This window comes from Cuculus canorus, chromosome 1 (assembly GCF_017976375.1).
Source record: "Cuculus canorus isolate bCucCan1 chromosome 1, bCucCan1.pri, whole genome shotgun sequence".
NCBI lineage: Eukaryota > Metazoa > Chordata > Aves > Cuculiformes > Cuculidae > Cuculus > Cuculus canorus.
Genome location: NC_071401.1, coordinates 28064015 through 28285417, shown reverse-complemented (window position 1 = coordinate 28285417; position 221403 = coordinate 28064015). Strand labels below are relative to the sequence as shown.

Sequence of the window (221403 nt, the reverse complement as noted above, 5' to 3'; positions counted from 1 at the left end):
ATTGTGGGTACTGGGAGACTAGGTTCGTGAATCTTTGTGAAGTACTTGGGTTCTTCCAAAGAAAGTTATGATAGAAGTGCACAGTAAGATTATTTTTGGAGGGAAAACTAATAATCTCTTTGAGGACCATCTGTGCTCTGACAGCAGAAATCAGTCAATTAATGATCAAGAGGTTGCAAGACACCTGAATAGAAGATAAGGAGGCTTTTGTCATTAAAATCAACCTGTGTGTTTGATACATGCTTTACCTTTAGTATTACTTGCCTTAGATTGAAAGGTCTTTCACTCTTTGAGTTGTCTTCATATGTATTTAACAGTGTTTGACAGAGCAGGACCTTTCCTATTTGGTACCATGAGAGAATATTAAATCCAACATGGAGAAAGCTGCTTAAAACAACCATTTCAAAATTTCAGTTCTGATAAGGTAGTACATATGAGAATTCAGATAGCCCTACAGTTCTTATATATCTTTCCTGATGTGTTACAATGTTCCTTTCACTTAAGGTAGGATTCTGGTCAAGAACAAAAATCTGTCTCAGGTCCAGGCCTTTAAATTTATTCCATCTCTCTGAATATCTCAGCTGATGTGTCAAGACCCAAGAACAGAAAACACCCTCTAGCATACAAAAGCTAAGATATTCCACCTATCCTTCTTTCTTTCTTTCTTTCTTTCTTTCTTTCTTTCTTTCTTTCTTTCTTTCTTTCTTTCTTTCTTTCTTTCTTTCTTTCTTTCTTTCTTTCTTTCTTTCTTTCTTTCTTTCTTTCTTTCTTTCTTTCTTTCTTTCCTTCTTTCTTTCTTCAGCTTATTTTCCATCCTTGAGATTCTGGTAGCAGCAGGCAGCAGCAGTCCACTTGATTCCTGAGAACAGTGGAGTTCCCAGGGAGATACTGGTACAGGGTTCTCAGCTTCCCTCCACCCCTCCAGGCTGTGAAGACAGGAGGAGTGTTTTGCATTCGTTAAAACAACGGGTCTCGGGAGACATTTGCTTATTATGACAAGGGAAAAACATAATCCTCTCTTGTCAGGACGGCCAGGAATAATAGTTAGGTCTATCAGATAATTTGAGAGAGATCATTTGTAGCAGTTCACCCTATGTCTGTTTAGCTTTCTCCTCTTGTAGCCCTCGGTAAAAGCTCCTCTGTGTGTGGTAGGGGTTAATGCAATCCTCCACACAAATACCTGTGACACGCAATGTTGCCATGCAGGCTTTTCTCAGGAGGAGAGGAAAAGAACTAGGATATTCTTCCCCCCGCCACCACTTTCCTGGGGTGTCAGCGCCCTGCATGTCCCCACTGACCTGAGTGATCCCCTTCCAGCGATTGCTTTTGTTTGTTCCTCCAAGCATTCCTTTCTTGACTACACTGCCAAATTGCGGTAGCCCCAGAAATCATATCCTTCCTGAAGCGCTGGACCTTCCTGCACATTTCACAGCATAGCAACCTAACTCCATTACCATGGATCCCAGACACAGGCGTGCAGAATTTATCTAACTAATCGAGCAGCTAAGGGACACCAATTCCAGCTACAGTCATCTTGGAGTATAAAGCAGTTACAGCTAAAAGATAGTCTATGAGCACTTCCCAGGGAGGCAAAACAATGAGTTGGGTTTTTTTAATGGCCAGTGTGGTGGGTATAGTCTTGGTAAACAAGGGGACAGAATTATTCATTCATCCCTAAATTGCTTCCCACTGAGGTATCACACCTGCTTGTGGTATTTGAGAGCTGGGAGCTCTTTCTTTAAAATACTGCCAAGCTGGAGAAGTTTATTATCCAGCTTTTACTCTAAATGTGATTATTATGCATTGCCATCTTTTGCCCAAAATCAAAACACACTCTAAAAGAAACATGCACTTGGTTGCTCCCTGCAAAGCAGCTGGCACACCTGGTGTCAAATACAATAAAACCCAGTTTATCTGTCTTTTACCACTTAACAGTTGAAGAAAACTAACCATATCTCAACTAGTAGCTAATTGGAAAGCTCTAGAAAAGCCATCTATAATTCACAGACATAGGTCTTCTAGAGTAAAAACCGGATAAAGCCTTTTTCATTTGGGAAAGAAATCTGTTCATCTGTATTCCCTGACTTCAAGTACCTTTGGCAAGGTGTTTTGGGACTGGACTGTTTGCTGAGCGTGTTATTCAAAAGGTACAGTTTAAATGAAGTGAGAGGGTTTTTTTCTACTTTTATGCACACACTGTTATAAAGCCTATTTGTTACAGAAAACTTGAACGGATGCCACAGTGGGCAAATCTGTCTTGCACCAACTTGCAGTAAAATAGTGTCTTGTTTTAGAAATTTTTCAAGCAGAAAGGAAGGACACTTAAAACATGGCTTCAAAAAGCGCAAAAGGATAATTCTTACTGAGCTGAGGTTACAAAAGCATTTCTCATTAGGAAAATTTTAGAATTGACTTGAGATCAGCCAGTAATGAACTTTGTAATGAGTGTAAGCCTTTTCCATGACAACTGGCTTCACCAAGCAGTCCTGTTTTGGTCAGCACTAAGTTCCTTTTGTTGTTGGAGATGGCTTTAAATTTCATGATGCTGTAATCGGAAACCTTCAACATTTTGAGATCAGTTCTAATATTTTCCTGCTGGTAAGCCCTTTTTAAGGCAACATACAGCTTATGGTTATTTTCCAAACATGGGTCCAAAATAAAAAGTTTAAGAAAGCTCATCCCTTAATTAAAGCTGACACCAAGTCTATGCTCTTCCAGGTTTGGCAGAGTGAGTTGTGTACACTGGTTGTATGATGAATGTAACGTTTTCTCTGAGATTACCCTACTCCTTCCCTCTTTTGAGGTACTTTCTGTTACTGCTGTTCTCTTAGGTCCTTGTCACTGTTGTATGTATTCATGTTGGCTGCCTTACGTGAGTTGTGACTACATAGCTAACAGTGATTTACATAACTGGAGTCTTGAAGGAAAATGAAACTTAGCAATGCAAAGCAGACAAAAAAAAATCAGGATTTAAACTATTGTATCCATTCTATTTACTTTCAAGCTATTGCAGATGGAGTGTTGTACTGTGTTTTCCTTGATCAGTTTTTGGTTTTCTTCATGTCTTCCATTTCAGGTTCTCTTTATCTTGTCTTTTCTTTCAGAAAAAAAGTTATATGTTTTTCTTGACATTTCTACTTAGATGTGAAGTATGGTTCTCCTCAGCTGGCTGAGGGAAAAAAGCCAAAACTACTCATTTGCCTTGACTCTCCATGTTTGCGATGATTGGTTGTGCTGTGTGCTTGACTTCTGCAGCAGCTAATAAGTAACTCCTGATCCTGCAAAAGCCTCCAAAGGTTGACAGATATTACTTGAGCTCTCGTTTTAGAGGTAAGTAGTAGCCCTTTAATCCAACCACAGTCTAGTACAGAAGAATTAGACTCACTTGTGATCCTCTACCTAGTGGCTTCTATAGTTAGCTTACGGGGAATGGGACAGTATTCCTTTTAGAGGAGGAATTAAGGTCCATTGTGCTTTAATTGATATATCGTTTGGAATGTTTCCACCATAGCACCATTTTTCCGTTGCTGAATCTGCTCATTGTTTCCTGACTCCTTTTTTTTAATACTGAAACCTATTACTCGTGTGTTAACATGTCTTACAGTAGTTTTCACTGAGACATTGGGAGTTTTTACTTTTGTCTAGTCAGCCAGACACTTTTGTCACAGTGTCCCTCTAATTAATATGGCAAATTTTGCTATAATGTCAGTTACTTTGTGGAGTATGTAGCTGTAATTGTGACCATCATCCAAATCTGTTCCTTATCACGCTGGTAACAATCCAACAGACCACTGCTGACTGACTACCAAGCTTTCCTGTAATTCTGACATTGCAGTGAATTCCTCCCCAAATGGCAATAAGAAGGTCTTACACTGCTTTTTCTCTGCTTGATTTCTCTGTTTTCTGGATTGTGAAATTATCCTCTGCATAAGTCAAGAACAGTTTGATGATCTATGTTTAGCAGAATTTGTTACCCAACAGATGTCTGTACAGTTAATGACCTCTGTAAGTACAGCCCTGTGATTTCTTGCTGCTGATGGTCCAAGAATTTTTCATCTCTTCTGCTACAAGTCAGCACTAGGGCAGCATGTCACTTCTTGTTAAAAACCAAATGCATAAAATTTGTATAAATTTTCCCTTCAGAATTGTTATGCCTGGTCAGAAGTAGTATTTCTTCCTTGTTCTCTTTCAAATCTCTGTGTTCATGAATGTATGCATACATAAATGTGCATAGTTCCATATTTTTCTGGCCAAAACCAAAGGACATGAGTAAAACCTCCTGAAATTGAGGAGGGACCATTTACAAAGGCTTGTAGTGATAGGACTAGGGGCAATGGGCATAAACTGGAGAGGGGCAGATTTAGACTACACATAAGGAGGACCTTCTTTGCTATGAGTCTAGACGTAAGGAGGAAAATCATTACGATGAGGGTGGTGAGACACTGGCACAAGTTGCCCAGAGGAAGTGCGTCTGCCCCATCCCTGGAGGTGTTCAAGGCCAGGTTGGATGGGGCTTTGGACAGCCTGATCTGGTGGGAGGTGTCCCTGCCCATGGCAGGGGGTTGGAACTGAATGATCTTTAAGGTCCTTTCCAACCCAAACTATTCTATGATTTTATTAAATTAATAAAATATAATTTCAAAGAAAAAGTACTTGCATAAATAGAAGTCAGAATTGACACTGACAGTATTCAATTTGGGGAGAGGGTAGGTGCCTGGAAAAGTCCATAGTAGGAAAACTTCCTTGACTGTCATTTTTGTGTATATTGCAAATGTAGTCTTACAAGAGGGTTTAGAGGCACTGGAGCCAGATCATTAGCCCCAGCCAGTGATGTGTTCACGGTATGAAATCATGCTGCAGCTGCACAACAATGCACTCGTTCCTCTTCCCCATTCAGAACAGGATTGAGCCCATCCTTGCCTAGAAAAAGTTGTCCTACTTTGTTTTTTCTCTCTTTTCAGTTATTGGCACTTGAAAGAGAAATATTATTGGGCAGAATTGCATCAAAGAAGACATAAGAGAATCCCTAACATCTAGCATTCCTCTTGCATGGGAGGGAGTCAAGGATGGGGAGGGGCTTTCTATCAGGGAGTGTAATGATAGGCCAAAGGGTAATAGTTTTAGGCTGAAAGGGGTTAGTTCTAGATTAGGTATTAGGAAGAAATTTTTTACTGTGAGAGTGGTGAGGCACTGGAACAGATTGTCCAGAGAAGTCGTGGATGCCCCTTCCCTGGTAGTGTTCAAGACCAGGTTGGATGGGGCTATGAGCAACCTGATCTGGTAGAAGGCATCACTGCCCATGGCAGAGGGGTTTGAACTGGGTAATCATTAAGGTCCCTTCCAACCCAAACCATTCTGTGAGTCTATGAATGCTGATTGATACAGGTCCAGTCAGACATCCCTATGGAGGAATTCTGCAAGCCAGACGCTGAAGTCCCTAGAACTTCAAACTGCACAGCGGAGGGCTTGAGAGGATGGCTCACACTTCACTGTGTAGCACTGTGAAGGAAAGAAAGTGGACTGCCTGCACTTAAGTGCTTCTGTAGCAGTTAGGCTCTTGGCAGCCGCCTGGGACTCTCGTCATGTAGCTCCTGAATGCCAAGAATTTTGCTGGTACCTGCAGCTACAGAAGGGGTCATTTTTGCCAAACTGCTAGATTGGAAGATACCACAACCTTGGGAGAAGATTGATCAGCTGGATCTACACTGGAAAGGTTCAGAAGCCAACACTCCAGCACTGCTTCACAGAGCTCTCACAGTTGAATTGTAAGACTGTTACCTCATTACTCTTTCTTCCAGGAAGAAGAAATCGTAATTCTGTGATGCAAGCTGGAACACACTGTTTGACTTTAGAACCTAAAGAACTAATACAAGAACTGGTCTGTTTTATGAGCTAATAGAGCTGGACCAGTCCTGGAGCAGGTATCAGAATTTCCTGCTACAGTTTTGGCCTCAGGCTCTCAAGTTTTAGGGAAAGTTTTCTATTTTAGTCTGAATTTTAGGTTTTTTTTTGAGGGGGGAGGTTAGTGTGTTTAAGTACGTGCATACATGCATCCCTACCATATTCATTACAATCTGAGAGTCTTTACTTGCTCTTAATTACTGCCTGTTCCTTCTCCAATGTCTTCTCACTTGAACACTTTGGGAGCACTAATATGGCCAATTCTTACAGCGTTTCTTGTCATGATTCAGTGAAAAATAACTATTGCCCTAGTTTCCTCCTGTTAGTGGGAACTGATTTAACATACCAGGCAAGTTCTTTCGACTTCAAGAGCATCACTTTGCCTTATATGGGGCCTTTTGAACACCTTTATTTTTGACACTGGTAGCTGATTTAAAGCCTCTATATGAAATTTGTCCTGTGCTGATATTAAGTGTACAACACAGAGGCTATTCTGGTGCCAGTTAGCCCAACCATCAGGGCCTAATCAAAACTACTGAGAATGTCAGGTATTTTTTTTTTTAGTAGGTCCCATATGAGCCATTATCCCTATTACTCCCATTTTCATGAGTTTTCTCATTTGGTGGCTGTCCTGGAGCAGGCCAGTCCTTCAACACCCACTCTTGTCCAAAAGGATGTCTCCCCCAAAGCAGCTAAACCTGAGTCAGATATGGTTATCTCTTCAAAATCAAAGAGCGCTCTGTAGATTCTGACTATAGGCATATGGGCCTAGAACTGTGCAAGATGTTCAAAGCAATCAGACATTCTGGCTGTAATCTATCTAGAATAAAAATGATGCTTATCAGGAATGGCCATGAGGTAATCAAGGAACCAAATGCTCTACCACACCATATGTGATAATGCCCATCTAAGTGTGGCGTCACTGGGATGTGTGTACATGCTCACAGGCTAAGGAACTGCTTCCTGCACTGATGGTCAGAAGTGCTGGCTTACCTGTGAAAGTGAGGGCGACTCATAACATTTGCACAGAATAAGACATGAAAATGTTTCATCAGACAATCTGAGATTCCTTTTTAACTCCTCCGACAGCCCTGTGGTACTGAGTCATAAGTCCCTGTATACAGTGAAACTTCTGCAGTTTTTCTTTACAGCTGCTTCTTGGAGCTTCTTTGCAGGAATTGTTTTCCACAGAAAGGATGACTTTTTCAGGAACCACAAACTTCTAAAGCAATCTATTGTGACAGGTTTGAGTCAACAAAAATTGACGGCTTTAGTGGAGGCCTGACTATTTTTTTAAATATTGTTTTGTACCATTTTGTTTTGTACAATATGAAGCTTTCCATGAAATTGCAGTAAGAGGTAATCTATAAAATGGCTCTCCTTCATGAAAACTGCCCATCTCCAAAAACTTTCTATCGAAAAATGCATATTAAAATTACACTAGAGTTTTGTTAGCAGTAGCACTGTTAGGATCTTAAGTTGTATCATAAGTTGTATCAAACTTTTTTTTTTAAATATTCCTTTGTTCTTACTTCTAAGGTACTTTCAGTATTAGCAAGCATAAAAGAAAAATCTAAACAACCCAGTGTTTAATAGTTTATTTTCTTGTTTTATTTTCTTTTTTATAGGCTCAGATCATAAAATCACAGAATGGTTTGGGTTGGAAGTGACCTTTAAAGATCATCTATTTCCAATTCCCCTCCCATGGGCAGAGACATCTCCTACTAGATCAGGCTGCTCCATCCAACCAAAGTGCCATCCAGCCTGGTTTTGAACACCTCCAGGGATAGGCATCCACAACTTCTCTTTGGGCAACCTGTTCCAGTGCCTCACCACTCTCCTCATAAAAAAAAAATTCTTCTTATGTCCAACACAAACCTACCCACTTTCAGTTTAAAATCATTGGCACTTGTCCCATCTCTACAAGTCTCTATCTTTCTTATCAGGCCCATTGAAATACTGAAAAGCTACAATAAGTTCTTCCTGAATTCTTCCCTTCTCCAGGATGAACAACTCCAACTCCCAGCCTTTCATAAGACAAGTGTTCCATCCCTCTAATCATTTTCGTAGCCCTCCTCTGGGCCTGCTCCAACAGGTCCATGTCTTTCCTGTGCTGAGGACTCTAGAACTGAATGCAGTACTCCAGGTGAGATCTCAGTAGGGTGAAGTAGAGGAGCAGAATCACCTCCCTCGACCTGCTAGTCACACTTGTTTTGATGCAGTCCAGGATACGTTTGGCCTTCCGGACTGTGAGTGCAAATTGCAGGCTCATGTCCAGTTTTTCGTTCACCAAAACTCGCAAAGTCCTTCTCCACAGGGCTGCTCTCAATCTCAAGCCCTCAGCCTCTACTGGTATTGGGGATTGCCCTGACTCGGGTGCAGGAACTTGCACTTGGCCTTGTTGAACTTCATAAGCTTTCAGATGGTTGAAAGCATTTTGCCCTACCTAACAACATCCACTGCAGGTCTATATGTAGTAAAGGTGAGAATTTTTTTTTAAAATGGCTAAAAGACAAAAAAATTCTGTAGGAAAATGGTCCTTGTTATTCCCTGGACATGTTCTTAATTGTACACTTTAGATGAAAGAAAAGTAAATACTTCAAAGCTTTCATATAGTTTGTGCATTATGTATGAGAACTTTATTTACCTTTCAAGTTACATGGGTGATTTTAATGCATTTCCCAAATAGAAATGTATTTATTGACAATACGCCATGATTCTTCAATATCACAGAGGGAAGGAAGATTTTGAGGGGTGGGGGGGAAATGTCTGAAGTCCCGAGGCCTAGAAAAATACAAGAATAATGAGCTTAGAAGAATTAGTGGTCAGAAAGTCCACCAAAAAGACAGTGAATTAAATTACAGAGTTTTTTTACAGCAAGTTGGGAGCCCAGAATGTGAGTAATACTACAGCAGGATCAATGAGGACAAAGAAAGCAGCAATAAGACTGCATACAATGCCAGAACTGCTTATGGGGCAAAATGTATGAGCCAGGAGTTCTCATTTGCAGCCCACACATGACACAGCATCACTTTTTTTGTTCTCACATATTCACAGTCAGTTACAAAGCCAATTCCCATGGCATTAAAAATGAGTGTATTTCTTCTCGATAAGGTGCTACACAGTGATACTGTCAGACTTATTTTAAAGCTAATCTTTTTCTCCATAACTTTGACCTACAGCAGATTCAAGCTGTGTTTCTCACAGGTCCTCATTTTCTGAATGCCCACATGAAACAAAACTAACGAAATATTGAAGGAAACTGCCATAATGAGTGTGAAGGGCTTATTAATAGAACCATGATGGGCACTACTATTCATTGTGTGAATGATAGATACCTGGAGCAAAGTAAGGAGCAATGTCTAAATTTGAGGGTGCATTTTTATAACTAGTTTTGCATTCTTAAGTAAGATGGACAAGAGAATTTTCCACAAAGCATTTTGATGCTCGGTGAAGTTTGGCTTTCTATATAGAGAGCTCATCTATATTTGTTTCCCACATGGTTCCAAGAATGATGTAGCATCTGAAATTAAAAATATTTTTCAGAAAATATCTTATAAAGGCTATCGCTGCCGACAAAGCAGGCAAAGAGTGTTTTAAGCAGGCATTTTTGCAGTTGCATAGAAGTGCAAGTTCTGAAGAAATTGTAAATCTCATATACTGTAAAGCTGCAAGATGTTTAATTTACAAACAGGCAGAGAAGAAAAGCATGGGAGAGAAAATAACTGCCACATTTGATGGCTATTGAGAGGCAGCTCTACTTGTTGCCAAGTGTTTTTACCTTTTTTATGTGGTTATCTTTTGTGTATATAAATCCTTTGGTTTTGCATGAGTGATTAAGGAAGAGGCCTCAGAAGCTGAAATCTGGCTCATTGTCAATGGAGCAGTTTTAACTATAAGCACTGAATCAGTCAAAGTGCAGTTTCACTCCCACACTAGTTCCCCTCTTGCAGAGTGAAAGCAACTGGAATCAGATTACTCAGTGGCTCAAAGGGGCATGTGTTGAATAGTTTGGACCTAAAATTTAATCACCATAAATAGTTTTCCTTTATTAAAGGCCTGTTCTGGGGATTGTTAATATTACTCTTATTATTGTTAAGCACTTTATAAAAGGACTGTCTTTCTTAGTATCCACAAAGAGCCCGACCTGTTTATTCAATTGTCCTGCTGCTCAGTGCCCACCCTGCTTGCCAGTTCTAGCTGAAAAGTGTGGGAGATGTCACTATGTTGCCAGATCACGTAATGATCCTAACTTTGCACAAAAGTTACAATTAGGCCACAACAGAACATATTATGGTGCTTTTTGGCCAAGGGATTTCTCCTTCTCTTGTAACAGAAGTAATAACTTCGCAGACAGGAGTGCCCAAATCCAGGGCTGACCGCAGAGCTGGAGACCCTCCAGCTCCCCAGCTCCCTCTTCTTGGGCCACCTTCTCACCTGCGGGTTGGGATTCTTTCCTGCTTGTCTGAAATGTCACACAAGACGTGATTACCTACTATTTTAAAACAAATTTTAGTTTGAAAAACTCAGAAGGAGCTCACCCTGATATACATACATATATAAATAAATAAAAATAATTCAATCCCCACACCAACCAACCAACAAAACAGAAGATGGAGCCAGAGAGCAGCTCTTAAAGCAAACCGTCAGAAGAGCTGGAGAATTCAGTTTGCACCAGTTCCTAAGCTTCAATCAAGATTGCAGATAAGGAATTGGAGAAAGTCTTCCAAGATCTAGTGGACGTTTCCTGATCTAGTGGGAGGTGTCTATGCCCATCACAGGGGTTTGGAACTAGGTGATCTTTAAGGTCCCTTCCAACCCGAACTATTCTATGATTCCAAGACTTTGCTGCAGTAGGAGGGCATGGAGTGTGGTTCCACTGTGTGTGAAGGGATTGTTTCAAACCAGCGCTGCTTCTTCCCAGAGGTCTTCTGTCATCATCCCATAGATTAAGATATGAGCCAGTCATTATTGCTCATAGGTAAAAGCCGAATTCTGCTCTATCCAAAGCAAAGGACTGAAAGTCAACCTGCAACAAGAAAATAAAGGCCAAACCTAACAACAGAGGGAAGGAAATAACCATGTTTCATTTACCATGGCAGCATGCCAACACACAGAGTAAAAGAAATTACACTAAGAAACAAAGATGAGGTAATATTAACTTGATATAAAGTAAGCTGCATTTTTTAGTTTGTTTTTCACTCTGTGTTACTGATGGATATACTCTTCCAAGAAAGTCTGAATAACCCAAGCATACCATACTAGTAACCACACTTTCTACTGATTCAGAATTTGTGTTAACAAAAAAAGAAACCTTTAAGTGATGTCATCATATAAATTTCCTCCCATGTAATTATTTTGATTTACTGCAAAAAGCACACACCAGAGGAGCGTTATATAGTTCTTAACCCTAGAGGGGTTTCTGAATGTTGATAAAGAATGGAATAAGCTTGGTTTTCTTGACTTCATATTCAGTTACTCAGTCATTGTGCTTTTGATCCTAGCAATATTTTTAATCCGTGCAATTTGATATGAAAGCTATGATAGAAAATGAAAAAAAAAATCTGCTAAGAAGTATTTATAAGCTTTATTTACTTCTTTTCTTTTTCAATTTCATAGGGAAATGCTTTTCTAAACTATCCTAATTTATCTTCTTTTGTTACTTGATGTCTACACTGATTCTAACTTGAGGACCTTTTGTCCATTAGTTTTTGTCACTATGAGGAAATTTTTTTAAAAAAGTTTTTTATTGAATTATATGTTACAATGGTAGATCTGGGAGAACAGTCAGGTCTTGCTGATAATTTCAATGCCTCTTCCACCATTATGACAATATTCTTTTAGCCTGTCAAGTGGAATGTAGGAGAAAGCTCCAAGTTCCTGTCTTACTTTGAAATCTTTCTATTCCTTCTTTGTTTCCCTTCTCCCTCTCCCTAGGTTTCCATGCATTTCTTTTTCTTCTGTCAGTCATATCAAAACTGCTTTTGTGTGAAATAATTTCCCATCCATATTTCCCTCTCTTATAAGAGAGAGTAGAGCACTGACCTCAAGTTTGGACACCTGGTAAAGTAATGTACTAGACCTCAGGACACCCTTCTATTATTCATGTGCCTTTCTAGTCTTATAGAGGAAATCACCTTTACAAATAAGCCCTTAAGATTTTTATCTTGACTGGCTGGTGAAGCCTCTCTTGCATTGTGTTGTCTTCCCATCTTCCCCCTCCTCCTTCCCCCTCCCCCTCCCAAGTGTAAATTATTTCCAAATATCTAAACTTTATATAAAGGATATATTTGATTTCAGCATATTATTATTTGGCTTTGGTCCAAAATGCATGCCCCTCTTTCAGTGTTTTCATCCAAAAAGTGTCTTGAACCTTGGAGGAAGAGCATTAGACTTGAAAATGTTTAAGGATACGGAAGAGGTAAGGTTAATAGGGATATGTAGTATGTCTCAACAGGGAATTGAAGAAAAGCCAGCTAATCTGGGGGATATGTAGGACCTACTCTCAGTCCTAATAACCTATCAAGGCACTAGTTTTCTCCTTTATTTACTTCCTTCAAGTCCTGTTTGGCAAAAATTATTCTGGGTCTCCCAAGGACCTGCGGTCTGTTGTCACACACACTCTCAGGCCCTGTCAGTGACACACAGTGCCCGGTCTGCTATGCAAACAATTGCAAAGACAGCAGACCTTGCCAGATTTCAGTTTTAAAAGACATTTTTAGATACACATCCATTATGAAAATTATCAAGTATATCAACATCTTCAAAGAATCTCTCACACGTCTCATGAGGTATTGAGCCAAGCATTTCTAGTTGTAGGTCTAGCCAAGGACAGTGGGATCATCCATAGCAGTAAGAGGATTGGGTTTTGCCTCTTTAGTAGTAGTTCCTTTCTAAGTATTCTGAGAAAGAGAGCTTGTCTAATGTGATCACACATCCTCTGGGAAACAGTTTAAGACTGCAAATTCATTTCCTATAAGCCATTATACAGCCATCAGCAGCTGCTGAATGGACCTTTCCCTCCACAGTACACTTGAGAACCTCAAATAGTTCAATCAAATAAAGCTTATATGTCTTGCTGTGGCCCTACAGATATTGCTCATTTAACATAACATGGATTACTAAACATTGTGAAAATTTTGTTTCTGCCCCAAAGAATTTGCTATATCTCTCCTCTGTTGCCTGTATGTATTACATAGGCAACATAAGCGCCGAGTGGGTAATTAGGATTTGTTCTGTTGCTGATGCTGCTGTGTGTTACTCCCAAAGAAAAAGTAAACTACTGATCTCTGAGTTTTTCATAACTGAACTCTTACAAGTCTTCTCAGTTTTTCTGCTGATGGGCAGGAGCACTGTATTCTTTCAAGAACTGCTGCTTGTCGGTTTAGTGTGGGCAAATTTAAAGTTACCACTGAAATGCTTTCCATTCTGCTGGTTGTTTCTGTGATGTAGGACAACAGTTCAGACATTGAGCATGATTTTCCAGAATCTTCTGAGACAGGTTATGAAAGTTTGATATATATACCTCAGGAAGAAGTGCTTTTTTTCACTGGCTGTAGCACAGAGCTTTGAGTAAGTTATCTGACTTTCTTGGATCTCAATGAATCCATCCGGAAAAGCAAATGAAAAGTAGCATCTTGCCAAAAATGAGCTGCTGGAAGTCTGTTGTGTTCCCCTTAGGAATAAGCTCTCCAACAGTGAATTTCCACTGCCATGAACCCCTGCAACATTTGTACTGACAAGTCTTGCAGATACTGCTTGTTTCTTTAGCATAACACAAATTACTAAACATTATGAATATGTAGTTTCCGACCCAAAGAATCACTATATCTCTCCTCTTTTGCTTGTAGCTATTACATAGGCAACATAAGCGCCGAGTGGGTAATCAGGATTTGTTCTGTTGCTGATGCTGCTGTAAGTTACTCCCAAAGAAAAAGTAAACTCTTGATCTTTGAGTTTTTATTCAGGGCAATGAAACTTGTAGGACTTGAGTGATTTTTGTTAATGTGCGTAAAATAGGATTTGAGATCACCTTCATCAGAAGGATTGCTGGGGAGGTTGTGGAGATTTTTGACCTTGTCTAAATATTGGGGTGGCATTGGCTAAATTTCTACCACCATGAACTGCAAGGCAACCAAGTGCAGAGTTTTGCACTTGGGTCACAACAACCCCATGCAATGCTACAGGCTTGTAGAGGCAGCTTGGAAAGCTGCCCTGCAGAAAAGGACTTGATGGTGTTAGTTGACAGACATGAGCCAGCAGTGTGCTCCAGTGACCCAGAAGGCCAACAGCATCTTGGCTTGTGTCAAAAATGTTGTGGCTAGCAGGAGTAGGGACATGATAATCCCCCTGTACTCAGCGCTGGTGAAAACACACCTTGAAAACTGTGTTTACTTTTGTGCCTCTTAGAACAGGGCACACATTGAGGCTCTGGAGTGTGTCCAGAGGAGGGCAATGAAGCTGGTCAAGGGTCTGGAGAACGAGTCTTATGAGGAGCAGATGAAGGAACTGGGGTTGTTTAGCCTTGAGAAGAGGAGGCTGAGGGGAGACCTTATTGCTCTCTACAACTACCTGAAAAGAGGTTGTAGCAAGTCAAGCGCTGGTCTCTCCTCCCAAATAACAAGTCATAGAATGAGAGGAAATGGTCTCAAGTTGCGCCAGGGGAGATTTAGATTGGATATTAGGAAAAATTTCTTTACTGAAAGAGTGGTTAAGCATTAGAACAGGCTGCCCAGGGAAGTGGTAGAGTCACCATCCCTGGAGTTGCTCAAAACCCATGTAGATATGGCACTTCAAGACATGGTTTTGTGGGCATGGCAGGGTTGTGCTGACAGCTGGGCTCAATGATCTTGGAGGTCTTTTCCATCCTCAATGATTCTAAGGCTTTTACCAACCAGCACCTCTGCCTGGGCTGCCCCCCATCTTGTTTCACCCACTTTCAATACTGAATACTGAAATTCACATAGAAATTCTTCAATTAAGCAAACATTGAGTGATGCACAAAATAACTACAGAAAGGTTGCAGATGACACCAAGGTGAGTGGTGCAGTTGCCACATCAGAAGAACGTGATGTCACCCAGAGGGACCTGGACAGGCTGGAGAAGTGGGCCTGTGAGAACCTCATGAGGTTCAACAAGGCCAAGTGCAAAGTCTTACACCTGGGTTGGGGCAATCCCTGATTTCAGTACAGGATGGGGAATGATGTGATTGAGAGCAGCACTGCAGAGAAGGACTTGAGGATGCTGGTTGATGAGAAGCTCGACATGAGCTGCCAGTGCATGCTTGCAGCCCAGAAGGCCAACCATGTCCTGGGCTGCATCAAAAGAAGCATGGCCAGCAGGTCGAGGGAGGTGATTCTGCCCCTCTATTCCTCTCTTGTGAGACCCCAGCTGAAGTATTGTGTCCAGTTCTGGAATCCTCAACATAAGAAGGACATGGAGCTGTTGGAACAGGTCCAGAGGAGGGCTACAAAGATGATCAGAGGCCTGGAGCACCTCCCATATGAGAGCAGGATGAGACGGTTGGGCTTGTTCAGCCTGGAGAAGGCTCTGAAAAAGATCTTATAGCAACCTTCCAGTACCTGAAGGGGCTAAAAGAAAGCTGGGAAAGGATGGTTCACAAAGGCTTGTAGTGATAGGACGAGGGGCAATGGGTATAAACTCCAGAGGGGCAGATTTAGACTTAAGACATAAGGAGTAACTTCTTCACAATAAGAGTGGTGAGACACTGGCACAGGCTGCCCAGGGAAGCTGTGGCTGCCCCATCCCTGGAGGTGTTCAAGGCCAGCTTGGATGGGGCCTCGGGCAGCCTGATCTAGTGGGATGTCCCTGCCCATGGCAGGGGGGTTGGAACTGAATGATCTTTAAGGTCCCTTCCAACCCAAACTATTCTATGATTCTATGGAAGTTTATACAGTAAGGTCCTGCTGTGTAAGGGAGCAGCAGAAACCCTGCCGACCTTACACACTTCAGACCCGAGGCAAACCCCCGACAGGAAAAATAGTGTAAACAAAGAAAGCCATCGCCCCGCTTCCCGTTTCTTTTGCAGCAAGGAGAACACGGACGGCAAAGCCAACAGAGGAGCGCTGTGCGCTTCCCAGAAGCAGCGGCCCTTTACCGCGCCGTCCCCGACAGCCCGCGCCCCCGGGAGGGCAAACACTAAAGGAGACGCGAGATGAAACCCGGTTTGTCCAAAGGCCCCCACGCATCGCAGTAACCCCACACTGCGAGACCGTGGCCGCCGGCCGCCATTTCTCCCACTCGCCACGCCCCTCCACTGGCCACGCCCTCCACGCCCGTGTCCTGTTTTGGCCACGCCCCTGCCCCATGGCCATAATCCCTTGGCCACGCCCCTGACCGCCAGACCACGCCCCCTTTCAGTCGACCGTGCCCCCTCTCCGGCATATCCGCATTCCCCACTGGCCACGCCTCTCCCCGCATGGCCACGCCCCTCACAGCCCAACCGAGCCCCTGCCCTGATGGCCGCGCTCCCACTGACCGCGCTCCCTCCCAGTCGGCCACGTCCCACACTGCCTACCCCCCTCACCGCACCAATACGTCCCCTCCCCGCATGGCCGCGTCCCCCACTGGCCACGCCCCATGCCGGCACTTCCGCGTTTCCCTGCAGCCACACCCCCTTCGCCTGGCCACGCCCCCACCCAGTCGGCCACTCCCCCTCCCTGCACGTCCGTGCCCCGTCATGGCCACGCCCCTCCCGACCGACCACGCCTCCACTGGGCACGTCCCTCCCCGACCAGCCACACCGCCTCCCCGAAAGGCCACTCCCCGCCGCGGGCTTCGCGTGGCCACGCCCCCTCCGGCCTCGCCCCCCGCCCGGCCCGGGGGCGGATTCGCCGCCGCGTTGGTTCGTGCCCCGCCGGGAGCCCCGCCGCGGCACCGGCTCCCGCAAGTCCCTCCCCCGGCCGCAGCCTCCCCGGCCGGCTGCAGTGGCGGCGCCCATGGCGGCGGAGCCGCAGCCCAAGGCGCTGACCCGCAAGCCCCTCCTGCTCAACAAAGTGGAGGGCTCGCAGGAGGTGGTGAACATGGCAGCGATCGTGCCCAAGGAGGACGGGGTCATCAGCGTCTCCGAGGACAGGTACCGGGCGTCCGCGGGTCCTGCGGGGTCTGTCACCTCCCGCCGTCGCTCCTCCGTGATGCTGGCCCAGGTCCACCATCACCACCATTGCTGAGGAGCGGTGTTGGGAGGTGACAGCTCCTGCGGTGGTTGTCCAGCACCGTCGCCGGCGAGTAACGGCGGTGACAGACCCGCCGGCATCACTGATGTGACTGTAGAGCCTGCTGCCGCAGTCCAGGACCATCGGCGGTCACGGTGGTCCAGCGTGGGGACGTGACTTGAAGCAGCCACGTCTAGAGGGGAAGGAGGTTGGGGCAAGGGTCTCCAGCTCGGGGGCCCGTAGAATGGTTTAGGTTGGAAGGGACCTTAAAGATCATCTAGTTCCAACCCCCCTGGCATGAGCAGGGACACCGTCTCTTTCTCCATCGCCGTGTTGGTCAGGGCAATGAAACTTGCAGGACTTGAGTGACTTTTCTTAACGTGGGTAAAACGGGATTTGAGGTCTCCTTCATCACAAGGGTTGCCGGGGAGGCTGTGGAGATCTTTGACCTTGCCTAAAGACTGCTGTGGCATTGGCTAAAACAGTAGTTTTGGTTCCCGTTTCCCCTCTCCAGTTGTTTCTTGGTAATTGTTTAAAAATACCGTGTATCAGCGATAAGATCTTGGAGTTCAATCCCGTGTTGTAAAGCTGCCAAAGAGGAGAATGTTTTCAGGCAGTTTAGCCGGGCTGCCCTGAGGCAGCTTTGTGTCTTCTGAAAGAGCTCAAACTTAATTCAACCCTGCAGCTGGGGCTTCAAAACTCCATCCTGAAGGTGCCTGCCTTTGAAATAAAAGTAAAAGCTCATATTTTTTTGCAGAGTCCATCAATAATTATTCTGAGCAGAGTTTCTTGACAACTCGGGTGCGTGGTATGTAACCCGTGTCCCTAGCTTGGAAATGTTAACCAGTGTATGAATATATTTTGGTTCTCAAGAGGGTTTTTTTGGTGGACTGTTTCTCTTGGATGCCTGTACCCTCTTGAGTGTCTGCTTTTATGTCTCTGCTAGCTTTCTAGAAAACTGTCAGTGTTTCATCTTGTCTTTGTCCTCAGTGTGAGTTAGTTTTCATGTAGTTGTCAAATACGCGTAAATTTAAGATCATTTAGGTTCATCTAAGCGGTGTTCTCCAAGTGAAGCCTCATGCCTCATAGCAAGACGGACTGAGCTATTTAAAGCAATTGCACCGCAAAAGAGGCTTTAAGTAGAATTTACATTGCTACATTGCCATGATTTTATGTTCTTTACTTGTTTATTGTGAAGCCAAATAAAGCGTGAGTGTATTTTGGTTTATTGTAGCTTGTTAGGTTTATTCAGCCAATTCTTTGTATCTGTAAAAAAGTATTCCTGAAATTCGTTTGCTCTTGTATAGGTCTCTTAATCTCTGCATCTCTCCTACCTTGGAAAAAATAAGTAGCTTCTGCTGAGTTGTTGCAAATAGGTTGATGCTCTGAGCTGTTGCTCCTGTGTAGAGAAAGTTGCCCCATCCTCGGGCAACTCCCTGGTGGAGGTCGGTTAGGTCCTGCTTACTGATGAAAGTGGAGAAAGAAATCTGCTGTTAGATGTGGTTATAGATGTCTTCAGCTTTGCTGGCGATACGGACATTAACTACGCTGAAACACTGCAGTAAGCCTGGAGGTTCCCAAGTTACTTTGTGTTTAAAGGTACTAACCAGGTAATTTGCCTGCCTGGGGAGTTGGTTTGTGGTGTCTTTGAGATGCTGTAAGCTATGATCGTGCCTTTTATTTCTTTAGGCATGAAGATGTTGTTTGATGGCTTTTTCTCTCATTTTCCGTCTCCATTAGCATTTTTATTGTAATTAAATCTCAGAAACTAAACTTACTTGGAAGGTAGTGCAGTTTGGGAGTCAAACTTGGAGGTTTCAGGATACCTGAGGTGGAGGCGTAGTTATCAGACTCTCAATACCTGCACTTTGTGATTGGGCTTGTGCAGATCCTTATGCTACCTTTTCTTGTTTGGACCTGCCTTCTCGTGCTGGTGTTGATGTGGTTGTTCAATGACTTTGGAACGTGAAAGGCTTTTAGATATCCTTGGAAACTGTAGAGGCCAGTTATGGAGGTGTTATTTGTCTCTTGTTAGTCAAATAAGTGAGTTTTGGCCACATGTATCAACCTGTGGTATGTGCTGCTTCTGTGAGAGAAATGCTCTGAAACTTTTGCAGAGAACTTCGGCTGGATTTGCTATCTTCGGAACTTGCTTCAGGCCAGGGAGGGTGGTCTTCTGAAGAAGGAAGAGGGATTTCTCCATCAGTTCACTGGCTGATGGCTGAACATGTCATTGTTGAAATTGCTAGTGCTCTTAACAAACACAACAGTGGAGCAACGCCTTAAAGTTTTTCCTTACTATATGATGTGTCTCTTTACCTGTAAACCCTTCAAAGTGGTGCTTGGTCCCTAGTTTCTATTTTCTATGACACCAGAGGTTTTATCTAGTTTTAAAAGACACGGAAGTGGTTTCAGCTGTGGCTTGCAGACATAGTCATGCATTATGCAGCCCTGAATCGTTGTATTTGCAGTGCATACTTGCACATATTATAAGAAATAAATCGAAAATCTAAGTAATAATGGAGAGTGTGGTTATTCCCCATAAAGAATGGCATACAGGGGAAGAGAAGGGATCTCAAGGGAGCGGTTACATATTTAACTAAAATATCTAAATTTTACATAACCTGCAAGGCTGGAGTTTCTTTTCAGTGTGCATCCTCTGAATCCTTGTCAGTCATGTTGAACAACATGCACTGTGTCCTAATCTTAGGGTTTTTCTCTGATTCATTACTAGAGCAAAATTGACTGAGCCTGTATCTCTTTACAGTACAGCTGGTGTGTATTGGGAGGGATGAGATGTAGTTTTAGTCTGTATTTTTCTTTCAAGGAAAAGGGATGCACCTGTCTAGGCAGGTGAGAGTTAAGGGAGTGGCAGCATTTGTTATCCAGGAGTGTGTAAGTCTGATGCAGGGGACCTATAAGAAAGAAATTATTAGCTTCCATCCATACTTTTTCACCTGCTAGAAAGTGGGTGGAATTAACAGACATATCCAAATGTGTGGAGTCCTGAGTGGTCTGTGGCATTGAATGCCCTAGATGCTACATGTGAAGCTGAAGTGGGATTTTCCTGATGTGCACAGCTGGCCCTAAGTTGTCGTCAGCTTCTCTTGAGTTAAAAGTATGTGCTTTCAAAATTGCTGAGCATCCTTGTCTTTTGTTGCCTTCAGAGGGAGATGTGGGTGTTGGGCATGTCTGAAAAGTAGGTCACTGTAGTGTCAAGTTCAGACATATCTACTCCATGCCCCAAAGAAGATTTAGTGCCATTAATTTACCTGAGCATGGGTATATGGTGGGAGAGGTGCACTGACTCACCCAGCTTTCAGTGCAAGCAGTTCTGCTTGGTGTTGGCACATTCCTGTGTTTCTCAAGAGCCCGACAGTGATGCGAATGCTAGTTCCACTGAGTGTCCGATATGTCTCTGTACAAGACCAGCAGGAAGGGCCTAAGTGTCACTGTGGTAAGCCTGCACTTTGCCACTAGCCATCTTATTTTCCGCTAGCAATATTGTAGGTGAGGAAATCTTAGACATGTGCTGGTGTAGGCAACTTGCCTGGTAATTATGAACTCTGATCTGTGCCCTTTTTTGGGGTAGGAGTTCTGTACTCACTTCCATGCTACAGACCTTGGAAATGTAGGTGTTGCTGTCAAGAGCTGTTGTTCTTTAAGTATTTACAGGAGGCTAAGGCTTTCATAGTCAACTGAAAATTGTCAAAATACTTTATTTTTTAAAAACAGGCATCCTAGTCTTCTAGCAGGTGACAAAATCTAGGAGAAAAATATTTATGCCATTGGAATTATTTTTTTAAAATAAGGAAATGGAGACCTTTGTAGTCTCTTTGTATTGTACTACTTTGTATCATCTTAAGTTCCTTTTGAACTGAGGTATCTCAGCTTCTTTGTATGAATTGCTATATAAACAATAAGCCGTGACTCTTTGTCATGTACATTCATATTAGCGTTTTCATCTTGCATAAAGAAAACTGTACAGACTTTGTCTTGCTAGGTTTGGTTTAGAGTTGGAAGTTTTTAAATGCAGATGTGTACTTAAGCTGTTGTCCAAGCTATTATTCTGGGTATGCTAAGTAGCAGTGTTTTAGGGGTACAAAAAGTGAATGACTGTCTTGTATAGATGAAGTCTTGACTTTGCTAAGCTAGTTGTAAACTAGGAATGGGAATGTGCATGTGTGACAAGAAATGTGAAGGCTGCCTTTGGTGTCCTGCTGACATGCCTTCTAGCATGAAGAAGCATCATCTTTCCACCCTTAAATATATCAAAATCAATCTTTTGCTCCTTGTGATTTTGTTGTCCAGATCCACAGCATAAAGCTTATAGCATTGTAGTTCATGCCTGTGAAATATCTCTAATGGAAAAGCTGGTTATCTTCACTTTGTGCTGCAACCAGGCAGGACACAAGAAGCTGCAAGCCCTGGGTGAACTCCCTGAGCATCCTTCCTCCTGTGACAGAGTGGTAGAGAGCCATTGCTTTGCAGAGGTATGGTTGCAATACAGGTTTGTAACTCACATCTAAACACAGGGTTTTGTCACCGAAAGCTCCTCTGCTCGTGTGTGGCTGTTCGTTTGCAGCAGAAGTGTAGGTTGTGTGAGAACTGATTTTGATGCTGGCTGTTTGTGTATGTTCATTGGTCCAAACCTGTAGGTTTCACACACAGGTTACTGCAGCATGAGCAATAGTTCAAGTAGCGCAGAAGGTGTGGATGCTTTTCACAGGTGTAAAAAGACTTGTCCTTGCCTGAACATTCTTTCAATTTTTATTAAAATATCAATCAGCAATAAAATTGTTGAAAGAAAATGAAGGAACTCCCCATTAACAGTGCAGAGGGTCGAAAGAGACCTATTGCCGTAGATGGAACTTGTTTGCTCTGAATTTTTTAGAACTAATCAGATGTGTTGCAACTTGATGACTGTGTTTGGAATAAAGCTCAGGACGGAGGTTAGTGCTGGCTGTTTAAGTGGAAGAGTGGATGCTGGCAAGAGGTTTAGGAAAAGACAGGAGATACCAGAGCTTTTGGATTCAGAAGTTGTTGCAGATGTTGAAAAGTAATTGTCCTTGATTTGACTAACATTGTAGCCCGTTGAGATGCCAAAATTTTGTGACTAGCACTGAGGAGTTGAGTTGAAGTTTGCCAAATCTTGTATATCCCCTGTCTTAGGATGCTCTCCCCCCCATCCCACTGTCCCACACTGAGTAGTGAGTGTTAGTTAAAGATTTAAAGCACTAGCATTTAGTCTTGTCATTCCGATTTGGGTTATCCGGCAACTGCTACCTCATGTAAGTCAGTGGACAGATTGGTGCAATTCCTGCAGCTGTGTTAAATTCCTGTCTTAACTGCAAGGTGGCAGCTGCAAAAATGTGAAATGCATTTGGCTTGAACCATGATTTGTAGGAGATGCAGGGGAAACAACATTTAGGAGATGGAGGGGAATGGGCAGCAGGTTCCTGCCCAACGCAGCAGTCATGTCTCCCCTGTTTCAACCTCAGTCTCCCAGGTTCCCTTGCACAATAGATAGAAAACTCTGCAAGTGGAACCGAACCTTGCTGAGGGTGATGGGTCTCAGAGCCTAGAAACATTCCCTAGGTTAAGACACTCTAAACCATGCATCAAAACAGTCTTTGTAAATAGAAAAAGACTGGTCATTTCATAGGGGATTCCCTTCAGAAGGGAACAGAAGGCCTGATACGCAGACCAGACCCATTACATAGGGAAGTCTGCTGCCTACCTGGAGCCTTGGTTAGAGGTATAGAAAGAAAATTTCCAACTCTGGTCAGGCCCACAGATTATTATCTGCTATTGATTTTCCACTTAGGCAGTAATGAAAACCCAACAAGCAATCTGAAGGTGATTAAAAGCGACTTCAGGGCCTTGGGACAAATGGTGAAGGGATCAGGTGCACAGGTGCAGTGTTCTCCTCTGTCATCCCTATTACAGGGAACGATGAGGGAAGGAGCAGGAAGAGCCAAGAAATAAATACCTGTCTCTGAACCTGGTGTGAGGAGCAAAACTTCGGGGTTTTTTGACCATGTGTTGGCCTGCAACCAGGCTTGCTGACAAAGGATGGGGTACACTTGTCCCCAAGAGGCAAAGGGATGCTTACCAAGAAGCTAGCAGGGCTCATCAATAGAGCTTTAAACTAGATGTGAAGGGAGAGTGGGACAAAACCAGACTTGATAGAAAAAAGCCTGGGAAGGGCACCCCAGCATCTCAGGGGTGGTGTGCCAGTGAGGCCCTTTGGTCTCCTACCTCAGAGGAACTAGGGGATAGCACTTAGTGGCAGCAGAGATACAAAGGTTATTGATGGGTTAGAAACTACAGCAAGTTGTCACTTAGGAATTAAGACTATTCCCCTCAGGAGTGTAATGGGATTAGTAGCCCAGCTGAAGGTATTCTACACCAATGTACACAGCGTGGGCAACAAACAGGAGAAATTAGAAGTCATTGTACAGCAAGATAACTATGATATAATGGCCATCACAGAAACGTGGTAGGATGACTCACAACTGGAATGCTGACATGGAATGCTGACATATAAACTCTTCAAGTAGGATAGGCAAGGAAGGGGAGGCAGTGGGGTGGCCCATGTTAGAGAGTGTTTTAATTGCCTTGAACTCGGTGATGGTGGTGATAGGGTTGAGTGTTTATGAGTAAAAATCAGTGGAACACCAAATAAGGCAGATATCTTGGAGGGAATCTGCTACAGACCACCTAGCCAGGAAGAAGAGGATGATGAGATATTCTTCAAGCAATTGAGAGAAGTCTCACGAATGCTAGGCCTGAATCTTGTGGGAGACTTCAACTTAGCAGATGCTGGAAATATAATACAGCTGAAAGGAAACTGTCTAGGAGGTTTCTGGAGTGCGTGGAAGACAACTTCCTGACACAACTGGTGAGTAAGCCCATTAGGGACGGTGCCTTGCTGGACCTGTTGTTTTTAAGCAGAGAAGGTCTTGTGGGAGATGTGGTGGTTGGAAGATAACTGGGGCATAGTGATCACAAAATGATAGAATTCTCAGTTCTAGGAGAAGTAAGGAGGGCGTCAGCAGAACTGCAACCTTGGACTTCCAGAGGGCAGACTTCGGACTGTTCAGAAGGCTGATCAATAAAGTTCCTTGGGAGGCAGTCCTAAAAGGTAAAGGAGCCCAAGAGGGCTGGACGCTCTTTAAGAAGCAGATTCCGGCGGCGCAGGAGCAGGACATTCCCATGTGCTAAAAAAATGAGCCAACAGGGAAGAAAACCAGCTTGGCTGAGCAGAGAGATCTGGGTGGTTATCAGGAAAAAGAGGAAAGTATGTGAGCTTTGGAAGAAGGGGCAGGCGTCTCGGGAGGACTGCAAGGACAAAGTGAGATCATGCAGAAAGAAAATCATAAGGGCTAAAGCCCAACTAGAACTTAAATTGGCCAGTTCTGTGAAAGATAATAGAAAATGTTTCAAATGTATCAACAAAAAAAGGAGGGCCGAGGAGAATCTCCATCCTTTACTGGATGCAGGGGGAACATTAGTTATCAAAGGACGAGGATAACGTTGAGGTACTTAATGTCTTCTTTGCCTTAGTCTTCAATAGTAAGGTAAGATGTTCTCTGGATACTCAGCCTCCTGAGCCAGAAGACAGGGAGGGAAAGCAGATCAAAGAAAGCTCCAATGATCCAAGTGGAAATGGTTAGAGACCTCCTTGGCCAATTAGACATTCACATGTCTGTGGGGCCAGACAGGATCCACTCAAGGGTATTAAGAGAGCTGGAAGAGTTGCTCATTAAACCTCTTGTCCGTCATGTACCAGCAGTCCTGCCTGACTGGGGAAGTGCCACATAACTGGAGGTTGGCAAATGTTATCTCTGTTTAGAAGAACAGTCAGAAGGAGGATCCAGGGCACTACAGGCCTGTCAGTCTGACTTCGGTGCTGGGGATGGTCATGGAGCAAGTAATCTTGAGTGCTATCACACAGCACACACAAGACAAGCAGGTGATCGGTCCCAGTCAAACTAACCTGATCTCCTTCTATGGCATGGTTGCCCACTTAATGGATGATGGAAGGGCTGTGGATATGGTGTACCTGGACTTCAGTAAGGCTTTGACACCATTTCTTACAGTATTGTGCTTGAGAAGCGGGCTGTCATTGGCCTGGGCAGGCGTACCCTCTGCTGGGTAAAGAACTGGCTGGATGGCTGGGCAGAAAAAGTGGTGGTAAATAGAGCTAAATGCAGCTGGAGGCTGATCACAAGTGGTGTTCTCCAGGGTTTAGTGCCGGGCCCAGTTCTGTTCCATATCTTTATCAATTATCTGGATGAGGGGATTGAGCATACACGTAGTAAGTTTGTAGATGACACAAAGATGGGCGGAAGCGTCGATCTGCTTGAGGGTAGGGAGACTCTGCAAAGGAATCTGAACAGGCTGGATTGATGGACTGAGGCAAATGGAATGAGGTCCAAAAAAGCCAGATGCCGGGTCCTGCACTTGGGACACAACAACCCTGTGCAGTGCTACAGGCTTGGGGAAGGGTGGCTGGAAAGCTGCCTGGCAGAGAAAGACCTGGAGCTGTTCTTCGACAGAGGTCTGATATATGAGTCATCTGTGAGCCCAAGTGGCCAAGAAGGACAGTAGCCTCTTGGCTCATATCAGAAACAAGCATGGCCAGCAGGAGCAGGGAAGTGATTGTGCCCCTGTACTCGGCATTGGTGAGGCCACACCTCAAATATTGTGTTCTGTTTTGGGCCCCTCACTATAAGAAAGACATTGAGGTCCTGGAGTGTGTCCAGAGAAGGGCAGTGAAGCTGGTGAAGGGGCTGGAGAACAAGTCTTATGAGGAGTGGCTGAGAGACCTTATTGCTCTCTACAACTACATGAAATATAGCAAAGTGGGTGTTGGTGTCTTCTCCCAAGTGGCCGGCAATAGGATGAGAGAGAATGGCCTCAAGTTGCACCAGGGGAGGTTCAGATTAGACAGGAGGAAAAATTTCTTCACCAGAAGTGTTATTGGGCGCTGGCACAGGCTGCCCAGGGAAGTGGTTGAGTCACCATCCCTGGAGATATTTAAAAGGTGGGTACAAGAAGTGCTTAGAGATATGATTTAGTAGTGAACAGGTATGGTTGGACTCGATGATCTCAAAGGTCTTTTCCAACCAAGTGATTCTCTACTTCTCCGATTGGACCACAACTCATACAGGCCCAGTTTCAGCAGTGCAGTTAGGCATAAGAAGAGTGGAACATTAGGTGCTTGAGCATTTAGAGTCAAACATGAGGTGGATTTACTTCCCCCTCCGATCCAGAGATTATCCTTTATGTAAAAGGTATAGATGCGTGTATTGTATATTCCAATCTTTATTTGGAATAAGAGGAGCTACTTAATGCACATTCCGTTTGCCTTACAGTAGCCTTATTTTCCAACAGCTGCTGAACAATGCTCTTGAGTAGCACCAAGTTTCAGAATGGTGCATCCACCTCCCATATTAACCCGTTCTCAGTTTACTTCTTGTCTTCTCTGACCCCATCTTAATTTCACTGGCGTCTGCTTGCACAGAGACTGGTTCTCTCATCAGCATGTCATGTATCTGTCAGGCTTGGTGACCTTCCCCTGCACACTCTCCTGTTCTGCAGCTGAACAATGTTCCTTGATGAGAGGAGACTGCACAATGCCATGACTGTGTGTGCCCTGGGGCCTCTGGAAGAAAAAACAAATGCTGCTTATGGAGTATGTGCAATACAGAGCTCGCATATAACTAAGAATGTACTGTTGCAGAAAACTTACTAAAGCCAGAGATGGCTGGAAGTGGCAGTACTGCTGCAATACCTTAAAATAAAGGAATTCCAACAGTTTTGAAGGCTACTGGCCTTTCATCAAGGGTCATTCAAATAGCATCTGAAGTTTTATCACAACAGAAATATATCAGTAGCTTTTTTGACCTACCTTATAGGTTTGGGGCTATTTAAGCAGACTGTTTTTCCTTTCATTCTGTCCAGCTGCAGTGGTTTCTGCGTGGTATCTGCAGACGGGGATCTGTGCACAGGTTTCCCAGCAACATCTTTCAGCTATGTCATAATACATGCAAGAGAACTGCTGGAAAGTCGCACGAGTTTTGTAAAATGTTGTTTATAGCAGTCTTAAGAGAAGTCAGGATATACTTGGAGGTTCAGAGAGGAAATGGGAAGGAAAATTGGAAGGGCATAATGAAGACATGCTATTTCTAGGCTTGGGAGCTCTAATACCCAATGCACACCACCATTGATATCCAACAATGTGCAATGCCCTAAGGAGAGTACTGTCCTTTGTACAAGTATCTTCTGTACATCACTGTGTTTTCTGCCCCATAACCTCTTGGATGTTGGAAGGCCATTCGCACAAAAGCACCCCAGAAACTATGTTTAATTGCCTTGCCCAGAATGCTTCCATCACGCTACTGTCAAATATGAGTGGTTTTACATAAAACTGTGCCAGTATCTGCATGTATTTTCCCAGGGATTTGCTGAGAATTGCAGTAGCCCCTACATGGTCCGTTGCAAAGACAAGAGCAAGAAAAATTACAATTGTTTCCCTTCTACATATGATGTGTGGAAGTGATGGATGCAACCACGGTGCTGCAGGATGCGTCAAGCTGGGGCTCTGTGGGAGGGGGTGTGAGTGGTGGCCATGGGGTATTGAGCATAGTCACATGCAGCAGGATGTATCCTTTTCAGCAGAGCCCTGTCCTGCATAGGTCATTTTAGGGAAGAGAAAATAAAACTTCCTTCTTTATACTTTTGTGAGGTGAAGTATGAAATGCAGTAAATGGGAAAGCTATTAAACGGGTGTCTGCACAGGAATGGCAAGAACCTGAGCAAGCAGGTTGGGCAAGTGGCTGAAGCAAGCTTGGAGAAGGAAAAACGCAATTTCATGAAAGGAGAAGCAGGAGAGGGCAAATTTGCTAGGCAGCTCTCCAGGGAGGGAGCTTTACACAATCATGAAACCATATGCAACTCTCAGGGTTCTTCATATGTCACAGTCTGTGTGCCTGATGGCTTGGAACTGTGCATAAATAGCAGTCAAAATGGATATTTGGCTGTCAGAAAGCAGGTAATAAATTTTGCAATTTAGGCTCTGCTGAAATTTAGATAGACAAAATACAGCCTTAATCCTCGTAAGAGGGAGAACAGTTTTGGAGGTTGGGCTAAAAAAAACCAGTGGTTTAATTTTTTATTTTTTTTCTCTTAGTCAGGCTGCAGGAAATAGCATTGTGTAACTAACCTTGGCCAGACTTTGAACATATGGGCTTTGCTTGTCATACCATGTGTATTCACCACTTAAATAGAGTTTTTCAGGGAATCGTAGAGTTTCCAGCACTGAATCAAAGGCGGTGCCAAAACACAGTTCTGGGTAGAAGAGCACTGCTGTTCTGCTGCCAAGTTTACAGAGAAGTTTGATCTAGAGTTGTCTTTTACTCTCCAAATCCTGTACTGTTCCCTCTTGCTGCAAGGTAAAAGATCAGTGTTCTTAGCAGGTTTTTGAAATGATGATAGTGATCGATCAGCCCCAGAAGGCAATGCTCTTGACCTTTACAAGTCTGTAATAGCAGTTTCCTTAGGAGTTGAGTCCCACAGGGAGAGATCTGAACAAAGGCTGTCCTAATGTGAATAACCTATTCTGCCACCAGTTGAATTATCTGGATTAGAATTATCTGGATTCAGGTGATAGAGCAAATACAGTATCCTGTCTTGAAACAATATGGAGAGAAGATCCTTGCCTTTGTTTAGAACATGAGCGATAATGAGATTTTTGCACCTCCAGTAGTGAGTGCAGATTTCTTAAATTTACCTTTAGCATCAAATTCTTAACCAAGTGGTGCATCTGCTTTCTGAAGTGCTTTAGGGTCTTAAAGTAAATAGCTTTCTTTTCAAAAGCTCTGGTAAGGTCTAATCATTAATTGCTGCCAAAGCTTTTACTTTAGCTTAAAATGTAATAAGATACAGCGAAAACATAATTACCTTTAGCTAATGCATGCTAGAGTGTGGTAGATGAGAGAGGGTTATGGTGTTGGTTCAAAGCAATGGTATATACCTTCATGATACAGTGGCTTCAAGATTTAGACATATAGGTACCAACAGTCTCTGACTTTCACACTATTTAGCTTATCTGTGGCTTGAAATAAAAAACATATAGGCAGTGATTGGAAGGGGAAATCCAGTAAATTTATTGTGATGCAAGATGAGATGAAACAGGGTGTGCTGAAAATTAGTCTGCTGCTTTCCTTCTGGTTGCTGTTTAGCCTTTTTGAAGCAGTAGAGCAAATCTTATATATGTTTTCTCTCCTTTAGATGCTTTGAGAATGTCTACACTGAGGTTTCTTTTCTTGCACATCATCTGACACTGCAAGGTGGGGTGTTGAACTCAATAGTCTGTACAGTATTTGCCTACATGCATGTTTCTAGGCCAGTTTACTCCACGAAGATTCAGAACGGATTGCCTTTTAATTTAATACAGTTGCCCCTTATCTCAGAATAACATGTAATGTAATCTGTTTTGAGAGACAGGTCCTCATTAAGTATTTTACCTCCTTTATGTATGTTGGAAACTTTAAGAATCTGTTCCTCGAACCTGAAAATGATACATTACCTTTTCTTTCTATCTACGTTGCAGTAGTTTTGTTGGTATGCTGAATTATCCTTACTTAAACACTAAGGATCAAGAGGAAAATATGTATTAAGTTGTATCTTTTTATTCCCTTGTTCCATCCCTGTTTTCATGTTTGGTAGAGAGAAATTCTGTCCCCCCACTTTCAGCTCTGTGTTTTGCTGGGGCAAATGTGGTCTATGGAGTCATTCAACAAGTGGTTCAAATTTGCATTACGAAGGCCTCATGTTTTGCAGCACCATGTGCTTGAGATAGAAATGAAAATTTCTGAGGAGGCGTTTTCTGTTTTGATGGTAAGGACATAGCCTGTGATCCAGCCTAGCTTCTACTGCATGCGGGGTTGACTAAAGGCAGCTGCAGCATTCTGGTGGCAGGGGAGATCCTGTAGACGATCTCTTGGCTGGACTTAACGAATCATGCCTTTGCTTCATGGGCTGTTTCAGCAGCTCTGCCAGCATTAAGCTGTTGTCAAGGGCTGATCAAAAGCTGTCTCAATGTTAATTGCGCTGAGGGAGGAGGGTGAGAAGATATATCTGTGAAGCCAAAGTCAACACCTTCAGTTTTTTGTATCCTAGGCCTAGGGTGCTTTTTGCTGCAGTGAAGTAATGCATTTTGTTCTGTTCCACTGAGCTCTGTTTTATGTCCCATTCAGTCAGAATAACTATAATTAAGCTCCAAACTGCCTATCGGGTCTACCAGAGCCTTGCCTGGGCTTGTGTGTGTGTTGCCGTAGTAGCTGAGGCTTTTAGCACTGCCTGATGAATGAAAGCCTGCCAGATATTACCTCATGTAATAGGAGTTTTTGTGTCTGCATTGGCTGCCATTGTCAGCTAAGAGTGGACACTGGATTGGTTCAGGCAGGGGAAAGCAGCTGATCTAAGAGCATCAGCTGCGATGGGTGGTAGACCACAGTGCTTGGCACAGCAAGTGACATAGCAGGGGTTGGTTATGCAATGTGTAGACACTAATCCATTTCCAAAGAAGAGCAGAGTCTCTTCCCTTCAGGAAGTGAATCAGACTTCGTAAGCAAATCTCATCTTGGGAACTTCTGCAACTGCTAGTAAAGGAGTGGGAATAGATGAATACATCATCTTGCTTTCAAAATATCAACTAGTGAACGATTCTTTCAGACTCCAGCAGCAACATCAGCTCAGTTTCATACAAACACTTACTGAACCTTTGGGTTCACGTTCTGATTTCTGCTGTTGCTAGGTTTATTTGTAGCCAAAAACCAAAAGCATGTGCAATTTTGGAGAGCTTGCTGCGGTGCTTAAGGTCCTGTGGCCATCTGACCTGCGAAGCAGTGTCAGGTAAGGAGTGCTATTGAGTGTCCCGGGCTGCTGCAGAGACATGCTCTCAGCCCTGCTGCAAGGGGGTTCTGTCATCATCTTGGTTTTAGTTTGATTTCTCCTTATGGCTGTGTGTGATGACTCTATTTAAGCCAGAAACTGCTGTTTATTCAGTTGTTGGCCAATGCCTTTAAACTGACCTCAAGCTAATAAAAACAAAGGAGGAAAGGTGGGAAAATATGGACAACCTTGATATATTATGTACCAGGTAACAAGAAAGGAGGGCTCTTGTGAGCAGAGATGGCAAACCGCTCATTGTTCTTACTTTACAATTCTTCTAAACAAGCCAAGTATTGCACAGTGTGGTATATGTAGGGCAGACTTCAGTGGGATCAACATTGTTCTCTTTTTTCAGTGACTGCATGAACTAGCTGGGAGGAATAGGCAACTGAACCCAGGGCCAGTTGGTATAATGATTGTGCTTCTAATAAATTAAACAGCGTGATGGTATGTGTTCAGGCATGGGGATCTGGCTGCACTGTACCATATGGGTGTGGGTACCAGGCACTGTGCTTTCCATGAACCGATTTGCACCCCATCGAACAATCCCCAGACAGGGTTTGGGAGTCAGCTTGGACTGGGGACTCTTCCCAGTACACAGCCTGGATGCCGCTGCTGGTTTCTATGCCAGATGGCCTCGCAGCCAGACACTTGTCCCAGACCTGCGTCATGTATTAATCTAGGTGTTTCACATCTCCAGGGAACCCAGATCATGTGGCTGTGTCTGCTGAGGGGGAGGCAGATTGTCTATGGGAAATTGGTTCTGTGATTTTAAGTAGAAATAATTAAAAAAGAAACACAACAAAACCCCAAGCTAGACAGAGCCCTTAAAACTGGTCTGCCTGTAAATGTTTCTGCTGATTTGAGATCTGTAACGGTGAGTTTAAAAAGCCTGGGTGAGATACCAAAAATAATTTGAGATTCTTAAGACCAGCTTCAACCGGATGTCCAGGGAAGGGCAGGACTCATAGGGTTATGACACTGAATATAAGTGCACACACTGCCAAATTCCTGCGTGCAACATCGGCTAGTGACCTATGGAACTGCAGACAGGGCTGGAACCCAGCTGGAGCACTGAGGTGGCACTCATAGCTTCTGTGATCAAGTCCTCCAGTCAGACTCCTATGTTTGCTTGGAGCACCACTGGAGGCCCAAGTGTTGGACCTGTAATCTGTGTGAGTACATATCCTGATGTTACTTAACAGCCTTCAAGATAATTTGTCTCCACAAGCCTTTTTTCCAGGCTAAACAATCCCACTTTGCTCATCCGCTCCTCATAAGACTGGTGCTTCAGATCCTTCACCACCTTCATTGCCCTCCTTTGCACACCCTCCAATGCTTCAATGTCTTTTTTGTAGGCAGGGCCCCAAAACTGAACACAATATTTGAGGTGTGGCCTCTCCAGTGCTGAATACAGGGGGCTGATCACTTTCCTCGTCCTGCTGGCCATACCACTTCTGATACAAGCCAGGATGCTGTTGGCCTTCTTGGCCACCTCAGGACACTGCTGGCTCATACTCATCCAGCTGACTGCCAGGTCCTTTTCTGCCAGACAGCTTTTCAGCTATGCTTCCCCAGGCCTGTAGCATTGCATGGGGTTGTTGTAACACAAATGCAGGACCTGACACTGAGCCTTGTTGAACCCCATACAGTTGGCCTCAGCCCATCGATCCAGCCTGTCCAGGTCCCTCTGCAGCGCCTTCTTTCCCTCAAGCAGATCAACACTCTGGCCCAGCTTGGTGTCATCTGCAAAGTTACTGATCCCCTTGTCCTGATAGTTGATAAACATATTAAGCAAGACTGACCCAAACACTGAGCCCTGGAGAACACCACTTGTGACCAGCCACCAGCTGGATTTAGTTCCATTTACTGCAGCTCTTTGAGCCATCCAACCCCTTTTCGTATGTACCAGTCATATGTACCATGACTAACCTCGGATGTAAGGGTTTTACAACAGTCTTTATAACACATTTTTACAAAATCTTCTGTATCACAAGATTTCACTTTCTCTCTCTGGACGCAAACAGAAATTCTACTCAACCTCTATTGCATAAAATCTTGTGGAAATCCTACTGACCTGTCAGCCTCACCTCTGTGCCTGGGAAGATCATGGAACAGATCCTCCTAGAAGATAGGCACATAGAGGACAGGGAGGTGATTAATGGCAGTCAGCGTGGCTTCACCAGGGGCAAATCCTGTCTGACCAACTTAGTGGCTTTCTATGATGGGGTAACCACATCAGTGCATACGGGAAAACCAATGGATGTGATCTATCCAGACTTCTGTAAAGCCTTTGACACAGTCCCCCACAACATCCTTCTGTCTAAACTGGAGAGATATGGATTTGATAGGTGGACAGTATGGTGGTTAAGAAGCTGGTTGGATGGTTGTATTCAAAGAGTAGTGGTCAATGGCTCAAAGTCCAGATGGAGACTTGTGATGAGCGGTGTCCCTCAGGGGTCTGTACTGGGACCGGTGCTGGTCAATATCTTTATCAATTATATTGACAGCGAGATTGAGTGCACTCTCAGCAAGTTTGCAGATGACACCAAGGTGAGTGGTGCAGTTGCCACACCAGAAGGACAAGATGTCATCCAGAAGGACCTGGACAGGCTGGAGAAGTGGGCCTGTGAGAACCTCATGAGGTTCAACAAGGCCAAGTGTAAGGTCCTGCACCTGGGTCAGGGCAATCCCCATTTTCAGTATACGATGGGGAATGACGTGATTGAGAGCAGCACTGCAGAGAAGGACTTGGGGATGCTGGTTGATAAGAAGCTTGACATGAGCCAGCAATGTGTGCTCGCAGCCCAGAAGGCCAGCTGTGTCCTGGGCTGCATCAAAAGAAGCGTGGCCAGCAGGGCGAGGGAGGTGATTCTGCCCCTCTATTTCTCTCTTGTGAGACCTCATTTGGAATACTATGTCCAGGTCTGGAATCCTCAGTGCAAGAAGGATATGGAGCTATTGGAACAGGTCCAGATGAGGGTTACAAAGATGATCGGAGGGCTGGAGCACCTTCCCTATGAGGACAGGCTGAGAGAGTTGGGCTTGTTCAGCCTGGAGAAGAGAAGGCTCAGAGGAGATCTTATAGCGACGTTCCAGTACCTGAAAGGGGCCTACAGGAAAGCTGGAGAGGGGCTATTCATAAAGGCTTGTGGGATTAGGACCAGGGGGAATGGGTACAAACTGGAGAGGGGTAAATTTAGACTAGGCATTAGGAAGAATTTCTTCACTGTAAATTTAAATTATGAATATGGACTTCTCCCATCCTTCTGGTGACCCCATGCACAAAGACTTCTTGGTAGTGACTGGGAAGAGTGTCTTGGGGTTTTTGAAGGGTTTGTCTTCAGACCATTTCTTCCATCTGGATAGCTGTGTTATTACTAAAATACTGTGCTGTTTCAGTTTCCTTGTCCAAGTGTTGCCAAGCCAGCTGCTCACTGCCATTCTTGCTGCTCACCTTTTATCATCTGCACTGTATAACCTCTCCCCTACTGCTTATTCTTCCCGTTCATGTTCATCTCTAATAACTCCTCTCAACTCACACTGTCATTTCCTCACCTTCCTGTTTATTCATTCTTTTAGTAGCCCCTCGTTTGAAATTTTAAAAAAAGGGTCACTGCCTCCTTCTTTGGAGCATCCGCACATCCTTGCTAATGCTGAATGCTGTGAAATACCAGTATCCAGCAGCTGGCTAATATGAAATTAAAATGGGACAGCTTGGTTTGGGAGAAACTGACACCAGAAATCTGGTAAAAAACACCATGTGCATCTGTGATGTGAAGGATATTTGGTGTGTTTAGATGATTTTATCTGCCAGATGTTGCCTTCTGAAAACCTGAAGTACCCACTGTATCCTATGTTCCAGCAGCTCCTTTCCCACCAGCAACCTGTAGTGATTCCTAGTTTATTAATAGTTAATTTAACCTGCTAAATATTATTAAAATGCATTGAATTATTTCGAGAAATTGAGAGACAGTGAATGTGTGATGCCTGTCAGGCAATGGTGGGTGGGCTGGGATGCTACAAGCAGTGCAGAAATGGAAATCAAATGGGAACATTTTCTTTCCTGTGCAGTGAGGTGGAGGGAATGGCAATATATTCCTTTACTTCAGTGCTTCAAAACCATGATTGGCTTGGTGAGTAAGGGGACAACAACTGCTTGAGCAGGTATGTGGACTTTGTAGTTACTTGGGGGCGCACAAATGCTGAAGTCTTGCTACTGCCAAGGAGAGGTGACCTTGGCCGTCTGATTAATGGGTGTTTCTGAAAAGAGGAGGACTGGGATGTGGAGCGAGTATCTGCACCTTTCACACACACCCACACACACACCCACACACCCTGAAGCTTATGATTTTGCCAATAGCATGAGTATTTTTAAAAGGCCATGTCTAGCAGGACTTGTAAATCACTATCATCACTTGCTGAACCAGAGTGCTGGAGGCAAAACTGAGGAGAGAAATAGCGTGGTTGAGAGATGCATAAAAATGAAGGGTGCCAGAGAAGCAGACAGTGTGGGACAACAGGAAGAACTGATGGGAGTACAGAAAAATGTCTCTAGGCTTTTAAGTGCATGATTTGGAAGAAGACTACTGGACTGTCTTCTTTGTTTCCTATGCCTTAGGTAGAGGTTACTTGTTGACCACAGGGAAAGCTAGGACATAGATCCTCAGCATTCGGTGGCTTCTGATTAGCATATGCCTGCCATACCATGAGCTTTTGTCTCTTTCTACAGAAATAGTCTCCTTCTAAAAATTTGATCAGACAGAACTATTAAGTGCTCTGGCCAGAGGGGAAAAAAAAAAAAAAAAAACAAGTGGGAAAAGCAAAGACAAAGCTTGACCTTTCAGACTTATGGACTTCTGTGAGTGAAGCGAGTACATTAAAGGTACAACGCCGGGGGGAAAGATGCATTTGTGAAATGATCTAGTTGTTGCAATTCTAAGGGCCTTTGTTAGTTTGCGTTTATTTATACTGTACAGCACAGATGATGAAAATTTGTGTATTTCCAAAACAACCCGTTTATTCACTGTAGTGTTCAAAGTCCTATAACTGTTCTGGGTCTATCTTGTTAACTTGCTGTTACAGTTTATTGGTAGTATTTAGAGCAAGCTATTCAGCTGGTTTGTTTTAGGGTCCAGATCCTGCTTACAGGACAGCTCTGTCTAATCTCTGAATGGTAAACTCCCTCCTACCCCCAACTAGAATAAAAATTGATTATAAGAAATGTTATCTGCCACTGCGTAAATTATTAAAATACTGCCTTCCATGTGCACCTCCTCCTTCCAGACACACAGTAATTGGGAAATCTCTGAATTCAGTTATTCACTTACTCTGCTGCAGATTGATAAATTTTACATTTCTTGATAACTGCTCGTGAGTTGTGTATATCCCTCCAAAGCTCACTGTGTGTGTTTGATATGAAGACACAATTCACTTCTAGTAGACGTGAAATGTGAAAGAAACCAGACTGTCAGGTCATTCCACCTGGATGTTTTCAGCATGTCTCAAATACCAGAACAGGAGATAGGAAGGAGGCACTGCTTGACACAGCAGAACACGCATGGATTTTTGAAACCAAAAGAATGTGTTTTATTTTGTGGGAAGTGTATCTCATGGCTTGAGGTGACTGGTTACATCGTCTCAGCTTTTTTTCATAGTAGCTTATCTGTCTGGACAGAAAGCTGTTCCTCCCCTTACTGTCATCCACCTAAGAAAGAATCCTGTCTGATCTGTGAGTAGCCAATCCAGAATTACAAACTTGATTTAATTTTTGAAGCAGTGCTGAGCATGCAGAGCAAAAGAGTCATGAAGGACTCTCCCCTTATTTACTGCTTTACCCCATCTCAGCTCATCTTTTTGTTTGACAGATGCTGTGAGCTGATTTTGTGCTTTAACTAATAGCACAAGGATTACTCACCTGACAGTCTCTAGGCGTCTTTTACCTTGTATTACCATTTAAAATCTGTTGTCCTTTGCCAAGGTCAGTGATAGATCTAGTCTGCTTCACTCTGTTGTCACCCTCTGCTTTCAACAGCCCTCCAATAAAGACATCGCTTCAGACACTTTTCTGTGCACTGTCGATACTTGTGCTAGCTATTAGTCTTCTCCTGGAAGGCAACATCTCTAAATGAAGTGGTGTGGAACAAGCTTTGTTCATGTGCATGCAACTCCTCTGCTTGTAACTCAGGCCACTGTGAAAATATTACTTAAGTCAGAGATCGGTGATGTGTAGTTGTCTTGGTTAACACCAAATTACTGTTTCCTAAAAAGAAACCATATAAATCATCATCTTGTTGATAGTGGAATACCTCAAGTCTCTCGACATCTTTACTCTCCACATCTTTACTTTACTTTAACAAGAATTGCATGATTTGCTGATAGTGTAAAATGCTCGGCACTATCCTGACTGTGATGGAGATGGGATGGTACAGCGCTTACATACAGCATACCCTGTCTCTAATGGTGTGGCACAGTGGATGATGTGCTCTTCATATGGACTGTGCTGCTATTGTAGGCCAGCTCTGTGGTACATATTATACAATGGTTTGTATCTGTTGTAATCTCCATATCTGTCAGTTTTCTTTTATGTGAGTTTAGAATCCTTACCTGTCTGAATTTGGGCAGACTGGTGTGGGATGTTACCAAAAGGAAGGTCTCTGATAAGGCGTCCTGTCTTTATTCAGGATGGGGAAAGCTGCCCAGCCTTTTCCAGTGAACATGTACAGTTGCTATGTAGTTAAATCAGCAATGATGGTGTAAAGTCCTTGCTTTGAAAGTACTCTGCCTTGAGTCCCCGATTCCTGTGGATATAAAAACGTTAACCCTTTTATTGTGATCATTATGCCTAATAGTACGACCTAATAGCAACTTACTACTTTTTAATTTGAGGATGTTATCTTTAGGTTAGCTTTGAATAAGATTTAAATGTAAGGAGCTGCAAAACAAAGAATCAGATTTTTAGAGCTGATTTCATCTGAAGACCTCAATTCTGTTTCTTCCAAGATAAGATTTCCCTTGGCAATGGAAGCAATAAATGTCCAGAGGTCCTTTCCAACCCAAACCATTTTATGATTCTATGACTCTCTGGTTTAGTGGTGGACTTGGCAGTGTTAGGTTTATGTTTCGACTTGATGATCCTAAAGGTCTTTTCCAACCTAAACAATTCTGTGGTTCTGAATAACTGCTTATTGCATGGGGGTTGGACTAGATGACCTGCAAAGATGCCTTCCAATCCAAACTATTCTATTCTATAAAGTGTGATGGATACCGTTAAGGTTTTCCCTTGCGTGTGATTGCCTTTCCTGTTAGTCTCCTTTATAATTTTCTTTCCATTTCTCTTTGCCAGGAACATGTGGTTCTGGGATTGTCTCTAGGAGCTGTAGCTGGCGAACTCTCTGTCCCTCCCCTAATCAGTACAGTGTGGGCCAGTTGTCTGCCCCAAATTAGCAGATAAGCTGATTGGGTCTGGAAAGCAGTGAAGAACTGCAGGACAACATAGTACATGGATGGCAGTAAATCACAGAGAGAATCTAATTTTGATGAATATATATTTTTCTCCATCCATATTTTGTTGGTTTATGAATCATGCCAGTGTGAATGAAAAAAATGTACATCTTCTGCCAAATAAGGAAATGCTGTTAGGGTACGAATGGGAAGAAAATCAATAAAGAAAAGAGTGATAATGCTCTTATAATTCAGCAGGTTTGTCTGTGTCCAGATTACTGTGTTTAGTACAGGAGATGTCAGTTCAGACACAATATTGCCTCATTATAAGGACTGGAAGACAAGTGAGGAGAATAAGACACAAGAACAGCATTCCCAAGAGATTGGAAAGATTGATTTGCTTAAAGAGGAAGCATGTAAGAAATTATAGGAGTATACACAGCAACTAACCAGGGGGAAGGTAGTGATAACAGAAACTCTTCCAGTCATGTAGCGCAAGAGCAAGAGGATATTAATTTAAATTATCCGTTAACTAACTTAAAGGTGATAGAGTGAAATTAGCAGAGTATCAAGTTGAATGCTGAAGAATGAAAAAGCTCTAATGAGGCTATATAAAAGAAGTAGCTGGATGTGAAGAGACACTGTGTGTTTGAGATGTTTGGGTTGTTTTTTTTAAACCCTAAAGTTTGTGCTAGTCAGTCTTCCAATATAGTTTTGAAGACAGTTCCTATTAACTTGTGTTGATTTCTATCTCCCCACGCATTCCCAAGGGGAATGTAGAGGTAAAAAACTGTCACTGTCTTGCATGCCCTTGAAATGCCAGATCATCTCTAAATTAGAGAATCAAGAGATCTGGGCTTTGCTGGCATCTCACAAGGCTCTCCTCAGTATGTCTGATAAGAAGAAATCTGAGAACACCTGCTTTAAGGCTGCAGTGCTTTGCAGCTTAAGAGCAAACTTTGTAGGAATGTTTGTTTTGCATTGCTCTATGCTTTCTCCATCCCTTTTTTGTTTGCACTACAGCTGATGGGCTTGCTGGTTTCCTTCCTGGAGACCACCGTGACTCTTCAGCCAAAGTTATACTGCTGTGTCAGAGCAACAGAGTGGCTTCTTGCCTCCTCTAGCACAGCAAAGCAGGTGAGAACAGTGAAAATATCTCTGAGTCAGTCTACCCTGATAGGAAACGAGCAATGAGCAGAAAAGCTGAGGAAACATTTTGTCACCCATGAATCAGGTTCCATCGTAAACTGGAGGAACTGGAAATGGGATTCCTCTGCAGAAAGTCCTTGCTCATGGAGAGCATTTCTAGAGGCGTTTCAGTATGACGCAAAGCATGCAAATGTATTCCAAGTGATGTGTTTGCTGTCTCTGGGAAAACAGTGCCATAGTTGTTCATCAATATTCACAATACAAAAGCCTGTCTGTTCTAAGAGAGGGTGTTTCAATAAGCCTTCAGAATCATCTACAGCTGCATGTGACCAACTGGTTGTCCTATTTCTTGGCTAAGGAATTTACCTATACTGCATGTTTTTTAGGGTTAAAGTGAAACATCATGTCGAAACAGAAATAAATGTGTAAATTGAGAGGTAACAACTTCATGGGAACTGTGTGGATGTTACAACTTAACAGCTGCTTGCTTGGAAAAGTGTTCATTTGTATCAGGATATCATTGATGCTCTTCTCAAAATCTAAGAAACAGAGGTTTCCCCCTATAACTCTATATTGCATGAATTAAATGTTAGATGCTTTCTGATTGAACGTGATAAGTATACCATTGAAAATGGGTATCTCCAGCTCTCGCATCATAAATGCAAAAGCATAAATTTACTTTTTCCATATGTTGAGTAATTAATTCATTTTTGTGCAGTGAAGTATGCATAACTTAAAAATGATCACTGTTGTAATTGATAGCCCATAGCAACTTTGGAAAACAAAATATGTTGTGTTCTTCTGGACAGATGTACCTACCAGGCAGCTTGAACAGGGCTTTATCCTGCTTTCTGCATCCCTTTTTTGGTTGCACTAGAGCTGATGGGCTTGCTGCTTTTGCTGCTGCTGTGGTAGGATTTTGTTCTTTGCCTTTGCTATGTGTACAGTTTAGAAGGGAGCTGGAGGGTTGCTTTCTTGCAAATCATTGATCCACTAGATATTTTTAGCATGGTTCCACTGTATCACTTATTGCATAGCAATAGGCCTATATTTTAATCTAACGAGGATCTTTCTAATAACTTCCATTACTGAAACGTTTGAATGTGGTAAAGAGGTGAAAGTAATTGGATTGCAATAATTAAATCATCCAATGCGATTACCTTCAAAAGGTTGTGTGCTTATGCTTCCCAAATGCAAACTGGAATCGATTAGCATAAGGAGCACTGAAACTACATCTGTTCTGGAATGAGTTCATTTGGTGGGTGCAGGTGGAGGTGGTCTGTGGATAAGAGTGAAGAATTAATATAATTCTATTGCACCAAAGATCTATAAGCAAAACTGGTGCACAGGTCTCAATGAGGGAGCTAATTTTGAAACTTTGCTTAAAAAAGATCCTAATGTAATATAATACTTGTTGTTTAGTAATTGCCTGAGCTGTAGGTTGATGCTCACTGAGAGCTCCAGCCCTGCATTTACCTGCATTTGGAGATAAAATTAGCTTCCCTACAGTATTTGTGCTGGACTGTGGTGTAATCACTGCACTGCTTCATATGATACATGATGAGCAACGCTTTTGTGGAGCTGCTGACGAACTGAGGCAGCTCTGAACCTTGTCCTAGTAACCTCAAAGTAAAAATATTTCTCTGTGGTTTTGACTTGTGATTCACTTTTTTGGTCTGTCTTTACTTGCCTAAAGTATCTGCAGTGGGAACTGGTCAGAATCTGATTTTGGTCCAGTGCCTGAACAGCAGAGCATGTACTTCCAGGCATATGTGCTCAGGTAACTGGAAAAATCGCTGAACTGCAGTGCTTGTTCTCCAAAAAGCTGAAAAATGGGTGGAAACTGATTCACAGCTGAGTAGAAAAACTGTCACATTGCTATAGGGGTTTTTTGAGTCATAAAAATCCATTTCTCCTGAGGTGACCTCATATGAATCTTTGTTTTCGAGTCGCTTCCCACAAAATACCCCCAAAAACCTCTGTGTAAACTGAAACTGTGTTAAATAGTGATGTCTCTGTGTGTGAAAAATTCCAGCCTTTCAGTCAGTCTGCGTGCTTGCTTGGTGTACTGTTTTGTGCAATGTTTTTTCTGAAGATAGGTGGTAAATGTACAGTACTTTAAGTCTGCATTTTCTTCCCTTGTGTACCTATCCATTGAGCTTCTTTCCAAGACTTCCTGCTGTGTTCTTCCTAATCAGAAAGAAACTAGCAAAGTGCTCTGTAAGATCATTAACTTCTGAGCTTAGTTTGTACAACTCTTCAGTAGCTCATTTCCCTGTCTTTGCTGCATATATTGGCTCAAAATGAGATTATTTGTGATCAAAACAAGTAACATGCATTTTAAATTTTTGTAGGAGCCAGGGTCTTCCTGGGGTCCATGGCAAGAAACTATACTAGTCACTCTTGAGAATGGATGAGGCAAAATTCAGTGTCAGGGGAAGATTATGAAGAAGAACAAATAAGCCTGTTTAGATTTAATAAGGAGAATCACCAAAGGTAGGAAAAATCAGATTCAATGCTACAGGCTGATGATTAAAAAAGTCCATGAGTGAACCCCTTTGTGTGTTTACCCCTACCTGACTTTTTGCACCAGGCAATAGAGCTACTCGTGAGGTCCCTGTTCAGCATCAGATGGGTGTGTGCATAGTAAATTCTGCACCTAGTGTTATTTTGCAGCACAAGTAGAAGTGCAAGATCTGGACATGTATCAACCCCTGTCTGACATCTGCTGTGTAGATTATTACTATGGATGTTGCTGTAGTGGTGAACCTTAGCTAAAATGTTCTCTGCTAGCCTGGGCATGGATAAATTTGAAGCAGTGGGATTTTATATCTCAGGGAGGTGTTGGTAGTGCCCTTGAATCTTCAAGGACTCATCAGACTCCTTCCCCTGGTAGAGTTGGTGCCTATGCTATTTCTATCAAATCCAGCTGCATCCCTGCATTTTTTGGCATGCTCCCTGTGCTGTTCACATCTAGGACCTACTGTTCACAGGTGCATACACCTGTGATTTGTTTTGGCTTCCTTGCAGTGGTCATGTTTCTCTGGTGCTTCTGAACTTTGTGCCCAAGGGTTGCTGGACTGGTGGCAATAGCAGTTTTTGAATACAACGGTAGGATGTTGTATCCAAATTCTTCTTTAAGGAAGAATTTCTTCACCATGAGAGTGGTGAGACACTGGCACAGGTTGCCCAGGGAAGGTGTGGATGCCCCATCCATAGAGGTGTTCAAGGCCAGGTTGGATGGGGCCTTGGGCAGCCTGATCTAGTGGGATGTCCCTGCCCGTGGTAGGGGGGTTGGAACTAGGTGATCTTTAAGGTCCCTTCCAACCCTAACTATTCTGTGACTCTGAGACTCTGTGACTCTATGTCAAAGTTGCTGGTTGTGATTCTATGATTGTGTGTCAAAGTTGCTGGCTGTGATTCTATGATTCTATGTCAAAGTTGCTGGCTGTTGGGAGCTGACGCAGCTTCCTTTTGAAGCCAGATCTTACTACTCCCATGACTGTTGCAGGGCATGAGGCATAGCGAGTGAAGAGAGCAATGAAGATTGCTCAAAAGGCTTTTATTTTGTAGGAAGCCAATGCTTCAGTTACAGAACAAATTTACAGTGAAGGTATTGTATCTTCTAGAAATGCCCGTATGTAATCGCTGCAAAGAGGGAACCTCTCTCTAAAACAGCCTTGAAATAAAGCCTTTTCTTCAAAACTCTTTAGTCTTTTCCCCACACATTGTCCCCTGCGCCCAAACTGGGAATTCTTGTGTTTAATTTCAGAAACAAAACTTGCCCTTTTATTACATGAAGGAACCTAGAACATGTCTGCAGCTGTACGCTGTCTCGTAGTCTTCGAAGAGTCCAGTTAGTAAACTCTTGATTAGTTTGATTTAAATTGCATGTTCATTTAGCAAAACCAGTTAAAACCAGGTAGAACATGTAACGTGCCCCAAAATCATAGGGTTTGTGCAGAACCCTCCATCAGAGCTGTGGGATAGGCTTCATTGAGACCAGCGTGGTTGAGCCTGAAAGACAGTCGTACCTCTCCCTGGGTCTTCAGAGTTGGGATTTTTTTTTTTTTGAGGGAGGAATTGTTGGGATTTTGCAATGGGGTGGGTTTTTTTGATGAGGGGCGGGGCATAGGACATGGGCTTGTTAGATGAACTCTTCTTGGTGCTTTGAGATTTTAGCACTCTTCTATTAAATTTCTTTGTTTTTCCTGAAGCACAAAGTGGCTCAGAAATCACTTCTGGTTTTGACTTTTGATTTAATTTCTTTTCTTTCAAAACTTGTCAGAGAAACTAAGATCCCTGTCATGGGTTCCAGCACAATGATGTTTGTTCATGATCTTTCACTAAATGTGAAAGATCTTTTATTCTTTCAGAAAATGCCAGTAGCAACTCATGTCACTAATTGGTGGGATCCAGAATCTCTTCACTTCTCTTGCCCACAAAAGGCACTGGGGAGGTTGGAGAGTTTATAGTAAGGTAGTAGCTTTAATGCACTTGTGAAATATTTTCCCTTGTCCCACTTTAATGACAGTGTCTCTCTGTTAAAGACAGTAAGACTTACAGTGCTGTACTTGGATTTTAAATAAACTATTGTCATGTTCATTTAATGACAGCAAATAAAGCTTTTGCTGTTTCCAATGCTGATATTTAGTTTCCAGAGACACATGGCTTTTGAATGCTTCTTAATTGTCTTTATTGGATATTTAGGAATAGGTGGAGTTTTTAATTTTTTTGTTTCAACACTAAGGAAGATTTCAGTATATTCATGGTAAGAATATGTGCTAATACTCTGTTAGGTATGAAGAAAACCTCATGGACTGCACTAACCCTGTATACAGTATTATCTTAGTGCCTTTTCCTTTCTTCTGCCAATTAAATTGCAAGATGATAATTTTAAAGAATGTTCCAGAGGAGTTCCATGTCTTCTTTTTCGTATTTTGAAACTGTCCTGTAACTGTGTTAAATCAGTTGCATGATTAGAACAGCTGACAGAATGTCGTCTTCATTTTTAACTAACGTAATGTCATTTGCACTGGCTACCTACCTCGCTTTTTTATAAGGAGCGGTAACATGCACAAGGCAGGTGTTGATCCGTGGATGAACCTGATACAACTTTAGAAAGTGACAGATAAAAAATCCTGTACCAGGCACTCATTACAAATATGAAAAAAAACCTAATTTCCCACCTTGTACTTTATTTGATGCTTTGATGCTATTCCCACAGTATATGGTTTAAAGTATAAATAATAATGAAAATTACATTAAAATGCAATTTAAAAGTTTCCTGAAGCCCAGGAATACCTACAAAATATTACAGTAAATTGTATGTGTTAAGGGTTACCTCTGCTTTGTTATACATGTGGTGTATGCCTGGGGCGTGAAGGTGATAGTGCATTACAAAAGTTCATCTCAGTGAAGAGAAATGATTAAAAAGGCAGGAGTGAGGAAGGAAAGCATTTGCAAACAGGACAGGAAGGATCTGATATGGGTAACTGATATAACAGATTTCTTTACTCACACTGAACTGTGGAGAAATAGAGTGGAATAGGAATAACTTGTTTCTCAAGGTGATGGTGATGTTTGATCTTCTTACAACAGAGTTCACGGTATTACAAAATGCAAACGTCTTGGGACAGCATTAGACACGTCTAATATGTCTGTATGATATGTAACACCAGTCTTTTCCCTTAATTTTATGCAAGGCACAAAAGAGAAAAGACAAGAACTCTGCCTTTGAGTCAGCTGCAGAGACTCAACTCTGCAGAGACTCAACTCTGCAGCTCCAAGCAATGCCCAGTTTTCCAGCGATGAGATTACAAGAAGTTGAAACCAGAGTAGGGACTGAGCAGGTAATCTTGCATGCTGCCCAGCAGCACTGTGCGGACCTTCATGGAGCACACTGCAACCTAAAGGCACAAACTAGGATTTGCATGAATAAAATGTCTTTGTCAGAAAGAAGATACCATGGCATGTACCAGTGAGAAATGACAGAAGGATTTGGCCCTATAGCTATAGATGATGTGATAGTGTTGTTATCTGTTGAAAATGTATTGATGGTTTTGCTTCAGATGTGCTGAAGAGCTGCTGACATGTTCATTGTAAAAAAGGCCATTAGACTTCAGAGGTAATTATACTGAATTTTGTATGATTTAAGTAATTTGTTAGACCTTTCTAACCATGGGACTTGCTGACCCAGTGAAATACCAGTTTTTAGAGCTACATGCTGTATCAAAGTGTATGCCTGAGACATTTCTAAAATGGTGCAGCTTGTGTTGTGCCCAGATCTGTGGGTCTCTGAATTGTTTGCTGAAAATGAGTTTGGATGCAGAGCAGGATGAGCAGAAGTCTGGTTTTGGATATATGCAATCTAGGAACAAATAGTTGAAGTTTTCAGGGTAGGTGACTGGTTCCTCAATTGCTTTATTATATTGTATGGTGTCTCTGTTCAGACTCGATTTATGTATGTAATGTCTTACTATGATATGATGTAATGTGATGTGATATCTCTAAACTTCTCCTGGCTACAAAGAGCTGAAATCTGCTTTTCCACGAAAATGAGATAACAGTAGGAATAACCATGTAGTCTTCTCCATAAGCAGTATTTCCACGTTTCATGAACTGGAAAGAGCCATTCCTGTTTGATTTTTTTTTCCTTAATAATAGCTAGTGCAAGTTATAGATTTATTACAGGAAAAGAAAGGGCTTATGCTTAACATTAATTTTTTGATCCTTCTTGTACTTACTATTCCATACTAACTTTAGTGGAAAAACTAAATAGAAGTACGTGACAGGTTAAAATCTATTGTACTACTCTAACATGGTGCAGTATTGGGTAACTAAATTTTCTATAGAAAGTTAATACATTTGGTGTAAATTAGTTATGCATGGAATACAGTATTATATGAACCTTTTACTAGTTCAAATGCAAGATGATAAGGATTTGAGGAACAGTAAGGCAGGTGACAGTACTGATTGCCTGCTGCTTTAATTGGTGACACTGCTACTAGGTGTCTTAAATTAAATTAGCTGATGAACTAAAGTTAAGAGCAAGTTTAAATTGGAAAGAGGCTTCAGAGTTTGGACCAAACTGAGTGAATGACACTGAAGACTGAAATTATAAATATTTAATGACCTAGATGGTACATCAGTCCAGGTCTTATGCTCAGGAAACAAGCATCTCAAGTGCATGAAGGACATGGACTGAGTGATAGGTAGCTGCCAGTATGATATGATTATGAGAAGGCAAAAGTAATCCTGAGATACATTGAGCAGGTCTTTTAGTAGTGTCTGTGGAGAGGCCTGGAGCACTGTGTGGTTCTAGGTGCCACTATTTAAGGATGGCACCTCCAAACTGATGGGGCAGAGGAGAACTGCCTGTCACCTTGATCATTGTCTTCAAAGACTAATAACCGTTTTGGCTTCTTCAGCCTGATGTTCAGTGGGCATCTGGTAGCACCGGGGAGAGGTTCCAAAGCTGAAGAGCTCATTGTTGTCACAAATGGACATAAGCTGAAAAGCTCAGAATGTTATTCCTTTTCTTAGAGGTTTTCCTGAAGCAGAGCAACGAAACAACAGGCAACAGATAGATCAAGGCCTACTCTGAGGAGGGGAAGGCTTCTGCAGAGGACTGGATGGGCTGATACAGGTGTGCTTTCCTGGGCTACCTAGGGTGTCCTGAATCCTCATCTGAGGTGTTGAATGGCCAGTGGTGTTCCAGTCCTTGGGAAAAGTAAAGAACAAAAAACAGTAGCAGTTTCCAAATACTGTTGTGGTATATTCAGCTGAGATGCTAGGTACTACATAGAACCAAGGAATGAGCTACTCTCATCACCTTACAGAGGTTAATCCAACATTGATGTGTAAATCTGCTGTAGGGGTTTGCAGGTTTATTTTCCCTCTCGGCAAAACGATCTAATTTTGAAGGTCTGGTGCATACATTCTCACCATTTTGTTTTCATTCATGGTTACTTTTTCATTCTTCCTCACATGTGTTGTGTTTTTTTCTTTTGCAGGACAGTTCGTGTCTGGCTGAAGAGAGACAGTGGGCAGTACTGGCCCAGTATTTACCATTCAATGCCATGTAAGTATAAGATGATGTTTGTTATCTGCTATGTGTTTGCAAAATGCCTTTTCTGGTTTTGATGAAGCTTCATGTTATGACCATTTGCAAGCTTGTGTAGCTTATTAAATATTGTTCTTGCACGGTCCTGTTGATTTCTGTTAAGCTTTACCAAGTTGCATGCTAATGCTTCTGAGAGACATCATGGATTACAGCAGTGAAAGGGTACAGATATGCTAGCGAGGGATGAGCATTTAGTGTAAACATAAATTAAAAATATATTAAAAAAAAATATGGGAGCTCAATGCGTAGTCTTGCATTCTGACACTAATGTAGTCCCTAAAGCTTTGTGAGTCTCCACTATAAATTATTCGGTCCTTCTTACTGCATGTGCACAGTCCATTAGTGTGCAATAGTAAATGATTTTATTTAATAAGAGCTTAAAATCCTGCTGCAGCTAATATGATAGAAGGGATACTAGACAGGGAAGGCAGCTCTTCCAGTGAAGAAGCAGAATCATTTTATCCCTGCAATTAAGTGTGGAAAACCCAGTCTCCCTGATGGATCCGTCCGGTATGATCTGCTGTATGTCTCCTCTCCCAATGAGAGCATTTGTGCTTTGAAAGAAACTGCAGATCAATGTCCATTTTTCTGAACAGTTGAAGAAATCACAGCCCTGGCTGTTAGTCATAACCCTTGTGGTTGGATACAGGAGTACAACTCCACAGGTCACCAGCATCAGGGGTATGCTGATACTCCTCAGTCGGCTTCAGGTATGCTGCATTAGTCAGTCTTTGGAAAGCTTATGAAGCCGTCTTTATATCCACTGATTAGGGGGCGTTTATCAAGTTCCATTGAGGTATTCTTATTGTCTGGATTAAGAATTATTTTAATCTCAGATAGCTAAATTTGGAAGAGACATCTGTCTCTATGATACATACAATATTTAATAGGTATAAGTTTTACTATAGCAACATCAGCTTGCGACCATAGAGTGGCCATAATGTTTGACTCCTTGCTCTAAGAAAGCATTCATTTGATAGAGAGGAGGATCACTCTTCTTCCTGTGGTGAGGGGCTAGCTCATAAGAATATGTCAAGCCTCAACAGTACTTTCTGCTCAAGATTTTACACAAAAAGGTATTGGAAACCAGCTAATATGTGGCCGCCTGTGGAACTCTGTCACAATCACTAGCAGTGACCTGTGTTCCATTGATGTGTCCTGAGAGTTTTGCTTTCCCCAGCTGTTATGAAATGGCTATTTTAGCAATTTGACAATAATACTTCTCTTTTTACATGTGATGCTTTTGCATACATTTGCATTTTAAAATGTTGTTAGGTATTCCTCTGGTCTTAGCAAGGCTAGTTAATTGCCAGTAATAACAGCTTCACTGGAAATTATAGAGTAGATCCATATCCACTCAAAGGGGACTGTTTTAATGCTCATTCATGAATTTGAACACCTGACACTAGTTCATTTAGAAGGCTGGTAAGCTTTTGAGCCATGAGATATTAAAATTATGCTGTGTTATTCACCAATTTCAAGAATGATCAGGTATAGTTAATGCCTGGAGCAATGCCAATTACATTGTTATCAGCCATGACTTTAAGCTTGGAAACAGTAGGAAGGGCTCTGAGTCAACTTCTGCACAAGACTGCACTTGGCTGGAAATGATCATTTTGTCTGTTTCTGCATGAATCACCTTTTTGGTGGTTCTCTGCTTTAGATTCATACTGGGTTTTGTTGTTTAGAGAATGATGACTGCTCAGAGGTTCTCTGTAAAAATGTAGTAGGCATAATGGTGCCTTTGTGCTACTTAGCAAGCTGTGAGTGCTGGTTCCACCTACAGATACTCCATTAGCATGACTCGTGACTTTGGTTATGGTGGTGCATGACCTACACCATCTTATGATTTGATATCAGGTAGCATTAATAATTGAGTCAGCCATGTTTTTTGGTCAAGCTCTGTACCCAAGTAGACCATCTCTGCATTGTGAAAGTGAAACCAATTAAATACCTGGAAAAAACGATCAAGATTGTAGAATCCTTTTGAGTAGGGACATTAGCTTCTGTTTAAAAGTGGAATTTCCCCAACTACAAAGTTTAATGCCCTGCCTATGGATGTTTCTGTGGTTGGAAAATTCTGGACAACTTTTTGGCCACATTAGAATCATAGAATCGTTTGGGTTGGAAGGGACCTTAAAGCTCATCCAGTTCCAACCCCTCTGCCATGGGCAGGGACATGTCCCACCAGATCAAGCTGCCCAAGGCCCAATCCAACCTGGCCTTGAACACCTCCAGGGATGGAGCATCCACAGCTTCCCTGGGCAACCTGTGCCAGTGCCTCACCACTCTCATAGCAAAGAAGGTCCTCCTTATGTGTAGTCTAAATCTGCCCCTCTCTAGTTTATAACCATTGCCCCTAGTCCTATCACTACAAGCCTTTGTAAACAGTGCCTCCCCAGCTTTCTTGTAGGCCCCCTTCAGGTACTGGGAGGTTGCTATAAGATCTCCTTGGAGTCTTCTCTTCTCTGGGCTGAAAAACCCCAACTCTCTCAGGCTGTCCTCATGTGGGAGGTGCTGCAGCCCTTTGGTCATCTTTGTAGCCCTCATCTGGACCTGTTCCAACAGCTCCGTGTCCTTCTTATGTTGAGGATTCTGGAACTGGGCACAGTATTCCAGATGAGGTCTCACAAGAGAGGAATAGAGGGGCAGAATCACCTCCCTCGACCTGCTGGCCACGCTTCTTTTGATGCAGCCCAGTGGGCTGTAAGTGCACATTGCCGGCTCATGTCTAGCTTCTCATCAACCAGCACCCCCAAGTCCTTCTCTGCAGGGCTGGTCTCAATCACATCATCCCCCATCATGTGCTGCAATTGGGGATTGCCCTGACCCAGGTGTAGGACCTTGCACTTGGCTTTTTTGAACCTCATGAGGTTCACACAGACCCACTTCTCCAGCCTGTCCAGGTCCCTCTGGATGACATCCTGTCCTTCTGGTGTGGCAACTGCACCACTCAGCTTGGTGTCATGTGCCAACTTGCTGAGGGTGCACTCGATCTCACTGTCTATATCGTTGATGAAGATATTAAACAGCACTGGTCCCAGTACGGACCCCTGAAGGGCACCACTTATCACAGATCTTCATCTGGACTTTGAGCCATTGTCCATTGCTCTCTGAATATGACCTTCCAACCAGTTTCTTAACCACTGAACAGTCCACCCGTCAAATCTCTATCTCTCCAAATTAGAGAGAAAGATGTTGTGGGAGTATGTGTCCAAGGCTTTGCAGGAGCCCAGATAGATCACATCCATTGGTTTTCCCGTGTGCACTGATGTCGTTACCCCATCGTAGAAAGCCACTAAGTTGATTGTACAGGACTTGCTCCTGGTGAAGCCATGCTGGTTGCTGTTGATCACCTCCCTGTCCTCCACGTGCTTTAGCATATCTTCTAGGAGGATCTGTTCCATCATCGTCCCAGGCACAGAGGTGAGGCTGACGGGTTGGTAGCTCTCAGGGTTGTCTTTTCTACCCTTTTTAAAAATGGGCACAATGTTACCCTTCTTAGTGGACCCTTTATTACCTATAAGGTGTTTTGGAGAAGTTTCCTCCCTTATACCTACTACCTCACAAGCCTTCACTCATCTCCACAGGATTTCCAGCTGCACCACAGCATCCCCAGCATGCCCCTGGACAGCAGGTCGAGGGCCCGCTCCAGCACCCATCCCTCCAACCATTGTCTGTCCTCTCACTGCTTGTCACAGGCTAGCCTGATATTATCCTCCTCCCCCTTCATGCCTAGTTTAGAGCCCTGTCTATGAGCCCTGTGAGCTACTGGGCAAAGACCCTCCTCCGCCTTTGAGAAAGGTGGCTCCTGTCTCATACTTGTAGTTCTGGTGCAGGGTAGGCTATCCCATTGTCGAAAACCCCAAATTTGTTGTGGTGACACCAGCCACAGAGACATGTATTAATACACTGGACCTTTCTGAGCCTTACAATGTCACCACCCATTACTGGAAGGAGGGAATTAAAAATCACTTGGGCCTCAGATTCCCTCGCTAACCATCCCAAGGCCCTAAAATCTCTCTTAATCTCCCTTGGGCTATGTACTTCTTCCCAGGCTCGGAAGTTTCCTGGCAATATCCCTTACCTGGGCACCTGGGAGGCAGCAGACTTCTCTGCAGCTAGAGTCTGCTCGAAATATTGGACCCTACATTCTTCATCATCTCCTCTAGCCCATGAGAAAGAAAGAGCTTTGAGCGTTGTACAAACTATTGTATCATCAGGAATGCAAACTAGGTAAGCTGGAAACCTGGCTAATGTGGCTCCTTCACACCAGTGTTATCTCAACAACTGTGTTAACAACAGACCTCTGGTGAGCATGTTAACTCTCCTCATGCTTAAATGTGTACCCTTGGTTATGCATGCGTAACATAGATTACAGATGTATAACTGTGATTAGGTGTGTGACTTGGGCAGTTTCTGTACAGGAGAGAAAAAAACAACTTAGTATACACAAATTCATGAAAGGGAAAGGAATTGTAGTTAAGAGAAGTAAGCTTTGTCCCACCCCCACCTCCCCCAAAAAGCCTCCCAAGAAGACCCAAACTCTACCAAACAAAAACCTCTCACAGATGTTGAACAGAGCAAAGGGTTTATTGTAGTGAGGAACAGTGGAGTATCCAGTCTTTGGGGCAGATAATACACTGTCTGTCTTACAATGATTTTCATAGCTACATTTTGCTTTGAACAGGAGGGTAAAAACTGCAAAGCAAAACATGTTCCTTTTGGTCTTAAACTGTGCTGCTTTTAAGCACTTCAAAGGGAGGTCCCTGAAACTCCAGGTACCATTTGTATTTCTCTTCCACTTCTGTCAGCCTTTAACAGAAGTGACACTCTGAGAGCGTGAAGTATGAAATTGGGCTTTTCCTCCATGGTTCGTTTTCCGAAGGCTGAAATCAGTGTGTATTTGTCCTGTATTTAACGTAAAGACTACAGCTAAACTTCTGCATCAGGAATATCCTGCCTGTCCTCTGTAGTAGTTCAGATCAATCTTTTGCCAGTCTGAAATCCAAATCATAGCTAGGTACAGAATTAGAGGGCTTTCAGATTGCTGTTATTTTTTCTGGCTGTTAATTTAAAAGGATCTTGAACACTTCAGAAGCTTAAAGTTTGGTGGTTTTTGTTTTCTTTTTTTCTTTTTCTTCCCCTCCTCTTAATGAGCCTAAATGCTTGAGTATCTGAATGTCATCTTATTTTCATTAAAGTGTAGTCTTCTGCAGTCTTGTTACAGCTGGCATCACTTTAACTACATTAGTGTTGCTAGTGTGGGCATAATTTTAGTGCTGACATGATTTTTTTCCAAGAGCACGTGTTACTGAAGAGTACCCATAGGAAAATTATAGCAGAATAAGTATTTTTACACTGCTATGACTGCATACACACAGGTCTGGAATTTAGAAGTGACTGTTTTGTAATCAGCCCGTATCAAGCAGTTGCTTGCACCTTTTGTGTCTGAAGTGTTTCAGGCTATTTGGGGAAAGCATACTTCAAATAGCTAATTTACCTGAGACTTTCTCTGCAAGTTTCTAGTAGCTCTCAATGCATGCACAGTGTCTAGCATTTGAAAGCTGGTATGCTGAATATGCCCATTCTGGCATTATGTGCCTTTAAAAAAGATCTCATGTTTATATTGCTTAGAATTGCCTTCTTTCTGTCTGTTTTCTCTATAACTGTCTCAATTTGCTAAAACCATAGAAGCAACGTAATAGTAATGCACCACCATCCAAAGGCAGGATTTGAGTTTGCATCTTCTGAGGGAAAGCTATAGGAATGAGCCATTCTATTACTGTTAGTCGCCCTAATTTGTTTCCCTTCTGGGAGTTTCCTTGAACTGAAGTATTTTCTTTGATTTAATTCAGCCAACCTTTCCAAAAAAGAACTAAATAAGACATCTGCCTGGATGTTGATCTGGCAGGCTTTTCTGCTTGTGGTTGGTTGTCTTTTAGGAAGTGTTTCAAGGGGAATTCAATACTGAAAGTTAACAAATTGTGTTAAATACTCAACATAGACTAGTTGTTCACCCTGGAGAAGAGAAAGCTTTGGGAAGACCTTACAGCAGCCTTCCAGTACCTAAAGGGGCTACAGGAAAGCTGGAGAGGGACTTTTTATAAGGGCGTGTAGCTATGGGCAAGTGGTAATGGATTTAAACTGAAAGAGGGTAGATGTAGATTAGATATAAGGAAGAAATACTTCACCATGAGGGTGGTGAGGTACTGGAACAGGTTACCCAGAGAAGCTGTGGATGCCCATTGTCGGTGTTCAAGGCCACGTTGGATGATGCTTTGAGCAACCTGGTCTAGTGGAGAATGTCCCTGCCCTTCCAAGTTGGCTTGGAATTAGATAATCATTGAGATCCCTTCCAAACCAAACCATTGTGTGGTTCTATGAATTTCCTTTTCTTCATATGGCTTTGCTGCCATCTACGCTATTGAATATCTCCTGAGCTATAGACTGTTTAATCCTACATGGGATATTACACAATTTGAGAGTATACTACATATACAATACTGCAAAAGAGAGGACTCCAAGCTTGTTAGTAACAAAACCACTACAAATAATCACAATGGAGAGTAGAAACCAAGAGGGCAAAAAGAGCAGAACTAAAAGCACTTCTCTATCTTTGTCACAAGAATATGATTAAAAAAAAACTCTTGTCACTTTTGAAATAGTAAGGATGCCTGTCCCTAAGTGTAGTTGGCATTTGTTGCTAAAAAATTATTCCTGAAGACATCTGTTGGGACAACAGGAGTCCCACCTGCATGCTGCTCTGGTGAGCAGTAAAGCTCAACATCATTGCGTTCTGAGTGCAACTTCACAACTTCTCAATTAAACCAAACATAGCTCTTGAATTCTTGCAAGAAAATTCTGGTTTTACCCCTGATACAAACCCAGCCAGATCCTTGAGGGAGTGTAGTATGACTGATTTGTGAGTGATTTAAGAGTACATCCTGATGTGTATTAGAGTAATGTTGATATAATAAAACAAGATCTAGTTTTCAATACAGTCTTCTGTTTTGGCCGTAGTGTGTGATACTGTCTTAGTGTTGTCTGTGGTGAAGATGGAGTAGGGCACAGCAGGACTCACAGTCCTTAATATTGACCGATATGTTGATTCTCACAGGTTAACTTCCTTACTGCAGATGTAGGACGCAAGCTTCTGACATAATATGATGTTTTATTTTAAGTAAAGTTCAGGTACCTGTAAGAAACTAAATTGTTCAGCTAAGTAAACTCTCAGACTTACACTGAAATGTCAGGTGCTCTTATATGAAAATACCACCACTGTTCTTGTATGTCATGCTTGTTTTCAGGTAACTAGTGAGAAAGGAATGAAGGAACTGGAGCAAGAAATAACCATTGTTCCGTGTCGTAATAGGACAGGGTTGAATGAATTTCAAGAACACTTGTTTATTAATGCGTGTCTATTGGAAGGGGAAAAATGCTGAACAACATCATAAAGCATGTTAGCTAGTTTTAGGCTTTCCAAAGCCTCAAGAAAATGAGAATCGCAGATTTGTTAATTTCATCAACATGTTCATTTTTTTCAGCTCCATGTTCATGCATGTCTTTTAACCCGGAAACCAGAAGGCTGTCCATAGGTCTAGACAATGGTACAATCTCAGTAAGTACATCCAAAGATTTCTAGTTGAAATGCTTCCCTTTTGAGAAGTATTGTGTGATGTTGTGCTGAGGATATTTTTGCTAGTGTTTGAGAGAGAGACTTTTTACTGAAGCTGTAGTGTAGAAAATGGCAAATTTGCAAATTTCACTCTAACTTCCACAAAGAGACTGAGTGCAGTTTACAATAATTATTAGACAACTTAACAAACTGTCTTAATTTGCATATCTCAAAAAATAACAGCACAGAAAAAGAGCTATTGTTTTATTAAATTTGAGTGCCTCATTAATCATACCATACTAAAGTTTTCTGAAAGAAGCAATCAAGAGGGGAAAAATCATCCTCTGAGAGGCAGAAGGTAGATTTCTGCCTAATATCTAGTTGTTTTTACAGACTTCAGGGTTCAGGTTTTGTTTTCTTCTCACTTCCTTGAGAAGCAGTGCTGTTGCTTGGTTCATTAATATCTAAGAGAAGTCTGTGTGTGGACAGAAGGAAGCAGAGTATTAAAACAAGAACCTATCTTTTAGATCTGGGACAAGGGTAGCAATTGACCTTATTTATTGGATTTTTTGTGTGCAATGATGAGTAAAGAGCTATATTGCTTTGCATAAGGGTCACGGCTCAGAGAGATATTTTTCACCTATGCCTCATCAATAAACTGCTCTTATAAGTCAAGATCACTTTATGATCATTTCAGAGCTTTACTGCTATTGTCTCAGCCTTGTGGGCTTTGTAACTGAATGAGTGCACTAAAGCGAATATGGTGTTTGGGAAAGACTACGTGACCCTTTTAGCTGTTGCCTATGAGCTGTGTCAAAGATGTGAGGATTTTGACTTATAAAGCCTTTAATGGCTTGTAGCAGAGATGATTTTTTTTTTTTTTTTTGTGCCTGTAGGAGATTTCTCCTTTTGTATCTAGGAGATCAGACAGCTGCCAGAGAATTCCCTGCACCTCTGAAATTCCCTTCATCCCACTCTCTGAAATAGCTGTAGATTTCTAGTCCTACCAGACACTTTGCTTTCACTGGGCCTTTGAGGGATGTGAAAGTCAATAAAATAAGATATTTAAATGCTCTGACGTGATGGAAGAGCTGAGTCCTTTGTCTTTGGGGCATATTGCCTTGAAGAGTCAGGTGGTGCTTGAGTCTGAATGGAGTCAAATATATTCCATTCTAAAGCTAAAGAAGGTAAATGAGATATGCAGGTGGTGAACCAACATGTAACTTTGGGTATGTATAGGTATATATTGCTATGTCTAAAGCAGATGCTTTGTTTTGAAGCTGCCTTTTATTTTCCCAGTCACTTGAATGCAAACAGATAAGAGGAGGGAAGGGCTCGTCTGTGTTGTTTGATTTAGTCCGCTGTAGCTGTGCACGGTTGTGTGGTAAAGGATTGTGCAGTAAGTGACAGAATGTTTCCTCCTGTAGCACACCTAAGGCTTGTAGAGAAGCCCCAACTGTGATGTGTTACAAAAAGGAGTGGCGGTAGGAATGGAAGAAAAGGAAGGGTAGCCTCATATTCAAGTCTCTGCAATATTGGGTGTTAGAGAAAATATCTGGGTATTTACAAGTGAGTTACAATCACTCTCTGGAGGAAAGGATAGATTTTCCATCTTGGACACAGAGGTGATCAGTTTAGCACAGGAGTATACAAGCAGGCAACACTGACCACAGAATAATAGACCTTACCGGAACAAGGTGGTCCTTGTGCCCTTACTTTTACCTGGATCATCCTCAAAGGGAAAGTACAGGCAATTTACTCAAGCAGCTTGAAATAGTTGGGAATTAGTCAGCTGTTTCATGTTAGCACTTCTGGTAATGCCCAGCACCCTTGTGTGTACTGAATGCAGGACCAAAAAAAATGCTGAAAATCATTCTACGTTTTGACTTTGTGTACAAGGAAAGGAATTCTGGCAAGGACTGTAAATAGAGTGCCGCATAATCTCAAACTAATCTTTTTGCAGTGCAAGGAAGTATTGCTTTTACTTACAGGTATAAATGGGAAAGTGGAGCTGCTCTTTTTCTTTTACATGAAATTCTGGTAAACTGTATGGGTTATGGTTATAAGCTTGGCAACTCAGAATCATCTGTGGTGCATTTTGAGAAAGACAGGCAGTAATATTATCATCAAAGAAGAATGTTCCAGCAAAGCCACCATGAAGTGAGCTTGCATGGCCATCTTTGTGAAACAGGGTGACAACCTTTGCTTCTACAAAGATGAGGAGATTGTTTTCAACCTTTTGTAACTTCCCAACATGAAGGCACAGTAGACCATCCTCTTGAGCAAAAGATTGTCTAAAATCGTCCTTGGAGAGCATTGGTACCTAAAGTAAAAACCAAAAGTTTCCATCCATGATCTTTTTTTTACACTTTATGAGTGTTTTTGTAGAAGAAATGGCACTTTTGTTACTTTGTCTTAGGGACTGCCTGAGGTCTCTTGGAAGCCAAAAGACTTTATCATGGTCACAAATTTCTTGCTCTGAAGTAGAGAAAATCATGCTTTAATGGGTGCAAGTGCCTCAAGATACCACAACAAGAAAAAAGAGGCAATTATTTGCAATAGACAGGAGAGTACCACAGCTAAGATGAGACTTCTCACCTTATTTAATCCATCAGAAAGTTAGCTTCCTAGATAAAGTTAATCTAGATGTAGCTGTTACAGACTTCGAATGGGGCCACAAAGATAACAAGGCACCAGAATTATCCCCTTCAGAATTCCTCCTTGGGTGTGGCCCTTATTAAGATAGATTCATGTTCCACATCTTTTGATCTTGTGGCTGTCTATGGTTTTGGATATAAACACCACTTTGGATACCTGAGACTGAGTCAGGCTCTACCTGCTGATGTACACTCTTCCCCTCTGCCACTGGGGGAAGCTTACTGCTTTTTCCATCAAGAAAACTACATGATAGTTTATGTCCTCTCCCAGTTTCTGTACTTTATAAAGTGAAAGCACTGTAATCATTTTATAGAGCTTTCTTTGCAACAGACATAGATGTAGGGTCTGACAGTGGATTCAAGAGTCTTTATTCTTTTCCTTTTTTGAAGCAAGTTTATTGTTCTCTAGAACACAGGGTGAGGGTGCTATTGGTCACTTGTATTAACAGGGCAAAGTCAAACCTTTAAGGAGCTCTGTGGTGTGCTGTCAAAATGGCATCATCTATCACAATACAAACTCTAAATTCCCTGGGGCTGGAACTAGGTTGTGAATGGGTAACATAATTGATATATAAAGGTTATTAACTCTATAAATGGATTCAACAGCCTAAGCAGAGGTCTGTAGTGCTATTTTGGGATCCATAAGCTGGCATCCACCTGCAGCTCTCGAAAGGTGTGGGTCTTCCTTAGACCCTGGGCCCTGTAGGCCAGCCCCATGGCCAAGGACTGCAGAATGGCACATGTCATATGGGTTTCGTTTGCTTTAGGAAGAGTTGTGTGAAACAAGATGCTGATATTATTTCCAGGGTCAGAGTTCACAGAGGTCTTGGGGTCAAGAGAGTTTTGGGGTGGGTGTATATGTTTCAGTGTGAGGGAGGTATGCTCCATAAAGGTATGATTGAGTCTCTGTACAACAGTGGGCACTAGATTGGATAGTCTTTTCAGATGCTCAAGACTAGTTCCTTTTAGCTTTGTGAAGGGTTTGTGATACCAAGTCGCTGTTGTCATAATAAGCTTACATGAAACAGCCAAGAATGATCACTTAATATTTTCAGTATGGAAAATAAGGTAGTAAAGTAGCTCCCCAAATACTCTCTGAAGAGCAAAGTGTGATCTTGATAGGAAAAAAGTGTTTTTAATTCCTGCAAGAAGGGGCTTTAGTTTTGCCATCTTGAGGGCTCTGATATATCTTAGCTCCTCCTGTACAAAAGAGCTCTCACAGGGCTCAGAAATCTTTTTTGTTCTGTTAACAAGCACCAACTGAGCTGTGTGGGTGACCCCAGCCTTTCTAGCTCATTAAGAAGAGCCAAGAATCTGCCTAATGAGGACTGAGCGTCAGCAGCTCTGAGAGGAGCAAACATCTACATATGGAGAGAAAAAAGACAGTTTCTGACGGTACAATATTAAAGAGATGTAGTCGGCGTTTTTTGTAGTGCATATGACACAATGTATGTGCAATAGGGCATGAATTTCTTGAGCAAGGTGCCCTGTGCTAAAATGCCTATTGACACAACTAATACATTTGGCCTTGAGAGGGAGAGAGGAATATGTACAATGGAAGAGCATGTGATAATGTGAAGTGGAACAGGGAGTAAAAGCTGAAGAAAGATCAGAAAACACAAAATGAGAAAATGCATCACAAACTGTCTTATGCTTTCAAAAGAGAAAATGAGAAGAAAAAAGTCTTCATGGGGAAAAAAAAAGAAGAAAATTATATCCAGTATTCACATTAAAGGAACTGTGTCTATTTTGTACTGTGTTTATCTCTTTGAACAGAGCGTTGCTGGGGAGGGTCTGTTCACAAAGGCTTGTAGTGATAGGACTAGAGGCAAGGGGTATAAACTGGAGAGGAGTAGATTTAGACTAGACATAAGGAAGAATTTCTTTACCATGAGAGTGATGAGGCACTGGCACAAGTTGCCCAGGGAATTTGTGGATGCCCCATCCCTGGAGGTGTCCAAGACCAGGTTGGATGGGGCCTTGGGCACCCTGATCTAGTGGGAAATGTCCCTGCCCATCACAGGGGATTGGAACTAGATGATCTTTAAGGTCCCTTCCAACCTTAACTATTCTATGGTTCTATGATTATCAGTACATAGCTGTGGTTTGTAATAAAGCATACATAGCTAATCAATACTTGGGTAAACTTTACGAACTGCAGTTGTGTTTGATTCACTGCATTGTAACGGAGAGACTCAAAAGCCTTTTCAGTTTTCCACTGAGACTGTAGAACTGTTCTGATCATGGAACAGAATGGCCACATCAAATTTATCAAGGAAAAAATGAGAATTCAGACCGAGCTCTTCATCTCGCCTGAGATCACTACTGCAGTGAAAGTTGAGGTCAGTACCAGAACTGCCACAGTGGTGGGAAAGGAAGTCTTATTCTCCCACCAGAAATGAATGCAGAAAGTTAGCATTCATAGCAAAGGGTCTTGCTTCAAGCAGGCTTTGTCGTAAAGCATTTCATGTGGTGGTTTAGCATTCTTCAGACAATGGTTAATAAAAACCACTTCCCCTGTAGGTAGCTAGGGGAGGTATAGCAGATTTTTAATGTTCTGCGGTTTGTGGAGTTAAGGTGACCCTGGTACAGAAATCCAGCTGACTTAATTGATCTGTTACTGCTGTTTAAATAACACTCCCCGCTGTCGTCCTCAGCTGCCAAGGGAAAGGTAACAGGCGGTGGAGCAGATTAAGGAAAGGAAGATGAAGTAGAGCAATTCAAGAGAGCATATTTGTAACTAATTTATGAACAGAAACCTAGAAATAGCAAAATGCATAGCTGTCTCAACTCACTGGCAGTTGGAATCTGTAGATGTTCCACAGAAGAGTATTGTAGCCTCTCCACCTTGGTGCCAAGCAGTAGCTATGATGTGTTAGGGCAATCCTGGTGCTGGAGAGCCATGCAGATTACCTACAGTGACCCCACAGAAAATGCAGAGTGATTATTTTTAATTCCCATTTTGAAACTCTGCGTAAATACCAGCTTTTCAGTGGTTAGAATGTCTTTTGCTCTTTTGCACTAGATGTTGGATTTACTTTTAGTCTGTAGGTTCCTGAAGTCCAGTCTTCTCTACTGTTGCACAATGCTTTTGGCAGTACCTATAGATGAATATTTCACAACCGTATGCTTTAAAATTTAGCTTATCTTGTGTTTATACTGCTTCTCCTATTTTCACCCTATTTTCAGATTAAATTATTTAGATTTTACTATTTGTGTCCCCAGAGTAGATTAGTTCAAGGAATTTCTGTGTAGTTTGCTGTAAATTATTAATATGATGTGTTATTACAATCCTTGTTTTTACTTTGTGTCTCTCAGAGTACATGGTGTACACATGAACATACCTGCCAGCAGTTTGAAAGTGGTGGGGCTGCAGAACCTATGCCATGCCTGGGTGTTTCCTTCACAGAGATGTTGCAGGAGTTTTGTTGTGGCCATTCAGACTCTGCTTTGAGCAACCTCTCCTCTTGAAAACTATCAGGAGGGATCCTGAGGTGATCAGTCAGTTTAACTACATGGGTTTTTTCTAGGAGCTGAGGCTGCCATGCACACTCTTAGCTACTGTTTTCATAGTTTCCCTGCGCAAAAGTCATATCGGTGGTTAAACAGCAACACCAAGGCAGCAAGATCCCCATAGGTGTGCTCTTCCCTGGCTGCAGGAGCAAGCTGACTAGGTCGCACCTAGGTCTCCACAGGCAGCCACTACCTGTGCTAAGCCATCCTTCATCCCACGCACAACTGCTTGTTAGCCACAGCGAACAATTAGCAAAGCAAGAAAGTCTGCTTCTGAGATACAAATATTGACAAATAGTGGGATGAAATCAAGCAGAGGGAGAAGTCTGGGTTTCTGCTTGTCTGAAGCACTGAGAGATTATTGAACAGAAACCTGACGTGTATTCCCATCATGGATTATTGGTACAGAGTTTAGACTGAGTGACTTCAAGGGGCTCTTCTGTATTTATCTTGAGTGTCCTGAGTGTTCAGGTTGAGGTGTAATGTATGCACATGCATGGATACACATGCATGTGCACACATAACTGTGTATACATGCAGGTTCCTGCCCAGTTAGCCATGAGCAATAGGTGTTTGCTACATGCCAGATCTCGGGTCTCTCTCATTTTGTGGTACCTTGGCTCATAGCCAGCCACTTTGGTCAGGCTTTTTTCTTTCTTTTTTAAATGGTTCTTCTTTTATCTCCACGATTTTGTTCAGAAGCACTCATAATGTTGTTTTTTAGGCCATTTTAAAAAGTAAAATAATTTGTTGGTTTAGATGAAGGTACTCAAAATTAGCAAAAGCATAGACAGGGCTATGGTTGCAGAGAAGGGAGAATTTACCTTAGTAAGCAATTCAAATGAAAACACTGTCAAACACTTTACATCTCTAAGTACTGTTTCTTTTGTGGTTTTTTCTTTCCCCTCCCTTAGGAATTCATTTTATCAGAAGATTACAACAAGATGACACTAGTGAAAAGTTACCAAGGTAAGACCTGCAATCCATGTTAATTAGTTCGTATTGTCATTGATTTTTGTTGTTGTTCTCCTAAGGAGTGTAAATGGAGAGAAGTCTCCTTTACAATGATTGATTTTTATTTTTTTTTCTTCCTTTAAACCGATATAAATGCTAGTTTTATTGACAGATCAATAATGTGCTTTGTTCGGAGATTACAAGACTTTGAATTGTTTCATATTCTTTTTTTTTCCCTTTAAATGTTCCTTTGGAGCCACTTTTGGGGAAAAGGGATATTAATTTTTAATCTTTAGTAATCCACTGTATCTAATGAAACAACTTGGGAAACTAACCCCTCTTTTAGGGCTGAGGCATTTAGGACTGTAGCTTTGGGGGTTAGTCTGGTTATGTTTCAATAGCTGTGAACTTCAGTAATCTCAAGATTATCAGTGAATACCTGTTATAGTAAAAGGTCAAGAAATGCTAGTCCATACCTTTTCTTGTTATATTCTGGTGTTCACTAATGTGACGTTTTAAGAAACCTAGCTGTTTATCCTTGCCAAACTTCTAAAGAACACTCTGCTAGGGACAGGATTTCTTATAAAAGTATCAAATGCATGCAACAATTTATTTTTATATCTCTTTTGCTGTTATACTAAGAGGTGCTATAATATTGTGTAGTATATCATATTATATGCTAAGCATTACATTTCTGTGTATAAGCTTTGACATGTTGGTTTGAGATTTCTCACATACATTTTAAAATATGTATTTATTTAAATATTTTGAAATATGTATTTACTTATGTATTTTGGGTTTTATAACATGAAAAGTTGAGAGGGTAATTTAAATCACTAAATGGAGGCTCTGGGGACCATTTTGTAACATTTAGATTTTAAGGTATGAACAGAATCTTGAATTTTGCAGAGCATGGCCAGCTTGCATTGGCATTTGAGTGTTTTACTTCAGCTCTTTCATAGAAGACTGGTGTGTTGTAAAGTTAAGCCTGCATTTTTTCTTAACTTGTAAAAAATGAAGAAAAACATCCAATTGTGATAATGTGTATGTGAATTATAAAGAAGATTGCTGCAGTTTGGCTGTACAGGTTCATACTATCCATATTTGTGATTGCTGCACAGTCACCAAAGTCTGACACACCTAGGTTTCCTACGTAAGGGTTGTTGAACTGAAGAATCCTACTGACTGTTCTGCAGCACCCTTTATTATTCACTCCTACATTTGCATGATCGAATTTGATCCTACAAGCTAATCACAGCCTAGAAAGAGTGAGCTGAAGTCTTTTCTTCTGCATATGCAAAACAACATGCATCAGACCACCCTTCCTCTTCGAGGAAAAGGCTGAAAATTTTGGAAGGGGAGAACATGTATCTTGGCAGTCTGGCAGAATAGCCAGTTGGCTATTTCTTTTTTCTCCTCCCACTGCTAGCTTAGGAAAGCCAGACTACAGTTACTGCTGCAGATGGAAGTGGTGACCAGAGAGGGAGATAGACAGGTCATTGCTACAGGAGGAACAAGACTCAGTGATGAGCCATTCGGATTTGGTAGTGTACTTTCCCTGTAGCAGTGGTCAACAGCTGCCATAACACAGCCCAGCATGATGTGAGGATGAAGGAGAGCTTCTGTGTGATGACACACACTGTCTGGCTTACCAGCAGTGCTGGCAACCCATGCTGAGCTACACAAACGCCTCTGGGCCACTCCTCTGTCCAGACCAACAATGGCATGGCACTGAATAGGTTAGAGCAACCCAGGAACAAGCTCAGCTTGCCTCACTCCACTGGAAGGTGGTCACTCAAAAGTCCTCACGGGCAATTTCAGCAAGCACATTTTTGATAGTGCAAGGGAGAAAACCAAAGCAGAGATTCCCCACTGTCTGCAGCATGTCAATGACCTGAGACTGCCTGCTGCTCCACAGCACAGTGCCTCCCTCCACTCCCGTCCATGACACGCTCCTTGATTCTCCACTCCTCACTCCATGTGTTGGTAGGGAAGCACAGCACCTCCTCCACCACTTCTCTAGTCTTGGCTGGACCCTTGCTGGAGGTCTGGGGTGCTAGGGAAGCATTGTGAAAGTGAGATGCTCTTGTAGCTGCTGTCAGTCATAGGCTCCTACAGCTTCATCAGATCTTGCACCAGGAAGTACTTCAGTGCTCTTCACAGTTGCCCCTGTCCAGGACACTGGATCTGGGCCATTTAGTCCTTTGGGTATAGGCATGTCATAATCCAACAGAGGTGAACCTTCTTCCCCTGGTCCAGGGTGACTCCCCTCCACAATCCCATCCCCGTAGTACACCACCTTCCTTACATGCCTGTGCCAAGGTGTAGAGGTTGGCATAAGCATCTTGGAAAAGCATTCAGGCATGGAAAAATATAATTAAAAAGGACCATGTAGTTATGTTGAGTATGGTGGCCTTCTACACGTTCTTTTGTTAAAAGCCTTACTTTAAAAAGTGTTGGGTGTTTTGTTGTGTTTAGATTTTTCAAGCCTTTATATTCTTTAAAGATAATTTGTGGGGAGTAAATAGTTTTATTTAGTCTACTAAGGACGTTTAGCTTAGCCATGCTGGCTTGTTTTGCCTGTGCTGCCTGTATAAATGCTCAGCAATGCTCTCGAAAGTAGCACCCTGCCCAGTGATTGGTTTGCTATTGATCATACCACACAATCAGGTATTATAAGTGGCTGAAGCTACTGTAGTGATTAAAGGACACTAACTGCATCTTGAGATGCCATGAATGTGCCTGCCGAATGGTCTGCTAGTGACAGAGGACGACAGCACATGCATAGGCTGCCCTTTGGTCTTGGCAAGGGTCTGTAGCCAGGTCCAGTGTCATATGGTGGCTGAGCACCTGCAGCGGAGGTGGCATGCCATGCTCTGTGGAGGCTCTGCTGCAATGCTATGTCTGGACTTGCAAAATCTTCCTTTTCTCAAAAGGCATCTTATACAGAGATTGGAGATGCGACACTGTTAGTCAGGACCCTGGGGTGGATCATGGCGCATTGGTGTCCTACAGGCACTAACTCACTAACTGAGTAATTGTGTGAGGAGGAGTGTGATGCAAGTGTTTGAACGGTGCCATATGGGATGCTCTGTGAGTGTCAAAGAAACTCTTCTCTCCCCTTGGCAACCTTCGCTTCCAGCCCCTGCCAGGCTGTGCCAATCTTTCACAGGGTAGTTCTACCACGTGGCTGTTGATGCTTCCTGCTCCACACAGCTTTCTCCACCCTGCTCCTTGCAATTGCACCTCCTTGCTAGGAGCCACGTTTCCAGTCTGTGCTCCTTCTGATGATATAACAACTCCTGCTTTTTAATGTTTTTTTTTTTTTTTTTTGTATTTTAAATCTAGTTTATGTAATATGTGCTTGTTCTGCTGAACAGGATTTGTAGACCTGCTTCTGCCCCATGCTTTCTGTGACCTGCCAATTTCTGGGGTGTTCCCTGGCTTCCTTGCTTTCAGGCCATATCACTTCTGGCTTCCCAGCTTACTACTGCTCTCCCCTGTGCACAGTCTCTTCTCTTGTGCTTTCCTTGCACTTGCTAAACTTTTTCTTTCTTAGTACTAACTTCCATCTCTGTTTTCTCTGTTGTAACTCTCCCTTCCACCCAGCACAGCCCCTGCCCTGCACTGTGCCTGGCGTTGCGCTAGCTGTCCCCTGCGTTCTGGCTGCTGCTGTCTCAGTGTGCACCTCCAGGCCACAGCTGCTTTCCTCTAGGAAAAAATCTTCTCTCCAACCTACTCTTTGCAGTGCTCGTTGTTGCTTTCTCATAGCAGAAGTGTAGCCCTCTCTGCTCCCTCCCACCCTCCTGCTGCAGATGGACCTGCTTCTTTCTCGTCTTCTGCTTCTCTACCTCCTGCACAGCACATAATCTTCCTCTGCACATAGGCTCTCTTCTCATGCAGGCTTACAGAGATCTACTCTTGCTTGATGCTTGCTGTGGCTTTTTCTATACTGAATCCACGTTCATCCTCCACTCCCCCTTCTCCATCCTGCTGTTGTTGCAGTAAGCAGCTTTGAAGTGTTTGCTCCACTTTTTTCTGCACACAAATGGTGATTGAACCATCCATGGATGAAGGACGATTTCTTTGTTTGCTCCTTTACAGGAGCAGCCTGTGTTAATCCTACAGCCCGGACCCTTCCTTGATCTACTGTCAGCTTCCAACCTCCTGATGTTTTGCTTCTTTGAGGCTTACATGGGTCAAATTCCCTCTAAATGACAACTGACTTTCTACTTGTATTTCCCCCCTCTTTCCTCACTTAGATGACCTCCGCTGTGCTCTTTCACTCAGTTCAGATATTTCTGCACATGATGTCACTGGCTAGTACATGCAGCACTTGCAGGTGGGCAACAAAGTGCTGAATTAAAATTTCTTTCGGGGGAAGGTGGATAAGCAGAGCTATCATGTACGCCCTATACACCTCTAGGCATGTACATATTTCTTTAATGTCTATTGCTTACTTGCCAGGGAGAACAGTACTTCTAGGAAAAGATGCAAACCCTGCCTTTTGGAAGAAGTTCTAGAAAGAGATAGGAGGAGATTTAGGAGAGTTGGGAGGTGCTAGCTATCCCCGTGGCCTGTTCAAACCATGGAAAGCCAAGACTAGCAGTAGCAGGCACCACGTGCTGAGACAACATCCCTGAACAAGCCGTGAACAGCTTGATCTCAGCCAGCTTTGCACATCTTATGGAAGCGGAAGTGCGTGGATCTGTGTACGGCACTGCTGGTGCTCACAAGTCCTTAGGACATGTATACAAGCCCATGGAGTGCTTGTAGCAGTACATATCCCATCATGGCCCTTTCTGCAGAGCACCACTCCACCAGCAAGTGCAGAGACTTCCAGGGGGACCAACAGAGAGGTAAAACCCAAACATCAGTTACCCATGGGGTCACTGAATTTTTTCTGAGAGCAGAAATTGTGAGAGAGGAGATGATCTGTTTAAAAATGCTGAAGAGAATCCTGGGTGGTCCCCATCCCTGTATCCTCGTTACAAACTAAGAGTTTAAAAGCATACGGAAACAAAAGCCAAAGTCTTCTGAGCACAAAGGTGAAAGCATCTGGGTGCAGTCCAAGTCTGATGCTGTAAACTAGTCCAGCTGCTAATCAGTTATGGCAACTTGTGTGTCGATGCATCTATTGACTTTTCTCGTCTGGAATCTGGGTCTAAAAAGCAGTGTGGACCCGGAGCAAATGTTGGCTTGTGCAAGCCTCCTATTCTTTGCTACAACTGGTTCCGCCTTGTAGGGTTTGAACACAGCTCTCATCTGTGCTGTGTATAGAGCAGGCAGCAGTCTTCCCATACTATTCTGAGGAGTTTCTCTGCATTTCAAACAGAGGTTTCAGGATGTTTTTTAAGCTTCCAAAGATATTTAATCTTTTCAGTGTGTCAACTTTTACACAAACAAATATAAGCAGCCTGCTCTGTGCAACACATGTTGCCAGATCTCAGAACAGTAATAAACCATTAGGGCTATAGATTGAGGAGGATGACATTCACTGCTAAGTTACAGCTGGGAATAATTCTGCATGTCCTTCCAATCACTTTTTTAAATAAAAAGTTGGCTCAATCAGCACTTCACGACGAAGCCCACTGGTCATTCAAGCCTTCTGTACAAGCCTGGGTTCCCTTGTTTTAATGAAAAGCTTTTGATGGCTTTATTTAGGTAGCAGTAGAAATTTATTCCTTCAGCTGTTTTATTCATCTTGCCCAGCTGTGATCTTTTTAGGTTTTTGGGTTTGTTTTCTGTTTTTGTTTCATTCCAGTTTCCTTTTTAGCTGGTTTATATGCAGTGCTTAAACCTCGCTTTGGTGGAGGGTTATGCCTGTGCTGTAACTCATCATTTTGCTGGGGTAACACAATCCTCAACCCAGATCCACCAGACCTCACAGCAGGAGGAGTGACAGCATAGACAGCTGCACTGCTGTCATAAAACCAGCTCTATAAAGGTTTTAAGTAGAGCCCAGAGTCCTTTCCACAATGGCAGCTTTGTTGATGATGATATAATGATGGAAGGAGGACTTGTGCTACTGTAGAAGATAAATAGCTGCAATAGGCATGGGAGGAATTAAGTCTTGCTTTTGCTCTTTCTTATGCAAACACAGAACTTGCAAACTGGAGACCTTACAAGTTTGCATGGTCACTTGTGTCAACAAGATTATTAAATGCCAATTTCTTCTATAGGGAAGAGTGAGTGAGTGTGTAGGGTGTGGAGAAGCTGGGTGCCGTTGGTATTTGCAGTGGTCTTCTGCCCCCCCTCTCCCCTGAGGTCTCCTCCACACGACAATTGTATGTCTGTCTGCTTATTTTTCAGCTCATCAAAGCCGAGTCATGATGATTCTGTTTGTCCTGGAGATGGAGTGGGTATTAAGCACTGGACAAGACAAACACTTCACATGGCACTGTTCCGAGAGTGGCCAGCGGCTGGGAGGGTACCGCACCAGCGCAAGCGCCTGTGGGCTGCAGTATCCTTTACTGAGCTCTCAGATTTATTTCTGTTCTTTGGCATTAAAACAGCCCATTTAGTTCATTTTTCTAATTGTCCTCCAAATTTTGTTCTCTGTATAAGTTCAGAGCTTTGTGACAGAAACTGTTATTTAAAGCCAATTTAAAAGACTGTCTGTCCTCCTTGCTTTGTCTCCTTAATGCACAGTGGCATATTTAGGTCTAAGCATTTTTGAGCAAAACAATGGGCGATCTGCAACCTATTGCAGTCTGCTATTGTAATAAATATGGACAAGGCCTTCACTTAAACATGCAGCACATGCTTTCTTCTAAGAATTAGTGGTAGCGAAGTAGGTCAGTGATCAAGTCAGCATTCCTGTGTATGCATGGTAAGAATTAAATGACTTTAATATAAAATAATGAGTACTTGTTCTTCACTCTGGAAGAGTGCACTATGTATTGGGAATTTGGGTTAACTAAAGAGTAAATGGCTCCAGAAATGGCACTCAGTGGTTTATTCATCTGGAGTTGCCCCATCCACCTAACAATAAAAGAAATATTAATTCAGGTTTATTGCAAATGGAAAGGGAAGTGGAAAAGTATGAGTGCTTAGGCTGAAAGCAGGGGTTAGCATAAACAGACTTTTTAGTGCCCTATAGTGTCCTTGATATAGGTGACGTGTGTTTTCCTAGTTCATGGGAAGTGAGACTGACCCAAAATTACTGTCTCATAATGGAAATACCATCTAATATCTGGTCATCCAGCCAATCTAAATGACATAAAGACTGAACTTAATTTTTAATTAAATGATAAATATTTTCCAAAGCATGATACAGAAATTTCCCTGTATTTCCTAAATCTCTCTAGAGAATGGACTGTTCCAAGTAATTAAAAATTTTGGAGGATGCTTTAATTTGAGTCATCAGATCATGCTGGTGGAGGGCAAGGGAAGTGAGAATCGTTGACAAATACAGCAAAAAGCTTGGCAGGACTAGGAACATGGATTCCCTCCCACAATGTCCTATGTGCAAAAAATCCATGCTAAGCAGTTGTTCCTTAAATATCCCATATGGATTCTGAATGTGGAATCAAATTGGATTAAGAGATCAGAATCTGTCCAGTTAGATGGTTCCTGTAGACGGTTGAATGGTTCCAGACTTTGTTCAGTTTAGAATATGATGTGATTTACCTGGTGCAGCTCAGCTAACAGTTCCCCAAATACAACATAAAACAATACCCTTTCATTGTATTTGTAAACTTAAATATAATGAAAAAGCAGAAAACTAGTAATAGTTATTTTATACAATTTTAGGAAGGAAAAGAGAGACTGAACTCCAAGTCTAGCAGCTAAGTTAGAAAGCTTAGACTCTTCTGTTTATGGTGAAGGGCTACATCAAAGGTGTTTCGTAACAAACGCACAATTGCATCCTCTGGAACAGTATCATTTTTTTTCTCACTCTTTAGTTTACTCAGGAAGACTGCACTATTAATAAGAACGTGTATGAGCTTGATGCCTAAAAGTACACTTGATATCTCCTTGAGACTGGAGTGCCTTTCACGAGGTTGCAGTATACTTATGTTGAAAGAATTAACAAGTCATGAAAGGAATGCAAGTCTTGCACAAACAATGTATTTTCTTTAGCATTTTTCCATCAGATTTGATGTGGAAACCCGGCACGTGTTTGTTGGTGATCATTCAGGGCAAGTGACCATACTCAAACTAGAGCAGGAGTCCTGCAGCCTTGTTACGACATTTAAGGGACACACAGGTAAGGCCTCAGGAGAATACTCCATCTGGTTCTTCATCTGCACTCAGCGTCATGGTGGTTTGTCTCTCCTGTGAAATGGTAGGATGAGTTATGTCAGTGCAAGACATGGAAGGGAAATGGACCTTAAACTGTCACTAGACCTCAATGAAGTTTATTCTTTATTGGTAAAAATGAGAGCAATCAGACTGAGAGCAGAGTGAGAGTAGAAGTTGTAGTAACTCTAGGGGGAAAAGGATGGTCCTTAAGGAAAGGCCCATAATGGTAGATACTTCTGCCCCAGTGCCATAGGCACATCTTGGAGGAGCTTACTGCTTGCTTTGCTGCTGGAACTTGTGCCCCATCGCACTTTAAAAGCCTGGGATGTGAGCCTGTCATATAACAGAAGAGATGGTGGTCATTACTCAGTGCATTCTCTCCATATCCCTCCCGTCTCATTGGATGCTAATAGCTCAGTCATGAGGTAGCACAAGACAGTTCAATCCTCATGCCAGGCTACTGTGAAGATGCCTGTAATATTCCACACTTTATTCTCTCTAGTAATAAAATCTGTCTTCTGGGAATGATGGGGATTAAAAGCTGTTTAGTCACGCTGAGACCATCCTTCTACCATGCTTTACTGCTCAGGGGATTCATCCATGCGAGTGGCAGCAAAGCCTTATTGCCCACAAAATAGCAGGATGGGGCTTCAGTAGGTTTTCTAGTCTGTTAGTTTTCAGCTGGCAAGCACAGTGGCTGCATGGCCTTTGCTAGAGAGACCTGCATTTTAATCACTATCTCTCCATAATTTTTTTTATCTTTATATACATATATATGTAAATATATGGCCTTAAGTTGCATCAGGGGAGGTTTAGATAGGATATTATGAAAAAAATCTTTACTGAAAGAGTGATGAAGCATTGGAGCAGGTTGCCCGGGGAAGTTGTGGAGTCTTTGTCCCAGGAAGGTGTTGTTAGAAAAAGAATGTAGACGTGGCACTGCGGGATATGGTTTAGTAGGCATGGTGGTGTTAGGCTTATGATTGGACTCTGATCTTAGAGGTCTTTTCCAATCTTAATGGTTCTATGATTTAGCTGCATTCCTGTCTTCTACCTTCCGTAATTCAATGACTGTTGTCTGCATCTCCTGTTTCAGGTGGTGTCACTGCTCTCTGTTGGGACCCAATACAGCGAGTTTTATTCTCAGGCAGTTCTGATCATTCCATTATAATGTGGGATATTGGAGGAAGAAAAGGAACAGCCATCGAGCTGCAAGGACATAAGTACGTTCAAAGCCCTTCCCTCCTGCTTTTATGGGAGAAAAGCTAAAGGCAGGAGCCACATCTGGAAACAAACAGCCCAAGGGTTACAGTCTTCACATGCCTCCAGCTTGTATGTGTGACTCCCTGTGGCCCATATACAATTGGAATAAGTTCATTACAGTAAGTTTTTCAGCGTTGGGCCCACAGGCTGCTTTGAGAGTCTGCAGAGGGTGGCAAAGGAAAGCAAAATATCTGTGGTCCTGAATGTGTCATGCCAGAGTTTGCTTCCTTGTTCGCAAGAGGAGAATTCTCAAATGAGAGCCGCTGCAGGTAAATTCTCACTTTTTAGGTGTCAAGGTCTTTCCTTCCCCTAGAGGGAGCATCAAGCTCGAACAATTAGTCTTTTTCCTCCTCGTTAGCTTTTTCCCTGCCACTTTACCTACAGCCTGAATTCTAAGTAATGTTCTTTACCCATAGGGGCCTTCACCATTTCCTCAATATAAAGAGGCTTCGTCTTCACATTCGCAAATGTGAGGTCTGCACAGCATAGTAGATGTCTTGGAGAAGAATAAGCCTATGCCGGATGTTAAGTAGTGAACAGAATGGGTCTAGTCGTGATGACTACATAGCCTTTTAAGACTCGCTATGCAACGACTTTGTTTCAGTGTACTGGGAGTGCATATCTGTGGGACTGTGTGCCAGACTCAGGTCTGGAGGAGTAAAATCCCATGGTGGTTTTGGTCTAAAGATTTCTTACATATTCATGTATTTCTTTTGGCTGATGCTGCACTCTGCTGAGTGATTTGAATGCCACTGGGATTTCAGAGCACTGCAGAGCTCTTGCTGAAATTCCCAGATCACCCTCATACTCTACCAGTGGTGCTCGCTAATATACTGCTGCTAGACTTGTTGCTGCTTCTAACATGAAGTTAGCCACTGGATCTTAATTTGTGGTGTAGCTGTTGGCTGGCACCATACAGTGTATAGACCTGGTCCTAAAGGATTTAAAAAACATTTCACCTCATGGTGACACTGGTGATGTCAGGCAGGTGCCATGAAGGCAGGCTCTGTTGTACCACGCTGTCCCATAAAGGCATTCACATTTGGAGGAGTAGCCACCATATGCAGAAGCAAATGCATTAGCACGTCCTTTGGGTAGGCAAGAACACTGGTAATAGCAAAGAAAACCAAACATTGTGTGTTATTTCCAGTTCTGTATGTTCGGCCTGTTTGTAACCTTGGTTTTTTCCATAACAGTATTGTGTAGTCTTTGTTTCCAAGGTTGTAAGTAGCTTGAGATGAGGCCTGGTTTTCTTTCTTCTACAAAGGAATGAGCACAGCTTTTGGAGTTTAAACTGAATTATTTCTCCCATGTTACTTTTTCCTTAAAAGAAGAGGCAAAAGCACCTAAGTCTTCCACCTTGCCTTGAGAAGGCTTAGGAACAATTTAGTGATTCCTCTATTATTTTTTAGCCTCTTCATGCTTGATGGTGCTAAAAGAAAATCTTCAATAGTTCCTCGGTGCTTCATTCTTAGATGTTGCAGAGATTTACAAAACCTAAGTTTTTACTGGTTTTCTGACAGAAAAATACCTTACCAGGGCTGTGTTTATGCATTCAGATGTGCCTTTGGAGAGACCTGGAGCTGCAGCTCTGTTCAGCCTTCCCAGTGCAGCTTGGACCTCCCACCTTGGGTGCTGCAAAAGCAGTTTTCAGAACAGTTCTTTGCTTTCATGGATGCTGCCCAGATGGGCACTCTAGTGCTGGTCTCAGCTAGACAGCAAAGACTGATTTGCATCCAATGGATGTGTGGTGATAAAGGGAGGGAAACAGGCAAATGAGTGGTTTATGCTGCTTTATTGTGTATTCTACCCTTACTTGTGTAGTAGCCATAGAGGATTGACTAGTAACTGTCTTGTTTCTTTTTCAGCGATAAAGTTCAGTCTCTCTCCTATGCTCATCACACTCGGCAGCTCATCTCCTGTGGTGCAGATGGGGGAATTGTCGTCTGGAACATGGATGTTGAGAGGCAGGAGGTAGATACTCAGTTCTCATCGATTTGATCTGAAACAGTCTTGGGAGGAAGGGTCCTTTCTAAATGTTCAACTTTCAACCGGAACAAGATTGTTCCAGGCTTTAAAATGTTTTTGGACATACTCCAGTTGTTACACAGCAATTATGCTGTGTCTTTGATAATATGGTACAGGGGAAATTGTGTGGCAGAAAATACATATCAAGTAGGCTGCTAAATGACTCTTACTCTTTATGTTAATGTGCTGAAACACATTCTCTAAGGAGGGTCTTGTGAGATGCTCTGCTTTGGTTTTCAGGACATGAGAAATATTCCTAGGTCAGAGGTAAATGGATGGATTGATGATTATTAGGAGTTTTTAAGAAAACAAAAAAATAAAGGTCTTTGTCACCTCTGGAAACCTGCAACCCAAGGGTTTCTTTTCCTAAAAAAGGCATTTAACTGGATTTCAGTCTCACCCACTACTCTATCTTGCCTCCTTTTGGTGTAACCACATAGAAGCAGAATAAATGGTGACTTTGCCAATCCAGACAGTAAGATTTCACCCATGTGTTCCTAATTGGTTTTGTACTGTATGACCAACAAATGCAAGTGCATGCAAAAATGCACTCTGGATCTTTGGTGATGTGGGAGCAATCTCTGCTCTGAAATTTCTGAGACCTGACTCGGGGAGAGGGAGCAAGAGCTGTGCTGAATGAGTCAGGCGTCAGCCCCTATTGGCAGCATGGCAAATCCCAGTAATATGAGTCACAGAAAACCTCTTTTGTGTCCCTGCAGGGTGACACAGGGACCCCCAAGTCTCTGGAGTGGGTAGGTCTGAGCAAGGCTTTTGACAGCATGGGTTTTCAACAGCTTTGCTGGTTCTCAAGGGTTTTGGCCTACCAGGTCACATATGTCTCCCTGGAGCGAGGAGGAAAGCTAAGTGGAAAATTGGATGTAGAAGAACTACTGGAATAGGCCTACACAGGAACTGAGCTCCCTTTTTTAATGTGGGTTAGCATTCCAGTTGGCTCTCCTTAATTGCTAATCAAATGGCCAATTATGTCATCAGTTCCAAAACTGAAATGAAAGCTGAGCTGCTTCCTCCTTCCCAACAGATGTTTCCTTTTTGCTGCAACTCAAACATCCAGAAATGAAAACCTTTATTTATTTGCTGCCTTTGAAAGGCTACAGTAAGGGTTAAGACTGTCTTCTTACAAAACAGTCTGGTTTAAAAAGTGGAGGAAAAATATAATTAGCTAAATGAGAGCATAGCAGCAGGTGCTAATGGGTGCACTGCTTTCTGTGACTATGGCTATGTGGGCTTATTCATGTTAGCAGTAGTGCAGTAGGGTGTTCATGGTGCTAAACCACCCCTGGAGCATTAACCTTAAAGATTTTAATACCAAACACTGCTTTGAGGTCCTAGAGCATTTTCTTTGGGATTTTGGCTTTGGTATTTCTCCACATTTTTTCTATGTGATGTGTGCTCAGCACTCACTTTAATGCTATCGGGTTTTCCCACATCTCTGGGATTGCATTAGAGTGAATGAAGCCATTTTAGCCCTTGAATCTTGGTTCTCATCTCTGTTTTTAAGAAGCTGAAAGAATACAACATCTGAAAGCTGCTAGAAGCTATTTTATTTGACTACAAAGCAGTTGTCACAAGCGAAATGTTGTCTTCATCTATAGTGTTCAGATGCCTAAGAGATGAAAACTTATACACACAAATGTGTATCTGTAGGCATTAAACAGAAAGAGTGTTGCATGTAGAAAACACAAGGATTTGTCCCAGCAGAATGAACTGCCACCAGGGTAACTGGCAGAAGAAGCTGAAGCAGACAGTTGCTTTACTGCTGAGGGTCTCCATCAGCGTTACCGTATCTTTGCGTGGTTTTTGTGTTGTGTTTCTTGCAGCATGTGAGAAGCTGGTGGCTCTGTTAAGCCAACTGCAGTTTGCCAATAGCACTTTGTTACAAAGTATTAAGCATTTTTTAGCATTTATTTAATTTGGCAGGGTTGGTGGAGCTGGTGAGAGCGAGTTACGTTGATGCCAAGGCAGGGCTGACCAGGTCTGGATGGGTCTACCCTGCTTGGTGGGGGGACAGGACAAGACCTGCTTGACAGCGCTGGCTTTGGGATGAGCTCTTGTCCTGGTGGGCAGAAAAAGGAACAGAAGTCATCTTCTGGGAAGGAGTGTCACTCTTGCTAGGCCGGGTTAGGAGAGACAATGACAAACAGCTGGACAGGAGTGCATGTGTCACATTGCATGTGTCCCAACAGCTCAATGCAACACAAGTGTTGGGGGACCCAAAGTTAGGGGAGGAGATTGATTGCTTCTTCCATGTGCCCTTCTGCCAGTTCAGATGTTTCCTGAGCTCTTTCGGGATCTGGTAAGACCTGCTTCCCTACAGGGTGTCTGGTTCATGTATCTCTGCATGGCAAAACTTAGATGCAGGAGAGAGAAGTGCCTTTAATAATGCTTTTTTCTTTAAATATTTTTACCTGCTTCATCTACAGCGTAAGCACCAACCTATGCACTACATAAGGAAGTGGACAACCTTCCTTCCATTGTCTTTGTGTAAAAGCAGGGAAAGGAGCTGGCTTAGGTTTTAGGCTCATTCAGGTGAATCTCCTGTTTCTCACTCCTGTACGTGATTTTTGGCACGGATACCTCAGACGGCCTGAATGCCTCTTACAGTATTAAAGAAAGAGAGAAATCGTAAAAGAAAGCACCCCATATCAAGATTTCAGATACTCATGTAGAGGGGAGGGGAAGGTAGCTTGGCTATTAGAAATAGTAGTTGTCTCCAGTTCCCCACAGAGACAGTATCAGATGGTAGATGCTGTCCAGACAGGACAGAATATTTTTATATATGCTTAATTCCAGACTTGGAGAGATGGGACAGGCTTGTTTGTTCCTTGGTTATTTTTATGGTCTTATAATTGAAGTTCATGACTCAGGTTCCTCCTATGCCCTTCAAGGCTCAGGGCTGAGCCAAAAAAGGCATCCCAGAAAACAATCAAAAGGACATCTTGTGAAAATGAGGATTTTTAATTAGGTTTAGTTTGCCACATTTCTGCACCCTAGTACGTCTTTCTTCTCCTGTCTCTAGGCTCCATGGGAAGCTTTTCTGTTTGTTGCTCACTCCCACTCTGTGTTTGTGTGTATGTATTGCAGACCCCTGAGTGGCTGGATAGTGACTCCTGTCAAAAATGTGACCAGCCTTTCTTCTGGAACTTCAAGCAAATGTGGGACAGTAAGAAAATAGGACTCAGGCAGGTTTGTATGGGTCCTTTGGTGTGCTAACATGATGCAGTTAGGCTTTTCCCTCAATAGATGGTGATAACCTTTTTCCTCTAAAGTCCTGAGAATTTGCACTTTGTTCTTCCACTGAGTGCCTGTTAAGTGGGACAGTGGGCTCCCCTCTGATGCTATGATTTTGTGGTTAGAAGGAACACGTATTTTTTTCCTTTCCCTCAGCTAGTCCCAATAACAAATGCGTGCAAAGGGTCTTGGGCTGAGTAAATTGTTTTTCATTTTACGATAGCTTTTAGCCATGTGGGATTTTGCTTATTGTTAGTTGAATGTGTTGCAGAAAGAAATTTGCAGCTGATTTTTGGAGATTGTGCTGGAACCAAAGCTGTTTTCAATGAGGCTGGGTAAACATCTGTAACCACTCAAGCTGTGTTGGAAAGGGCTTGTTTGTCTGCTTGGAACACGCTGCTGTGTTTTGTTGCCCAGCAGGAGAGGGCTGTGGACTGGAGACTTTTGGGAGAGGGGTGTAAAAATGCTGAAAGGGATGTTCTCATGGAGCTTGGGTAAGGTGTCTGGGGCAGGGCTGAGCTGCATCTTCTTTTTATGTAATGCTTATCATCCCAGGGCCTGGCTGTCCTGTGGCTGATGAGGCAGCCTTGCGGCCCTACGCAGCCAGTGCATGAGAAAAAGAGAGTAGCATCAAAATGCAGAAACACTAGTGCTGCTGGAGCTGGAAATGGCCAAAGGGGTTAACAAAGGTGATTAATTGGTAGACATTTATACTTAGAGGCTGGGGTGGGACTCCAGAATGCTGCTGTGCTGATGTAGCCCTGCCCTACCTTGACCTGGAGATGTCTTAATGTGTCATGTGCTGCTGGGTGGTGATGTCATCCCCTACAACCCCTAAGTGAGATTCCCAGGAACAGAGTGTAATTGCAGCTCTCAGTCCTGTGGCAGATGCCCAGCTGGCTGTGACACGTCTTCTGGGTGTGTAGCAGGGCTCTTTGTCCTGCCCTCCCATCTCTAGCTGTGCTAATAAAAAAAGGACTGCTTGGACTTCCTTCTTCTGCCTTCCACCCTGTTGAAACCCCCCCAGTAAATGGGTCACACTCAGTGTAGAAGCCTTGACCCACAGCATCCTGTTTGGATGCCAAGGGATAGGGACAGCAGTGATTTACTGGGTGGTATATGGTGTCACCCTGGAGCCTGGGATTGAGATAGAGTCCACCTACCCTGCATAGTGCTTTATCTGCCACTTTCCAGTGTCCATGCTAGCGATCAGCTGCTGCTTGCCGCAGGTAGTGGAGGAGGGGGGAAAAAAAGTAAGATTCCCTTCCCTCCAGCACATTTATTCCTTGCCCATTTAAGCACACTTAAGCTTTTGGCTGTTTTCCTTCATCTTCCCTGGGAGAGTCACTTTCCTGTTTGCTGCAGCGTTGGCTGGGTCTTAAAGGAGTGAGATGACAGTGGGACCCAAGCGGTGATCTGGGTTTGTGGCTGAAGATGTCTTTCCATATTTTGTCTCCTACAGCATCACTGCCGGAAGTGTGGGAAAGCAGTATGTGGCAAATGCAGCTCCAAGCGCTCCTCTATTCCTCTAATGGGATTTGAGTTTGAAGTAAGGGTCTGCGATAGCTGTCATGAGTCCATAACGGATGAAGAGTAAGTGTGGACACCGAAGCGGCTTGCACTGGAGGGGGGCAAAACTCCTGCATCTGGGAGGGCCTGAGCAGGTGTGGGCCTCTGGGAGAAGGCAGCCCAGTGGGGTGGTCTTTCAGCAGGATAAGCCTCTGTGGTGCCTGCCAAACCAGGAGCGATAGAGAGCCCTCTATCCCTGCTCTGTCTGTGCTGGAAAGATCTCAAAATAGAGTTTACAGAGAGGTGGCTCAATTAACTGCTTACAGTAACATTCAAATACTTATTTCCTCAATAGAGAACACTTTGGGAAAAATCCTAAAGTCACAGTCTTTGCTGATTTTTATTTCTTTCTGCAGGCGGGCACCCACAGCTACTTTCCACGACAGTAAGCACAACATTGTTCATGTACACTTTGATGCCACCAGGGGATGGCTATTGACCTCAGGGACAGACAAGGTTATTAAGGTAGGAACAAGGCAATTGCTCTACCCCCTGTGTTTAACTTCCCCTTCCTCTCCCATGTGGTTGCAGGTATGTCCTACCTGCTTTCTTCCACCCACAGATCTCTCACTGATGGACTTCTGCCCGATAAGGACCAAGGTGGTCTTTGTTAATGAAGTTACTTATTAAGGGAGCTGGGATGAGTGTTTGCTGTAGCTTTTCCTCTGGGAAGACAAACTGTATTGTGACATGGCCAATCTCAGTTTGTGTGGCTAGGTAAAGAAATAGCTAAAATAATGAAAAAGTTTATAGCAAAGCTTGAATAATTTAAAAGAAAAACCCTCACAATGTGTTATGACTAATCATTCAAGTTAGCAATATAGCGTGGAGTGTTTGGTTTCTCTCAAGGCCATCTATGAAGCTGACTTGTAAGGGCAAAGCATAGTAATGTATACAGAGTGTGATTTGGTCATCTTCCACCAGCCTGATATGAGTGCTGGAAAATTAAATCAATCTTCTTCAGACTTGCTGCATCCACATCTAACCACATAGCCTCTCTTAAGTGGAAAAAAAAAAAGGTAACAATTCTTTAGAGATGCCACCATATAGTAAATTGTATTATCTTTTACCATTATTCACTATGTTGTTATACTTTATTGTATTAACAGTTGTGGGATATGACACCAGTAGTGTCTTGATGGTACGTCAGTGGAACTTGAAAGGTGATATTTACAGAAGAAACAGTTATCCTAACCCTAATCATACTGCAGAAGATAGATAACGCTGGGTGCATACGACAGATGAGAAAGGAACTAATGCGTTTACAATGATTTTACATCCTCTGCTTGATCAACTGAACATTTGCACGAAGACTCTTTCCACTTATTCTCAAAATATACAAGAAGATATTTTTTTAACTAATGGTTCGTACAATTTGACTTCAGTTGTCTTGGGTTTGTTTGGAAAATCCGTGAGCAGTGCAATTTTTAGTTTTTATAATTTGTTATGTCAAGATACTTGCTGCTTTGTACAGAAGGTTCTTAGGTTGTGTCTTACCATGTGAGTTTTCAACATCAACATACTGTATAAGGCAATCGGCTCTCTCTGCAGCGAGTACCTATTGATTTGGGATGTTTCTGCTGACCATGCTCTCTTCAGTGAAGGAACTCCAGGTGCAGAGTTGCATGTTCTTTGGGTGCACCACCAAGGAAGTGATGGACTATTGTAATTCCTAAAAGGGCTCTACCATATACTTGTCCTGGTGGACATCATCCGGAGAGTGTTTTATTGGTTTGTAGTCACTAAAATCCAGCTTCTTGCCTCTTTCCTTGCTGCACAAGTTGCAAAAACAGTGGGCCAGGTTGCTTAGCAACTGATTTCTACAAAAACTGAAATAGTTTTCCAGCTCAGAGCAGCCTTACAAGGAGCACACAGACCTGTATGAGTTTGATGAGGCTGACAGGCTGATTCAAATTAAATTATTTGCCACAGGAACTCAAGGGAGTGTGTGCATGGAGGGAGGCAGATCTAAAACTGGCTGAGGTCTGAAAAGTCTGGTTTACCTCTACCTCTACCTTGCGCAGCAACATTTCAGCATTTATACCTGTCTGTATTGTTGAAGGTGAACTTTATTTTCCTGTTTTCCATATGGTTAGTCATATTTATTTTTTAAAATGCTGATGGTTTTTATTAATTTCCTCTATAGACCAGAAACTGATATTGCTGAATGATACTCATTGTCCTGTTGTCATAGTTTACGGTTTCTTTTAAAAATAAAATTGTTTAAAACTTGGATTGACCAAAATTACCCTTTTAGAAGGATGTTGTCAAGATGAATAAACAAAAAAAAAAAGCCCTTTTTTCCAACTGGATCTTCTCTGAAGAGTCAACTTTCTGTTTCTTTAAACCATTTCACGTTTTAGCACCATCAGCATCATCTATTGCTGATGCGTTTCTAAGAAACTGATTTGGAGAATAGAACTGCAGACCAGACTTAGGGCTTTCCTGTATCTCCTGTGGTCTGTAGCTGCTGTGACACCGTGTGTCAGTGGCGCTCAGCCTTGCCCCATTTTGGTCTTCACCTTTCCCCTGTAAGGTGAGGAGGCAGTGATGTTTAGCACTACAGAGCACATTGCCACCAAGAGAAGCCTTGTGTTTTCCCCTGAGTGACAGCATCAAAAGAAAAGCAAGCCTCTGCTTTGTTTACCTGGCAGTAACTAACTTTTTAGGGAACAAAAAGGTTAACACAGTCCATGGCATTAAATCTAGACTGGTGAGCTGCCACAGTAAAGGGGGAGTGGACTTTGGCTTGTGTGTCACCGGACTGCCACATATTTACAAGTCTTTTTTAAACGTCCTCTAAATTGTGCTTAAGCATTTTGCAGTTATGTTCTCTGAAATGATGCCACCTTGGCTTTCCTGGCCGTACAGCCTGTTGTTGATTCCCCTCTAGTCAGCATATTTTAAAGTGTGTTTTCAAACGTATTTCACACAGCACTAAAAAGATTCTTTTTCCATCTTGAATGTTTATTGTTTTCTAAGTCCTCTCACTTTCTCTCCTGGAAGCTAGGTGCTTTTATCCTCTTTGGAGGCCTCTCATTACACCTTCTGCATATTTTCTGATTACTAAAATGTTGTTGACTGATGAGACTACGCAAGACGCAGTCGCCTGTCAATATTTTTTTTCAGCTGGGGATGATGTATGGAACTTTGCTGGACTGTGCCGTCCCACATTACCTCGGACTCAGTATCTTTTGGCCAAAGACTCTACTTTCTTTGCTGTGCAGACTGTGTCTCATGGTGGCAGAAACACCAAAGCACTTTGGCTCACCAAAGTGAACTTAAGTCAGTGTTCCTGAGGAGACATAGTGGTTGCATCAAGCCTGGGACTTCAGCGTGAATTGTGCTTATGCTGTTGGAGAGGTGGAGTCTTCAAGCTGAGGATCTGCCCCGGGGTCGAGCCTAGTCCTTTTGAACATATAATGTTCAAACAAAGGTGAGGAGTCAACTACAAAGGAGACTAAATTTGGGAGTGAGGTGTGTTTGGATGGCTCTGCAGTAAACTCTTGGCCACCCCTCTTCTCATCCAAGCAGCTGTGGGTTTGGTATTGCTTATGGGTTGATCCTGGCTTACAAATACATTTTGCGAAATTTCCTGACTAAACTACCTGCAGCGCCCACCCACACCCGCACACTTAAATGAAGCAAAGTCCCTTTTTCCCCAGAGCTGCTGAAGAGTGCAGCAGCAGGCTTTTAGTTGTATCTCCTGCTCTGCCATGGGGCATACAAACAAAGCTGGCCTTCCTCTGCACTTCATAAAAACTGATTTTCATTCCTCTCTTAGCTGTTGTTTCCTTGGGCTTAAAATGAACAGTATCTGTAACCTTAGGCAAGCGACGGGGCAGAGGCACTGCTCATACATGGTGCCTGAGCAGCTGATTTGAGCCATTTGTGTTCCAGGTGGTGGAATGAAGATCAACCTGGGCCCCAAACTTCATATAATTAAAAATACTTAAGTAAAGGGAAAAGTATGTGGGGAACTGCTTGCGACAATAGCATTGATGGTCCCTACAGGAAACTAACATCATGGTTAGAAACGGTTGAAACAGCCTAGTGCATAGGGCTAAAAGTCAGCCAGCATAACAGAAAATAATCTCAAATGGTGACATTAGTAGGTTGAGCTGTTAGCATTCTTGTTTACAGCTGCTCTCTACAGTGAAGCCCAAGTGACCTCCCCACCTCATTCTTTCAAACGAGAGGCCATCACCTGGATGTCAGCACATTAACTCTTAGGACTTCAGAAATGATAACTGCTATTTGCTGGAGAGGGTGGCATGAATATCTCCAGTACTGGGAAAAGGAGTGATGTGTTCCCTCTGCATGGGCTCGGTTGCTGATGAGAAGGTGATGGCTGGATGCACAAAAAGGCTTGTGCATGATCTAAAAAAAAAAAGGTGCATGCGGGGAGGAGAAACATTTGCTTTGTGCCTGCTGAAGGAATATGCAACTTTTTTTTGTCCTAGCTGTGTCCCGTTCTGGGTTCCCCAGTACAAGAGAGAGGTGAAGCTGCTGGAAAAGTCCAGCAGAGATCCACTAAGATGGTGAAGGTACTGGAGCATCTCTCCTATGAGGAAAGGTTCAGAGAGCTGTGACTCTTGAGAGGGGAGGGGAAAGGAAGGAAGGGGAGGATCTCATCAATGTGTATAAATAATACCTGAGGGGAGCATGGAAAGAGGACAGAGCCAGGCTCTTTCCAGTGGGCACAAGCTGAAACGTGGGAGGTTCCCTCTGGACATCAGCAAACACACAATCTCTCTGTAAGGGTGACTGAGCACTGGCATAGGTTGGCCAGAGAGGTTGTGGATTTTTCCTCCTTGGAGACATTCTAAAGCTGTCTGGACGTGATTCTGGGCAACCAACTCTAGCTGGCCCTGCTCAAGCAGGAGGGTTGGACCAGGTGACCTGCAGACATCATTTCCTATCTCAATCTTTCTGTACTTCAAAGTCCACCTAACATCTACTGCATGGGTTAGAAAATGAAAATTAAATCTCTTTTCTTTCAATCTAAAATACCAGGGCTACTAGAAATTAGCAAATATATTAGCAAATATGTCTGTCCTCGCTGTTCCCAGTAGGATTGGGTAAGAACAACCACAAATCTTATCTGTTGCACGTAGGGAATGGGTCTACAGTGTGTGGTTTTACAGGGCATGTGCTTTCCAGGAGACCACAGGAGTAGTGGGATGTTTTCAATTAGGATTTAGAAGACTTTGTTTCTATATGTGACAATAGTACGCAACAGTAACAACAAACTTGGTCCTTTTTTTTTTGTTTGGATTAGTGCTCCAAGTCCCTGTAGCACTCACCTCTTGTGTAATGCTGCAGAAGAAACAGATTTTTCTCCTCAAAATTTCATGTGAAAATTGACAGGAAGTCTCTGCTCCTCAGAAGAAAAAAGTGATTCCCTAGTTTGACAGAAACCTGGAGGTCTGGAGTTTAAGTTTGAGATTAACTCCTTGTGGTCAGATGTGATTTTTAATTGCATTTTCTCAGTTTGGGAGATTTTCTCTTGTGACCAGTTTTCAGTCACCACTGAAATTCTGTTTGCTGCAGGACGACTTTGGGCTGCTGTGAAAAGAAAAAGGTTGAGTTCAAAAGCATTGAAACTGGTGCGGTGTGAGGACATCAAACTCAAACCAAAACGAAAATGAGGGAGTACAATCTACTGGCAAAATCTTTGCAAGGAAGAGATGCCAAGAGAGAATGTTATCAGTATACAAAAAAGCCTTTAGTGTAGAAATGAATATTCATCAGAACTGAACAAAGGCAAACTGTCCCCGAGCTGTCCCCATCCAGCAGTGTAGGCTGACCAGCAGCCCTGGTCAGGATCCATGGAGTATAGAGTTGTTCAGTAATAGGGAGGTAGATTAAGTCTGTAAAGATCTGACTTCAAGTTCATGTTCTTTTGTTTAATTGCCCAATAGTATTTATCTACCTCAAGTAGCACTGTGAGAAATGCATTAAATTTGTAAGTATTTAAACATTAAAATGATGGGGAAGAGACACATCACTATTGAGATGGTGCAGAAAAGGTGTCAGGCCTTACGAAGATACAGGTTTTGCCTCTTTCCATTTACTTCTTCCCTGTACATTAAATAGTCTGAATTTATTAAAGGTTTTACCACCTTTGTTCCTTCTGGGCTTCTTTACACCATTTTTTCATCCCTGTTCACTGAATTTAGCATCTTTGCTAAATACAAACCAAATACAAATGTTTTATAAAGGTTAGAGTTTCCCTCAGACACGAAAGACCCATCGTTAACACCTCTACCTTGTCCTGTCCAAAAAAATTTGGTAGGGTTGCCACCACTAAATCAAGGAAGTTTCAGTGGAAATCTAGGTACACAAACTTGATTTAGGTACACAAACTCCCCTCATTGCTCTTCTTCTCCCCACCTTCGAACTTCTCCTCTGCTCCTTCGCTCTTCCTCTCTTCGAAATTCTTCTCCCCCACTTCAAACTTCTTCTCTCGCCCTTCGCCCTTCTTCTCCTCCTCTTCAAACTTCTTCTCCCCCCTTTCGCTCTTCTCCCCGCCCTCCCTCTTCTCCTCCCCCTTTCGCTTTTCTCCTCCCCCCATTGCACTTCTCCCCCCTTTCTCCTTTCAGTCTTCAGGGGGTGCCCGTGGCTTACGACAACATCAAAGTGAAGGGCGAGCTCAGGGACATTTACTATGACGAAGGGCTCATCCGCCTGAACATTGAGGTGGACTTCATCTTCAGCCCCAAGAAAGGGAAAAAAATGGTGGGTGTAATTAATAAAGTGGCCCCTAGTCATATTGGCTGCCTGATAGGTGGATGCTTCAATGCTTCTGTCCCCAAACCTGAACAAATGTTGATTGTACAGTGACAAGAGTTGGGGTTAAAAATAGGGGATGAACTGAAATTTGAAGTATTGCATTTGGATTCTGATGCAGTTGAGATGTTCTTTATTTGAGAAGGACTCACTAAGAGCAGCACTAAGAGGCCAGAAAAATCTGAGACCATCACTGACTGTACAAATGGAGATGAAATTCCAAAGCTTGACCACCAGGAAAATAACTTCAATGACTCTGGGGGAATTAACGTCACAGAGCAGCCTCTAGGTGAGACGGATAACACTGGGAGGGAAAACGGAGAAGAGCAGAATGTTGATGCTATGAATGGAGTATGTGATGATAAAAACAAGAAGAAAAAGAGGAAATAATAAGCAAGAAGAACAGGAACACATATTGCCCACTAGTGACTGCAGTGGTTACCAAAGTGACCATAAAAAGTCAAAGAAAAAGGAAAGAAAGCATTGCGATGAAGTTGAAGAAAGTGAATTATCTCAGATGTCACAAGAGCCCATAGCTAGAAAGAAAAGGGAGTAAAGTCTGAAGTGCCTTTCCTGAATAAGATTCAGACATTTTTATAAGCTTCCAATAAAATCCAGTTTAAAAAAAAAAAAAAAAAAAGAGAGAGAAGGCTCAGAGGAGAGATTGTAGCGACCTTCCAGTACCTGAAGGGGCCTACAGGAAAGCTGGAGAGGGGCTATTCATAAAGGCTTGTGGGGACAGGACTGGGGGGAATGGGTATAAACTGGAGAGGGACAGATTTTAGACTGGACATTAGGAAGAATGTCTTCACTATGGGAGTGGTGAGGCACTGGCACAGGTTGCCCAGGGAAGTGGTGGCTGCCTCATCCCTGGAGGTGTTTAAGGCCAGGTTGGATGGGGCCTTGGGCAGCCTGATCTAGTGGGATGTCCCTGCCCATGGCAGGGGGGCTGGAACTAGGTGATCTTTAAGGTCCCTTCCAACCCTAACCCTATTCTATGATTCCATGATTAGTCTTTGTCATCACCACTAGATTCAGGTGTGGTTTAGTTTTCCAAAGGCTGAGCATTGCTTTTGACTCCCTACTTGGCAACTTAACTTCACCAGGCTGACCAGTATCTCTTGGGCTTTGTTGTCTTTCAGAACAGAGGGAGTTTACATTAAAAAAAAAAATCTTACTGAGTTCTGTTCAGGTCAGTGTTTTCTAGGAATACTGCTCAGCAATTTGACCATATTCTCTGCTAATTATATTGTAATACTTTCTAGTTCTGTTCATAATGTAGACAAGTGTCTCCAACACAGCTGAACAAATTGTACCTGTTTGATCCCACTAAATTAATTTCTGTCAGCTTCTGGCTATTACTTTTCCTTCTCTATGTGTGTGTTTGTTTATAAAGAGGAATTTGGATTCCTGAGTTTTGACTGGACCCACTCATCTACCTGTTCTGTGAGTTGGCATAAAACTGACAATTATCGTAGGGGCAAGCAGAGTCATTCCTTTGTCACAACAAATTCTCCCTCCAATCACCCAGCAGTCAGGGAGCAGCCAAGGGAAAGAGGGTGTTTCAGCAGTGAAAGATTTGCTCAGTTTTCTGTGTCACCCCAAGGCTCCCCGCTGACTGCAGATTCTCAGATGGAAAGTAAAGGGGAGATGCCCAAGAAGATTTTTAACCATTGGGAAAACCACCAATTTCTGGGAGATCCCTGAAGTTTGCATTTGTGCAGGTTTTGCCTCTCCTGTGTTCTAGCAACACTTTGTGAAATTCCACTGCCGGCAGACAAAGGTCTGAGTTGTTTCTCAGGATGGTAGGCTGAAAACCTGGGCTGCTGAAGACCTTTGGCCAGGCTGGCACTGGCTTTCTTTGAAAGGCTCTGTGTTAGCTTTTGTCTTGAGTGAGAACAAGACAGAATGCACAATTTTTCCTAAGGTTTATCTGATGTCTCTCCCTAGAGAGAGGAACATAAATACTGACCTGCTTCAGAAACAGAAGTTCTTGGACTTGGTCAGTTTTCATCCCAGAAGTGTTTTGTTACACTTGCTCCCCCTTAGACTCCTTCCCTTTTCAGTACCAACTTTCTCCATTGATCAGTGTTGTGGGGATGATTGCTGGAACAGAGTTTTCAAGCCATCTTATTTCCAATTTCCAAATTATCTCGTCATCAGTCACTTGTCTGCCTAAATGCACCCAGACCAACCTCTCCCAGCAGAACAAGAGACTAAGCCTGATTTCCTTGTTTGTCCATTAAGGAAATACTCCGAGAGGAGCCAGGAGAGATCTGAGGCTTCCCGCTGCCACTCAAAGCGGTAACAGCTCATTTAAAAAGACGTTGGGTGAATGGTGACCATCACAAATTTTAGATAAACAAGGTCTGGTGTCATGAGAAGGGGCACTTTATTTTTGCATAGTGTAAGAGAGCAACACACAGGAAATGGGAGAAGGGCACAGCCAAAAAGAACTTGGGATTAAGCTAGTTTATAGCTGCCCTTCTCTACTGGAGTCAATGACCACCAGGTTGTTCTCTGAAAGAGTAGCTCCGTGTTGACTCTCCACTCACCGAGTTAAACATTGGTTAATGAAAACTAGCACTGCTTTGGCTTTAAAAAAATGCTTTGTTACTCCAAAAATACATTTAGCAATTGAACTGAAAATTGAAGTATTTGGCCTAAGGCTGTCCCCCACTAAATAAATTGTTTACATTGAGTTTTTCAGGACTGACTTAAATCTGTTTACATTGAAGTCCGTAGCAAAATTCCCCTCTTTGAGCCCAGGCATGACACGTTCAACATCCCACCTGAGTCCTGTGCACGAGGAGGGATGTCCTTGCTTGCATCTTGCTCCCAGTGAGTGGAACAGTGTAAACGTGGAGAGTTAGGACAGCACAAAAGCTCATGTACATTGTTGCAAATGCAGCAGTTTGTATTTGCAGTTTAGTCCAAAATAGTGAGGCATCTATGGGAATGTTCAAAGGCAGACAACAAACAATTGTTTATAATTAATCATAGGTTGCTTTATTTTGTTTTGTTGGGTTTTTTTTTTTAAAGAATAAACATGTCCCAGAAATTAAACTTGGGAAAAGAAGAAATGCACTGCAGTCATTCCTGCTGTGATTGTTGATGGGCTGTGCCTTTCCATAAGGACACAGGGAAAAGGCTCTACTCATGGTCCGTGGCATCACACTCCTCTTTGGGCAAAATCCCCAAAAGCAAAAACTTCCAACAAGGTGACTGCACACAATGAAGAGAAGGGTGAAACCTGAGGTCAGTCACGTAGGCCTGAAAACTGATCTAAGGAGCGCTGGGCTGAGAGTGGAAAGGGAAGGGCAGTAAGAACAGCTGCTCTGCTCCTAGTTTGGCTCCTATGAGCCAGGTGTGCACCAAAGTCCTCAGCATGCACTGCTTAGCAAGAATCTGTATCACCTTGTCCTCCTGGTAATCCGTCACTGGATGCTGTTCTTCTCTTCACCCTAAAATTCTATAGGTGGCACAAAATCTGTTTGCTTACACGTAGGTACCAGTCATTCTGAATTGCATTAACACGAAGTATCTCACTGCCTTTACAGCCACATCATCAGGACCACCATCCCAAAAGTGTGGGACCCTCCAGGTTTTGTTTCTGTTTTAATTCTTTTTAAACACACGCTGTCCTGTGTTTTAGTTCTTTTTAAATCACAAGTGCTCTTCAACCATGGTATCTGGCTTTTTTACACTGTGACCAAATTTGGATTTAAGCAGTTTTCATACTTTTAGCTTAATTTTTAAGCTGTGACTATGAAGAAAAATATGTGCTATTGAAATACATCAACATCAGTACAGAATGTGGACTAAAATATGTTTTATATACTGTGCACTTTTAGTTACTTTTATGAACTATTTAAATACCAGTCATTAAGCTTTTCTTCTATACTGCAGAGTCAAAAAGCAACTTATATATACTCAAGAGTGTCTTAGCCTTTCAGCTAGGGAAAAACATAGTTACTATATATGCTTTCAACCATGCCCTTATTTTCAGTTACTCTATTTAAGAGTTTGAATCATGTAAAATGTTGATAGGAGAATTCTAGGAAGTAAAACACCTGTACAAGCCTTGCTGTTGTTTTCTTTCACTGTAGTGCAAGAGGGAGTCAAGTTACTAAAACGAAGGAATAGTTTGAATGCTGACTGAGCATCTTCAGGAAGAGCTGTGACACTGATGTGGCTCAGCACCACTTATCGGGGGGAAAACTTATTTCAGGGCCTTTCTGACAATAAAGCCGTTATTTCCAAGGAGACTGACAACAGGCTGAAATGAAAAGTTTTTTCCTTAATTGATACTTAAGAGGAAGCCTTCAAAAAAGGAGTAAATGCCATCAGCCTCTAGAATATCTTTTGGGAAACAAAACTATGTAAAGCAGACATAAGTTCTCTGCGCATCAGCATGGCTTTTAGCTACCAGTATCTTGCAGAGAGCTCAAGAACTCCTGCGCTATATTTGTGTCTGGGTCCTTTGTTCTATCACACTGGTCTGCAGCCACGTGTAAAACAGTAGTGACACTTCGTTGGGCTCTGTATGCAGTTTGGTATCAAACACACTCGGTTCAGGAGCAAATGTTTTACTACTGTTGTTATTAATAACCTTGGCTATGCAGTAAATCCGAAATACTTAAGAAAAAATGAATCCCATGTGAATGTCTTAGTCTGAGCTGGTTATCTTCACCATCAGTAGAACGATGTAGGAATGCAGGGATTGTTTCCTTAACTAGATCCAGTAAATCACCTTGAAGAAGTCCATTTTCTCTCTGTTGATTTAAAGTGAGAATCCCCCACAAGTAATTAAAATGTTCACAGGTCAGGTAAGATGAATTCCATCCTCAGTGTCGGGAAATAAAACAGTTCTGGGTAAAATACAGCCCTCTTATCACAAGGTGGACTTCTCCTCTAAAACCTGTACCCTCCAGTCTTCTCTTGCCATGTAATCCATACATAATGGTAAAGCAGTTCTCTTTGATCTTTCACAGAAACGGCAAGCACATACAGCTCAGAATCTCATTTCTTTTCATGCCTAGAGTCATGCAGCCATTTCTCTGCTGGATCCATCCATGTCTGGGTTCAAATCTCCTACTTCATGGTGTCTTGACATAAACAGGATAATATTCAGCCCTGGCTCCATAAAGTAATGTGGAAGGCATTTGGCAGTGTTCCTAAATTCCTGCTGTTTAAACACGGGGAGGCAGATCACTTCTGCATACTGGCATTGATTTATAGAAACTGAAGGCCGTGATGAATCCTTCCATTTAAACTAAGAAGGGAATGCAAGAGACAGTTTCTGCATTCCTAGATATAGCTTTGAGCCCAGCCACCCCCACGCAGAGAAGGAAGACACCAATATGTCACATACAGCAGTTAAACATTGTTTAAAACATTTACTACTTCTTTCCTGAAGTCCTTCATGAAGGCAAGTGAAGGCACTGCACTTCATTCTGTGCCGAGGGTTTTAAAAAATTTTGGGTCATTTCACAAAGCCTTTGGTTTTATTTTAATGCCTCCAAATTTTTCTTGCAATTCAAAGAACACAACCTTACTGTGTCTTGAGACAGCAGCTGCATATTCATAATGTGAGAGACTCAGCAGCACAAAGAAAGGTGCAGGCAGCACTCTTCCCCCATGATAAGAACACCTGAACACAATTTATTTTTAATAGGCCTATGGCATCCTACCTCCCCTTAACAGCAGGCCCACAACAGTACTGTTACTGCATAATTAGAAGCTTTGTGGTTACGCTGCATCAGCAGTGACACTATGTTCCTGGAGAAGTGGATTTAAACCTCTGGGACAACTCTTCCAGCATCTCCATTAACTTCTCTTCATCCTCTGGTGGACTGCGAGTGCTTGCCAGTGGTAAGTGTGTAGGGACTGGCTGCCTGTCTAGAAGACAAAATAAAAGTCCTTATGGGTACATTTAATTATCTCTTTTAGCACAAAGGACATTTTTTCTGCTGGGCTCTATACTCCCCAAACATAACATTGTGGTCTTGAAGCCAGGAAACCTGCCTTCTAGGTAAACAATGTTAGTTAAGCATATCTTCCAGAACAGAAATTAAAACTAACTTCATTTGTGGTTTGGAACTAGAGTGTTCTTTAGCACGGTGTGACTTAGACTGGGGAGCAAGACCTCATTTGCAGCTGGCACAGAATAGATAAGGCAGGCCTTAGTACAGGGTGACACCTGCTTCCAGTCACTAGCTTAACCCCTGTAGACAAAGACCAATAGCTTGAGCTTGTTGTTGCAGGCAGAGGTTGCTTTTGCAGCATGAGAGGTTTTTCTCTTTGCCTCCTGGATAATGTTTCTAGTGCTACACAAGTTCCCCAGCTGGGACTTCATAGTTTGGGTTATTTTCAATCGTAATATGCTTACTTTCATCCATAAAAATAATGGTTAAATTCTAAATGCTAAAGAACTCATCCTAATTGCTCAACCACCAGAACTGACATGGATCCAACATAAAGACGCCTGACCAAATTTTCTCAATTTGACGCTTTAATTGGTTTTCCAAATCTCATGCTCCTCGCTCACTCTGAGTATAGCTATATCACCATCCGCTCTGAGGGGTTTTTCTCTCCAAAAACACAGTATCTAGCTCCTGAGAACCTTACGATAATGCACTCAGATGTGTATTAAGCAACCATCAGGGCGCTGCTGCAGTCTATTTAATAAACCCAACTTCCAGAGTAGCCAGACGAGACTACAAGAACAAGTTGTTGCGACACTGGGCAGCAGATTTCTCTGAAAACCTATGAGGCTGCCATCAGGCTTCCCAGGCCAGCAGAGCTGTTTGCTCACTTAAGAGGAAGTCTTGTAACTGGCTGCACCACATAACCTCTGCTCACGGAAAACTGAGAGAGAAATATGCAGAGGAATGTTCCATTCTCCATCACTGAGTATGAACTGTTTCATACTTAATATAGTGCTTCCAGTAGCCTGTGCTAAAGTTTGGGAACTATGTGTGAAAGCCAAGTTCAGCATCACAGAGAAGATGCTTCTAGTCTTTGGAAAGCAGGACTCTGTCGAACATTTTTTATTCTGGCAGATGCAGTGGTTTCTGGTTGTACAAGTCATGTTCTCACTTCCCATTTTTTTTTTTTTATCCTCAGGAAAAAACCAAAATTGCTGGCTTTGGTTTGCACTCAAAAGGAACAGAATAAAAGAGAAGAGAGGAAATGGAGGGGAGGTGTGACTGATCCAGGAAATGTCCATCTAGGACCAGAAAGGCAGGGTTTGTGGTAAAGTGCTCCTGCACTCAAAGCCCTTTACTTGAAGAGCCTGAGGAGGCCCCATAGTTTCCAAAGGGCAGCAGGAGAGAGAAATCACTGACTTCATCACTGTTAGATAAGCATGGAACACAGACACTGGACTTTTCTCCTGCAGTCATGCCAAGACCAAAGCTCTCCGAAGTCATTATCTAGAGCTGGAGAGTCAAGGCGTATTCCATGTTTACTAAAGTTGGGCGTAGACAAGGGCCAAGGCAAGAGCCTGGTGGAATTATGATCTAGAGCAAGAATAAGTGAGCAGAAGCATTAGGACCAAAGTGAGGCGACATTAGTACAAAAAAGGCAAAGCCTGGCTATACAAAAACAACTGACCAGCTGGAACTGGTCAGCATTTCGGCATGCACCACTTGATGACACAGAAAGGGTCTGATTAAATATCTGTCAACCAACCCTGTGTGACTGTTTGGGAAGGGACAGAAGGGACACGATCAATCCAACTCCAGAAAAGTCTTAACTTCCTGCATGATCTGCCTTCAGTGACTCAGGATTTGAGTGCCACATCCAATAGAAATACTGGCTTTCTGTAAGTAATTACCCTGAGCTTTGCCTCTCTCCTACTGAACTGACCTGCATCAACATTATGACATTTATGCTTCCAGCTGCCTCTACTAAGATGCCTGTAATTTACCTAGGAGAAAAGAAAGGCTCTGTACTATTTTTCCATTCCCTGTGCTTACTGTGCCAAAAATGCCACTGTGCTCAAGACTCTGCCAAACATCAGAGAAAGGGGAAATTGGCAGTTTTAACTAGCATGGAACAGTAGGAAGAAAAGCCTGTCAAAGCAAAGCCAGCCCCCAGTGCTTGGTGAGAAGGACGCTACTTTCCTGGCATCATAAAAGATGCTGTTTGACTGCTGTGATTCACCTTCTCTTGGCACAGTCCTACGTACAGCCACTTGCATTAAAAAAAATCCCAACCTTCCCTAATGAACTGCTTTGAAGACTGTATCAGCTACTTCACAGGACAAAAGCAGGAACATAACAGCTTAACACAGTTGGTCTCTGGTTACACAATGCTCACTTGAACCTTTAGTCTTGGAATGATTTTGAGAAATACTTTACCCTTTCAACACAGTTGCCTGGTGGATCCTTCATCCCCTTCCAGGCCAGATGGGGATCCTAAAGTTCAGGCAGCTTACGGATCTCCACTCCTATAGAATGTAAGACACCCACACCTTACCTTGGAAGAACAAGCCGCTTGGTAACTGTGTTGCTTCAGATGATACTGCCAACCATACAACAGTATCAGCTCCCTGGATCTCTGTGCGCAGAGAATCCTTCATTCTCTGATAGAAATCCGGCATTGACGATCTCACAGCTAGAAAGAATAACAACAGAATGGTAGTCTGCCATGTAAGGCTTTTTTTTTTTCACAAAAAAAGAACAGCTAAAAACTGTTACTGTGAGTGTACAAAGAAGAGAGAGCATCTCAGGGTTTATGAAAGAGGATTTCCCCATAGCTAGGGGTACGAGGACTCATGGTGGAATAGTGCTAAACAGCCAGAGGATGCACCAGTTGTTTGTTTGGGTCAAATTACAGGGACAAAACTAGCAGAGGCTGAGAACAGGATGAGAGGTTCCTGAGCCAATTCCACTCTAAATTGCAAAAAGGTAAGACATGGGAAAAACAGAAGTACGAAAAAACAGGTACCGTAATAGGATTTTTAGCTCTTATTTTCTTATCAGTTTTAGGAAACCAGCTGCAGCATTTTATTTAAAAACTGTAGGGTGAACAGTACCTAAAACAACTACACATTTCATGTTTAAACTCTGGTTTCATTTTACTTTTGTCCAACTGGTGATGACTGAAGGCCCAACCCCTGCAGCTGTTTAATTTTGGTGGTTGGAGAGTCCTTGAACTTTAAGGTGGGATAACTTTATGGTTCATTAGGTTTGAAAACCCCAAAGAGTATGCAAACATACATGTATTTTAACAAAAAAAAAACCCAAAAAAACTAGGATATTTATTTGAAAGGCCAGTTTTCAAGCATAAAGTAGATGAGGTAAATGCTTCTGTTATCAGAAACTAATTTGGGAAACTGCATCCCTAGAGAAGGTCTAGAGATCAGATTCCTAGTCTGCACCACAAGCTTGGGTGTTAGGGACTGGTAACATACTGCAGAATGCAACATTCATAGCGGATAACCGATGCTGCCCGCCTGCAGAGACACAGTCACTGAAGAACAGCTGCAGCTCAGACAAAGGGCTGTCTGGCCAAACACACTGCTTCTTGACAGCAAGAAATGTTTAGAAGAAGGGTAGAGGAACAGGGATTGTACAACGGTGCGTGCTCCATTTTTCTGTATGCTGTTGCAAATTCCTGACATCTGCATGTTGGTGCTGACAGAGCCAAAAGTGCTTATCTGTGTGTTTAACAGTCCCACTACAAATGCAGCTTAAAGGTTAGCTTAAAGCACTTTGGCTCTGCTGTGTATTTCCATGGGGCTGGAACCATTCATTGCCCACTATTATTCATTGGCTATATACAGATTGCAGACACTGTGCAGAGCACAGACACCAAGAGGGTACAAAACTACTTCAAACACCACATTGCAGCCAAGGAATCACTGCACCTGTTGGAGAAATATTCCAGAAAGTTTCATTTCTCTTTGCTGTTAGACTAATTCTGAAAAGAAAAAAGACTTCGTCAGCGTCAAGCAGATGATACCTGGAGTGTCTGCCCAGCCGGGATGCATAACAGAGAAATGGATGTTTCTGTGAGCTTTTGCCCATCGTTCTGTCAAGACAACTTGCTGTCTCTACGATAGAGCAAAAAGAGTCAGACAAGCATCAAGTTCAATAGCCTGTCCACCAAGTTAGTTCTCAGGGAGAAAAGCTACATCAAATGTACTGCAAATACCGGGGCATTTATACATAGCAGAGATATACCCTTGCTTATCCTGACTGGATTTACTGGATAACATTGTCAGAGACCACAATGTTCAGTGCAATCTATATCCTGGCCACAAGCTTACTTTTAAAGTGGTTACACTGCTTTTACTGACCATGTCTACTTGATGCAGACTGTAGGTAAGAACTAAGCCAGCAGAAAGGGTTAGTAAGCTAAAGACAGTTTTCCCCCTTGAGACTTAAATCAAATCAAACAGAAGTCTAGCCATGCTCTCTGTGCAAGAAGATACGCACTCATAAATGCATGCCCTCATATTGCTGATTATTGCTTGTGTGTCTCTCTACAGGTTAGACACAATGGGAAAGCAACAGTGAACAATGGGCTTTTTGCAAAGCAGATGGTACAAAAGCTGCCTAGCAAACAAGTGCTGGGCTTTGTTTTCAAAATCAGGGACTGTACCTTGTTTTGTGCATACACCATAGTTCCATCAAAGGTCCCATTTGCTGACTGCAGGTCAGATATGTTTAACTTTTGAACAAGCATGCCCCCAGAAGAGACAGTTATCTACAATGAAATGAATGAAAACCCAATGAATGAAAAGCAAATGGAGGAAAAACAGAAGCAAGAACTCCCCACAGTCACACTCATGCATGTAATGTGTTCTTTGGGCCATATTTTGAAGTACCTAGGGAGCAGGATTCCTCTGCACACTCTGCACTATGCTTGTGCTCATGTGTGGAGCATACCTGGAGATGAGGTGGAAGAAAAAGAATTTTTTTAGAAAGTGATTTTCATTCAAAGTGGTGTTGACTCCTTCAGAGAACCTCACGCTTCTTCCTTTTGAAAAGTAATTAGGAGGAAAAAAATAGCAGAACAGGACTGGTTTATAAGTTTAGCATTTATAGAAGCTAGTTAGAAAATGGAGACACAGTATAAAGCTTGAAAAATTTCATTTAAAGAAAATGTACCTGCTGTCCTATTTTACATCAAGATCTGTAAGGTTTTTTTAAGCCTATACTCCTGTACAGGTATTTTGCACTATGCTGGAGGAGAGGACTTGCTCCAGGGAAAGAAAGGAAAAGGGGAAGTTTCTAGAGGAAATGTTTTACTCTGATTTCCAGTGAAGGGTTGAGAGTAGCAGGCAGGAGCTTTGCCTTAAGGGCGGCAGCTGCTGTTGGCAAAATCCAAGAAGATTCTACAGATGCTTACAGCATTATAACTAATCCTGCATTGCTCACACAATAAGAGAAATGCTACCTCAAACCAGAAGGTAGAATAATAAACCACCAATTTTCCACAACATTGCAGACTCACCACTCTGGCATCAGCTTCTTTTTCCAGGAGGGGCAGCAGGGCAGTTGTCAAAATGTAGGTACCTACAAGACAGACAGACACCAACATTAACTTTTCTTTTTTAAAAAAGATTTCTTCTCTTCTCACTCTCTATAACAACCCAAAACCCAAAGTGTCTTCATTTTTGAAACCCAATCTGAATTTAACCACAATTTTTTTTCTGCTTTACTTGCATTATGCCCCTGAAGTGGTCCCTGCTGCTGCATACTTATCAAAAGGGACGTCAGTTACATTATGGATTTACGTTACTTTCTACCTATAGAGCAAACTGCTTGCTACATCCAACCATGACCCCGAAGGCAAAATGGCTCAGGTATGGATTTCTTGGGGGTGAGGTGATGTCAGTGAAGAAAAAGTGAATGCATTTCCACTCCATGTTTGGCATATATACACATCGAATTATCAAATTGTTTGGGTTGGAAGGGAATTTAAAGACCATCTAGTTTTAACCTTTCCCCATCACAGGCAAGGTTTCAGGGCCTTAACACCCTCATAGTGAAGAATTTCTTCCTCGTATCTTACCTAAACCTACCCTCTTCCTGTTTAAAGCCATTAATCCTTGTCCTATCACTACACACCCTTGTGAAAAGTCCTTCCCAAGCTTTCTTGTAGGCCCCGTGAAGTACTGGAAACCAGCTGGAAGGTCGCCTTCTCCAGGCTGAATAACTTAAACTCTCCCAACTTGTCTTCATAGGAGAGGTGCTCTAGCTCTCTGATCATCTTCATGGCCCTGGACTTACTCCAACAGGTCCATGTTCTTCTTATCTACTGGATAAGAGCTGAACACAATACTCCAGGAGGGAGAAGAAAACCGTGCTTTACACCTGTATTTCTTAGGCCCTTGCATATGCACTTGAGACTCATCTGGTTTTGCCTTGTGAAATCACTCGGAGTACACTGACACTTGATTAGCATTGCCTACAAAACCCACCTCTTAAATCCCCAGAGAGACTCAAAGAAGACAAAAAACCCTTGGGGTGGGGGAGAAATATTAATGTATGCCCACAGCTGAGCTAAGATTACTTGGGGAAACATAACTGTGTCCTTTCCCATTTTAATTATGTTCATTTAACACAGATTTGTACATACCACACAAATATATTCCATTGCAGCTGTTACCATGACCAGCAAAGTTTGTTATTCAAAACACTGTTCAGCTGCGAGCATATTCGATTTGGACACACCTAGTGATGCTCAAGTGCAACACAGACACTTTTGTTTTTATCTCTTCAGAGAGTTTTTATTTATCCCCTTTAAACTGTATTTTTAAAAAATGTTCAATTAAAAATAAATCTAGCCCCATTTAGTCTAGTGTTTCTTTGTCAAGCATACTGCTTCCCTCTCGTCCTTCACAAATGGATCTAGTTTAACAATTCTATGTTAGCCATAAACATATGTTTTCCATGAGCTACCAAGGCCCTGTTTTTCACTAGACATGAAGACTTCAGAATGCATCTTCATAACCTCTCTTCTGCAGAGGCGATGAGATCACTCAGTTAAAATGCAGCATGTTTATAAACATACTACCAAAATCAAATGTGTCACATGCTTGGTGAACAAACTGTTCGGTTCCCCGTCAGTCACAGCATTCTTCATTTTCTCTATTTAATCAGAGGGACGTCTGTATGCACACAGTATATTTAAAAACCCCGAAAAATCAAACAAAGCGAATGCACAGCAGATGAGTAAATGCAGCCTGTCTTCAGCAGAAAAAGCAAACTGATGCAGTTGCCAGTGAACAACGCAAGCCTGTACATCTCCCCTGGTAGTGGCAGGGAGGCTGAATGATGACATCATTCGGACGAGAGCTACCGCCAATTGTCATGGGAGACTGCCACGATGTAAAAATAAATATAAAAATAATTACTTCAGTAGAAGCTAAGAGCCTGGATTAAATCTTGATTTGCTATGGATTCTTCAAATGCTAAGTAACATCATGTCTTAGTTTAATAAGCTGCATTTCCTAAAGGCAGAACTGCAATGCACCAGCTATAAGGATGTTTGATTTTACTGTCCTGCAGATTAATTTACACTTTTAAGGGATTTCATGTTGGTTTGTTAATTCTAAAAGGATGCAAAGATGAATGCATTAATGCTGCCTCATTAACAATTCGGGTTTGTTTTGTTTTCCAGCTGGATGAGAGAAATGTTCAATGCCAAAAATCCTGCTTATACCAACTACAGCTTGTCAGAAGTTTATGTGTTTATTTAAAACCACAAACTAACTGCAAAGCCAGCATCTCCGCTCTTCCTCAAGCTTATTAAGAATTCAGTAAATCCCACAGAGCCAGAGCATTCAATCTTTTTTGCCCCACAAAACCACTCGCTCATTTGCTTTCAGACAGAGTGCATAAAGGACCAGTTTTCATTCCAGCTTCCTATGGCAGAAATAGCACTAGTATCTCAAAACACACACAGATGTAACGCATTGAGCATTAAGACTGAAGCACTTGATTTCCCTCACTATTGAATATTTCACCAGCTAGTGTCCCTGTCTTAAGTGTTCAAACAGACTCCTTAGTGCTTTAACTACTTGGATATTATATGTTCTTTATTTGCGCGGACTGGTCTATCAGGCAAAACAGCCCGGACAAGAAATTTAGCACAATAATAGAATAAATATGCCTTATAAGGTATATTGCTGGTTGGGAGACATCATCATCAACTGAAACCGCCACATTTTTATTCATATAAAAGCTGGCATGTAGTTTGATATTTACATTCAAATAACTAAGAACAATGACACGTGAAGTCAATGCAGAGGCCTGGCACAGCCATGGACCTCATGGCATGTATTTGGCCAAGCACAGCTGTATTGCAGTATGCGGTAATACAGAAATTAATTTCTAAGTAAAAGCAGAAGCCAGAAATGAATGCCTTGCCTGCCACAGTCCTTATAAAAAAACACTAAGTGCATCAACAGTATAAAAACAGAAAAAAAGGAAAATTTTCTTATTTTTAGTAAAAAAGATTTTGCAAGGAAAACCAAGACTGATTTAGAAGAACATTCCCCTCTCCCCACTTAGGGGAATCAAGACAACATCCAAATTGTTTATCCTTTTGCTAATAACTGATTATTAATATCAATGCACTGAACATCTGCCTTTCCAAAATGAACACTTCAGCATTCAAGTGTATTCCCTTAACAAAAAACCCATTTTTGTCTGCTAAAGAAGAAATATCCTCCCACACAGCTTAGTTAAAAATGGTAAAGAATATCAAGAGAGAACATGAAGGTGCAAGAAGGGAAAGGCAATGATCAAGAGTGATGTGCCTTGTGCTGAAAGCATTGAGCCTTGGTTATCTTGGTGATCCTGCCCCTCAACTGAGAGGACCTTGGGGATTCTGCCAGAAACAGAAGACAACCCAGAAAGCAAGAATGCTCCCGGGGCATTCTGTGGAGAAAGCATCCCCTTGCCTCACACAAGGCATCTCTGTGAATGGAGATGCTCAGCCTTAAGGCCATCATGCCTCTTTCCCAGCAGTTGGATCCACCACAGAGGAGAAACTCAGTGCTCTGTGGGACACACGGCAACCAGGAGCAGGATGTTTCTGTCTGAACAGTACTCCTGGACTACAGCCCACGTCTTGCACAGGTCTAAGTGCCTGTGGAAAAGAACAGGCTATTTTAAACTACTCACATGGCAGAAACTCGAGCGTCATCTTCTGTCTTACAGGTATCTCAGACCCAGCAGGCAGGGAGTACACCTACAAGGCAGTGGTGGACATATGACTGTACTATTTGCACCTATGACTGTGTGACAGAGGCCAGATTCTTATATATCACCTTTTCCTGCCACTGGAAGGTATATTGTTTATGTGGCCTGAAAGCTTGGCACCCACTGGTGTAATGGTGGGGAAAAAAGAAAAACATTGCTGTGAAATGGTATACAATACTCCTCTGAAAAGGAGTATTTGTTGAGCCATAAAGGAGTTCAGCAAGGTGAGTTTGGAAGCTTGCTCATAAGCAGCAAGAATGCAGAAGGGGCGAATAACTGTCCAGTCTGTCTCCATGTACAGGATTTCTTCTTGTCCTCACTGAACGTTAGTCAACTCTTCACTTCAGCAGAGAAACCTACCGCACAGGTTACAGCCCCGTTCCATGTAATGCGGTTTGGCACAGTACTTCCTGGCTGTGTTTCCTCCAGCTAAAAGACATTCCTAGGACTGATGCACAATTTCTTTTAAAGATAAACATCCTCTCAACATTTGCTTTTCTTTGGAAAACCTCCTGCAAGTTTTATGTCATTAAGTGGAACTCACATAATAGGAAATCATGTATAATACAGTGTAATTAAAACCTTTCTACAAGCATACAGTTAGTCCACTATAATACATCATTCAACCAGCTCTGTTGTATGGTAGATTAGAGAGTGTAGGTTGTCAGTCTGCGCATTACACGTGGTAATTCCAACAAAAGCAATAAGCATGGCACTTAATGAGTGCATATAAACATTTTGTTTATAAGCAGTCCCTCACAAGTGCTGACCACATTGATGTTTAGTTAAGTTTCATGTTTACTTGCTTAAAAATCAAAAAAAAAAGAAAAAAAAAGTAAAATTGAATCACCATGCAGTCCCCTGGGGCCTGATGTGTAACCGCACCACTTGTTCTGAGATCTTCTCAATTTGAGTAATCTGATACTGTCTTCTAATTAACAACTGCCATTTTAAACTCCATAAAGTGAACTCTGTGAACCTGTACGAGCAGTAATTCACTGTTTCAGAATCACAGACTGAAACTTTAGGGATGTAAGTGCAGAAAATGAGGAGCTGTTAGGGAAATAAACACCCAATTTGTACACCAAGTTGTTTAAAATACTACTACAAAAATCAACCTATCTGCTTGATAAATTCCTAAATCAAATTAGGCTAACTTTTGCATGACCTGAAGGAGATGCCAAGGGAACTGCAGGGCAAACACTACTAGTTCTTGCAGGAAGGTAGCTCCACACATTCTTGCAACAGTTCAGCACAGATCTCACCATCTCTACCACAGCTTAACCGAAGTGAAAGCTATACCTGTCCAAGGGACAGAAGCCCACAGATGACCCAGACACTGGTCTTTCCCACAGAAGGCTACAAATCTTTCTGTACTAGAACATGACACTAAGTAAAACTTGGAATTGCCCCAATAGACAATATAAACAAACACTATGAAGGCAGATTTCCAGAATGCTGGTGTTATAACTCAGCTTTAGCCTGCTAAAACCTGGAAGAGTCCTTAGGATTCATATGCTTCAAACTTGGATATCAACAGGATATCACATATAAAAATAGTACATGAATACATACTCCTATCTTCTTTACAGATTTAAAGTGCCCCAAAACCTGTACTTTAAAATTCATTTAGAAAGAAAATTACGTTTTCAGCAGAATATTGTAAAGTCACTACCTGTTTGTAACATCAAATTAATTGCAGACTCATGTGCCTTGGTGCATTCTAGAATAATTTTTGCTTGATGTTTTATCTAGAAATTAGTGGTAAATTATTGGTGAGGTTTTTAATCTGCTAACATTCAGATAACGGCAGGCAGCCAGCACCACACTCAGTGAAGTTTTCCATCTGTATGAGCTTTGCAGTATTACTAGGAACAATGTTATTTCAACTGTGAAAAAGTGGGAACAAAAAAAAAAAAAAAGTTTTATTGTACAGATTTCAATGGTTCATTCAACTGGTAAAAATCAGTTAAATTGGCTTGCTTTTCTTATGTCCAAGTCATTAAAAACCAAAAAACAATCTGACATTCTTCCTTGACCTGGTTATATTTTCAAGCTTTCAATGTATTCAGTTTCAAGTAAGAGTCGTCCCTAAGTCTGTTTCCCCAGTACAAGATCAGGAATGAAGATTTTAATGTGCTGTCTCTGGGGACCAATTCTATCACACTAGCAATAACTGAGAGTGTATGGGAAGAGCTAATGAACATGAAAGACAAAACAAATGTTTACATTTCCCTTGAATTACAAAGCTCAGCTCAATATGTGTTCCTATGTACCCTGGGAATCTAGGTTTCAGTATAGCTAGTGGATGTGCAATTATAATCAACCTTACCTTTTCATCCATAAGTCTCACAGCTCTTTAGAAACAAAACTGGTGTCACAGTCTCCTTTTCATAGTTAAGGTTGTCTCGCCAAAGATCAGGTGCTGACCTTATGGCAGACTGACAGCTGCTATCCAAGCTGCTTGACTTCCAGGTAGTTCAGAACACAGTCCACCAGGCAACACTGGCTTGTGTAAAACGCCAGTTAAATACAATTTTTTTGTAGGGGAGAAGCCTGACAAACACTCATACAAGTTAGGCAGTTTGGCATAGATGGGCCTTACTGCTAACGCAATAGAAATGCATCTTGTTTCCTCTGGCCCCACCTCTTCTTGCACACAGAATAGATATATATGGGGATATTATTAAAACATGAGAGCACATTAGACTGAAGAAAAGATGCATACTGGGACCATAATTTATTTATCTCCGAGTGTGTTTTAGTGTCCCCTTGTCTGGTAAGTAGCAATAAAAATGTAACATGTATGCCATTTCTCCATGTCAAGCAAGAAGATGTCTTGAGCAAAGCTAAAGTGAGGCAGGCTATCAAATAGAGAAACAAGGACTGCTCCAGTTAAATGTCTAGTGCTTCAATAAAACCACATTTCTGTTGCTTCCCCTTACCTACCAATGCCGACAGTTTTTTTCCAAAATGACTGAATACTGTCAGTTCTAAGAGTCTTTGCTGGGAGTTTTACTAAAATGAGTAAAATAAAATCTAATTAAAAAAAAGAAGAAGCATTGACTTAGAATTCTGCACATCCCATCAGAAGAAATGACTGCTTGACACTGCCCAGCTCCTGGGTACAACACTGAGCACAAAGTCAGCCCACAGGAGGAAACTTAGGGGCAACACCACACAAACTAAAGGATACACAAATAAAATCCATGTATCAGGATGGGCAGCTTTCCAGGAAATCAGCCCACATTACCCCAAGACGTTCATTCAATTTTATACTGAAGGTGTGAGTCAGTCAGCAATGTGCCATTTCAGACTTGTGTGTGGCTAGCGCTCCCACGTCACAGTCTAAACGCTCCAGAGCAGCTCTGCTCTCTACACCTTCCCTGAGCTCCAGCAAACAGAGGAACAATTCTTGGGGATCTAGCAGGGGAAAAAAGGTAAAATATTTCATGTGGCTGCAACAACCAAACAACAAAGAGCCCCATTTTAAGGATGCTGGGCACCAGCGCAGATACAGATGCCGCTGTCTGCTCAAAGCAGTTTATAGTTTGAACTCAAAGATTAGACACACCATACAAAGCCTGAACTATCAATCATCATTTTGCATATTCATGACCTTCACCTACCTGTGCACTCTGACAACACCACAGAGGACTCCGCACCTCCTATTTCAGTGAGCTGTCCTCAATTAGCCAGTCAGAGGTGTTTGACACTAAGGGAAGTTTACTTTCTATTCTAACCGACATTATTTTTGTACATATTCATCTTATCTACCAAAGGACTTAAGCGCTCATTTTTGTCCCATGTATGTCCAAGAAAAGATCAGGATATAAAGTATGTTTCACAATTCAGATGATTGTGAACTGACCTCCATTATACTGGAAAACTGACTAACAAGTCGTTAAAGAGAAAAATATTCCCGGTCTGGATTTAAAAGCTCCACAGCATTTTAGACATCCAAATGAGCAATTCTACAGTCAAAATAAATGTTAATTAGATATCGCATGCAGAATTCAAAGACTCTGCCCTGCATTTAAAGCATGTTATAGTTCAGTGTCTTGCATTTTTAGATAGTTATGAACTACACACTCCTTCACTAGAATATAGCTGAGATCCAGGGTAGATATAGTGAACAAAAGATGGAAGGAACAACCTGTATGTGAAGATCTGAAAAAAATATTAATATTATTCCATCTTATATCTGCAGAAATCAGGCAGTTACAAGTTATTGTTTTCCTTCTCTGGTACAGTAACGGTACAATCGCTCTTTGTGAAGGAATACACACCTCACGAACCCAGCCATACACACACAATTCTACCAAAAATAAGTATCATACGTCAGAACTAAGCCTTCCATGCTCACCCAAAGTGTTCGTTGCAAAGTTTCTTTCAAGCCCATCTTCAGTTAATTCTCTGTTATTCACCATACATCCTGCATTGTTGATCTGTAAGACAACTCCTGTAAATGAAAATAATCTACACAAATATCTAGAAAATAAAGCATACATGCAAGCAGCCCACGCTAGTTTGCTGTCTTCTGACACTGGAACACAAAGCTACCAACTGTTTCAATAAATTATGCTATTCCAAGTCACACTACCCTGTCACTGACCATAATTTTTTTTTTTCACAAAAGGATCTTCAAAGAAATGGATCTGTGCAGAGCCAACAGCCCTCTGAAGTTCCCTAGTCTGGGTTTTTAAAATCTTTTCTGACAGAAAGTAATGTGCAAGTTGTAGATCAGATATTAGAACATAAATGTGTAGCGTAGTTTGTTAGCCTTATCTGAGAGACCACATTGAACACACGTTATGTGGGTGATGGAGTCACTGCTAGGGGAAAATTAGGGAAGCTGCACAACATGTGGTAGAATAGCCTGCAGGAACTCCCACACAGTGAATTACATTAATCAGCTCTAAACTTGGTAGATTAGCCAGGTCAGTAGGCTGCTACATCCTAGTTAGCCCTGAGAAGAGCAGGTTAACCAGCAGAAGTGCTTCATACTAACTTTGTGCCCTGGTTGTAAGCACCCCAGCTTTTCTCTCCACATGGTAATCCTGCACAGATACTTGACCTGACTCACACATTGCTCAAATAGCGCTGCACCACACAGCATGGCTGAACTGTAAGGTAAAACCTCATCAGCAGTCAGAAGCTTGCAAGCTATATGCAGCTAGCATATTCTGTGACACACTTCTTTCTTTGCCTTACCTTCCAGCTTTTATTTCCCACTTCAAAAAGTGATCTGCCCCTACATACCTTCCTGTTCATTCTCTGCCACTCCTCAAAAGCTATTTTCCCATTTCTGTCAGAATTTCCTCATATAGTAAGCATCAAAACCACTCTTTCAGGTGCCTCAGTTTTAGTACAGCCCGCAGAGCAAACTGTCACTGCTAAGTAAAAGGGAAAGAGTATTGAGCTCCTTACCAACCATGCTGCTTAACTGTTCGCTCTCTCTATGCTCTGTTTTAGACTGCTCAAACTAGACTTTCTATAAAAGTTTAACCTTAAGAGGGACTAGATTGAAGCAAGTCTAATCTGCCCTTGGGAGGAGGCATCAGTCCCTGCCATATTCTGTTTAGCAGAACATGCGTAGCCTAATATGCAACCTAAAGGCCACAATGTTTGCATGGTGAGAACCTCAAAAGACGCAGCTAAAAAAGTACTGCATTTCTCTCTTTCTGTTTTTTTTTAATGTCATTATCTGTATATGTGAACTGAGAATAGACAAGGGCAGAAGGACCATGGAGACTACTGCAGCAGCACATAGAGAAAATGAAGCAGAGAACTGTGGATCAAAAAAAAAAAAAAACCTAAACTGCCCATTGAACAAGTTCAAAGGCTACACACTCCAAAGACAGGCACATGATTTAAGTATTCAGACTTACCAACACATTTAATTTATGTTCAGTTTTGAATTTTTCAGCAAAATTCCAGATTTCCTTGGGATTAGATATATCCACAACATGCAAGAAGATACTCTAAAAGGGGAAAAAAAAGTAAATTACAATCAACATGGAGAGTGAAGAGACTCTGTTCGCTGCTAGGGCCTGCCTACATGAAATGGTATTTAAGCAGCATGAAAAAATATTATCTCCATAACACAACTAAAACACTTACAGTTAACATGCACAACTGGGAAATCTAATTCTAGTCCTTAAAATATGTTTAATCATTTTATTCAGTTGCTTCTGAGCAACAGCTTTTTAACGCTGAATTTATTAAAAGAGCCCTGCTTGGATAAACATATGTGACAGAGTCAGGCATAGCAGAGAACTAGAAAAATATTGCAAACCTTGCAAAACTTCTGTTTAAACAATTCATGCAGCAGATTCCTCTTTAGCTGAAAGCAACTTTCCACCTCAGCCGCCTCTTCTTAACACTGAGCAAAAACAGCCCTCTCAGCCTCTCCTTGCACATCACATGTCCCATCTCCCTAGTCACCTTGACAGCCCTCCACTGGACTTGCTCCCCACATCCTGGGGAGCCCAAAACTGGGCACAGGACTCCTGCTGTGGTCTCACAAAGGCTTAACAGCACTTACTGATGCACTTCCCTCAGCCTGCTGGCTACACTTGTGTTCACACAGCCAGGTATGTGGTTGGCCTTCCTTGATCCAGGGCTCACTCATGGACAACTTGTCACCCCAGGTCCTTTTCTACAAAGCTCCTTTCCTGCCAGCTAGACCCAGCCTAGACTGCTCCAAGGGGTTACTCCATTCCAGGGCAGGATTGTGCGTCTGGTCTTGGTGAACTTCATGAGGTTCACAGGCAACAAGTGTTATTTATCTGACATCCAGATGAGCCTCAGCAGACTCCCCACAATAACCTAGATCTGAGTCCCCAGCAAGTGACAAACCTATCAAGGCATCAAGCTAAGACTGCAGACGGGTGCCTCCATCTCCCACAGGAGGGCGCCTTCAGCAACCATCACTTCCTCCCAGTGCCAACAACACTTCAGGCTCATCTGCTCCAACACCTCCCCTGACAGAGCTTGTTCTTCCTCATCTGTTACCATGGCACTATACCTATCCTATAAATGCACATCTGCAGACAGAGAGTGAGCCTGCCTACTGTCACCAGCAGTCACAAGCTTCCATTCCTCCCTGCCTAGGAGTCTCTATTCACTGCTTACTCAAGCACAGCTTTTATCTGTCCCTCTTCCCATGCAATGCAGGGTTTGTGCGCTTCTACTCTCTGCAAAGACCCTGTCAATCTCCTGTTTCTGTTCCCTACGGTTTCACATCCTGCTCATTTTGGTTCCTAGCAGCCCAGCACCTTGACTATTGCAGAACCCAAGAGATGAGGCCACCACCATGCTCTTCCCCAGGCTCAGGTAAAAGTACTAGTCATTCCCTGAAGCTCAACTTCTGCCACATCATTCCTCTGGAGCTCTGTCTGGGCCAGCTTCTCATGTGCCAGGCACAGTCCCTCCAACCAAGGCAGGAGAGCACACTTTCAGGTGCCTCACTGAACCCCCCCTAGCTGGCTCAGAGTCCTGGGTGCCTTCTGCACTCCTTCCACGACAACTGCTGCACTAAGTCCTTGTTAGCCACTCCCTGTCACAACAGCCTTGGAACGTTTTGAAACACTACAGCCAGGAATGAGGATGCAGGAGAATAACAGAAAAAAAGATAAGCCTGACATAAGAGCAAAGTTATAATTTTCTAAACCACTAAAGCTAGAAATATCTCCTCTCTCCAAAACATCAAAAACCTTTTACTGTTTGTCACAGGCAACTCTCTTGCTTTTTGCAAATCCGTGTTCTACCTAGTACAAGCGCAGTGGCATTTATCAGCATACAAAAGGTATGTCAACTCCTACTCTTCTCCTAGATAGCACTTAGTCTCAGAGACATACCACAGATAGGCTTATGACATATCCCAGGAAAAGGCAGTTCTAAAATAATTATGCAGAGGATGTGTTCTCATGCAAAACAACAAATAATCATTAAAGGACCTCCTCTCTTTTCAAGTTGTTTCTTTAAATACTCATTATACAAGCAAATAAGATAAGTGAAGAAGCTGAGAAAATTATAAGAAATTATTCTTCTGCTATAATTCTGCTTCTCTGCAGATAAAAAAAAACACGACTTTTTCTCTCCAGCCATTGGATTTCAGCTCCTTAGTTGAGTTAGGTCAGAATTTTCTCACCTTAATATTCATTTCTGAACAAAATCTTGACACTGGTCTACTATTCCTAACTGGATATCTCTCTAAAAGCTTTCTACTTTTCAAGCTACTACCATTATCTACTGGAACAGAGAAGTTGAATGTTTTGGAGCAGATGTTCCATATCACAAGTGATTTCAGAGACTGAAAAAAGGTCTAAATCAACAGATATCTGCTGAAGATTGTCGCGGTAGGTCAGAAAAAGGACCCACATGTCTGTTGCCTATAAAAGTCCTTAGTAGTAGTGAAGGAATTTTCAAAGCAAGACCTAATCTCCGTGACCAGATCTACTTCAACAGATTAGGAGAATTTCCCTGTTCCCAGGTCTAGGTGCAGGTGCTTGCCAAATAACAACTCCATTTCAGCAGTGAACTCCATCATGTGTTGCTGTGGAAGGCAGAAAAAAAGTCTTTGGCATATACTATTGGCATATACTACAACAGGATCTCTGTTCAGATGATCAGGAAGAGCAAGTTAAGCCTGGATACAGCTTGTCAAGTTGCAGATAAAGCATTTCATTATCTCCCTGAATTGCTTCTGAATGACTACTTATAAAGAAGAATGTACTTGTGGACTCCTTATTAAAATGACTCTTCCCAGTGCGGTCACATGTCCCATAGGGCCTCTTGTACAGCTCATCTAACACTTCACTGAATGCTGCTTTCTATACAAGTACCCTGTTCTCAGGGCCACAAACAATTCTGCAATGCCCTCATACTCTTTCATGACCAGAGGAACTACAGGTGTGCAGCCTACCAAAAAGTGGGAATGCAGTAACTGTGCTGCTTTCAGAGGAAGAAGTTATTTGCATCAAGTAGTTTCACCAAATGACATAAAACAGAACACAAAGGAACCTTCAGAGGTCATCACATTCACCTCTCTTCCAAGGCTGTCTGACTGCAGTTAGAAAAGGAGGTAACACAGATAATCACTAGTCTTACTATAGCCATGAGATTACACAGTTATAGACAGCTGGAAAGCATTTATTTCTACATAAGGACTGACTTAATTCACCTCCAGTAAAGAACTGAAGTGTGATCCTGGTTGTGTCACACAAGGGAGCTGAAACCAAGGAGCAGAACTTTAGTCAATATGGTAACTCTAATCATAAAAAGTCTTCAGAATTTTTGATCCATATTACAAATTATTACTGGAATCAAACCACTGAGCCGAGTGACTCTTAAAAATGAAGACAGCTCTTCATCCAAGTGTTGTGGGTTGACCTTGGTAGGCAGTTAAGCCCCACACAACCACTTGCTCATTCCCATCCCAGTGGGATGGGAAAGAGAATTGGAAGGGTAAAACAGACAAAGCTTGTGGGTTGAGATAAAGACAGTTTAATAAGCGAAGGAGAGCTGTGTGTGCAAACAAAGCAAAACAAGGAATTCATTCACTACTTCCCATTGTTAGGCAGCCATTTAGCAAGCCCCAGGAAAGCAGGGCTTCATCACATGCAACAGTGATTTGGAAAACTAACAAATGTCTCTCCTTCCTCCCCAGCTTTTATTGCTGAGAATGACATTGTACGGTACGGGACACCCCTTTGGTGAGCAGGGGTCAACCGTCCCAGTGCCTCCTCTTCCAACTTCTTGTGCATCATCAGCACAGCAGGGTAGCATGAAAATCAGAAAAGGCCCTGATACTGTACAAGAACTGTTCAGCAACAACTAAAACATGGGTGTGCCATCAACACCATTTGGGTCATAAATCCAAAACATAGCACCACAGGAGCTGCTATGAAAAAAATTAATTATCCCAGCCAAAACCACTACACCAAGATAGAAAGACAATGACTGTACTTTTCCTTAAGCACATCCTCCTGAATAATTAGCAGAAGCAACAGTGACAGCTACAGGAATACATTGTAGAATGATACATGCAGAAGCAAAATGAATTTCTAATAAAAGGGAGGAAATAAGGAAGAGATATTACAAGAAAAAGGAGAAGGAAAAGTCTGTAGCAAGCAATTAGGACCATACACACAGATCTTCAGAGCAGCCCACCTTAGTAAATCAAAAGCATGTTACTTGGACACATAAAGCCTTCAACTCCAGTGTTGTTACCTCCTAAATGTTGTTGCAAGAGTGTTGCAATGCATTAACTTTTAAAAGCCTCAGCCACATAATCAGGAACAGTAAGCAAGGCATCAGAAAACATACGAACAGCAAACATAAAACAGCATGCTGCTGGTGATGTTATTTATCACAGCAAACATCACCTATTGAAATGAAATCACACCACATGGATGATGAACTACTAGATGTTTCCATGTCCCTATGAAAATACTATTAAAAACACAACAGAAAATGACAAAACAGAATATCTCGAGGCCTCCGAGGTCTTTGATATTAACAATCTTTCTAAAAGTAACAAAAAGACTGAAGAACAACTCACCTGATTGCCTGTTTCTGTCTCTATTTCTTCTTTGGCCACCTCAGCCCGTTCCTTATTTCGGCAAACCAGATGAACCGTGCCACCTGGTGGATGTCGACGTGAAACACGTTTGATAATTAATTACTAACTGTGTATTGGGGAGGCACCAGCAAAGAGGAAGGGCCGGGAAGCGACGTGCAATTTGCAGTTTTTGTTTGGGGTTACTTTTTGATACAATCCAAATGAAACAAAACAACTTTTGTGATTGCATCCCAATGTTTGTGGGAAATCTAGAGCCCGCTAGTAGTAGTGGAAATACTGATCTGATGATCACCAAAATATCACAGCATCTTCCCAGCAGGCAGAATGTTCTGAGCTATGCACAGCCAGCTGCTCCACTGTCAAGAGCAGAGCAGTGGCTTTTTATTGGTGCTGCTGAAGCTCAGGTCCGTGGTGCTCTCAGGGCTCCCATCACACTTGCTGATGAGCTGCTAGCAGGGAAGCTGGTTAGGGCCATAGCACTCCACAGTAGTCCCAGGTCCACTTAACCTTGGGCCGTTCTTGGGGACAAATTCCCTCCAAATGGCACTAACAGATCAGTCAGACCAGACACGCCAAGAATCCCTACAGGGGCTATCAAAGGACTGAGGTTAAGGTCCTTTATACAAAAGATTTAAGACACAAAGAATGGATATAATAAAAAAGCTAGAATATTTCTGCTTGGCTCTGGTCCCTTTGAAGGCAGGCAGGAGGGAGAAAGCATCATCCTGCAACACGGTCCTCACTCAAGACTGGAGAAGGACACTGCACTCTAGGTACTGTCTGTCCAAACCATTTTTGGTCAAGTGTGCACATCATGTTTAGTGCTGATAAAATACCAGAGCTACACTGGAAATTAAGCTATGGCATCTGTATTGTGAATGCCTCCTTTGGCACATGCCTTAGAAATTCAATAAAGGCCTTGAACAATACAAGTGACAGGAATTGCCCTGTGAAAAGGAAATAAAAATCCTCTATTGCACTGTCAAGAGTTGGTTGCATTACTTTTACCAAATGAACAACATCAGTGAAAAACTTCTGAATCTAGGATAATCATAGAAATTATAATAACCAAGGAAGATGCTGTTAAGTCATTTTAACTTCATATGCACAGCAACACCCGCACAAAGTATCAGACAAGCAGCCTGAGCCCAAGGCTGTTCTTTGGGCTCCAAGTACAAGATATGGTGACCAAATCCTATACAGATCCAGTTAGCTTGACAGCTTGCAAAACCTGGCAGGAATACCTATTTGTGAGCAAATCAGCAGACAAGGCAATACTTACATAAGGCTATTACAGATAATGGCAGTAGTGGGAACTTGAAATCAATCACATACCGGCACTGATGGGGATTTTTAACCCAAAGGCTCTCTGCTGGTAATAACTGTGGATTAGTTTAGTTTAGCAGTTGCCACTTTACTTCATGTGAGAGTTACAAAACCTAAGGAAAGGAAAGGAAGGGAGGGGAAGGGAAGGAAAGGAAGGGAGGGGAAGGGAAGGAAAGGAAGGGAGGGGAAGGGAAGGAAAGGAAGGGAGGGGAAGGAAGTAAAGGAAGGAAGGGAGGGGAGGGGAAGGGAAGGAAATGAGGAGAAGGAAAGGAATTATGGGGAAGGAAGGGAAGAGAGAGGAAGGAAGAGAAGGGAGGGGAAGGAAGGAAGGAGAAGAGGAGGAAAAGCAGGCAAAAAGACAGCAAAGAGCTGCAGCAAAGAGCTGTTCTTGCACAACAGGAATTATTTTGTCAGTTCTGAAAGGGATCAGGTTTACCCTTCAACAATAGCTAGTTCCAGTTCACACCATCTCCTCGCTTACAGAAGCAAGAGAAAAAAATAACTGCGCGTAATCAGTTAAAGGGCACAAACTCCAGGTTATCAATGTTAAGACCAAGCACAACCGTAGAGCTTCTTTTATACTCTCTGATCCCAGCTTAGCAAAGTGAATTGTTTTCTTCCATCATATGACACATTTGCAAGTCCTTCAGAACAGTTCAAATTTGACCAGGCTGCTACTTGTACCAAATCAGCCTTAAAGTTTGATCCGTCATTAATTTCCTCAGATGCCACTACAGCACAGATAGTTTCAGCAAACATGAACCTGAGCAACTCTTTGCAGCCCTTTGCACTGATTTTTTTTCATTATTCCAGTTTGCACAGCAGTGATTGTGCTTAAACCTTTAACCCACACTAACAGCCCTGTAAAACACCATGCCTGATCCCTCATCCCAGGAGCTGCATCTTTGTGTTTGTGCTGGAAAGCCAGGCTGGCTTAGCCCAGTCTTCTCTGTACCGACCCCTGAGAACCCCTCAGAATGGCCAGCTCACCTCTCCTCGCTATCTCTTTGGCTGTGGCCTTGCCAATGCCACTGTTTGCACCAGTGACCAGAAAGGATCTTCCAGCCAGGTTCACCTCCAAGTCAGCAGGATTGAAGTGTCTGGAAGCAGACTCATAGCCATTCCTGAATAAATCAGAGACACCTGTGAGAAACTAGAGAAGGGTACCTCCAGAAAACACAGGGAAGAGTTGAAAAACACTTCTCCCTCACAGCTTGGTGTACTATTTTCTACCAGGCACAACACACACTGAACACCCTCATGCTCCGTGCTGAGGGGGGACAGGCCACACAAAGTGCTAGTGATGCTGCAATAATCATAAAGTCATAGAATAGTTAGGGTTGGAAGGGACTTTAAGATCATCTAGTTCCAACCCTCTCACCACGACCCACTAGATCAGGCTGCCCAAGGCCCCATCCAACCTGGTCTTGAACACTTCCAGGGACAGGGCAGCCACAACTCCCCTGGGCAACCTGTGCCAGTGCCTCACCATTCTCATGGTGAAGAAATTCCTCCTTATATCTAGTCTAAATCTGCCCCTCTCCAGTTTATACCCATTGTCCCTCGTCCTATCACTACAAGCCTTTGTTAAAGTCCCTCTCCAGCTTTCTTGTATCCCCCTTCAGGTACTGGAAGGTTGCTATAAGGTCTTCTCTGAGACTTCTCTTCTCCAGACTGAACAACCCCAGCTCTCTCAGCCTTGTCCTCTTATGGGAGGGGCTCCAGCCCTCCGATCATCTTTGTAGCCCTCCTCTGGACCTGTTCCAACAGCTCCATATCCTTCTTATGTTGAGGATTCCAGAACTGGACACAATACTCCAGATGAGGTGTCACGAGAGAGGAATAGAGGAGCAGAATCATCTTCCCTCGACCTGCTGGCCACGCTTCTTTTGATGCAGCCCAGGACACTGTTGGCCTTCTGGGCTGCGAGCACGCATTGGCAGCTCATGTCTAGCTTCTCATCAACCAGCACCCCCAAATCCTTCTCTGCAGTGATATTTTAGCCGAAAGAGGGTGGATTTAGATTAAATATTAGGAAGAAATTTTTTCATGTGAGATGAGACACTGGAACAGGTTAGGTTGCCCAGAGAAGTTATGGATGCCCCATCTCTGGACGTGCTCAAGGCCAGGTTGGATGAGGTTTTGAGCAACCTGATACAGTGGGAGGTGTCCCTGCCCATGGCAGGGAGGCTGGAACTGGGTGATCTTTAAGGTCCCTTCCAAGCCAAACCATTCTATGATTCTATTGATACAAGAAGTAGTTACTATTACAAAAAGAGGAGTGGAATATTTTTTATTTAAGCTAAAGTAAAATTTCATCTAAGTCATTGTATTTTTTTAAAAGTTAGGTAGAATGTCCCTCTGATATGTTTACTTTCAGACAGTTTTTGCAGACACTGTTCATGCTTTGGAGATAATAACATCTTGTGTGAAGCATCATCTGTGCTGAACAGATGTGTCTTCTGTAATCACCTGTTTGCAGTGTTTCCCCATCCCAAATCCAAGGTCCAGAGAGCTGGAGCCAGCAAGAGTTTTGACTGTTGTGAAGTTCATAATAACGTTAAAACGAGTCACTGGAAAGTAACGGAATGTGCATAAGATTTCTGGAGAAACTTACACATATGCACGACCGTGGGAAGCAGATTCTGTCCCACGATGGGACACGATGGATGGAGATCGCTCCCTCGCGTTGCCCAGCCCTGGTAAAGGGTGCTTGCTTCCTTAAACTCCAAAACGAGCCTCAGAAGGTTTATTTGCGGGCATTTTCGCTTCCCTGTGATTCTACGCACTTGCATTAACGAGGCCACGCTTCGCGCCCCGGGGCGGCGCGCTGGGGTTCGTTCGCTGTGGCGGGGGAGGCTGCCACTCAAAGAGCGCAACACCCCCGACCCCTCGGAATGGTTAAACGCTGGCGGCGGCGCAGAAACGCCCCTTCCCCTCCCTCTCCCTCTCCCGCAGCCGTACCTGCCGTACTCCCGCAGCCCCTTGACGAACCACACGGCGTTGCGGTACCAGGACATGGTGCGGCCGCGCTGCCCCGCCCCGGCCTTGCATAAGGGACCCGGCGCTGGGGAAGGGCTGCGGGCGGCCCCGCCCGGCGGTAGGGGAGAGGCCGTGGCTGTGCGCCCGCCCTTCGCCCCAGCGGCGGGGAGCGTGTGCGGGGTGCGGGCCTTCGCGCTGCCCCCGCCTGCTTGGGCAGAGAGGAGTGCGGAGGGGAAGGGGGGAGAGGAGAGGGAGAGGAGAGGGAGGGGAGAGGAGAGGAGAGGGAGAGGAGAGGGAGAGGAGAGGAGAGGGAGAGGAGAGGAGAGGGAGAGGAGAGGGAGAGGAGAGGAGAGGAGAGGAGAGGAGAGGAGAGGAGAGGAGAGGAGAGGAGAGGAGAGGAGAGGAGAGGAGAGGAGAGGAGAGGAGAGGAGAGGAGAGGAGAGGAGAGGAGAGGAGAGGAGAGGGAGAGGAAGAAAGGGAAAGGAAGGGAGGGGAAGGAAAGGAAGGGGAAGAAAGGAAAGGAGGAGAAGGGAGTTGGGGAGGAAAGGAAAGGAAAGGAAAGGGAAAGGAAAGGAAAGGGAAAGGAAAGAAATTGAGGGGAAGGGAGGGAATTATGGGGAAGGAAGGGAAAGGAGGGAAAGGAAGGAAGAGAAAGGATGGGGAGGAAGGGAGTGGAAGGAAGGGGAAGAGGAGGAAAAGAAAAGAGAAAGGAAAGGAGGGGACACAAAGGAAGGAAAGTTGTTTTTTTCCTTGGGTACCTGCTCTGGACATAAATGCCGCTCTTGAACAAGCCAGGCCTGGAAGCGGGTTGTCAGGTTTTAGGAGTGACTCTTGGAGAAAGAGGAGACTGAGGGGAGACATTATCACCCTTTATGGCTCCTGAAAGGGGGTTGTAGCAAGGTGGGTACTGGTCTTATCTCCCAAGGAACAAGTGATGGGATGAGAGCAAATGGCCTCAAGTTGTGCCAGGGCAAGCTTAGATTGGGTACTAGAAAAAATATCTTTACTGAAAGAGTGGTCAAGCATTGGAACAGGCTGCCCAGGGAAGTGGTGGAGTCATCATCCCTGGAGGTGTTCAGAAAATGTGTAATGCAGCACTTTGGGACATGGTTTAGTAATCACGGTGCTGTTGGACTCAATGATCTTAGAGGTCTTTTCCAACCTCAGTGATTCTGTGGCTGTGATACAGACCTAAGCCTGCATCCTCTGCTCTGGAGAGCTGCCAAAGGGAGTCTCTTGCAGGAACATCGACAACTGTGTTGCGCCACAACAAATAGCATTTTATATAGCAAATAAGCCCATGGAACTCTGGACTCCTACTAATTGAGCTAAGTATACCAGTAGGGAAGGGTGGAATTTCAGTAAGGAGAGTGAAATTCAAAATGTGGGTTTTGTTCCTCTGGTATGTGCATTGGAGCTGTGAAGAGAGTGATTCTCCAAGAGAATGACTCGGAATTGCACATCTATCTAACATATTAAGAACTTAAGTTAGAATCATAGAATCGCTAGGTTGGAAAAGACCTCTTAAATCATCGAGTCCAACCATTCCTATCTGCCACTAAACCACGCCCCTAAGCACTTCATCTATCTGTCTTTTAAACGCCTCCAGGAATGGTGACTCAACCACCTCCCTGGGCAGCCTCTGCCAGTGCCTGATGACCCTTTCTGTGAAAAATTTTTTACTGATATCCAGTCTGAACCTCCCCTGGCACAGCTTAAGGCCATTCTGCCTTGTCCTATTATCTGCCACTTGGGAGAAGAGGCCAGCATCCTCCTCTCTACAACCTCCTTTCAGGTGGTTGAAGAGAACAATAAGGTCTCCCCTCAGCCTCCTCCTCAAGGCTAAACAACACCAGTTCCCTCAGCCGCTCCTCGTAAGACTTGTTCTCCAGCCCCTTCACCAGCTTCGTTGCTGTTCTCTGGACATGCTCCAGAGCCTCAACATCCTTCTTGCAGCGAGTAGCCTAGAACTGAACACAGTATTCGAGGCCTGGTCTCACCAGTGCCCAGTATCGGGGCAGAATAACCTCCCTGGACCCGGTGGTCACGCTGTTTCTGACACAAGCCAAGATGCCGTTGGCCTTTTTGGCCACCTGGGCACACTGCTGGCTCATGTTCAGTTGGCTGTCAATCAACACCCTCAGGTCATTGTCCTCCAGGCAGCTTTCCAGCCACTCTTCCCCTAGTCTGTAGCACTGCACAGGGTTGTTGTGCCCCAAGTGCAGTTATCTTGTTTCAGTAGCAGAAATAGGAGAGGAATGGGATTATTCTGTATTTTCTGACACTGTATGGTAGGCTGATACTTCTTTTTCTAAATCTCTTCACTCCAGAAAAGGCCTCATACTCAAGTCTTCCACTTTCTCAGTGCACTGTATGAGGCTTTCATACAAAAGGTACTTCCCACCATGAAGACAAAACTTTTGAACTCAGCACTGCCTGCTTGTACTAGGTATTGTGTATGAAATATGAGTTTTCAGAGGGAAAAAAAACATGTTTTCACAGTGGTATTTTCTTCCCTACAGAGACCATCCAGCTAAATGTCATACCTTTGCACCAAAGCTGGAAATGCTTGATCTTATTAAAACAGTTGAAATAATTTATTTAAAACCTGCAGCCCAAGGCAGTTTTAACTGATTTTTTTCTTGGAAATGACTAGGACTTTTTGACTGACGTGTTGCTATACAATTCATCCTGATTCTGATACTCAAAAGGGAGACTTCTGGTCCAGAAAGGAACTGCCTGGCAATCGCATAAGTGGAAGAATGTTATTTCCTATAACGGAAAATGAATGGCAGCCTGACCTACAGGTACAAACTATGATATCTTGAAGTATGTAGTTATGAGCTGTACAGAAATACTTTCGTGATCATCACCTACAATGTGCAATTAGCAACCAAAACTGTACATCACAGACTGTTATAATGATGTTAGATAATCACGCTTGCTGTGAGCAGAGCAGATGTTAGTCTTGTGCAAGTCCTGTGTACAGGCTGAGACAATGTCTCCTCTTCCTATTTTCAGTCCCTTGCTCTTCTAGCCCTTCAGCTTCTCCCTTTCTCTCACAGCCTGCACAAGTCTGCCTGATTATTCTCCTTGAAGCCTAGATCAGGGAAAATATACAGCAGGGAAAATGGAGAGGATTATGTGGGCATGCCTGCTTTTATGAATATCTAGGCAGAAAACTGCAGTGCTGCTCCAAGTTTTTATGCTAGTTAGAGAATGTCTCACCTTGGGCTTTGTAATTGTCAGTGCATCTCACTGTGCTGTTAGGAGAACAATAACGTTCCACGATTGCTTACTGCACAGAATTAGCTTCCTTCTTTACAGGAAATGCAGTTTCAGTTTGAAAAACATTAGCAAATCCCAAACAAAACAAAAATCCTGTGGTAGTAAATGTAATAAGTAAGAGTAAATGCAATAAGCCAGATTGTGCTTTATTCCCTTGTCATTTTCTTGTTTACCCTCTTTATTTTTTAAGCACTCAGACTGTGGCTTAGTACAAGAGAAAATGGATGATGGCTCTGATGTGTTTTGTTTGTACTTTCAGTCTGTGTTCTCATAGAGTGAGGGGTACATCCCTGCAGTCTGCTGACCTCTGAAAGTAAATGGGGTGTATTCAAATACATAGAATTCCTTGCAGGCTAAACCACTTGGACTATAATGAGCAAGATGCTGGATAGTGCAGTCCTGAGTGAGTATGGTGGAACCTATCCATGAGACAAACACAGAAATATATTACAGCAGCCACACAATGGGAGCAGTTAATAATATTTGGGGGGTTAAGCAGTAATGGGCAATTACAGCATATTACTCTTATTAACATGAAAGAAGATAAGATTATTAGGAAGACATTTGAATGTAGGGTTGGGGACCAGTGTCACCCTGGTACACACATAAAATTCTTTGAGGATATTATATGAATACTGTAGCGTAGCACCACTATTGTGATGTTAGCCATACTCTTCTAACAAAAGCAGGATTTGTAAACACTGAGAAATGATGCCCATGCCAGAGCGCCACAATCCCTGAGCACACTCAGCTAAGAGATTTCTGCTTAGAAACGCTTGCTTTTTCCATAGTGAGGACCTAAGCTCACACCCAGAAAGGAATCGTCGCAGCATGGTGTTGTCATGTCCGTGCATGAATATTTCAGCCGTGAAATCTCTGCCTGAACAGCTTTGTATCAGAAAGCAAGCTGCTCCACACTACCCTGACACCTAAATGTTTCTGCTACCTCATTTCACCCTCAGTGAGTTTTTTGCTTTTCTATAGTTCTTCCAGAGGCAGGAGACTGTAGCAATTGTATGAGTGCTCTCTGCTAGCCCAGCCACCAGAGATGAGGCAGAATGGGTTATGTGCAGAAAAAAGGTACGAGACCGTTTTGGCAAGAGTTGGCTAGTGCTTATGAAGCGCCAACCTCACAGTCCTCTTACAGGGGAAATTTCTACCTACATCAAGCGTTCTGTCTGCATGTTACCTTTTGTACTCATTTCTAGATTAATACATCATGTCAGATGAGTTGGAATCCATTCTGGAGCTTTGGAAATTTGAAAGTTACAGCTTTATTTTCTTTGATGATTGCCACTAGCTTAGCATTAAACTCTAATAGGACACTGCTCTGAATGTGAGGGATTTTATACGCAGGGAACTGGCAGCCAGCATCTTGGCTATCACAGCCAGCAGCTGATACATATGTTTAGCCTGACACCCCCACTGAAAACATGGGTGATCAAGAGAGCCACAAGTCTGAGTTCCTGACATTTCTCTCATTTGAGCACAGAACAAAATGGCTCCATTCTGGCTAAACACCCCCCACTGTATGGCCCTGATAAAATATACCAAAGCTGACTATTCCCCTTGAGGACTACAGTACTTGAAGGTATATCTAAACTATCAAATAACTCAGCATACTCCCAGGTCCTGACCCTCTTATTGCCCACACTAGGCAAACACTTGTTGATGCCCAGGCTCTCTTTAAGTACTAAACAGATACATCTGTCCAAAACAAGCTCAAACATCATTGAGAGGATAGTTTGCTCAAGCAATAATTCATTCCTAAGCACTATGGATAAGACTGCATCATGTTTAACACTGCGCAGCTTGGCTTGGCACCAGTGATCTGGCATTCAGGTAGGTGCATTTACCACTGTAGAAATAGCCCTCCCAAGTCTGTTACGCAGGCCCTCCATGAATGCAGATAATCCACAAAGCAAATAAAAATTCTGGAGTGTTGTGACTGTGAGCCTCCAGGTATTACTTTTTTTCGTACAGTAATGAATTGGGAATCTCAGTATTTTCTTAAAACACAAGCTGCTGAAAAATGCCTCTCTGGCCCCCAGGTGGACTAATATGAAGAACACACCTTACACTTGATCTATCTTTGTTCCTGCCAAAGAGCAAGGAGTTTTAAGGAAAGTTTTAATTGCCTCCTAACACAAAAGAAAAGTTGAAAATACCAATTGCTATTAAGGGCTGTGCATTTCAAGTTGTTTTGTGTTTTTTTTCCCAGGGGACAGTTCTTGAAGGTAGAGTACTCAAGAGCTGAAAAGCAATTATATATTATATATGTTTATAGAAGTTTAAGAGCATCTTCAAGACCATCCTGCCAATCTCTTTTATTATCCTCTCTGGTTTTTCAGAATGGCTAAATTTCTTTCTTAGGGACAACTGGCTCCTTTGCTCACTTCCTACCAGGGATCTGGCAGGCTATTGTGCATTCTCTCCTTTCCTTGCAGTTACCAATTTTCCAATTAAGTCTCTGTGCCTGCCCCCATTAAATCAATCAGAACATCACCACTGATTGCAATGAAAACAGGAGCAGGCTTTAAGGGCCAGATTTGCAGAAAGGCTCAGCATTTATAATTGGAGCCATATTTTCAAAGGAAGTGGCAAGCATGAGCAAGCCACTGTTGCTGTGGGAGCCTCTCCCAACCCTGGCCTCAGCTCTTGGTGCAGAACACTTGAAAACTGCAGCTTTAGAAACCAGCACTGCCCCAGTGAGTGTGATAGCAATTAAGAGCTGTCAGCAGCCAGGGGAGAGGCAGTCCGCCCTCTTCCTTTTTCCTGGCTGAAGCAGGGGGTTTGGTGAGTGGCTGAAAAGGACCGTCCAAGCCCTGAGATCTTGGGGATGTGTCTGAGGGGCTTATTCTGTTAGCAGGGTGAAAGAAGAGAAAGCTGCTCATCCTGCATGCAAGAAGCAGTCAAAATTCTGTTATGTGTGGTGTTTCTATGAATAGCAGGGTATTTTCTTTGATTTCTGCTCTTATTCCCAAGTCATGGCTAAACAGTGTTGTTTCCAAGGAACAGTGAGGTTTTCCCTGGACCACATGGCCTTTTGTTCTCAAGAAACAGGTGTGGCAATATGTCATCAGCTCAGCTCAATCACCCCATTTTACTCAGGGGTCAGTAGAAAGAATATCTTGCTTATCACAACTATAGATTTGCTCCATCAGCTGCTGAGAGCTTTGGTCTCTGAGAGCCCATGGGATGTCCCAGGAATAGGCATGTCCTGGCAGGGAGAGGGACCACCGAGTGTCCTCCCAAAGTGAAAAGAACTGACTGAGAGCAGCAACTAAACCTACTGCTAACCTAGTTAATCGCCTATGTATTAAATAGTTTGTGCATGTTTTTGTGTGTAACTGTTTCAAAAATAATAGGAGCTTTATAATTAATTTCATCTTAGAAAATAAAGTTTTTATTTAGAAGATAAATTTTATGATTCCCATAACTGAAAAATTGCTTTCATGTCCTTATAGTAGGCAACATACTTGAATATACACCTATTTGTTACTAGGTTGTGACAGAAATGCAGTTATCTGTACTAATCTTTTCTTCAGCTTTCTGTTTCTCTTCTTACTGCTCTTCTACTGGATCTCACTGTTCTTACCACCAGCTGCTGGACAGGGATGCTCATGGGCTTATTGACTTAGGCGAGTTCTGCTATTGTCCATTCTTTAATCTTATTTTTCTGATTCTTCTGCAAATCTTACAGCTAATTAGGGTAGATTGTTCTAGCACGGTTGTTACCAAACTGCAGATGCTATCTAGTAGTTTGTATTCACCAAGAGAAATCTACAAGCAGGGCAAGAGACACAGTTCAGTTTATATGGTTGCTGTATGTTGTGTTTGAATGCCAAAGGAATGGACTGAAGTTTTGTGTCTGCAAGCAGTCCATGTACCATGGTAACAGAGCCCACAGAGATATGTAAAACTTGTCTGTGTAAAGATATGGAGCCAAGTTGTCCCCCGCAAATAATCAGCAGACCCGTTATAAAAAGTCTCGTTTCAACTGTTGTTGGACAAAATTTTTTTACAAGCCCATTAAAAATAATGAAGCAACTCTTTTTCTTATATATCCTGAAAATAAATACATTTTATAAACTAGTAATGGGAAATCCATGCAGAAGTAGAATAACAATACAAAGAGCAAAAATAAGCAATGATAATAAAAAGGTGTTGTTTATAGTGACTTGTGAATAAATGTGCATAGTGGATTTTTTTTTCTCCTCTGTTTGCACTCTATGTACGCATTTTATATTGATGCTGAAAGGCTAAATATTTTTTTCCAAACAACTGAGAATCGAATCCATGAAATATGCAGGTACCTAATTCACATAGAGATCAAGAGGACCTTGTTAACATAAACGCTTTCATATGTGTTGGCCTACAGGCCCACAGTTTGCATCTCAGAATATCTTTCATGTTTGAACTGCTATATTGCAGCATGGGGAAAGGTATCATGGATTCCTCCTTTGCTTGAGTATTAGTGATTGTACAAAAGAGTGTGGCTTAGATTCAAATCTGTGGGTGAAATCAGTCCCTGATATAACTGTTCATCTCAGTGAAATTGCAGCTGGGTTGATTATAATTAGCATGACTAGTAAATGTAAATTACCTTAATTTTTAAAGTCTGATCACATAGGTTCAAGCACTTACACTGGTCAATAACTTCCTCTCTGCATTTTTATTCAAATCATACATTTCTTAGAAATCCACTGTTACAAACATGTATATTCGATTTCTCAGAACTTCTTCATATGATTTGCTGAGGAACCTGTTCTTGCAATAGAAAATTGTTCTTTTTAGCAGTTTTCTTGTACTATGCAATATCAGATAGAACTTGTCAGCCTTATTTATTTTCCTTCAAATATTATACTTTCTAAAAATGTTTTCTTTCTCCTCTTATGGCTAGCACCTGTGGGCTTTCATGTACTCCAGGAGTGAACAGGAACCTCAAGAAACTTAACTCAAGTAGCAACAATAGCATAGCCAGCAGGTCAAGGGAAGTGATTCTGCCCCTCTATTCCTCTCTTGTGAGATCTCATCTGGGATACTGTATTCAGTTCTGGAATCATCAACGTAAGAAGGATATGGGACTGTTGGAATGGGTCCAGAGGAGGCCTACAAAGATGATCAGAGGTCTGGAGCACCTTCCCTATTAGGACAGGCTGAGAGAGCTGGGATTGTTCAGCCTGGAAAAGACAAGGTTCAGAGGTGATCTTATAGCGACATTCCAGTACCTGAAGGGGGCCTACAGGAAAGCTGGGGAGGGGCTATTCGTAAAGCCTTGTGGTGATAGGATGAGGGGGAATGGGTGCAAACTGGAGAGGGGCAGGTTTAGACTGGACATTAGGAAGAATTTCTTCACTAATGGAGTAGTGAGGCAGTGGCACAGATTGCCCAGGGAAGTTGTGGATGCCCCATCCCTGGTGGTGTTCAAGGCCAGGTTGGATGTGGCCTTGGGCAGCCTGATCTAGTGGGAGGTGCCCCTGCCCATGGCAGGGGGTTGGAACTAGGTGTTCTTTAAGGTCCCTTTCAACCCTAACTATTCTATGATTCTATGAATTTCAAATTGAGGTCCTGACGTAACAATACTTCCTGTATTGTATGTAAAACATCCATGGGTCTTCATTGCGATGCAAAGTCTCTATCAGCTAGAACCTGGGGAAGATGAATAGTCAGAGATAAGATTCAAGATAACTTACAGAAGCTGCTCTGGTATAGAATGTTGTACAAAGTATACAAGTAATCACTGGTTTAATCTTCATAGCCCTTTGCCTGTGAAGTCAAAGCATTTAGGCTCATTTACACCATTCACATTTTGAGGATCTGAGACATTCAAAACAGCTCTTGACGTAACCTAGAATAGCTTCTACTTCTTTACTTTTGCACAGTCACCTTGTAGTTCTAAAGTCTGATGTCTTGGGACCTCATAAAACTTTGAGTGAGTACTGCGTGAGAGAGATCTGCTTCCCTTCTCCAAGAGCACAACGTTCCTGTTTTTACTTCTGAGGAGATGATGTCTGTGATGTCTGATGCTCATTGTTCTTCTCTTCTTTGGGTCAGTAGGTAGGAGCTATCTGTGTAATAGCTGTGGGAAGTTGCTCCCTAGATCTTTGGAATATTATGCCTATTGCTAAAGGAGGTGGAGTAGTGAGAGGAGAAATATACTGTGGGCAATAAACCGTTATAAGTCTGATTTATTTCATGGCTGCTACCATTGTGTTTATGGTATGTGTATGTCTAGAGTCTTTGTGTCTTTATATTATTGGATTTCTGTAGTAGCCACAACTAGCAGTGAGCAGACTGTCTAATCCCTTGAAATCACGTATTTTTTTTTCCTTTAAAAGCTAGACACAGACTTTTGTTTCTCAGGAAGGGGAGATGATTTAACTGGAACAGTTATTGGTTGATTTCCTGCATTGTAGTCAACACCTATCTGAGTTCATAATAATTAGCTTAAGGGTGTATTTTTTTCAATTTCCAGAAGACATTTGTATTACTGTGGAAAAAAAAGAAAGAACATTTTGAATTTGTAATTTTAGTCTAGTGGCAAAATTTTAAACATTCTCGTACCAGGGTATAGACTTTATTTTCAGCCATTTGACATTTGGGCTATAATGACTGTTTCCCTCACAGCTGTTTGCTGGGGAAATGTGCCTACATCTCCAGGGACTGCATGTATGTCTGGAATGCCATCAGTTTATGACAATTTAAAAAGTTGCTGCCTGCAAGTTAAGGTGCTGTGGACCATGTACATGTGCATAGCTTACCCCAAAGCAAGATGAAGTGCTTTCAATTAAAATACTTTCATTTGGGTTTAAGCTGAGTGCTTCACAAGAAAGAGAAACACAAGAGAAACTATGCTGCTGATAGTGAGCCAAGAGAAGACTGGTAACTTAGTGAGTCACTGTAATTCAGTTGTATATAACCATATGACCCAAATCAGGAGTCCCTGCTCCACACCTGCATGATTCCAACCTGCTGAAGGAGGCAGGAGCAGTGGAAGTGTAGAAGGCATGCTTGGATCTCTCTGGATACAGAATTGATGGCTTCGACAATTTTGGAGGTGTCGGTGTTCAGACTTGCATGTGCCATAGTTTATTCATGTACACAGGTAGAAGTAAACACAATAAATTCATAATTTTCTTCTCACAGTTCTAACAAAAGCTTTTATTTACTGTGTGTAACTTCAAAATATTTCACAAATGCCTTTTGTTTTGTTAATACCTCCTCTATCGTTTTGTGTTTGTACGAAGCAGGTACCAAACACTAGCACTGTGGTTCAGCGGCACTTTCTCAAGATGTAAATGAATGCACTGGGATCTTATTACTGAAAAACTAGGCCTCCATGGTAGACTGTAGAGAATTGACCAGCCTCATCCTGCTGTGAGGGAGACATAGACCTCAGGCCTACCACTGTGTGGCTGAAGTTTGAGAAATCATTACACATGTGCTAAGCTGCTGTAGCTACGCTCAGACAGGCACACAGAAAATGCAAGGTGATGTGACTTAGCTTACATCTCTTCTCTGGGCTGAACTAAAATCACCTCATATTTGCTCAGATAGGAGCACACACATCATCACTTGCTGCGAAGTCACTGGATGCACAGTGACATGGGAATCAATTCAGACTTAATCAGGAGTATGAGCCCTTAATTCTTTGTGATCAAGAATGATTCTAGCAGCATTTTGCAAGAACAGGGAAGTCCTATGGGTGCAGTGTGTGTAGATACTTTCTTGTTAAATTTCTTTTGCATTATCAACTGAGTATAACTTTCTTTTTCATGCTTGTTCCAAACTTTTGGATAAAGTTAATGTATAATGATAAAAAGCTGACTGATGGATGGAGTTACACCTGCTGATAGGAAATTTCTTAGAGACTTCAGCGTCTTAATGAATAAAAGATGCTCTCTATTGAATGTAAAATCAGTTAGACTCTTAGATCAGTTCAGAACTGAACACTGAAATCCAGGAGCCCAAGTGCTGAGCCAGTGAAGTATTTGGGGTGGAAATTCTGGCATTTCACCATTGGCAACAGCTGTGTTTCAGAAATGTGTAGCACCTTTAGAGAGGCAGTGGAGATTGTAGGGCGGAGGAGCTCTTGGGAACACACAGCTTGAGATTTCTGCCAGACACAACCTGAAGTCCATGAATAGAAGGACAGATTTCCCTTTATCCCCACATCCAACCTACATACAACTTAGGCACGACCTAAGTCAGACAGCAGTGTTAATAATTTCTATTCTATGGATTTCTGAGGAGGGACAGCCTGACTGTGACTACTTCTAAATGGCTGCTACAAGGCAGGGGAATGCTACACTAATGCTGCCCTCTTGTCAGATTATTGTACCCTTTATCCTACCTTCTTTTTAAGATTAGTTTTCTGGAAACAAACAATTCTTAAAACCATTGGGGACTAAATGCACCCCTAGTTATCTATACAATGTCCCCTGAGACAACCCCCCTGAGTTCGTGGTTGAAGTCGGGTGGTTTCCACAGATGTTACGTGTGTTCAGCCTCAGTCCCAGGAAGGATGATTAAGCAGTCCCTGTTCAGCTATGGCATATTGTTGAGGTTCTTTTGCAGATCTCACCCTCCCACAGGCTTCATGTATGTTTTTCTAAATGTTTTTTCTAAAATGTAGATTTCAATGGTGTGGGTTTTTAAAGAAAAAAATACTCAAAACACACATCCTGTCCCTGTGCCTGGGGCCACCTGCATGCTTGTATAGAGGGGAACCTCTCCATTTTGACCATATTGACAGAAGTGCATAAAAGCAGAAGCCAAAAGAGCACTTTTACAGTGCATTCATCAACACATGAAAAAAACCAAACTATAAGGACCAGTTGTGAGTTTGTTCCATTACATGTCACAAAACAATTGTTTCTGTGCATGCTGGTGCTTTTGAAGCTGACACTACTGTTAACTTAAAAGCTGTTTCAATTAATTCTGTCCATTAAGTATAGATTTCCATATGTACAGCACCAAGGTGAACAAATCAAACATACACTCACACCACAACCAGGAAACTGCTGTAGTGAACATATCTGCCTGAAATTCTCCCATCCCTGCCCATGTTTTATTATTGTGTTTTCTGTTTAAAATACCAACATAGTCGCTTTTTTCTGTGAACTTGATCACAATCATTTGACAACTGTCCTTGTGTTGGTGTGGTACTGACAAGTTACTGCTATACAAAAAGCAAAGAAGAAGTGTCTCCCCAGACTGGGAAATGCTGAGCCCTGATTAAAGCACTCATCTTTCGCTCAGTAGCTCAGTTCTGCAGAAGACTTGCAGTGTGGTCTTGGCTTAGTTTGGATGTATTTGATATAAATGGATATATTTGGACTATCTGTTTTAGCACCAAAGTTAGATTTAGATGCTTCCTAATCCAAGTTCAGAAGAGACCTGGGGGCTAAATTCAGGCTGCCTTTTACAATACATACTCATATTTATTTCATAGGTACTTACTGGCTGGTCTAACAACGGCCTGAATAGCTCTCTAGTGAGCATCTAAGTTATTGTTGAAGTCCATGTGCCATGCAAGAGGGTTTGAATACAGCCCTTTGCCTCTTTGTCTCAGCTCCCCCATCTATAATGCAGGGACAATAAAATACCTCAGCAAGGCTACAGAGATATTCAGATCCCAGTGAGAAGGACAACATGGCTACTTTTTTAGGTAGAGATGTACTGTGCTGAAACAACATAAGGGGACCTGGTTTTAGAGGAGCTCACCATCTGCAAGAGCTTACTCCAGACAGACTATCCAAGAGTTAAAAAAGGGGTGTAGAAATTAAAGAGTGCACCTGGCATCTGTAGCAGCAATTTTACATTGACTATGCTGTATTCCAGCTTAGCTTTTTTCCAGTTGGTACTGTATTTTACAATATCCTCTTTCACTTGACTGCTATCATACATACATATAGTACAACAAAGATGTACACAAGGGTGAATTATTGCCTGTTCTTTGTTGTACATGCTTCCCCAAACACCTGGGGCTTTATTTATGTGGCACTTAGTCTTCCTCAGAAGAGACTCTTTGCCTGGAAAAACAGTATATGCAGCAACTACAAAAGATAAGGAGAAAGAGAATAGTATGGCTAATAATGAGAACAGCAACAGCAAAAATATACAGGGTTTTGTCACAGTAATCCTGAGGCTGATGGAAAGGTGGGATGAAATTTGGCAGGTACACAGAAAAAACCCAGTAGTTCCCAAGAATGAACCAGAGAAAGAGGAAAAGGCTGAGGGTTAGATGGATGTAGTACTTGTGAGCATTCTGCCTCCAGGGATATTCATCATCGTCATCATCATCAATCACAACAGACTTCGAGAGCAGTTGCCTCATCCTTGTTGAGTCATACAGCAGGAGGGTCACCTGGAGGCATTAGGGGAGAAAAGGGAATAAGTAAATTGGCTGTGGAAGGTCTGAACACCTTCTGGCCACTGCCAGACTTTGGGCCAAGTTAAAACTGAATGTGGGAAAATCATGGAAAAGAAAGCTGAAGAACCACAAATGACACCAATCTTGCTGGAAAATAATGCTTTCCCCCCCCCCCCCCCCTACAGTTTGTTCACCAGTGACGTTTAGGCCAGACACTGGAAAAAACTTGCCAATGGTAAGGGTGGAAAGACATGAGAACAGATTGTGTGGGGAGATGGCAGCAGCTCCCACACTGGAGACTTTTAAGAACAGATTAGAGTAACTGCTAAAAAGAGAAGTAGTTTCTGCCTTGCGGTGGGTGGATTTGTCTCTCCTAACTTTGTTTCCCATGGCCATATAGGTGAATCAGCTTAAATCAAATTATGAAGAATGTAGACTTCAACCTAAATCCCAAATAAATTGCTTCAGATACTTGAAATGATTCTGTTAAGTTTTCTTCAATTAGGTGTCATTTTATCAGACTGCTCCATTCCTGCCTTCAGTCAAAACTAGCAGAGAAATAGGTGAAATACCATGATACCGTGAGGTTAGGAAGGCATGGTCTACAAGGAAATGCAGCAGAACTCATCAGCAGTGATTACAACAAAGTAGGTAGGTAGGTAGGTTGGCTGCAGCGCAGAGAAGCTTTAAAATTTCTGTCCCCTAAATGAATTTCTTAATTTTGGTAGCTTTATAGGAGAGTTATACACAAGTCCCTACAAGGATTTGGACCAAACATTGTTAAACCTGTGTTATCTTGCTACACCTGAAACGCTTAGCCCAGTACTCAAAGCACTAGCCACTGTAATTACAACTTGCCTTTCTAGGTACTCAGGTTCCCATGCAAGCCTTTTTTTCAGTGAGATGTACCTTTGGGAAAGAGACTTGAAGAAACTAGCTGAGTGGGAAGCTGGCTTGGCCAACCAGGAATGCAATTCAGCGCGAAGAGTGAAAACAGATGAGGATTTGTAAGTGGCTGTGGGCAGGGACACACTGTTCAAGCATGGGTTCTCAGCCATGTTTTCTTTCCCAGAGTTACATATTTTCTGCTCGAAATGAGACAAAAGAGCACTCCTTGGTTTACACTTCCTTCTCCTTTATTCAATGATTAATGGTGAGAACACTGGCTGAGGAAAACCCATTTGGGTATATGTTGTGCCTAGCTCAGATTTTAGTCCATGTGCCCCATTTTCTGGAGGTGAGGCTTAGCAAGAGGAACCTGGACATTCTGAGAAGAGGTTCTCTTCCCTGTAAAACTATTCAATTATTTATAAATAAATACATATTAGTTCCCCAGACCAGCTGTTTTCTAGCACAGATGTTGGTACCAGTTTGTGTTAAACAGAGATGAAACTCCCAGCACCAACACAGGCAAAAAAAAAAAAATGGTGTTTCCACTGGATGTCTCATATCCAGCTGCACACTTAAACTGTTAGGCTTGTTCAAACCAGCACAGCATCTTCTTCTCTGATGAACATGTATTTTAGGCAGGCTTGTGACATGCAGGAGGGATAAACGTACCTGACTAGTGAGTATGAAATTTCTGCATGGGGATCTATGGCTTGATCTGAAGCTCTGTGCAGCTCATTAGCTTTGAGATGAGCTTAGCATGCAGTCTATACTCAAGCTTCACCAAGCTCAGCAATGGGAGTGGGATTGAATGGCAGACGAGCATTGGCTTTGAGGCCAGGTGGATTTATAGATCTCAACTTGCATCTAACTAGTTCATGGGAAGTGCACTTAATTCTTATGATAATGCCTTAATAAGTTGTGATGGAAGCAAATTCTGGCAATTCCTTACATTGTTAGTAGCTGCAGAATACACATAAGACATGAATTTAGCAGGCCTTTCTGGATGCTGAAAGAATGGTTCAGTTGCCTTGGTGAACATCTGTAGATTACTACTGCCTTTTAAAAGACTGGGGGTGGTAAAGAAACAGATGAGGAGCCTACAGATGTGTACAGATCTGGGCCAGAATGACTTGCCGTTAAATCATGTCCACCACAGATCAGCATTCATTCAGACTTGATCCTAGACCCATTCTCTGACCTTTTAAGTCTCCAATGTCAAGCATATGTACAGTGAAGTCAGTGCGGTTTCCTGTACATAACAGAGGGCAGAATTGAGACGGGTGGAATTTGGTGACAGATCAAGCACTGTGAGATGATACATGAGTTAGGCCTATAAAATTCTGATCAAATATATTGCCATGCTGCAAAACAGGTAGTCCTGCTGTCAGCTGAAGCCAAATTCAAGCCACTACTTGATGTCAGCAGGAATAATAACTGACCCATTTACCGTCTTACTTAGGGTGAGAAAAACCTCAAATAGCTAAGAAATAGTCAATATATTTGATGAAGGCTTCAATTCATTAGTGCAAAGATTCCCTTTCAATTTCACTTTAATCTTTTCTGAACTGTTATTAAATTAACTTTTCATTGTACAGATAAGTCCACTGATGTGATCAAATGTCTAAGTATCTGCCAGTAGAACTCATAGCAGAGCAAATTGCTTATAACAAGATTAAATACATTCTTTTTTTTCTGCATTTACTTATTTACTGGCCAAAGGTCCTTGGAGGGATGATTCATATACCAGTGATGTGCTGTGGTTTGATCAGCACTGTGAAAGAGTGCAGGAGGTGCAGAGACCTGCAGAGGAATACTCTTTCCCCCTTCTTTTGATTCTGGCAAAGAAAAGATACTAGAAACATTATCAAAGCAGAATGTAGGTAGCTCCTGTCTGCAGCATCTGCTGCCTACGATATACAGCAATGCCAAACTGGACACTAGGATGTTCCCTTTCAAAGAACAGGCTGCCTGTACTGAAACATTGGGCCACAACCTGTCAGGTCTACCCTGTCTGCCCTGATGGTGTGGGACTCCTGGGAAGGTAGGCTGGTCGCTGGACTGCTGCCCCCGGTTAGCTGTGCAGGGCAGCCAATGCTGCCAGTGCAGACATTCCCTCCAGCAGCAGCACCGGCTGTTCTTAGCCCTTCACGCCCCAGTGGTGCGCTTTCATAGCTTTTCCTTCAGTTCTGCCTCTCATCCTTCCTTTTGGCAGCAATATCATTGGGACAGCAAAAAAACCAGTTTGGCTTAATCCTGCTGAGAAGCCTTAAAGTAGCTCTGCAAACTGTTGTGACAAGCTTCTTTGTGCCCACTAGCAGCCAGTTAACACTGTCTGCAAAGGGACTGTCACAACGGGGTGATCCTTTACCCTAGAGACAAGGCAGAGTTATAATTTTGTAGTCACCAGGGTGTAACACGGATGTGGGGGTGTCTCTACCTGTCAAGCAGCCAAACTTTGGCTCAGCAAAGATAAAAGTGAGCACCATCACAAGAAAAGAGACAACTGTTATAAGAAAATGCTGTGCCTTGATTAATAAGCTCTGCTGTGATGCAAGGATGTATTTATTCTAGAAGGAAGTCATGCTGCTATGTAGTCATTGCTTCTGACGAGGTCAGAGTTGGTGTAAATGGAACTAGTGAAGGACTCTGTACAAACATCTGTAATTTTGTAGTATTCCCAAACCCAGGAAAGTAACCACTTCTTATCCAGCCTGTGTGTTTGAAAACAGAGGAGAAAGGTCGGGCAGGCTTGGAGGACTGCTTGTGGAAATAGGACCCCATTTACCAGAGGCGTCCATGTTATGCAGTCATTTCCCTCAGCAGAGATGCTAGCATGGATGCTCTGATGTAGAAGAGTCACTCCACAGTCCCCGTGTGGGACAATGCTGAATGGCGAACTCTTTAGCATCTCCCTTGACTGACAAGTGCTTTAGGTGCTGGAACAAGCATAGTTCAGTCTTGAACGTTCTCTTCAGTACTGCATGCACATAGCTGTCTGGAGCCATCTTTATGTCTTAACTAGCAAGTCAAAATCTAGTCACACAAAATATTTTTCACACACAGAAGGCACATTACCTTTAAGCTGCCAATCACGCCACCCACCAACAGATATAATGGAATTAGCGGCTGAACTGGGCAATCCTCCAAAAACTTCATTCCTGAACAGCAAAAATTAAGGTTGTTATCTCAAGTGATCAAATAGTGCAACAAGCTGTACAGTGAAAACTAAAGATGCTGTAAGTGAAGTGTAGTGCTTAGACTCAAGACTTGTATCCAGCATCTATTCAAATAGGGGCTGAATTAAAGGAGGTTTGCATCTCCTGCTACAGGAGTGAGGATCATGAACAAGCGAAAGGCAGGAAAAGAAAGAGAGAGAGCAAAGGTAACATGAGTGTTACTGTTGTTCTGGTATTACTGATTGGAGCCAGGTACACAGGTCATTAACTTCAGCCACGGCATATTTGTTAAATGACATTTGTTAAATGATTGACTTAGCCATACATTAAATTTTCATCAGCAGTAGAAAATTAATTGAAAATCAAAACCATTTGTATAAAGAAGGAATTCTGATAAACTTCTCCCAGGCCTTTTGCTGCTTATTAGCTCCTGTAAATATGGCATATTCCTGAGTTAGATGCCTTGAAGCTTGGAAGCCAGCATCCATGGGAGCACCTGGAACCATTTTAATTTCCCAGAGAGCTGATAGGGAACTACAGAAGCTCAAGTTTCCAGGCTGTTTGGGTTGCTGGAGGCTAAAAGCATTGGTTGTTATGGAGCTGGGTATCCTGACAACCCTCAAATCTATTGGTAGAAAAAGAAACCTGGGTATGTTTTAGGGGAGCAAGTGTATGACAGTATAAGGACATTGCTGGCAGTAGAATCTGAAGCTTGTGATACAGGTCTTCGGTGGTTAGACTCATCTGTCCAAATATAGATGTCTGCAATGCAGGCATTCATATCTGTTCTGGTTTCCCACACTATCTTTCGAGTCAATAGGGAGATATAGACACTTGTAAAATTCAATTCATCTCATCCTAAGATAGGCATTTAAAATAGGTCAGATGAGTCGGGCCCTGAAAACACCTCTTTCTCTCCATAGCTGTACAAGGAACCTAAACAGCCTGCTGTAGATATCTAAAGTTAGCTGACATGAGTCTCCTGCCCAAGCTTCTTACCCAGTGGCATCTTTAGTCAATTTTAAACTGTTCGTTATGCTGTAATTGTATTGGGTTTGATCCCATGTTTCAGGGCTCCTACTGGTCAGTTGCAGAGGACAGAAAGTATTACCTGTTTTGTTCTTGTTGTGTAAGTAGTTTTCAAGGAGAAAATTTGACTTTTCTCTGAATAATTTAAGTTCTCTAGATGCAAGATTCTAAAAGCCGTGTGCTGCTCTTAGTGCTTAATATTCCTCAGGTGGAGCATCTTGCCTACACATTCAGAACTACCCTGAACAGGAGGTATCAGGACAGCAGTACGAGGGCGTGTGTGAGGTTACCTTTTTCTGTAGCTGTAATCCTCTTCAGCTTGTCAGTTTGCCCACCAAATCCACTGCTATTGCTGGTCCAGAACATTGCTGATGTCCTGAAACTCTCCTGCACTCTTTGCATAGCATAATACCAGTATTCTGGATTGTGGTTGCTTGCTATAGGTTTTATGCTAGTTATATGATACAGGGCAGTGTTTTGTGATCTGCTGTGCATAAGGGCTGCGGAGTCCAGTGGATTCTTCTGCACTAAGTATTTATTACCAACCTTACCATAATTGAAAAAGGCTGGACTTAGATGGATTTGGACTCTTTCCTTTTTTTGTCCCCTATTGCAAAGCTGTAATTTTTTGTCCATTTTGCTACTACGTAACACTAAGACCTCCTCAGACTTCCAACTTTACAGGGGTGGGCAGCAGGGAAATCGCCACGAATTATATAATTTTCAGAAAGCAGCTGCCTGGATTTCCAGACTCTTTGGCCCTGTAATAGCCTGACACAAAAGCAGCTGGCCAGGGATCTCAGGGAATATATTTCAGTTTAGGAACCTAGGCAATTGCTGTTTCTAGTGTGTTACTGAGAATTTGATTTGAAGCCAGAGAAACATAATCAAGAGAACATATAATTCTTTTTTTTTTCATGAAGCTATGATTCCGTTTTCCAGAAAAATCTATTATAGAGTCCTTTCATATATGTAACATGACAGCAGTCAGTTTTGGGAAGGATTGAATGACAGGCAGTGGTACTCTGTGGGTTTTGGGAGAATATTGCGGGCAGATATGACAGCAAAACAGAAGGTGAAAAGGGTTAATGCAGTAGCAGCTCAAAAACCACAGCACGATGGGTGAATAGGAAATATAGACTTACTGTTGACAGATGGGCATTGATATTTGTTACAGTAAAATTTAGGGATGCTCATCATATGCCAATCAATTCACACACAACGCGTGCCTGATTTATTTGGGAACACCAGAACTACTAGCATCTACTGCTAGTTCTTCTTTCCCATGTGCACTAGATATGTTTTCCTTTGGCTGTTAATGAGGGAATATTGCGTGGACCATGAGAGATCAAAACTCTGCTTCTTGTGTAATGCTCCCTGCAGGGCAGTGGTCTGTGGTTTAGAGCAAAGAGTAATTAAACCTGACCATGACACAGAGCAGCGCATGAGTCCAAATGAATAAATCAGCAACCTTTGCAAGATTTGACACAGCAAGGATGTCCAACAGCTTGCATAATGTCCAAAGGAAAAAAGGAGATGGTAGGCTTGGGGAAGCAGAGGTACTTGCACATTTTACCTCTTGGCTACAGAACAGCACTGCAGTGGGGTTCGGGACACAAAGTCCAGCCAAGTGGAAAGAGAACCTGTGAGTGATCAGGATATGGACTTCTCTAAGGACATCGTTTTGGGTTGTGTTGTGTCATGGCCCACGATGGATCTCTAGTAAGTGTCCTTGTGACTCATGAGTGTCCATGAGATAAGAGGTCAGGATGAATGAAAGCCAATACAGCACTGGCCTCATTTTAGCTGCTTTGTTCTTCTCTGATAGCTGAAAATATGAAGTGCCTCCCATAGTAAAGGAGGGCTGCTCTATAGAAAGCCTAATCTAGTGTCCAGTGCCCACTCACCACCTTCTCCTCTAACAGGAGGTGGAGGACACAACATGCCAGGCCATTTTCTGTTGTTCCTGGTTGAAGACTGCATCTACTATCACTTAGTGCAGACCTCAGTCTGGCTTTAGACTGTGGGCTTCTAGGATCTAGGTGTTGCGGAGGGTTTATCTCAAAGTAATTGTTTCTGGACACCATTTTATCAGAAAACATAACAGTAAATCAGAGGAAACTCACTGAAACAGTGGCTGAAGGACTGAAATGCAAGGGAAGATTGTGTTAACAGCAACCCCTAAAGACCAAGATTGGTTTCCATGTAAAGGTACAGAGTATGAGAACAGATTTCAGACAACTGTTGGGAGAACTTGAGAGTTGAGGAATTATTTGGTGTAGATATGAGCATGAGGAGTAGTACTGGGATAAATTTGAACAGGGGAAAATTTAGACTGCCTAATGAGAAAATGATGTCACCAGCTTTCAAATAGGATTTAGCAACCCCTGGGGAACAGTGTGTATAAAGGTAGTCTGGCCAATGTACAAAAATGTGTTTGGAACAGTCCTTCACTGTCCTGGAAACCAAAAAAAAAAGAAAAAAAGACTATATATTCCTTCTGTAGCTTTCTTTATTTTTGGAGTGTTTAGTGGAAAAGAAAGGATCATCTCTACGAGTAAAATTTAGAATGCTACTAAACAATCTATGGCTTAAGTGATGTCACAAGTCTGGAGTCTGGAAAATTTGCTGAGTCCTTTCCAAGTATCTGGATTTATACTGTGATTTACAGTGCTACCAAATTTTAAAAATGTATAATGTTAGCATGTAATTATTACCAGGGCTACCAGTTATTAATCTCTGAGTGTTAACAAATATTATTAGAATTTGTTTGTTAATATTTAAATATATGCCACAGTCTCCGAGATCATGGTAACAGAATGGTATCAGAAAATCAGAGAGGTTTGCTTGATAATAAATATCTGCGTTTTCCTTCATGTTGCGTTTTCCTAAAAATGATTTTGCAGACATGTAGCTGCAGGAAACCAATATCCTCTGACACCACTATATTATGGTGACATTATCTCTTAATTTTAGTAAATTGTGAAAAAAATGGGCTCTCTATCTGATGCAGCAGCTACTCAGAGCTCCAGGCTAATATCTTACCACACGCTTTCCACTTCTCACACATCTTAAAGATATTATGAAATATTCCTGGGAAATGTTTTCTTATAAGTGGTCAGATTCCAGCCCTGTATTATTTTCCAAAGGGCTGGCTATTAGTATGCATACACACTGTACCAGACTTCGAACTATACCTTCCCACTGCCATTCCACAGCTCAAGTATATTCAGCCTAGGGAAAAGCTAAAGCTAAGATCTTCTTAAGGTATAAATAGCAATTTTAAGTCATGGTTAAGCATAAGAGCCTAAGTGTTGAGATGTAATAGTTCCTTTTCCCTACTTCCTAATTGCTCCTTAATCCCTCATTAGAACTCCCTAATTCCTAATTAGGACATCCTAATCAGTATCCTACCACAGTCATCACTGGTACTTAGAAGGCCACAGATAAAAGAAGCAGCACCCACCTTGAGCTGAACATTTTGTGGGTTTGGCCAACTATACCTGCTAACAGGTTTGGTATCCTGACTCCCTTAAAAGTCATCTCATCTCAGTGCAGACACCTAAAAGAGGGTATAGGACTTTTGCTGTCAGAAACACTTGTTTCTCTTAACTGCCTTCAAGGACAACATACAGCACTTAGCTTGGTTACAGATGTGTACTGTCCAAATCTAGGTGGGATGCATCTTGCCCACAGCATCTGCATGTAGATTTCACCTGCACCATCGTTCATGAATAATGATGGAGAAGGTGAACAACTTCCCAAGGACACCCATCTGGAATGATTGTGAGGGCCCTTGAGGACATGACTTAGCATTCAAATTGGTCTGGATGCACTGGAAAAAGACATACAAAATATGAGAGATGGCAGTGGATAAAGCTGAACACTGTTTGTAAGAGAGAAAGCGTCAATGTAAATACAAAGAAATGAAATATCCAATAGGGAGCAGTACTGCAAAAAAACATCCGGGCTTACAACGCATCATGAACTAAACTGGAGCCATTGAGTTGGTGCAGAGCGCGATTCTTTCATTTGGAGGTGTGTTTGCAGGAATCCTGCATGTTAAACAGAAGAACCAATGTTTCAGCTCTGCTCATTCCACAGGTCTCAGCTGGAGTCCTGTGTTCTGTCTTTTTTTCCTTCTTTTTTTTTTTTTGCTTTTGAGAAAGAAAAATTAGAGGCCAAAGGAGGGAGGCAAAAATACAAAGAAAAAAGCTACAGAAACAATGACCTGTGAGGTCAGGTTGAAAGAAGCAGGTTTTTGAGATCTCTGGGAAAAAAAAATGGTGATAGATTGACGTTATAATAGCAACCTTCAAACAGTTCAAAAGTTCTCTTGAGTAGGACAGTGACCAATCTATCTTCGTGACCACTGTGGGTAGGACAGGCTGTAATCTGTTTAATTTGCAACAGGGAAGATTTAGGCTGGATATGGGGAAAAATATTTTGTCTGTGAGAGCAATAAAATGCTGAAATAGGCTCCTTGGGAAGCTGTGGAATTTCCTTGAGCAAGGGCAAGTCAGACATCTGTCAGGGATGCCATGAGCATGTGAGCCTGTCTGAAAGCGGAGGTGGGCTTGGTCTACTGATGTTTCTCAAGAAGGGGTCACAGCGTCTGTGAGGGATGTGAAAGGCCCAAAGGGAGAAATGCAGTGTTAGAAAATGCTCCGTTTGTTGTTTTGGTTTTTTTTTAAACCTATGCTAATGGTATGGAAAAGGTGATGCTTAAGAAAGAAAAGAAGAGCCTTGTAAAATTCAGAAATGTATAAAATTCTGCAGCTCAAAGGATTTATCTTTCCTTTCTTAAATATTTGGTCTTGAAATGCTACTCACAAATCCAGCCTTTGGGTGGTTATACAGAGACAGGTCAGCCAAAAAACACATCTCACTTTCAAAAAGCTGTAGAAATAGCAGCCTAGATGAGCCTTCCCTTCCAGCCCTATGCTTCTAAGATTTTTGCAGTGCTGTTAATACAGAGGGATACTGATTAATGAAATCTCCTCATGTGTCGGATTCTGATCTTGCTCCCACAGGCAGAGCCAAAACACTGACAGCTCTTTGCCAGGTGCTGGTAGGCTAAGCAGCAATGGAACTGAAGTAAATATGCCAGTAAAAAAAGTGAGTTAAAATAGGTCTGAGGCTCAGAACATGCCAGCAGCTTCATGGTAAAAAGAAATAATGGCAAATGCACAACCAGAAATTTCCAAGTTACTGTTAAATTTAAAAAACCCCTAGCCTTGAGAGGTACAAAGCTGTTTTGGTAAAGTCTCCAAGTAGCCTGACTCCTGTCCTTTGTTGAAATGAGACACACTGGAGGGGTATTTAAGGCAAATAGGGTCAGAATTTAAGCACTACTTCCTCCCTGCCATGTGGCCTGGGCTTCTGTCTGAAGCTAAAATACCAACACAAGTGTTTAACAATTGGAAACTTTATCCTTTCCAACTCCTTTCTCCCACCAGATATATGTGTTAACTTGCCAGGAAGTTTATACTTTTAGATTGCTTTAGTAGCCAGCTTACCTGTGAAAGTCATGGACAGTGGTAAGGCAAGGAAAGCGAGGAGCGCAAATATAAAGCATGCTGTGAATGAGAAAAGACAGTGTTATTGGGACTGGTTGAAGTTTATAAACCAGCGTTCCACCCAATGCTTTACAGATGCTGTTTATCTATAAAGTTGCGTGGCAAGAAATGCAGTGCACTAAGTGGGGTTGGAATACTGTGTTTATGGTGCAGCATTTGAGGTGATGGGATCAGCAAATATTTTAACACCCTCCCAGAGCTCAAGCTTCCATTTTTTAATTTGTACATTGTTATTACTTGTATCAGGAATAAAGCAATGAGAGACAGCCGTTCTTGTTGCTACTTCTTCTAGGTGTCTTATTGCTAGGGTAAGGACTCAACCACAGCTGCTTTAGCCTGCCTCAGCTCCAGAGGCACTGGCAGGTGACTGCGCAGTAACAAGTAACTTTGCATCAGCTAATCCATGGCAACTGATGAGCCGTGTCTGTTTGCTAAGTGAATAGCAGCTTTAATGCCATTCCGCTCAGATTTTACTGATAGCTAAATAAACTGTCTTTATTGCAGATGTGAATAGTTTCTGGCTGTTCTTAGTCCCTGACCCAGCTCAGCTCACAAACACAAAGGAAACAGCCCCACTGCAAGGGGTGGGACTTGTCACTGGGATAGATGAGCTTACGCTGCATGGAAGGATGCTCTTGGGGATGCACCTAGACTGTTCCTGCAGATAAGTAGACCTGAGGTGCTTAGTTACTCCCCAGAGAACTGCTGGTGTGTTCGAGCCCTGACATTTTCCCAGCACAGCCTCGTGCTGCAGAGGATGAATACTTACCTTTGCAGAAAGCAAGAAATAATAACATCAAGAGCATTGTGATCAGCCTGTCTTACAAGAGCTGTCACCTCTGTGTCTAATCATGAGCACTTGGCAATATTAAAGTGAAATGCTGCCCTGCAAAATGAGGGTAAAATATAATGAGGACATTCTGTTGTGAGCATCTCTGTAGAGTGCTTCTGCAAATGGCTCGGTCTGAAAGTAGGTGCCTCAAGGAGGCAAAAGGACAGTAAGTGGAGGTGGGCGTAGATTACTGAAGGGATGAGAAGGGCATGGATAAGAAAAGGAGTAGGATGTCTCCTTGGAGGCTTATGAAAAAAATCTTGAAGCAAGCATTTGGGGTTGGTTTGGGACCAGCCCTTCCTCAAGGAAACCACGTCACATTTTTCCCCACTCCCATGAACTGCAGCTTCTGCAAGGCAAATGGCATCCTCCTCACCACGCAGGAGCAAGGACACTGCCAGCACCCTGCGCACAGTGCCACTCTGGGAAGCTCTGCAGCACTGCCAAAACATCACCCTCAGGGTGCCTTGAGGAAAAAGGGAAATATCATTGCCTCCATTTTACAGAAGAAGAAACTCAGACAGAGGACATCGGAGCAGCATCAAAATTCAGGACAGATCACCAGGCTTTCTGACTTGCAGACACTTTTCATGGGTACACACCATCCCCCACATGCTGCTTCTGTTTTCTCTGCAGAGAACGAGGATCTTACACTTCAGTGCTTGAGAAACATCTTTCTTTCTCAGAAGCAGCATGTTTATTATCCCTATGAATTGCTAGAGACTGAAGATATTTTGAGCTGAAGAAAGCACTTCTGTTCCTTTGTACCTCCCCCTCCTCCTTTCCCCGTCGGCTGGTCTCTCTCTCTCACACACACATTTTTGCTCAGGCTCGCCTATCTCTTGAATGCTGCACAGTAGAGAAATTCTTCCTCTGCTTGAATAGTGTCCTACACTTGACTAAGCTCTTTCATATGCTGACAGCCTCTCATTAGAGCAACTCAGCCTAGAGCCTGCCTTTTCACCGCATGCCACATTTCATCCTAGATCCTCTTGCTCTTATATTATCTAGGCTATTATTTTCATATTTGGAAGCAGTGTTACTGTAGCTGAGTTGGGCTTCTAAAACACCGGTGAACATCACCTGCAAATAGTGACCACAGCCTGTGCAACTCATTTATCTGATATCCAAATAAGTGCAGTTCTGGTCTGCAGGAGTTGCATTGGCTGCCTGGTGTTTCTAGAAGTCCTATCATCACGGGACAGATCTTGGAGCAGTGTCACCCCTCTGCTTGTGCTTTTGTAGCTGTCTCCTGTTTCTGCCTTTGCTGCATGGGCAAGTACTCAGGAGCCTGGTAGGAGGAGGCATCGTGTAATTTCTTAATTGTGTAGCACGTGGTCTGGCTGACTCCTTGGAAGGATGTTGCAGTAAGCTCTGCAGAAGGCTCGGAGGGGCCCTTGTATACATGGAGCTGCACATCTAGCACACAGGTGCCTGTATTTGCTTGTGTCTAGCATCTACCCAATAGCTTGATTTTGGAGGAGAGAAATAGGAGTTAGGAGCTCAAGAGAAAAAGATAATGGTTCATTAATTCCCCTCCCAAAACAGTTGCTGGGAATGTATTTACTCATTATCTCCCCATTCAGCTACAGCCTCTTAGGTTTTGAATTGGAGGGGCAGATGCGTAGTCTGGGAAGGATTCCAGATCCATGTTTAACAAAGTGAGACTCTCAACAATTGACTGCACAACTGGCAGGGCTCCGCAGCCGCTCTCAGTGCCTCTAGCAGCACTAAAGACTGTTCTCCCCGAAACGTGTGGGGTTTTCACAGAAATGCTTCTGAGTCAGGACACACGTACGCTCTGCCTGGATTTATCTGGATTGTGCTGCCCCTTTCTGGTCTGAAGACAATTTGCTCAAGAAAATGCTGTTTGCCGCAGGGTAGCACAGCTCTGCAGAGAGGATGCTGTTATCTGTGTGGGTTCACACGTGGGGTTTGTGAAATTTTAAAATCAATGATATTGCCTCACAGGTTGGTCACAGAAGCCCCTGGATCCATTCCTAGACAAAGTAGAAAAAAGTGCTGGTAGTCTCCAGAACCACAACAGGGTGAGGGAAGTATTTCTGGGCATGGCTCAGAAGGGCATCTGCTTGGCAAAGCTGGTGTCAGGGCATCAGGCAAGAGAGCCCCCTCCTCTGTACCACCAGGAGAGTGTGCGGTGTGGCACTGGTAAAGTCCTGCTTCAGGAGGCGTTAGCAAGTGAGTCCTAATGTGCCAGAAAATGGGTGAAAGGAAGAGCTCATGTCTGGCATCACAGCAGCAGAAGAAGAGAGCAAGTGGCTGTGTATCTCGCATTCCTTAAAATCTGTAGGCACAAAAGTCAGATCAGTGTGTGCAGATTTTGTATCTCCTGCCCAGCAGGAGAGTCAGCTGATATAAATCTGCTCTTTAGCTGAGTTACTCCTGCCAGAATCTCTCCACAGAAGTAAACGAACTTGAATTCACTGTTAACATTATGGCTCTACCTCACGATGTCTCTTCTGTCTGATGCCTGAGCCATTACATCTCCCATAGCCATGCCTCTGCATGCAGCTTTCCTCCCCTCTCTCTGCTACTCCCTTGTTTTCCATTCACAGTTGTGTGCCTGCCCTCAGGGCACGCAGAAAATGAGCTGTCCTCTGCTGTGTGGGACATATCTGGAGGCAGTATGGGAAGCAACACCAATTTGCCCGTGGGCTCCTCAGACTTTATTTTGCTGCGCTTGGAAGTTTCAAATCTGCTCAGGTTGTCCCTGTTTACTTTGCAGATGGAGAAAAGTTTCTTTCTCTTCAGGTAAGAAGAATCCTCATGGGATTTTCAGAAGTGGTTTATGAGTGTAAATCTCAACCTACACACTCTTCTTAGGTAGTATGCTAATATGACTGTAGTGCAACTTACTCAGTAGAGTGTGTGACAAGCTCTCTGATAATAAATACAGTAATAAATGAAGTGTTGTGTACATTACCATCCCTCCAAAATGCTGTTTGTTCTATAGCCTGTCAGGTTCCTGATAAAAAAGGATTTTTATTTTTTTTTAAATGAGATGCTACCAGCTTTGAAACAAATTCTGCAATTATCCCAGGAGCAATCTGCAGGAGTAAGCTGAGGACCAAAACTCTGGGTATAAACTCACAGTACTCCCTTCATAGGCCTCATGGGAACACTGCTGTGAAGAGTACACACTCTCAGCAGTGTGAATGTGAGCAGATTCGAGTTGGCTCAGCCCCAGGAGTGATCGTGCCCTGAGGCAGATGCAGACGGTAGTGGAATGGCTTAGCAAGCAGTGTCACAGTGTGCTGTACAGCAGCACAGGCACTGCTGGTACAACAGGCTGAAGTGCAGATGCGTAGTGGATATTTTCATCCATGTTTTATTCCTTCACACTATCTCCAGGAATTCCCTGCAGTATTTATAAGGATGTGGAGGAAAGCAAGGATGCCGTGTGGGGTGTTCTGCAGTGGCAAAGCGAGTCTCTGGATCTCTCTGGGGAACCACCTCCAGCAAGGTCATATGTTCTACAAACTGGGAACGAGTCTGTGGCTGTGGATACTGCATGTCTTTCTGGGGTTTTGAGTGTCAAGAAAATGTCACCACATCGGTTGTGATGTGCAGAAAAGACCTGAATGAACTAACGCTGGAGGAAAAGACTTAAAACTGTCCAGCTTGGCTAGCCAACAGCCAAATAAGAGAAAATAGCAGCAGGGTCTGAGCACTCAAAAAAGGACCTGTGAGTGATACAAAGAGCTATGAAAGCAGAGACTTGAGATGAACTTGAGCAGAAACAGAGATTGCTCCATCCATTGGCCTAAGTGCCATAGCAAGGAAATATATTGATAGAATATTGATGGAGGATTGGGACAAATGGCAGGAATACCAACCCTGGGGCAATTTAATCCCTTGACCAAACTAGATACTTAGCAGCTGGAGGATTCAGTATAAGGAACAGCCATTCCCATGGAGGTCTTCACTCCCAGTGCAAAGCCACCACAAGAGGCAGGGGAATTCTTATAGAACTGACCTGCAGACTGAATCCAAGATCAGGGCCACCAGGTTTGTTGCATGCTGTCACCGTTTGCTCAGACGACATTGTATTACTGTTAAACAGTATTTTGTTACCCAATTAAGCCACTTGAAATTTAAATTCCAGGTTCCACCGCTGACACCAACAACACCGCTCTCATCAGTAGTGCTGTAGAATAAGGAGGTGGAAATCTTCAGGACGGGGAGGATGTAGATGTAAATGCAGCTGTAAATGTATTTGTAGATGTAGATGTATGTGCTTTGGGGGTCAGCAAATATTACAGAGTTGCTTGTCTAAATTTTATGCCGTGCCTCTAGTTAGTCTAACTACAATTATGCCATGGTCCGTGTTCTGGATTTGCCTCCTTGTGACTGATTTCCAGATGTACTTTTAAAACAAGGTTTAGGCATGGCATAAAAACCCTACTAGTTTGATTTGCAATAGAACCAGGATGGTGGATTAGTTTTCTTTTTTTTTGGTAAGTTAATTAAAGGTTGCCCTTATGTTCTATACTTAAATTTCTCTACCAAGAATTAAAGGAATTTAAATGATGCTGCACAGGTAGGTTGACTCTTCTGAGTAATTTAACTACCAGGAGACCATAGATACAAATGTGGGGCTGTGCTGAAATGCTCTTTCAAAAATATACACAAGATGATGAGAAAAGGTGAAATTAAGTGTCACTGCACTTCAGGAGTGTTTGCATTTTAATGAACAGAAAATCAATTTTGGATGCACTAACTGATCCATAGCTAAAGCTGAGGTGATTTTGAACTTAAATGTAATGAAAACCTAAAGATAATGGGTTTCCTGAAATGGTATTTCTGAGTTGCCTTACTCATGAGTATTTTCGTGGGTACCCGAGAGAGTGCTCCTGGTGTTAGAGCATAGATGAGATCAGAAATAATTCCTTTCTTTCAAAAAAATTTCAGAAAGATCATTTGTTTTCTCTGTCACTGTTAAAGTCCCAGATGCAGTTAGTACCAACGATGACATTTTACTCATAACTGGTAGGAATTAAAATCAGAGGAAATACACCTTTTGCCTTTTTTATTGTGAAATTCACCAACGGGCCCAAATACCCCCTGTATGTCCTTTCTGTGGGGTGCAACAGACCCCATACCAGCCTGACCCCACTCCCGGGGACTCTTCAGGGTTTAATGAGAGGGCTGCATGCTCTGCACCCTTTGGTGTTCATCAATCCCCATCCCTCCTTCACCTGAGGTAATGATGAGTACAAACAAGTGGGCCAGAAATTGTCCTCTCCTTCCCTTCCTGTGCCAGATTCCTGTGAGTGAGCTTGGTTTGAACCCAAACCAGGGCTGTCTGTCCCCCTGGCTTTGGCATATTCCAAAAGCAGGAATATGAAAGATCCCAAGACAACAGCCCTGGACTGGGAAATGCAGCAATTACTGTGGGTGAAGTATCAATTATGATGAGTGGTCAAAGGGGTTTCTTCTCATACTTGAGTGTAATTAGAAATTTCTGCTGCCTAAAAGTGAAAGCAGAAGACACTCACAAGTTGGAGTGAAAAGGAAATGCAGTTTATGGGAATAAGCTGCTTTAAAACGCTCGGATTTTAACCTTCTGCCAATGGCACTGCTTCCTAGGTCTCACAAAAACCTTTCCCTGAAGCCAATTCCTCCTGTGCCTCTCCATGCAGCTTGCATGACCCCTAGCCCAGGTCATCTTTTTGCCCCATTGTCCCTTGGAGAGTAGGAATCAGCCTGTTCACCCAGCCCGAGAACCATTGGTTTGCTACCCTGCTCGGCCTCTTCCCCTCTGAGTGGGACAAACCATTTGATTCAAAGCCTGAATGAGAACAGACCATCACATGAAAACCTCTGTTCAACTCACTGATGCTTCCTACTCACAACATGTGGCCACTTATGGGGCTGCCCACGCCTGCGTGGGCTCTTGTGCCAGAGGACAGGCAAGCAGAGGGAAGAAGACCCTGCCCCAAATGGCTTTGGGTGGAAGACAGCTATTCCCGACCATACCGTGTCCTCTATCTCACGTCCTTGCGTCAATACACAGGCTGACAGCAGTTTTGCTTTGCAGGAATTGCTCCTGGTGGAATTGGTGCTGCTCTTTACCAAGTGGGTTTCCCTGCAGGTATTTCTGCTGTAAGGTACCATTAGAAACAGGAGACAAACCCATTACATCACTTAGGTTCTGTTGCAGCTCGTATTTAGGTACTTGAGGGTGTTTGTTTGAAATTTATACTAGTCTGCTATAGGGGAAAGGTTGGGATGCTATTGGGATGCAGCTACTTTTGTGTGTTCCATCAGCAAGAAGAATTACCTAAGAAGGAATGAGTTCTTTATATACCTGGCTTAGCTACAGGGCTGTTCAAGTACAGCAAACAATTGTTACCAGAATCGCCTTACCATTGCTGGCAATTTTAGATATGCAGCGGTGGCAGGCTTTCTCCAGGCCGGCAGTCATTGTGAAATGCCTTTTGAGGTGTCTCTGGGGATACAGAAATTAATATGGTTAGGAAAAGTGCCTTTTAACTAAGTATCTTGGCTCGCAATCACTCACACACTTCAGTAAGCTTTCACTATTCCCTAAAAAACCCCAAAGCATCCACAAATACAGACAGTAGCCATCAGCATGTGGCATACCCAGAGTCAGGAATGCTTTCCAGCAGCTTTGGGCTTGCCAGCTGGTGATGCTAGAGCTTCAGGGTCACAGGATGGCTGGGGGAGAGATATTAATACTGTCTCCTTGAAAACTATAAAATATTCTATCTTGACTTTGACTGCGGTTAGAGCAGGACAAAGTGTATCTAACTGTTATGAGAGAATCCAGTAAAGCTCGTAAAGTTCACTACACAAACCTCCGCAAAAATTATTTAGCAAGCAAAAATGAATTAAAGAAAAGAGGAGGAAAGAGGCTTAAAATAGTTTTAAGATTGAGGAGGATTCTGAAGAGGAATATAGAATAAAAACTGCAAACCACACGGAATCCAGAACAAGATGGCTTTGATAAAAAAAAGTAGCTGGATTAGAAAGTAGCTCTTTGTGAAAAAGAATTTTTATGAGGTGGGGTGAGGGATGAGCAAGCAGCTAGGCATCCGCGGCGTCAGACAGCACCAGACAGTTAAGAAGCATGCAGCGTTCATGGGAGACTGCTCTTGCCTACACAGACGCACACAAACATGCTCCAAGCCTCAGCTTTTGGCCAGGTTCAACACCAATAACAATTGTGTAATAGATGAAGGTTGGCTGGGATGGGGAAAGCTGCATTTCTGCACGTCTCAAATTAGCCTCTTCAAATTTCCTAATGCTTAAAGAGCAATATTTTAAGCTTAGCCTCATTCTATTCTAAGCAACAAGAAACCTACCCTAGTGGGATTTCTCATCATGCAATGCAGAACCTAACTTGCTCCAAATCCTCACAGGGACCCCACAGTCCCTGTTATGTATTGAAGATAAGGACAGACTTGTACTACGTAGCAAATATGTCCAGACCATATCAGATGTCTCTGAGTAGAGCTGGTTGCCTCCTGAGAGCCCAGGAAGCCGTGAGCTGCAGCAGCACAGGAGCCTCTGCTGCCATGAGGAATGGGATGGGGTTTGCTCCTTGCACGTTGGTGTTGTAGTTTTTATTTCCTGGCGGTGATGGCAGTAATAGAAATAGAGACAGGTTTTGTGTTACCTGTTGATGAGCAGCCAAGCACATGGCAGGGATGGGCTTTCATGGGTATCTTACTATGTCAGTAACCCATGCTGAGACACCTGTGTGTAGCAGCCAACCACTAACGTATATATCCAGTTTTCTAGTGTTTATCATTACATCAGATGTCTCATGAATTTTAACCCTCATTCTCTAGCTCTTATCTTCATACTATGACACAAATCTCATTTGATGGGTGGATGCAACTGCTGTAATTAGCCTTGCAAATCCCAGTGAACATCTCTGTCAATGCCAAATGATGGAATGGAATGGAATGGAATGGAATGGAATGGAATGGAATGGAATGGAATGGAATGGAGATTATGTATGAGCGCCTGACCTCTGGGGAGTGTGTACTCCTCGTCCTGGCCACCAAACCTTCTTCAGAAGAGCAGGTACTGTGCCTTTGAGTTGCAGCTATTAACAAATATCTTAAGGAAGGAAATGAGCACTGTTGCATGCTCAGAGAAAACAGGAAGGAGGAAGGGAAACTGATACGTTCCACAACCAAATTGCATACTCATTTCTAACTTTAAGATTTTTGGTGCAGATTTGTTCCTAGAAAGTGCACAAACAGGGATTCATTTTGGGTACGCCATTGGTTGTTGATAAATATGTCCTAAATTATGCAGAGATCGGTAGTGTTAAACTTTATGTAAATGTTGATGACTATAATTACTTTTATAGCACTAATTTTTACAAAAACTTTGTTAAAAAAACAATGCCATATTAATAATTGTTTGAATACCAAATTATCTTGAGCAGAATTGTGCGTAGCTGAGAATGCTGTATTCCATAAGCAGAGGATAAAACATATGTTTTGTCTAAATTCACAGTTATTTTACACTAAAGGAAAAAAGGCAAACTGAAGAAGGACTGAGTATCTGGGAGCATTTCACCATCTAGTGGTGGAGCCCAGAAATAGCTCTGAATCAGAGAGCTCTGTGGGTGCAGTTTTAACAAGTGAGATAAGGAAAGCAGGTTTGTGATGGCTGCACAAAAAACGTGTTCACACAGGACACAACACACACGACCTCCAGGTGATACTTTCAGTCCTTCCTCAGACACTGGTGTTGACTCCTACAGGACTGACAAATCTCTCAGAGAAGTCTCTATGTTTGCTGCATAAGTATGTGTCGCCCCTTTCCCCCAGACCTTCAGTGATTCTGCAGAAGCTGCCATGGGTGTTAAAGATGAATATTTTCCTGTGTGCCAATGCATGAGAATGCCAAAGTAAAATTCAGCAGCTGGGGAATGCTTTTGTTGCCCAGTTGTGACAGGGAAATTATCGCTGAAACTCATAGGAAACTGGGAGTGGTGCAGCATGAGGGCTGGTGGCATGCAAAGGCAGGGCAGATGTCCTGCCAAACAGTGCCCATTCCTGGTTTGCTGGTGAGTTGAGAACAACTACAACTCAAAAAAAAAAAAAAAAAAAAAAAAAAAAGTGAAAGACCAAAGCCATCTTCTGGACATCTTCCCATTATTCCTTCCCTGGGGTCTTTCTCCAAAGCTGAGAGACCTGCTCTTGTGTTATAAGGGCCAGCGAGGGAAAGACAAGTTTCTGAGCCCCTTGCAGCAGGCTGAGGACTCTCTACACAGCCACTTTTCAGGGTGGCAGGTTGCAACCCAAGCACAGCAGAGCTGCAGAATCCCTGTGCCTCCCCCAGCCTGTCCAGCACATCCCCTGTCTTCTCTGCCAGTGGCTGGTGGGCAGGTCTGCCCCAGAGTGCTGACTGCTGCCCGCTTGGCATTTATGCTGTGTCCCACGTTCTTGTAACTTTCCTTGTCCCTGACAAGCAGCAGTGGTGAGTCTCTGTAGCACAGATCCTCCATTCGGGTTCGTTATTTCAGCCGATTTTAGCTTTGAACTATTTTCCTAGCCATTATTCTCACCTTAAATGTCAAGGTGACAAGAGTCAGAAGAGGAGCACTGACTGACTGGTGCCTTCTTAACCCACAGCAAAGCTGAGATGCAGTTCCGCGCTGTCCCCACCATATATCAGCCCAAACAAGAGCCACCTCCACTTGTGTCCTATGCCTTTCAGTCTGCTCGAACTGAGCTCTGTCCTCTCCCAGCCTCAAGTGCCCTGCTCTGTAACGATGAACACAGCAGGCAGAGTTGTTGGGGCTTCCTAAGACCCCAGTTCCCACTGAACTGCTCCTGACTGCTGGGACACAGTAGGTGCATGTGGAGCAGCAAGACCTCTAAAGCCTGCTACAGGGAATGGTTTATTTTTTATTTTGCTAAAATATTCAGAGCAAAGTCTACTTCCAGAGCTGATTTCTTCCTAACAAACCACAAAACCCCACACTGGTTTTTATCCCAGCACATCATTAACTTCCCAGCAAATCCCTCTTACCTGAGAGAGCTGTGGGTGCCAAATCTGTTCACCTGTGCACGTGGGAGACCGGGCACAGGAACTGCAAAATCCAACCTTCAGTGAATGCTGGCGGGGAGAGTCCTTTCTGGTGGGACCCCAATGCCACGCTCAGCTCCCCGGGATCCTGCCTGCAGGTGGTGGAGCACAGGGAGGCTCAGATACTCTTATCCCTTCCGGCCACCTGCTTGCACACCTCTCGGAGGCAGAACTCTGGGATGTGGGAACGCTTGCCGACAGAGCCCATCCTCATTAGTTTCCCAACTCCCACGTTTGGCTGGAGCCACAGCCCACCCTGCGCCTTTTCAGGGTGTCAGCAGGGGGAAGCAAAGGACCCACACATCTGTGACTGTACCAGGAAAAAAAAAAAAAAAGATGCTTCCCTCACAATCTTTTATTTTAGAAAAAAAAAGAAATCAAATAAAATTCAGGAGTCAGTAGTGAATGGTAAGTACTTGTTTCAATTTTTGTGCAATTTATCCGCCTGCATCAGTTTTGGCTGGGGTAGGGTTAATTTTCTTCATAGTAGCTTGTCTGGGGCTATGTTTGGACTTGTGCTGAAGACAGGGATGTTATAGTTATCACTGAGCAGTGCTTACACAGACTCAAGGCCTTTTCTGCTTCTCACATCGCCCCACCAGTGAGGAGGCTGGGGATGAACGTGAAATTAAGAGGGGACACAGCTGGGACAGCTGACCCCAACTGTCCAAAGGGATGACTTCTTGCTCAGCATATAAACTAGGGAGAAAGCTGGCCTGGGGATGGCTGCTTGGGCACCGGCTAGACACCAGTCTGTTGGTGGCAAGCAATTGTTTTCGTTTGTATCACTTGTCTTTCCTGGGTTTATTTGTTTCTCTTTGCTGTTTTCCTTTCCCCTGCAAGTTGTTGTTGTTGTTGTTATTAAATATGTTTTTATTCTGATTATTAAACTGTTCTTGTCTCAACCCATGAGTTTTCTTGCTTTTATCCTTCCAGTTCTCTCCTTGCATCCTGCTAAGATGGGGTGAGTGAGCAGCTATGTGGTGCTTAGTTGCAGGCTGGAGTTAAACCACATCACCCCCTTTCCCATCAATGCAGTTAAACAAAGCACTTTGAAAACTGCCACATATATAACCTTAACCACAAGCTAGTTTACACATCTTCTGTCACACTGGCAAAGATTTACTTGCTAGGTGGTTACTTGCTAGGTTGCCATCCCATCAGCAAACGTCAATTTAGTATCTCAGGTCTAAGTATAGGTGTAGTACCACTTTCTAGAAAGCCCCCGTTTCTGTACAAGAGAAAAAAGGTTTGAGGGAGAGCACCTCTGAGGGAGGAGTGACAGCGTTAATAAAGATTGATGTGTATTTTGCATCCTTTCAGAAAGGCTCCACAAAGAAAGAAAAGGTTACCTGCTGTGTTAGTCACCAGTAGGGAGCTGACAAAGTGCCTGCTCTGGCTCAGGAGGAACAATTCTGCTTTCAGCTGTCAGGTTTGCACAGTTCATTGCCAATATTATTCCCAATGCTGAAGGTCTTGCATTAAGAAAAGGGCTTCCGCACTGGGGTCATCCAAAGGAAGGTGGAGGATGGTGTTTGATGGGTAATTTTGCATGCTATTGGGTCATCAAAATGTATGTGCATGTGCACAGTTGTGTGCTGGTGTTTATACTCTCCATGCTTTTCTCTGCTGTGTGTGGCCATGTGCAGCGGAAAAAGCACTGACCGAAGGGTTATGTGACTGACTGTTTTTCATTTTCCAGCAGAATGGCAGAGGTGAAATACTGAGCTCTTCCCTGCTACATCATTCCCCATACGCTCCTGTTCCGAGCATGGGTAACACCAAGCAGCCTGTAAGCTCGTACCACACCTGCAGTGCTGCCTGCCCTATGCCTGCTCAGTCTGGTTGCTCAACTGGTGCAGTTGACACCTTTGCTTTACTAGTTCTGCTCATTAGGTCACGTCTTTTACACACAATGTGAACCCTCAGAGGGGGCTGAGTAGTTCAAGGAGACGCGCTGCAGGGCAAGGCACCGTGGGGAGACCACCTAATACCATTTCAATCTTTTTGTTAAAATGGTGAGTAACATCAGCACTGAAAACAATGGATCAAGAAAGAGCTGACCTCCCACACCAATGGGTTGGCACTTACATGTACCATCAGTTCCATGTCGAGAGGTAGCAGCAGCGCAGAGGAAAGGTGTTAAACGCAGAGCATGGGGCATCAGCAAATGCAGAATGGGGTAAAATCCCAACTCGAGCTGGTTCTGCCCCTAGAAAGTGAGATAATTTCAGACAAAAAAAGGAATTTTCCTAGTGTGTCTTCACTTAAGTAGCGGTTTATTTGAGCACTGAAACAGGGAATATGCTCCTCCTCGTAGTCAATGAAGAGAGTGGGGAGACATTTTCAGAAGACTCTGACGCTCTCCACTGCTGCTGGAAGAGATGCAATGCAGCAGGAAAAGACTGAGACAGGATGGCCAGGTGGCCCAAGCTGACAGCTTGTCTTTACGTCATCCTCATTCTTTTTTGCTACAGTCTAATAAAGCTCCTTCTTCCACCAGGGAAAGTCACTCTTTCCACAGTTGTTCCGGTGCCTGGCCTGGGACCTCAACAAGGATTTCAGTTACCTCCAATGTTACTGCCTTCTTTTGGGATGCTTTTTCTTGCCTTCATCAAAGCTCTGAGGCAAGTTTTTGACTGCCTATGACTGCTGAGGTCACGTCACAGTGGTCAGACGTTATAACCTACGGCTTTCTAGCTTATGTGCTGATCTCCTTGTGCTGCCGGACTCGCTGGGCTAAGCTGAGCAAAGGGACTCTGTGACGCTGCCATCAAGCAGAGCACAGTTTCCTAAAACATGGGCCACCTCTCAGACCAGAAGGGAAGTTTACATTCCTGCACAACATGCATTTGGGATTCCTTCACCAGGTGCCTTTTTGGAAGAAGCTGCCTCTTGACATGGATTCTCCTGGCTAATTAATTATTAATGTGGAGAGGGAAAGACCCTGCAGAGATTCTGTCTTTCCTTTTGTTTCCATTTGTTTTCTGTTTTTTTCCTCCCTCCATATAGGGTGAGGGGAAAAGTTATAGGGTACTTTTGTCCCAGGGCTTTCTCCTAACTTAATGACTCATAAGTCAAAATCAACATACAAATAGTCCTCTATGTCCTTTGTCAATTTGCTCCTCAAATTTGTGAGACTCTGACTCTTTTCTTAAACTCTGCATGTAATCGGGAATCCTCTTCTATAAATTGTCATTGTATACTGAAAAATAAACAGACCATGGAAAAGAAATTCAGTGTACATTTCATTTTTTCCATTGTTCAAGGAAAAAAAAGTGTACTTACCTGTTGAGAAAGACTCTGCTTAAGCATGGAAAACAAATCATCAATAACGACTTACCAGCATTTTAATGATTGCCTATAGAGATCCCAGAAGTTATAACATTCAGTCATCACAAGAAAACCATGGGAAAAGAAATGGGGACCAAGAGTCCCTGTGGCAAGTGCAGCTGGGGTTGACAATGACACTTTGGGGTACCATTAAACTGTTTGATTCTGGCGAGTCTAAGGGAGAACTTTAGGTATCCTTAGGACAATACTGAGGTACAAGTGCTGCAAGCCATTGCATGCTGGTTCCGGAGTCCACTGGGCCATGAGAGTGAGGAGGCAACTCTCTCCGTCTCCTGGAACAGTTTAGAAGCTGCAGAGCTCAGCACAGGGCAAATGCTGAGAAATGTTTTAGCCTGCCAACACGCACAAGATCAGACCAGGCGCTTTCTTCTCACCCACATCACTGAGGAGATGTTTTTGTGTGGCTGTCACAATAAATTACAGAGCTGCGTGAAGCATGCTGCTGTGGCTGTTTCAGTTCCTTGGCTTTGTCTTACAGGACTGCCTCAGAGAATCGAGGTTTATTTGCTGGTCTCTGCAGCAGTTTATTCGGTCAAGAGGATGGCAGAAAATTAGAAACTATCAGACTGTCTGCTTCACGCTTCTCATTACTCAGGACAGTTGATCATAATGTAATCTAGGCCTAAGGAATAGAGAGATAGAAGTCAAAATGTGCTGGAGGATCTATAGGGAGAGCATCTTTAATAAGTATAGTAAGGGTTAACTCCTCCTGTTGCAGCTTTCCTTTAGTCCTGTTACTTAGAGGGTTTCTTTTTTTTTCTACTTTAAACATGCCACATGCAAGCAGAGCAGGACAATATTTGCTTTGCTCGGGAAGCATGAGACACAAAGGTACCAGCTGTGGCTGAGGACATCTGCAGGCCTCCAGCCTCCGATGATGGGGGATAATCCTGGGGAAGTACCAGAGAGTGCTCCTGGGTCCATAGTCACTGTCCAAGCCCAGATGATGGGCTAAGTGTCCTTACCTCATTTGCTTGTATCTCTGAGTCTTCAATTACCCTATCAAATCTGATTGAAATCAGCGAGTAGATTCAAAAGTTATCTGATGGAACAACCAGACAAGACCCAAAGCTAGAAACACACACAGTATGTTTCCACAGGAAGCCAGACTAAAACAAAACGCCGATGTTTGAAAAGTTACTAATTAAATTATTTCCTTAGGAATGCTTGCTGGCTTCCATAGGGGAAAAGAGCTTTCTTTCATTCCTATTCAATGGCACTCATCAGAGATTGTCTCCCCTGGTAATTCAGGAGTCAAACTTATGCATTGTTCTATTAAAGTTTTTTCCCCTTGAAATAATAAATATCTTGATTTAAAGACTTCAACTCTCTATTCCCCTTCTTAGCCACAAAAGTAATGAGCTGCCAAAACTAATGTGAGCAAAATTTACCCATAAGCCCAGAACATTAACTGGGAAATTACAGTGCTCTTGAAACTTGCAATAAGAGAAAGGGGAATTAGTAAAAGTATAAAAGCTGAAGCCCCTATTGAGGGCCATGTATTCTTCGTTTATGCCACAACAGAATGTGCATACAATGGGTAGAGTTTGTAAATCCTTTGGGAATCCCTGAAAAATTAAGTAGGGGAAAAATGATTAGTTCCTCACACAAGGGCAGAATAAAACTACTGAACATTTCTGTCTTAATTGTGCTCCATGGTAGAGTATAAGGGGAAGTTATCACAGCTGAATAAAATGCTAAACTCTCCTAGCACCAAAATCCCTCCTTTAATGTAATAGGAATAAACCTCTCACTTCTAAAATATAGTTGACAAAAAAGGCTTATAATTCATAAAGGTTTTACACACAATAAAAAGAATATTCAAAGCCTGTAAAGTTCCTATGCATGAAATATAAGCTAAATCAGCAGTTTAATTTGCACTTCTGCAGATCAGAGCTAATATTCCCATTGCATACAGCCACAATAAAGCATACTGTTCCACTGACAACAGAAGAAAACATTGTTTTCATTTGGTTTATTTCATTTTCTCACACATAAAGTATGCCTTTTACCACCTGTCAGTGCATCTATCCTCCTCTGTAGGAGGATAGCAAACCATACTTTAAGTAGCATCTATTCAATGGAACTGAAAATACTCCCAAAGTATGGATCAAAATCCTTATTTGTAGCCTTAACTCATGGGAAACAGAACCGTATGTTTAAGTCAGAGTAATTATGGTGAATGATAACAAGAAAAGTTGCTGAGAGTTTCGAACAGGAATACCAAACAGTTAAATGACTGCAAACGAGTCAGGATAGAGTTCATTACAGTATTGAGATGTGCAGAGTTAGGAATCTCTGGTGGAGTTGTCTACCTTTGAACTTCCATCAGGGTACGGGAAGACTGATGGCTTGATTTAAGTGCCTAAATGCAGACATCTTGTCCCTCTTGGGATGCTCAATATACCCTGCCTGGCCTACAGCCACCAGGCCAGAAGGATGTGGGTGTCCCATAGGTCCTGTGCTGTCTTATATCTGTCAGTGATGGAAAGAGGTCCTGGGTAATTGAGGGCACCTAAACCAGCTCAAGAAGCCTAGATTTATCAGAACAGCTCTTACATTGACTAGGTCTGCCCTGTGATGTGAGTTCCTATGTTGAATGCAGATGCACGTATAGCTGACAGCCTCATTTAGGTAACTGCAGTCTGGAACCCAATGCCACCACTCTAGTCTGCCCAGGCAGGAAAGTTGGTTAAGTTTGTGTTTCTGCCTTCTGTAAGACCACGTCAGGGAAGGGTTGCTGGAGCCCCCGCAAGAAAAGAGAAGTTACTCTCCCCTCTATCCATCTGTATGGATGTATATTTAGGTGGTGCATTCAAATCTCTGCTTTGAGAGATGAAATTTTGCCTTATGCAGACCCTCTAAGCCCCATAAACTACGACTCACCCCAGCAACTCCTGATCCCCATCACTCACCCATAGGACTCATTCCAAGACTGCAGCCAAGAGATTCAAAGTGGGAGCCTGAGCTTGTGGGATGCTTGTGAGAAATGTGCTTCAGCGGCAGCCAGACCCATGGCCTCTTGCAGCCACATGTTTCCATGAATGGAGTAGTGTGTCATGGCTGGAGAAGGTGGCATCTAGAGCAGGACCTAAGCCCTTTGCAAAGAAAATATCTTCTTCAACAGTGATGTTTCCTTCCAAGCCAGTTTCCGTTTGAGAAAGAGCCCAAAGGGATTCCCTGGAGACCCTAAGATCTACCTTCACAAAGAGGAGGTGACAGCAGCTCTCCAGGCAGCTGATGCAGTATTGGTGTGGCATAACGAACCCAGTATTTGGGACTCCCTTTACATCTGTTCAAGAACCCGCTGTATTCTGGGCTGCAGGTGCCGAAAGATACAAGTTTAGACCTAGTTGCAATGGATGAATACTGGGGTTGAAACCAACTCAGCTTGAAGCTGTAGTAAATTTGGCTTCTGGCTGACACGAACAAGAAGACTCAGTTGTGCAAATGATCCAATTCTGGTGAAATGCTAGCCCTACCATTGCTTCTCCTGCTGAAAATCCACTTCAGAAGTGCGCTGGCATCTAAATGCAGTTTAAATTTTAACTGTCCCAAAGGGATAGTGAGTGAGATGTCACATTATTTGCTTGGTCTGCACGAGTATCTTAAGTCTCACCAGATGGCACTGTGCTCAAAGGTTGACTCTGGACAGCACAGGGGAGGACAAAGTGTCCATGCAGGTGGTGTAGAGGCGTTCCTATGGAATCTAGATACAAAAGCAAATTCTCAACACCTGGGTGGCAAGCTGCAGCTCCTCGTACACAGCTTTACTGTGCCACAAATGAAACTCCACTCAAAAGTGTGGGAACACATTAAAAATAAGTCATGTTCCCTTGCACTTGGGTTGGGCTCCAAGTTCCTTCTGCACAGCCCTTGGGGGAAGCACCATGTCCCCTACATTGAGCACACCGGATGGCAACCCCGTCCACAAGATGTCTTGTGTCAAGCAGTTCCAGAAGTCTTCTTTGGCTGAAATGAGCAGTAAGACTCCACAGAGTAGTAGGTGAGGAGCAGTGGCTTAATGCTGTCAGAGCAGGGCTCTGCTCATGACCATGCTCCACAGGGTCAATGAGTATGGAAAGGCCTCTGCACTGGGGAGGAGAATAAATTTTAAAAAAAAATAAAAAGCCATTACACAAATGACAAAGGTGTGGTTAATCTGGGCTTTTTTTTTTTAAAGATAAATCTCCAGGATTCAGCTAGCTTAGCCAACTAAGACAAAGGCTAAGGGCATATACTTAATCTCTATACCAGAGATAAAGAATTGCTTATGCAAAATAAAAATATTTTGAACACATCAGTATAAATGAGCCATTAAATAGAAGCTGATTTCCAAATATTAGGGCAGCAAGAGTCCGAAACCTCTTCTCGCTGGCTATAGGAAATGTTTTTTATTAAAGCAAGTGAAAGGACTGTCAGGCACATAAATTTTCATCTCATCTGAAGCTTCAGACTATCTACAGTTGCTGTGAGTTTAAATTCATTAAATTAACTAGATGAAGGCCTTGGCTTTTGGGGGCATTGGTTTTGAGTGTTTTTGCTGGCATTGGTATAGTTGGGTTAGATTTATTAAGATAATTTCTCATTATTTCTGCAGGTGCATGGCTGTACGGTGTATGCAAGGTTGTGTGTGGTGATCAGAAGGCTGCCGTGGAGATGCCTGTCTGTGTCGTATTACTAAGATGATGATATGATGGGGTATCTGTGGGAGAAGGACACTGAACCTGACAACTTCAGAGGGGGCTTTTTTTTCTTTTTGCTAAAAATGAATCTTGCAGAATGGGATTATAACCAAAACTTGACTTTGATTTACACTGGAAGAGGTCTGAAATCCCCTCTACAAAACATAAGGGAAGTACGGCATATGCAGGGCTTTGCTTAAAGTTAAGATATTTTGTGATTCTGTATCTACCGCCACCTCATTTTCTCCCTAAAAATACCTTCTTCCCAAGCACAAAGATACCTGAGCACTTGCAGCAACAACAGATGTTCCCTCCTGTGCATGTGAACGTTCCCAGGAACACAGATGCTCCCTTTAACAATTCAGATCCACGTGGGCAGAAATTAACTCCTTTGGACAGGTGAGAAAATCTGGCCAGACAGCTACAAACATCAGTCAGAAAGTAACTGCTGCTATTTTAGTGATGGATGATGGACCACTGAGGCAGAACAGTCACTCAGCCATTGGTATATAGTGAAAATGGCAGTTCTCCCTTCACAGAGCCCTCGGTGGGACAAGAGCAAATGAGTGAAGACACACACACACACACACACACACACAGAGACACACACACATGTGCACACACACAAATTTAACTGTTGCCATCTAAGTGGGCCGTAGACTCAAATCCCACCTCTATAGTACTACTGGGCTGGAATCATACTGAAACTGAAGACACCAAAATGTTGCTGTTGAGATATTCCAGCTCTTGTCAAGGCCAATGGAGATCTGTTTAGTAGAGGCAGTGGGGTCTGTGGTGGGATTCAAGTCACCATGAGCCAGGACATGCCTTTGGCCAGCTGAACTTCTCTCTGGACACTGCTGGCAGATGGACACCAACATTGAGAGCCTCCCACTCCTCATCCTTGAAAGGAAAAGTGTGGGTGGTTTTTATTGATATGCCAAAGAGCAAAGTTTTATCTACCTAGTACTTCTCAGGAAGATTGTTACTGGTAGCAGTGATGTTGAAAGCATTTTTAAGTGAAATCCATCTCAATATTTTACTAGGAAATTTGTGTTGAGATGGGAAAGAACAAAATGTTGAAAGACAAAAGACCTTCTTTGTCTTCTTCGGCAACAGGATTTACTTCGTAAAAAGGAAAGAGGCCATTGAATAAAATCAGAAAAGAAAGGAATAATACATCCTGCTGATGTATCTCCATGGATTAATGGCAAGAGTTGGAATGTCAAAAACTTATAACCAAAGCTTTACCATGTCACTGACACACACAGTGTTTATTGTGCCATTTGCTGGACTTGTGTCCCCATAACTTCTTGTCTAGAAAAGCAATGTTTTCATTAAAGTTCAGAAAGCATTTGATTAAACAGTATTCTTTCCATCATCAGTGTTTTTCAGATACAGCATCAAATGGAGAGCTATAGCAGGAAGACACAGCACATAATGATATTCCAGAAAGGAGAAACAGCCCCTGGAGGAAGGGATGAAGAAAACTGAGAAAAGAAGGAGAGCCCTTTCCACAGCCCAAGGAAACCCATTTGCAAAGAGGGAAATATCTCATCTGGGAAGAAGAATAACAAGAGGCTTACCAAGATAGCGAGACCTTCTTAATGAACAGCATTTTATCTGAACTATTCTTTTCCCAAAAAAAAAAAAAAAAAAAATTTAAGGACGTCAGACAAGGACTATGAAACCCATCCCACAAGAAAATAGTATTTTGGTAGAAGCTACTTCTAGTTGAAGTTCCGTGACCTTTGGAGATCTGAACAAGCCTCGAAGCAGAAAGTGCTGAAACAAATTTCCAAGAATTGTCTCCTCGCAATCATGAAGGTTTTTAATCTTAGGTTTTTGTACAATTATCTTGAAATACCTCATTCTTTCTGTGTGTCCTTAGTTCCAATCTGGATAGTTGTTTATACCATCAAACAAGATGGATTGTTGAGATGAATGTGGCTCAAGGTCTCACAAACAGAGATATCACTGTGACTCAGTCAAGCACTCTATAACCAAACAGAAACTAAACAATCTCCTCTAAATATTAAGACAATTTCAACATAAGAATAGGGACAATTTCTTCAGTCAGTAAAGTGCTTCTTTCACATCCTGCATTATGAGGGGATGAGATGCATTTACAATCTATATAATTAAAATATTGCATGCTTTTACAGAGAAGAAATTCAACTGACCAAAATATCAAAGACTAGGAACATAAATCCAGGTTAAAATACCTACTCAAAAGACAGGCCTGAATTTCAAATTCAGTCACTCATCACTTCTTCCCAATGACTTTAGTAGGAGCAACCCATTTAAAAGTCAGGTTACTCTTCTAAATCAAGCTTCCAGGTAGCTTTAGGATCACAGGTTTACTTTTGAAAACCACCTGGACTTGGCTGTACCTGTGCACAGCTTTAACTCCACCTGTAAGTTTTGCACGTCACTCTTACAGAGTTTTACAAATGCTAAGTTTTCCAGTAGCATGATCACATTTACTAGATATATTTGGGATTTATTTTTTTGATGGTAAGAGATGGTAAAAGTAAGAATAACAACAAGAGTCATACCAACTAAAGAGATTATTTTATCAATTTTATTTTACATCTATCCATCAGACCTTACTCTAGCAAGATAACAGATCTAAACTAGCATTGGACTTGTGAGCCGTTAATTCTGCACTGTGAGAGATGTCTGCAGAAACCAAATTGCTAATTTTTTTATGACAATTTGTAGGATGTTTGCAGACTTATGGAATAAAATGATATAATTTAGTAATTTTCTGTGAGATGGTAATGATATTCTAATTGAAAAATGTACTCTGGTATAATTATCCTACAACTTTATAAGCCTGACTCAGGAGCACAGTAAAAGAACAAATAGGAATATTTTTACTGTACCATGTGAGAAGAAGCTCCCAACATTTTATTTGTATCACTTGATGCACATTCAAGAGATGGAAGTCTCATAATAGCAAAATAATTTCCTGATTTGGTCTGAGGCAGGAACCAAAAGAAGCTTTAGCCACGTGAATCAGTGACAGACTTAAAGGTGAGGCTCGCACATACACATGGGTGCCTCGTATGTATTGGGATATCTCCCCTGACTCCCACCTGCATCTCCCAAAGGACGTAGATTTCCTATGCATTATCTTCTGCCAATCCATCTGCAGTTCCTGGGTATCTAAAGTGGCACTCAATGATTGTGTTTAGGCACCTGATTTGCTTGTTCCGTGTTAGAGAGAAATTGGTTTCCTAAGCAATTATCCAGCTAAATGCTGGAAGGCCAGAAGGGAAGAGGAATCACAGAATCATTTAGCTTGGAAAAGGTCTTTAAGATCATTGAGTCCAGCCATAAATCTAATACTGCCAAGTCTCACTAAACCATGTCCCTAAAATATGATATATGAGGAAATGACTCCTTTATTCTTCCTGGGTTGCTGCTCCTCCATCTGCCCTGTTCTCAAAAGCAAGTCTGTTCTGCTTTTGCAAAGAAACCAGTCTGAAATTGCTGTGGAGGGCAGCCTGTCCCCAGGACAGTCTCAGACCTTGGATCCACAGGGCGGGACAGGATGCGAACACCTGTGGTTTCCTTGTGGATTAGCGCTAGGAAATCCCATTTTTGCACACAGTTTTCTGTCAGCCATCTCTGCGCTTGCCACAGCAGCATGTTAGCTCTGGCTCTTCAACTCTGCTGCAGCACCAACACTGACTTGTAAGCACGTGTGTCCTTCACACAGCCCTCTTGCTGGTTTGTGGAAGACCTCTTAGTGCATAATCCAAAAGCTGCCTCATCCTCACGTTGCTAAGAGTAAAACTAGGGAGAGTAAAAGCCTGTATGGCTTCCTACCACCTGCAGCAGTGCAAGTACTGGGTTGAGCAAGGACTGCGTCAGAGCCCATGCAGTGCAGTAGGACACTGAATATGGGCACAATTTATCTAGGCTACAGGGTACTTCACTTAAAATACCAGTAGTATGTTCCAGGCAAGTGAGCAGGGCAAAATTAGCTAAGAAGAAGCAACATCACCTTCGTTTTTAAAAAGGGATAGTGTATTTGGGGTTGTTTAATGGACTGGCAGGAACTGCTGGACCTTACAGGAATGGCTGGAACTTTTAGCCTTGAGAGGAGGAGGCTGAGCGGAGACCTTAGTGCTCTCTCCAACTACCTGAAAGGAGGTTGTAGAGAAGAGGGAGCTGGCCTCTTCTCCCAAGCGACAGGGGACAGGACAAGGGCGAATAGCCTGAATCTGCACCAGGGGAGGTTCAGGCTGGACATCAGGAAAAAATTCTTCACAGAAAGGGTCATCAGGCACTGGCACAGGCTGCCCAGGGAGGTGGTTGAGTCCGCATCCCTGGAGGTATTTAAAAGATGGGTAGGTGAGGTGCTCACGGACATGGTTTAGTGGTTGATAGGAATGATTGGACTCAATGATCCAAGAGGTCTCTTCCAACCTGGTGATTCTATGACCTGATGTTGCCCCAGTTGCTGCCAGCTACAATCCCTGGAACAAAACCACAACACATCCTGTCTACTGATGTTTCTGCTGTGAATGAAGAGGAATTGCAAACCTGGGACCCCACAGAAAGTGCAGGGAGAATGAAGCCATGTTAGGAACCCCTTTGGCTGAGGAGAAATGGTTGGTGCTTCAGCAGCTCTTCTGAAGCTCAAGTAATAACAGGTTCCTGGCAATTAGTTGTTAGCCCATTTACTTACCTAATTTTTCTGGCCTTGTAGGCATGTGGTGTAGTACCGCTAACTCTCCCAGATAAGACAGCCCAGCTGGGTGTGCACACCATTTGTTGTTGGGATCTTGCTCACATCAAGCAAAGATAAGCTGTTGGGGCCAGGAGCTCCATGAGAGCAAAGCTGAAGTTGTCTGCCTTTGTCTTGTATCCTCTCTGAGCACCTAGGGGAGCCCCAGCTATAGCAGAAGGGTTCAGGAGCCAGGAAGCAGCATGAGGAGGAGACAGCAGAACCAAAATTACCATGTATTCACCCCAAATTTCCCAGCAAGTCCCCCCAGCTTGCAAGAGTTCATCACAGCTGCTATGAAGGAGCCATCCACCCTCTAGCCTTTTCAGTGGTTGTGGAGGTGGGAAGAGGCAGGAGCTGGCCAGATGTTACTTGAAGACTCCTTGGCCATACCCAAAATGCTGGGGAAGAGGATGGAGTATGTCCCTGGCAGTGCCCAGATCATCTTTTGGAGAGAGGGGAAGCCTGGGATGAGGAGGTTCTATGTTTCAAACACAGCGAAGGTGTGATGACCACGTCACATGCTTGTAGGTCCAGGGGCTCAAGGGGTGGCATGTTTGCCAGGGTATATGGGAGGGATTGTAGCTTGGGCTGTCTGTTTGTCCATCCTGTCACGGTGCCCTGGAGCTGTCATGCAGGCAAGGGCTGCTCCCTGCCTTCTTGATCCTCATGCAGAAGAGGCACATGTAGCTATTAGTTGCATTGAATCTGCAGAGGCCTCTGCCCTCAGTGAGGGATAGACAAGCTCGTAATATATTAATAAGCAAGAGTTTTTTATTTATAAGGCAATCTGCTCCTTGCTATGGAGATGGAGATACTGTGCAGTAAGTCGTAATAAATCTAATGAAATGGTATAAATGAGAAGACAATTTTTACCCTTGTGGAATTATTAGGTAAAATAGTGAATGGAAATTTGGATTTTTGTTTTCTCTTCATAATTCAAGTTTCTTGGGATTCTGGAAGCTGTACATTTTTGAGAGGAGTTTATGAAGGGGCAGGGGACATAGCCAAAGGTCAGAAAGATGAGAGTGCCTTGAGCACCAGAGAGAAAAGGGCAGAGGTGTCTGTCCTTCAGACTGTGACCCACTGAGCGGGGCCAGGGGGAGCCACACAGTGCTAAAAGCTGGTCCCGTAACAGCCCCTAACCCCTCTCCAAACTGGTAGCACCTGGAGTCACAGTGGAAAATGACCTAGAAAAATCCTTGCCTTTGTCCTGTGTGGCACAAGCTGACTTTCATGTGCCACCACAGTTTGTGCTGAGCGAGTCCTGGGCAGGGTTTTCTTTTTCATTCATGGTAAACATCTTAGTCTGCACACAAACTGGAACTGCTTCTTCCAGCTGATGTCCTGCTCTCTGGTCGCACCTCCCACCAGCAGAAGTTCATCAAGAAGCTGCAGGCTGAGAAAGGCTTTCAGGAGGTGATTCAAAGTTTCCAGAAGACAATGAAAAGCTTTTGGGAGCAGATCAAAGGCTTTCAGAAGAAAAAATCAGAGCTTTCAAGATGGCCATCCAAGCCTTCCAGAAGGAGGAAGCTGCTTTTTGGGAGGAGGAAAAGGCTGTTCAAGAGGAAGCTGAAGCCTTCTGGAGGATGTATCACGGCTTCTGGAAGTAATATGCTTTTTGGAAGAAAGATAAGGATTTCTAGAAAGAAGATCAGCTCCTCTGGGAGGAAGACGTGGACCTTCTGGATAAGTATGGAGTCCTATGGGCAGAAGAAGAAGCTCTGTGGGCAACTGCAATAGCTCTCCTGGAAGAGGAAAATGCTGTTTGGGAAAAGGAAGGCCTCCAGAAAAACAAAAAAAAACCTCAGTGGATATCAGATGTTAATCTGGGAGGAGGCCTTTGGTTCTAAAAGACCGGGTACCTCCAGGAATGCCACTGTGTACAGAGAAAAAGCATAAATTTTTCTGCTAGGCTCAGAAAAATGTGGAAAGCCATGTATACTAATGTAGATACTTTATTTAAGCAGTGCTGTGTTTCAAACAGTTGTCTGAAATTTTATCTTTAGTTCTAGGCCTAAATCAGTGTAGGGTTTTTTAATGCAATTTCCTTTAAAGCCATTGTTCTTATGTTTTCAAGACACTATCCTTCTGAGGTCTTGTAGTCTGAGGAATGAGGTAAACCTCTGGTTTCCTGGCCTGTCACCAGGAGGCCTGTGAGTGGGTAAAGCCACAAGAAGATGATAGTTTAATGACCGAGATCATTTTATGGAACTCAAAACAGCTCACCCAACTCAGTGCAGTTTATATCAATTGAGTCAGTGCCGAAATAAGGTACTGAAGAATGATAACCTTTGGTTCTCCCATATTTGAGTCACAGATAACACTCCTGAGTCTTAATGAGGCAACTTGTGCTCTTCCACCAGGTTTGGGCTCTGAATTCCCATTTAACTCCCTGCTGATCTTGTAAACGTGGTGGGAAAATTTCCCCACTCGGGTGAGCCTCCTGCATCTGCTGTTTGGCTGACAGTAGCTTTCATCAGCCTGGCTGACATGGGCAGAGGACGGGGAAGAAGTGGGAGGGAATAGAGAAGCTAGCAGCATGTGGAAAAAGATGCAAGCTGGAAGGAAAACTGGCAGTGAGTCCTTCAGCAAGGGGGAAATAAATTTAGCAGTGTGAGTATTTATGTATGTGTGTCAGAGCAGAGAAGGGTACACACTGGGACTGGGATTCTTATTCACCTGCTGAGCTCCTATTGCCAGCAGAGGTACAGGAGTCTCTAACAGAAAATCCTCGATAACTGCAGTGCAATACTTGGTTGATGTTTGTCAATATTTTATATGATGTGAGCACAGAACCAGTGCCTTCTACTGAGCTGTCACAGGAATTGCAGTTTTTCTTGCCTCTTTAGGAAATGCTCTCAGATACTTCACCTTTTTGAACGCTGAGCTGTGAAGGCTGGTCTGGAGGCAACACAACATTTGACCCTCTTTACATCCTGGAGAGCAGGGGACAGGAGCAACAGTGAAAAGTGCTTGTCCGAGTTAAACCAGGCAACAATTTTTTTCTCTGGTACGGTAGTGTTAGTAACTTATTTCCCTTCCACACAAGATTTTACATTGAAAAGGTTCACATTGAAAAGGTTTTACATTGAAAAGGATGCAATGTAAGAAGCCTTTGCAATTACTGTTGAACAATCTGATGACTTCTGCAACTGTCAGGCATGCTTAGGCTGTCAGTCAAGCCTGTCACTCAGATTCAGTCCTTTGTGATCTACTGTAGGATAAGGTTACCTATCCCATTTAATTTTGCTCAAGACAAATTATGCACTCTGTCTTTCCTGAAAAATCCATGAATATTTATTCCTCGGTGAATAAACCAGCTGTAAAAAAGCCAGCTGATTCAGCCAGGATGGGAATGTTTTGCAACCTTTGTTATTGTTATTCTATTATTACCATGTAAGCCAGAGATGAAAATGACCTATTAGACCACTCAGTGCAACTTCCTGTAAATTCAAGGCTCTTACGCATTAGGGCTTTATCATTAGATGCTATAGAGAGAAAGAACCTTTCAGAAAATAACAGTATGCAAAAAGCACTTGTCACTTAATGTGTTTTAATGTCAAAAAGCCAAGAATTAATCTCAGTTATTCAAATCCACATGTCAAATTAACATTAATTCAAACTAAAATTAGGTATACTTTCCCTTGCAAAGAACTTGAAGCACACGAAATGTTCTCAGGCATTTCTTTCACAGAAGATCAGGACAGTGTTTCTCTGGTGAGAGTGCTGTCAATAGAATCTAACAGTCATGAAATGTAAGGCTTTACATAATGCAGCACAGAGGAGGCAGAAGTTTAGCCACAGGAAGACATGTACCTATATGGTTTTAGTCTGCCGGTAGCTCCCCTGAAAATGCTCCATCCACCGGTAGCTTCAGAGTGGCCCTTGATTAGGTGGCATTCCTGGACAGAGACCACATGCAAAATGCGAACTGGGACTGATTATTTGAAGCGGGAAGTTAAAGGGCACCTGCGCTGCGACCAGCAGCTCTGGACTGAGGATGAACTTCAGCCAGAAAGGTGATCTCTGCTAACTTTCTGGAGTGGTAAAGTAATGAGGGAAGCAAATAAAATGCTTACTATAAGGAAGAGCTTGGTTCCACTTATCAGTTCTGCAACACGCTCATAAAGGCTTTCGAAATGCCAAATTCAGAGTGAAAAAAACATCAATTAGCCCCTCTTGGCAGAGCAAATCTGCTGATCTGGCATAGGTTGGCTGTACAAACCAGGAAAGAATTGGTTGCGTCTGAAGAACTGAAGATGTCTGAAGCATGGGCTCACTAGAGTGACGTAAAGAAGCTGACAAGCTCACCTGTGCCTCAAAAGCAATCATACCTGTAATGCTTGATGCAGACACTTCTCTAAGCTGTTTTCCTTAATTCCCAGGAAAAGTGTTGCACAACCATCACTTTCTCCGTAGGGCTTCACTTATTTTTTTTTTGTGCTGTCTGAGATGAATCTCCCTAATCGCCTTTTTGACTTCTTATCGGTAGTCCTACCCACAAAGGACATGTGGAACAGCCCTTCCATTTGCCTTGTGTTTATTTGTCTGAAGCCTAGTATTGTTTTCTCTACCCAAGTTGCCCGAGACTAAACCACCCCATCTCTTTCTGGCCTCTTCTGTTGACCAAGTGCTTTAGGTATCTGGAAGGTGCCTGTCCTCCCTCCTAGGCCTTCCTCCGAAAAACTGAAAAATTGAGATAATTTGCAGCATCCAGATGCAATACCTGAAGATGCTGAAAGTCCAGGTCACAGTGCTGGTTTTGCAGAAGAGATTCAGCCAGGAGTGATATAGCTGAGCCCTTCTGACACCAAACATCAGCACTGAGCTGTGCTGGTGCCAGTGTGTCCTTCTGCAATGTGGTGCCACCACAACAAGCCCTACCCTCACCCAAAGATGTTTCTGTCCCTTTGGAGGAGAGAGAGAAGCTTGGAACTTAGTGGCACAGAGTCAGGCAGAATAGGCAGTGGTGTAACTCTACACCATAATAAAACTGAATGTGATTGCTGTTTAAATAAAGAGGCACTAAAGACAAAAGCAGAACAATTAGTGTAATTTCAAAGTAAACACAGGGATAAAACCCAAGTACATGGAAATGTGTTGAACCTGAATGAGCACTGTATGTTGGAGGTGCAATTAATTTAAAGTCAATGAGCTGTGTGCACTCAGGAAAGTTTAGTAGGTTTAGTAAGTCCTGCACAGAGTGATCTGGCAACAGGAGGCAGAACGTTGATGGGCTGGCTGGGCTGCATGCCTGGAGCTCACCTGCTTTTTGATGTAGGCAATGCACTTCTTGCTCTCCTTCCCTGGACAGAAATATGGAAATACTATGGAAAATATTACAGAAAATGTATGTTGATGCAGAGGAGGCCCACTTTATCAACGCTGAAAGGCAGTCCTGGCCTCAGTCACAAGCCAGTGAAAATGCTGATAAATCTGATATTCGTATTTCTAGGTCATACTCAAGCACCTTTTCTTTCAAAGTTTCTGCTCAAGTGGCGTACAGCAGGCTATTTTCTGCTTAAGTACTTAACAAAGGTGGAAATTGCAGACTACAGCTTTGTACCTATAAAAACAGAATGTTCCAAAGCCCAAAGTGTTTTACAGAGGGATAACAGCAACTCCTGCACAGAGCAATAAAGAGATGGAGTCATTAGAGCCAAATCAGCATATGTATTTGAATGGGAGAAATAAATAGCTCCTGAGTTCATCTGCACCTTTTTAAAATGCAGCATTGTCATCAGAAAGTATTCCTGATGCAGCTGTAGAGATAACTCGTGGGAGAGGCAGAACATAGAAAATGGTAAAGAGTCATTTAAGTCAACCGGCGTGTCTACATGTGTCATAAACCTGAATGGCAAGAGTGACAGAAGAAAATTAAATTTATTCAGTGTAATTAAATTTATTCAGTATATGTAATGTATATATGTGTGAGCATATAGCTATAATTTCCAACCAAGTGTGTCAGTCATTGCATAGGAGAAATGTGAAAAAGCTTGGAGGCAGGCCTGTGACTCATGGGAAACTGGAGGTATGGAAAGCATTCAGTCACAAATATAAATCCTCCTGCCATTCTGCCAGGAAGCCTGGCTGAGTTGCTGAAAAGTCAGCACAGGGGGTGCCGTGTAAAGAAGATAGAACACTGTGGCTGAAAATATCAGATGAATTAAAAATAATCACACTTCCAGACTTCAGAATCTAACATCTAATGTGAGTTAAAAAAGAGACGAATCATAAAGAAACTGTATTTTAAAAGCAATTTCAAAATGCTGAAAATCTGTTTCTCCCTTTGTTTCTCTGTCTCTCCCTTCTTCTCTTCTTTTTTTTTAATCTTCTTTTATTTCTTTTGCTTGAGCTAGGAGTGATCTGCAGAGAGGGACAGTATTCCAGATTCTGGACATTTGGGGATTTGGGGGAAAGTTTTGGTTCTGATTCAGTGGTCTCTCAGAATGCTTCAAATCACAGAATCATAGAATCATAAAAGCTGGAAAAGACCTCTAAGGACATGAAGTCCAACTGCCAGCCCATCACCAACATGCCTACTGAAATATGTCCTGAAGTGCCACATCTACACATTCTTTGAACACTTCCAGGCCTGGAGGCTCCACCACTTCCCTGGGCAGCCTGTTCCAGTGCTTCATCACTCTTTCAGTAAAGAAATGTTTTCAAATCTTCCAAAATCCCATATAAATACACATTTATAATTAAAACTGGGATTCTGCTATTGCTGCGTCTCAGGTGGTGTGAGAAATGGGCAAGGGGAGCGCTTACTGGTGATGGTGAGTTTGAGCACAAGCTTAACTGCTTAAATGAGGTGAGCTTTTACCTAAATAAAAGGCAACTCAGTTTTGTACCTGGAATATTCAGAAACCATGGTGGCAGCCCTGGAGTTGTAAAGATAAACACAGCTTGTATCTTGGATCTTCGGATTTGCAACATGTGACAGAGAAACACCAAGCAAGCAACGAGCTTCTCGTGGCTGCAGATTGTCCTGCTCTCATTCATGATTTGTGTGTGTGTGTGTACACTGAGACACCAAGAGAGAAAAAGCAGCCAGAGATCAGTCAGTGCATGCAGTGCAGTCAAAACACTCTGCCCCTGCCCCAGCCATCCCCCTGCACTGCCTCTATTAGGAGTGTTACTTCATTTACTAACAGCAGGAGCTGTGTGGCTGCTGACTTACCAAATCTCAGTGTCAGGGCTGTGGAAGGAGATGACTTTAGCGCAGGGCCATGACAACAGGCCTTTCAATCCATCACCTTCATAAGCACCCCATGCCTCACCATGCTGCACAAGAATAGTGTGTAAAATCTAATTAAAGATCATGCTTCTTTGGTCTGAGTGGAAAAAAAACTGCCCACCCTCCATGTTTTTAATGTGAGTTACAGCATCGTGATTTTGTTATCCTGCAGCACAGCTTTCTGAGCATTTTGGTGTGGGATTTTCAAGCAGAATTACTGTTATTATTACTGTTCTTTGTGTGAATGTCACATTTCTGGACCTCTGCTTAGCTAGCCTGAGAACACTGAAATAGAAATTGGGTTGAGAAGCTGTTCTTTGTCTGCTTACCCTGCCAGTAAATTTCCTATTCATGTATGGGTTTCCTTCAAGATTGTCCTGTGCATTTGTGGCTTGACTGCTCTACTGCAGGCAGGAGCAAAGAAATGTGAACCAAAGTAAAGCCTTGCATAGTGGGTGGCTGTTTTGTGACCATGCTCTCTCTCTGCTGACTCACAGAGAAAGCAGCTTTCCCTACAGACTCCATTGCAGTTCGGACTGCAGCCCAAACACACAAAGTCCCACTGAAGAGAAAGGTACACACACCCCGGTTGCTTTGTATCTGCCATATAAGGCCTTAATTTTTTTAGTGACCTACATTAGCTTTACATCGTACGAAGATACAGGGGATTTTCTTCTTCTCAGTGGCACCTAGATTTGCATCGATGCAATTAGCAGTGCTGTTTTATTTAGAAAACTAGCCCAAGCAGCAGCCTGGTGGAAAGTCATTAATACAGTGAAATATTTGAGAGATGAAGAAACGATTCTGTGACCTGACCTTTTGCTCTGACCAGTGGAGGAGTGGCACTTCCCCATGAGCAGATGCAATCAAGGGCTGATAGAAGGGGAACTGATTAACAAGGTGGCATCTCTTGAAGTACCCCCTCCCGAGAATGAGGAGAGGGAGTTTATGCAAACTGATCTTTTTGTAATGAAGGCATAAATAACAAAGCCTGCAAGGATCCATCCACAGGGAGCCATCAGACCTCTACCACACCGCTGAAAAGCAGCAGCAGCACACTTTGCACTTAGACAGTGCTTATAGGGTACATGGAACTTCCTACTCAGAGGTCTCAGAGGGTGCCACACTCTTAGTGCGTTTGCCCTGCAGCACTTTCGAGAGCTGTGTGGAGAATGTTAGCGCCATTCCAAAGAAGCAGACACAGGGAGGGGCTAAGAGGTTAAAAGTCTGAAAAAGGATTTTTTGCAAATCCAGAAAATATAACACCTTCCTTCCAGATGTCCACCTCATCTGTGACAACAGCCTGTCTGCAGGACTTAAAACACAAATATTCTTCAAAAAGCGTGGTGAACACTGGGCATCCCAGTCTGCACCACTGCTTCTTATTGCTCCTGGCATACATATCTCTGTAACAGATGAAAATAGGGTGCTTTTGACTTTTGAATCACCCTATTAACAGACACTTCTCAATTGGGAGTTTACACTATATCACAGGTGAATTAGTTCCACTTCCTTAGACTCATGTTTAGACCATTGATTACATTTTTTTTCCATTTAAACAGGCCAATTTCTAGCCACTGATTCGATATATAGGGTTTTTTTTTAACATGACTCAATCAGTTTTTCAACACCTGGAGTCTTCTCTCACCTGTCCAAGAATGACAACTGACCGCAGCCCACACAAGAGTCATGGTTCACGGCTTTTCCTCAGGACCTCTCCAGAGCACTCTTCTTTCCAGAGCACAGATCTCTTGATCCTGAGTGAGTAAAGCCACCTTCTCTGATCCATGGCTGCAGCCACAGTGGAGGTCCAGAGAGAGCAGTTACGAACAAGATGGTGCAGTACAAAACTAAAAGGGACATGGTGATTTCCAGGCTCTCTTTTGAATGAGTTATAAGATACTCCTGACTTCAGATGCTTGTGTACCATTCAACCACACACTTAACACCTCTGCAGCTTGTTTACAAGTTACGTGCTCACCATCTTACTGCCAGCAAAGGGGCCAATGTATCTCATGACAGCTGTAAGGAGACAAATACTGTTTTTAATTACTGTTGATAACACACTGCAGACCTTATGGGAAAACCTGTGGGTTAGATTTTCTAAAGAAAAAAAAAAAAAAGAAAAAAAAAAAAAGAAAACTGGAGAAATATAGAAAAAGCACCAAAACGAAGAAGGCACAAGTGCTCACTGGAAAGAGAGAATGTGGCCAGGAAAACCTAAATGGGCGGCAGCTATGGCCAGGATGACTCTCCTTGTGATGTGCTTATTTCCTGCTGAACACCAAACAATGATAAATATATGTAATGTTTTATTTCTAAAATTATTTGTATTATGGATAGAGATGCTGGGCTCCTCAATTCAGTGCTGGCAGGTGAAATTATCAGTTTGCAGCTTCAAACACACAGACAATAACTGGTGGGGCATACTTTGTCAATGCTGCATATTTTTAGACTGCTGTAGGCGTTTGCAGTCATTTCAAAGTGCCTTGAAGATTTTTCACATGTTTTCCAGCAGGAATGAATATTGTTTCCTGAGCTGGGATGTAATGAATGGTGTGCAAAAAAAAAATGACCAAGTGGTAGTGTTTCACCCTCAGGTCAGGGCAAATTTTGATGGGACAAGAGTAATTCTAAGGCTGAACAGCCATTCTTTCTGCTTTCTCTCTGAAGGGCTTTGCAATGTCAGCCAGAAGCATTTTTCATGACTCTGCCCATTTTACCATGCTTTCAGGCAAGGATGTTCTCCTCAGGGGCTGCAGGAAAATTTTTCTCGCAGATGTATAGACAGGGGCTGGTTTTCTCTCTTGTACTCCCTGAAGGCCTGCTGTCCTTGGGAAAATGCCAATTAAACCCAGATGCTTTAATTTCATTATAAAAGAAAAATTGTGAAAATTTGATTGTAGTGCAGGCTCACAGTTCCTACAAGATCAGTGTTGAGTGGTACAGGCAATAACGTTGTTTCTATACTCTGACAGAGTTGAGACGAGCCCAGCAGGGAGCTGGGACCAAGCAGCAGTGGGAGAGCTGGAGGGCAGAACTCAGCTCCTTGCAACTCACCGATTGCAAGGATGCTTGCAGCCGAATTCTTTCTTGGAGGTGGGGACAGGTTTCTAGGATGATACTGGGACCGTGGTTCATCTCTGATCAAATCAGGCTCTGTCTGCAGAGTAAGGCAGTTACAGCAAGAGATGACTCCATTATAAATGAGGCGTTTGCTGCTGTGGAGAAGTTACTCAGAAGCTTCCATCAAAAAAAACCCAACATTTCCAAATGAAACAGTAATTACCTCAATGGAAAGCTTACATGTTGATGACTTTTAATATCTGTAAATACATGAGCATTTGTGTGTGCAAATATGTGTGTGCACAGGGGTCTCAATGTATAATCACACCTACAATGAGATTCAGACCTGCCTGAGGCCATGTATGCTTTAAAAAGTGCTTTTTGCTCAAACATTTACTCTAAGGGCTCTAAAAGCTGGATGGCATTTCTGACACCTCCTCCCGTAGTGCTTGGATGCTTTTCATGGCCTGAATTTGAGTTTCTTTGACAAAGGGATTAATGAAATACAGAGGGAAAAAGAACCAAACGTTTTTAATAGAGTCAACTGATATTTGAAACAATCATGCATGCCTGGGTGTGCACGAAAATAGCAGGACCCAACTTTGCTCTCCACATTGTCCACATTTAGTTTTGGCTAGTGCATAATGAGCCCTGGAGTTTAGGAAAGTGGCGCTTGAAGACAGTGCAGGAAGCTTTCAGGTCTCTAAAATGGTCTGTAGAGAGCAAGTGGCACCACCAAGACGGAACCGTGGATGTGCACAGGGTTACAAGCACTGTGTTTTCGCTGCATTGTAATTCAATGAGTCCAGAAGCCATGGTAGAATCATTAAACTTGAACATACACCCCTAAAGCCTCTTGGCTGATCTCACCCTTGGCTGCCTGGGGAAAGAGGTTTTCCAGCAGAATGGTCCTGCTCACTGCTGTCAAGGAGGTTTTACTTATGAGAGAAATTTGCCTTGAGATATTTGAAAAGGTCTTGGACTATTCTTTTGAAAATAAGACATTGTTCCCGTCAGGTCAGTTCCAGAATACGTTGCTGGTTTTCCGTTTGAGAGTCATAATATTCATTCACATGCTTTTTCAAACCAGTTTTCTGTGAGTCAGCAACAGGGAATGTAAAAGGCAGAGCTACGTAATTACACTTCAGGAACAGAGGGTCTGTGTGAGCTTAATGTCGAGGTGTTCTGTGCACAAAGTGCTTTTGATATTTCTGGACATTTTTTTGGTACAAATCCTTGGAAGAGCAGAGTAAGAGTAAATTTCTGTGGGAGGGATTGAGGTGGAAAATGGGGTTGGGAAGGGGTGGGAGAACCTCAGCCAGGACAAGGTGGGAGTCGTAACTGGGTAGAGCAGGAGCAGTCAGACCAGCCAGCTCCACACATGCAACTCTTTCTTTGTAACGCACTGCTGGGGAAGGATATCAGTCCTCCCTTTCTCCCCACTGCCCTCTGCCCTGGGAGTCTAGACTGACTTCTTTGGCCAGGAATGCGGCCATGGGTCTGCAGTACGTACAGCAGTTCAAACAACTGTTTTCATATGAACACACTGATCAAAGTGGGGCAAAGAAGCAAAACAAATGAGGGGAATTAACTGTAAAATAACAGAGTGGAACAGGAAATGTGAGTATGCCACTCTAGAAGTCAGCAGTGTGTTGCCTTTTGGACAGTGTGTGAGGGTCTAGTATCTCCATCTCCAAAATGAGAAATGATGCAGGGACGGGAATCAGGGAAACAGAAAGTGTGGGATGGCTTGTGCACAGCTCATCTCAGAAAGGTGGGTGGAGACAGGAAAGAAAAAAAGCTCCATGAAGTCCTGAGAAGCTCAAAGTTGCTAATGTCCACTACTGCAAAATTCAGGAGGCATCAGGAGAATCTAGCTGTCTTTACATGAACAGTATTCCCTGTTTTAAGCTCAGCACTTCATGGATTTTAGAATTTTGGTTATAATTGCTAGGTCTTTTCGAATCTTCAGAGGTTTGAAGTATGTGCCCTGAAACATAACATGCCAGAGGCAATTTTAATTCCCCTTTAATGAAGTTCTGCTGCAGGTTATTGCACTAAGAGCCCAGCAACCAGCCGTTTTCAGGGGACTAGAAGTCTTTTAGCACCTGGAAATCCCTTAGAGAGGATTTGCATGATTTTTAGATCGCTGTACTGTGAAAATCCTCCCATTCCAAAGGATAATGCCTATAACTGCAAGGGACATCAAATGCCACAACCAGTTCCACTGTACATCCACAAAAAGAAAAGCCAGTGCAAAGTTGACAGAGAACGGAACATCCATACAATGTCATGTCGCTGCTGTGCAGTATCATGTCCCTGTTCCCAAGGGCTCTGTCTAACCTTGACACATTGACACTGGAGCTGGCAGGGGGCACAGACACACAATGACAAAGAACACAAGAAACACAAAACCCACAAGAAACACAAGAAAATTTCGACTGCAGCAGCCTGTAGGTGGCTGCCCCAGGGGCTTCCCGGGCAGCTCTGGTAGGCAGTATTCCCAGTTTCTCACTGCTAGGCAAGCTTTTACTAGAGCCTGGTAGGAGTTTAGGTAAACCCATTTATTATTTTTATTACCATCTCAGCAAAAGCATTCCTGCTTTCAGCAATATCAAGAAAGGTTTATAGGCTCATATTAAAGAAACAGATCCTGACATCAGTAAATTCTTGTTGTTTGGATTATTATATGTCCTAAACAACCTCTTTGGTGTCAATGTTTCTTGTGTTAGATGCCATCAGTAATTCTTTCCCTCTCATTCATCGACTAATATTTTTAATGAAAATCTACCCAGCAGTTTTCCTCACAAGCAACTCTGCTGTGTTTGTCATCATGGCATCTGAATGTCCAGTACTGCAACTGCAGTCAAAGTGAGACATCATCTATGGTATGATTTTCCCCTCATTCTCCAGAGGCAGCCAGAAGAAAACAACAGTGAGACACAAAACAACCCTCGTGTTGCTTTTAAACGTCAATGACGGCCTCTGAGGAGCCCGAGAAATGGACCTCTCTTATTAAACTCTAAATTATTGGTGCCATAGCTAAAGGATTGTGGGGGGCTGTTTGCATCCTACTACATTACATCAGCACTGTCCTCTGTCTTTTTTTTTTTTTTCCCCCAAAAGAACTGGATCCTGACCTCTTTTATCAGTCTAAGTCCTCAGGACATGAGAAGCACGCCCAGTCGATTGTGCCTACCTATCTTTCTATGCCAAGGAAGAGCTGCAGAGGCAGGTTCCCTTCCCTACCCCAAAATACTTATAAGGAGCCAGGCTGGATGCTGGTTATGTACTCTAACTAATAGTAGTAGCTTCTGTGGTTGTTACAGAGCTCATAGATGTTTTGACTGAAGTTGGGGAGAAGGCAAGTACTTAAAAGTACTTACTGTGTGTAGGTTCAGATGGCAAAATACTATATCAGCAATAGAATCATAGAATCATAGACTCATAGAATAGTTTGGGTAGGAAGAGACCTTATTTACTTGTCAATAAATAATAAAGCCGTACCAGTAGTCCACCGGTGTCCCATGACAGTTAAAAATGTAGTGGAACTGTGATCTTACAGTGTTTCATAGGTTTTCTCAAATGCCTAAAACCAGCAACTAAGGATGCAGATCTGAGCACAGTTCAGACATGGCCTCAAACCACTATTTTTTTTTCTCTTTATTATTTTCATTCTTAAAAAGGAGCTTTTAAAGGATTTCAGGAATACTTAGTGATTTTAACACATGCAACATCTGCCTGGGGAGGATGTCCTGAAGGGCTCCATCAGGTACACCCCACATCTGGCCATGCCATCTGGAGGTGATGCCATCCTAGAGTTGTGCCGGTGGGAAAGCCAGGGGAACAAATCACTGAAAAAGGAATAAGTGCATAAACACTTTCTAAAGAGAACTGTGTGATAACTCATGAAAACATTTCTTTGTTGTGCTGGTGAGTGTTAGAGAAACCCTGCAGTGCTCATCGTGGCAGTGTTGCCTCATGCTACTTTGCATTGTGGTGATCAAACCACACGGCCTTCTGTGCTGCAGACGGGCTCTGAAAAATAGGTGCAACCAGGTGATGTGGCAGAGTGCAGGCTGAATCGCACCAATTAAAGGTAAACCAGCAGATTCAGTCAAATCTCAATTAAAACAAGGAAGCATGTTCCTCCTAGTGGAAGCATGGCTAAGCCTCACAATCACTAAAGCCTTCAGGAAGCAAGAATTTCTGCTACAGGATTAAGGCCTCCAAGTGTGCTGGAAAGAGCAGAACTGATCAAGTCTGTAACGTTGAATTTTCTCTACAGAGGGTCAATCTGGATGATGGGACAGAGCATACCCACAGCAAGTTTTCCGATGACACCAAACTGGGAGAAGCAGCTGGTACACCAGAGGGTTCTGCTGCCATCCAGGAAGACCACAATAGGCTGGAGAAATGGGCTGACAGGAGCTACATGAAGTTCAACAAGCAGCAGTGCTAAGTCCAGCACCTGGGGAGGAACAACTCCATGGCTGCAGGCCAGCCCTCTGGAAAGCATTTTTGCTGAAAACGACCTCGGAATCCTGGTGGACAAAAGCTGAACAAGAGCCGGCAATATGTCCTTGGTGCAAAGACAGAGAACGTTATCCTGGGCTTCATTAGACAAAGTATTGCCAGCAGGTAGAGGGAGGTGATCTTTCCCTTCTGCTGAGCACTGGTGAGGCAATGCCTGGAGTGCTGTGTCCAGTTCTGATGTCCCAAATACAGTAGAGACCTAGACATACTGGAGAGAGTCCAACAAAGGGCCACGAAGATGGTTACGGGACTGGAGCACTTCTTATATGAGAAAAGACTAAAAGACTGTTAAGCTTAGAGAAGGGTCCGGTGGGATCTAATTGACACTTGAAGGTAGCGGCAAACAGAACGAAGTCAGGCTCTTTCCAGTGGTGCCCAGTGGCAGGACAATAGGTAATGGATATAAACTGAATAACAGGAGGTTCCCTCTGAACATCAAGAAACTTGTGATGAGGATGTCTGAACACTGGCACAGGTTGCCTGGGGAGATTGTGGATTCTCCCTTCTTGGAGATATTCACACGCCATCTGGAAATGGTCCTGGGAAACCAGCTGTAAATGGCTTTACTTGAGCAGGGAGCCGGACCAGATGACCTCAGAGGCCTCTTCCCACCTCAGGCATTCTGTGATTCTGTGAATCTAACTGCTCCCACCAGCGTGCACTCTTAACACATTATTCTTTTGCTTTTGGACTTCATTAGCAGTGAAGTAACGTGGAGAAAAACTGGTAAATGTTGACTGACATTCATGACCTCTTTCCAGTTCTCATCTTCTAGAGGCAGGGATGGACAAGTAGTGCATTCCCATACAATGACAGGAGAGGGTCTGGGAAATGTGTGTTCCCAACATGGTGCTGTGTGTTCCTCAGCGCAGGGCCAGTGATGATGGGAACAGCACATCTGACACGGACAGAGAGACAGGACGTCCGCATGGGCTTCTGTGGCTGAAACACATTCCCCAGTTTTCTGAGGCCATGGGAAATGCTGGGTTTTAGCTCCTCCTGTAGTCAAGCCAATCTTTTTGAGTAGGAAACCCATCACCCGTCTCCCTGGTAATTGCTATTGTGGTAAACACAATTGGGGCTGAATAATGCTAATAAGGATAGCTTTTCTGCAATTAATTACTTTCAAAAGGAACTGTGATTCAGCCAAACACTAATGAAGTCAGAAGGAAACAGAAGCTGGGCTGTGCATAAAGCAATGAAAATGCTTCACCAGCAGATTAAGAGCTGTATAATTTTCTTCCCAGAACCAGATAGACAAGTCTTTCTGCAGCAATGACTTTTCACAATTGAGCTCTCCTTTCCCTCTGAAAACAATATCCCTTAAATCCTGCACTTGTATGCAAAAGAGACTGCCATACAGTGGAAAAGTCTGAGCCAAAACTTGAAAATATTAATGTAGCAAATGAGAAATCAAAGTCTTGTGTTGGAAGGGACCTTAAAAATCATCCAGTTCCAACCCCCCTGCCATCGACAGAGACACCTCCCACCAGACCAGGCTGCCCAAGGCCCCGTCCAACCTGACCTTGAACACCTCCAGCAATGGGGCAGCCGCAACTTCCCTGGGCAACCCGTGCCAGTGCCTCACCACTCTCATCATGAAGAATTTCTTCTTAATGTCTCATCTAAATCTTCCCCCCTCCAATTTAAAGATGTTCCCCCTTGACCTGTCACTCCATGCCCTTGTAAAAAATCCCTCCCCAGCTTTCTGGTAGCCCCCTTTTGGTGCCAGAAGTTCGCTATAATGTCTCCATGGAGGCTTCTTTTCTCTAGGCTGAACAACCCAAACTCTCTCAGCCTGTCTCCATAGTAGAGGTGCTCTAGCCCTTTGATTATCTTTGTAGCCCTCCTCTGGACCCGTTCCAATAGTTCCATATCCTTCTTATGTTGTGGATTCCAGAACTGGACACAGTACTCCAAGGGATGCATGAGAGCAGGGTAGAGAGGGAGAATCCCCTCCCTCGCCCTGCTGGCCACGCTTCTTTTGATGCAGCCCAGAATATGGTTGGCCGTATGAGCTGCAAGTGCACATTGCTGGCTCATGTCGAGCTTCTCACCAACCAGTAATCTGAAGACCTTCTCTGCAGGGCCACTCTCAATCACATTGTCCCCCAGCCTGTATTGAAACCACAGATTGCCTCAACCCAGGCGTAGGACCTTGCACTTGGCCTTGTGAGCGCCACCCCAAGTTTCTAGGCAGAAAAAGAAACCACCACCTGTGGAAAAAACACAGGCGTATCTTCCCTGCCAAATACACATCTAGGGATGATACACCTGAGTCCCATTCTTCTGAACAAGGTACACCAGTGCACCTCATCCTTAGCGGGTTGAAGTGAGGGAAGAAGGATCTGAAGTCAGTGTATGATGGGTGCAAAACCCCACAGTAAACAGAGTCAGCTTTGCTCTGCTCTGTGCATCTCATGGGACTGAACAAATAAAGACAATGCTGGGATCTGCTAATACTGCACATCACCAGTTGGTGATGGTGGAAGCTACCTTCAGAGGCAGCAAGGAGGTTTTTTTTCCTCAGTTAATAAAATAGGAGAGGTGGTGCAAGACCCTGGTGACTTAAGCTTGGCTTTTTCAGACTCTGCCCTTGAGCTGCTCTGTGTGTACAGCATATGTTGTATTTCTACACACAAATCCCAAAGCATGTTACAGGCAGGACATCAGCTGAACTTGTATCGGAAGACGAGAAACAGAGAAGTAAAGTCACAAGGGGCAAATTTAACTGACCTATGTGCATCTTCTTGCCAAGCCAATGACTTAAGCTTGGAGTGGCCTTATTAAGTAAATGAAAAGATAATTTTCTTTCTGAGGCAATAGGAGGCCCTCTGCAGAGAAGAAAATGTGATCATCGAAGCACTGAACTCTGTTAGCAGGAACCTTTGGAACGATAAACAACTGAGAAGAGAAGAAAAGAAAAAAAAAAAGACTAATGTTCTCTCAAAATAGCAGAGGATAAAATGGGATAGCAGCTGATGGAAGTGAAGCAGCCCTCAGGGGACTTGTGCTAGCACTTTCTAGTTATTGCTTCAGTACTGCCCTGTATGAGAGCGATGGTGTTAAGACCTGAAATTGCTTGAGTATCATAGCCTGCTCTGCGCCTCAACACCTGTCTGAATACAGAGAAAAAAGAGAATACAGCATTTGCCCTGGTTTGCCATTTCTATCTCAGTTTTTTTGGTTCTTGGGTATTAAAAATACTTTTTTTTTGCTGAAGCCAGTGTATGCATTGCAAAATCACTATGGCCATTCAGAACACCAGACATGCACATGTACAGCATAATAAATTGAATGGGGAGAGTGTAATACTGGCATAGGTGCAGTCATTGTCATTACACCTACTGCCATTTCTAAATATGTGTTTTAATTAATAAAGAGGTAATTGGTAGAAGAGCATTCAGAGGAAGTGCTGTCATTAGTGCAAGTGGGTAAATGTGATGCACAGCTAATACACGTTCCTTGGCAGAACTTGTGACCTGCTCATTTCATTACTGCTCAGGTCACTTATTACAGGGTTTTCCAACATTTCTTATTTCTGACTTACTCATACAAGACTCTAAAAATGATGTAAGAGCTGGTGAGGATGGAGAGGGTGAAGCAGTTGTGGGGGAAATAATGATACATGTCTGAATCAGAGACTAATAACTTGTCTGCTGGTGAGTTATGGTTTTGTTCATTCGTTATTATGAAGCTAAGTGAGTGCTTTTAAATTCAAATTTTATTTTATTTGGGTTTTTTACAAGCAAGCCAAGCAAACAGGAGAACAAGACAAGATGGTGATGAAGAGGCAGGGCTGAAATGCCTAACATCCCTGCCCCTGCTGAGTTCAGACACTGCTCAGGTCACTTCACCTGTGCCTCCATTCAGCCTTGTGTGGGATGCAATGAATAATTTCCTTGTGGGTGTGGCCTAATGTTTTATTTCTGTAAAGCACCTTTATTTCAGGGCTTACATTTAATAAGTGTTCATGGAGTTCAACAAAAGCAATGATAATGCTACTGAATCAGTGGTGTATTCTTCTGCAGAAATTAATACCTTTTTGAAGGAAGGAAAGACTGCTTTTGGCTCAGCCTTTTATCCACCTCCCTCCCCAACTCCCCCTCTGAGCGGTTCCATAGAGTCCCAGCCTTTTCTGGGCCAAGATCCCACAACAAAACTCTGAGCAAACCTGCTTTTCTTGTTATTTTGAAGATATCTCAAGAGCAAGCCTATTTTTCTGCTGCCTTACCTTTGTCCAACCTGCTTATTATTTAGGCATGTTTTCCTACAGCCTAAAGTGCTCAGAAGGGAAAGCTCTCTGTCAAAATCTCATTTCCTCCCTTCTGTTTAAGCACACAGAGTTGTTGCCATTGCTATTAACAACTTGTCAATGGCTTCTGCAGGGAAAGGGGCTCGATCCACCACCTCCTTCACTGCAAAAGTGCTGCGTGGAACCTACTGTGGCCTTGCACATTTTTTGGGTGTTCCTGGCTCCAGCTGCAGGCTGCAGTGGGTGCCAGCCAGACCCTGACACCCTCTGATCCGCTGAGGCTTTTCACCCTCTGGGAGGGCACTACAGGTGCCCTCTCCCCGTGAACATAACCCTCATGTTTCTCTCTCTGTTCATCACAGGTCATGGCGAGCAGCTCCTAGCCCTGTTAGTACACCTGTGCCCCTTGTTTTTGCTCCTTGTAGTTTCCCTTTCCCACTTTAGAATCATAGAATAGTTAGGGTTGGAAGGAACCTTAAAGATCATGTAGTTCCAACCCCCCTGCCACGGGCAGGGACATCCCACTAGGCCAGGCTGCCCAAGGCCCCATCCAACCTGGCCTTGAACACCTCCAGGGATGGGGCAGCCACAACTTCCCTGGGCAACCTGTGCCAGTGCCTCACCACTCTCACAGTGAAGAAATTCTTCCTCATGCCTGGTCTAAATCTGCCCCTCTCCAGTTTATACCCATTCTCCCTGGTCCTATCACTATGAACCTTTGTGAACAGTCCCTCTCCAGCTTTCTTGTAGCCCCTTCAGGTATTGGAAGGTCGTTATAGGATCTCCTCGGAGCCTTCTCTTCTCCAGGCTGAACAAGTCCAACTCTCTCAGCCTGTCCTCGTATGGGAGGTGCTCCAGCCCTCTGGTCATCTTTGTAGCCCTCCTCTGGACCTGTTCCAACAGCTCCATATCCTTCTTATGTTGAGGATTCCAGAACTTTATCCAATAGTGCCATACAAGCCCATACTTTATGGTCCATAAACTGTATAAGTCATACTTTCCTGGCTGCTCAACTGTTGTCTGTCATGGTAATCATTAGTGGAAACCAGACACCCTGTTTTAAGAATAGACAGGAGTCATCTGGTGTCCCCAACCCTGCCAGCAAGGCCAGGAGGGGCCTACAGCAAACCTTCATGCAGGAGGGAAATAAGTTATAGCAGAGGTGCTCTTGCCACAGCATCCCTCAACAAATCCTGCCAGTCGCTAGGACAGGCATGGTGGGAGCTCACACCCAGCACCCACCGCTGGGTTTCTCAACCCACCCACCCCAGCGCTGAGTACCTGCACCGGCAGAGGCAGATTACTGCAGGCAGCTTCCACCCAAACTTCCCGCTCTGCAGCTTTATGCAAGCTATGTGTGAAAACTTTCTCACTGCAACATGGCCATGGCCAGGGTAGCACTGGCCAAGTCACCTTTACAGCCAAAATCTGCCTCCCCAACGCATGAGAAGTATGCAGCATGCTACCAAATGTCTTGCCTACCTCCCTTTCCTCCCGGGAATTATGATACTCTTAATAAGCTCCATGGTCTATAAAGAGAAAAATCAAACAACAGCCTCTGAGTAATTTACTTGTGACATGAATATATTGACAGGTGTATGTGTTTTTTTTAATACACCTGCCATAGTAAGAGGATAAAATTCCCAACACAAACGGCAGCTCTGCAGCAAGTGTCTGACATAATTACAGTAATTATATTGTCTCTGCACTCCCTTATAAATCAGTGACAGTATATATTTAATGAGCTCGTTCCTGTTCAGCAGGAGCTGCTCAGATTTGCAACTACAATGCAGAGATATCTTAAAATAACATTAACCCTTGGAGGTGAAGCCCCTTTCTGTGGGGACACAGGTGAGTCTCTTGGAGCGGAGTCTGTCTTTGCACACACTTCCCCATGGTACCAGAAAGCACAGGCGTGTTTTGGAGCAAAGCCCCCACCTGAGACTGATTCACTCTGGTGAGTAAAATGCTGCCAGTTCTTCCTGCGTAAGCTGGATGCAGAGGATGTGAGCACTATTGCGACATAGCCTCCTCACAACCTGCGTGCAGGTTACAAGTAGCTCAGCCCACAGTGGTTTATGTTGCATAGTCTGACACCATATCCTGTAGGAAAACCAAGGTTTTTCTTGTCTTTTTACTGCAACTAAACATTTTGGCAGCCCCTGGGCTAGCAAGCATCCAGGAAATAGTCCATGGGCTTTGCCCATGCAGAGACACCTCTGGAGGCATAGCAGGACACGTGTGGAAGTGTCAATGCTCTCTGTTCCCAGATCATGCAGCTGGCTCAGGCTGCTTGGCTTACCGTGTGCATCCTGGTCAGTGGGGAGGTAACTGGGGATATGCTGCTAACAATTTCAGCAGGCAACATGTGCGGAGCTCAGAATTTACTTATGTGTTAAGTAATCATAGAATCACGGAATAGTTTGGATTGGAAGGGAACTTTAAAGGACATCTAGTCTAAAACCTCTTCAGTGAGCAGGGACATCTTCAGCTGGATCAGGCTGCTCAAAGCCCCAGGTCCAACCTGACCTTGAACATTACCAGGCATAAGGCATCTTCCACCTCTCTGGGCAACCTGTTCCAGTGTTTCACCACGCTCTTAGAAAAAGTTTCTTCCTTATATCTAGTCTAAATCTACCCTCTTCTCACTTAAAAGCATTACTCCTTGTCCTATTGAAAGAGGCCCTGTGAAAAGTTTGTCCCCATCTTTCTTGTAAGGACCCTTTAAGTACTGGAAGGCTGCAACAAGGTCTCCTTAGAGCCTTAATAATAGAAACAAGGTAGCAAATAGTACAAACAAGGCAGCAATTCAGAGCTCAATACAAATAAACACTTGCCTGAAATCTGTTCCCAGCCTATATAATGTCAAGTCTGATCACAATTTCAGGCATACATGTTATTTGACTTAAACTGCCCTCTTTGCATTTTTTATCCTTGCTGCTAATGCATTGAATGCATTGAATTTTCAGATGCTTTCAGATTAAGGGGATTCTCTGACTTGGGCTGGACCTGCAGTGACATCTCGTGGTCCCTTGCAAGGCAAGGTGCGGGTTGCCAGGTAGCACAGTCCCCTGACCCCAACCTCACACCAGAGCCGCTGGACCACAGGGGCTTAACCAGCCCACATCTCCCAGGGGACTTACCTTACCTGGGGTGGCTGGATGCCCAAGTCGGGAAACAAACACACACCTCTTCCTGCAACATTCCTTCTTCATCTGCCGCAATATGGAAAATTTCAGAAATCCTTTTATGCATAAACAAACTGCAAAAATCAGATCATTGCACAGAAAGCCTGTGGGTGGGCCGTGCTTCACTGCAAAGCCAGGGTGATTCTAACTAAGACAAACTGAGGAATTAATCTGCCTTCTCCTACATTTATTCCTATCTGAGACTCACATGTGAATAGAATGCTTTGCCCTTCACCACTTCTTTTGTTGCGACTCCCTAACAATTTCACACTGAAAATCAACACGCTTACTGTTGGCATCCTAGTAGAGGAAATTAAATTGAACGCTTTGGTGTTATCTGATTTCCCATCCCTGTATGCTGTTGTATAATTTCACCATCTACTCATTTGTTTTCTTCATACACAAGTGCATTTAGAGAGAATACAATCCTTGGAAGAATATTTAGTTAGAGAAAGGCTATAATCAGCTTAAATAGAAACCAGATAGTTCATTTGCTTGGGAGGAAGAAATTAAACAAATGGAATAATTTCTTTCCTGTGAATTTAGGGCATTAAAAAGCATCACGGCAAAGCTATAGCATGAGAAGGAAAATAGTTTAAAAACTTTAGAGGAAATGCTGCTCCTGAGCTATTGCACTAAAAATAACAAGAAAGCCAAAGTAAAAGATCTGATTCATTAGATGTCATCTGTGTTTATTAAAAAAAAAAAAAAAAAAAAAAAAACTTACAGGAAAAATCTCACAAACTTTTCCTAGGGCAAAATAACTAGAGATCCCTGTAAATCATCAGATACAACAACATGTAGGGTCAGATCTGCAGTTACTGAGTCATACCAGGGGAACATGCAGACCTAAGTCCAAAGAACAAATCTGGGATTTGAAAAGCCCCTCCACACCATCTAATCCATCAAAATACTCAGTCCTGAGAAAGAGGAGGAGTCGCTGGGACACAGAGCTTGGGAATTACCCCAAGAGACCATCCCCTCAAAAACTTTCATCCAGCCCTTTTACTAGATCTGTCTTATAGCACAGAAAAGCACAAGCTATGGGCCAGCACCTGGCCCTGCAGGCAGACGGTCCTGGTGAAGACAAGGAAAGCTCATAATCATGTTATGTAGAAACGCAGATATTGTCCTCTGTCTCAGACATCCCTCCAGTGTGTCAGCTCAGCTTTAACACGAGTACACAATCACAAGTGTCAGGACTAACACTGGAATAGCTACACATAGACAAGAAATATAACTCCCTTTTAGGCATTTATGCAAGTTTCAGTGCAGTTTACAGTCTAAGACATTATGCAAACGTAGTTAGGAAACCTTAGCTTATTTTCCAGTTCATTTCAAGTTATTAAATAAAGTCAAAGCAGATCTTTCTTCCAATCCTTTGGCGCCTCTTGAGAGCAGGACAGTGTGATCATTTCAGTATTCCAATAATGTTCCAGCTCATATTGTGTTCACAGAAGAAGAGAAGGGCCAGCTGAGAGAAGGTCAAAAGGTTGTCCAGGGCAGTCTCCCGTCTCAAGGAAGAATTCACCTCTGGTTAAAACATTGTGATCAGATATGTGACTGATTGCCATATACACCCAAACACTCTCCTCAGTGATATCTTCCAGTGCTCCATAATCTTTCCTTACATGGTTCCTCCCTAGTGACTGATCTAAATCATCTGTGACTCAATAAGCCTATTATTTCTTGTTCGAGCCACCAACAAACAAAAATTGAAAAGATGAAAAGAATAAATTGTTCTCTTTGTGTTTGGAGACTTGCATTTCCGTTGAGTATTCTGCAGGCATATCTACTCAAACCTCTTGGGTCTTCTTATATTTCTCATTCTCATGTACTTACGTTCTCATATTTTCCAGAGTCCTGTTAAATCCCATTGCTCTTTTCAGAATTGTGTCCATTTTTTCCTAACACGTATGACAAAAAAATAGACCTGATACTTCAGCTGATGTGTCTCCAGAGATTAATAGAAAGACGAGGGGAAGGAAAAGCTTGCCCTCAGCAAGTTTGCCTATGAAACCAAGTTGAGTGGTGTAGTTGCCACACCGGAAGGACGAGATGTCATCCAGAGGGACCTGGACAGACTGGAGAAGTGGGCCTGTGAGAACATCATGATGTTCAATAAGGCCAAGTGTGAGGTCCTGCACCTGGGTCGGGGCAATCCTTGTTTTCAGTACACGATGGGGGATGATGTGATTGAGAGTAGCCCTGCAGAGAAGGACTTGGGGGTGCTGGTCGATGAGAAGCTTGGCATGACCCGGCAATGTGAGCTCGCAGCCCAGAAGGCCAACCGTATTCTGGGCTGCATCAAAAGAGGCGTGGCCAGCAGGTTGAGGGAAGTGATTCTGCCCCTCTCTTCCTCTCTTGTGAGACCTCATCTGGAATACTGTCCAGTTCTGGAATCCTCAGCGTAAGAAGGATATGGAGCTGTTGGAACAGGTCCAGAGGAGGGCTACAAAGATGATCGGAGGGCTGGAGAACCTTCCCTATGAGGACAGGCTGAGAGAGTTGGGATTGTTCAGGCTGGAGAAGAGAAGGCTCAGAGGAGATCTTACAGCGACCTTCCAGTACCTGAAGGGGGCCTACAGGAAAGCTGGAGAACGGCTATTCATAAAAGCTTGTGGGGACAGGGCAAGGGGGAATGGCTATAAACTGGAGAGGAGCAGATTTAGACTAGACATTAGGAAGAATTTCTTCACTATGAGAGTGGTGAGGCACTGGCACAGGTTGCCCAGGGAGGTTGTGGCTGCCCCATCCCTGGTGGTGTACAGGGCCAGGTTGTATGGGGCTTTGGGCAGCCTGATCTAGTGGGAGGTGTCCCTGCCCATGGCAGGGGGGTTGGAACTACATGATCTTTAAGGTCCCTTCTAGCCCTAACTATTCTATGATTCTATGTGTTTTATGTCATACAGATAATACAGTCTTTATACATCTCAAAGATTCTGTTAATTTTGTAGCATCACTACATGTTAGAATGGGTCACAAAACGAATGCCACCCAACTACCTGACCTTTTTATGCTAAGGATCTTTATTTCTTCTCTTTTCTATTAACAAAGTTTGTCAGTTCTGTCCAGTTTCTCAAAATGATTTTTAATCCTAATTCCACCCTTCAACATGCTTGCAACTTCACCTGCCTTGACATACAATATAATACTGTTTCCTTTCCCTCTGCTTATCCTATCTGAACTAGATCATGGAACAGTCACATCATCCACAAAATCTTTCTTATCCCATGTACATTGTAATAATGAATATACATATCACGATTTTTCTTTTATGCTGTTTTTCACACGTTGCATTAATAAGCAGAAAATTGCAGAGCAAAGATCAAATAAGCAGGGGTCAAGTCAACTCTACAATCAAGTCAGGTTTAGTTCTGCTGAAATCAGTCACAGAACTTCTTGTAACTTCAAACACCACAAAGATGTGGCCCATCAGAACAGATTAAATTCTTGATTTTATTGTTGTCAGTGGGAAGCATGCAGAGTCAAGCTCAAGGACTTCTGCACACCGTGTCATATAAACCGAACTGCTCATTGGCAATGATACTGTGCATCATATGCACCCTGCAATCCAACAGTCGTTGCTGTACCCCTCAAAAAAAGGGGGGAGGGAAGAAAGACACAGAGTTACTTGTTTGTTTTTTTAAAAAACACAACATTTTTACTGTAAGCACTGGTAAGAAAACACAGAACAGTGAAACAGTAGACCAACTTCCTCCTAGGGAAGTGTGTGCACTGTGAAAGTAATCTCTACACATATTAAGAGATTTAACAGTTTTAAAACTGCTTTGTAATTATATTAAAGAGAGTGCTGTTGATATTTTCTAAGGAAAGCTCAAATACAATAGTAAGAGGAATAGGAAGACTTGCTCAATTCCTTAAGCACAATTCTTTTCCTCTTTGACAAGTTTTTAGTTTTTACATCAGGAGGACCAGGATTTGAATATGTCTTGGAAACAGTTAAGTTAGTGAAATTAAGTGGGTTTTTTACATTGCTTAGCACAGTAATTCCCTTTCTTTCACCTTCAAGATTAAACTATAAAATTCTAGTTTGCTTGCTTCAGAGTTCCACAGTTGAGCAACGCAGACCCTGGGACCAGATTCAGTTCACTGAAGCCATTGATTTCTACTGTCCTGACTAAGAAGTGTAAGGGGATGAATTTGACATTCAGAGAGGTAAACATAGTGCGAGCTTTGGTAAAGAAGTTAAGGGAAAAAAAGGGCTGTTCAGCACCTTGATTTCTTGCTAAAATAGAGCAAAGGGGGAAATTAAAACAAATTTAAGATATTAATACAAATTTACATTAAAATTCAGGTTATGACAAATCGTCTTAATTCAAGTCCTTCTGTCATCAGAAAATGTTATTTATACAATAGCAAATAGAAGCTCCACATTTTAAGGCCATTTTTGTACTTTTACCATCTAATATTTTGGCTCCATTTTAAGCAACCAGCAAGCTGGGCTTAACTTATGCAATAAACTCAGTCATGCTGAAGCTACAGCAGTGCTAGTTCTGGTCTCAGTCACATCATGGTAAACATCACCTTTGCTCACATTGGTATAAATTCTCCGCTCTGTTAGAGGGAAGAGACAGACGACTGACCATTTGTCAGGAACTTCATGGAGTTCTGCAAGGTATTCACAGGAAGATGACATACTAACTTGGACCAGGAGTTGCTCTGCCTTTGTGGACTTGAATAAGAACAGAAAAGTTCCTGGTGACTTAAAGGAATTTGTCCCAAACAGGAATATCTGTAAACATTATAATAACTCATAGAAGATACCTTGTGCAAACAAAGCATAAAAAAGAGCTCCTATGGAGCAAAAGAGAAAATCTAGGAAATTAGTGGGAATGACAGAACAAATTTAGCAATGGAAATGTGCGTCAAAATGATACAATACCTGAAAGCAAGTGAAAATCATTGAAAGAGACCTTTCAGAGAGTTTTAGGCAGTGAAACACTGAAGTATTTCTGGTCCAAGGAGACACATGTGAGTCCTAAATACAAAGTGCTCTCACACTGATGTGACTACTTAGGATTCTCTGTTAAAACACGACTTCTGACCAAATAGTTCCTTATGCTGTGGCTGTTTTCACTTGTACACAGAAATTAATATTTGGCAGCTCTGAAAATACTTTTGCCTCATGTGCTCTTGAAAGAATAAAGTTAGAAAGTATGAAAAGTATGAAATTTGGTGCCCAGCAAACAGCCTAGAAGAGAGAAACTCTTTTAGACTCTGAAAATTACAATTATACAGTATTTCACTAACTGCCTAGTGCAAAGGACCCAGTTCATTATAGCGCTGCAGATTCTTTCTGTGACCTGAAAAAAATCCACAATCCATAAAATCCGACATGGAGACGAGTTGCAATTGTTTTATGAGCTGAAGGAATTGCTTCACTTACAACCTTGAAACTCTTGATGACATGTCGTTCCCTCCTGTCACTGGTGAGGAGGAACATTTCCTCCTGTACTAAGAATACAGTGCTTCAGATGTACTGTTCTTCATCTCTTCCATTCATGAGCAATGACCATTTATCCCCTTCCTCCTCATCCAAACCATTACGTCTCTGAAGCTTGTCTGAAGTCAAGGCAGAGAGAGACACTTGGCTAATCTGATCCCAAAGAGCTGGTCTGGATGAATCTCTCTTCCTATCATCCATTCCAATATGAACACTGATTTGGGAAGGAGTAAGTGGCTTCATGCAGCCTTGAGCTTGTGCTTCATAACTTTCTGAGTCTGGCTTCTTATAACTAAGAAGAGAAAAAGAAAAGATGTTTAGTACCAAGAGGTCAAAGTGTAGAAGCATGTTCAGCATTAGAAAAATGTCAGGAACTTCTGACAACCTAAACGTTACCTGCACTTCAGAAAAATGTTAATGGCTAAGAGTACTGGTCACACGACATTAAGACGTTTCAATAGTAAAAGAGAGAGACTCTCAAAGTGAGATTCTTTAAGAAAAATTAAGAGTATTTTGGATCACAAAAGGGTCCTTAGTAAACAGTTTCAGGGCAATGTACTTGATGACCCCAAAAATCACTTTCTGATTCAACATATTCTAGGTCAGAAAAATCCCAGCAATGACAAGTATGCACGGTCATTTTCACAGATATGTATTATCATGTTCTTCGGAATCTGGTGTTCTGTTCAGCTGATGTGAAGCTTCAAGAAAGATTATTGTCCTACAAAGTATACAGTAACACAGCTTCCATAAATATGAAGGCAAATGTGTTTTGAGGGGTTCTCTCTATCTAACCACAGTGGTGTCTGATACTTAATGTAATTGGCACAAGCAAAAGAATTGGAGAATAAAGGAAACCCTTCGTAGAAATTCCTCATTTTTTGGATAACAACACACAGAAAGCTTTTGGGATAAAAATTCTGCAGTGGTAGGGCTGATTCCGCAGACAGACATGAGCACACATGTAGTTTTTATTATAGATTGTGACCTCATTGAGCATTAGCAGGATCAGCATAATGATTCAGTAACAGATTTCCAATATTATTATAGTTTATACTATACTATATTATACACTACAGATCCCAGCTACAGCAGACACATCTGAAGGTTTGATCTAATTTCAGATAATTTCAAGTAATGCCTTATTTTTGAAAGATGTTTGCTCGCAATGCTGTTAAAAAGAGGTCCACTGTAATTGCACCTAAGCACAGCACCCCAAAAATGTAGCATTAAAACCTAATAGAATTTAAAAGATCTTTTTATAGCTCAGAAATCGGTTGACTTCGGAAAAAACAGAGCAAGATACTTCATCTGTAGCAAGGTGCAAAAGAATAAACACACTGCTTCTCTGTTTCTCTCTGGCTGAATTAAATAGACAAAAAAATAAATACAGGTACAAATCTTTTAAAAAACATCTACTGCAACATTATGCAGAGCTGTCTTATAAATTGCTTGTTCATTTGATATTCACAGCAAACCAGCACCAATCATTATTTCACTTGGTATTGAACTGCATCTCCAACACAGGTGCTCATTCAGTCACACCTTTAGCTGCTAATTAAAGAATGCTCAGTGGAGTCTTAGTTCAGACGAGCTCATAATAGTGACATCTGTCTCTTTGGGAGCCCAGGATTAGACAGAACAACCCCAAGTTAAATGTCTGTCAGGTACTTCTAGTTATAGAAATCCCAAAGTAATGCCTCACTTAAGTCCCAGCAGCAGCGCTGCCTATGGTTCCGCAGTCAATTAGTATAAGCCAACTTGCCATTTCAACTGCAGGGAAGATAGCACGACAGACACAGATGAAGCTGCCATTGCAGCTGAGCCCATCCAAGGCTGAAGCACGAGGCCAACAGGCATGAACACACCTAGAAATAAAACCATATGGACATCAGGCAGAGCTGCCTGTCTCAGACATTTCTGCCCCTGCATATCGTAGAACAGATGAGCAGTTCTACAACATGAATTGCCAAGATCTATATAAACACAACTAGATTGACATATATTTTCTCACTTATTTTTAAACATGCACCTTCCTTTGCAAGGGATGACCTCTGCACCAATTCAGCTACAATACTGGAGCAACAAGGTAAGATTATTTGTCCCTTCCATTCCACACATATGAAAAAAAACAAAAGCAACAGAAAGACCAGGCAAAGGAGGGATAAGTTACTCAAAGAATAAGAGGAATGCTTGAAGTAACTTTTAAGAAGGAATTTGGAGCATAAGAAGATATCTGATAGAAACAGAGAGAATGCAAGCAGTAGGAGAGAAAAAGTTCAATTCAGAGTGAATAATAGAAAAACCAGAAGCAGGATGGTATCTCTGATTAGAGCTGGGTTTTAATATATAGAAACTAAACACTAAATACTGCTATGTGAAATAAAAGCATGGTTTTAATTTTATCATGTAAGAATTTGTCTCTAAGAGTTTAACATTTGTAGAACAAAGAACGTGTTTATTTTGTTTTCATTCTCCCAAGTTTTAAATACTTTAGGAACCCTTCTTTGGTTCCTTGAGCAGGAAATCCTGCAAGAGGCATCACAGAGTTCAACAGCGCTGCTGTCTTTGACAAGCTGAGTTCTGGCAGTCACATACCTGCTGCTATGGGTATTCCAAGCAGATTATAAATTAAGGCAAGAATCAGATTTACTCGTATTCTTCGAACTATTCTTTTTGATAAGTGAATACTGGCAACTACATCCAGCAAGTCGTTCTGCAAGACAGAAGAGCATTAAAATTTTTCCATATGCAGTCTTCAGAATAGCAAACAAAAAAGAGCAGTGTCAGTGATAAAACAGGACAGGTCAAAACTGTAGTGCTCACTCGGATAAGAACAACATCTGCTGCTTCAATGGCAACATCAGTGCCCGTTCCAATTGCAATTCCAACGTCGGCCCTGGCTAGTGCAGGGGAATCATTGACTCCATCACCAACCATTGCAACTTTCCTCTTCCCATTTTGAAGCTCCTGGACCTTAGCAACCTTGTGAGAAGGGAGAACCTCAGCAAAGACTTTTTTGATCCCAACCTAGGTAGAAAGAAAGAAACATACCCAGTTGGTGATACACTTCATGCTAAAAGGAAGAACCATTAGCTGTTCTGGGTGAAGGAGAAACAAAGGAAGATCAACCAAACTGACTCTGGTGGAGGCAACACTTCCAAGCTACATAGAAAGCTGAAGAGCAACATGCCTCTGGCATAAGAAAGCGTCTGATTACAGCCTCCTTCATCTTTACTGCAAAGATCCTGGCAAACCATGCCCTGTCCTTAGCATCATGCCCCGCCCTCAGCATCATGCCCCACATGGCTTCTGAAGGTCTACTGCTCCAGAAATAAAAGTCTGATGGTTAAAAGAGACAGTTCTCAGCTAATCATGCTACTTGATGCACCAATAAAGGTTTCAGCGAATGCAACACAGGAACCATGTATGATCAGGTAGTTACAGTAGGGGAAACAAACAAACACCAAGCATGTGCATACCCAACAGAAAATATGAAAAGAAAGAAGATGGGTGGCTAAACACTTACACCCATCCATGCCTCAACTAATTTGGAGTTTCTACCAATGGCTTTAGTGCTGTAGTTGAAAAGCAAGTGGGTGTACCAAAAAGAGTTGGGATAATACCCCTGGTTTGGCTGCTTTACCATGCAAAGATCAACTTTTCCCTACACAAGGTAGAAGCTCTCTTGTAACATTTGAAAAAAAAAAAAGCAAAATGTAAAAAAGTTTTTAGGATGGGCTTACCATGTTTTCCACTAGAAAGGAAGTGCAAAAAATTCAACGAAAATGTAGGCTGGCTAGAGTAAGCTTGTTTGAAAACTTCACTTGAGCGCCTGGAACCATAAATTGAAGCTTGTTTTTGAAGGACTTTTCTTAAAAAAGAAAGGTGTGGTGGGAAAGTTCTTCACCACAACTGAACACAACCAAAAGTCTGAATCAAAATATAAGGATTTAGAAACAAAATAGAGGTCACAACGTACAAGAACGTGCATGCCTCAGTATTGGCTGAGTTAGCCGCGGATACCTTAGGAAAGTAAGGTAGCATACAGTAGATTAGAAGTAGACTAGTACAAAGGGAAATGAAGATGGAGAGGGTGGATGTGTAGCAGGGTTTGAGAATTTGGCTTTGCCTTTGAGGCAACACTTACAGTTTGAGATAAGGAAATCCCATATAAACCAAACATCTTTTATACTGTTATCCATCTTAACAATAATTATTACTCTTATTACTACATTACACTTAAAGATAATCACAAATCCTCACTTCTCTTATTGGGAACAGGATGAGACCTTAAAAGAACTTCCCTTTGTCACTAACCAAGCATGACTGCCCTTCAGTGAAGGGAAGCAGGAGGCTTCAGTTCAGCAACAGACTAATTACTGCAAGAAATTCTGTACCTCTACAGAAGTACTGATTAATTGTCTCCAGTGGGATATTAATGCAGTACTGGCCTTTACTATGCCATGGTAGCCGAATCCATTTTCAGTTCAATTCAAGAAGAGTTAGTTTTCATTTAACGTATCCAGGCAAACTCTGAGTTCTTGCTCCAAAGACACTAGGGTAAGCAGAGTTTTAGAACTTCTTCATGCATTTTTTTTGAATTGCAAAGCAACAGATACCTGAGTAGCAATGGCTTTTGCAGTTTTTCTGTTGTCCCCCGTTATCAGCACCACATCTATTCCCATGTTTTTCAGTGTGTGCACAGCAAGGGCTGCCTCCTGCTTGACAGTGTCTGCTATTGCAATCATTGCACACAACACGCCTGCACAAAGAAATGTCCTTTGTTAGAGAGCTGTGGAAGGCAAAATGGCAGCAAGAGAATGGGACTTCCCCTCCATCACACAATGGCACCTTGCAGAATAACACATTCTGGGCAATATTGACACTCATAAGCCCAAACAACCACCTACAGTTTTCTAGTTATGGTCTCTCTCCTACCCACACATGCACTTTTCTCATTTTTCTATTTCAGATCAAACAACAAACTCCTTTGATATTCAGGGACCAGGAAGAAGGGAAAAAGAGGAGAGTGGCTTTTAAATATGCCTGACTTATAGGTTTATGGTATGAACAAATACAATAGCAGGCCAGAGAAAGTTTTGGTATTTATGCCCAGGTCAGATGCTGAAGTCACTCCTCCAGGAAGAAGTACATAGAGTATCGGGTTTTATGGCCCCTAATCTTTCTAGATTTGATTTCGACTATAATTATTATTTTTACATAGAAGTGTTGCGCCCACCTTCCAACACATTGACTCAAAGGTGCATCCACATTTCATTCATGTGATGCACAAAAAACTCACATTGGTTTATTATTGCATATTACCTTTCAATAGCAAAGAACTTAAGTAGGTCTTGAATGCCTGTATCTCTATTTGCTATTACTAGCAGTGATACAAATGCCAGCTGTACATCAGAACCCTTATTTCCACGTTAAGAGCACTTAATTTTGCTAGACTGCTGACGGAGCAGAAATGCCACTCAAAGTTGCTCTGGAGAAGCAACAAGAATATGAATTCAGTAATTGAATCAGAGGCCTCATTTCTAGATCACAGATGTACTGGCAGTCTATCACCTTTATAGCAGTTTCTCATATCAAGGTATTATCTGGGACCTCTTTCTGCATAGCACAGAACAGAACTCCTCTGGCAAAACTCATTTAGTCTAATTATTATACTTGAATGATCTCATGAATCGTCATGTTTATACATTAAATATTTTGAAATCAGTGATGCATTAGGTTGGCATATGATCCTTAAGTGATGAAAAGTCAGGATGAGACAGTGCTGTGCTGGCACTGCTGTCCTGAACAAGAGTTGTAGACAACAGGAGGTTCAGAAATTAACAGTTACACTAAAAACTACCCAACGAAATCTTATAAACACTGCTTTGAGGTGAAAGCTTCTTTTAAGAATACCTTGATACTTTGCATTTCACAAGCAGTTCTACAATAAAAGATTAGTAGTTTCCTGGCACTAAGCCACTGATCCGTTGCTCCAGAGTTTGTTTTTATCCATTCCATGATACAATCAATTGATATTTACTAAATCCACTCCAAAGATCATCAGTTACCATCTATAGCCACTAGTATGGCAGTCTGTCCTTTTGTTTCATGGTCTGTCATTGCATCATTTACATCATTTGCAATATGCAAGCCATTGCGTCGCATCCATTCACGATTTCCAATCAATACCGAGTATGTATGAGAAGTAGATGGACCTTTGTGCACAGACAGAAAGAAAAATGAGCAACTTAAAAAGAGCGAACACAAGCCAGAGATGTTTGAGGATGACAGTGTCAGGCTGCTGTCAGCTATAGAAAGACATTCCTAATTTTTGTGTGAGTGCTCAAGACTGGCAATGTTCACACCCAAGACAAACAGAATTAGTCTTGTAGAAGTGCTGCTGTCATGGATAAACACAAATGCATAGGTATTACCTGAAGGCAGCATCATAAAACTTTACTCCTTCAAGACTTAATCGGTGCCTGTTTATACACAGAACTACGTCATGAACTTAATGGAAGTATTTGCCTGTATTTGCCCTTGCCATTTGGCATTGTTTTTCCTCTACAAGTGCAGTACACACATTTTATAAATGCTGTGCTGCTTTGTTCTCACAACTAATGACTTCTTTCAAATATAAAGGCTATTTCTGGTAAGTAAAAAGTTCTTTTGTTCTAACAAACAATGAAGCAGTATGTAGAGCACCTCATCGTGAATTCAATTCAACTTTACAAGAGCCATATGAAGCAGATGAGAAAATATTACATCAATACCATTCACAAATAGCACAGTTATGATGATTAAAGTTCTTATTTTATATAATTATTCCAATAGCTTTATCATAAAGGTCAGGAGAGCCACAGTATTCTGAAGAGAATTGATGAGCTTCTAAAGGGAGGCTTTCAATAATTTTTCTTTCTCCTACACTACAAAAGAGCAAAGTGGCTTCCACAGAGCCTGAAACAAAAACAAATGTATTGGCTTAATCAAACCCATCAGGCACTGCAACTTTGTTTGCAGATATAACACGCTTCATTGTGCATCTGCTAAATAGATTTGAGTTTTTTAGAAGTGCCTTGAGAAATATATGAACGGAAAACAAAAGGCCCAACTAATATGGAACTAAAGGGTAGGACATAAAAAGTAGAGGTAAGATAAAAAATGTTAAAAGTAACGGCTCTAAATTGGAAGATAATGCTAATTGGCAAATGCTGCTGTCTGCTGGACCACTTCTAACAGGGACATTGCTGGGTAAGTCCTATTGCCAAGGCATTGTACAGACTTTGAGTACCCATCACCGTAGCATCTAAATTTTTTAGATTTCTGAATTGCAGACAGATCGAGAGTTGGGGAAAGAGAGAGCTTCAATTTTTGTTGAGGTGCTTTTTTTGCCCTCATTTTCTTTGCCTCCTTCTGCCATAAATCCACCTTTCTGTTATTCCCAGTTTAGTAGGATTGTTTTAAAGTGGTCAGCACTCTTGATTCATTAGCCCTCTCACTGCAACCGGTGGTTACTTTGGGGGCAGACATACCATGTGATTTGGAGAGTGTGATCAGTGCATTATCTCCCAGACAGGCACTGCTGTCCCTGCTCCTGTTAGTATCCAGCTTATCAAGACCCTCCTCGGCAGTGCCCAGGACAGCCCCAACACCTCCAACCTTGCAGCTGATGCCACAGCCTGGGACTGCCTGGAAGTCGGTGCAGTATCCCAGGTTCTGAGTACCAAGCTCCTGCAGACATAACCAGAGAACATTATCAGTCTGTGGTGTCCAAGTGGGACACAATCATTAGATAACTCCTATTGAAAAGAGGCCTCATTCCTCCTCTGGACAATGACTGTCTGACAGAAAAGCAGCATGGAGTATCAGTAGTGCAGAACTAAAAATAAGGATGTTCTGGGTGTGCTGTGGTTCAGAATTCTAGAAAGGGGCAGTCATACAGATCACACACACGTCTCAGCCTTAGCAGCAGCAAACCATAAAGGAGAGCTTTTCCTGGTAGTTCATGGACAAAGCAGTTAACATTGGCCATTCATGACCTCAACCAAGACTAGGAACTGAAGAGAAATACTATAACAATAAGCCATACAGCTTCTGAAAAGATGTAACTTCTAATTAACCTCACAGACAACTGGCTGTGACAGACCAAGCCTTTCATACATATGTAAAAATATAGAGCGCAAAACTGTGTTCTAATTCTTGGACTGATCTGGCTGGATTATAAGGAAACTAGGTCTTTCTATTGAGTTAGAGAGAGAAGCCAGTGAGTACCTTCAAGATGAGAAAAGGGATTACCAGGACCCTATGCATTACAAAAAAATGAACAGAGAAAATACGTATTTATAAAGAAGCTATTCTGTGTTGTCTCTGGAATTACATATGCCTTTCCGTTACCTTCTTACAAAACAGGGACGATTAGGCAGGTGGTTAAGAATATTAGCAAACAGCACAGCATTGCAATGCATATAAGCCATGATCCAGCAATAACTGGTACATGAGATGAGTACAGAAGTGTTAGCAAACTAAGACAAAGTCGAAAACAGAAAATGTAAAATATGAGATGCAACTGAATCACTACCTATAATCTCTTTTTCCTTCTAAATTTATGTTAACTTCCAAATTTTACCACTGAAAGATCTAACACGAAGAAGTTTGATATATGCTTGCCAATAAATTTTTCCATAAATCAAATAATGACTTGTCTTAGCAGAAAGAAATTATTTATTTAAACCAGGCTTCCTATTTTGGTTACTATTTGTGCTTTCATTCTTCCTGAAACATTTGAGGAACACATGCAATATATAAATGACCTTTGAGGATCTGCAAAATTTGCAAAGACTTGAGTAATTTATTAATTAATTTGTGAAATTCACAAATATCACAGTTTAATATTCAGGTTTTAAAGCATTTTGCCTAATCTATTCAGATAAGCAAGTGACTAATAGAAGTGACTACAGTCAAGTAATACATGAAATGTCACCACACACATTTGCCTCACAATGCTATTTTAAGCATGAATATTCCTCTTGCACTTATTCCACAATCCTTATTTTCCCACCAGTTCAGGAAAAACTGTGTGAGATCTTGCTCGAGAACTCCACAGCATTACTAGAAAAGCAAAGCTTAATATGTCTTTCAGTATTATTCAGACCAAGATGTACAATCATAAAATCTGCCAGCTTTCCAGCCTGTTACTTTCATGCAGGCCTTTCCATCTGGGACTTGCTCATTTTACACAACATTGCTGCATTTGCACAGAACCCTTCAGCCATTAGGTGACATAGGAAGGCTAAGTACCTCTCTGCAATATTTAGTGACTGCCACTCCTAAAGGATGCTCGCTGCTGGCTTCTGCCGTGCCAACCACCGCCAGTACCTTCTTCAGAGAGAGCACAGCCATATCCCCCAGCAAAAGCACCCTCATGACTTTAGGAACTCCACAGGTGATGGTCCCAGTTTTATCAAACATCACAGTCTTGATCTGCAAGAAATAAAGCAGAGTTACAGCCCAAGTCCTGCAAGCACAAGGATGTTCATATGTTTTAAGTACATAAATACAGGCAAGACCTTAATAATCAGTTGACTATATGCACACCAAGACAGACTAAGCCTATAAAAGTAGGGATTCCTGTGTGTACCTTGAACCACCTGTAGATTAAGCCTCCTTATGCTTTCTTATTCATCCCCCATACAGATTTCACTGAAGTGAAAACATCATCCTATATCTATATCAGGATTTCAGACAACAGAGCAATTGCAGGACTTATAATGTCCATCGTGTGTGCATTCACACACAGGATTCACGTAATTGCACCTTATTAATTTTTACTACAAGGTATATGATGCAAGAAGGGCTTTTAGAAATGCTATTCTAAACATTTAACAACAACATTGAGGAAAGAAGACTCAAAGTTATTTGGTGATAACAGCAGGTGGGAAGAGTGCAAGAAACTGCAACAAGCTTTTGAAACAACAACCTAAACAAACCCAACCTCATGCTATTCACCAAATTCATCAATCACTTAGTCACCCAATGAGTCTTCAGGAATCAGGAATGAACCAAAACCCACAGTCCCACATACACTAAAACCCAAGGCTGAAGTCAGTTGTAATCCTGAAAATAAACACAGAACAGAGAAACACGTGAACCAAAAAAACTCAGAGTAGGCACTATTTCCATTATCAGTTATTTCAACATATCAGCCTTGCAGAATCCAACAGGTTACCTAATTTTCCAAGTCCTGACTGACTTAGACTCAAAAGGTAAAAAGTCCTGACACTTATCAGGAATTCTTCTTGGGGGGTTCTTTGGTTGGTTGGTTTTGTCTGGGTGTTTTTAGAGACTTGGAGAAACTTCTGGTCTATGGTTAAAAATTTCCAGTGAGAACAAGAATTATCAAGCTGATTAACTTATTCTTACCATTCGTTTCACTTAAAATGTTCTATCATTTTCTAATCCAGTCTACCATTGTATGTTTTAAACCCATGCTTTTCACTGGCTGTGGTCATGTCAAACCTCCTCCTCCTTCAGTCTCCCCCTGCTCTTTTCTTTAATTTTTGAAGGGCCTTGCCTACCTCCGTTCCATCTTATTTCTATACAGTAAAGAGCTTCAAATCATTCTGGCTTTCTCTTACAGTCTTTTAAACTACTGATAATGAAGTATATGTACTTCTCAACAGCCTTCTGAGGAATGAAGGGAAACTCGGCATTATTCGGCTCTTTTGCAGAAAAGGTAAGTGTAGAAGTCAGAAACCTCTGAGGTCATGCAGAATATTAGCATAAGGCATAAGAGTGCAGGAACTGTTGGATCTCAACACTTTGCTGAGATGACTTTGAAGAAAGAAGGTCAGATCTGTCTTCTTTATCTTACTGAGCAGCAATCAATAGAAAACAACCAAACAACATTCTGCAGTCTTTCTCTGGACCTGAAGGATTTCCCAGGAAATTCTATTTCACATAGCAACAGCTGGGTAAGCTACAAAAGTACAGAATGAACTACTCTTAACCTTGTGTGCCATTTCCAGGGGTTTTCCGCCTTTGATGAGAATACCGTTCTGTGCAGCAACTCCCGTGCCCACCATCACAGCTGTGGGAGTAGCCAAGCCTAAAGAACAGGGGCATGCAATGCTCAGCACAGTGATGGAGGTTTGAAATGCAAATCTCAGTATTAGTTCAGCCTTTGAAACATGTTTGTTCTGATTCTGCAAGAAAAGGAAAGAGAGGGGGGGAAAAAAAGAGAAAGCTGTATGATGACTTGAACAAGATAACATAGATGCACAATCAATCATAGCCATTTCAAAAAACAAATTTACCTGGAAACCTCCAGTACAGGAAAGAAATCTATTATTGTTACTGTAATGGCAGAGAAAGGCCAATGTTATGAATTGTTTATGGCAGTATTTTCTGGCTTTTTTTCTGCTCAAGCACACCCATGCTTGACTTTGCTCTCAGGCTCTCGGATGACAATATAACTTGCTGGCATTTCTGTTATAACTTAGTAAAGGAGAACCCATCTTCCAGGTACACAGATCCTCATAGTTGCTGAGCATAGCAAGTACACATCCTAAAGATAGTAGAAGCTCATTGCCTTTCTAAAGCCAGACCCATTATTTGTCATCAGAAACAAGGCTGCAAAAAAATTCAGGCACTATTGGAATGGCCTAGCTCCTTGCAATACAGCTACAAATCATGTTTAGTCCACAAAGAGTGACAATAATTTCAGTTTGTAGGAGTCCTGTGCAGAACTAAGAGGTAAAAGCAAAGGTATATTTATACCTGCAGATAGCTTTTAATCACTGTAATTATCTGCTCTGTACAGAAAAAACCACATTGCACAAAAGTATTTGCCAGGTTGTGACATCAAACCCTACACATGGAAAGTATGTTAATTACACTGGATGATATCCTAACACCAAAATCCAGCTCCAAATGAAATTACTTACAGGAAAATATTTCTGAATAACATCAAAATTTATAAAACCAATTGCGATCCATACTATTAATGTCACTGTTGAAATGATGATGATAAATGGAACAAAATATCCACTAAATTTATCTGCCAGTTGCTGGATGGGTGCCTGTAAAAAAGAAAAACGTATTTTCATGTTTATGACCAAAACACATATGTACATAGAGTTCATGAAAATATACAGTATTCTTCATGTGATTCTTTTCTGAAGTCTGGAATACACACAATTTGTCAAACAAGCACATTTGTTAAAATACGGAATCTTTTTCTTATGTAATCAAAATCTGTTAATAAGTTTTTCTTTCCTGTTATTTTTACCTTTGACATTTGAGCTTCTTCCACCAATTTCACTATTTGTGCCAAGGTGGTATCGTTACCAACATGAGTAGCATTAACAAGAACTGAGCCATGTGCATTTATCGAACCAGCGATCACTGTGCTCCCAGGCTTTTTAGTGACTGGCATAGCTTCCCCTACAAAGAAAACATACAAATAAATGAGGCAACAACCCTAATAACAGTGAACATAGTTCACCAGCACTCAGTTCATTGTATGCTGGCAAAATCAGCATGCTAAGCAATAATGACAAGAAACCACATCTTGTACAATAAAACTCTGTCCAGTGAAGATGTGTATAAGGGCCATCATACTTATATAAAATTTTTTCCAAGTTTAGTTTCAAAGCAAATGCTGTATCCTTGGTCCTAGCCCTCCGGTATCCCATCCCTCAAAAGCATGAGGAGCAAATTGATTATAAAAGGAGTTGCTAAGAATTTCTCCAGTTAATACTTTGCCTAGCCACAGGAGTTTGAGCAACCTGTATGTATTTCCAACACCCTCAGTTTTCAAAGACTAGAAAAGCTGTCTCCATGGCAAAACTCCATGTTATCATACTGCTTCTCTACAAATACTAGCTCTAGCTCTACAAAAATCTTTATTTCTCTCTGATTTTAGGGTTAGTGTAATGAGTGGTGCTCTTAAACTAATGGTGTCCCTGCTCCCCAAGCAAAGTAATTACATAACTAAAACAAGTTAGCCAACACAAATGTAAAGTTTTTATGTCCTTTACCTTATTTACAAGAATTGCATGATGCAGTAAATCCTTATTATAACTAGAAAACGCAATGAAAATTTCAGAAGCTGTGGGAAAAGTCCCATAATTCTTAAGAAGAATAAAGTCATGAGGCTTTCTTTCCCTGTTCTGGCTCACTGGAAGAACCCTGTCAGAAGCCCAGTTCAGTGTCCAGACATACACACACCCAACATCTCAGCAATGTTTCTTCATCACCATCTAGAAGTTATTATTCCAGAGATCTGGTGGGAGTTTCTCCTGGAATGTATTTGTAAAGATGGTACATTCTCAGAAATTACAATAGCATTTAGAGTCTACCCATTCCACCAGTATGTAAGTAAAAGTGACCAAACTGAGCAGAAATTCTTCAGCTTTTTACCATGTACACAGACAGGGGATTTGGATTCAAGATCACAAAGGCCAGGAACAGTGTAGGTAGGCTATTCAAACAGCAGCTTTTGGGTTGGATCTGCTCTTTTTCCTCATAAGAAAGTGTTCTAGAAGATTTCACTTCTTTGCCTAAGTGTAAGAGAATTTACCAGTAATGAGAGACTCATCTGCCATAGAACTGCCTTCAATGACCTTTCCATCTACCGGGAATTTTCCACCAGGAACAACCTTTACAATATCACCCCTTTGAACCAGTTCAACAGCTACCTGCTCCTCCCTGCAAAAGACAAGTATAACAGACAGGTTATTTACACTGTCAGCGTGAAAAGAATAATAATGTTTTCACATTAATTGCATCAAGCCTAGTCTGCGCACATAGGCAGGCTGAGGGGATTTTGGTTCATAAATATATACCTGACAATAGAGTGGTCAGGTCCAAGAGTCACCACGGTGGCTTCTGTGGCTTGAAGAGATATAAGTTTAGCAAGAGCTTCTGAGGTCTTACTCTAAGAAAGAGACAAATGTTGAAGGTATACTGTAATATATAAATGCTTATGTTTACAATGAACTCTAAATGACCTTGTGTGATACAAGCTACATCAGAAACATCTGACTCAAAATCCTCTTGAACAGTTTTATTCTACTCTCATCATAAACACACAATAATTTGTGTGAAGATGAGTTACCTTTGCTATGTGTTCCAGCCATCTCCCAAGGGCAATGAACACAAACAGCATCGGAGGAGTGTCAAAGAAAGTGACAGGGCTTTTCTCTGCCTTTTCAATAATCGCCACCATCAGGATCACACATGAATACACATAAGCAATTGTCGTGGCTAGTATGATGAGCACATCCATATTGGCCGTCTTGTGCTTCAGTGATTTGTAAGCTTGTACGTAAAAATACCATCCACCAAGAAACTGTTGGCATAAGCATGGGCAGACTTGTATTAAAATCACAGTAATGAAAGCAAACAGTACATAACAAAATAGAGCAGAATTATAAAAATGCAGAAGGTAAGGGAAGGCATTGCTGTTCCACGCAAATTTTATATTGATATAACTTCATTGGAGTGCTTTAATAAGAAGCTGACTCCGTTGTTATCCTCTCTCTTGCCCTTTTAACTTCTCAAAACAACTCTGCTAGCTAAATACTAATCTTTTCATCAGCAATGCAAAGTAAACAAGGCACAGAAGTTGAGGGGATTTACCTATAGCTGCCCAATTAGTTTGCAGTTGATCAGGTATTTCTTCATTTTAACACTACCTTTCCCACTTGGAAAACTCTGACAAAACTTGGGCAGGAGTAAGGGCTGTAAGCAATTACAGAATGGATAACTTGCAGAAAAGTGCCGCATCATTCTATATAGGTAGTACAGAAAAAGGGCAGGCCTAATCCCATAAACCTTTCCAGTCTCCTGTCTTTACAACATCAGATTACATAAATGGGAGATGAACAGAATGAAATCCTCTAGGAAGTACTATGGACATACCTGAACGAAAGTGCACAGGATGAAGAAGAGAAGATTTAAAATAGATAGTCCAGGAATGAGGTTCCGTTCCAGTACCATAGACCCACGGTGCTCATCATCAGGTATCAGCATATAAATCATTAGGATTAAGACAGGGACACCAAACAGTAGGCTGCACAAGAAAGATTTCCTCCACCTGAAAAGCATAAGCTGTAAATTCCTTCTTGCCATACACCTCACAGCATCCAGGCCAAACACCACAGAGCCTGGGGTATTAATACTGTGCTAACACATAGCTTTGGGATATTTGGGAAAGATACAACACTTCAGGACAGTTTCTGTGTCTCCTACATGTTTAACTGTGTAGATGTCTATCAGTTAAGAACTGAAACTAATGAATGGAATAAAAGTACTTGAATCAAATGGCAAATCATAAAATTAAGTACGCTTTACACAAGGATAAGCTAAATTAACTGGGAAGTGCTGGGAAAGTGAGTTACAAAAGATGATCTATATATGTTCATTAGTGAAAGAGAACGAGAAATACTTACTGCTGTATTTCCTTTTTATGATCCAGGTTATGAGCATTTGGAACTCTTCTAGCCACAGAAGCATGAAAGCCAATTTCCTTTTTATTGAAAGGGGAGGGAAGATGAGTTAGTTTTGATTAAACTAACCACATTACTTATATTTTAATGACACTATGTTTTGGAGAAATGTCAGAGAAGGACACTGTTCCATACTTAATAAATGCCAGCTTCTTATTTATTTTTAGATCCTGCCAACATGAGAGGATATTTCAGACAGTACTCAAAATGTGGTCCACTAAGGATTTCTGCTGCTTATAAATGGATACAGTGTATAGATGCAGTTAAATGTCCCTGGTTTCTTATGCACAGGAAGTTCCCAGTGACAGCTGGAGTTCTGTTTCCCTCTCCTAAAAGGAAATTTAAGCCTTTCATCTCCACTGAAATAAGTATGAGAGATGGGAAATACCACAAAGGAAGATAAAAATGTACAAGCCACTCACCTAGTCAACCTTGCAAGCATCTCAACACTACAGCTGAGGAGATACACCTGATCTTGAAATTCAAACTGGCTAGAACCAGTTTAAACTCTCAAAGTGACAAAGCACTTTGTCACTTTGCCTTTCAGGGCAAAGCATCCCAGAAACAAATATATGCAAAAAGCCAGTTTTGACTGACACTTCAGTGAGTTACTGCAGCAGAACCACACATCCCTCCCCTAAAACCTACAAAAACCCCAAAGCACACTTGTGAGCACAATACATTTAAACTTTGTAGCTGCATCATGAGATGGTCCTGTGGTAAGATGCACTTTTCAGAACTATTCGGAAAGTCTGAAGAGTGTACTGGTTAACAGGTTAACCATTGCTGCCACATTGATTCTGCAGTCTAGGAGCATTTTCTGGGTAAATACTCCAGAACATAAAAGGCAAACAGTCTCTCCTGTTCTCCTGACTACTCACTGTGTGCACCTCACACAATAAGTTCTCTTCCTTTCTGGTGGGCCAGAGAAGGAAAAGGTTTTGTCTACACCTGATCATGATAATGGCAGATTTTACGACCTGTGTGGTTACTGGTAAGCCAGTATCTTTTTCCTTTAGTCATTGTATCACAAGCTCTTCTGGTTTCAAAAGTTCTTCTCTGAATTGATGTGGGAATAAATGCCAGCGTATGCAGAGGAGTGTAATACCTGTGGTATGAGCTGTTGCAAAACTTTTTCCTGCCAGTGAAAGAGGCTGTAGAAGTATTTTTTTTTTTCTATATTACCAATACTTCACTGAAATGACTGGAAATCAGGGACACATGATTCTACACAAAGCTGCAAAGAATGAATCTATGACACTTTCACCAGATATAGATTGAAAAGCTTTCTTTTTGCAGTTTTTAGGCAGTGTTTTTAAAGTAACAACCTGGGAGAACACGCACTACTATACAGCACAGCATCTTCACCACACGGGCATAAAACCATATGCCAATTATATGGAATCTGCAAAAGTCAGTGAAACTTCCCAAATATCAGCTGCTTTATTTAATATTGAATTCACCTTATAATTGTTCGTGTATAAATTTCTAAAGCCTACCTCAATTATTTTTATAATATCTCGAGGTCCAGTAATTTCAGGATCAAACTGGATATGAGCTTTGCAAGTAGCAAGTGCAACTGAGGCGTAGAATATTCCATTTGTTCTCATGAGTTTGGATTCAATATTGTGAACACAAGAAGCACAAGTCATCCCTGTAATCTAAAGGAAACAAATTTAGGTACAGTTAGCAGTTCCCCACATTCACTCAATATTTATGGATGAAATTGAGACAATGTCACAAAGGTACTAAAGACTACTGAGGCTCTGCTGGTACTGACCCAAGGCCTCAGCATGAAGTTTTCATAGAGCTGTCAACTGAAACAAAGCTGAGAACATAACTATCCACTTTTATTATAAAATTCTGCAGCCAGCAGTTATAGTCACACCTATGTATTGATATAGCAGCACTCATATATTGCATTAACTGTAATAGTGTAGCTAATATAGTGTTATCAGCACCTATATTAACATTACCAAAATCAATCTCTGCATGTGTGACTTCATCTCGCTTAAGTGTTCCCATGGTTTCAATAGAGTATGTTCTTACTTTCCAATCTATTAGCACAACTGCACTCTCTTGTTATCTGCTTTTTAGTAGCTGTATATCTGAGAATAAAAACAGACTTTTGAAGAATCTGTCTTTCATATATACAATTTACAAATTTTACCTGAAGTTCTCAGACCTTTGTAGTAAGCCCCAGGCATTAGCAACATGTATTTGGTGATACACTCTCAGTTGCTCAGTCAGTACTGTTGACTGAAATGCCTTCACAGAAAAGTCCTGTTTCATTTCTCCCTGCTAAGTCTGTTCTGTACATACAACTACCACTTTTTATTTCAGTGCCTTTGGACAGGTTCTTCATTTTGTCTTTTGAGAAATTAGGAAAAAATAGTGTCAACCAGCAAAAACTGACCTGCTGAAGCCACAGCTCCTTAAGCAAAACCATTTGCAAGAAAACTATTCTTCCAGATCCGACTTTTCCAAAACCAATATATAATTTCAAATACACATGACTTACAAGAAGCTCCACATTTCCTTCTGTTTCTGCATGATCTTCTATGACGGTAGCTTCAAAACCTAAATTCTGGATCAGTTGTGCTATTTCAAGAGGCTGTATGAATTCCGGCTTGTATTTTATCTCTGCTTTACCTGACATCAGTGCTACTAACACTGAAACAATTCCTGCAGTGGCAATAAAAAAATATTAGATCATTCAGTTCCTTTGAGAGGGAGAAAAATCAAATATTACAAGTGATTATTAATAAGGACTCTTGCAACTTAGAGGTGCTATAAGCCTAATGACTTCCTTCTGGCTCCTTCTAGTGTTGTTTCCTAGTCACAACAGCAAAATTTTTACTGAGGCCCAGCCACACTGTGGTTCCCTTCAGTAATAAGAGGAACCGTAAGAGTTACACAGGGAAAAAGGTGATCTATTATCTAATGAGCAAAGAGGATGCTTGTAAGCAGTGTTTGCACTCATTGCTGCAGAGAGTCTATCCTGGACTCTCTGAGTTTGGAAATCCCTAAACAAATCTCGCACCACAATGCCTTTTTCTTTTCTTGCTTATCCTTTTCACGTCTTCCCCTTCCTTCTTCTTTTTTTAAAATAAATAAAACCACAGAAATCTACATTTAGAATTGAAAAGCAAAATATAAAAATCACAGGCAAAAAAATTGTTCTGAAGTGCTAATAGTTTCTTGGATTTTTAAATCAAAGCAGTGAGACCGTTACTGGGAGAACAGGGGTGCAGGAATCAATAAGCAAAACCCTCCAAAGGTATGCCTAAACAAATTAAATCAGACATTGCTGAGGCTCATCTGTTCGTCTTCTGTATGGCCAGAGGAAAGGCAGCTCCAGTCCACAGTCTTCTAACGTAATAAGCTTTGCTGTGCCTAAACCTAATATAATTACCCAGACACCAGAGCCATGCATTCCTTTGCACCTGCTTGTGCAAATATGCCCTGAAGGATAAGTTTCACATCACAAATGTGTCAGAACACTCAACAGCTCTGGAAGAGATGGATTGCTCTGTAAAGCAATAAGGCCCTTAAAACTAAATGAGAATCATTTCTCTGTTCTTCTCTCAAGCCTTATATGAAATTTTGATCACATTACAACAATACAGTTACAACACAAGTATGTCCATCAGGTTTTTCCACCAGGGCAGTAGGACAGTTAAACTGTGATGAATTTACTTTACCACTAAGAAAGACCATTAAGTCTATTTAACTTCCAGATGTTGTACCACAGCCTCTCCCATTAAACACACAGAATACTTTTTTCATCCCATAGTTCCTTACAGGCTTATTATAGGAACCTTAAATTCATTACCATCTTCTTTCTGCAAATTTCTTTCAATGGTAGATACACATGATGCACAGGTCATGCCTGTGATTTGTAAAAAACACTTTTCAGCTGTCTCTCTGCCAGGGTGGTTTGGCTCATCAAGTTGAGGACTGTCTGGAAGGGCATCTGAGGCACAACCTTGGCGAGGAGGCTCTGGAGCTTGAGGTTGCACAGCAGCATTGCTGGTGTCAGTCTGGTGCCTACGTTCTCCAGTGGTGGTATCTTGAATAAATGCACAATACACTAAATAAATAGTATTCACGGTGTGATCAGAGGATGTAAAATTACAAACAGGTCACTTTTATCAATCACACAAAGTCTTAGTTTAAAAGGTGACACGGTACTCTTGGTCTCGTCATGAGAATACTATAGTAACTATGCGTGTAACAATATACACTCACCAGTACCACTTGCATGACCATTTAACTCTATAGAACTAGTTTTGCACTTTCAGATGGCAAATGATGCCCTCCAGTATCAACGCCTAGATTTGACAGCTACCTCCACTTCATAATGATAGACTGGTGTCTAGTGTCCTTATTCAGCACAGAGAACACAGCCCAGCCTCACATCCCTTCTATCCTTGTTGTCGTATATGCAGGACTCATAACACTTCATCCCAAACAACGAAAAGGACAAGTTTCTCAACATGTTTCTCTTTATGGTACAATATTTACACTGCAAGGACTGCAGAATGAGTAATGGAAGGATTTGCAGCACCCAGAAGACACCCACACATAAAGGCCTGTTGCAATCATTTTTGTTCTTTACCAGATACCAAACGGACACACAAGAGCTCTAGCTGCATTCAAACCACCTCCGCTGTGTAGAGTTTTGTGTAAAGGAGCAAGAGTTCCTTCTGAACATGTTAAACACAGGGGCTGCCATCCTCTTCCACAGATGCATCTGGAGGTCCTTCACCACCAAAAATCATAATTAAACACCACATACAGACCGCACCTCATCCGTAGTAGTACCACAGAATCAGAGGGATTGGAAGTATGAGAAAAATGAATAGGATGTGATGTATTGTGATCAAACTAATCCACTCCAGGTAAACTACATCAGTATCTCAAAGCAAATCTGTTCAGCTGAAGCCGATAAATATTGCCACATTTGAAATTTGCTATAGAGGAGATTATGCATCATAGCAACTTCCTAAATATTGAGTATGAACAAAGTGTTCAAACTGTTCTGCACTTGACATGTAAAAGCACCTTCCCTGGAGGTGTTCAAGGCCAGGTTGGATGAGGCTTTGAACAATGTGATCTAGTGGAAGGTGTCTCTGCCCAAGGCAGTGCGGTTGGAACTAGATGATCTTTAAGGTCCCTTCTACTCTATAATTCTATGATTCTACTATTTTGGCACTTACCTAGCTGACAGTAAAGCTTAGTAAAGTAGGGCTAGTAAAAATAATCAAGAAATAAAGGTCAAAAGATTAGCACACTAAAAAGATTTTATCTTGGTAAAAAGTGGTTTTAAATTAAAGATATTTCATTAAATTGTGAGGGGGTTTTAGTATTTTTGGAACATAAATGAAAAGATCTGCTCACAGCAGTCTGTAAAGACATAGGAGGAAACATAATTCAGTGGTCAAGAGGATCAGCTATTTGTAGGACCATGTACCAATTTCCAAACCCTTTGGCTTCAAATGTAACTCAACTTTTCCACCTACTAGTGCACTTATTATGGCCTGAAATAAGGTGCTTTGCAGCTGAAATCTCTCTCTCTCGCTAAGTGAGATCAGATTAGGCCAGTCCCTTACCAAAGATAACACCAATATGATGTTTCAAGAGTTTCTCTCCAGAAGAGAGCCTCTACACACGTTTCACGTGGGCCAGCTAGGCACACTACCCAGAGAAGAAAAAACACTTACCTGTCAGCACAGAAGCATCAAACCCCATGTCTTCTATGGCAGCTCTTAACTCTTCTCCATTAGTAACAGCTGGATTATAATGTATGGTCCCAGTTCTGCCAGCCAGAGAAACTTCTATATGTTGCACTCCTCGCCTCTGTGATATGGTCCCTTCTATGGACTGTACACAGGAATTGCAGGTCATGCCATCAATCCGAATAACAGCCGTGCACGTTGTACCTTGCAGTGGCTCTCTGAAGAAATCGCATAGCAAAGCAGGTGATGGAGATGCTCCCTTATTAACTTCTGAACCATTAAGGAGACATACTTTAAAGTTTCCAGGTGGAAGGGATTCAATAGCTTGCTGCAAAGCTGACAGGGTAATTAAATTTGGACTATACTGTACCACAGCACGTTTGTGCTCCAAAGATACTTTAATACTTTGTATGCCAGGAAGATCTGATAAATTTCCTTCGATATTTCTGACACAGGACCTGCAGTGCATGCCTTCTATCCGTATGGTTACCATAGCTGTGCCACTCACCTTGGCAACCAGTGGATCTGCTTCATCACTCTCAAAACTTGCCAGTGTCTCCTTGGGATTTGCGTTCTGCAGGTGCCTGAGATGGAGGACATTCAGCTTCAAAGGGGCTGATTTACTTTTAATGGTGCAGTCATACCCCAGGTTACTGATATAGCTCTTGAGTTCGTCCGGATGAATGATGTAAGGATAGTAAGCAATGATTGCTTCCTGGTTACCAAGTGACACCTTGACTTTCACCACACCATGCAGTTTCCTAATATTTCCTTCAATGTTGGTGACACAGGACTGGCATGTCATGCCTTCCACTCGAAGTTTAACTACTGCTTCTCTTGAGCACGACAGATTTACAGTCGCTGTTGTCAACTTCTCTTCTACTACATTGGCATCAAAGCCTATATCCTGAATTTCCTGGCAAATTTGTTCAGGACTTATTTCTGACTGCAGATACTTTATTACAGCATTGTTCTGTTCAAGGGAGACTTTAATACCCACAATGCCCTTCACTTTGGAAATCTGGCCTTCTATGGACTGCACACATGACTGGCAAGTCATTCCCACAACATTGACCGTCACAGTGTGTTCTTGAGAAGATGGAGAGGGTGCAGTTTCAAAGCCCTCCTCGTAGCCCATGTTGTCAAAAGCAAAATTGTGTTTCATTGTAGGCTCCACTTCACAGTCAGGAGAAGAATCAGTATTGGACAAAATCTAAAGAGCAAGAGACGTAATGAACGTAAAAATAAAATGCATGTATCTTTAGCAATGTAAAAGCCGCAATATTCTGCATGTTCTCTCAAGTACATGAGAAGTGCTCTCAAGTCAGTCTGTGCTGCCAAAATGCTTCACAATGTTAACCTATACCTCCAAGATTTTACCATTTAGTTACACCCACAATGCTGAATCAGGCCTCTGAACACTTCTCTTGAGCATCAATTTAAAAAATATTCACTAGGGCTATAAAAGCAAAATTGTCTCAATATTTCTCATCCAGTCATTTAAAACTTGAGCTCTCTGCAGCCACTTTCACCATACAGCCTGAGCTCTGCTCTTCAGAGTGCACTGTCACTGGTACAAGGTCACAGTAGAGGGCACTCAATGTCTCTTCACAAATGTCAGAAAAGAACTCAGTTTGTCCAACTTCCTACTGCTCAGCAGGAGTTCAAACTAAACCACCCACAGAAAACAGAATTGAGAATTTCCTGAGAGCCTGAAACCAACCACTGCCAGAAGAAACAGTTGTGTGGGCTTTTTGCAGATATACAAGTCCTGAAGTTAAAATCTATATCTGACAAAGATTGTAGAAGACACGGAACTATATGCAGATAGTTCTACTACAGTTTAGCTTCATCTACCTCTTCATTAGGCATCTAAGAAAGAACATATATTAAGCTGCAAGAACTCATTGGTTTGATCCAACACCAGTTTTCAGGATGTAATGGCCAGTATTGAAGTAGATTGGCCAGAAGTGAACTATTTGTCAGCCATATCACAAGCTCCACAGTACTGGGACTCTAGAGTTTAGTGCACTCAATTACATTGAGAAATAAATATTAAAAGAAAAAAAAACAGTGATAAAGGCAATGCTTCTCATAGAACAGGTAATCAGAGCACAGACTGTCATCAAAAGAAATTGCTGGCACCAAGCAATAAGTTTGGGAAGGTGAGGAGCAAGTCCTGGTTTGTGAGGTTTCACGGAAAGAACATCAAAATTCCTGTCCGTGACTTAAGGCAGCTTTAACTACTAAAGATCTAGATGAAAGCTACTGCAACAAATCTATTCTCTTATCTGTTAAACTATGGGTTCACCACCATTCAATGAAGCACCCAATGGTGGGCATTACCGCAGGGAGGGTGTCACCAGATCAGGCTCAGTACCGCAAATCTTCTTCCCACCACTGAGAAGAAAACTCCCTCCTCAGTACCACAGTGTGAATGAGAAGCATTTAGGCCACTTATTAACACTAGACTGCATCCAGTTCATTTGATGCAGTATTCAAAATTCATTAACTTGATTTTGTTTCATGCTTAGACAGCTCGGGAATAATGAGGTCTGGGGTCACGACCAAAACGGCAAAAATTTAACACGAGAAATTTGCTTTCAGCCTTCTCTGTACTGTATTTATTAGAACAGAGGGAGGAACGAGCAACGTCAGCTCTTCGGCATTACAGTGCAGCTTCTCCCTGTGCAAACCACAAGTCCACCCTCTGTGTCCCTTCACACTCTGCCTAAAGGCTACGCTCCAGGGATGCTGGGGAAGAGCCACAGGAATAGTTTAGCTCTGACCTCCCCTTTTTTGCTCTTCCTCCCACAGTCCTGGCAACACCTGCGTCATGTATCCCTCCCCTCGCATTTTCCTTCCTAGAACTTACTGAATTCCTCACCATATGTGGAAATGCACAGCCAGCCCCTCCTTTCAAAACAAAACATGAACAGTTATTCAAACCTCCTTGCAAAGGTAGTGCCTTATTTAAGTGCACACAAAGACAACTATATGCTGATTTCCTCCTATTTGTGTCTTCCCACAGTTTAAAATAATAATATGGCTTTGTACATGGAAAAAAAACCCATCTGGAAGCGAAAACAGTCTCTCACTCAACTCAATTCCCATGCTGCTTAAGCTCAAACTTGCATTTATTGTAACTGTCTGTATCAACAAATGTTATTTGAGTATTGTCCCTCATCTCTTCTTCTTCCCTATACCCTATCCCTACTCCCCCACGGACACTTTGCTTGCAGTGGCCACCTCTTCTATCGCAAACAACTGGTGAAGCGAAAATCCATGTGCAAGTTAAGGGAGCTCACCTTGTACATTTGCTTTGGCTTATATGACAGGAAAAGCTTCACAGGCCCTATGTCCTCTGCCGCGTTCCCTCCACCACCACATCCACCAACCCTCTCAGGTTACCTAGGTACCCAGTGATACAAAAGCAACTCAAATTAAAGGTATAAAGAGATTAAAGGGTATTTCTTGTTTTCCAGTCTTTTGAAAAACATAAAAGCAGGGACTGATTCTACTATTTCAATGCATTTTAAGCTACAGAAACATCAAAACTTGGCCACCGCTTTATATTTCAGATAAAAAGCTATCCCAACATTCAGAAGAATCGGCAAAAATGTTTTGTCAAGTAATAAACAAAATCAGATGTTTATGATCTTTAGGAGAAAAAAATATTTGCACACAAATTTCTAAATGACAGGGCAAAAAAAAAATGAGAGAGAAGATGTGGATATAAAAAAAAATCCCTTAGAAATAACCAAAAAAACCCCAAACCCAAAAAACCAAACACTCTACAAATTCCGAGTCCTTTAAAAACCTCCTGCCAAAACCCAGAAACATGCATAGATTCAAATACAGTGTTTAAAAAGCCTTTAGTGTTGTTTAACAGCTTCAAAAAAAAAACTGGGCACAAATACACCTATGTGTATTTGCGAGAAGGGGTGTTCCTGCACTAGATCAGAGGAAACCAGTAGGTTTACATAAGGACCTATGTCCTTATGACATGGTGCGGCATGCAGAATTGTGCTCATAGTTTTCCTCAGGCACATGCTAGGTCTCAGAAGAGGGTAACTGGATACCAGCTAACACCCACACATAAAATGGCATCTATAAGGCTGTACAGTAATTCTGAGTCAGCGTCTACAAGAGGATCAGAGAAGCAATCACCTCAAAAAATGCTAAAGAAAGAAAGTGCCTGGGATTTTAAGGTATTACCCCTCTTGCTTGCCTCTGCCTAGAGAGAAATCCTAACAAAATACTGAAAATGCATCTGACAGCACATCCATACGGGAGTGTGAAAGAACCGTCCACAGTTACCACCTGTTTTGTCTCTCATACCAAAAGGAGGCCAGCTTACTTTTAAGGGGAGGTGTACACCAACACTGTTTGCTCTACTAGTCTTGCATATATTTTTGCAGTGACTGTGTAAGAAATATGTAAATATTGAAAACATTAAACTATGACAATTCTTCCCCTCTCCTACTCTACACATAAGTTGCAACTCAAAATGCAAAGCAGAGCCAGGATCTAGTCTGAAAGTGAAGAATCGCTACAGCAAGCAGGTTATGAAGCTCGCTCATTTAAACAACATAGAAAAAAAAAACAAAGAAGAAAATCAAGAAGGGGCCCATTGACACAGAAGCAGCAGTAGGTGAAGGGAGCCTTAAAGGAAGTACAAGAGCTGGATGGAACACAGTTGGGTCTGACAGTTGTAAACTGTACCCAAGATGAGCAGCAGCTGAAACAGTTGATGTGCATGAGTGTGGTATCTGAAGCCCACCTCCTTGTATGAAGATTTCAGAGTAAACCCACCACAAAGAAGAGCAACCCTTGCTGCCCCAGACTGGAGTTGTCACACTCATGCCTGTCCTGAGGCAAAGCAGGGCTTGGGAGCAGGAAGAATAGGCAGAGGATCCTGCTCTCCATCATGACTGCCTCCAGCCGGCAGGAAGGAGATAATCCAACATGAATATGCCCTGGTGCTGGACTAACTTTTCTGGAAAGGTGGAACAGGGTAATGCTGAATTGGAAGCACCAAGTGTTAAATGCTGGCTAAGCACATAGCTCTTGATACAGTATCCAGAGCCTGGCAGCACATACAACAGGAAAGGTGGTTGTTGTCAGTGGCCTCTGTGACTGGTGGGGTAAAACTGCTCCATCAAAGATTGCCCTTAGAGACCTCACATCAGGCTGCCCCACTGTCTCCCAAAATTGGCTATTTCTTTGGGAGACTCTCATTCAGAAGTGTAAAGGTCAAGGTTTTAACAGAGCAATGAAGAGATGTAGAGTAAACATAAGAAAATCAAATGGACTGGGGGAAAAATAATCCAAATAACAAGAAACCACAGCACTCAGCAAGACCCTCCCATACGTGCACACTGTGACCAACTTCCTGACAATGGATACAGCCCCATGGCTGTAAATTCAGCAAGGTTTGTGTCCTTCTCAGCTTTGTGATCTGGCTGCTAGCTGCGCCAGCCAGGTTCCCATGCTCTCTCTACTCCTGTGCTCCACGGTCACCTTGTAAGGGCGGCTTGTCACCAGGCAATCCATCTTTCTCCCCACCACTTCACCTTCCCAAGAGGTGCAGCCACCTCCAAAATACCAGGGGTTTGGCCTCTGCAGTACCATGGGCCATGCTCACAGCTCACAGCTCCTGAAGCATCACCCACACCAAAATCCTGCTGCTCCTCTCTGGCAAGACTGACTCCCAGGGCTGGCACTGGTCTCTCATCGTCTTCCTTCTCCTGACCTGCATGGATGCCAGTTTTCACAACCTGAAATTCAAGTGCCAAACTCCTCACCACAATGCCAGTCAGTCAGCCAGCGAGGAGAAGGGGCCCATCCTGTTCAGCACCTTTCCTTCTGCCCCTCCCCATCTGCTCATCCACAAATGCCAGACCTCACTGAACCTCTCACCTAGTGTCTCCAAAGGTTTTGGACTGCCCTTCTCCCCATATCTCCATGGCTTGAAACCAGATATTGCCCTCTTGCCTTGGAGCACATAAATGCTGAAGAATTATTCCATCTTTGTTGCTGTTTTACCTTTCCTGCTTCATTCTTTCACAACCTGCTGATTCATGGCTTTGGATTCAGGCAGGCAGTAATACACAACTGAAAAGCCACATACTATTAATTAAATACTTCAGATGCTTTCCCAGTTTGTTACAGGCAGCCAGTGAACAACAAAATGAGGACAGAGCAACCTCAGAAAGATCAAAGATTCTGAGTCTTCAGCTTTGTGACTACAGCAGCAGCACTTCTGAGTGGGCAGAAATTCAGCCCTCATGCTCCTTAACAAATTTCAGCGCAACTTGTCCATCTATCTTGTTAGCACATATTGTAAAATGTATTACAACTTAAATGGTTGTCCTTCCTTCCCTTTCCCCCCACCAAAGTTTAGCAAAGATACCAAGTGTCACTAGCTACTATTTTTGATAACTGCTTGCACCACAAACAGCGTTGATAACTGCTTGTTATTTTTCAAATAGTTTCTGAGTCTTAAATGAGGGAAAACCCATGCTTTCCACCTGGATATCAAGACTCAATGAAAACATTACTTTAAAGCAGCCTTTATGGTGTTTTTGTTTTCAAAATACCAAGCTAGTTGTTCTAATGCTTCTGCCAAGGGATTGCTATTCCCTTCCTGGGAACAGGTTTCTCCAACAGTACAGACGATGGGGAAAGATTTAGGCAGTTGCAGGTAGACTTACTGAAAGACCACAAATGTTAGAGACCTCAGCAGGTACATTTAAATTAAAGGGAGCTACATAAGCCATGCTTGGTTTAATGAGAAAGCTTCATTGTAAACAGATTGTTTCTAATTTAGAATGAAAGCAAAGCCTTTGTGATGCTCTTCACAGCTCTGGTAAAAGTGACACGTATATCCCAGTGAAATGAATACAGAAAAGAGATCCTTTAGAGAACAAAGTCATTTATGTCATGATCGTTTTCTAGCAAACATTTGCAATGTAAGAAGTAACTTCAGGCAGAAAAAGCCTTCAGGTGTATTTGGTCTGTCCTGGCTGTTATTTCATTCCAGTCTGACAGTAGTTATTTAAGCCATTCCAAACATATGCAGTTTAAAAGGACATAAAATTTGTTCTGACAGTTTCTTTTCCTTAAATATTCACTGATCTAAACTATATTACTGTAATTTACATACATTTTAAATAGCAAAACCTCTTTTTAAAATAGAAAACCTCAGCAAATTTTTATCTGTTTTGCTCTTTCTAAGCCTCCTCTCCATAACAGTTAAATCTCAAAAAATACCATAATAATATAAAACACTAAATTAAAAAAAAAATAATGTTGCTCCAAATGTATTATAAAGTACTTTGGCTAGCATCAACTTAGTAGCTATAAACAAACCACTTACCTAAAGTTAGGATCTTTTAATGTTTCCGCACTTCTATTACTCCAGACAATAAGCCAGTATGAACTGCCATGAAACTGCTTGAGCAATTGCAGTTTAAAAGGAGAAACACTAATGTATTTCCTTACTATGAATCCCCACTCTATGTTACTAGAGGTGGAGCTGGAAAAGTGCTCATTAGTTACTACAGCATAACTCATCATTAACATCTGCTTTCAAAGAGTAATTTCAGAGGATCTCCAGAGGACTTTGCAGCTGTGTACTGCTTGTTATGGGGCAGGCATCCATGCTGGGGATTGAGACGATTTAGATAAAGAAAGTTTAATTTCTTTTATGTACAAACCAAATTCAACGTTTTTCTTCACATTCTCCAGTTCAGAACAACTCTCCCCTCCCAACACACATATCCCAGCTCACTGACCTGTCGTTCAATTGTATTGACTTCTGGCATTCCCATGGAGTAACTCTGCAGAAGTTTTTCTTCTTTCTGCAAGTTACTGCTTGCTTTTACCGGAGATTCTGTCTCAGACTTTTCACCAGTAATCAGTAGTTCAGGCACATCGTGAACTGCCTGCTGCTTACGAATAGACACCAGGGTTATGTTTTTGTTGTTTAAAGTAGCTAAGCAGGACAGTTCCCTTTTCATTTTATTGTCCAGTTTTCTCTCCATTATCTTCCTAGGCTTTAAGTATTGCAATGCCAAAGGAAAGCTTTATGAGAGCGGTTATTCAGTGTCTTATCAGCCACACTTCTCTCAGCTACATTTACAATGGCTTGAAGCGTTCTGCCCATCTAATCAATGTGCTCATTAGGCATTCATGATGAAATCCTAGATGTAACTTGTAATCTTTGTGTACACTGCTCGCTGCACTCAGCTACCTGCTCTTCCTACGAGTTTAAATGCTTCCCACCAATTGGCATTCCCTGGGCTTACCAGACTGCGTTCAGCACTGCTAATCTTTGCACACGGCGTTGCAGCAAGCTCAGCCAAGGCTGCCTTTCACAAGCTAGTCAAACATGACCTGTGTGCATCCAGCCCATGCATAATTAACTCAGCCAGACAGGCATTAGCTCCTTGTGGCCACGTGCATAATCGCAGCTTCTACAGAGGGCAACGCTGTTCCAATTCCTTCTTCCATGAAATTACTAGTGATTTCTTGGATAAAATGTGGTTCTATCTAACTTTGAAAACA

At 42.5% G+C, this 221403-nt stretch overlaps 4 protein-coding genes and 1 pseudogene across 11 annotated transcripts; 2 read left to right on the top strand and 3 right to left on the bottom strand.

Annotated features, from left to right (window-relative positions):
• Positions 1 to 16716: 16716 nt before the first annotated feature.
• WDFY2 (WD repeat and FYVE domain containing 2) lies at positions 16717 to 81152 on the top strand. Of its 2 annotated transcripts, none has more exons than XM_009568712.2 (12): positions 16717 to 16996; positions 47648 to 47715; positions 55305 to 55378; positions 62460 to 62514; positions 68812 to 68962; positions 70599 to 70711; positions 71843 to 71969; positions 73878 to 73983; positions 77140 to 77241; positions 78749 to 78879; positions 79212 to 79320; positions 79965 to 81152. In XM_009568712.2, exons 1-12 carry the CDS (start codon positions 16860 to 16862, stop codon positions 79992 to 79994), a joined length of 1203 nt encoding a protein of 400 aa, XP_009567007.2. In that variant the 5' UTR covers positions 16717 to 16859; the 3' UTR covers positions 79995 to 81152. The 2 variants fall into 2 exon arrangements, with proteins under 2 accessions (XP_009567007.2, XP_053910354.1); XM_054054379.1 differs by lacking the exon at positions 16717 to 16996 and adding an exon at positions 47263 to 47280 and having other exon boundaries at positions 79965 to 81151.
• Positions 81153 to 83904: 2752 nt separating this feature from the next.
• Positions 83905 to 86245, top strand: LOC104066177 (DNA-directed RNA polymerase I subunit RPA43-like; annotated as a pseudogene).
• Positions 86246 to 88217: 1972 nt separating this feature from the next.
• On the bottom strand, positions 88218 to 115977 carry DHRS12 (dehydrogenase/reductase 12). Of its 3 annotated transcripts, XM_054081316.1 has the most exons (10): positions 115753 to 115977; positions 113779 to 113912; positions 111442 to 111524; positions 106766 to 106858; positions 105241 to 105322; positions 97117 to 97178; positions 96262 to 96366; positions 95620 to 95710; positions 94132 to 94269; positions 88218 to 91548 (listed from the first exon to the last, which is right to left on the bottom strand). In XM_054081316.1, the coding sequence occupies exons 1-10, from the start codon at positions 115806 to 115808 to the stop codon at positions 91421 to 91423; spliced, it is 972 nt and encodes a 323-aa protein (XP_053937291.1). In that variant the 5' UTR covers positions 115809 to 115977; the 3' UTR covers positions 88218 to 91420. The 3 variants fall into 3 exon arrangements, with proteins under 3 accessions (XP_053937291.1, XP_053937306.1, XP_053937298.1); XM_054081331.1 differs by lacking the exon at positions 113779 to 113912 and having other exon boundaries at positions 88220 to 91548; positions 105241 to 105336; positions 115753 to 115970; XM_054081323.1 differs by lacking the exon at positions 113779 to 113912 and having other exon boundaries at positions 88221 to 91548; positions 115753 to 115963.
• Positions 115978 to 126067: 10090 nt separating this feature from the next.
• TMEM272 (transmembrane protein 272) lies at positions 126068 to 151259 on the bottom strand. 2 transcript variants are annotated; one of them, XM_054079734.1, is made up of 5 exons: positions 150985 to 151259; positions 147334 to 147415; positions 140052 to 140111; positions 133403 to 133485; positions 126068 to 129430 (listed from the first exon to the last, which is right to left on the bottom strand). In XM_054079734.1, the coding sequence occupies exons 2-5, from the start codon at positions 147389 to 147391 to the stop codon at positions 129068 to 129070; spliced, it is 564 nt and encodes a 187-aa protein (XP_053935709.1). In that variant the 5' UTR covers positions 147392 to 147415; positions 150985 to 151259; the 3' UTR covers positions 126068 to 129067. The 2 variants fall into 2 exon arrangements, with proteins under 2 accessions (XP_053935709.1, XP_053935716.1); XM_054079741.1 differs by lacking the exon at positions 147334 to 147415.
• Positions 151260 to 189562: 38303 nt separating this feature from the next.
• Positions 189563 to 221086, bottom strand: ATP7B (ATPase copper transporting beta). Of its 4 annotated transcripts, none has more exons than XM_009568710.2 (21): positions 220632 to 221086; positions 212818 to 214045; positions 210927 to 211163; positions 209613 to 209776; positions 208591 to 208752; positions 207035 to 207111; positions 206505 to 206679; positions 205699 to 205932; positions 205427 to 205518; positions 205162 to 205289; positions 203869 to 204023; positions 203525 to 203659; positions 202589 to 202783; positions 200880 to 201062; positions 199115 to 199313; positions 197651 to 197797; positions 196199 to 196341; positions 194403 to 194606; positions 194175 to 194292; positions 193342 to 193444; positions 189563 to 191868 (listed from the first exon to the last, which is right to left on the bottom strand). In XM_009568710.2, the coding sequence occupies exons 1-21, from the start codon at positions 220878 to 220880 to the stop codon at positions 191604 to 191606; spliced, it is 4593 nt and encodes a 1530-aa protein (XP_009567005.2). In that variant the 5' UTR covers positions 220881 to 221086; the 3' UTR covers positions 189563 to 191603. The 4 variants fall into 4 exon arrangements, with proteins under 4 accessions (XP_009567005.2, XP_053908198.1, XP_053908206.1 ...); XM_054052223.1 differs by having other exon boundaries at positions 200958 to 201062; XM_054052231.1 differs by lacking the exon at positions 220632 to 221086 and adding an exon at positions 220214 to 220342.
• Positions 221087 to 221403: the final 317 nt, after the last annotated feature.

What these genes read in the sequence shown, in the direction of transcription:
- TMEM272 (XM_054079734.1), bottom strand. Translation starts at nt 147,391, where the DNA reads ATGACTGCCGGCCTGGAGAAAGCCTGCCACCGCTGCATATCTAAAATT. An exon ending in ACTGTCCATGACTTTCACAG is followed by an intron (nt 133,486 to 140,051) that starts GTAAGCTGGCTA and finishes TTTGCTGTTCAG; the next exon opens with GAATGAAGTTTTTGGAGGAT. An exon ending in GCGTGATTGGCAGCTTAAAG is followed by an intron (nt 129,431 to 133,402) that starts GTAATGTGCCTT and finishes TAATGCCTCCAG; the next exon opens with GTGACCCTCCTGCTGTATGA.
- DHRS12 (XM_054081316.1), bottom strand. Translation starts at nt 115,808, where the DNA reads ATGTCCTGGTACCGCAACGCCGTGTGGTTCGTCAAGGGGCTGCGGGAG. An exon ending in AACATAAATTAAATGTGTTG is followed by an intron (nt 105,323 to 106,765) that starts GTAAGTCTGAAT and finishes GTTGTCTTACAG; the next exon opens with ATCAACAATGCAGGATGTAT. An exon ending in AAGAAGCTGATGCCAGAGTG is followed by an intron (nt 96,367 to 97,116) that starts GTGAGTCTGCAA and finishes ATTTCATTGTAG; the next exon opens with ATAACTGTCTCTTCTGGGGG.
- WDFY2 (XM_009568712.2), top strand. Translation starts at nt 16,860, where the DNA reads ATGGCGGCGGAGCCGCAGCCCAAGGCGCTGACCCGCAAGCCCCTCCTG. An exon ending in GACATTTAAGGGACACACAG is followed by an intron (nt 70,712 to 71,842) that starts GTAAGGCCTCAG and finishes CTCCTGTTTCAG; the next exon opens with GTGGTGTCACTGCTCTCTGT. An exon ending in TGGATGTTGAGAGGCAGGAG is followed by an intron (nt 73,984 to 77,139) that starts GTAGATACTCAG and finishes TATGTATTGCAG; the next exon opens with ACCCCTGAGTGGCTGGATAG.
- ATP7B (XM_009568710.2), bottom strand. Translation starts at nt 220,880, where the DNA reads ATGGAGAGAAAACTGGACAATAAAATGAAAAGGGAACTGTCCTGCTTA. An exon ending in TCAATACAATTGAACGACAG is followed by an intron (nt 214,046 to 220,631) that starts GTCAGTGAGCTG and finishes CTTGCTCTTTAG; the next exon opens with ATTTTGTCCAATACTGATTC. An exon ending in CCTGACCACTCTATTGTCAG is followed by an intron (nt 205,290 to 205,426) that starts GTATATATTTAT and finishes TGTCTTTTGCAG; the next exon opens with GGAGGAGCAGGTAGCTGTTG.